Consider the following 288,358-nt stretch of genomic DNA (forward strand, 5'->3'; position numbering starts at 1 on the left):
CCCCGAACATGTTCACCCTGGAAATGAAGGGGCTGCCCGCCGCAGACAGGCCCCCAGCCCCGCAGCCTCCCACGGTTATGGAGAGGTGCTGTGACAGCTCTCCTGCAGCCCTGGTCCGCAGGCCACTATCAGCAGATTTAGCAACGCAGTATGTGCTCCACAGTGAGAAAATAAATGAGCTCATTAATTTTGATAGACCCACAGTTTGGAAACAAAAGCACAGGGGGAGGTGGGAAGAGAGGAAGGAAAGGAGAAAGCAGGGGAAATGTGCTGATATGCACAAAAACCAGGCTGCAAGCCTGAAGAGGCTAAGGAGAAAAGCAGAATGCAAATCCAAAGAGGGGAGAGAGGCGAGGAGGGCTGGGGGAGAGGGGACAGGAAGGAAGTGAGGGTAGGGGGTAGGAAGGAGGGAAGGCAGGGAGGGCAAGAAATACGGAAAGGAGGAGAGGACAGGAGAGCAAGCAGTAGGAAAGGGGGTGGGAGGATGGGAAAGGGATGGGATGGAGGGGCAGCAGGGAGGAAGGACACTCGGCTAAAGCAGCCCACGGGATTGTAACTCCTGTGAGTTGCTCTCTGGGGTGCAGGAGGCCTGTGGCCGAGCAACAGACACCCGTGAGCGGGTCCCAGTTGGGAGGTCAGCAGGTGTCTTGGTGTTTGTTATTCTGTCCAATTTGACCAGGGGACCTCAGGACCCAGTCTATAAAGTCTTTCCAAATAAGACGTCCCCCCCAAATTTTTTTTTACTAAATTTGGCAGACAACTAGCATTCTCTATCACAGTAGGTCTAACGGCACAGTAGGTCCAGTGTGTCTGGGACAGGAGATGGGAATCCACAGTAGCGGGTTTCGGAGTGAGCCATTAGCTGCCCTGGTCTGAGTTAGGGGAGCGGAGTTCTGCTTTCAGTTGTCCTTAGTTAGCTGTGTGGCCTCCATCAGTCACTTACTCTGATCTATAAAATGAGACTGGAATTAAGGCAGTCTCTGTTTTATTCCCAGCCCTAAACATTCTAAGTTTCTCTGAAATCTGTTTTGTAAAACTGGAGGCGTTATTGGTTTCTGGATGTCAGCAGTGACTCTTCCTAAATGCCGGCATCCAACACAACCGCAGAGGAAATAATAAGTTGACTCAATGCAGAGAATCAGTCGCTGGCAATGCCACATATGAGCGCATCCTGGAGAGCGTCGCCAGTCCTCTGAGGAAGTGCTCTTGCCTGCTAACAGCCAGCCCGCCGGACGCCGTCATAGCGCAGGAAGTTCTGGCGTCCAAGGGGCCCGCCTGTGCCCCTTCCCGCCGGGCTAATGGGCCCCTCGGCCCGTATCTGCTTCCTCTTCCAGCCCCTGCTCTCCAGGAGACCCCATCCTTGCAGCTGAGATGAAAGAAGAAGTAAACCAATGGTAGGCATTTTGCAATGGCTTGTCAGACTGAGACACACACCAGGTCAAAGGGCGTGCCCCCTGACCTCCCACAGCCTCTTGTGCTCACCTGCGCGGGTCAAGCAGCACTAAGCCCGTCCCGGGCGCGTGAGCGGGGCACGCCTGAAGCCACCCCAGTTCACGACTGACCTGCACGACGCAGGCCACTTTGTCCGGCCAGCTCCTGCGGCCTGGCCCATCCTCGCCAGCTTTTCACCTCAGGACCCCGCGGCCTAAGGGCACGGCTCCTTCCGTGTCCACCCGCCTCCCTTCAGACCGGGCTCAGCCCGCATGAGGGAACTTTTGCAGCGGCTCCAGCATCACCGTGAGGCCAGGCCCCTCCTACACATTTCTGTCCACTACCTCAGCTCTGGCTTCTTATGGTACGAGACAGCTGCTGAGCACCTGCCCTCACACCCACATTGCAGGCGGCACTGAGAAGGAGGGAGGGGCCAGGGTCGGCCGGCAGAAGTGGTGGCCTTCCAGCCCATCCAGCTCCCTTTCGGGGGTCCTCCAGAAGGTCCCACACACTTCTCCTTTGCCAGGACTCAGCCACATGACCACATCGAGCTGCAAGAGAAGCTGAGAGTCTGTAAGGAAGGAGAGGTGAGCAACAACTCTGGTAGACTCCTAGCCGCCTCTAGCGCAGTAGATCCCATGACAAAATGCTAAAGCAAAAGCCCTACCATGGGGTACACTTGAACGGCAGGAATTTATAGGCTCACAGTTTTGAGGTGAGAAGTCCAAAATCAAGGTTTCAGCCAGGCAGTGCTCTCTCCCCCGAGACTGCGGCACTCTGGGGCTGGCTGCTGTCCATCCTCGGCCCTGGGCTTTGCCAGCATGTGCGGCAGTGCCCGCGGCGACCTCTTTCTTCCCGTTCGCCTCTTGTTGGCTCCCAGCTTCCGGCCTCCTCCTTATCTGAGGCCTCCTGGAATAGGATCTCGCCCCGTCCTGACTCAGCGGGGCCACGCCGTAACTGAAGGAACCTCTTCAAAAGTCCTGTTTACGATGGATTCCGATTAAGAACGTTTTCCAGGGCACCTAACTCCAAGGCCCCAGAGATATTTCAAAAACTGGGGGGCACATCACATGGGAAACCATCCATCGTGCATATTATTGTGCTAGAAAATGGTCAGGAACCTTGAATCTGAAGTTCGTTTTAGAACATGTTAAGGGAAAAAACGTGGCTTCTGGTCTCAGACTTGGGTTCAATAGAATTTGGGTTCTGGTCCCAGGCCCCAGGTGTGCCCTCAGGGACATCATCGAAGCTTCCCCCTCTGACCTGGCAATTTCTCAAGTGGCTCTGGAATCCCTGCCATGTTAAAATGCGATGGGTGTTGGCACTGGAGCCTGGTGGCGGAGGGGGCTCTTGCTGTGTCCAGACTTCCGAGGTGTGACAGTTTCGTTCTTGGCAGCAACAGCAACAGCCGAAGGGGCCCCATTCCTCAAACTCCTTCACAGGACTTGTTTTTGCTCAGTTGCCTCTCTCTGCAGAGGCTTACCATGCTGCAGGGTGGGAGGTGAGAAGAGGCTTTCAAACAGCAGAAATAACTTGACTGCAGCAGGAGGCGGTATATAGCCTGGTATAAAGAAAATAGGCGCTGCACTCAGAGCTGGTTTGGATTCTCTACGACTGTCCAGTGAGAGCTGAGAGCAGCGGAAAGGAGAGAGGCCGCTGCGGTCCCACCAGGAGGTTAGAGAGCAGGGATCCTCTCAGCCAGGTGGCTCCAGCCCAGGGATTGGTGGGTTGATTGAACATGTGTGTGTGTGTGTGACTTGTCAAGCAGGCTTTCTCTCTGAGGAAGAGATGAGTTTAGTGTCGTCTTCCATAACAGAGATGATTTTCTGCTTCGTTTTTTTAAAGTGGAACAAGATCCTAAAGACATTTGCAAAGCTATATGAGCTCAGTCCCCTTGCAGATTTTATAACTTCTCCCGGTATTCAACAGTTTTCACCTACCCCTAGCTCAATATCAACACACTTTGCCTTAGTTTTCACAAAAAACACTCTCTTTCTTTTCCCCATGACCTTGCGACTTTTGTTTAAATGGATTTATAATCGCAATAAAATGTACAAGCATAACAGGTTTGGGAGCAAACGCAGCAATTCGTGATAAGCCACAGCCCACCTGCCCTGCTGGCGGGGGCAGCAGCGAGTGGGGAGGCAGGGGGGCTCTGGGCAGGGAGGCTCGGCCTGCTGCCAGCCCGAAGCCAGTTAACCCACTGGTCCAGTTGAGAGAGCGCCTACCCATGCGGTGCTTTAAGCCACAGAAGCTCCCTGGACATCAGACCAGCACCTGCCGCGGACTCTTCTGGGAGCAGACCCTGTACAGGGAGGAGGAGGCGGGGTCAGCTCTGCATCTATCTACTCAGGTGGGCTTCACGAGCCACCTCGGGGGGCCAACCTTAACAAAGGACAAGGCAGCACATTGAGAATCTTTCCCCCTGAGAGATCTCTGGCATTTACGTAGGGGGCTGCTAAATTTGGTTTCCAAACACCTCCGAGGATGTACTGGGACCTCCAGGCTGCAGACGAGGAGGCTGAAACTTAGGGAAGAAATGGCCAAAGCACTGGCGGGCTGCAAGGCAGGAATGGGGTGCACTGCTCTTTCCACCACCCCACAGGGGAAAGTCACCCCTCAGGGAGGGGCTCTTATATGCACAAGTAACGATGCACAGCTTAAAAAGGTGCCGTGAAAGGATGGGCAAAGGGCAGATTCCTGTGAACCAGGTCTTCCCCCAGAATGCAGGCCCCAGTGGCGGCTCTGACTTGCTGAGCTACGAGGCAGCCAGGCTTGGTGTCCAGAGATGGGCAGAGAACTGGCCAGGACGAGGTGGCTCCCAAGCCTGATGTGTGCCAGAGTGGGCAGGACGGAGAGGCTGGTTGGGAAATCACCATAAAGAGAAGGTTCCAGGAACGTGAGCGGTGACCCAGGGGGCCCACCCGGAGGAAAGCAGGTGTGCTGCGAGGAGGGGGTACTGTGTGAGCGGACGCTGCAGCCTGGGCCCGAGAAATGCGTGCGCGGGCAGGTGCCAATGCCACAGGGGCCCACCCGGCTCCGGGAAAGGCTGCCAAAGAATCTCTCCCCACCCCTGGGAGATCAAGAATGTTCATTCAGGCGAGCTGTTGATCTGTTGGAAAGTATCAGTCCAGAGAAAGTTTGTCCAACTTCCTGCCACACTGTTTATCGAGCATGATGCTGTGCCGGGTGCTGGGCTGAGGATGACTTGTGAGGAGTCAGGAGCCCTTGTCCCCAGGGCGCCCACGGCCCAGGGGGGACACAGGGACCCCACAGGCCCCATCATCGGGGTCAGGAGGTACGAAGCACTGTGGGAGCTCGCCACGGGCGACGGCAGGCATGGTGTCCTGGAGGACAGGGCCTCGGGCTAAGGCCTGCAAACGAATAGGACTGAGTCATCTGGGAGGGAGCCTTAAGGGGGAAGGCATGAGCCAGGGGCCCTGGGCCAGAGAGAAAGTGGAAGCTCAGGCAAGAGCAAGAAGGACCGACTGGTGGGCACGGCATTGGGGGGGGTGGTGAGGACGGGACAGTGAAGGGACAGGGTTTGAGGTGTGCAAACAGACAGCCTTGTGGTGGCTTTAGAAGGAATGGGAGGAGCAGCTGGTGACAAAGGACCAAGTGGGAGGGGTGAGCTTTGAGCGTTTTTGCTGATGGAAGGCTTGTGAGGACGCCAGGGAGGCGTGCTGGGGCTGAGGCTTCCACCAGGTGCTGGAGGATCGTGCACACGTGTTCGTCCCCTCCTCCCGGCTGCAGCTGCGACAGAACAAGCCTTCCAGGGACCCCGAGAGCCAGGCGGGCCCGGCAGCCTCTGCTGCCATGAGCTGGCCCGCGCGCCCACCCTCGGAGAAAGGGCAGTCTTGTCTGCCATCGACTCGGACTTGTTTGATTTGAATTCTCTGATGCAGAGAGAAGGAAGCGAGGCTACCCAGAAGGCGCACTGAGCACCCAGCGGCTTCCTTGCTGTAGGCGATCCGAAGGCTGCTGTTTTCTTGGCTGGCAACGTCTCCTGCCCTGGGAAATGCAAAGGCCTGACTGAGAGTAAGGCTTGCCCAGAACAAAACAAGAACGACTGCAGCCCACGGAGCCTTCTTCCCAAAGCCACGATGCTGGAATCTAAATGAGCAAATTGGATTCCGGATTTTTCTTCCGAGGAAGCCACCATTTCATTAAGAGAAGAAAGTGCAGCCACGGCCCTCGAAGCAGCCCCCCCAGGAGCAAAAGGTGATTGACAGCGCCCAGCTGCAGTGGGGCTGAGGCCAGGGGAGGGAGTCTCCTTTAGTCCCAAACCATCCCCACGAATGCGTGACCGACCAGGAAGCTGGGGCTCGGAAGTGGCGTGACTTGCTAACAGCTAGGCCAGTGGGCGCCACCAGGGCCCGTGCCCCTAACTACCACTCTGACAGCCAGCCCCGGACGCAAAGAGGGGGTGCAGGGTAGGAAGGCACGCCTTGACAGGTCTCCCAAGTCCCAGATTTGATTTCTGCTGCCATGACTCTCAGATTACACCGGCCTGCGCTCCTCCCTCCCCTTCTCCCTCTCGCCCTCTGCACAGCATCAGCTGGCCCCTGCCTCTAAGACGCCTTGTCCTGATGGGGTTCAGCAGGAGGGACCCTTGTTCCCACAGCCAGCTGCAGGGAGGGGGTGACACTGCTGCTGGGGCTTTTCTCAGGCGTGGAGAAGCGGTGACTCACGTGGCTGTGCCCGGGTTGGCGCGCCTGGGACAGGAGGGCCAACGGTGGGGGAGGAGTCCTGGAGGACAGGGCCTGGATGGCGAAGGAACTCAAACCTCATGCCAAAGAGTTTGGGCTCCTCTTGGGGGCGAGGGAACCATAGAGTGATGGGAGCAGCTTCGGGCATCTGAGAGGGCACAGAGGAAGGCGGAAGGGCTACCACGGAGCATCTCAAGTCTGGCAGTTTGCAGTTGGTCTGGAGAAGGGACTGAGTTCTGAAAGTCCCTGACCCAACCTTTTCCCCCCTGGGCCCCGTGCCAACAGCGTCCAGCCCTGATGCCAGCTCCACAGCTGCCCCGGGCCTGAGACAGCACCTAGGAAGGCAGAAAGGGCAGGCAGGGCTATGGGAGAAGCTCTGTCCCCAGCTCCTTCACAGCCAGTGAGCAGTGGCTCCCCAAGCCTTCCTGGTGCACGTTTCCCCCACCCCCACCCCCCAACTCAGAGCACTCCCAGCAAGCCATTGCCTCCTCTGCCAGCTGCGCCCTGGCACAGCCTGCTCCTGGCCTGGGCATCGGGATTCTGCTAGGTCACTTTCTCGATTATTCTTATGAACCTTTTCCCTCCTGTTCTTGAGCGGATAGCTGATAGTGCAGGGTTTTCCTAAAAGCTCCTCCCGCCTGAGCGCTTACCCCGTGTGAGGCGCTCCACCCGGTACGATGTCGGCCTGCGGAATTACTAGTCCTGGCACTTAAGCTCAAGGCCGCGGGGCTCACAGGTGCTTCAATCACTAGTTCACGCTGGCTCCCAGGAATCGTTAAAGAAACACAACCTCGCAGACCCCGTGAGAACACTCGGGACTAACACCAAGGAATCTAGCTGTTGTTAAAAACCGGAGGTAACTGGTGACCAACAGATAACAGGCTGTGGCCCAGCCTGCTCCGAGTTTGAATCCAGAGCTTTCTCCTGGGGATTGCAGCCCAGCTCTGCCACCAACCTGCTGATGGGACTTAAGACTCTAAGCCTTAACTTTGCCAGCTGTTAAAAAATGGGAAAACCCAAGAATTGGAAGCAGGGACCTCAAACAGATACTTGCATGCCGAGGTTCATCGCAGCATTATTCACAGAGGCCCAAAGGTGGATGCAAGCTAAGGGTCCACCGATGGACAAATGGGTAAGTGCAATGTGGTCTGTCCATGCGCACGAACACCACTCAGCTGCCAAGGGAAATGAAGAGCTGGCACACGCTGCAACACAGATGAATCCCAGAGACATTGAAACCTTGAAGGCGAAATAAGCCAGAAACAAAAGGACGAATACTGTATGATTCCACTTTTATGAAATATCTAAAATGAGAAAATTCATAGTGACAGATAGATTAGGGGTATCAGGGGCCCGGGGAAGGGGGCACTGAAGAAATACTGCTATAATGGGTAGCGCTTCTGTTTGGGGTGATGGAAAAGCTTAGTGATGGTAGCACAACTTTGTGAGTGTGATTACCACCAGTGAATTGCACAGTTAGATCAGAATGGCAAATTTTATGTTACATATGTTAATAAAATAAAATTTTTTTTAACTGTGTGTGTGGGGGGGCAGGTTTTCCCTCTGTTTCTGAACTTTTAAGTCTCCTAAGGAAGATTCTTCTAAACATACTCACTTGGCCAGACTAGCCTGCCCAGATCCCTTTCCCTACCCACCCTGCTTTTCCTAAAACATAGCAGATTTTCCTGTTTTAAAGAAGCATTCATGTTTCTTCCTTGATTTTTGAGCTGTAGCACTTCAATTGAATCCTGGAGCTGCCCACTGGGTGGGCTTAAATGGCGAGGCCCACACTCACTGGCTGAGGGCAGTGCTCCTTCCACTAACGAATCAGTTGGAGAGACAATACCTGAATATGAAGCCAGTGGTGTTCAAGGTAAAACCCACTTCTATAAATCATGTCAAGTGAGTCCAGATACCTCCAGGTGCCACTCCAATGGGATGCTCTATTAAAAGAGAATGGGGCAAAGGGTGGGCCACGGTGGCTCAGTGGCAGAGTTCTCGCCTGTCATGCCAGAGACCTGGGTTCAATTCCTGGTGCCTGCCCATGAAAAAAAAAACGGGGCAAAGTTATGACATGTGTGACTCTTTTCCTGCCCTGTCTCCTGTCTGCCCCTTTTCCTGCCCCCCTCGGCAGCCAAAATCCTGGTTCCTTACCTGCCTCCTCGCCATCAAAACAGAAATAGGGACAAGCCAGACATAACTCTCAGTTCCTTGCATTAAAACGGGGGGCTTGTTGGGGTGTTCCCTGAAGAAATAAATTCAGAAATGCTGGGTTGAAGGCAATTAAACGGGTATATTTCCGGACTTCTCTGAGCCCTTTATATTCTCAGGTGCTCGGTACATCTTCAGGGAACAGTGAGCTTCCCAAACTCGCTTGGCCAGGAAGCCCCTTTTACCATGGTGCCTCTTGGGGTGTGGGGAGGCTCTATGAGGCACGTATTTTGAGAAATACTGTTTGAATTGCAGCCCATCTGCACTGAGGCACTGCCCCAATCTGATTCTCGTGTGTTGTCTTTCGTATCTATCATCAGCTTCTTTTGCCCTAAAGTTTTCAAAGAGCTTCCACCTCTCTTCTTTCAATTCACCTTCCCACGAACCTGTGAGACAAATACCGTTCCTCAAAACTTACAGATGAGCAGCTCCGAGGTTACCAGGTCCCAGTAACCTCAGAGAAGCACTGAAACTAGATGAGCAAATCCAATGCCTCCAAATTACCAGACAAGGAAACTAAGGCTCAGGGAAGGAAACTTGTTCAAGCTGATAAGTGAGATGGCAGCAGGGCCGAAGCTGGGGTCCCTGAGTCTGTCCTCATTCACTTCATGAACCTTCACTCAAGGAAGGCCGGTGGGTCAGGAATACCTGTCAGCGGGGAAGTCAAGTGGCTGGCATCTGCTGGTCCCTTGCTACTGGATTCTGTTGCTTTTCTCAGCCTCTGTTCCTATGGGGGCTCCTCATTTTGCTCTCTGCAGCTGGCTTTCATCTCTTGGCTTCCCTTGGCTCTCTCTAGGTTCTGGGTTGCTTAACATCTCATGGCAACGTCTGCTGGGCTCCAAGCATCTCCAGACATCCATGTCTCCAAGTGTTGGCATCTGTGTCGGCTCTGCTCTAAAGTTTCTGTCCAGCTCTGTAAGTTCTGACTCTCCAAAATGTTTCCTTTTAAAGGATTCCAGTAAACAAATCAAGACCCACCTGGAATGGGTGAGTCATATTTCCACCCAATCAGAATTAAAAGATCACACCCACAATTGGGCACACCACATCTCCGTGGAGAAAATCTAATAAAAAATTCCAACCTACAGTATTGAATCAGGATTAAAACATGGTTTTCCAGGGTACAATAATACTTTCAAACTGGCACACTTTCCATTTATACCTTCTCTTATATTCTCTCAACAATGTTTTATAGAGCTAGAAAATCTTGGATAACTTCAGACATGTTACCATATTTTAAAATTTCATTCTCCAATTTATAGCATATACGAATTTTTAATTTATATATATTAGCCTTGCACCCAGCAACGCTGCTAAATTCGCTTATTTTAACAGTTTATTCTTTTGGATTTGCCACGGACACAAGTGTGTCTGTGAATACAAGCATTTTAATTCTCCCAGTACATAAATGATATAAAAATATTTGTTCTAATAAAAAATTATAGTCCAGTATGATGGAAAAAAAATAAAAGGAGACATTCTTGTTATTCTCAACTTTAGTGGAAATACATTGAATATTTCATTATTGTGTATTAGGGTAGACGTGGATTTTTGGTTGTCCTTTTTTATTTTTTTCCAGATAGTCTATCAGGATAAGCAAGATTTCAAATATTAAAGATATAATTCTAGTTTCTTTTTTTTTTATATATATGCCCCCCAGTTAATATTTGAAGGCAGATATCATTCCTGCAACCTAAGATTGCTGTTTTCCTTAGAAAGAACCCTTTTTTAAAAAAAATATTTTTATTATAAACAATGAACTGACATACAAATATTCTTGACTTACAGTCTTTTTTTTCCCCCACATCTGAGCAACAAAAGAGGTTTTTTGGGGGTGACTCTTAGGCCTAATCTTAAGTAGGCTTAGCCTATCCTTTGAGGGGATAAGTTTCATATGAACAAACCACAAGACTGAGGGCTCGGCCTATTGATTTTGTTGTCCTCACTGATTGTGAGAGTATCAGGCCTTCTCCATATGGAGAAGCTGAATTTTCCCTCTTTCTCACCTTTCCCCCAAGGGGACTTTGCAAATACTTCCACTGTTCAAATCACTCTGGAATTTATCGGGGTATCACTCTGGACAAACCTACAAAATTTCATGCCCTATTCAAGGTTCCATGTACCTATGGTGTTCAATTAAACTGTCCATATAAATTATATTAGGAGATGCACTATTCAAAATATAAATTTTGTACCAAATAAACATTTTTTGCTTTAGTCTCATGCATAAGTTAAAGTCTAAAAGAATGAATTACCATCTATTTTCAACACCCTGCAATATTGACATTCTTTTGTTCTTCCTCATGCAAAAACATTTTTCAATTTGTACATTTACTCGCTATCATTGTACACTCTAGGTATTCCTAGATTATACCATCTCAGTCTTTATCGTCTATCTTTCCTTCTGATTTAATTTGTGCCCCCAGCCCTCCTCCCTCTATCATTTTCACATTCAGCTTCATTCGGTGTACTAACATTATTATATTACAGTTAGGTAGTATTGTGCTACCCATTTCTGAATTTTTACAATCAGTCCTGTTGCACACACAATCTGTATTCTTCCAGCATCAATTACCCAAAATCTACCCTATTTCTATCTCCTGAGAGTCTCTGTTCTTAACTGAAATTCTCCAAGTTCATTCATTAATGTTAGTTCATATCAGTGAGACCATACAGTATTTGTCCTTCTGTTTCTAGCTAATCTCACTGAGCATTTTGTCCTCCAAGTCCATCCATGTTGTTTCATACTTCATAACTTTATTCTGTCTTACAGCTGCATAATATTCCATCGTATGTATATACCACAGCTTGTTTAGCCACTCATCTGTTGATGGGCATTTGGGCTGTTTCCACCTCTTGGCAATTGTAAATAATGCTGCTATAAACGTAGATATGCAAATGTCCATTTGTATCCTTACCCTCATGTCCTCTGAGTAGATTCCTAGCAATGGTATTGCCAGATCATACCGCAATTCTATCCTTAGCTCCTTGAGGAACCGCAGAACTGCCTTCCACAGCGGTTGTACCATTTGACATTCCCACCAACAGTGGATAAGTGTGCCTCTTTCTCCACATTCTCTCCAGCACTTATTTTCTGTTTTATTGATAATGGCCATTCTGGTGGGTGTGAGATGATATCTCACTGTGGTTTTGATTTGCATTTCCCTAATAGCCAGAGCAGTTGAGCATCTTTTCACGTGCCTTTAGGCCATTTGTATTTCCTCTTCTGAGAAGCGTCTGTTCATGTCTTTTACCTATTTTGTAATTGGGTTGTTCGTCTCTTTGTTGTTGAGTTGAACAATCTCTTTATACATTCTGGATACTAGAGCCTTATCTGAAATATCATTTCCAAATATTGTCTCCCATTGTGTAGGCTGTCTTTTTATTTTCTTGACAGAGTTCTTTGAGGTACAAAAGTATTTAATTTTGAGGAGTTTTCATTTATCTATTTCTTTCTTCAATGCTCGTGCTTTAGGTGTAAGATCTAGGAAACTGCCTTCTATTATAAGATTTATAAGATGTCGCCCTACATTTTCTTCTAAAAGTTTTATGGTCTTAGATCTAATGTTTAGGTCTTTGATCCATTTGGAGTTAATTTTTGTATAGGGTGTGAGATATGGATCCTCTTTCATTCTTTTGCATGTGGCTATCCAGTTCTCTTGGTGCCATTTATTGAAGAGACCGTTGGGTCCCAGGTGATTTGGCTTGACTGCCTTATCAAAGATCAATTGTCCATAGATGAGAGGGTCTATATCTGAACTCTATTCAATTCCATTGGTCAGTACATCTATCTTTATGCCACTACCATGCTGTTTTGACCACTGCAGCTTCCTAATACACCTTACAGTCAGGCAGTGTGAGACCTCCAAATTCACTTTGCATTCTCAGGATATTTTAAGCTATTTGGGGCACCCTGCCCTTTCAGAGAAAATTAATTATTGGCTTTTCTATTTCTGAAAAGTAAGTTTTGGGGATTTTAATTGGTATTGTACTGAATCAGTAAATCAATTTAGGTAGAACTGACATTGTAACTATATTTAGTCTTCCAGTCCATGAACACAGTATGCCTTTCCATTTATTTAGGACTTCCGTGATTTCTTTTAGAAATTTCTTATAGTTTTCTTTGTATTGGTCTTTTGTATCCTTAGTTAAATTTATTCCTAACTATTTTATCCTTTTGTTTACAATTGTAAATGGAATTTTTTTCTTGATTTCCCCCTCAGATAGTTCATTACCAGTGTACAGAAACACTACAGATTTTTGAGTGTTGATCTTGTAACCTGCCACTTTGCTGCATTCATTCATTAGCTCTAGTAGCTTGGCTGTGGATTTTTCGGGGTTTTCAACATTTAGTATCATATCATCTGCAAACAGTGAGAGTTTTACTTCATCCTTTCCAATTGTGATGCCTTGTATTTCTCTTTCTGGTCTAATTGCTCTGGCTAGAACTTCCAATACAATGTTGAATAATAATGGTGATAGTGGACATCCTTGTTTTGCTCCTGATTTCAGGGGAAAAGTCTTCAGTTTTTCCCCATTGAGGATGATGTTGGCTGTGGATTTTTCATATATTCCCTTTATCATGTTGAGAAAGTTCCCTTCTATTCCCGTCCTTTGAGGTGTTTTCAAGAAGAAAGGATGTTGAATTTTGTCAAATGCTTTTTCTGCATCAATTGAGATGATCACGTGGTTTTTCTGCTTTGATTTGTTGATATGATGTAGCACATTGATTGATTTTATGTTGAACCATCCTTGCATACCTGGGATGAATCCTACTTGGTCATGGTGTATAATTCTTTTAATATGCTGCTGGATTCAATTTGCAAGAATTTTGTTGAGGATTTTTGCATCTATATTCATCAGAGAGATTGGGCTGTAATTTTATTTTCTTGTAGTATCTTTGGCTTTGGTACGAGGGTGATGTTGGCGTCATAGAATGAGTCAGGTAGCTTTCCCTCCTCTTCAACATCTTTGAAGAGTTTGAGCAGGATTGGTACTAATTCTTTCTTGAATGTTTGGTAGAATTCACATGTGAAGCCATCTGGTCCCGGACTTTCCTTTTTTGGGAACTACATACAGTCATTCTTGACATATGAAAATTCTTTTCATGCTTACAACCAATGGCTCACAATATCATCACATAGTTGTGTATTCATCACCATGATCAGTTTTTTGAACATGTGCATCTCTCCAGCAAAAGGAAAAAAACTCATATATGACATATCCTTAGCACTCCCTTTCATTGACCCACTAGTATTTCAACCTACTCAATTAATTTTAACCTTTGTTGCCCCTATTATTTATCTCTTATCCATATGTTTTACTCATCTGTCCATACCATAGATAAAAGGAGCATCAGATACAAAGTTTTCACAATCACACAGTCACATTGTGAAAGCTGTATCATTATACAATCATCTTCAAAAAACATGGCTACTGGAACACAGCTCTACAGTTTCAGGCACTTTCCTGAAACTTTACACCATAAACTAAAAAGGGCAAATATAATGTGTAAGAATAACCTCCAGGATTACCTCTAGACTCTGTTTGGAATCTCTCAGCCACTGACACAGTCTCATTTCTCTCTTCCCCCCTTTGGTCGAGATGTTCTCAATCCCTTGATGCTGAGTCCCAGCTCATTCTAGGATTTCTATCCCACACTACCAGGAGGCTTTACACCCCTGGGAGTCATGTCCCATGTAGAGAGGGGGAAGGAAGTGAGTTTGTTTGCTGTGGTGGATGAGAGAGGGGCCACATCTGACCAACAAAAGAGCTTCTATGGCGGGTGACTCTTACGTCTAATAGGCTTAGCCTATCCTTTGTGGAGATAAGTTTCACAGTAATAAACTTCAAGATTGAGGGCTCGGCCTATTGATTGGGTTATCTTCACTGCTTGTGGGAATATCAGGAATCGTCCAAATAGGGAAGCTGAATTTTCCCCCTTTCTCCCCATTCCCCCAAGGGGACTTGGCAAATACTTCTTTATTCACTGTTCAAATCACTCTGGGATTTATTGGGGCATCAATTAAATCTCATTCCCTATTCAAGGTTGCATGTACTTATGGTGTTCAATTAAACTGTCCATATAAATTGAATTAGGAAATGCACTAGTCAAAATATAAATTTTGAACCAAACATTTGCTTTAGTCTCACACAATTGAATATTTAAAATATGAATGACCATCTATTTTCAACATTCTGCAATATTGATATTCCTTTGTTCTTCCTCAGGTAAAAACATTTTAGTCACTATCATTGTACACTCTAGGCATTCTTGGATTATACCATCTCAATCTTTATCATCTATCTTTCCTTCTGGTTTCATATGTGCCCACAGCCCTCCTCCTATCATTCTCACATTCAGCTTCATTGATTGTACTTACATTATTGTGCTACAATAGGTAGTATTTGTGCTATCTGTTTCTGAATTTTTACAATCAGGCCTGTTGCACAATCTATATCCCTTCAGCTCCAATTACCCAATCTCTACCATATTTCTATGTCTGACAACCTGGTCTTAACTGAAATTCTCTAATTCTAGTTTCTTGAGAGTTGGTATCACAAAGAGAGTGGTGTTCTAGTAAATGCTTATGCTACACCCTTCCTGGGATGAAATTTTCTTTAACTGTATGCTGTTAATGTGGTGAATTACACTGATAGGTTTTCAGATGTTAAACCAACCTGGAATAATAGCTTCATCATGACTATCCTTTTGATATATTTCTGAAATAAACTTGCTAGCATCTTATTTAGGAAAAAAAAACAAACAGTAAATCTTAACATGGTTAAATTCCATGACAATTTCAGCGAACTGATGGAGTTCTCTTGTGAAGTTTCCAGTGATAATAAAAGCTTACTGGCTCAACTGGTTAACCTTTATCCCTGGGTAATTGCGCACTGGCTTTTTATCACTCTTTATACTACAGACCATGGGCTTTGGGATCAGAAATATCTAAGTTCTGATCTAACCCTTTATTTAACCTGTTTAGACTATTTCTTTCACCTCTCACTCTATTTTCCCACCTGTAAATTGCAGGAATAATACTTAGTTAGCCAGGCTGCAACCGTATACATAAACTGCTCGACTTAAACAACAGGAACTTAATTTGTCTCACAGTGCTGGAGGCTAGGAGCCCAGCATGAAGGTATGAAAGGCTGGGCAGGCCAGGCTTTCTCTTAGGATCTGCAGCTTTCTGGTGGTGACTCCATCTCTGCCTCCGTCACATGGCCATCTTCCCTCCTTCTGCACAGTTGTGTCCTCATAAATTGAGCCATTTTTAAAAATAAGACTTTACAGAAAAGGGAAAAGTAATGGTATGGAACATTTTCAACATTTAACAAAAAGAAACCAATTTAGGCCAGACTGGTACTGTCTGCCCCTTCCCTGCCCCCATCCCACACAATTATCATCAGCTACTATTTTGGAGTGTAAGAAAAAAAATTACTTTCCCATTCATATCTAAAAAAAAATTGTTTTTGAATTTCCAAATTGTACACAGAGCACTAAATAAATCCATTATTTATGGCTAAATGCACATCTTCATATTAGTGTGCATAAAAAAATTACAAGAACCTAAGAAATGCCATAACAGAATCAAAATTACATAAACATTTGAAACTTCTAAATAAAACCAAGTTAAACAGGGAAGTAGTTACAGAACAGATCCCAGAGTTTTTCATGGGCCACATATGATCCTCTCATATTTTTCAAACTTCTGAACTTATTTGAAATTTTCCATACCACTACTTTTTCATAAAGTTCCAATAAGTTCAATAAGTAACTACTTGTTGAAAAGTGCTTTGAAAACTACTGCTTTTTTCTTTGCTTTGTATATGTTACACTATACAATCAAAAGGTTAAATATATACATATATATATATATATTTAAGGTACTTGGGACAGAGAAAATGTTTTATTGAATATAGAGTTGTTTTATTTATAAATATACCAGAAATAATCTGAATGTAGACAACTCCCTAAAATAATATATAGCTTTTCTTAGGACTTTGTTGTCTATATTTAGGACTTTGTTTTAGACTTACATTGAATTATACTATTCAATAAGGACCCACAACAAATTCAGAAAGCTTGAGCAAAATAGAAGAAAGAAAGAACAGGAAAAGATGTTAGTGAGAATAAACCGTTTTAGAATGCAATACTGTAGGGGTCAATAAGTGGAGGAGATAAGGAGCATGGGATGTTTGGTTTTCTTTTTATTTTTCTAGAGAAATACAAATGTTCTAAGATTGATCATGGTGATGAATGCACAATCATGTGACGATACTGTGAACCACTGATTGTACACTTTGGATAGACTGCATGGTGTATGAATATATCTCAATAAAATAATAAATTTGAAAAAAAACTGGGAAAACATTGCATCTTTGACAAATGATACTTACTAAGATTTTATGTAAAAACAATATCCAAACATCAAAATAAAATATGCAATTCTTAAAATACAAAAAGGTGAGTGAATTTTAAAATACTGAAGTACAAAAGTTATCAGATACACAAATGAATACAGATTACCTAGTCTAGAATGGTTTAAGAGTTAGGGATTCAAAACTTAAGTAACTTGGGAACTAGTTCCCCTGTGATCTGGTAAATTACTTAACCTCAGATTGTTTCAAAGATTAAGTTAGTACCTGACACATTGTAACTATAATAGATTGGCAACAGTTAAAATATTAATGGCAGTTAAGTGTGGAGCAGTTGACATCCACCAACAGTAACCATCAAAAGTAAAAACTGCAACTCAGTGGTCAACAAAATTACTTATTTTAAGAGCAAATGCCACCTTCCACCACACCTCCAAAAACTACTTTATTCTGTCCTTAGGACACAGTAAGGATTCATTTTAGCATTATTTAGAATTGCAACTGCTTGGGAAACACCTATATCCACCCACAGTGAGACTGGTTAAGATATTTACTGTATCTGTATAATGGAACTCAGAACAGTCAGGAGTTTCTAACACCAGATTAGATTTACTAGTAGATTTTCCTGGTATATACTTTTTAAAGAGAAAAAGACAAACAAAATAAGGTTATAAACCAGGGTGAGGCACACACAAAACACACACATCATTAGGAGTAAAATCTCCGAAGGCTATGCAACAAGTTGCTAGCATTTGTTTTTGTCAGGTGGTGGAATTTCATGTTATATTTCATTTACGCTTTTAAAATTTAATGAGCATACATTAGTTTAACAGGAAAAAATTATTTTCATTTCACTTAGAAAAGAAGTAACATATAAGGAGCCACAAAAAAGGAAAAGTGGGTTTTCACAGAAAATAAACCATTTACACCACTACTTATACTCTCCTTTGCCAGTCTCATTTCTAAATAAATGACAAGACCAATAATGTAGAAATGATACCATACAATGAACTTTATTTTAAAGCTCATAAAAGGCTTCACAATATCAGTTACAAGATCATTTTTTTCCATTTTCACACCTTCACATGACAATGTTTATTAGCAAGAGATATATTTTGAAGTTTTTGTTCTGCATGCTGCTAATACATTTCACTAGCTTTTGCTTTACTCATTGAATTTTTAATAATACCAAAGCAAAAAGTCATATTCTATTGGACAGGATTAATTTTAGAAAGCCCTTATGAAAGCAGATTTAATCTTGTTTACTGACATTCACACCCACACACATGCTGAAATGGAGAGCAAAATACAAGAAAACTACCTTGGCAGGAACGAATGCTTAAAGGTTTTAACAACGCTCTGGAACCTGCAGTACATTTTTTTTTTCCTCCAAAAGACAAAAGTAAATTTTATCCTTAGTGATGCAAATGGTAATACTGCACAGAAGCTTAGTATGAAATTCACAATTCCACAGGAATCTGAAAGTTACCAAGGCAATTTTCCCTTTTAGGATCATAAAGACTACAGACTTAAGCTTTTTCTTTTTCCATATAATACACAAAATTTCTAGACACATCCTTAAAAAAGAAAATACAAATAGTCTCAGGATGTTAAGGTAGGCTCACATACTACGCAAAAATATTTCATTCACTTTCAATATCTCATTCATTTTCTCTAGTCCAAGTCCATATTGGCAGAGTTCTTATCGTTGGGGTAGCAGTCACCATTCTGATGTGGAGGCTCAGCACCAAAATCATCTTTGCCTTCTAAATCTTCTTCCTTCTTATCAACATTTGGACCATTTGGAGTTCTCTCCAGTTTGGGTGATTCAATTTTTGGCTTGGGTTGTGTTACAATGGGTTCACAAGTGTTGTTCAATTCCTAGGAAAAGAAAAGAAACCAGCCCTCAGGTGAATTCGGATCCCCGCCTACCTGAGAAGTGGAAAGACCTACCTTATACATGTCTCAGAATTCCATGCGCTCATTTCACCTGCCTGAAACCATAGCTTGAAGTCTGAACGGAAGGGACTTCTGTGATGTTTCAGGGACTTCTTAGATACTTAAAATGACCTTACTTGATCCTTACAACAATATTAAGAGGGAGGAATTATGAGCCACATGTTATGGAAGAGGAAAATGGTTCAGAGAGGCTCAGTAAGATCATCTAACCAGTGAGAAGAGAGCTGGAATTCAACCCTACAGCCTGCTGACTTAAAATTAAAAAAATAAAATAAAAAGCCCATCTTTCTTCTATTAACCTTCATTATGTTTGAAAATTATTCAAGACAGAGCAGTTTCTTCGTTTGTTTTCTTCCATATTTCCTTCAAGCCTCACACCTTCAGCAAGGCCTTCACTCTGCTGCCCAGAATTTCCCTAATCCCTTTTTATTTTTACCTGCAGTGCTCATCACCATTTGACATACTATACCCACTTGTTTACTGTCAGTTCCCCCCAGTCAAGGGCAGGGACTCCATACCCAAGGCTCCTGTTTAATGCCTAGAGTAATGGCTGGTGCAAGGTGGGGCTCAACAAATAATCTTGTCTAACTCAATGGATAATTCGAGAGTTTTATGAAACCTGGGAGGTTTTCTACATTTTGTCATGGCAACAATGAATTAGGACATTATGTAGTAAGTTAAGAGTTCTTTGGATGGGTTTTGTATTATTTTTGCAACAACTGTCCTATAAGTTTTAAAGTATTTAAAAATAAAGAGTTTATTTTAAAAAGAAGTGATTTACAGTAAAACACTTAGGTGTTAAGGTTCAATGTATAACAGGTGCAACTTGGGTTTATAAGAAAACACAACAGTAAACATTAGACAGCAACACGCACCTTCATTTTTGCCTTGATGTCCTGAGCTCGGACAACCGGCTCCTGCTCCAGACTCTGTTTTGCCTGCGCGTTCACCACACTGTTCATCCACTCCATCACCTCGTTGACAGACTTCTCCACCTTCTTCATTTCAGACTCATCGATATGGTTATACTTCTCATCCTGAATGGAAACCGCAGGGTCATCCTACAGGTTAACCATCTTAATAATGATCTTAACAAACTATCTAATTTGACTCAATTTTTCACGAAGTATACCAAACCCATGTTTTTCACTTTAGAATGTTTACACATGATGAAAGCTCCTTGGCTTAAACAACAGTTCCTTAAAATCTAGGCCAGCCTTTGCACTGTGTACAGTATGACTTACTTTATTTCTGAAGTCAGCTGCTATCTTGGCATAATGCTGGAGCCTCTGCCCTAGTTCTTCAAACATTTTTGGCCGTTCCTCAGCTTCTTGAAACCGGATTTTAATTGGAGTGCCGATTTTCTAAAACAAAATGTAATAAAATCAGTAATAGAACCAAACTTTAAAAGTCTAAAACACAGGAAGTGATTTTTGGAGGAGGGGGCCTACCATTAACTCTTCCAATTTGTCAACATACGCTTGTTTAGCTTGGTCCTCTCCTTCTTCATAGAGCCAGTCTTCAGTCTCTGTGAGGAGCCTCAGAAAACTCTGATGATCCTTATGCATGATGTAAGACAATCAAGGTTAGTGGTGATCTTACTTCAAAGGTTTTTACAAAACATAGAGTCTCTCAGAAGTGTTAAAACATCAGTTTATTAAATCATATTTCACCCAGCTAAGATTTATTGGTCCCCATGAGTACTTCCCACTACAGTGCACAGGAAGGTACTTTGATGAGCTGGACTTCCTTCACCAGAAGAGATCTTCAAACAACAATGAGCACGAGACTACTGACTAAGGTGTGTCTTTCTACTCTCACCCTGGGAGTCCGGCTTCAGAATCCCAACCACAAGAAACATGGGAAAGGTGAGGGCAAAACTGATGACTGAACTAACTATATCACGAAGTAGCTCAAGGACCCTTAGGGCTAAACTAGACTCCTTAAGTTTAAATAATCTACTTCAGAATTAATCCCTATACCATCCCAGATCGCTATCTAACCAACTTTTTTTTTCAGATCTCATCTTTCAGAGTTGGTGTTTCAGGGATCTGCTCAGAACCACACTGAGTTTGGGAGTTAAGTCACTGGGCGAATAATGCTGGATAAACTTGGTATGGCTGGAGGAACAAGTCATATGGGATTAAAATAATGACAGACACCAAGCACCAAAGTCACAGAAAAAGGACTGAGGTCTTCAAAAGCAGGATTCACTCTTAACATATCTTTCCAGCTTCTGAACTGTGATTTCACAGACTCTCAATAAATAAATGACAGGTTGTCTCTTTTGGAGGGCAAAATCAAAAGGCCATTAGAATTAATTAGGATAGAACACTGCTCATCACAATTTCTATTTTCAACTGTTTGGAAAAGGTTTAAGTTACATAACCTAATAGACGCTCAATCATCAAATTTAAAATCAAACACTTTATATGCCATTATCTGAACAAAAACAGAGTTCTTAAAACATACCTGTTCACTTATGAATTTTTCATATGGTCCACAAAGCTTGTCTCTGAACTCATATACATATTCTTCCACTGCATTTTTAGCATCATTTCTTTCTTTTTCCAATTTATCCTGCATTATCATCTTACCCTGTTAGCAAACAGAAGTTATTCCAGTATCATTAACTGAACATTAACTTCTTAGTCTCTGGTGTCAGGAAAATCAATGATCAGATGTTAACAGTTCTAATCTACATTTAAAAGTTATTCCTACAAAGAAAACAAAAACAAAAAAATCTTCCTACAACCCCTACTAAACTTTTTATTTTCTAAATATATAAGCTGAATTTTTCTAAACATTATATAATAAATTACATAGTACTGTAAGGAAAATGAAGTTGGTTTACTGCACAGGCATAATTTTGTTTTCTGGAGGCAGCTCTACAGTCCTCTCGTATTAGGGTGTAATTAATGATCATAGCCACTTTACCACCACGTCTCAGATCAAAGATAAATTCACTGTGAGGTAAAACTATTAAGTAGATTTCTGAATACAATGTCCTATCTCAGTAAAGGAAAACTGATTCTCAGCGATTTCATGTATCATTTTAGAATTTCAAACTACTATTGAAAAAGGTCTGATGTTTTTTAACAAAGACACTTAGGGTAGCCTGAGATTCCCAGCTGTGTTATGCTCTGAGCTATAACATACTAGCACCCAACTCAGACAATCGATTTTATACCAAGTACAACTATGTACAGCCTAGAACTCTGTAAGATCCTCAAAACTGCATAAAACTTGGGCTATGAGAAAGAATTATAACCATGGCTATATTTTTCTATTAGAAATAAGAGTAATAGGGCCAAACACCTAAATATCTTCCAAAATAAAAACAGTGAACTGAAGTACTCACCTCTGTCTCAATATACATGTTAAGAAGATCTTTTCCTAACTGCCAGACCAAGTTGGCTTCAATAGGCAGCTCAACATTCACGACCTTTATCTTGGGTTTTTTAGCTTCTGGAGGCTGGTCAACCTTCTTTTCATTGACCTTGGGAAGGGGGTAAAAAATAATGGGAGAAACTCTTAAAGGATTCTTGAAAAACAAAATATTATCTCTCTCCCTATGATGCTCATTGAAGACATGGACAAAATCAAAAGCCCTGAAGTCATAAAGTTAGCACAGCCTATGAGATCATCTAATTCCCACCCAACCACTTCAAATTAGGGCTGAAATCTTTAAAACAAACTTCTCCTGGACTAAATCAGACTTTTTCTCTTCTCATTTTAACCCATAATTAATCTGTCCTTCTAAAGCTTTTTTTCATGGATCTTTACTTTCTAATTCCTTTAAGCATGTCTGTGACTCCCTAAAATTTCTACAATTCTACCACATCTTTAGGTTATAGTCTAGAATATGACAGTAAGCTAAGATAGACTGACCAATTCTAAGACATATTAGGATGAACTAAATTTCTATAATACATACGTTTGTCCCTATTTCCCAGCATTATGCCTGTTTTTATTACAATTAGCACTACACAGCTGAGTGGCTTTTAAAATTTCCTACTGAATTTGGAAATTATATATACATACTCTACGTATATACACAAACAAATTCAAGTATTTCTCCTGCTTACTACAATCTGCCTTTGAGTTATAACATCTCTCATAAGCAACTCTGCAGGTAAAATGAGGTAAGATGGAGTCTTAACACAGCAAATGGAATGATGCAGCAATGTCAATAGTTCACTGTAGGTTTCTAGAAATATGTAAATACAGGGCTAAAGAAGTACTTCCTGTGGCCTTTAATGTCCAAGACTGTTCTACACATTCCAATTTCTGCAGATCCCCATTATTACAACAAATGATGAAGGACACAATTTGGAAGACTGTAGCCATCCACTAGATGATAACAAAGGGGCACGGCATGCGTCCTGACTGTGATGGTAAAAAGGAAGAGACTGGTCCAGGAGTACAAAAATCACAGGCAGTGGATAGTTTCGGTTTACAGAAGAAACTGGGACTTGAAAATGATTAAATGACTTGCCTAACAGTACAAAGACAGAGGTGGGACTAGAAGTCAGGTTTCTCAAACTTCTGTTTCACTATTCCATAGAAATCACATGTCTGTGAGGTGCATAAGTCTATGAATAACAGTGATCTCATCAGTCAGCCTGCAGTCTTTTTCCCTTTAATGCACAAGAGAACCTTAACCTACACCATTCCCCACAATATACTATGCATGCTTTGAGAGCATGGTTGGTAAGAAAGAAAAATAAATCAGATGACAACTACTAGCAAAACCCAGGAACGTGACAGATATTTGTGAACAAATGGATGACGGAGCTTGCATGGCAGTTAAGTCAGGGCAAGACTATCCAGTCAGACAACATTAAACTCACAACTGACAAAACCAGTATGTCCCCAATGGCACTCTGACATGGCAAGGATGAGGCTTCCTCCACAGAGGTGTGTGATGCTGCTGCCAGAGGCTCACGGCCAGCAGTCCCACCTACCACTAAGAACCCAAGATTCCTCCCAATTTCACACTGCAGCAAGCCGCTGATAGCATTAGTATGAGTCAGTTCATGCTGCCAGCACCCAGCCATGGGCAGCCAGGCTGAAATTAAGCAGCTATTTTTTTTTTTCCACAAAGAAAGCAATACTGCAACATCATCATACAACTCATAAAAGGAGAAAAACAAGGCTTTCATAAATCAGAGTCAAGACTTGTTTGTATTAGGACATCACAGGATCATTCAGGGCATAGGGAAGTTAAAAACTGGCAACCATTTATCTACTGAAAAAATGTATTTTGATACCAATGAGCAATTCTGTAGTGCACCTGAGGGTAAAGCACTCGTTCTCAGAATATGAGGAAACTCACTACCAATGACAGTTCTGTAATTTGCACGCAACTTCCAGAGAATGAAGTTTTGCAAAGCACTGGGCGATGAGGAGTAACAATGGAAACTTCCCAAATAACCTGACCACTAATTTTTAAGTATCTGAAAGCTGTCATTTTCCAAGGAACACAACACCACTATTTAATTGCGCTCCCAATGCATACTGTGAAAGCACAGCAAAAGAACAATTACTTTGAAAAACAATCTGGTTATTATTAGATCGTTGTAACTAAATTTCTCTTAAATTTGACGAAGATAACTTATCTTAAAAGGAAAAAAGTTTACTAGACTCCTATGGCCCATGTATTTATCACCTGACCAATTCAAGTGAGAACTGATCACAGAGCACTATTTCTCCCCCTGGCCCCAGCAGACACCTATCCCCTACAGAAGATGACACATTCTATGCACTAGTCTCTCGCTGCTTGGAGTATCAGCTAATCAAGAGCAATTTTCAACTCTAAAGCAAGATATTCAACTTAGTTGAACCTGATTACCTCTAAATGGTTTTAAATGAAAGACACAACACAGAAATTAATTTTAAAAAAGTTCTCAATGGAATAAATCAGTGCTTGCTTTTGAAGCTGTCGATTAAATACCGTTAATTACACATTGCAACAATGTCTATTTGAATGAACTAGAAGAGTCACTCACTTTGTCAGCATCTGGGATTTTGTTTTCTTCTGAGGTAAGTTCAGATGAAGGGGAAGACTGTGAGGTTTGTTGACCATCAGTTTGTACCTGGGGCTGTGTTCCAGCTTCACTGTTGTCTTGCTGGATATTTTTCTGAAATGAAAGCCCAGGCACAAAGGATGTAGAAAGCAGGTGTACTTGTATTGACTGAAAAAGTTACAGGGCACCAAAGATAGTATACTCAATTCTCAAGTTCTTAAAAAGTGGAGGGAAAAAGTACGGATCAAAGCAAAATGAACGTCAAATACTTTGAAACCTTCTCAGAACTTTTAAACCTGTAAGAAATTCTTTGAATGAGAGCAGTTAATACAGTTAAGTAACACAAGCAGGCATTGGACTGATGTGACGACCATCAAGTATTTGCCTTTACGAAACATTCACCTAACTCTGTGCATATATTAACTTTATATTAAGCACAGGAAATAGGTGACCACCCCAGCCTCCTTCTCAGAAACAAGTTCGTGAGACCTAACTTCACCAGCAGCCATCATGCACCTTGCCATACCACCACCTCAACCCATAGAACTATTACACAAAATGCCAACAATCCGTTATTCAGGTCTCATCACTTCAGCTCGCAGATGCTCAAGATTCTCTCTGTCCCCATGTTTTTTTGTTTTGATCGAGCCATTTATATCTCACAAAGATTTCAGGATAAAGGATAGCTATTATGCTACATTAACAATCCTGATCACAAATTTGATAAAGAAAGATGGAAAATGATCTCTGCAAGTTCTCTCATTTTCTTTTTCAGTAGCTCTCGATCCCCAATACACCAGTGCTGCTATCTTTGAGAGAAGTCTGAATGTCTTAAGTTAATCACTTTCTGTTCATTCTTAAGTCTTTGTTTTCAAAGCTTCAAGATTCTGAGGCAGACACTGAGGTAGTTAGAAGCCAGGCACTCCTGATATATATATATAATGTATAAGCACACACACACAAAATGTACTGAGACTGACTCACCAGGCATTAGAATACCAGAGTCTGCAGCCAGAGGACAAAGTGTATAGCCCTGGTCATTTAAACACACTGCACTGAAAAACAGACAAGTTCACCAGAACACTCTCCTGCCTGCCTCTTCACTATGTGCTTTCTGCTTATTTCTCAGAAATAAACTTTAATGGCTTAGCTTCCTTAAAGTTTCCTAGAATTCTTCTCTTGACCATGCAGAACTAGTGCTTCTGCTAGTGGCAGTCTAAATGAAGATGGTGAATAACAACTCTTTGTATGCCTTTCTCAGATATCTCCCATTTTAGCATTTGTAGGATCAAATTGGCACCCCTTTATCCCCCCACAATACAGCAACTATGTAAATACAAACAAATAGATTCTAGAATAAATGCCAAAGCCAAGTTTGCCATACAGTTGAAGGAAAAGTAGTTTTAACATTGTGTAATGTCATCAAATAGTTTTTTGTAGTAGACGTTCTGTTTCTACCATCAATTATCTGACTTCTGAACATGTGGTCTATACCTTCAATTGAAAAACATCTCAAAGAAACTGTACTTACTCCAATTTAATTGTCATATTCCAATTACTTCAGATCATGTCACACAAAATTTAATAGTTCGCTTAGTCCAGGTGGTATATTATCATTATTTTGCAACTGCCATTACCATCATTACCCAAAATTCTTCATGAAGATGTTTTAATCCTTCCTTGCTCTTCTCCCATAGCTTATAATGACGTCAACTGTCTACTGAAACGGAAATGTTTAGTCCAGACACTTACATCACTGTCAGGGTTTTCTGGTGGTCTCTGATTTGGACACTCCACGTCTGTTTCCACAGATGGCCCTTCATTTTCCTCAGTTGGGACCTTCTCCACCATAGATGCTGTCGAGATGGTGAAAATGCCATGGGTGTTGACACGCACTTTGACTTTCACCTTGGATTTTTCCCCATCTTTCTGAGCAGAAACATTCTGAACTATGAAGCGACCTACAACAAAAAGAAAATAATGATGATTTTAGAATTGATTCTAAATCTTCATAAACTGAGCTAAAAAAGCATTGGCCTTCCAGAATCTTCTCCCCTACATCCTACCAACTTCAATGTGCACTGGGACTATCATGCCCTAATTACACCCTTGAGTGCCCAGGACACTTGCGATACTCAGGATTAGACTGAGCACGCAACAAAACCTCCAAGGCTACTGCACTCGTAACTTTTATTTACTCACTACGCTGACATCATGGTCACGCTGATGAAAGGCAGTCCCTGCCTCTCCTTACCTTCTTTTGCCAGATAAGTGAGCACAAACTAGACATGAAAATCTGTGAGCAAGTATAAAGGCAGATGAGCACATGCACGCTTGATTTACAACCTACAGGATCATTTAGTAAATAAATACTGTTCTTCTGACTGAAAATCAAAACTTTTTACTGTATTTTAAATACAGGTAAGCCAAAACCTCTATCAACACCTGAAATTATTATGCATCTAACAGAATATTGAAAAGGGTACAGAACCAAACTGTGTGGGCTTCTGGCTCCAGCACATCCTAGGTGGGATCTGCTACAAGTTACTTAGCCTAATTCTGAGTTATGGGACCAAGCTATCAACTCTACCAAAGTGTTGTCGTTAATTACTAAACGAGACCAAAACACATGTTGAACCTGTTATGTGCCAAGTACTCTATGGGGTTTAACGGCCTTGTATGCAGGGTACTGTTTACATAAATAGAAAGAGATTTAATTACCAGGTCAGGGAGCGATGTCAAAATAGATCATGATTAACTATCAAATCACTAGTTCAGGACATAGCTTCCATAAGATACATTCAAAGAAACAGCATTTATTGTGAGCTATCCAAAAAAAATCAGAAAAGAATGGTATGTTTAAGTATGGGCAAGGTTTTTCACGTTGAATGCTAAGATGAAACATTAAAACACAATGCCAAAGAGCTTGGATTTCACTCTCTGCACAATGGGGAAATAATGCATAGAATCCAACTTAACAAAAACCTTAATGGTTGGACTTTCGGAAAGATGGCCGACTAGAGTAGCTCCAGACTAGCCCTGCTTGACGGAAAAGGTAGAAGAGAAGGTACAGAAGGGTGACTGAGGCGGTAATCTGGGAGTGTGGCTGACCTGGAAGAGCCTGCTCCACCACATGTGGCAGCCCTGGTTGCAGAGGCCAAGGGAGAGGCAGAGAGCTGGAGCCTGGCACAGAGGCGCAGAGCCACGGGAGTACAGGGATGGGAGCACGGGACTAGGAAGTAAGCCAGGCCATGTTTCTTGGGCGTGCTACGCTCACCAGCGCAGCCTCGTGACCGGAAACTCACCCCACACCCCACGCACCTGAACCCTGTCACCCACTCCTATTTCCTGCACCCCAGACACACCCACCTCACACCTCACACACCCAGTGCATGCATCTGCCCCACACCCCCACCCCAAGAGCAGCCCAACCCACCTCTCCTGCACCCTCCTGAGCACTATCTCCCCATCCCTGTTCCCGGCAGGCTACTGCCAGGGCATAAAGGTTGCGGGCACTAATCTCCATACCTAGGCTATCCACCCCCCACCCATTATGTCACACAACCTCACCCTGCCCTCCCTAAGCTCAGTGCATCCATTTATGGCACTCCCAGGCATGTGAACGGGACCCCAATTACATCATTCAGCTCTAGGAACCACACTTTACAGCAGTCCTAAAACTGTGCATGTGCACAACCCTCAGCCTCACTTCCCAGCTCTGAGAAAGTGCCAACCTGTGCAGCAGGGTCACATCTGCCCCCAATCCATGAAGGTAGAACACTGACCTGCTGCCACAGCTCTATGCATGCATACAAAGGGCCCCATGCCTTAGATCAATGCACAGCAGGTTTACGCCACCCAGACCAGTACACCCACATAGCTACATCCTCCCTGGCCGCTGGGCACCCAGGCTCACAAACATCAGTGTATCACTCCCAACCCACGCCCATACCTGCCCCGAAACAATCACTGTACTGAGTGCTCCACCATGTGCCCTGCTCCCTGCTGTACAACCATCCCACAAACACAAGGCCTTAGACTACTAAAAGAAATCAATTCCCAAAGTAAATCAATCAAGATATTTACATGCGATGAAGACAACCAAATATCACTAAGCATATCACAATGCAGACAGATATAGCCCTGTCTAATGACCAAATTAAAACACCAGAGGAGAAACAGACGTTGGAACAACTAATCAGAGATGTGCATACAACTCTACTTAATAAAATAAGTGGGATAGCAAATGCCATAAAGGAGATCAAGAAGACAGTAGAAGGGTACAAAGAGGAATTTGAAAGAATAGAAAATAAGCAGAAATCACAGAGATTAAAGACTCTGTTGACCAAATACAAAACATACTAGAGGCACACAACACCAGATTTGAAGAGAGAGAAGAAAGAATAAGTGATATAGAGGACAGGATAATTGATTTCGAAGACTCAAAACAGCAAATGGCAAAAAAGATGGAAAAAACTGAATGGGAACTCAGGGAAACGATAGAAAAAACAAAGCGCACAAATACAAGAATCACTGGTCCCAGAGGGCAAAGTGAGGAGTAAAGGGCTAGGAAGAGCAGTTGAGGATATAATGGGTGAAAACTTTCCAACCTTCATAAAGGACATAAATACACAAGTCAAAGAAGCCCAAAGAACTCCAAACAGAATAAATTCAAATGGGCCTTCTCCAAGGCACATATTAATCAGTCTGTCAAATGTTGAAGAGAAGCAGAAAATCCTAAAGTAGCAAGAGAAAAACAATCTACTACATGGAAGGGAAATCAAGTAAGACTGAGTTCAGACTACTCAACTAGCATCCTGGAGGCAAGAAGGCAGTGGTATGATATATTCAAGATCCTGAAAGAGAAAGACTTCCAGCCAAGAATTCTGTACCCAGCCAAATTGTCCTTCAAAATTGAGGGAAAGATTAAAGTTTTCACAGCAAAAGAGGTCCTGAAAGAATCTGTCAACAAGAGACTGGCCCTAAAAGAAATACTAAATGGAGTTCTGCTTGCTAAAAACAAAAAGCCAGAAGAGGGAGGTCTGGAGGAGGGCACAAAAATGAAGAGTACCACTATAGATAATTTAAATAATACAAAGAGAATGAGGGAGAAGGATATATAGATCTGACAAATAAAATTAAAAAGATAAGATGGTGGAATCAAGAAACGCCTTTTCAGTAATAACTGAGTATTAACGGACTAAATTTACAAATTAGAAGATACAGATTGGCAGAATGGATTAAGAAACATAATCCAGCTATATGCTGCTTACAAGAGACACATCTGAGACACAAGGATACAAATAGATTGAAAGTGAAACAATGGAAAAGGAAAAAGATTTTCCATGCAAGTTGTAACCAAAAGAAAGCAGGAGTAGCTATACTAATGTCGGACAAAATAGACTGTAAATGTAAAGACATCTTAAGAGACAAAGAAGGACACTATATACTAATTAAAGGGTCAATTCAAAAAGAAAATATACAATCATAAATGCTTATGCTTCCAATCAAGGAGCTCCAAAGTACATGAGACAGACAATGGCAAAACTGAAGGGAACGATAGATGTTTCAACAATAATAGTAGGAGACTTCAATACACCACTCTCCTCTATAGATAGAACAAGACAGAAGATCAACAAGGAAATAGAGAAGTTAAATAATTTGATAAATGAATCAGACCTAGCAGACATATATAGGTCATTGCACCCCAAAGCACAAAGATATACATTCTTCTCTAGTGCTCATGGAACATTCTCCAGGATAGATCATATGCTGGAGATATGATTCTTATATAGAGTAAAGTCCAGGATACACGGGGAAAACTGCTAGTGCATGCTATGAGCTATGTTCAAAAGGAAACCATCAGTACCACCATAGCAACAACAGACGTAAATAATGGAGTGAGGGACAAGAATGAACAGGAGGTTTAGATTTCCTATTTGGTGAGGGTGTGTTTATTGGTTTTCTGTCTCTTGGGAACAATGAAATTATCTAAAATTGAGAATTTTGATGGACTGTGGACTTTGGGCCCTCTACATGATGCCTGATGAAAGCAGGTGGCTGAAGGAAGGACTGACAGAGAAGTAGACTGGCAAACGATGGTGTATACTTATGAATGAAGGTTGTGCTGCTACAAAAAGGAACAATGTTGTGAGGCATGCAATGATGTGAATGAACATATGGGACATCTGGTGAGATAAAATAAGCCAGAGACAAAAAAAAACAACTATGGTATGGTCACCCTTAGAAAATGTTTATAAGAAAACAGGGGCCTAGATTGTAAGCTTTTAGAGCAGACACATTAAGTAAAGTGGTAATTATTATTTCTGGACTTTGAGAAGCTGTTCTATACATATATACTGATATTTAGAGATAAGAACGAAGCCAAGCAGGTTGGGGTTTAAAGTAATTCAGAACATAGGGGTAAGGAAGACAGTGTCTATATTTCAGAACCAAAAACACTCAAGACCAATGGAAGAAAGGTTTATTTGATTTGGAACTGAAATTTTCTGTAGTGCATAATCTAATTCAACCTATCTGTATAGTTCATTTGAACAACTGAAACACAGGAAGCACAGAATACGAAAGAGGTCCTTTAATCCTGTATAGATTATTATAATGCCTGGAAACATCCTAGAGTATATTAAGCAGATAATCAAAAAATATTGGCAAAGTCTCCTGAGGGAGGGGAGAAAAAGATTATAGAACTATTAAACCTTACCATCAGGAATCCCCTGATACTGTGTCAAACTTGAGGCATACCCAAATCAGTAGGCCATGCTGCTGATCACGAGGCCTACTCTCATGATGCTCATGTAGGCAGTAGAGAGGTTTAGACTACCTATAGGCATGCCAAACAGTTAGTTCTGGAGGACATCTGTTGTGGCTCAGATAAAGCCTCAGTCTCTAAGCCCAATACTGCAAGTGAAATCACTGCCCTCCCCACTACATGGGACATGACATCCAGGGGTGAAAGTCTCCCTGGTGATGGGGGAAAGGATTCCCAGGGATGAATCCAGATCTGGCACCGTGGGATCAACAATTCCATCCTGACCAAAAGGGGGAAAGAAGTGTAATTAATAAAGTATCAGTGGCAGAGAGAGTCAAATAGAGTCGAGCGGCTACCCTTGAGGTTGCTCTTATGCAGGCTTCAGGCTGACCTTGCTACCTATCATAACCTGACAACCCCAATCAGAACCATTCCAGCCAATCCTAAAGAACACCTAGGGCAATGTATAAGATTCCACAAGAGTTCCAGGCACTAGAGTAACTTTCCAGAAACCTTCAACCTCCAGATGGGTCCTTGGTCCAGATACATCCTGAAGTCTAGCCCAGACAGTTTCATCTCCCTACCCGATACTACTGACAGACTCTTCCAATATCAAAAATTTAGAATTGCCATAGCCCAAAGAACCCCAAAGAGAGGTATGGAAAGATCAAAGGTGATGGTGGAATTATACATAGAAGATAGGACTTAACTGAATATGAATGGTGAATCATTAAACTGATACCTCTTTTAGTCTTCAATATTTTAGAGCAGCTAGAAGTAAAAACCTAAAATTGTGAAATTGTAACCCATGTCAAAGTTTGAAATATGTTCTACAACTAACTGTGGTACCGTGCTTGGAAATTTATAGCTTTTTTTGTGTATATTCTATTGCTCACAAAAAAAAGAAGGGACAAAAATTAATTGTGATAAAAAAGTATTTAGGCCCTCTAGCCTCCTATATTCTAGAGCAGGTAGAAGGAAAAATCTGAGAGGATCATATGGTAGCCCATGACAAACTCTGGGATCTGTCCTGTAACTACTTGTGAAGGGTGCTTTGAAAACTGTTTTTCTTTTTTATTTCTTTGCTTTGTATATATGCTATATACAGTAAAAAAAGTTAAAAAAAAAAAATTAGTGATCTACTTTCAATGATTTCTCAAGCTAAATTTCCTACCAAATTCATAAAAACAGTTAAAATAAACAAAACCGTGTGGGTCAGAACATTTTAGCCAGTAAAGAGTAAAAACGAAAACACAATTGGCCAGGTTTTACTCATCCAAACCATCTCTTTAGAAAAGATGTGGGGCAGGAGCAAGTCCTGAAAAGACCTGGCAATACTGCCAAATTCCACCCACAGCCTGGGAAAGAAGCACAGCCTCTCAAGTAACCATAGCTCTCCCACCGATTCCCCAAGTTACCATGAGTAAAAGCAGATGGATGGTGCTGATTCTCTCAAAGAAAAATAAACCAGAAAAGATAAATCTTCAGAAAAGACCACAATACAAAGGTACGTCTAAAGGTAATTTCAATGATCTCGAATCCAAGCCAGGTTTTAAATTGGAGGTAACAAGTTAACATTTCACCTATAGGAAAGGTTAATATTAAAAGCTGGTAATAAACCTTAAAGAACAGACTATGCCTGAAAGAAAAAATCCCAAGTTTTTCTAAATATATATACTTGGAATTAATGGAACTAGTAAGTCATTTCATCATCTGTAAAATAAAAGCGCTTCCTCCATCGCCATGATTCTAAACAGAAAAACGTCTCCACGTGGAATTTTCCACAAAACAATCCTAGGATTAAGGAAAACTCTCCAGTTTGCACACGAGTGAGTCATTTTAAGTAAAAGAGCAAACGTATACCATTGAGCCCTTACCTATTTTTGCTTCTGGATATGGAACTCCTTGAGGATCGGAATAGAAAGCTTCCAGCTCAAAAGGGCCCCTTCTGTAGAAGGTGAGCACTTTGGAGAAAGGCGCAGCATGGTTGCGGCTGAACACCTCATAAACACTAGAGGAAAGATTAAGAAAGGGATTCAATTTTTTCTGTATGGAAGTTATGTTTAAATCACTCAAGTATGGTTTACATTTCCTTTGGTTCTAAATTACAAAATAAATATTTGCAATGGTAGGCACAAACAAAATGTAACCATTATTCCTGAGTATTAAACTTAGTGTGCCCCACAAAGTGGAAAAGGACATTCTAAAATCTAGATCCACCCTGTCTCACCATTTATAATACCAAAATGAAAGAAATATTTGACAGGCTTGTTTAGTTGGTGGACGATCTCAGATTAATCACACACTTAAAAGACATTTAACTTATTTAACTCTCTAATTACAACACAATACATCTGGAAATTATTTTCTGGTACATACCCTTCAGTATCTTCTGAATCATGATTCCAGACCAGAGATATTGGAAAAGGAATTGCATCTGTGACAGAAAACTCTCTAACTTTAAATGCTGGGGAAAGACTTGCGCACTTAAAAAAAAAAAAAAAAAAAAAAAAAAAGGATTATTAAGAATACCATGAATGATGCTACTCATCTTTTTTTTTTTTTTTTTTTTTAAAGAGAGAGGGAGGAAAGGAAGGAAAGACAGAGAAGGAAGGAAGGGAGGAAGAAAGGGAAACATTTTTAAACATTTTCTTGTTTTATTATATTTTGTTTGTTTGTTTGTTTTTTACATGGGCTGGGGCCGGGAATCGAACCGGGGTCCTCCGGCACGGCAGGCAAGCACTCTTGCCCGCTGAGCCACCGCGGCCCGCCCACTACTCATCTTTTAAAACTCAATTGCAATGGAATGGGAAGGCTTAAATTCAAATTCAAAAGCTGCTTTATGGTCTATGTGATCCTAAGAAAGATCATTCCTTTATCACCTAAATACTATGCTGATCACTAAACATAAGGACAAACAGTACAAGGAATCCTGTGGATAGGAAATTTCATATGGCTTAGAAAAGAACACTATCTTTTCAGAAATGTCTTGCTGATCACAATTACAAGCCGGATTATTTCTGAATGTGTATAGACATCCAAAAGATCCCTGTTCAACTGCTTCTCAAATATCCAAGTAAGAGAAAAAGGGCCAAAGAAAAATGTACATTTAATACCTGAGGCACAACTTGGGGATTTATCAATAACCAACATTTTCAAGTAATTTTGTGGATCAAAGAAAACAATCAACAGTAAATTCAAATCTGGGGCAGACAATACCAAACAGACATGTGGTCAGTTTATAAGAGGACTAAACACTATTGACCAATGAAAGAGAAAGAAAGTCAATTTCATCTCTGAACACTGTAGGATCCCTTCAAAAGAGAAGCCAAAATAAGCTTTACTTCTGAAGTACAGATTAGCAACAATTAACTTTTTTTGGGAATCAGAGTTACTTAAGAAGGCATAATTCATAAAAAAGGAAAAAAAAACTTTACAAAACACAGTGGCTTATGATTAACTATTCATACCTACATATTCTTCCTTTAGCAAGCTTAGGAGTCAGCCAAATTATCCTCTTCTACAGAGCCTCCTGCTTTATTTCAAAATTCAAACATGTCAACTTCAAACTTCAGTTGAAATTATTTCAGGTTTTATTTAACTATAATATCCTAAATATAAACTAATACTAATTTTCTTTTTTTAGATAACTTCTAGAGTTAGTGATTCAGTTTTAACAAACCAACCTCATGCTTCTGGACTACACTCTTATTTGAAATTATGTTAAAGCCAATGGCAGTGGGAGAGACAGCTAATTTTCTAAAACCATTCATTCAAACTCAGCTGCAAACATTTCTTCCAAGTCAATTCCTGATTACCAGATTATTGTTCTACTTTCCTCCAATGCGTTAACTACTGTAACCACTATCCACATGACTAGCACAGCTAGGTTTTCCGTGATCCCCTCAGAATCTGCCTGGTCTTGAACGCCCCCCTCCCAGACTGAGAAACATTAACTTGGTAGCTCTTTTTCTGTGTGTGTGGGGGGGTGATGGTGGTTCATGATTCAGGAACCAAACCCGGGTCTCCCAGCTGGAAGGCAAGCATTCTACCACTGAACCACCCATGCACCTGCTTGGTAGTTCTTTTAATCTTAAATTTCCTGGATCTACCTGATCTGAAGAATCCTTGTTTCCCCAGAGCCATACGGGTTTACTGAAGTCACTTCTTTTTTGCTATCTAATTAAGCAAGAAACCACATTCACTACATTTATTTCATACAATGAAATAAAATGGGGCTTGTTCAAGGACTGAGCACCAAGAGAGGGCCTAGAAAGAAGTACCTGCAGAGCGCATCCTCTGGCTACTGCTTCATCTGCATTAAGGGTTGTGCTAATGTCTTTTCCGAAGAACTTGGCAATTTTTTCTTTCACAGCTGGAATTCGTGTAGTGCCTCCAACAATCTCAACAGCACTCACATCTTCTACTTTTAGCCGAGTTTGTTCCATCAGTGAATACAGGGGTACTTCTATTTTTTGCAGAAGTTCAGCACAGAGTTCTTCAAATTGTGACCTTGGTGGATAAACAGGACACAAATCTTTAGAAAAGTTTTCTTAAAGCCAATATCCTATCCTACTATTTTTAAGTAATGAGTTATCAACCAAATGAATTTCATTTTATTTTCCAGACAATCTGGATCTCACACTGGCCAAGTTCAACTACACTCTAATTTTGTATATGTAAAAATACATAAAATAGATGCAGAGGGGAGTGAGGGTGAAAATAAGAACTTTCAGATGACTTCCAGTATTACTGGAAGAAATTACTTTTGTATTCTTAAGATGGACATTTCACCTCCTAAATGTTTTTATGTGATCCAATTCTCATTAGTCCGACTGTTTCCATTCACTTCTCAACCTACTTCTGTGAAATCATTACTCAATTACTAGCCCAGAAATACTAAAAAAGTGAAAAATAGCAGAAAGACTTCACCATACAGGAGCACTTGGCAAAGACATTAAAAACTAACTCCCTCTTTGCAGAAGTGCCCATAATTCTCTTTACAAAAGCAGCCATCAATAGTGTCTCTCCAGCCATGGGCAGCAATCCCACTACCCTGGAATGTGGGCCAAGTTTCACAACACCCACAGCCAGAGCTGATATCTGAGGATACTTTCAGCAAGGAGTTCCTTCTAGTTACAGGACAGAATTCAAGACCTACCTGTTCATTTTTCCCGAAACATCTTTGTCATTCATAAAGCACTCGATATTCAGTGGCAGGTCTGTGCTGTTCGAGCTCATAAGTTTTTTCAACTTTTCACATTCTTGATACAGACGAAGCAGCGCTCGAATTTTAGATTTTGCATCCAACTTGTACTTGGCCTTAAATTCTACACAAAAATGTTCCACTAACTTTTCATCAAAGTTTTTTCCTCCCAAGAAAGGATCAAAAGCAGTTCCCAGTACCTAATTTAGTTAAAACAACAAATAGCCTGGTTATTTTTAAACATATCTGTAACTAGATTCTTAAATATTGCTACCCAACTAAGGACTGATATGCTCAAAACTTCTATCTTAATTACAACATAAACCCAAGTCAACCGGAAGAAATGTGACTACAAAATCCAAATAGAATGCTAAATCTCTGCAGTTATTTTTGACTTCTAATGATAACAAAATCTTAAAAAGCTTTTCTTTCCAAAGCAAGAATACTTTAAGTAGGCTAATTGACAATTGAACCCTCTTTAAGGAGATCATCCTTCACAATTTCTTGTTGAGGTCTTTGCCCAAAACTCTTCATTACCAAGAGCAAGCACAATCAAGAGGAGGCTCAGGAGCTCAAGGTGAGGACAAACATGACACATTTAATGTGTTTTGGTCATTTAGTTTCAATTTAAGATTTTACCTTCAATTTTCCTTTGTTAAAGGCACAGGCAGACACCTGAAAAGCCGAGTGTCCCATATCAACAAAAACCACTATCCGAGGTCTCTCATCCAGTCCGGGGAGGTCCTGCTTATAAATTCCGTAATTCAAAGCAACTACAAAAAGTAAGTATGTTTCAATTTTTGTTTCACATTTCCATTGTTACATATATTTACATGTGCAGAAAACTCGGCTATACTTGAAACAATTAAAGGTGAACATATTACTTATTTTACCCGAATTCATACTGATATATTTGGACTCTTTTCCCCTTCTGATTTTAGAACACCCTCATCAGTTTTCAATGTATGGAAAATGTAACGGACAAATATACATACGTGGTAATGCTACAATGAAATGTAAGTACATGCCATAAATGATAGTCAGACTTACTACATAATACTTACATGTTAACCACAACCTGCTGGGAGAGTGCTTATCAAAAAGAGTTAAGAATTTAATATACAACTATAACAACTGCAGTTCCTATCAATATTTTTTTAGATTCAAGGCAAATAAATAACTGATCTTCTCTGAAGAGTCTGTGTTAAATTTTTCTGAACTTTGAAACCACTGTATCTCTGATTGTGCATACCTAAAAACAAATGTTCACCAATTCTTAATTTTAAGAGTTTTTCAAAAATTGATTAGAAATGTATAAAATGATGATGAAAAAATCTTCTGGCTTGGCCACTGTAAGTGGCTTTTTGCTCACTGCTATTCAAACACTGATTTAAGTGACTGTTCTGCTTTCCTTCACAACCATCATCCACAATGGCAAACAGCAGAGCCTTAATCAATATTTGATGAATGATCACCTCCTGTGCTGGTGTGAAACTGTTGTGTACCCCAGAATAGCCAAGTTCTTTAATCCTGATTCAATATTGTTGAGTGGGATCTTTTTGATTGTTTCCATGGAGATGTAACCCACCCAGTTGTGGGTGGGAACTTTCTATTAGGTGGTTTCCATGGAGTTGCTTTTTCCCCCATTTAAGGTGGGTCACTTACTGGAGTCCTTTAAGAGGGAACCATTGTGGGAAAAGCTTCAGAGCCAACACAAACCGTTTGAAGATGTAGAAAGAAAATGCCCCCAGGGAAGCTGTTTGAAACCAGAAGCCAAAGAACCAGCAGATGCCAACCATGTGCCTTCCCAGCTGACAGAGGTGTTTCTGCCCCACTGACCTTTCTTGAGTCAAGGTATCTTTCCCTGGATATCTTAGCTTGGACATTTCTATGGCCTTAGAACTAAAAACTTGTAACTTAATAAATTCCCTTTTTAAAACCCATTTCATTTCTGGTATGTTGCATTCCGACAGCACTTAAACTAAAATACCTCTTAACTATAGTTCAGAAAATAGATGAGGGGAAAAAATTAAGACTGAATACTTATAATTAAGGAAGAGTAAAACCCCAGAATTACAAGGTTTTAGGAAAATCTGTTTCTTAACTACAAAAACAAAGTTAATGAATTAAACAATTTAAATTCAACTGACTAGTTAAAAGGATTAAAATGTATAGATACTTATCTTTTTGTAATGGAAAGAAATTCCTACTTTAATAAGGTGCCAATTTCTCACTAACCATGAGAATCTGAAAATCTGAGATTTTTGCTTTCAAATCTGAACACATTTTTAAATAGGCTCTATTTTTCATGAATATGAAAACCATTTGGTAATAGTACCAGAAGTGACTTAACTCTAATTTTAATAGTATAACCACTTCTTCACAAAAATAACTTTTTTCTTACCAGCAGTCATGTCATTCATAAGTCTCAAGCAGTTGAGGCCGACTATCTGTGCAGCATCTAATACAGATCGTCTCTCCGCATCCGTGAAAAAGGAGGGGACCTACAATAACAAAGGGAACACTCAACCAGTACAAAACACAAAGACACTTACAAATGTCTCACAACCACTTTTATCAAATGCACATTAGTCTAGGTAAGCAGCTGCCTAGATCAAAGCACAAAATAGAGATAGGACTCTAGACTCACTTTCTAGTCAGTTTCTTAATCTTCAGAAATAGAAGCTACTCTTGAAAACACTATTCCCAAATAATAGTACTGAAGTACCCATTATTACCAAATCTTAATCCAAAATAAAATTAAATCAGGAGCATTCATAAGATATTTGAAAGTTGCTTAAATCTAATGGGAAACTTTAAACTTAAGTAAATGAAGTACTGTTTCTAAACTTCTGTTATTTCTACAACAGATGACTGAAATTAAAGTGCCCAATCAACAGTTCATGTTAAATACAATTAAATTACAGATAAAGGCTGTAGGAACATAATAATACAGAGCCAGTTCTAGCATATGCCACTCCCCTTTGCTTTTGCTCCTCACTGAGTTCTACTATTAGCAGACAACAGGGGCACTTTCTACTTCCTTTGGTAGAACAACCTTCGTCTGGCAACGGCAACAGTAGAAATTTTAGCCCTTCTGTATTCTTACATGCCCAAGGAGGCACTGATATAAGGCTTCTGACTGAGGTGAACAGTTACAATGTCCATGCTGCAGTCACAACCATTACAGACAATCCCGACGGCACACACAACCACAGATGGAATGGATGAAAGCAGAAGTGATCCTTTGAGATTCAGGATAACAGAACTTACAACTGACTTCTTGTCATCTGTATAGAAGATGACTTGTCCATTTCAAGTACTCAGAATCACCTAGCTAGCAGCTGTCACTAAACAGAGCGGATTTGCCAGTGCTATAAAAATCTAGGTTATGTCACTATGGTAGACCACCACAATATTTTAAAACTACTAATGCACTGGTTTCTACTAAGGGTATGCAGGATTCTTTGACCTATGGAGCTTTGAAAATACAGAGATCGTGGCAACTAACTGCATTAGAACACACACACACACAAGGATGTATTATCAAAATTACCCCACAGGAGATTTTGATTCGCACCTCCATGTAACAACTATTGTCAGCCAGGAGTCATTCCTGAAGCTGCTAAAAGGACCACTTAAAAGTAGTTTAAACTCCTCTAAATGCTGTGTTAATATAGTCAAATAGAATTATGATCACTAGTAACAACAACAGCATTTACCCGTTTGATATTTAAGAGTAACATAAAAGACAAATTAAAATAAAACACACCGCCTTGCTGAATTCTACTTACTGAAATAACACAATCTGTTACTGGTTTCTTGAGGTTGTTTTCAGCAGTTTCCTTTAACTTAGTCAACAACATGGCCGTTATCTGTTCCACACTAAAAAGATGTTCTTCATCCATGTACATTACCTATATTGAGGAGAAAAAAAAATCTATACATTACAGTACTTAAAGCTACAAGCTAATATAAACTCCCAATCATTACTATGTATTCTGAGAATTTTTATTGTTATAGTTATAGAGGAAAGAAGGAAAAGAAATGAAACGCAAAAAGGAAAGAAGGTGGAAAGAGAACTTTTTCCTTGGGATAAAGGATGGGAGGAAAATGAACAGCTAGAAGTGCTTTCCCCCATCCAAAGTATTGGTCCAAATATTGCAGGGAGTAAATTTCCACTCTACCTAGACAGATGAATCACTGGGGTAAATATTATTTTGTGTAGATCACACGATAGGAATGCTTCTGCTAGTTTAAAAAAAGATTTCTGGTTATAGTACACTATTGCCCTCCAAACAATTGCAACTGGGCTGTCTTACAGTAGATTTCTCTCTGATGTAATACCACAATTTAGATTCTTTTAAACACTATCAAATAAGCTTAAATTTTACAATTGCCAAGAAGCCAGAAGAAACACAAATCAAGCTATAGTTGTATACAATGTAATCTGAATGGTTTTCAAATTTAAATATTATTCTGTACAGATCACAAGGTGGTGGGAAAAAAGAGTAAAGTCAAAAATACCACCTTGTTTAATCACAGAATTTGAGTTTAAACATTTTAGTAAGAAGTACTCTTCCCTATAAATAAATGAAATGCCCTCTTATTAAGGAGCCTGAGGTTGGTCAATTATATTACCTTTATTCCTACTCCACCATTTTTCATTGGAACCAAATCATAGCTTAAGTTTTCCTTCTCCTTTTGAACAAAGGGGTCATTGAATGCCCGGCCATGAAATCTCTTGAAGTTAGACACTGTGTTGTTTGCATGAGTGATTTGCTGCAAAAGAAGTTTAAGATTTTTAAAATTCTCTAATTTCAACAACTATGGTATTCACAGCCATTTCAGGCACTTGCTCAAACCAAACCTTAATGATACAAGTAACCTTCCCCAGAGGCCTCAAATTCCGATCAATGATAAATTTTACTTACACGTTCTCTCTTTCCTACAGAAAATGTCAGAAAGTTAAAGCAGTGAGAGCACTGCTTAAACAAGAGACTAAGACAGTCACTACAAATTTTAAAGTAGATTTCAAAATTCGCAAGAAAACTCAAAGATAGTAAAACTATCAACTAAGGCTCAGTCCTTTTTTCCCCTACCAAACGTATGAAGTTTAATATATACCCAATGAATGAATGAATAAGGAGATCTATAAGCTCTATAGTCAAATTAATTTTAAAAAGTTAATTTTTATAGTCTAATAAGTTGCTAAATGATGAGAATACATTTTGGGCTACATAATACATGCACCGTTGTTTTTCCTAATAATGCCATGGAATGCTAAATAATTCATGCCAAAAGACAGTCTAAGTAAGTCAGAAAGTTTCAACTGCAGTATCTGTACACCTCTAATGATTAGGGAGCCATAACAAAAACAAGAAATTAAATTCATACTATTACACATAGTATGCGTTTGTTATATACAGTCAGCCACTTATAACAACCAATTGAAAGTGAACAATCTCATCTCTTAGGTTCAGCAGACATGCTTGGTTTAAAATTCAAGAAAACTTGAAAGCAATACACAAAAATGTTAACAAGCCACTTTTTTAATTCACTATTTTGGTCAAATATCTCAGAAAAACTTTAAAAAGTCCCTCTTCAGAGAATATTTCACTCAAAAACATCAGTGAGAACCTTTTTTAAAACATAGGGAAAAAATTACAATAAATAAAAGGATTAAATACTAAAACTTCTCAAGTTACTAGCTTGAAAATACCACAACAGTTTATTATTTGCTTTTATCTCTGGTTTACTACTTCTTCTAAAGGAAAGAATACAGTTCGACAGTACTAGTTTTCAATATATATAGATTTTAAGAAGGTTTATCTCCTAAAATTCCTTGAGATTCTAAAACTGAACTGAAGTTATGTCTTATAGTCTAGGGACACCTTTAAGACTCAACTGATTCTTCTCATAGAACCAAAAAGATGCAAACGAACTTCAGGTCTTGTATATTAATATCCTAAATAATCACACTGAAGGGCTCATTATTCCACTTAAGTGTCTCTTTTCTTGTGCGCACGTCACTTTGGGTGTACATACTTATTTCTCTTCTTTTCAATTTTTTTTTCTTCTTATAATGCTTCCAACTGAACTAGTTAAAATGTAGTATTAAAATATAGTCCATGTTCAGTTTCCTTCTCAGGAGTACAGGCATACCTCATTTTACAAACTGAAGGTCTGTGGCAACCCTGTATCAAGCAAGTCTATCCGAGCCATTTTTACAGCAGCATGTGTCGACTTTGCATCTCTGTTACATTTTAATTAAGGTATGTGCATTGTTTTATTAGAAACACTGTTATGGCATACTTAACAGGCTATTGTATAATGTAACCATAGCTTTCATATATATTGGGAAACCAAAAAGTTGCTGTGACTTAACTGTGATACTCACTTTATTTTGGTGGTGGTCTAAAACCAAACTCCATTTCCAGGTGTGCCTGTACTATTTTCCTTATTTAAAAGAAAATTTTCAGTCTCTCTCTTAAAGTCTTTCAAAAATAACTGTAGGTTTTTAAAAAATCATTTATTTCTCCCATCTCCAGCAAGATCAACAGTGTTCAACAGGATTATATTAGGAACCCTACCGGTAACATGTGAGTTACATATGCAAATTTAAACTTTTTAGTTACCATAGTTTAAAAAGTAGAAAAGTAATGGGCAAAATTAACTTACTTCATTAATACAAACAAAATACCACAATTTCAGCATATAATCAATATAAAAAAAGATGAGATACTTCATTACATTCTACATCTTTGATATTTCGTGGATATTTTATCCTTACTGCATACTTCGATTTGTATTAGCCACATTTCGAGCGCTGACCAGCCACATGGGCTAATTAATTGTCTCCTGAACTGGAGAGCCCAGGTCTAGACAAAAATAACTCCCGTCCTACCTTAATAATTAAAGGCAAGAACTCTGCCACTGAGCCACTGTTGCCCGCCCCTGATAATGCTTTTAAATGCTGAACCTCTTAGATGTTCCCTCTATAAAGGAAATCTTTTATAGGAAAATAATATCAAACAAATTAGAAGGCAGCAAAGTTACTAAAACCTAAGGCTGGCAAAGTAGAAAAGTTTATCTTATTTCAACAAAACAAGAGAAAGGGAACTGAAAAGAAAAAGACTTATCTATGGATTCAACAAATACTTGCAATATATTTCTAAAGTTCAGACTCCTGAATGTTCGACATTTTACTTTTAAAAAATCCCCCCAGTAGTGATAAGAATTCTCTTAAAGAACTTACCTGATTTTTAGCTGCAACTCCAATGGTTCTGTTTTTTGATCCAAATGATATGACTGACCTAAAGGAAACATAAATAATATGTTTCAAGTGATAAAAAGCCTAAATGTGGACATTTCTGACAACAGGAAAATCCTAATATAAACTATCCTATCCATGGTAGGGGTGGGGAAACAAGTATGGTATAATTGTGGCATCTATATAAAGTTCTGTCAGAGACTCAAAAGGGTCTATTTAACCACCTCCCCCCAAATTAAGAACTAGTGCTCTGAGAATTCAACCAAGCTGGCAGTACTACCCTACAAAGGTCTGTTCATGGCTCAAGGGACGTTTCCCAATACATCAAGTACCAGTATAATTCTCCAGGTCTCTAATTATTAGAAAGTGTACACTTACTCTGAACATGTTTTGAACAGTTAAAGGGTATTGTTACTTGGTCCCAGACACCCGACTAACAAAAAATATGGTATAAACACTAACTCTCGATCACCTACCACGTACAAACATAAATACCAATGCCATACTTGTTACTGTCTTGATATGCCACCTGCTTCCTTAAAATCAAAAGTTTTTATACAAATCCAAACTAGTGGGCCTAAATTATGCCTCTGGGGTTTAAAAGTACACCAAAGAAGTTCCTTTCTGGAAAACGCTAACTAAGGAAGCCAAGTAAAACTGATAGAGAGCAAGTTACCAAGGCAGAACTGAGTCCATCAATGTAGAATGAAAAGTGAATAATCAATTACAGTGTCTACTTCGCACGGAGGAAAAGTGACTTATAAATGTGAGACAGCCTGCTCAGCAATGGAGATGAAACGCATGGTAGCAGTGAGCAGGGAGGAGGAGGGTGACTTAGGTTTTAGACTGGTGAGCAGGGAGGAGTAATGAATGGTAAATGAGATGCACAAAATGGGAATATATGGAGAGCATTAAATCCCAGATGGACTCAAGTTTGGACCTGCTATAACAAGAGACAGACCAGACCTAGATTATCCGAGCAGTGTTAAAACAGCATCCTAGAAGCCAGGGAAACATTTGTGCAGGCTAGACCTGGTGAGGCTTCCCCAAAACAAAGTATCATTCCAAGCTCAAAGTAACTGAACACTCAGAATGAATTCACTCATTTCTCAAGGGGAAGTTCTATGTTTAATTTCACCAAACAGAATTAGTGGTAGCCAAGGCAATTGAGTCCAACCTCTATTTTATCAATCATATTTGTGGGAACTCCAACAGGGCCCCTCAGTTACAATTTTTTAGAGCCATACCTCTTGCCCTTAGTTTCACAGTGGCCACTATACTCATACATACATTTATTTCCCCGACTCTCCTTTAAACAGTTTTTCTTTGTTTCCATTGGATCAAGGAGAACAAAGCTGTAAACCACACCTAGGCATGAAAGCCTCAGATACTGTCCTCCTTACTGTACTCCAATTACAGAGCCCTTAGCACAACCAAGACAGACTGCAGAGCCACTGTACCGGGTTGCTCAGAGAATACCAGGTCTTCTCAATGCTACTAGTGTTGTCAAATGTTTATTTTCTGGTTTTCCACTCATTTTCCTAAATGTTCACCTGCACTCAATTTATTTTATGTTCCGGCTCCATGTTTTATCCTATACTTTTCATCTTGGGCTTACATAATTTTTTTAAAAAAAGGCATTTAATATCCACGTTAATTTTCCTGAGAAGTCAGCAACTGTTTACTAGACTGCACATGCAGGTATATTTGTATACATTCTCTTCAGAAAATAACCAAAATAAGTAGCTTTTAAAAATGTTTCATTGCCCACCCCATGCTGCTGTAGAATTTAACATTTAATTCACTCAAGGTTTCTAAGCACAGTAGTACATAATCTGTATTGTTTCTTCATTTAAGCTGTGCAAAATGGGTAAAGAAATAAAAACACGGCTTAAGGTGCCTCACCAACGTCTCTCACACAACGAGCAAAAACGACGTTTACACCTTTCACATAAGAACCCCAGCACTAAGGGCAACAGCGTCAGCAAGCAAGAGCGTTAAGACGTGAGTAATCTTTCCAAGGAGTGACTCCGTGGTCGCTAACAACAGTCTCCGCGCCCGATGGGCAAGCAGCAGCATCCAAGGCTCTGGAAACTTCTAGCTCATTTCGAGATTCACAATGCGGAAAAAGCTCAGCCTGGCGCGGAGGTGCGCAGAGATGCGCGGAGGAAGGAGGGCAAGCTGGGGGCGGCTCAGCCCGGGCTCAGCGACGCGGGTGGGGACTCGGGGGCGGCCGCGAACCGGCTGACTTAAGCTCGCCAGAAAGGGAGCGAGGTCGTGGGCTTTGCCGCGGCCGGGCCCCACGAGCGGGGGTCGCCGACTCTCGCACTCCTCTTGCCCCTGCGAATCCCGGACACCCCCCACGCCCCGCCAATTCCCGCCAGCAGTCCGCACCCCCTACTCTCAAGCCAGCATCCGTCCCGGCCTGGCCGCCGGCACCCACAGGCCCCCGAGGGGCGCGACGCCCCCCACCCGCCCCGGCCGCCGTTGCGAGGCCGCAGGCCGGACGTCCTCACGCTCCAGCCCCCGCCCCAGCACCTGCCCCAGGGGTCGCACTCACGGGGTGCACCGGTCGCTGAACTCGTTGGCGATGGTCTCGATGCCCCCGGCCCGAGCCACCGCGATGTAGCAGCTCTGCGAGCCCACGTCCAGCCCCACCACCGACATGGCCGGCTCCCGCTGCGCCTCCGCCGCTCCGGCTCCGCGTCCAGGGGCCGCCCCGCGCTCCTCCTGCCGCCGCGGCTCCAGACGCTGTCGGGTCGCGCAGACGGACTCACAGACACACAGCCAGTCGGCGCCTCCGCTTCTCGGCGGCCGGCGGCGCGATCACCGCGGGAGACCGGCGCGCTCGGGGTCCTCGGGTCGCAGCCGCTAGCTCACCGGCGCCGGCGCCCGACTACCGGCCCAAAAGGGGAGGTCCCTGCTTCTCAGCCTTATGTAGCCTACTGATGAGAACTTTCCAGAATCTGCGGCATTTACTCACCGGCGCCTCCACGTGCCACTTCCGCTTCCTTCTTCTCGAGCCTTCTCGAAAGATTCTACCCAATGGGTGGCCGGTCCCCCGGGGACGGCGCCGTTGCCATGGCGGCAGGCCAGCCGCTCGGGCGCCATTGGCCCGAGCAGGCCCACCGCCCCGCCTCCGCCCCCGGCCGCCCTTGCTGTCCTGATGACACCGGCAACCGAGGATGCTGGAAAATGCGTACGAGCCGCCGCTCACTGACGGGCCGTAGTGGCCGCCCCTTGAGCCCAAGAGGGAGGTTGAGAGAGACGAGAAAGACCCCTCGGTGGCAGGGACCCGAGACTGCCGTCGCCCGTCAGGCAGGCCAGCCGCCGCCAGAGCATTTCGGGAACTGTAGTCCGGCTGGCGGGCGCCGTGCATGCCGGGATGTGTGGTTCCGGACGCAGTGCACGCCGGGAGGTGTGGTCCCGGCCGCGGGGCCTACTGGGGCCCGGCTTTGTCTTGCGGGAGCGGCGGGCGAGGCGGGTCCCTGCGGCTTCGCGCGCCTTTTCCGGGGCTGGCGACATCTCGCTCGCCGGCTTGTTGTGTATTTGCCTCTTTTATTGTCTGGATTGCGCGGCTCACTGCTGCAGTATGATTTAGAAGAAACCCTGACCGTTTAAACCGCTAGTAATAGGCACAGAGTTTGTATTTTAAGTATTTTCGTATTTATCAGCCGGGATACAACGCAGAATAAAAGGTCGCAGGTATTTTTAGGGAAAGCGTTTTTTCAAGGGTGTGGTCGTTTGGAAGGCTGCATGTGGTATCCCTTTCTTGTTTTTGAAATATCCGAGTTAACCTCACCCAAATTAAATAGACCCTATTTTACCCTGCCATACTCCTAGCCACAAATTAGGTGAATTAGTTTTGCTTTTTGTTGGCTCTGAAACAGGTTTTGTTTCTTTCCCTGAGAAGAGTTCCTTAGGATCTTATTTTCAGTAAAGAGATAACGAAGAAAAGAAGGTGAACCTCGCCTGCTATCGGTTCTTCTATACCTCCTAAATATTTCAGATTTTCTATCTGTTTTAACTGCGCGGCGGCTCTGTGCTTACCCTCCCTGCGGGACACAGATCCCACACACAGCTGGGCACGTTAGGAGGGGAGGCCCGAAGGTGGAAAGATCGGACGAGTGTATTGCGTGCTGACTCAGTTTCTCCTGAGGGCCAGAGCAGGCAAAGACTGAACAAACGCAGCCTGTTCTAGAGGAAAGCTTTAGGACATCTCCCTGCGTGGATAGGGTTTCTAAATAAGGCTTGTGCCCTAATAAGGAGGATGGCAAGTCCTCCTTGTCCACCAAACAAGTAGGTTAGCTCAGGCAAGACTAGAGACCCGGGTTTATGTTCATTATAAAATAAATCGTATGTGCCTTCGATGGTTGGCCTGCCCCTTAGACAAGTTACTTAACCTTTACAAGCTTGAATTCAACTTTCAAATGGAGACAAGTTGTCATCTTAGATCGATCTGAAAATATAGTTTGCTACAATTATTTTTGTTTCCCTCACAAAAACTTTTTTTTTTGCATATGACACCCTTATATTAAAATCCATGGAATCATAACATTTTAAACAGAAATGAACTTTTGAGAACTTACCACATCTTATAGGAAGGAACTGCAGTGCAGAGAGGAGAGACAAACAGTTCCTGATCTTTGGACCCAGACCCGTTTGGGTCAGGTTCAAGTCCTGGCTCAGAGGTACCTTCTAGTACAGCTTGTAGGAGCACCCAGACTCTTGGAGTTAGACTTCATAGGCTTGAATCTTGCTTATATATGCTAAATAACTCAAGAGCTATGCAACCTTGGGATAATTCCTAAATCTTGCAGTGTTCCACTTCAAAGGGTTTTTGTAATGATTGCAAATGTATGTAAAATACTAAATGTATCATTAATATGTGAGAGTATCTGCTTACGATGTTATGCAAATTCCTCTTTGGGTCTCAGTTTCACATGCGGAAAATGGGGATAACACCTATCTTGCTGGGATTTGGGAAGGACAAAACATCTAGTAGAGTAGTTAGGCCCTCAATAAATAAAAGTAATAGTAATAATACTCTTCAAAAAAAGGCCAGTTCCAGGACTTCTATCTTGGCTTGTACTGCTGAGCTGTACAGAGCCACGTTGTAGCTACCTTTTATTTAATCAGTTCACCTTAACGACTTATTTAGAGGAACAGGTAAGTGAGGAGAGGCAGTATGAACTCGCTCATATTTATCATCTAATTAGAATTCTTGCCATTTTTATTACTTTCAAACACAGCTTCTCATACTTTCTTCCATAGTGTCAGAAATTTTAGTATGAAACTTAGACCAGATAAAAAGAATCCTGAGAAGTCCTTACCCAACCGTGGATCCAAAGGTAAATATAGAATGAAGGTGACTTTATTCGGTCCTCCAGCAGACATCATTGCAGTTACTGGCTTTCATGCTATACTGTTTTGTAAAGGAAAAGAAGGTCCTAGAAATCGGAAGCAGGGACAGCTCCCAAAACAGAAATGCAAAAATAAAAGAAAAGCCTAGACAAAAATGCTATTCAAAGAGATAATGTGCAGTAGATATAAAAAGCATGTGGCAGGCTTCCTTGAAGGGATGGAAGAGATAGGCAAAAGGAGTGACTATGAAGATAGAATAATAAGCATGAAAGTGCAAGTGACTGTAGAGCCCAGGAGTGAATCAGTACCATGTATGGCCTTTCTGTGTATTCAATACCGTGCCAGGGGCTGGGGGCTTACAAAAGTAGCACAAAACGTATTCTAAATCAAATGTGTTTTGTATGGTTTCTCTATAATGCCAGTACGTCATGAATGCTCAAAAATTCTGAAGATCTTGTCCATTTGAGCTTTTTTTTCAATATCTGCTTTCTAAAGGATTTTTTTTCCTTCTAATATGGTAAAGTTTTTAATTGGTATGGATAAAATCTATTTCATCCTTACATTAAGTTGCATTATAAAGCAGAGTAAGTTCAGCGATAGAATGCTCGCCTTCCATGCAGGAGACCCGGGTTTGATTCCTGTACACACACACACACACACACACACACACACACACACACAAAGGCAGAACAAGCTTATCTAAAAATAGGAATGCAGAAGAAAACAGCTCAGGGACAAAGACTTCTCACAGGTTTTTTGCTTCTCTGATCTGAAGAGAACCATCCATATTGTATCACAACTGTGGCTAACAAAAACTCAGTGTGCAGGAAGGGAAATGTCGCGGTCTGCCTCTGCAGCACGGGCGACCCTCTTGGCTAGGCACTCCCCGGGGCTTTTCCACTTGGCCCCTGCCTGAAAAGTCTTCCTCAGACTCTTAGCCATGCCTGTTCCTTCTCATCCTTCAGGGCTCAGTTTACGTCTCACCTCCCGTGGAAGACGTTTCTAAACGCCCACCCTATCCCCCCATCCCCCTTCCCAAAAGAGCAGCTATCCAAGGGACGCTGGCACGGACCCCTGCACCAGGGGCTGCCATTGCTTCCCTCAGGCCACGGACTACAGCCATTGGTTCAGGGATGGGCATGTGACCTAGGCCACCCAATCAGAGTGCTCCTCAGGCCTCTGCCGGGAATGCTGGGAGAGGGGCACCGCTTCCGGTGCCTGCCTGCCCCCTGCTTCCGGAAGCTGCTGTGAGCCTGCGTCCCAGAGCTTGCCAAGGGCGGCCGGCCACCCTGTGGAGGACGGTGACTCGGGAGGAGAAAGGACAGAAAATTGTAGCTGGAGCTTTGGCTTACACCAGTCCCTAGGCACACCCTACCTCTCGTCTGAAGTTGGGCGACCCGTCAGTTCCTGTACTTTTCAGCCTGCTGGAGTTGGCCTTTCTGTTACTTGCTGCCAGAAGCATCCCAACTTCCTCAAGGCCGCTTTCTCCTTTATCCTTTCGTGTGAACGCCCCCCAGCTGCTCCCAGTTGGTAGCCGTTTATTCCCTTCCCCACATGTACCACAATCAACAGTTACCTGTTTATTACTGCTGGTATTATTTCACTTGCTGTTTGAATTCGATGGCTCGGAAGGGCAGTGACCTTGTTTTTCTTCTCTGTGGTGCTCTACAGAAGCTCAAGAGATGTTTGCTGAATGATTGGTTATACCATTTGATAAACCCATTGGACGAAATGGACATTTATTAGCTTTGCAGGGTTTCTCGAGCTTGCTCCTATCGACATTTCCGGCCGGATAACCCCTGGTTGGCCTGTCCTGTGGGCTGTGCTGCGTTAGCAGCATCCCTGGCCTCTCCGCACCAGATGGCAGTGGCGGCAGCGCCCACCCTTGTTCCCCAGTTGTGACAACCAAATACGTCTCCAGACATTGCCAAGTGTCCCGTGGGAGGCAGGGAACGGAAAAGGCTGGAGACCGGTGGAGGTAGGCAGGTGTAAGGTGCTAAGGACAGACTTCTTGTCTTAGTCTGACCCTGTTCTCTTCCTTCAGACCCAGAGGGGAATAGTTTATGTGTTTGAAATATAAAGGAATTGATAAATGATGGACTGCTTAAAACAGCCTATGCAAGGGCATGTAAAATATTTCTGGCATGTACATTTTAATTTTTGATGAAAAATAATTTCTAGACTCCCTCAGGAAAAGCAGAATTATGACTTACATTTCCTAAGTTAAGAGGCAGGTATGGAAAGGGAGAGGAAAGGGGTATGGTATGCATGAATTTTTTTCTGTTGCCTTTTATTTCTTTTTCTGAATAGATGCAAATGTTCTAAGAAATGATCATGATGATGACTATGCAACCATGTGATGATATTGTGAATTACTGATTATAAATATAGAATGGAATGATCGTAAGTTAAGAATGTGTTATTTTTTAAAAACTTTAAAAATTAATAATAAAAAAACACCAAAAAAATACAAAACAAAAAAAAAGAAGAAGCAGGTATGAGGGTCATTGGGAAAGCAGCATGAGCTCCCTTACAGTAGCTGTATCTTTCCTCTGATGCCTTACTTACTCTTGCCTTCCAACCATCCAAAGCCCCTCTTCTTGGGGCTCATTCATCTCTCTGCACCACCTCTGGTACAGAGTAGATCCGCATGCTGTTTGCTGCTGTTGAATGCCAGTGCTCCACCCATCTCCATGCCCACGGTCATACCATGTCCTCAAACCAGCACTGCCACCGCTTTTACTGCACCCACAAATGCTGGTCTCATAAAACCGGTGCTCCAGTTGTCCCAACCAATATGAGAAAACTACTTCACAAGAAGGTACATGCTTACCTCCAGAATTGAAGATACCCTAACTGAATATATTTCACCTAAATCTCTCCCTTGTTGCTCTTTTATGAGGTGCTTGGGGGAGATATCCAAGCTTCTTTGTGTTCCACCATAAGAGCGGTTGGGTATCTTGAGAATCTTCATGACTTCTGTTCTACCCCACCCTCACTATTCCTCTTCTAGAAGAAATAGTGGGAGACGATTCCACTTTCCCACCCTGCTCATCAGCCTCAGATTTCTGTCTGAGCTCTTCACACTCTGAGTCTGTTTGCTGACTCCCCTAGATACTGCGAGCTTCCCGAAGATTACTTCCTCTTGTTCTTTATAGGTATTTGATAGATATTTGTTGAATGAATCAAAGAAAATCCCTTCCCTCCCCCTCTTCATCATTTATCAATCATTTACTGTTGTTCATAAATGTCCAAGAATGCAGTTTCCTGACCTACCCCTGCCAAGTTTCTTTTTTTTTTTTTTTTTGAGAGAGGGAGGAAAGGAAGGAAAGACAGAGAAGGGAGGAAGAAAGGGAAACATTTTTAAACATTTTCTTGTTTTTATTATATTTTGTTTGTTTGTTTGTTTGTTACATGGGCTGGGGCCGGGAATCGAACCGGGGTCCTCCGGCACGGCAGGCAAACACTCTTGCCCGCTGAGCCACCGCGGCCCGCCCCCTGCCAAGTTTCTTAAGCAGCGTATACATGTTCTGTTCCTATCTGGTTTTGGTTTGGCCTTCCAAAGGCTAAGAGGGCTAAACCATCAAAAGGCAGCCCCAGTCCCAGCTTACATAACCAGCTGCAAGGCAGGCAGTGGAAAAAGTGCCCCTCTCTCCTAGAACACACCACTGCAGACCATTTCTCTTCTGGGCCCTGCAGTGCCCGAGCTTGGCCTTCCAATGGGGAGGCCCCCTGAGAAAGAGGAGGGCAATCCAGACAGATCACCACGGGAGGCAGGCATGAGAGAAGAGGCCTTGGATCCCCGTGCTGCTCCAGAAATCCAGAAGCCCCACACTTCCCGCGGGGATCTAAAACACGTTCTTCAGACAGAATTAAGGCCAACTGGGCCTGTGGACTCCGGGTTACAGAAAGAGTTCCAAGCCTTGTGTGGACTAAGACCGACCTGGCTGCAAATCCTGGCATTACAACCTTAACCTCTCTGAAATGTTACCTGCAAAATGTTTATAAGAAAGCCTACCTCTTAATGGTGTGGTGGGGACCAGTTAATTGGCTATAAGCTAAGCAAAGCGCCTGCCACGAAATGGGAGTTCGGTAAAGGGCAGCTATTATTGTTACTACCTTGCTTTCTAATTACCTAAAATACCTCCAAGCAGCTTCATTCCCTCACAGTCCTCTCCCGGAAGACAAACAACTTAACTGTTTACCTGTCCTCATCTTTGATAGTTTGCTGCTTATGGTGCATGGCTGCTTATATAACCAACATCCACAAATTTCAAAATTGGATATATCCCTGTTAGTATCTTCGCAGATAATTCTAAATCAGAGAATAAAATTTATAGGGGAGGATAAAAGACGCACACCTCCTTTCCATGTGAAAGATTCTTAAGAATCTTAAGAATTTTAAATTTGTCAGCAACCTGGAATGATTATTTTCTTTGCCTTTATTTCTATTATATTGTTCTTATAGCCGTTTTTCAGTGTAATTTTATTTCCACCTTGTGGATTTTGCTGTAGTGATGCTAGCACATTTTTCTAAAGGACTGCTACTGTATCTTACCCAGTCACCTGACCTTTGTTCAGCACTGGAAGATTGCTGATCAGCATATTAATTCATCCAACAGGTATCTGTGGAATCCTCCCCACATAAAACCTTTGCGTAAAAGTGCCACAGCTGATGCAAAGATCATTATCAACAAAAAAACTTTGGTTTCCTGCTAGGGCAAGAGACATGGGGAAATGTAAAGTGAAAGAAGTGAAGCAAGGGAATTGGAGCGAGAGAGAACTACGTCCAAATCTCAGCTTGATCACCTTTCAACAGTGGGATTGTGGAAAGTAGTTGCACTTTCCGAGCCTCACTGTTCCCATCTTCAAAATGCGGGTACTCCATCATTCATTCAACAAGCACGTCCACTTGGTGTTCCGTACTTGATGCTGCCTTGTTAAATTCCACCCGCAGCACCGTAAGGCATCTAGATGGTAGGGCCTCGTGCCAGTTTGAATCTGTTATATACCACAGAAAAGCCATGTTTGAATCCTGATCCAATCTTGTGGGTGCAGAAGTTTCTTTTAAACCTGATTCAATATTGTGGGTTGGAAATTTTTCATTAGATTATTTCCATGAAGCTGTGACACACCCAATTGTGGGTGTGACCTTTTGATTAGTTGGAGATATGACTCCACCCCTTCCAGGTGGATCTTGATTAGTTTACTGGAGTCCTTTAAAAGAGGAAAGGACTCTTCTGCTGCTGTGGAGCGAGCAGAGCTGGCACAGATGCTAACACTTAGAGAAAAGAGACATGGATGATGGGAGATGAGTGAAGCCCAACAGACATTGCTGTGTGCCTTCCCATGAGATGTGAAGCAAGCCGGAACCTGGAGAGAGCCAAGAGAAACCTAGAGATGACAGCCAGCCCTGCAGAAGCAAAGTGAGGAATCTCCACAGGAACAGAGGCTGAAAGCAACAGAGCAAGGGACCAGCAGATGCCAGCCAGGTGACTGCCCAGCTAACAAGGTATTACATATCCATCAACCTTCCTTGAATTAAGGTGTTTTTTCCTGGATGCCTTAGTTTGGACACTTTCATAGGCTTAGAACTGTAAAGTTGTAACTTATTAAATTCCCTTCATAAAAGTCTTTCATTTTCTGGTATACTGCAATCCAGCAGCTTACAAACTAATACTAATACAATCTTTAGTGAAGGTTCTGTTGCTTCCCTGCCCTTCTAATTCACGTATTCGGTCAACAAACGTGGAGTGCTGAGAGGCACGTGGTTTAAAAAAAAAAGAGATAAGGAGCATGCTCAACTCTCTCTGTCTAGTTGGGAACACAACACATAGGTGAAGATCCAACGTAATCATCGCAGGGAGAGATCTGGGCAACATGAACGGAAACAAGTGGAGCTGCTTACCAGCCTAGGTCAAGGGCGCGGCATGGGGGACACACAGGCGACACTTGAGCCAAGGGGAGCAGGATGGGGGAAGGGCACTCTGTTCCACTGCCAGAACTTTCACATCCACAGGAAGTGGTCTGTACCTGGAAGGATGAGCAGGGTAGCATTTCTGGCTTGCCAGGGTTGAAATGAGAACAGGCAATAGCCATGTAGAAACAGTGTGGTACATACTGAAGATGTGTTTCTAGATTGTCTCTGAGTATGAAGGGACTCGTAAGGGCTCCAAGGACCTTGTTGATTTGTTTTAACAGCCATGGTTCTCCAGTGACTTCATCACAATAAAATGAAACCAGTGTGCTGTTAAATACGACCTTACAGATTAAATAATGAAAAAGCCCCTTAGGCTTCAGCTTCCAATTATTCTTCCTAACTAGTCAGTTCTGCCCTTTTCTCCTGCAGGGTATTCTGACAAGTCGCATCCTGGGGCTGGGGCAAACGCCGCTGGTTGGTGCCACCTCTAATAGATCTGGAATTGGAATTGTGCTTTGTGTCCCAGCTGCTTCTGGAGAGCGTGTGTCACCACCCACTGCTTTCCTTACTCTGCCCACTCACGACCCACCCACAGTGTCCCCCAGAAGCACGGCAGCAAGGGGACAGGCCCATCTCACTGCAGCCACACCTCGCCGCCACTGGGAAAGCAAGCTGACCTGAAAGAGAAATCCCCGCCAAGTGCACATGTACCCAAGATGAGAGGAGATGGGGTGTAAATAAACTGGAAAAACCGTCTTGCCTATATGGAGTAGGGGCGCTGGCAATGTGAATTTATTCTCCTTGCCACCCAGGGGAGCCAGAGACTCATGAAAACCATACATAAAGCTGCACAGTGAAGAGCCACCAACCAACCAGCGGAGCAAACGAAACAGAAAAAAGAGGCTGTGTTGATTTATGCAACTGGAGGTTTGGGGTTGCATCTGCTTTCGGCTTTGCCAGGACCCGGAGTTCACATGTTCTGGGGGCTCGCTCAGTCTTTCTGCACCCATCCCCCCAGCCCAGCTGTCCCCTTGCTGCTGCTTGGGGTACTAGAGTCCTCACTGCCAAGAAGGGAGTGTGAGCCAGAGTATCTGTCCCAGCAGCTTCCGCACAGCCACATGCCCAGCCGGGGGCACGGAGCAGAGTCAGCCCACTGGAATCGCAAGAGGTGCTGCAGAGTGGGGAGGGGGGCGCAGAGAGGTGCAGGACAGCTAGGGAGAAGGGGGGCCTGTGCCCGGCACCCGGGCAGGGCTGGCGGCAGGTGCGTTTCTCAGGTGACCCACAGGTTGGGACCTGCCTTCTGTTCTCACCTCCATTTCAGAAGGGAGAGGCTCGGATGGAACAAGTCATTTCCCTCAGGACAGCTGCTCCGCGGGGGAGCCAGACTTTCAGCCCTGCAGCCCTGCTTGTTGGGAAGGAGAGGAAAAGAGAAGGAGAAGGGCCCGGGGCCATGACCCGTGGGCGGGGTGCCCCCCGCACAGACAGACAGAGCAAAGAGCCGTAAGTAACTCTGCCTTTTCATCCGCACATCAGAAGCCACTAAATCCCTAACAGGAAAGCCCCAAGAATGAGACAAAATTCTCATTCCATTACAGACACCGGTTAATATCTGGGACTGGGCAATCTGTGGGGTGAGGCTTCAGGGGGGGCCTGCGGGGGCGGCACCCACTGATCATTAAACCTTTGGAGGCAGCTCTGCGATGGTGAGGCGGGGGCTGAGGGGTTCTCCTGCCCTCCCAGGGCTTCGGCCTTCAGATGCCCTATCTTCCTGTCAATTAGAAGAGCGGCTAAGTCTTGTCACAGGGGTCCCAGTGAGTCCCTTGCGTTGGTAGCAGCCCACAGGGGTGAACCCAAAGTCCATTGGGGTGGGGGTAGGGTTGCTGAAGGGAGGAACTGTGGATTACCTGCACCTGGAGTGAACTAAAAGTCTCTAGAAAGCCAGGGTTTGTGACAAGAGGAGTTATGTTTCAGTTTGTCCTTGAATTGGGAATGTTCGGAGGGTGCCTGGCAGTGGGAAATAAGGTCATATCCAGAGCACAAGTAACCTGGAGACAGGGAACCAAGCCTTGCTCCTGAAAACCTAATCACTCCATCATAAAGGATCGGAGCCCAAGCTCTACGGGAATTGGTTTTTGCTATTTGTATTTCTCAGTTGTCTTTTTATTTTACCTAGGACTGTTTATCAGATGCTGGTGGGTTCTGGATTCTATGTTGAATGGCCTCAGCCGGGGCCACCTGCAACTTCAGTTGATGTGACTTCTCCAATACCTCTGTGTCATTCATTCTGTTCTTGGGTAATCTTCCTCTCTTTCCAGGCACACCGTGGGAGAGGGCTTTTCTGACCATTTCTGTCTGGGCAAGGCTACCTGACCCACGTGGGTGAACAGCAGGTGAATGGAGGTGTGCTGTGCTACCTCCTGGCTTTAGTCTTTAAGGGAGTGTGTGATTCGCCCTGTGCTTTCCCTGCTGTGTCCGCTGTGCGGCGCTGTGGGTTTCTGTGCCTCTGTGTGAGCGGGGCAAGGAGCAGAGCTTCCTGCCCTCCTGAGATGTACCTTTATTGCGAGCGAGAAATAAACTCAAGCTTTCCTTTTTTAATATATATAAATAAGGATTATTTGATAATGAAGCATATTCTAGTCTGAAACACTTCCAAAGTTGTATTTCTCCATTTTCAGGTATCTTTTGTATCTCACTTTTGTGAAGTTCTTGAGGATCAGTATAAAACATCAGACTGTGACCATATGCGCTAGATTGTTACCCTGACCTTGTTTGTGAAAGGATACCTCTGGACAGCTGGAATCAGAACTGAATTGAATGGCATTACAGTTGCTGACTGAGTTACTGTGGTATTTGCAATTAGTGTCAAAGGTTGCGGAAATTTACTGAACTCTTTACATTCCTGTTGCGCTTATAACTGAGAACTGAGAATTAACAACTAATTAGGATGACCAATCATAATATAGATGCCTTTTCCTTACTTTCTAGCATATGGTAGAATAGCCAAAAGGAAATACCTGAAATTACTGAAACCCACTGAACTGAAACCCAGATTCCTTGACCTTTGATAATGATTGTACAACTGTATGACCTTTATCTCATGATTTTCGAAACCTCACAACTGGCCCTGATCATAACCCCTTATCCTGTTTTACAACTGTGCTGGTTTGAAAGTGGTGTGTATCCCAGAAAACCCATGTCTTTCAATCCTGATTCAGCATTGTAGGGTGGAAACCTTTGACTGGATTGTTTCCATGGAGATTGACCCACAAATTGTAGATGTGATCTTTGGATTGGATGGAGATGTGACCCTGCCCATTGAAGGTGGGTCTTGATTAGTTTACTAGAGTCCTTTAAAAGGGGAAAGGAGAAACCTCAGATGCAGAAATAGACATCGACATTTAGAAATGCAGAAGCCCCAGGAGATGCCAGTTGCTCGAAAGCCAACAGAGATACAGATGCTTGGAGAACAGTTTCTTCAGGGCTAACAGAGACTCAGACATTTGGAGATGCTCGGAGTGCCAGCAGAGAGAGCAGACACCTAGACACAGATGTTTGGAGATGCACGCCCAGCAGGCATCGCCATGTGCCTTCCCATGAGATGCTAAGCAACCCAGAACCCAGAGTTGTATCCCAGGGGAGCTAAGTGAATGATCACAGATATTCAGAGAGCAAAATGATGGAATCAGAAGCTGGAAACAACGGAATTGGGTATGAGGAACAGCAGATGCCAGCCATATACCTTCCCATGTGACAGACATCAGCCTTTTTTGAGTCAAGGTATCTTTCTCTGGATGCCTTGGCATGAACATTTTTAAGGCCTTAGAAATGTAAACTTGTAAGTTAATAAATTCCCTTTTTAAAAGCTGTTCCATTTCTGGCGTGTTACATTCTGGCAGCACTTAACAAACCAAAACAACAATCACAAAATCAGCCTCTAATGTTTTTATTTGTTTGCTTTTGTTTGCAGTCATTTTATTTATTTATTTTTTAACTTTTTTTTATTGTATAGTATAGCATATATACAAAGTGAAGATATAAAAAAGCAATAGTTTTCAAAGCACTCTTCAACAAGTGGTTACAGGATAGATCCCAGAGTTTGTCATGGGCTACCACATGATCCTGTCAGATTTTTCCTTCTAGCTGCTCCAGAGTATAGGAGGTTAGAGGGCTTAAATACTGTTTTATCATCATAATCAACTTTTTTTCCTTATTTTTTTGGTGAAAAATAGCATATAAACAAAAAAGCTATAAATTTCCAAGCATAGCACCACAGTTAGTTGTAGAATATATTTCAGACTTTGACATGGTCAACCCACTAACATTTATTAATGAAGGAACTTGAGTCAGCCCAGAACTAACTGCTGGCTATAGTGTTTATACTGGCTATTGTAATGGTTTTCTTCACTTAGTTCTAGCTTAGTTCCACCTCTTTGCATTTTGTAAATTGTAATTGTTTTGGTTTGCTAATACAAATAGAACAGTTTTTAAAAAGGGAATTTATTAACTTACTTACTTTATGGTTTAAGTATTACTTACTTCTATGGTTTAAGTTTCTAAGGCCATAAAAATGTCCAAACCAAGGCATCGAGAGCAAGAGACCTTGACTCATGAAAGGCCAGTGTCACATGGAAAGTCACGTGGCTGGCATCTGCTGGTCCTTGTTCCTGGTTCTATTGCTTCCAGTTTCTGATTTCAGCATTTTCCTCTCTAAACATCTGTGAGCCTTCACTTAACTACTCTGGGACACAGCTCTTGTTCTGGCTTGCTTAGCATCTCATGGGAAGGCACGTGGTGATGTCTGCCAGGCCCTGCGTCTCCACACATCCATGTCTGTGTCTCTGAAGCAACTCTTCTCCAAGCATCTGCATCTGAGGTTTCTTCAAAATGTTTCCACTTTTAAAGGATTTCAGTAAACTAATCAAGCCCATCTGGAATGGGCAGAGTCACATCTCCATCTAGTCAAATGGTCACACCCACAATTGGGTGTGTCACATCTCCCTGGAACTAATCTAATCAAAAGTTCATGCCCACAATTGAGTGGGTCAGTCTCCATGGAAACAATCTAATCAAAGGTTCCCCCTGAACAATAGATCTGGTTCCACAAGATTGGATTAGGAAAAGGACCTCGCTCTTCTGGGTTTCAACTAGCACTGTAGTTGTTTATACTCGTTACTGAAAAATGACAACTACACCTCCCCTTGTTTGGCTCCATAAAACCCTAAACTGTTTAGAGGAGGGGAGACAGATTTTAGGCCAATAGACCATCAGTTCTCTTTGCTTCCTGTAGCAATGAGCTTTTTCTCCCTTTTGAAATGGTGGTCTTATAGATTGGCTGTTGTGTGCTTCAGGCAGAGAACCCTGTGTTTGATCGGTAGCAAATGCAAGTGTGATGAATATAATGTGACCAACAAGGCTTGTCCTTTGCCACGTTCTTTTTTCCCCTCTGCTGAAGAACGGCCAGTATCTTAGCAGAAAGCCTGCTCTTTCCTCCTGGGTCCTGCGGTCAAGACGGTATAAAGCAGAACGACTACAGCTGACCCTAAGAGACGTTTAGTGAGAGAGAAAAATAAACCCATTGTTACTGCTTCCTAAGAAAAAGGAATGCTAATCTGACTGATGAAACTCAAGACATTCCCTGAGCCGTGCTTTACTCCCGAGCTGTCACTGCGCCTTGAACTCCAGGACTGGCCGAGGCATGTTGTTTTTTTACCTCCTTGCTTCCCAGGGCCTTGTTCCCGAAGGGGTTTGCGCTCCTCTCGGTCGGGCTCCTGGGCCAGCGGGACCTTGTTCCCGAAGGGGGTTGCGGTTCGTCTCCGTCGGGCTCCTGGGCGAGCGGGGCCTCGTTCCCAAAAGGGGTTTGCGCTCCTCTCTGTCGGGCTCCTGGGCGAGCAGGGCCTTGTTCCCTAAGAGGGTTGCCGTTTGTCTACGTCGGGCTCCTGGGCGAGCAGGGCCTTGTCCCCGAAGGGGTTTGCCGCTCCTCTCCGTCGGGTTCCCGGGCTAGCGGACCTGCCCTGCTCCTCAGGCCCAGCTAGCGTAGACGTGGAGGGGAAGGAGCAGAAACTGGGGCTCTGCCTAAGCCCCTGGCCTCAGCCCCGTCCAGCCCTCTGCCATGGTTAACTGCGCCCCGCAGTGCACATGAGCAGGACTGCCCAGGCCTTGTCCAGGCTGCCCTTTGGTTGCTGCCCCTTGGGTAGCAACATTTGGACGTCAGTCCCAGAGGGAAGGATGAATGAGGGGTCTGGCCACCCCAAACAACCTAAACAACCACTCCTTTAGCAGCTTCGTGTTGTTGTTGTTCTTATTTAATCAAGGTGACATGAGAATTTGAAAGTAAATAGAGGAGTTGACGTGCTTTTAAAAAGACAGAATTTTTTTTTAAGTGGGGAGGCATTACCTAAAACGAGAAGGAAGGAGATGGTCAGCACGCATATAAATAATTATACTGGTCTGATGAGACACAGAATCCTTGTCATCTAAGTGGGTTACTCAGATGGTTAGAAGCCTTTTAAAGCTTCTTGCTAAGAGCAAACAAATAATCCAAGAAAACATTGTCACTTTAACAGGGTGAAAATCAAATTCTTGTTTAGAATGAACATAAATCTGATAAGAAAACTATTAAAACCCTATAAAACCAAAAATCTTAGTCAACCTTAACCACAGACAATGAAATTCACTTCCATGAAGACTTCTACAACTTTCTACATCCATCCATTTTGCCCTACACATTCCTGTTTCTCATTCTGCAACATTTAGTTATTTTACTTTAGGGGAAAAAGTGCTCTCTTTTTCCTTAAGGAAGGAACACTTCCTGCATACTTTACATATTTAAGTTACAAAGAAAATCTTGAAATCAATCTTCAAGTCAACACCCTACAAAACACAATTTTTTTTTGTGAAAAATAACATATATACAAAAAAGCAATAAATTTCAAAGCACATCACAACAATTAGTTGTAGACCAGATTTCAGAGTTTTGGTATGGGTTACAATTCCACAATTTTAGGTTTTTACTTCTAGCTGCTCTAAAATACTGGGGCCTAAAAGAAATATCAATATAATGATTCTACTATTATACTTGTTTGTTAAACCTGACCTTCTCTGTATAACTCCGCCATCACCTTTGATCTTTCTCCCACTCTTTAGGGTATTTGAACTGTGCCCATCCTAGCTTTTTCATGTTGGAAGAGACTGTCAGTAATACAGATGGGGGATGGAAACTAGCTGAGGTTCTGGAGAGGCTGGGCCCTCTGCATTCCTGGTCTTATCTGGTCTAGGGACACACCTGGAGAGTGTAGGATTCTGGAAAGTTACCCTGGCACATTCCTTTGGCTGTTTATAATCTATGTAACAATTTCCTTATCAAGAGGATTTCCTAAGCCAAAGCAACATACCAAACAGCTAATATATGTGCTTACACGCATAAGTTACCCAACAGCCCTTAGCAGAAATGTAATGTTGTATTGAGGTGGAAATAAACAGAGAACAAAATAAAGAATAAGTACATAGTCAATTCTCAATAGACTGATTTCAAATTAGCTTTAAAAAAAGGAATTTAAAGGATATGTTTTGGGAATTTATTGGAGTTATGCTGGGAAATGAAGCTACAGAGCAACCAATAGTGACAACATGTACTCATGAAACTAGCCCGCTGTCAGGCAGTGAGGGGGGTGATGAGGGGCTATGGGCTCTGTCCTCGAAGTATTTAGAAGCCAAATCATTAAGACCTTAATAAGTCATTTCTTATGTAGTGCTGCCAACAGGATATAATTTAAACAACGACAGGGAATGTTGCAGAGGACCTCTATATTATAATATTTTAAAAATATTCTATTTTCTACAAATATTTCACAGTCAGATAATTCTCATAATAAAAATCATTGAGCCTTGCATGGCCAAACTGAATAGAATTTTTAGAAGTGGGAACTGTGACAATTTAAACTCTCTTTTTTTTTTTCGAGTTCAAAATCTCTGTGAATAACTGGGCTTTTGTTTTGTTTGAGGAAAGACATTCACATTTGCAAGTTAATGAGCCAGTCCTAGCTGTGATGGTAATATCTAGTACTTCACTTAAAAAACAAGCCCAGGTCTGCAATTTTAAAAATAGTTCTAGATGGTGGATTGGATTGTAATTCATTTGTACCCTAAGGCACACATTCCAGATTGGCAGGGGAGAAAATGTAGCTGAATACAAGTGTAGGGACAGTTTAAAAGAAGGAAAGTCATTTATTGGACTTTTAAACTGTGGTTACCTAGATAAGTCAGTCAAAATGCCAACTTCCTCAATCTGTCATGACTCAGGAAATGATGAGAATTTGAAACTATTGGGGAAAAAAAACACAACTAATTCTAATGTTATGGAAGTTAAAATTTGAAAGATATTTATACAACACCTTTTGCGTGAGGCACTTTGGCTCTGCAGATTCAAAGACAGGGCAGCTAAACAGAACAATTACAGAATGTGATCCAGGCTGTGGGGGAAATGCGTGTGAAGAGGGTACCCCCTGGGGTGGGGGTGGGTTCGGGGCGTGGAAAAAATCGATTTGTATTTATATTTATTTTCTTATCTCATGCTTTATCTTTTCCCCCTCTTTGTATGTTTTAGTACTCATAATTGGTAGAGCAGCACCTATACAATGTATAAATAGATAAAGGTAGATACAGTGTATAATCAAACCGCTTAGAGAACACAGCCAAAGGAGACCAGAAACAAGAATAATTGTGCCTGGGGTGCACAGGATTTAGGAAGACTTCTCCAAGTAAGTAATATTCAATCTATATCTCACAGGCAGACTGTGATTTTGCCAGGCAGGAAAGTGGAGGCACCATTTGAGTCAGAAGGAAAACATCAGGGTGTTTCCTCCCACGTGTGAGAAGAACATCATGCTTCTTAAAAACATGATGTGGCCTGAGAGAGTGCAGTAGCTGTGGTGGGACATGTGAGGGAAGGGAGAGGCAGGGCGGAGGGTGAGGGGTGGGCTGGGGGTGGCGGGTGCTGAGACCAGAGCCTGATGAATTTAGTCTGCGATTAGAGAATCTGGGTGTCGCCCAGTGGGTGACCCAGTGGGTGAAGATGAGGGGTGGGGTGGAAAGACACGAACTCATGATAATCAGACCTTCGTCCCTGGGACAAATTTGTAGATTCTCTTCTTAGGAATGGAGCTCAGAAGAAAGGAGAATGAAAACCCTACCCCCTCCACTGCCATATAAAATATAACCACGAGCAAGAGAAGGCCTCAGGTTTTCTAGAGTCGGACTCTCCGTCCCCGGGCAGTGGACAACTAAACCTGTGGTGTCGGTTAGCGCCATATTGGTCTCAGGCATGTGGTTAGCGAAGCATTATTTTTTCATTCACTCTCTTCCCACTCCTAGTAACAGCTTTATTCCCATTACTAGATTATCTGTGTAAAGTCATAAGTGACCAGATCATGAATAAAGTGCCCTCTAGAACAATCTGCAGTAGTTGGTTGACAAACTTTTAGTACTAGTCTTGGGTCTTCGTTGCAAGCAACACAAATGACTCTGGCTGATTTAGAGAGAAAAGGAACAGAAGGACATTGGGGAGGGAACCAGGCTTAGAGGCCAGGAGGCCGAGAGTAAGGCCCCGACTCGTGCTGGAGTTTGATGTTGGGAAGAAACCGCTGCTGCCTGCAGCCCTGGATATTACAGCTTATAGCACCAACACTGGCTGTAGATCGGCCTCACCCTTCCCTGAGGGTGCAGCCTGCAGTGTCCCTCACTTTTTATTCAAAGTCTGCGGCACCAGTTTCTGCTTGGCAGAGCCTAGGTCACATGCAGGCTCCCTAGCTGCAAGGGAAGCGGGGAAGTGATCAGGCTCTGCTTCATTAGATGGGGAAGTCCCCAAAAGAGGGAAGGGGGTTCTGAGGCTGGAGAGAAGAGAAGAAAGTGAAATGTCCACTTTACTCCTCCTGAAACACTCCTGCCTTGTTTCTGTGAGCCTGTCCACACCGGACTCCCCATCCAAATGATTGGATGGCTTCTCCAATCCTTTCTCTCCTTCTCTAGACCCTTAAATACAGAGAGCCCCAGGGCTTGGTGGCCCCCTCTGCCACTCCCTCTGTCTTCATAATAATGCTATTCCTTTGTGGACCACTTCAAATCTTTATTTCAGCTTCTGACATTTCTCTAACCTCCTGTCCTTATGTCCACCTGCCAACTGGTCATTTCTACTCTGAGGCCCTCCCTTGCCTCAAAAGCATTGTGCTTACAAAAACCAGTATCTTTTTAATTAGCAAGTTCTTTTCCCTAACTTTTCTAACCAAGCCACATGGATTCCAATTTTCAGATTAATTTTTTATTCCTTCCAGACAATCCTAAATTGTCTTGGTTCATCCTTCATGATAACTTTTACATCCATCTTCTTTTCCTAATTCTGCATCCACTGCCCTAGTTCCCTTTAACTTTTGCTGCTTTTGTCATACCTCTCTCCCTCTCTCTTTTTTTTTACATGGGCAGGCACCGGGAATCGAACCCGGGTCCTCTGGCATGGCAGGCAAGTACTCTTACCTGCTGAGCCACCGTGGCCCGCCCTCTCCCTCTCTCTTATCTATCATTTATCTGTATCTATACTATTCAGTCCATTTTCTGAACACTTGAATGTAGGTGTAGGTGTAAGAAGCAGGTTCTTGAATCTAATCCGTTCCCATGGGCGTGAGTCCATTGTAAGTAGGACTTTTTGATGAGGCTACTCCCGTTAAAGTGTGGCCCACCTCAGCCAGGATGGGTCTTAATCCTATTACTGGAATCTGTTATATGAAAATAAAATTCAGACATAGAGAGAGAAAGCCAGAGGGAGCAGCCAAAACTGAACATCACCGGAACCCAGAGAGAAGGGGGAGGCCAGCAGACGCCACCGTGTGCCTGCCCTGTGACAAGCTAAGGGCCAAGGATCACCAGCAGCCAGCTTAGAACACCCCAGCCTTTGGAGAGAGACATCACCTTGGTGATGCCCTGATTTGGACGTTTTTCCTAACCTAACCATGAGCCATTAAATTCCCTTTGTTTAATCTGACCCATTTTATGGTATTTGCTTGAACAACCCAGGAAATTAAATTAGTTTGTATACATCATGCTCCTTGAACACTTAATACTTCCATGTACATTTCCTAAGAACAACAATACTTACTTAAGTGACCACCGAAGTGCAGTTCAAGTTCAAGCAATTTGACACTGATATAAAGCTTATGGTCTATATACCAATTTTTTCATATTGTTCCAATAATGTCCATTTGAGCATTTCACCTCCATTTTTAGATCCTATCCAGGCTCATGTTTTGCATTAATTGCTCTTTCATTGCTCTTTTTTTAAAAAAAAAGAAACTGTGGGAATATATGTACAGTACAAACTTTCCCATCTCAACCACTCCCAAGCTGAATGGTATATTCAGTGGGGTTAATTACATTTGCTATGTTGCAGTGCCCTCACCACCTTCCATTACGAAAACTTCCCCATCTCCCCAGACACCCTGTACCCATTATTCATTCACTTCGCATTCCCTCTGCTTCCCTCACTCCTGGAAAACTGTATTCTAATTTCTGTCTCTATGAGCTTGCATAATCCCCAACATTTGCTTTGTTGTTAACATGGGGCTTAAATTTAACATCCTAAATCTGTAGCCCTTTCATTTGAAACTGTCTTAACGTCACAATATATACATACTATGTTTCTATTTCCCTCCATTCCCCCCCCCCCACATCTTTATGTGGTTCTTATAACATTATAAATTTATAAGGAGTCCAAACCCACTGATTTATCATTACATTTTATGCATTTGCTCACTGGAGATCTTTATTTCTTCAAGCGACTTTGCTCTCTTATCTATTGTCCTTTCCTTTCAATCTGCAGAGCTCTCTTTTAGCATCTCTTGTTCTGTTTCTCTGGGAATGTCTTAATCTCTTCTTCAGTTTTGAAAGACAGTTTTGCTGGATATAGAAATCTTGAGTGGCAATTTTTTGCTTTCAGCACTTTAAATATGTCATCCCACTGCCTCTTGCCTCCCTGGTTTCCAGTTAGAAATCAGTATTTAATCTTTTTGAGGCACCCTTATATGTGACACATTGCTTCTCTCTTGTGGCTTTCTGAATTTTCTCTTTGTCTTTGACATTTTGAAAGTCTGATTATAATATGCTGTAGTATAGCTCTGTTTAACCTGTTTGGAGATGGTTGAGCATCCTAGAGATGCATATTCATGTCTCTAGTTAAATTGGGGGAGTATTCAGTCGTTATTTCTTTGCCCCCTTTTCTCTTTCTTCTCCTTCTAGGACTCGCATGATGTGTACACTAGTATTCTTTGTGGTGTCTTCAGGCTTGCTTACTTTTCTCAATTCTTCCTTCCTTCTGCTCCGCAGACTGAATGATTTCATTTTTTTTATTTTCAAGTTCCCTGATTCTTTCTTCTGCCAGCTCTAATTTGCTGTTGAACCCCACTCCGCCCCCGCACCCCTCCACGGAATTTTAAATCTCTGTTACTGTGGTCTTCAGCTCTGTTTGTTACCTTTTCATAATTTCCATCTCTCTATTGATATTCTGTTTATCAGTTTACTGATTTACTTTAGTTCTTTGTCCATATTTTCCTTTAGCTCTTTCAGCATATTTAGGACCATTTTTAAAAAGTCTTTGCCTGTAATATCTGGCAAAGTCTTTGCCTGGGGAAGGTCTGGTCCCCCTTATTGATGGTTTCTAATGCTTTAATATTCTCCTTTGCCTCAGCCATTGCTTCCTGTTTCTTTGTATGTTTTCTAACCTTTGTTGAAACCTGGACATTTTGATATTTTATTGTGTTATTGCTGAAATTTAGACTATACACATCTGTTTCTGAAACTTGTATTCGATTAGTATTATGACCAAGTTTTTCTTCCATGCAGAAGCTACCAAATAAAGAGAAAGAAGAAAAGAAAACACTTTTCTCATTCTTTGCAGATTGACCTGTGTTAGTGCTCTTCTCCAGGGCATATCCATGCAATGAGTTTGGAGAATAGCTCCAAGCCAAAGCATAGGGGCCTCCTTGGTCCTTTCTATCTATGTGCCTTGTATCAGGCATCCATGTGTGGCCCAAGGAACTCCCCCATTAACAGGGTTCTGAATGTCCCTTCTTCTCTAGGGAGCAGTTTCCTCACTGGCTGCGCACTGCACCGTATGCCAAACAGCCATGGTTCCCTCAACCCAGGCAGACCCTTTGACTGCTCCCCCACAGCATTCTGCAGATGAGCTTTGTGCACTGCCTTCAACACATGGGGCAAGTTCTGGGACAGCCAGTCTCTCAGGGCCACACATCCATGTTCCCAGCATGTGCATGAAGGCACTCTGCTCCTTCTGGAACTGGGCCCCGGGGCTCACACTGGGAGCATGAGTGGGCTCCACACTGATCTGGTGGGGAGGGGGAAGGGGCCAGCCAGGGTACCATGAGATCTTGCAGCTTTTTTTTTTTTTTCCTTTTTCCATATTTTATTTACCATTATTGCACCAATACAGCATATGCTTATATACATATATCTTAAACTTATTTTCAATTTTTCAGCAATTCAAATACACAATATATTATCATCTTGAAAATACAAAGAACATAACATGGAAGAAGATTGAGAAAATAGGTTCCCAGTAGTTAGTCACAAGTGATTGTAGACTTTCCTTTTAGTGTTTTTCACTAGAATTTAAGAATGTTCTGCCATGGCTCTGCAAGAATAGAGCTGCCTGGAATGGGAGGTATCGAAAGAAAATGGACCCAGAGTTAAAAAAAGATAAGAAGAAACTTCAGGTAAGAGAATATAATTTGAAGATAGATATAAGAACATTCTTCAACCAGAATATACACATCCAAATAGGTACTAAGGAAGAAATTATAACCTCCCTCATTTTATTCTCAGAATTGTCTAGTAACAAAGATAGATAGTGTTCATTCATCTGAGAGGGGGAACTCTCTTCACAGCATTGTATAAGGAATGGAGGGGTAAAAATAAAGGAAAATGGTGAGAGGCCAACTTTTGAGATACCCTGCATGACAGGTATCAACCTGGGGCAAACTTTTCACAACTAAAACTGTGACTCTCCAACTTCCTTCAGAAATGATAAGAGATATAGTAGCAGCTTGCTATTGAAGAGCCAGATGGATTGGAAAAGAAGTGTCTATGGAAAAGGGTCAGATACCCAGGTAGCAAGGCAATGTGGGTACTGAACAAGAATTAGGTGTTTTCAACCTCTCTGCTCTTTAAATGAGTCTAAATGTTCAAAGTCCTTCAACTTTAGGTCAAATAATGGTCACGTAAAAAGTAAAGCTGTGTTTCAAATGCAGCAAATAGCTGAAGCTGCAAGAAAATAAACACTTCTCTAGAATTTTACTTGGAGAGCACAACCCCTTGCATTCCTTCATCTACGAGACACCAACTAGTCAAGAATGTTGCACTAGCCAACAAACAGAAAACAAAAGTGGAGGTGCCACCAAAACAACCCTCTTATCATAGAAAGAGAAATGTAAACACTCAAGAGGGTGATGGAGCTGCATCCAACACTGGCTGTTCACTGAATAGTAAAGCCTGAAGGATATATAGCCAAGACCCAGGAAGCAGGTCTTTCTCCATATTTACTTCTATTAAAATTGTGAATTTGTAAACACTGAAATCAGTCTGTCCATTTTTTAGAGTCTTGGATTAGTGGAGAAGGGAGTTTCAAAGTTTTTGTCTCCCCTGAAATTGCTAAAAAGGATTTCACAAAGAGGCACACAATCGTGAGATGATTCTGAAATAAATTTAAGATTTTAAAAGATGGAGAAAATTTTTTACAAATATTAGAGTTCAATTTCCCCTCAAATAGACCCTGGCCTTTTGAATCCTGCACAGTAAGCCACAATATGATAAGATCCATTATTCTTCTCCCTTGGTAGTAAGCAGGAGAGGGCGAATACTCTTGCTGAACAGCAAGTAACAACAAAGGCGTATGATAAAACCAGCTTGAATGCAATGGAGAAGCTATGAAAAAGATTGTCCAGTAATTTGGTTCTAGGGAGGGAGGGGGGTTCTAAGCTCCCTCACAATTGGTGCCCTCTAGGTCATTTTTACTCTTCAAGTCTGTCCTTAAAATCCTGCCAATGCTATTCAGAACTGGACCCAGTTGGATGGCTGTGGTGCCTGGTTTGAAACAGAGCTAGATGCAGTGCTAAAGTCTCCCCACAAGTCACTGCCTGCAGAAACTGGAGCCGGGGCTGGTGTCATGACGGGAGCAGGAGAATCCAAATCTAAAAGGATATCTGCATCACTGCCTCCATGATTAGATTTTGGAATGGGTGGTGGGGTGACATGATTACTAATGGCAACTGAGGAGGATGGTGGGGGAATAGTGACTTTGCCTCCAGGTGGGGGTGGGAGTAAGCTTAGGCCCCCAGCTCCTGAGGTCCTGGGCTTAGAAGCACCTCCTTTCTTGGTTGTAATGTTTCCAATACTCAACTTGATGGCTTGTCCTTCCTTGAAGCCCAGATCTAACTTAGGACGAGTGTCCATTTCCTGAGATTCTTTGGAAATCTCAGATTCCTGCTTTACCCACTTGAAATCATCTTGCAAGGAGACATTAAAGTCGAAGGCATCACCCCGATCTGTGAACCCAATGCCAATGAAAGCACTACGCCCAGTACCATCCTGGATTCGAATTACAAAGTAGCGGCTGGAATCTGTCACTGTCTCCACAGCAATGCCAGGATATTGATCTACTGGTGCTTGAGCAGAAGCTCCCCTGAAACTTTATCCTCGAGTTTGATATAGGCAATCTTCCCTTTTGAAGTGATTCGGAGGCGACCAGTCCAATCAGGTTGGTCTAATTTCCAGTCAGATGCCCTGTAGCCGCGGTTGGAAGCCCGAGGCGGAATACGGTAGACGCTGACGTCTGGCTGGACACACAAGACCGACTCATACTCCGACTCAGCCGCCATCTTGCTCCGCTCTCGAGCCACCGGGGAGATCTTGCAGCTTTTAAGTAGCCTTTTTCTTGACTTGACCCTTGCCCTGTTACTATAGTCCTTTAGCAGTTTTCTGGTACTCTGAGAAAGATGTTTCTCCCAGTTCTTGCTGGTTGTTCAAAGCTTGTGTTGGAGTACTGAGCTCTGAAGCATCTCACTCCACCATCCCTAATGGGGCAGGTCCTTTATGGGCTCCTCTGATGAGTGTCATTCTCTCACTGATCCAAAGTTTCCCTTCTGACTACTGGGGAAAGTACAACTTTGTAAGCCTGTAGTACCAGGCTTCACCTGGTCTTGTTTCAACATTTCTTACTGTGTCCTAGCATCACATATCCTATGATTTAGCTTGAAACATTTAAACAAGAGTTGTTACTTTATGTGCTCACAGAAAGAAGAATATGTTGATTTCAATCTTTTAAAGATCCTTGAAATTCTATGCATGCTATATTTATCCTTGTAATCTCCTCTCTCCCATTACCACAGCCTCATTTTAGCTTTTCCCTCTTCTCAATCAACCCCAAAGGTCCTTCAGTGAGTCACAGCAGCTTCCCTGAAGAGAGGCTTAACATGTAGTTCAAATTTGCAATTTCCTCCTTTGCTCTCCTCTTATCTTATGCTCCTTCAAAGATGTCAGTGTACAAGACAGGGAAACACAAAAGCAGGATTTGCTTACTCTTGAAAGCCAAAGAACATGGTAGTTTAATTTAAGCAAGATACTGCCAATATTTGCTTGATTTAAAGCTACTAAAATGTCATTTCTTAACATTGTATTTTCATTTGTGTAAGACAATTATCACGCTACAGCTATTTTCATGTTATTGAAGTTGGGAAATTAAAAAGGAAATATATTTTTAGAAAAAAAACCCTAACATGCTTTGGTTCTAGCGTCTTCAGTTAAAATACATGATGTCCTCTGTCTCTAAGCCTTACATTTCTCTTGCTGTTCAATGAGACTCCTCTGGGCTCTGGGGCTCCTTTCCTACGGGGACTCTGCCCCCACCGGAGCCTGTGCCCACTCTCCTCCTTGCTGCTGCCCTCCTGGTCAGGGTCCCTTGTTTTCATCAATGCCATCTTCGTCTGTCAGTTAAAGGAGCCATACTGCTCTCATCACCATCCTGCAAATATAGCTCTTGCTGCGCTGATTTTATGTCTTTCTTGATTTTCTCCCCTTTCCACCTCTCCCAGTTTGGATCCTTCCCTACCGTTTTGACCTGTATTCTCCCTGAACCTTCCTTCATTAGTTAGGCTAGAATTTTATTTCTTTCTCTCAAGAACACTTGAAACATTTTATTATCTACTCCATGCACCTGGACTTCTCTTACTGCCGTGTTCAGTCATTGTTCATGTGGCTGCTTAGTAAACAGTGAAGAACTGTAGAAAAGTAAGCTAACTTTATTTGTTGAATTTATCTTTTCTTTCCAGTTACTTTGTGAGTTCTCGAAGGGCAGAGGCTAAATCCTCAACCTCGTTTCATGCCCCATGGCCCCCAGCTCACAACCCCACATGGCTGAGATGGGGTGCTGTAGGTGAGAAGATGAGAAGGAAGGGGAGAGGGCTGGCAATGCCATACTAACCACTCTGGGCTAGAGGGGAACTGCACCTTCCGCCACCCTCCAGCCAACGTGAGCAGGAGTGGCTTGGGTCACTTCCACAGGAAGCAGTGGGTGCTGGTGCTAAAGCCCCCAGCTCGCCCTGCCCCTGCACTGGTGATTGCAGGAGGACCTGGCTTGAGATGGTGGCCAGTGACCAGCAATGGGTCACTGACAGTGGAGAACAGCTGGCCTTGAGAGATACCTGGGACAGTGGCAGACGGGGCGTGAGCAAGAAAGCCTCTGTGGTTTGAAGCCACTGAATTTTTCAGGCTGGTTGTTATCATGGCATAGCCTCGCCCATCCAACTGACACTGCTATTTAAGATCCCTGATGATCAGGGCTTCGTTTAGGTGACAGAGCCAAAGTGGGCTTCCTGTGGTAAGGCATCTCAGACACAACAGATCTAAAACCAGTCGGGGAATATTTACTGATTGCAAATGAAACTGAGAAATTTAAAAATATTTGTTTATTAATTCACTAAAAATGGCAATAAAAACCCATTACATATTAGTATACTACATTTTTATGAAAATAACTATTTTCCAAATGAAAGAAATCTAGCGAGAAGAATGTCACTGTTTCACATTCTTTGCATCTCTCTTTAATGTCTATTTTTTCTTTTTTAATTTTTTAAATTAATTTTCAAAAATTAAAAAAAAGTGACAAGAAAGAAACACAAACATTCTTAACATATGATCATTCCATTCTACATATATAATCAGTAATTCACAATATCATCACATAGTTGCATATTCATCATCATGATCATTTCTTAGAACATTTGCATCAATTCAGAATAAAAAGACAATAGAAAAAGAAAGAAAACAAAAACAGAAAAAAAATTATACATACCATACCCCTTACCCCTCCCTTTCATTGATCACAATCATTTCAAACCAAATTTATTTTAACATTTTCCCCCTATTATTTATTTTTGTTCCATATGTTCTACTCGTCTGTTGACAAGGTAGATAAAAGGAGCATCAGACACAAGGTTTTCACAGTCACACAGTCACATTTAATGTCTAATTTCATAGAAGATGGATTCTCATATCTGTTTCTTCATTTTATATGCTGGGATTTATTGTTTTGGATGAAGTAAATGAAGAAAATCCAGTGTCACACAGATGAATCTGAGAAATGGAGGGCTATTTTAATAATCTTTTCATATAACTGTGGCTATTCTTTAATAGTAATCCAAAACAATCAAGAGTTTCCTAAAAATTAGTTTTAATGTGGAATCTGAAACTGTATCAATAAACTTTCATTATGTCACGTGAAAATCCATTGATGTCTCTTGTACTTTGAAAGGAACTTTTATGCCTGATTTTGTAACATCATACATAGGTCATTTGGAAAACATTATTTCACCAAAGTATGCAGATCTTCCAAAAATTGACATATTTCATTATTCAATATAAAAAATCATATCTGCTGACATCACAACCAATCTCATTTTGAGGAAAAGGGGAAAGGAAAAAAAATCATATAACCCTCATATACACACACAAATAATAAAGGGCTATTATCATTTCTGTTCCTTCATTTTATATGCTGGAATTTATTGTTTTGGATGAAGTAAATGAAGAAAATCCAGTGTCACACAGTAATTTCAAGCTCACACATCTGTAATTTTAGGCTCACAGGGGCAGACACAAGTTTTCCAAAATTCTAAGCCCATGTGAAAGTTTAATTCTGTCATTGACAACAACTTATGTCAGTTGTTTTCCTTGAAGTGATAGGCTTGATTTGTTTATTTTTTAGAAACTGTTTGCCTAGACCCCCAAATCTGAATAATCATAATAGTCAAGTCTGTCAGCTGCTCTTTCAACTAAAAATGGTATACAGTGAAAAAAGTGGCAGGTTCAGTTTCTAACTCGATCACACAAGTGGCTTGTTTTTTTTGAGACATCATCATAGACAGCAGATGTACTAAATGCTTACCCCTCAATACATCACGTGAAATATTAAAAGGATGTATAGTCAAGGGGCAAAATTTGATAAAACGGGTCATTTTTACTGCACCATCTGAGCCACTGTTATATGAACTTGATGTGGCTTTTTTTTCCCCCGCAGGCATTTTTTTTCCCCCGCAGGCACAGTTGCAGGCTGGTGCCTTGCTTAGTGCTAAGGTGATCGCACTTTCCCCACTATTGCTATTGCACCATCAGTGGAAACTCAGCCCAGAGGAGAGAATGTTCTAATATTTTATAAAAATAGTTTTGACCTTTAGAACCTAGACCCCCTGACAAGTCTCAGAGACCTCTAAGAGTCCAGGGCCCACGTGTTGAAAACACGGACCTTGGGCAAGCTATCTAACCCCTCCAAGCCGCATCTTTCAAAGAGGACTGATGGTAATAAAGCTGTTTTCAGAATTACATGAAATGTCGTTTAACAGGAAATGATGTGTGTAAAGCATTCAGCCTAATGTGCGGTGGTATCTAATAAGTGTTCAGGAAATGTTAGCTATCACTGTTAATACACTGGTGTTGTGAGAGTGTGACTTTCATCCACAAGGTCATGATAATTATCTTTCCTTTTTCTCCATTTTAGTCAAGGCTCTGTACGCCTCCTTCTGTTGCCTCTCTCTTTGCTACAACCGATTTCTGTTCCCAGGGAAAGAGTGGGATTTAAGGCATTCAAGGCAGCCCCGACTCTCACTGACTGCGATCCTGTAAGTAGTACTTGACCTGCCAGGGACCTCGTTTCCTAATTGTAAAGTGGAAATGAGAATAGCCCTTTATTATTTGTGGGTGTATATGAGGGTTATGAGATACTATATCTGAAAGTAACTGGCAGACTGCCTCGCTACGGTGCATTTTAGGATTTGTTTCCTTTCCCCTTTTCCTCAAAATTCTTTTATTACTTTACCATTCTTTCTTCTTGTCTTCCTCTCCTCAGCCCATCCAGAGCCTTCTGAGTGGATTAATCTTCTCGCAGCACAACTCGTTCATGAAATCAGCACCTGTGTCCCCACGAAGACACGCTCAAGCACTAACCCCGGAGATGTGAATGTGAACTATTTGGAAATAGGGTCTTTGAAGACGTTGTGAGTTAAGGTGAACCTGGATTAGGGTGGGCTCTGACCCAGCATGACTATGTCCTCATACCGAGAGGACGTTTGGACATGGGACAGATGGACCTAAAGGTTAAGACGGCCATGTGATGACGCAGGTGGAGATGGGAGGAAAGCATCTACAGGCCAAGGAATCCCACCCATCGCAGCTGCCACCGGGTCCTGGGGTAGGCAGGGAAGTTTCCTCCCTGCAGGGGCAGGAGCCGCCGCCTGCACACAGCCCGGTTTCGGACTTCCGGGCTCCACAGCTGGGAGACAGCACGTCCTGCTGCTGTGAGCCACCACGCCCCGGGTACTTTGTCATGGCAGCTTCGGGGACCAAAACGGCACTGACCCAGGGTGCTCGGTGTTGGTTCTGCCCGGGCACGTGAATGGGGCTGCAGACCTGGGACGCACAGAGCGACCTCAGGCCTGAAGTCTTGCAATGGGCATTTTGGTCACCACCTGCTTAAACAGTTTTCCTAGCTGTCCCTTGCTGTGGTGGTGTGGAGCTGCTATGTGCCCCATAAAAAGTCGTGTTTTCTTTTTTTTAACGTTTATTTTATTGTAAAATATAACATATATACAAAAAAAAAAAAACCCCAGTGATTTCAAAGCACACCTCAACAAGACCCATTTCTGGTCACAGAACAGATCCCAGAGCTTGTCATGGGCTACCATTCCACCATCTCAGATTTTCCCTTCTTACTGCTCCAAAACAATGGAGGCTAGAAGGAATATTAATAAAGTGATTCAGCAGCCATACTCATTTGTTATATTCTGTTCTCTCTGTGATAACTCCTCCTTCTCCTTTGACCCTTCTCCCAATCTGTAGGGATCTCTGGGCAATGCCCATTCTGACTTGAGCTGAGAGAGCCGCTGAAACCAGAGCCCAGGAGAGAGGGACCAGCAGACAGCGCCAGGTGCCTTCCCTGGACAGAGGAACTCCGGGTGCCGGCAGCCTCATCTCAAAGAAAGTCTCTTCCTCTTGATGCCTTGATCTGGACATTTTCACGGACTTAGAACTGTAAATTTGTAAACTAATAAGCCCCCATTGAAAAACCCAACCCGTTCCTGGTATACTGCATTCTGGCAGCTTTCGCAAGCAAACTCCCGTCCTCAGGTGCGCTCAGCAGAAGGCTCTTCTCGGCCCTTGCTGAGGACTCCCCCACGTGGCCCTAACTGGCTTCACATCCACTATGTCTGGTCAAACTGAGCTCCTCATGGGTCTCTGAACCCTCCCGTCCCGGGCTCCAGGTGGCCGCTCACCCGTCCCCTCTGCTTGCAGGGCCCTTACCTCTCTGTGGAGCCTTCTCCAGCCACCCACGTGGAGAAGCTTTCCTGTCCCTGCACTTCTGCCTGGCTTCCTTCCCGCAGGCTTAGGGTACGATCACCTTCTTTGGGGGCTCAGGTGATTCTGGATGCCTCGGGCCTCCCACCCGAGGGAAAGGCGTGACTCCTCCTTGCCCTACAGTCCTGCGCACACTTCCCCCCACGCCCAGCTTGGCGAGCGATAAATGAACACAGTCAACTTGTTTTGTTGAGATCTTGTGAGATGATCAACTACTTATTAGCGAGGGCACCAAAACACCCACCCATTTCGCAGTGGCTGCTGCAGAGCCATAGCCCACGCCCTGTGTCCTCAGTAGGAGACTCAGCCCCCTGCGGCTTCCGAGGGTACACTGTTACCAGGGGTCCCTCCTCTTACTGAGAGCAGGAGGATATGTGATTCCAGAAGGGAGAAGAAGGCAGCCACATAGGCTATTTCCAACGAGAAGTTTCTAGGAGAGAGCTCCTTCTTCAGGCAGGCTCTGATGCCACTCTGTCTGTGTTGGAAAGAACAGAATATTGAATGGCTTTGACTTCTGATTCCCGGGCTTGTCCTGGCACCCCAGAGGATGGGGGCCTCTGTCATGTTTTCTGGTCCTTGGTTCATGGTGGTCAGGCTGTGAGGGGGTCCCTGGGTTAAATCTCTTGGGTGAAAATCTTGGTCCAAGGCCTAGCTTGGCAGGATGGGTTTTCCCTATAATTCTGAGCAGCTTTGGAAGCAAAATGAGAGAAGCTTCTAGTGCTGGTTGGAACCTGTGGTGGACCCCAGAAAAGCTGTGTCCTTTAGTCCTCATTCAATGTTGCTGCCTGAGAGTACTTTGATTGTCTCCAGGGAGATGTGACCCACATAATTGTGGGTTCTTTAGGATTGGCTGGAATGGTTTTGGTTGGGGTTTGGTAAGTTATGTTAGGTAGCAATGTCTAACTGAAGCTTGTATAAGAGTAAGCTCCAGAGTAGCCTCTCAACTCTATTTGAACTCTCTCAGCCACTGATACTTTCTTTATTAGTTTCACTTCTTTTCCCCCTTTTGGTCAGGAAGGCATTGTTGATCCCATGGTGCCAGGGCCAGGCTCATCCCTGGGAGTCATCTCTCACACCACCAGGGAGACTTTCACCCCTGGATATCATGACCCACATGGAGGGGGGTGGGCTTGCGCCCACTTTTGGCTCCCTAACTGGCACCCTGTGCCGTGTTGTCTGCCTCCCACATCTGCCCAAGAAAGGCATGCCCGCTGGATGACTCGCATTCTCAGGTGAATGAATTAAAAGCTGGCCGATTTGGCCTACCAGACATTTATAAGACCAGAACTTGATTATTCAGTTGTTGGGTTATCAATGGTTTTACGACTGGGTCTTTATGCTTTCTCTTAGACTTTAGAAAAATTCTGTTAAAAATTACCAGTCTGCTCAGATCTTACTGCAACAAGGCCCCAAAGAAAGAGATGACACCTTCCTTTGATTGACTGTTTGATTTTTACGGGGCATGGCATAGTTCCAGGGACCTGCATGGGCTGCAGCTAGAATGAAGGTGAGTGAACCCCAGGAAGTCAGAGCCACGGCCTGCCCTCTCGCATCTCCCAAACTTTGGAGATGGTGGGTGTGTTTTCTTCTACTGAAGGTCCCCCTCCCGGGTGGTGGTCCAGGTGACAAAGGAGGCAGTGAGGCAAGCAGAGCTAACCGCCTTATCTCACGCATCTGTGAGTAATCTCGTGAGCATGCTTTGTTCCAGGAAGCTCTCTCAGCTTGTGGTTGGGAGAGAGAACTCCCAGCAAGTCCATTTTCGTCTGACTGGAGTTAAGTGAAAGACAATCTTTTAAAAATGTGAGTTATGGGGCTTTGTACTGTGCCATTTGCCCATGCGTATTGTGGGAAGGAAGAGGGCCAGGGCAGGGTTATTCCTTAAACAGAGCGTGCTTCTCACTGTCTTTAGGGCTCAATTTTCCATAGCCTGTCCTGATGCATAGCAATACCCTCACATCATGAGTTTTGACGAAAACATTGATTAAGCCCCTCGAGTGGCTTGTTACTGTGTTTGGAGTAGGCATAGGAGAGCACAGACCTTGTAGGCAAGCTGTTTAATTAATAGCCTTGGGGTCTGTTTAAACACACCTTGGTTAAATATTTAATATCCAACATGTGTGTGGAATATTTTCTTGGAAGAAAACTAAATAGCTTTGGAAATTGGAAAGCTTCGAGAACTCTCAGCCAGGCAGGTTAAGTTTTAGAAATTTCCTGAGAAGAATAAAAGGGGTCAGTGCAGTCAACCACACATTTGAAAAACCTCACAAAAACAACAACAACAACAACAACAAAGAAGGATTCCCATGTTTCTTTCCCCTTCCATTAGAATGGTGTTGACAGGTAGCCACGAACATTGGCCGAATGGGACAAAACGGCACTCCCTGCACTCACCCAGGATGGCTAACACAAAACATGCTGTCTCAGCTGCATGAGGTACACATCAACCACACAGAGAGAAAGCCATGGTCTCCAGCTCCTTTTTAGAGTTGCAGCAGTTCCTCCCTGGCAATGCCAACTGCACCCCTGCCTAGTGCTTTCAAGGCTACCCCCGGGAGCTGGCCCGTCTACAGGGCTCACACCAACACGCATCTATTCAGCAGCCACCTGCCTCTCTGGACAGCACCTCAACCTGGGTTCCCAGTACCTGACTCTCGTGCTCAGTAAATGTTTATGAAGCAGGTGAATGTTGCATGCCCAAGTGGAAGATACAGGCCCTGGGAGGCTGCTTAGATTAGTTCCAGGCACATCACAGGTGTGCAAAGATATGACTGAATGAGAACGAAAACACAGAGCTCACCCAGCGGACAGGTGGCCCAGCCTTTGGCCCTGTGGGCTACCTCGGAGACAGAGATGGTCAAGGCTGGAGCACAAGGGAGGGCAGCACCATTAGAAAGACCTTTAGTTCTTCACTGCCATTGCTTTCCTCTTTGCCAGCCACACGACATAACTGGACAGTCCCCTGCCAGGGCTCTTGTCCTGGCTAGGGAGGGGCCCTGGGTGGTCCCGGGGTGGTGAAAGGGTACACGAGGGACTCTCCAGTGAGGCATCTGCTCCTCACTTCCCTTCTCTGCCTCTCCAATTTAACTACATTTAATCAGATGCGTTGAATGAAATCACACCCTCCTTCTCCCATTATGGCGAACACTAAAAACTCCATTCATATGACATTCCATTCACCCAAACCCCTATTAAAAAACAAATTCCAGTCCTAAGCTATTGGCTAAATACCATTTTAAGAAAGGGTTTTACGTAAATTAGTTGAGCTGGTTAAAAACACCTTGAAAAAAGTAGAACACGGATGCCAACAAAATTAAGAGTAGGAATTATTGATTTTTAAAAAAGTAGCAGACGGTACATGAGCCGGGAAGAAACCTGAGTCCCCCTCGCCTCGGCCGCCCATAACTTGGGGGGTCAGAAGACTGCACTGAGCTCTAGCTGGGGTCACAGGAGAGCAGGGTGCTGGGGCGGCGTGGGGGCGCCTGGAGGGAGTCGAGGGGGCCTAGGCCAGGGGGGCTGCTGGAGAGGAAGGGGAAGGAGGCGTGGATTCTGGTGGCCGGAGGAGCGGTGGCCCTGGACCTGGGCCGGGAGCCGGGTCCTAGCGGAGGAGCGCCCGCCTCCGCGCCCAAACCCCCGCGGGCCCGGCGCCAGCGCACACCGGGGCGCTCCCGCTCTCGGCCGCCAGGGGGCGCGGAGGTCCGGGGCGGGGGGAGGCAGGAGGCGGGCGGCGCGGCGGCTCGGCGGCTCGGCGCGCGGCAGGGCAGGGGCGGCGGCGGCGCAGCTCCGCTCCGCGCGCGTCTGCGGTCCCCGCGCCCAGCCGGCATGCTCCCGCCCGCCCCGCGCCTGGCGCCGCCCGCGCTGCTCGCGTTCCTCGCCTGCTGGCCGGGTAAGTGGCGGGCGGCGCGGGCTCCCCGGGGCCGGCGGCCGCGCCCGGGTCCGCGCGGGGTGGCGCCGGCGGCCCAGCCCTGCCCCGGCGGCCGCGCGGTCCCCGTCCCCGCCGCGCCCTCGGCGCCCGCCCGGCTCCGGCCCGCGTCCTCCCGCCTGCGCCCGCCGAGCCCGAGCCCGAGCGCGGCGCCCACCCCTGCCGGACGCGGCCGCCGAGAGGCGCAACTGCAAGAAACTTTTACCGGAGAGACCGCCGCGGCCGGGCCCGCCCCTCCGCCTGCCGCCCGCGTCCCGCCTGCGCGCGCGGGCGCCGGGGGCCGAGGTCGGCGGGGAGCGGGGGGCAGCGGCGCGGAGAGTCCCCTCCTCATCGCCCCGTGCGGCGCGGGGTGGGGGGCGGGAGGCGGCGCCCCCAGAGGCCTGCGGGGTCCGAGCAGAGGCCGTGATCGCCGCCCCCCCCGCCCCTCTGGCACCAGCCCTCTCTGCGGGTTCGCGGGGCCTGGCCGGGAGTCGCGGGGGCGCCGCGGGGACCCCCGGAAGTCGTGGGCTTTCCCGGGCGGATCGGAGCACAGCCCTGCACGCCACGCTGGCGGGAGCCCCCTGCCCTGCCGCCGGCTCCCAAGAGAGCACCCCACCCCCACCCCCCGTTCTCCTGAAACCAAGTGACAAAAGTTAAGACGAAAAACCGTCGTGCTTGACTTCCATGATGCGCTTTGTTCCCGTTTTAAAGCTGGGCCGGGGGCAGGGGCGGGGGGCGGGTAGTGCCTTTTCGGGGTCTCGGAGTTGAGGTGTCCCAGCCGGACCTTGCGGAGGCCGGCGCCGCGGATTCTCGGAGACGTCAGGCTAGGGCAGAGCCGCAGGGACGGGGCAGAGCCGGCAGGGACGGGGCAGGGCCGGCAGGGACGGGGCAGGGCCGGCAGGGACGGGGCAGAGCCGGCAGGGACGGGGCAGAGCCGGCAGGGACCGGGCAGAGCCGACAGGGACGGGGCCGAACCGCTCGCTGCGCTGTGCTGGGCCCGCCCGAACCTTTGCGGCCCGTTTTCATTTGGATTTAGAGTCTCCGAATGCGGGGCCTTGTGTATCCCCCGGTGCAGCCCTGGCATGTCTGGGGGTCGGTAAGTGTGGGAAAATCGAGGGCCGTTATTGGTAATGAGTTGTTCACTCACATGTTTAATTAAGCAACAGCTTAAAGTGTTGGGTACCCGTGATGGGTAGGGGGGACCCGAACCTGGCTGAAGAAGCGCCCGGGTGTTGGATTCTCAGGAGGGGAGGCCGCAGGGATGGGAGATGGAAGAGGTAACTCCTGGCTAAACCCTTTGGCTTGTAGCCTGGAGGCTTTGCAACTCCCCAAGTGGGGTGGATGGCAGTTGGAATTGCATTTTATTATAGCACTGAACTTTATAATGCTGCACTCGGGCCATGATATTTGTATGTAACATATGCAATATATGGGCTCAACTGCACATTTGTATTGCTATGTGTCCCTATTTTTTTTTTTTTTTTTACTACCCTTTAGGGAATATCTGCACTGTTCAAACTTGATAATACATGAAAGGACATTCACAATGAAGTAAAATGTCAACAGGTTTTTAGAGGTTTCTGTTAGCACAGTGCGATGGTCAGATGAGCGCAGTTAGACAAAACCCATTGAAAGGACCCTATGAGACATTAGGGTTTGTGAACTGGCTTTGTGGGTTGGTAAGTCAGAAGCTGAATCCTTTCTGCATTGAAGTGAGTCCCAGGATGTTTTATTGAGCCTGATGGATGCTGTTGCTGGGCAGGGTGCTGGGGTGTTTAAATAAAGGGTCCTCTCTCACAAGGTTCTTGGAATATGATGCAGATTCTGAGGCATGTGAACAGTCCTGCTAGTTTGAAAATGGCTTAAATATTCCCTTAGAAGATTTGCCAGACTGTGCATGGTCTAGTTTCCACACAAACTAGGGTATTCATTTGAGTTTTTGAGAGAAAAATCAGTGTAGAAAATGTATGTTAAACCCACATGCATATCCAGACAAAACTCCCTGCAACTTCAATTCTAAAGTCCCGGGACCAGTTCTAGAATCAGAAGACTTATTCAAGCCGCTAAGCTGCCACTCATAAGCTGGGTGATTTTAGTGTACTTGAGTCTCAGTTTTCTCATGTGTAAATGGGGGGGGGGGCATGGACTAGATAGAACACTGGAAATCTGCAGTCTCCTACAGTTTAAAGTGCTCATTCTCCTGTAGCAGAGACCGCTAACTGCTTACCCAGTATCCCTCAGTCCTCTTTTCCTGACTAGTAGAATTTTCATGTAATCCCTGGGGGAGAAGGAAAGAGCAGAGGAATGGCTGAAGCAGTGGCAATGTTGCAGGCAAGGAAACATTTTTCAGTGGCCCTTGCACGTAGAGGCAGCCAATAAGATGTGTGTAGAAATTGCTGAGTAGGGCTTCTAGGTAAGCCCATAAAAGGTGGCTGACCCAGCTGGGATGCAGGCTTTTCTACCCTGTATCATTTTTCTACAATGTGGACCTGATGGCTGGAGCTGTGGTGGCTGTCTTGTGACCATGAGGCAACCTTGAAGATGGAAACCCCTAGTAAGGATGGCAGAGCAGAAAGTTAGAAGAAGCCTGGGCACCAGATGGATTGGAGCTACTTGCCAGCTCTGGATCGCCTACTTCCAGCTTGTACTGCAGGGATAAAAATAAACCTCTGTCTTGGTTAAACCCCAGTTGTTTGGACTTTCTAATATATGCAGTCAAACCTAATCCTAATTGATATGTCTGTGAAAAAGCTTATTGAACCAAGGGTAAAATAATAGGTATTAGCTTTATAGCTGTCTCACCCCTGTCTCATTCTGTATGAGCCAAGATTGTATTTCTTAGCACCTGCCAAAATTAGGGTTGATTTTTCATTCTGAGCCAGGAACTTGCTTAGATTTCTTTCGATTGCAGTGAGTCAGAAATTTTAGGACACCAAAAGTCAGATCTGACTCAAGGTGGTTTTGTGTTTTTTGATTTTTGTATTTTAAATCCTCCCTTTATTTCTTAAGCAGTACTCAGATATTACTGCCCCAAATTTTAGCTCTCTGGATGCTTCGTTGTTGTCCAGGCTTTCTGAACCTCCACATCTCTCGGGACTTGACCCAAGGGGGTTTGCTGCAGCGGACAGACCTGCTGTGTGTGTGTGGGGGTGGGGTGGGTGGGTGGGGCACACATGCTTCAAATAAGGGGGTGGGGTGAGGCCAGAAAATGTTCTGACCTTTTATTAACTTCCTCTGAGGCAAACACTTGTGGGCCCAGTACTTAGGCCAGTCCTAATAACTGATCCCATTTGGGGCACTTAAGGCCAGGTATTTTGCTCTTTATTAGAAACATCATAAAGCAAGCAAACATAATTTCTTGGCACAAAGGGCCTACTTGTGGGGAATTCACAAACGCTTCAGGTTTCTCTTCCTCGCAGGAGTATGTGTAATCCATCTTTGGGGTTGCACAGATCTTTGCTTAAGAACAGTCTGTAGGAGTCTCCACATGTTCATTCCATCTCTTCCATGATAAAGGGAAAGATCTGGAGAGTCCCCGGGGGTTTCTCTGACCTCTTACAGATTGCAGGCCTCTTTTAAAATCCTGTTTCAAAGCTCTGTTCCCTAAACCACTAGCAAATACACCTGATTCAATGTAGTTGCAGATTTGGAGTAGAAAATGTTACAGTTTAAAAATAATAATATTAACAAGTTAACAATTTAAAAATAGGAATGGTATTAAAAAGAATAACTGTAGCCAAAGTTTCTTTCACTTGATCAGAAAGTAATTATTGTGCGAAGCCTTGGGGATAAGGCAGGAGCAAGCTCGTGGGTCCCCACCTTAGTGGAACGTTCCAGCTGCAAGCCTGCTGGCTACTGTGAAAGTTCAGCTCTGGAGAATGGATAGCTTTGACCTGGCCTGGGCCAATCAACCTGAATTTTGCACCCCCTCACCTCCCCCCCACCCCAGGGGATATTTGGCAATGTCTAGAGACACTGGTTGGGGATGCTGTTGGCATCAGCTGGGCAGAGGTCAGGGGTGCTGCTGGCCATCCTGCTGTGCACAGGACAGCTTCCGCCAGCCAAGGACTGACCGGCTTCAGCTGTCATCAGTGTGGAGGGTAGAGAAGCCTTGCTTTGGTGCAGGAGCTCCAGAAAGGCTTGGCAGAGGCAGAGGCGTTAAAGCTCAGACCTGAGGGAAGCAGGCTTAGTGAAGTGGGGAGGGAAGGGGGCATGCTAGCAGAGGGACGGAACTCTGTGTCTGATGAGTGAAGACAGAGGACTGGAGAGCTTGCAGGGGGCTGGGGAGGTTTGGGCCAGTAGGGTGGGCTAAGGGTTTGGGGCTTTGTCCGGAGAGCAGGGGGAAGTGAGGCTGTGGGCGGGGACATGCAGTTTGACTTGCATTTTAAGAAGCTCCTTCTGGTTGCCTGTAGAAGAGGGATCGGAGGGGGCTGCTTAGCCTCCTGTGGGGGAGACGGTGGAGGTAGAGGGGAAGCGGAGGCGTTGGACGGCTGAACATGATTGAAGAATCTGCAGGAGAGCGGTGCAGTGGTGGCTCCGTGACAGAATTCTTGCCTGTCATGCTGGAGACCCGGTTCGATTCCTGGAGCCTGCTTGTGCCAAAAAAAAATAAAATAAAAGAATCTATAGGATGTGGGGATTGTTGGGGTCCAGTGGGGTGAGAGAGGAGTGGGTCAGGGGTGACACCTAGATCTTAATCCAGCAGCAGGTTGGATGGTGTGCTACCTCCAGACCCAGGCGCTAAGAGAGGAGGAGCAGGCTTTCTTTTATTTTTAAAATTACTTTTTGCTTTTTATTTTTAAGGCAGATCTGCTGTGTTGAGTTCGGGGTACATTAGAGATGTTTGGGGGCCATGTTGAGTGCACCTGGGGGGGTCTGGAGCCAGAGGAGAGGTCCGGACTGGAGAGGTGTAGGTGGTGATTTGAGAAGAATGTTTTTTTTTAAAGAAGAGAGCGTTGATGGGCAAAATGAATTCATTTGGTGTTTTATTTAATGTACCAAAGAGGTGGGGGAAGTTGGGAAAGAAAGCAGTCATTATTTGCATGATTTGCTGCCGGTTTCAGCAATGATTAAAAGTATCATCACATAAGCTTTAATCTGTCGCTGGTATAGCAATGCCATTTTCTCCTGGGAACATGATGTATTTTCGGTCCTAAAAGGATATTTTGTGAAACTGAGAGGTAATATATTTGAGTTTACATCATTGCTTCCTGTAAAATGTTCAAGGCTCTTTATCCATCAGGCTGAATTTATCTTCTCCAGATCCTTGAGGGTGAATGTGGATTTTTATGGATGTGATTCTTAGTTTCTGAGATGAAGGAAGTTAAAGGACCAAGGCCTGCTGTGAAAATAGCCCTTGAGTTCCTGGTTGGCTGCTCATCCAGTGTTTCTCAGACTTTCATGTGCGTGAGAATCTCTTAGAGAAGCACCTGATTGTTACAAATGCAGATTCCAGGGCTCCTGCTCCAGATTTCCTGATTCAGAAGGTCCAAGAGGAGGCCGGTGGATTTATGCTTATAACAAGGTGCCCACCTGAGCTGTATGTGAGATAGGGGCGGGGATCCCCGCTTGGGCCACGGGAGACCAGGTGTGAGCTGGATGGCGAGATGGCTTTCATGCGCATGAACGTTTGTAGAATGTAAAGGCGACTGATGGGTGCTTTGTTTTTAAAGTGGAGATAGCCAGGTGGGGGGTTGGGGCTAACATTTACCAGTCAGGCGTTTATTTGCTTGGGAATGGAGACCCTTTAACTCAAGCTAAGGAGTCTTTCTCTGGTTCTAGCATCTTCTGGTGGCTTCTCAAATGCTGCTGGAGGTATTACAGTCTGTGGTGCTAAGTCCTCAAAGGTGAGGGCAGTGGATTTTGGAGAATGGACAAGTAAGGTCCTAAAGGATTTAGAACGTCTCAGATTGTATATACCATACGTTGAAGGGTATCAGCAGTGGTATCTTTAACATCCCCTTTGTAACAGATAAGACACCAAAGGATACATGTAAATAGAATTTTTATAAATTTTGCCTGGCAGTCAGCTGTTCAGTAGGGCCCCCGCGATATAAAGGAATGACCGAGTCTGCCTCTCCTTGTTTGAGGTTTGCTCTCTGCAACTCTTTAGTGCACCTGTGGTCCGTTGTGAGCCCAGGCTTTTCGGGACTCACCTGTGACTCAGGCTATGCCACCCACTTGTTGTTGTGGGATTTCCATTTGTTTAAATTGCGGATGAATCCAAGAATCAGATGATCTTTTTCTTTCTAAAATACGTGGTTCTTTCTCATTTCTTTTCTTTTCCCCCATTTACTGTCCTGCTGGTAAATATATCTCTCACATATAGAACATATTGGTCACTTGGCAAACTTTGTGGCCAGGTGAAGAAAAGTCTCTTCCCTAGTCCCTTTTCCTGCAGGCTTCCAGGAGGTGGCGGGTGTGTCCGGTGGAGCAGGGTCGGGCTTGGGGAGGGCCTGGGCTGAGGACCAGAAGGGGCACCTGCATTCTCTGAGCCCCGCTCGGGTAGAGAAGTGAGAACTCAGCTTGGCTTCTCTCAAGTGGCTGAATCTCATTGTAAGTGTAGGACCTGTAGAACTGGGGAAAAGGGATCCATGACCCCCAGATCACATCCAGTTCTCTACTTGCCGTGGGAGCCGGAGGGTGCTGGCAGCTTCCCCGGTAGCCTCTCCTGTCCTCGGACTTTGCAGGTCAGCACCTGAGCAGAAGGCTCGATAGCTCGTCCCAGTGCAGAAAGGCCCTGTTCTGGGCCAGCAGGGACAGTGGCTGCTTAATAACATCCTCCCTCACTGGGAGGGGCCGAGGCTCAGAGAGGCTGAGTGCTGGCCCAGGGGTGCTCAGCTGCTAAGTGGCTGAGTCTGGACTTGAACCCTGGACTCTAGACCCAGGTCTAAGCAGGGCCTGGAGCCTGGGTCTCTGACCCCGTGGGGATCTTTCCAGTGCACTGTGTGCCTTCAAGGAGCAAACTCTCATCTGGTGTAATGCTCTAAGCCCCTCTCCTGTCCTCTCCGCAGCCTGCACTTAGCAAGTCAGGGACACCTTTATTGGGGGGAGCCTCTTGTGAAGATTTGGATATTGTGGCTCTTTTGTCCTAGTCTTGGCTGTTCTGCTGGGGGGCGCCTGGAGCTTCTGCCCTGCTGACTTGAAATGGCCCCTCCTTTGTAGCATTTGAGGGTGACTGCTCCCTCCAGCTCGAGGTTCTCTGCAGAAATTCCCTCGCTCCTGCTTCTCCTGGCCTGGCCATTTGAGGTCCCCTCTGTAGGCTTGTCCCTAAAATGTTGGGGTCCCTCGCACCCCCCCATCCTTGGCGCTCTGGTTGAGCACCTCCCATCTGGGGACCTCATTGCCCTGGCACCGTGAGTGGGTGCCCTCCTCACACCTGGGGGTCCCTGCCCAGTACCCTACAGCTATTCGCATTGGTGGGGTCCCCGCTGCATTTCTGCTCTCTGCTCACCCTCCCTGGCTCCTTGGGTAGTGAACTGCACCCTGTCTCAGTTTGCAGCACTGCGACGACAAACAGCACCAGCTGGTTTTGGCTCAAACAGCAAACAGTTATCATTTCTCAGTTCTGAGGCTGTTCGAAGTCCAAAATCAAGATCTCAGCAAGGCTGGCTTTCCCTGAAGTCTAAACCCTTCCGTGCTCGGGGTGCCTCAGCTCGCTCTGCCTGGTCCCTGCAGCTCAGCCCCTGCGTCTGCCTTCCAGCTTCTTCCTGTGCCGGCCTTCCCAGTTCCTGGCTTCCTGTCGCTTCTCTTCAAAGAGATCAAGGGCCACCCTCATTCAGTTGGGCCACATCTGAACTAAAAATAACATCTTTGAGTTGCAGCGGGCTCAGGGCACCTGTGCGGATGGGTCAGGAACCTGTGCTTGCAGGCGCGTCCTTCAGCCTCCATGCAGCTCCCCCTACTCAGGGCTGCACCTGGGAGCACCCCCACCTGCGCCCTCCCCACCTGTGCCCTCCCCACCTGCGCCCTCCCCACCTGCACCCTCCCCACCTGGACAGCCTGGCTCCAAGCCGAGCATCCAGCAGCTGCAGTGTCCATCCCTAACGCGGCCCCATCTTCATCCCACCCCTTATCTCCCGACTGGGCAGGAGCACCCTTCTCTGTGCCGCGCAGCCCGCCCCATGTGTCCCCTCCGGACATCTTTCTAAGGCAAAAGTCTGGGCCTGGGGTGCCCTCCGGGAGCCCCCCAGAGCTGCCAGCCCCGAGAGGAAAGCAGCCTCCCAGGACAGTGAGCCCTTCCCGTACAGCCCCTGCGGCGCCAGCCGGGGCCCTGGCCCTGATGCCCCCTGCCCTCGGCCCCCTGCCCCGGGGCCCCCTGCAGCCGCCCTGAGGTTGGGAAACTCCCCGCCGGCCTGGGAAGCGCGCACCCCCCACCCCCCCACTCGGGCTCCTGGTGTAAAGCGCCCGACGGGACCCCCGCAGGCCCCCTCCGGTTGCTTGCTGAGCCGGTGAAAATAAGAGTGAAGACTAACTCCTCAAGAGCTGCGAAGGCCGGAAGTGTTTCCTCGTGCCAGGCCCTGCCGTCCTGCGTGGCCCAGTCTCAGTCGTTCCCTCGGTCACCCTCGCGCGTGGGAGGCCGCGTGCTCAGCCGTGGGGTGCAGGCCCAGGGGCTCCTCTCCCAGCCGCTCCCAGCGCGGCCTGGGGCCCAGCCCCAGGGCGGACAACGCACGTTGAAGGAGGGGCCCCAGCTCCCCCTTTCTGTCCTCCCTGCTGCCTGGGCTTACTTTGGGGCAGGTGATTGGAAACGAGGAAAATGGATGCAGCTGTGTTTCTTTAAGAACCTGGAATTAAACCTGGGAAACTGCTGGGGCTGGGGAGCCAGTGCAGGGCATCGAGGCTCTTTTTTTTTTTTTTTTTTTGGTAGAACTGAGCAGACGCTTCCTAAGTAGGTCACAGACAGGGAGGAGAAACCCAAGGGTGTTATAAGGGTATTATAAGAGTTATAAGAAGAGGTGGCTCCGTGTGGGAATTTGAGATACGACTGGGCACCAGCAGGAAGCTTCCAGAATGTTCTCCAGCGTGAGGTTTGCCCAGGGGTTCTGGTGTTATCCCCTCCTGACCTCTGTGTGGGGCAAATGGCCAGCGAGGCCCTGCCCAGAGCGACGCCCATCAGCACACTGGTCAGCTTTCGGAAACCGTTAATTCATGCTTTCTGCACAACTCCATTTATATGGAAAGCATCTTGTGCCCTCCCCCCCTTTATAATTTGATTTCTGAGATAGAGCGTGTGATGGTTTGGGAGAAAAAATCAGGAGCATAGGAACAAAATAGAGTTAGGAGTTAGGAGGTATAATCGTCCTTCTGGAAGGCGGGGGTTTCTGTCTCAAAGGAACAAGAAGAGATGTTTGGCAAATGGTGTGGCCTGGGTGTGCTGCAATTAATTCCTCTCCAGTTTTCTTGCACTCCAGGGCTCGGTCTAGCCTATAAATCTCAGTCCCAGGTTAGTTGTAAAATCTTGATTTATCTCTCAGTCTAGGTGTGCAAACATATTGGTTGGCTTGAATTATTTAAAGTTATCATGAAAAGATCTCACTTCTATTGCCTGCCCTGATTTGCACTTTAAATACAGTTCCCTGTAGCAATTCTCTGGAATTCCCGTTGAAAATAGAAAAGGGAAAGTGACTTTTATACAGCAGTATGGCATAGAAGAGTATGATTTACCTTAAAATGTTCTTCAACCTCATGCCAAGGCACTGAGAGCAAACTTTCACGAATGTTTTTCCCCCAGAATCAATCCCCCATTGATTCTGGAAATTAGTATTAAATCCACCAGCAAATGTTGCGCCCCGGGATGTCACTCCTGGGCACCCCGTGTGTGCCCCATCAGTGAGGTTTGCTTTCCCTCTGTCCCTGTGTCTCTCCTTCACTTGCCCAGGCTTCGTGGGGGAGGCACATTTGGAAACCTTCAATGCAAAAGTGCAAAAAAAAGTCCTCAAAAAAAGAGGGAATCTCTTACCTCACATGCTAATTTTTCTCACTTTCCTCATCTATTTGCATTATTTCTCCTTCATTCCCAGGAACTGTAAACGCTGGGATTTTTATGGTAGGGATTCTGTAAATGGTTCATTATTTTTGGATTGGATTTATTAGTGGTCAAGCACATTCTATGCCTTCAGAAAGCATTGAACTCCTCAAAGATGGGTTTGTTTTATTTAGATTATGGAAATGCAGAGAGAAAACGAACTAGCACATTTTATATTCATCTAATGGGGATTATCTTGCAATGTGACTTGCTCTTAGGACTGAAAGTAACTCCAATGCGTTTCTTATGTCATTGCTTTAAAGATTATGCAACTTGTATCGATGCTGAGAAAAAGGGGGTTAATTTCATAGCACAGCTATGGGGAGAAATGGTGACTGGCTTTTTCTTTTCTTTTTTTTTTTTTTTGTTTTTAAGGCTCCTTTAACTCTAGGCCTGTGTATTTTTGGATAGAACTAGTATCTGGTTTACCCTTCCCTCAGGTAAGCTTTGTCTGAATAAAAGACTGGCTTTTTAATAGGACAGGTTGGATTTGTGGAAATCACCCGATTTATTACCAACATCTTCTTTCTGTGTAATTCCTGCCTAAGCAGTTGCGTTGTCAAATTATATTAGCTGCTTGCTTATGAAAGGTGATGCATTATGGATTTCTAGAACCAATTCTAAAGAACTTCACCTGCATAGTCTATTCCAGAGATGTGGGCTCTTTTGAGTTGAAATGTTCTTCCTTGTTGCTCAGCTGCCTGGCCTTGCCAGCAAGTGAGGCAGGAATCAACACCGGCTGAGAGTCATGCCATGGGTTAAATATAGACAGTTATTTTTCTTGATAAAAGAGGAAATTCTAACTCAGAGAGCTTTGTCCACATTTGAAGTTGATGGGGCGAGGATAGGTTTTTGAATCAAAATCATGTATTAGATGGATCATATTTCTCAGACCCCCTGAGTTATCAGAATGTTCTATTTTCTGGAATAGATGGTTATTAAACTCCTACTTCTGATAGCTTTTTGAGCACTTAATGCACGCATCCTAGCTTGAAGGTAAATAAAACGAAACAAAACCAAAAACCAAGTGTACAGAAAGAGGGTTTAAATGGTGTTTTGAGTTAAATCCCTCCTTTCTTCTTAGGACTTGACAAATGAGCTTTGCTTTTGCCTTCTCTATATGTGTGTGTGTGTTTTGTGTGCATGTGAAAAGTGGGAAATGGATCAGAATCCAATGAAAATAAATGATGGGGGTACTAAATCCCTTCATTCTACCGGGTCAGCGAATAGATAGCGGTGGGTCCTGGGCCAGCATGCGGACATGCATGCGGACATGCATTCATTCATTCATTCATTCAGTAACACGCATTGAGCTGTTCCTGGGGCCTGGCTGGGTGCTAGGTGCAGGGTGAATGGTGGATAAGGCTAAGTTCCTGCTGTCATGGACAAATATTTAAGACAGGCAAGAAACAATTGTTATACAGTATGTTGGTGATAAGTGTACTGGAGAGAAAAATGAGGAATTTCCTTCTTCTGTGAGGTGGTGTGGGGAGGGGGCGGAGGCTCCTAGAACACTTGCTGTTATCTCACTTCCATACACAGGGGGTCACTTGGCTTTACTTTTCCCCTTACCTTTTGAAACGCCATTCAATGATTAGACCATGTTAGCCATTTGCTTCTTAGTGTGAACATGTTTTTGATGACTTCCTTTGAGCATATTGAATGGAGAGCATGCTGGAGGCAGTGGGTGCCCGAGGAGATGCTGGGGAGGCTTTGGAAGTGTTCTAAATGGGCAATATTGTCTCCCACCTCTTGGGGGTCTCCTCTCTTGCTAAGTCCAGCCCTGGCACCCCTGTGCTGCATTATTGCTCGGTGCTGCTGTCCACCCTCCCCTGTTGGTCCATGAATATACCTGGCATTGCCTCTTTACTCCTGGGAAAGCAAACACTATGAAATACTTTCTTCCTTGCTCCTCAGGAGAAATGCACTATACAATTAAGGTATTATTTTTCATTCTGTTAACCTTTCTGACTGTTTGCCTTATCATTTTGCTGTATATTTTCAAAGTGTTAAGTGTTACCATCACGTTATTTTTTAGTGCGGAGCCTTGAAGGGTCTCTCGGGATGCCTTTGCCTATTTATGGGCTTGGACTCAAAACAGTTAATCATTCTAAGTGGGGGCTGGCTTTATCTCCCCTCATTCTCCTGGCCCCCCGGCTTTGGGCGGATTCCCTTACCCGTCCCTTCCGCATCTGGCAGCAGCACCTGCATCATGCTTCTAACCTGGTCAGACCCACGGCAGGCTCCAGGGTTAGCTGTGTGTCCTGCCCGGTTCCAGCAGTGATGCTGAGAACTGGGACTTGTGCTGCTTCCCTCTGAAGTCTCAGGAATTCTTTGCTTAAGAAGGCACGAGAACCAAGGGAATGGTATTCTGGGTGCCTCTCTTTTGGTTTTGTGTCTGTAAACCCACATGTTAGATGTGGATTCTGAGTTCTTTGATGTGGTATTTCTTTAGCTTGGTACCCTGTGTGCTTGGCTGGGTGTGGATGAATAGTTTTAGTTCTGGAGGTGAAGAGCCGCCGGACAAGCTTGCAGCAATGCAGCTGCTTAAAACGAGCACGATGTGTCTTGTTAAAGTATTTTTTTTACTCACCATAAGCAAAATGGTTGAATGTCAGAATGGATCTTAATTGCGAATTTTAATATAAAAACGTTTCCTTTTTTCCCAGGTTTTGCCTTGGTTTCTGAAGATATGAAGAAAGAGGTTAAGCAGTCTCAGGTATGATTTTTAGTAATCAAATCTACTTCTCCTGAGATTCTTTTGTCCTTTCTTCAATGGGAACTATAATGATTTCATTCTTTAGTAGTCATCGAATTTCTTGAATTTATGAATTAATGAAATGTTGAGTAATGTAGCTTTTGAATCCCAAACAGCTACCTACAGAAAGGCTTCCTTTAAAAAAAATGCCTCAATAGTTAAAGCAGATCCATTGTGTTTTAAGTTCATTCAAGAATAGGTATTTTGACCTAGAATTAGACATTTTGAAAGTCTTGCTTGGATACCGCTGTTTTCTCCAGCCTTGCCATATCTTAACCTTGGGTTTAACTTTCCAAGTCTGAGAACAAAGGGTGATACTTTGCCACGGAGCCTAATTATTCATCACCCAGAAGGAGGGCTCGTGGGAGGGGCCGGTTGTGGGCCGGCACAGTACCCAGGGGCTGCTTGCTGCCAGGCCCTCCCAGCACCCAAACCCGGGGGTGAGGGAGGAGGGGCACCCACGCACATCTCAGAGCTGCTGCTTTTTCCTCAGCGTTTGCATTCAAGAAGCTCATCTAAATATTAACGTTTGGACTTTGCACTCCATCAGTATAGCAATAAAGAAAGAGAAATAATATTTTAAAAATATGAGTTCCTTTTGCCATGTTGATTAAGGCTCAGCTACCTCTGTCTCCCGGCCCCCCACCCCGCTTCTCCCCACATGTACAGTTGGTACAAAAAAGCCTTTTTTAGTAGACTCTTTTATCAGCAGGGTGTTACCTGTTATGGTTATGCCGTGGGATTCCTATACCGGAGAAATGATAAGTAATTCCTTATGGTTTTAAGACACTTCCTGGTTAATAAGGGATTCTCTCACCTTTGCCTTAATTTGATCTTCACAGTGATCTGTTATGACTAAGCAAAGCAGGTGTATCCATTTAGAGCAGAGAACATTTAGCCTCAAAGAAGTTGAATGACTCGACCAAATCACAGAACTATTAAAAGGCAAAACCAAGAATCCAAATTTTCTGAGTCTTCAGACTCTTCACACGGTGCAATTTAGTGTTATGTAACCTCGCCATTGTCACGTGTGTGCTTGCGTGTGTGTGTGCGCTTGTACATGTGTGTGTGCACGCATTTGGCATTAATGAAACTCATTTATAATGAATTTAAAGTGCTACCTAAGGGTTATTAGCAGGGAATTAACATTTTGTTTCATGAATTTAGAAATAATAGTATATATTTTCAAACAAATTTTAACTGATCTTTTCAAATCAAGAGTTATCTGTATGCATCTTTTTGCTTTAAATGCACACATAAATAAATATCAATCTAGAGATAGATAAAGTGAATCCTGTATCCTAGTGTCATTTTTCAAACGCGGCTGTTAGCACACTTGAAAAACGCCGTTAACCCCACCAGTGCTCAGGCCGTGGGAACTGAAGATCTCCTAATCCCACGAGGTGAGGCCGTGACAGGGGCCTACTGTGGGCCGCCCCAGAGACGGGGAGAGAGAGAAGATTCACTTTGTCCGTGGATGTCCACAGTCCGTGGGTGAGCCTGGAGCTGGCCTTTTGGGCTCTTTGCGGTAAAACTTGTCATCAGCTCATCCTCTCTGCAGAGCTGGCTGGGATCTGCCCAGTCCCTGCTGCTGAGGGGCGGTCACCCCGCTGCCCGGCGTAGCCTCGTGGTGACTTGCCTCTGGCAGGTCGCTCTGTCCAAGGTGGGCCAGCCTGACGAGGGCTCTGTCCCCAGGCGTGCCCGGCTCCCTGGCTGGCAGCAGGCTTGGGCCGCCTCGGAACCCTGAGCAGTGCCGCACCCTAACTCACTGCCGGGCCCACCCCCCTCGTCTCCCGGTCGCCTGCGCTGCCCTGGGCACTGGGGCCTCCTCCCCTGGGTGCCGGGGCCACATCCGCTGGTCTCCTGGTCGCCAGCACTGCCCTGGGTGCTGAAGTGTCCAGGCAGCCCCCCGCTGACCCCACGGCCACAGCCCTGTCTCCAGCCTGCTGTGTCTGCCCCACTTTACAGCCCGTGCTGGTTTGTGGTGTTGTGTCCTGTATGACTTGGGGTTAGGGGTGGAAGCTGGAACCAAGCTTCATGGTCTGGACCTTCCCCTCTGTGGCCCCGCGGCCTGGCTCACCGGGCCTCTGCTTCCTCGGCTGTAAGACGAGGCAGCAGCCGCCTTCCAGAGCTGCGTGTGTGCACGCGTGCGTGTGCACCTCCTGTGGCAGCGACAGGCCCTGGACACGTGTTTACCTGCCAGACCTGCCAGAGATGTTCATGAGATTTCCAAGGTGTCCCACAAGCCGTCTGTTCAAGCTAAACAAACCGGAGAAGGAAAGGGGCACCACGGGCCCTACTGCTTTTACCAGTGATGCCTTTCATGGTTCTAGTTGGTGATGATGATGCCAATAATAGCGACAGTGGGAGCCAGCAGTCCCCAAGGGTTTGCTTTGTGCGGCCGGTGCACTCGGAGACTCATCGCAGTCCCGCAGCACGTCTCCGAAGTACCAGCAGTCCCCAAGGGTTTGCTTTGTGCAGCCGGTGCACTCGGAGACTCATCGCAGTCCCGCAGCACGTCTCCGAAGTACCAGCAGTCCCCAAGGGTTTGCTTTGTGCGGCCGGTGCGCTCGGAGACTCATCGCAGTCCCGCGGCACGTCTCCGAAGTACCAGCAGTCCCCAAGGGTTTGCTTTGTGCGGCCGGTGCGCTCGGAGACTCATCGCAGTCCCGCGGCACGTCTCCGAAGTAGGTCTCATAATTATTACTTTGATGTCACCAATGAGAAGCAGACCCGGGCTGGTGGGTGGTGTAGAAAGAACTCGAACACGGGACCGTGTTCCAGCAGAGTGTGCCGATGAAGGCAGTCACTTGTTTTATTTAAAATCGAGGTGGTGGTTCTGATTGTATCTGCATGGAAGAGGCCATTTTATTTGTCTTTCCTCTTAAAAGATTTCATATCAAATTCTTCTGAAAATGAAGCATCTTTGAAGAATTGAAGAGCGAAGCATTGTATGAATTATAAGAGTTCAAAGCTATTGTGCCTTAAAATAAAATCTGAGTGAAAGGGTGACTTGGATTTGTCTTTTCCTGGCGGGGGCGGGAGCTCTGTGGATGCAATAGCAACAAACCTCTTTCCTTTGGGAGTGGCAGTTCAGATGACTTAGAGAACCCAGCCTGGGAGCACATTTGGATGATATTGACAGTGTAGAAACATGCGGCAGAGAGAATAAAACAAACCGTTTGTTACTTTCTTCTTAGGAAGAACTAAGCCTTTTCACAAGGAAAGCTGGAGACAGGATTTTAGATGTTCTGTCAATTCGTTCAGTCTAATTTTCCTTCTCAAGGGGGAAATTACTCAAGACCGTTTTGGTTCCATTTCAATTCACCTAGTCCAACCGTTCCTTGGATATTTTGTTTTTATAGTTTACAAATTGAGCCATATGAAACGGCTAATCATTTCCTTGCTATGGGTCAGGAAGTCTGAGCTGCACTGCTTAATAACAAATAAAAAGATGCGTGATTTTGGTTGCTTTCCTCTGATTTTACAAAGATGTTGGATAGAAAGTCCAGTTGGCATTGCAGCTTGTTTAAGCTGCTCATTCTGGAACCCCTGAGTTTAGGGCATTTGTCATCTCTCAGCTCATTGCGTGAGACAACTTTTGTTGTAGGTAAGTTTTTAACTTACTGTCGAAATATGGTCTCATCCAATAAAGCACAGTTTCTAAAGACTGTCTCTGGAGGAAGACTGGGCATGGATTAGGATGGTGGCGCATGGAAGGAGCATTGAAAAGAAGCCAAATACCTGGGTTTTCACCCTATTCTGTGGTTATAATGAACATTGGATGTTGGACAAATTCTTTATCTTCCTGAGGCTCCATTTTCTCATTTGTAAAAGGGAAGTGTTAGATTGAGTCACCTCCAATGCTGTTTTTAGACCTAAAAATTATTCTTTTCCTTCATCCTCACCTGACAGCTGATGTTGTGGGCTGTGCAGGAGACAGCCTGGCCAGGGGCGAGCTGCAGGCGGATGGGGGAAGCCGAGGGCCCCTTTAGATCCCGAGCCCACGCCGTGGGAAGTAAGGAAGGCTCAGCGGGTTCATGCAGGCTCGGTCATGGGGTTTGACTTTGATTCAGCAACTTTAAGGAAGTGGGTTGAGTTTTCCGGTCTCTTTTTGTGGTAGGTTCTTCCAACAGCTATGCGTTCATCAGGAGTAAGTGAAGTGTCACTTGATCCTGAGATTGGACAAGCCCCTGCATGGGGTCCTTCTCTCCTCCATGGCATTTCTACTCCTGAGACAGAATTACAGAAAACGCTTCCCAAGGCGGATGTGTCCCTGATGACCTCTCTCCCCACCCTCTGTCCTTCTAGGAGGATGCATTTCAGGCAGTTAAGCTGCCCCCAGTTTTGTTGGTGAAGGCGCACAACTGTGTTTCTTAGCGGGTACTTGCCACCATCCAATTGTCATAATTATAACATATGGCCGTTGAAAGCTGACAAGGGCAATTAGGAAGAAAATTCCGTCCTAGTCTGCCAGAGCAGACAATGAAAAGGCAGTTAGCTGCTGACGTCTCACGCTTTGCCAGAGAGCCTGTTTGAGGGCCCCTCGTTCCGTTCACACAGAACCAGGAGCAGCTGTTTCTGTGCCCGGGACTGGGTCTCGGTGTCCGGAGTCCTGCGGCCCGAAGGTTCCTCGCCCAGGCCCATTCCAGAGGCTCCTGTCCTCGGCAGCGCCGCCGGTGCCCCCCGGGGCTGCCTGGCAGCTGGTACTGGACACTGCGGTGACATTCTTGATAACAGGCTGCCTGAGCCCAAAAGATGATACAGTAGAACAGTTTGTGGGCCTCGTCTTCCTGAGGCTCGCACTGCCGGAATTGATACATCTCAGCCAGGCCTGTGACAGCAGACAAGGTTTCAGAAGCAGTTAGGTGCTGACCCCATTGTACGCAGGAGAGAAGAGCCTCAGTGAAATGAGATGGCTTGTCCCAGATCACATAACCAAAGGGGTTAAGCTTTCTAAGAGGCTTCTGTCCCCTTACAGAAGTGCATTGTTTCTTTTTCCCCTTCAAGTTTGGTTTCATTTCTTTCTTGCAGGATGCATTCCCAAGCTCGCATCTTTAATGCCTTCCCCCCAAATGTTGATATATCTGCCACACAGATTTATTCAATGTGTCACCTGCCTTGTTGTGTGATGAGATGTCTCTTTCTCTTTTTTATATTCTTTATAACATAGAATTTGGAGAAAAGCGGAATATCGAGGAAAAATGACATAAGTAAGTAATGATTTTTTAAACATTTATTTAAAAGTATGTGTCCTGGTATATTTCTTGTGGATTGTGTTTCAATGAGGTAGATTTTTAATTCCGATTTTGATTAATTTTATGGAGTGAATATCATTGTCTAGATAGTCTGTGTTTGGCCCAAGGTGGGGGAGAAGATGTGTCCGATGGGCATGCAGGGCACGGCGGGATGAGAGCAGGTGTGGGAGCTGAGTTCCTGCAGCTGTCCTGGAACTGAGCTCCCACTGAGGGCAGAGCCCCAGCGGCCAGGCACTTGGGAGAGCACGGGGACAAGTGAGATGGCCCCGCTTTTGGGGGTCCCCACTTTGGTGGAAGCAGGGGGCAGGCTGCAGCCCTCACTCAAACCCCTGTTCCCAGACCAGTTCCTGCCTTGCCCATCGCGCCTTGCACGCTTTCCCCAAGGCGCCTGTGTGGCTGCTGCTGCTGCTTGTCCCTCGGCAGGTGCCCGGCCATTCTCACCTGCGCTCCCCTTGTCTCCTTGAGGGATGGGACCAGGAGTGAGTCATGTTTGTGTGTGTGTATGTGTGAAACGGCCCCAGCGTGCTCATGAGTGGGTGAGGCCACGCCTCTGTGGGCAGGGGCGGGTCTTTCCGTGGGTGTGGACTTGGTCACTGTTGGCCATCCAGGGAGGCCTGGAGACCTGGGAGGGGGGCCTTTGGCCAGAGGGAAAAGGAGCTCCCACCTTGCTGTGCTGGGTTCTGAGGAATCTAGGGGTGCAGGAGAGACGCCTCCTCGGATGTTATGGGGAAGGGTGGTCTCAGCTGGGGAGGCGGGTCTGGGGTTCAGGGATGCAGGGAACCCCGTAGAGGGATGGGTTGGCTTCTGCAAGCTCTGAGAACCTTGTATTTCATGAGCCGCATTGGTTCATTGCTTTTTCTTCCTTTTTTTTTAATTTTACATTTTTCTTGTGTGTGAAACATATATACAAAAAGCAATAAATTTCAAAGCACATTGTATCAAGTAGTTATGGAACAGATTTCAGAGTTTGATATAAGGGTTACTGTTCCACAATTTTAGGTTTTTCATTTAGCTGCTCCAACACTCTGGAGACTAAAAGAAATATCAATATAATGACTCCGCGTCATACTCATTTGTTAAACCCTAAATTCTCTAACTCCTCCTTCTCCTTTGATCCTTCTCCCAATATTTAGGAATATTTGGGCTATTCCCATTCTAACTTTTTCATATTGGGAAGGGATATTGATAGTATGGGATGGGGGATGGAACTAGCTGATGTTTTGGAGAGGCTGGGCCCTCAGGGTTTCAGGACTTATCTGGCCTAGAAGTTTATCTGGAGGTTGTAAATTTCTGGAAAGAAATCTTAGCGTGTGAAACTGTTGTAGAATCTCAGATAGAGCCCCAGGTGTTCTTTAGGGTTAGTAGGAATGGTTTCAGTTGGGTTTTGGCAGACCATGGTAATTAGCAATAGCTACCTGAATCTTGCATAAGAGTAGCCTTGAGAATACCCTCTTGACTCTATTTGAAGTCTCTTAGCCACTGACATCTTATTTTGTTACATATCTTTTCCCCCTTTTGGTCAAGATGGGGTTGTCCATGCCATGGTGCCAGGGCCAGGCTGATCCCTGGGAGTCGTCTCCATGTTGCCAGGGAGACTTTCAACCCTGGATGTCATGTCCTATGTATTGGGAAGTGTAGTGATTTTATTTGTGAGTTGGGCTTAGAGAGAGAGAGCCACATCTGAGCACAAAAGAGGCTCTCTGGAAGTAATTCTTTGGTATAACTATAGGTAGGCTTGGCTTTTCCCCTACCAAAATAAGCTTCACAAGAGCAAGTCTGAAGATCAAGGGCTTGGCTTACTGACTTGGGAATGCCTAATGTTGGAGACAGTATCAAGTGTTTCCCTGGTCATAAAGCTTAATAGTTCTTATTTTTTCTCCCATCCCTCAAGGAACTTTGCCAATATTTTTGAATTATCTGCCAAATATACTCTGGAATGTATCTGGTATTACATTAAGCTGTACAGAATTGCAAGACCTTGTTCCCAATTCTAGGCTCCATGTGGTAAGGTTGTTTAACTGAACTAGCCAGACAGGTTAAGTTAGATTGTGCTACAGAAAATTTAGGTTTTGGACAAAATAGACCTCTCTTCCTTTGGTCTCCTGTGGTAGGCGAAGTTCTAAAATACACACAATAACATCATTTACCCTGTATTTTGATTTACCGTAGTCCCAACCAGATAGGCACTGCTCTTTTCTCTAATTGAAGCCTGATCTTTTTTTCAGCTTCTTTAACAGTTGTAGCTGCAGAACTCTAACTCTGAGTCTTAGTTGTTACACGGGTACCCAGAGTTCCAGGTAAAATATCAGGTTATACACATATAGCACAGCATTTCAAAATCTAGAAATAACCCTTAAAGCTCAGTAAGAAATGTGACTGCTCCAAGAGCTTACAATCTAGGCTCCAATTTTCTTATAAGTATTTACTAAAAGGACCATACAATATTTGTCTCCTTGTTTCTGGCTTATTTTGTTCAACATGGTGCCCTCATGGTTGACTCACCTCATTGCATGCCTTAGGAATAGTGTAGCTGCAGAATATTCCACCTTATGTTTGTACTACAGTTCATCCTTCTGCTTCTCAGTCAGTGTACCCTTTGGCTACCTCCGTCCATTGGGGGTCATGAGTGATGTCAGCATAAACATCAGGGTGCAACTGTCTATTCAAGTCCCTGCTGTCACTTACTGTGAGTGTGTTCCCAGTAATGGGATTGCCTAATCGTGTGGTGACCTTATGTATAGTTGTCTGTGGATTCACTGTGTTATCCTTGGAGGAGCTGCCTCATTCTGCTTCCCTGCCAATATTGAGTAGGTGCACCTTTCCCTCCTTGGTTTTGTGTTGAAGTTTATAGTTAGTTTCTCAGTAATTCCTGCTGAACTGAGGCCGGGACTTCATGCAGGAGATGCAACTCTACTTGAAGATCTGTTAAAAGCTAGGGAGAAAGGTAGTTTGCCAAACTGCGCTTTCTGCATTCCCAACAGGTGGCACTCTTGTGCCACATTTCCCCCTCAGGCTCGCCTCTCCCTAAATCAGCTGGCAGGGCCAGAGCCCGACCAGGTGTAGTCCAGCCAAGGCCGCCGGTCTCTGTGGACTGAGAGCCGCCAACCCTAGGGAGAATGCCCTTGTGGGCATGACGGGTCTGGTGATCCCCAGGCTCTTGCGTGGCATGCCCTTGGGCTGTGGGGCTCAGAGTTTCTGCTCCCCCTGCCCGCAGCTAGTCTGGGAGTACCTGTGGGTGTGGCAGTATACTGCTTGCTCTCTTGTGCCCACCACTCTGCCTGTACATGCCGGGAGCACGCCAGGCCTCTGTGGAGAAAGGACAGAGGCAGGAGGACCCAGAAAGTCTCTTTTGCCGGCCAGATGTCAAATCAGTTCAGCTCTGCTTCCCCACCTCCTCCTAAGGGGAGGGTCCCCCAGTCTCAGCCGAAACTAGATGGATGCCCAGAGTGGCCTGCCTCGGGGGGGGGGGGGGGGGCGGTGCATTGCACACTGGCAGCAAGGTCTCTGTGTGCAGGTGAACCAGGTCTGCTGGTTTCTGGCTTCCCACGGGATCTCCCAGCTGCAGAGCTGAGAGGGAAGGTCTCCCCAGCTGTGTGGAGGTGGGGGTGTGGGAGCTTGGTGTCCTTTGGCTCCCACTCCAGCCTGTGCACTGCAGCCCACCCAGATGTGGGTAAACTCACCCGTCCTCTCAACCATTATTTCTCCATATTTCATCTAGCCTCCCCTGCGACTCGGATATCCTAGGGCTTCCTCCCGACTCAAGGTAGTAAGAAGGAAAAAGCTGACCCCCTGGGCTTGTAGATGGCTTTGATGTGGCGTTTCCTGTGGAAACCCCACAGCCCTGCAATTGTTTGTGTTTTCCCGTGTTAGCTCCTAGTCCTGGTGAGGTGGCTTTTGGGATCTGGGGGGATTTCTGAGTTATTTGCAAACCATTGTAGACTGTGGGACAGACATGGCACTGCTCAGTGTCACTGTAATGAGCATCCAGAACATTCTTGAGGTCGCGGCACAGTTTAGGATTATTGTTAAAAAGCTACCTGTGAGTGCTGGAATTTCAGCTGCTAGGGAAGCAGGTGTTCTAGACCTTTTCATACTTTCACACACTGACAGCCATTCTTTTTGGCGGCTACAGGAACAAATTCACAGTTTGTTGCCACAGACTTGGTCCAGTACTGTGAGCTTATTTACATGCTAACTTGCTAGCAAGGAAGTTTTGTGGGTCAGTTTGAAGGGAGACAAGATTTTACCTGTAGAATTGCATATATACTGGCTTTTTTTCTCTCCTGAAGGCTCGTCTTGTAGCTGTTGTTTCCCCCCTGTTTTCAAGTTTGTCTTAGTAACAGTTACAATAGAAAAATCTTAAACAATTTTTTTTTTGGTTCTAGACTTAAAAGAAATTGTATTTGTCATCCAGAGTCAAAGTAATTCTTTTCATGCAAAGAGAGCAGAGCAGTTAAAGAGAAGCATCTTGCAACAGGCTGCAGATCTCACACAGGTATGTAGAAATGGCTTGGCATGTCTGCTATTTTTTTCTTTATACAATTTTCCAAAGCACTCAGTCTGTAGAGAATCAATTCTACTTAGATGAGAAGAGCTCTTCAGACTCATTTTTCTTATGTAGTATTGAATGTTTTCATTTGAAATGGTCTTTCTAATTTCTGATATTCAAAGCATCCTATTCTGAATTATTACTTTTTTTTTTAATTTAAGAGAATTATACAATTGTGTGGAACCACCATGGTTTTGTCAAAGTATGATAAAAAGAAGTAGAAGTAACTTTCTAAAAGCAACTCTTAAAATAGCATTGATAATTAATGTTTGAAATTTTGATAACAAGTTCTAAGGCAATTTTCATGTTGAAATAACATTTTCATTAACCTTAGTGCAGTGCTTCCTCTGATCCCTTAATCGTTTTTTTAATTGGATATCATTAATTGAACTTTGTGGTTTGATTTACAATGTAATATCTGAGAAGGATTATGGAGAGAAAAATCTAAGCTCCAAGCCCATTTTAAATCACTTTTAAATTAGAACTAAATCTAGAGGTGTGCTGAGTAAGGCTGGAGGTCTGGGGAGCAGGAAGCTGCTCGAGCTTGCCCTGCCGGGTAATGCTTTCCCTTCAGCTAAATTAAACGAAACAGAACGAAACTCCTCCTCAATGTTTCCTGTGGCTGTTCCTCATTGCCCCTTTCTTCAAAACAGAAGTGCCTATGGATAAAGGCACCTCCTGGTCCCCTTAGCCCTGTCTGATAGATTGTGTTCTATTTTGTGCATGGGTGCTTGGAAATCAAGGGCTGGGGATGCTAATGGAAAATTAGCAGCTTTAAGGGAATTCAGTGGGAAGTCGCTGTGAATTGGCTGATTTTGTATCACACATCCTCTCATCCCCTGAGGACAGGTTCCCCTTAAACCTAGAGTTGGTGGCTTCTCCAGGGAGAGTAAAGGCTGCATGTGACAGACAGGTTGTTTCTGGGACTTGGTAACGGGACAGTATTACCCAGCAAATGCGGGTGCCCCCCACCTCGTGCGCCTCGCAGCTCATCTGCGACACTGGGGGTGCAATGGGAGAATAAATGCCACATGAAGCAAGGAGAACAGAGTTCCTCTAGGAACTGCAGTAACCAGGAGTTTTATAGTATCCAAAGAGAGAGGCAGGTTTACGATCGAGTGTAATGGCTTGAGGTGATGAAGTAAGAGATGGTCTAATTATTTGAGCATGTGCAGATTAATTACATGAATGCATGTAAGAAAATAGCAGCCTTGATACGATAAAGGGTGCAATTTCTAATATTAAAGTGAGGTATAGGTCACATACAGGTTGAGACTTAAACTAGTGCGTGGGTCCGGCTAATTTCGGTGAGATCCAGCATCCTCCAGTGAGGAAACAGGAACTGGGGGTTAGTTCTGGGCTGACTCGGTTCCTTCATTAACAGGCATAAGGGGCTGTCTTGGTGATCACAAGACTCTAAAGTTGTCAAACAGGATAAGGAGGTGCAAGGGGGGCCAGTCACGAGGTTTTCACCATCACGAGATAGAGGTTGTGTAGTTGTGCACTCACTATCGAAGGTCAGGGCATCTGGGTCGCAGGTCACTGGGTTTCAGTAACTTCAGCCATTTCCTTTTGGCTTTTCTACAATATACTAGAAAGTAAGAAAAAAGCATCCGTATAGTGATACAGTCATCCTAATCATTTGTTAATTCTTAATTTCTCAGTTACGGCAGCTTGATGAATTTAAAATTCTCTGTTTGAAAACCTAACTTTAAGAGATTTCCTTCTACTAAGGCTCTCCTGATTTTGTCAGCGAGGTGGTCTGCGTGCAGTCCTGGCCTCCCGGGACTGCTGTCCACACTGAGGGTGTGTGAATGGCTGCCACAGCACTTCAGATACTGCTGACCCCTGTCCTGACAAGTTCCTGAATCCCTGAGAAGTCTCTGTACTTTCTTGACCCACAGTAGTAAATCACTTCCTCTGTGGTTCTGTTTCTGCACCCTGTGCAAACTCTGATGCAAACTTTTCACTTCGTATTATTATAATTTGTTATATGTCTGTCTCTCTCCTCTACAAATTGGGAGAGTGGACCATGCGTCTTTCTCATTTTGAATCCTCAGAACAAAGTTCTTTGTGGGCCTGACTCCTTGACGAATGCTAAATGAAAGGAACCCCTGGCATCATCTGATCTCCCAGGACGTAAGCTGGAAGCTGTACACATCTCCTTTCCTTTGCATGGAAGTTTCTGTCCATTTCTCTGACAGTGCTGTCAGATTTGGCTGTTGTCCTTGCCCACACACTCCATAAATCTAATATCACATGTTCTCTGTAGACGGGCATTTTGGCCTATCTTTCTTTTGATTGCTCCATGGCACCTTAAATTTAGTAAATACTCAACAAATCCACAAGAAATTTAAGAAATTAAAATGAACTTTAAGTACACTTTTTTTTTTTTAACTTTTTTGATTGTATGGTATAACATATATACAAAGCAAAGAAATAAAAAACAATAGTTTTCAAAGCACTCTTCAAAAGTGATTACAGGACAGATTGCAGAATTTGTCATGGGCTACCATATGATCCTCTCAGATTTTTCCTTCTAGCTGCTCCAGAATATAGGAGGCTAGGGGGCTTAAATACTTTTTTATCATCACAATCTACTTTTTCCCCTTCTTTTATTGTTAAAAATAACATATGTACACAAAAACAATAAGTTTCAAAGCACAGTATCACAATTAGTTGTAGAACGTATTTCAGACTTTGACATGGGTTACAATTTCACAATTTTAGGTTTTTACTTCTAGCTGCTCTAAAATACTGGAGACTAAAAGTGATATCAATTTAATGATTCAGCATTCATTCATTTTTTAAGTCCTGTCTTCTATGTAAAATTCCACCATCACCTTTGATCTTTCCATACCTCTCATTGGGCTTGTTTGGGCTGTGGCAATTCTAAATTTTTTGTATGGGAAGGGTCTGTCACTAATATGGGGTAGGGAGATGGAACTATCTGATGTTCTGGAGAGGCTGGGCTAGGTTTCAGGACTTATCTGGACCAGGGACCCATCTAGAGGTTGTAGGTTTTGGAAAGTTACTCTAGTGCCTGGAGCCCTTGTGCAATCTTATATATTGCCCTAGGTGTTCTTTAGGATTGGCTGGAATGGTCCTGGTTGGGGGTTGGCAGGTTATGATAGGTAGCAAAGTCTACCTGAAGCTTGTGTAAGAGCAACCTCCAGAGTAGCCTCTCAACTCTATTTGAACTCTCTCTGTCACTGACACTTTATTAGTTACACTTCTTTCCCTCTTTTTGGTCAGGATGGAATTGTTGATCCCATGGTGCCCAGGCTGGATTCATCCCTGGGAGTCCTCTCCCACATCGCCATGGAGACTTTCAGCCCTGGATGTCATGTCCCACGTAGCAGAGAGGGCGATGATTTCACTTGCAGAATTGGGCTTAGACTGAGGCCATATATGAGCAACAGCAGAGGTCCTCCAGAAGTAACTCTTAGACATGCCTATGGTAGTCTAAGCTTCTCTGCTGCCTACATAAGCTTCACAAGAGTAAGCTTCATGATTGAGGGCATGGCCTATTGATTTGGGTATCCCTAAAGTTTGACACAGTATCAGGGCATTCCCTAGTGGAAAGGTTTAATAGTTCCATAGTCTTTCTCCTCTCCCTCAGGAACTTTGCCAACATTTTTGATTATCTGCTTAATATACTCTAGGATGTTTCCAGACATTGCAAAAATCTATACAGGATTAAACAACCTTTCTTATTCTGTGCTTCCTGTGTTTCAGTTGTTCAGATGAGCTATATAGCATAGGTTGACTTAGATTATGCACTACAGAAACTTTCAGTTCCAAATCAAATAACCTTTCTTTCATTGCTCTCAAAGAGTTTGTGTGGTTCTAAAATATAGACACTGTCTTCCTTACCCCTATGTTCTGAATTACTTTAACCCCAACCTGTTTGGCTTCGTTCTTATCTCTAGGTATCAGGTTATATATATAAAACAACCTCTCAAAATCCAGAAATAATAATCACCACTCCAGACTTAATGTGTCTGCTCTAAAAGCTTACAGTCTAGGCCCCTGTTATCTTACAAGCACTTTCTAAGTGTGACCATATCATTGTTGTATTTTTTGTTTGTGGTTTATTTTGTCTCACCAAATGTCCTACATGTTCATTTACCTTGTTGCGTGCCTCACGACATTGTTCCTTTTTCGTAGCAGCACAACCTTTGTTCATAAGTATACACCATCATTCGCCAATTTACTTCTCAGTTAGTGCATCCTTCAGCCACCTGCATTCATCGGGCATCATGTAGAGGGCCCAAAGTCCATAGTCCATCAACATTCTCAATTTTAGATAATTTCATTGTTTCCAAGAAACAGAAAACCAATAAACACACCCTCACCAAATAGGAAATCTAAACCTCCTCTCAACTCTTGTCCCTCACCCAATTATTTACCTCTGCTGTTGCTGTGGTAGTGCTGATGGTTTCCTTGTGAACATAGCTCATAGCATGCGATAGCAGTTCTCCCCTGTACCCTGGACTTAAACACTCTTTATACAAGAATCATATCTTTGAAGTAATTCTTATAAGAACTCATTCATATTTCTAGTGTTAATCAGTGGGATACATAGGTCTATACAACTCCTTTCAATCTTGCTCATCTTCAATATAGTAATCTTATTTTTAGACCTACTAGAGAATCACCTTCGCTCCTGTCTATTCCCTTACATTGGAGTTCAACCTCATTAACTAGCGGTTCACCCATCTCTAGCTTCTATGTATCTCTAAGTCCCCTATATTCTGTATTATAAGCCTCTAATTATACCTTTATTCTGATCATAGAAGTAGAATCATAGAGTATCTATCCTTTTGTGTCTGGCTAACTTCACTCATCATTATGTCCTCAATATTCATCCATCTTGTCATGTGCTTCAGGATGTCATTTTGTCTTATTACTGCATAATATTCCATCATATGTATATACCACATTTTGTTGAACCACTCGTCTGTTGATGGGCTCTTGGTTTGTTTTCATCTTTTGGCGATTGTGAATAATGCTGCTATGAACATTGGTGTGCAAATTCTGTTTGTGATGTGCTTTCAGCTCTTCTGGGTATATACCAAGTAGTGTTATTGCTGGGTCATAGGGCAACTCGATATTTAGTTTCCTAAGGAACCACTAAACAGTCTTCCATAGTGTCTGCACATCATACATTCCCACCAGCAGTGCATTAGTGTCCCATTTCTCTACATCTTCTCCAACATTTATAGTTTCCTGTTTGCTTAATAGCAGCCATTCTTATAGGTGTGAGGTGGTATTTCATTGTAGTCTTGATCTGCATTTCCCTTATAGCCAGTGAAAGTGAGCATCTCTTCATGTGCTTTTGAGCCATCTGTATTTGCTCTTCAGAAAAATGCCTATTCATATCTTTAGCCCATTTTATTTAAGTACACTTGTATTTTAAAGCTTTCATTTTGTTTCATTTTATTTTTATTATTAAACTGATAGTGGCCAACTTCTCTCACATTAAAAATAGCAGCTATTTTACTTCTCTCAGGAAATCCATGGAGTTTAGAGAAAAGAAAAGAAAAGAGATTGGTATGAGTTTGTGCTAAGAAAATATGAACTAATGTTTAGGTGAATTTTGAGAGGAAATATGGAAAGGAACCAAGAAAAGGATGGACAGAATCTCAGGTTGGTTTTCATGCTGACTGCTTCACGGCCACTGTGCCACTGAGCAGGCAGTGGTGGCTGAAGGAGGATGGAGGGACTGCACCCCTCCCGGAGCAGCCCAGTGTGGCTTGGGGGTGGGCAGCTCTGCTGCAAGCTCTGCCTTGTTGCTTTGCCTCCAGCGAGGCGTCTCCTCTCATCTGCAGGGTTGAAGCTGGACTCAGTTTGCCAGTGCTGCTGTAACAGAGTAGCCCAGCCTGCCTGGCTTACTTGACAGAGCTGTGCTGGAGGTCAGCACAGAGGTCTAGAGGTCAAAAGTCTGAAATCAAGCTGCTGCACGCCCTCTTCAAAGGGTGGGTCTGCTCCATCCTCTCTCTAGGCCTCCCGGGTGGCCGGCAGTCTTTCCTTGGCTGTGACATTATCCCTTATCCCTGCATGTCTCACAGGGCCACCCCTTGCTGTGCATATCTCTGTCAGTGTGCGCATTTCCTCTCCTTAGAAGTTGTATTAGTTAGGGTTCTCTAGAGAAACAGAATCAACAGGAAACACTCACAAATATAAAATTTATAAAAGCGTCTCACGTAACTGTGGGAATGCAGAGTCCAAAATCTGCAGGGCAGACTGTGAAGCTGATGATTCTGATGGAGGGTCTGGACAAACTCCATGGGAGAGGCTCACCAGCTGAAGCAGGAAGAGAGCCTGTCTCTTCTGAATCCTCGTTAAAAGACTTCCAGTGATTAGATTGAGCATCACTCATTGCAGAAGACACTTCCCTTGGCTAATTACAAATGGAATCAGCTGTGGATGCAGCTGACGTGATCATGATTTAATTCTATGAAATGTCCTCATCACAACAGACAGGCCAGCGCTTGCCCAACCAGACAAACGGGCACCACCACTTTTGCATGAGCCTGACCATGACAGAAGGACACAGTCATGTTGGATTAGGGGCCACCCTGATTTGGTTTGGCCTCATCTTAACTAATCACATCTTCAGAGATGCTGTTTACATATAAGCTCACATGCCCAGGACTGGGGCTTAGGGCTGGAACCTGTCTTTCATGGGGACACTGTGCAAGCTACCATTAAGCTGGTTTACTATGGTTGCATTTTCTTTCCAGTGTGAGGATGAGTGTTGCTTCCTATTGAAACGGAGCTCGAAGGATATTAAGGAATGATGAGAAAAAAGAAAGGAAAAAGAAAGAAAGACACAGATGGGCTCAGGGGGTCTGAAGCTTGAGTTTACTTCAGACAGACTTCAGACAATTTTATTCTTAACCAGATCCTAGTTATATACCACAGGATGACAATAGGCATGCAGGCATTTCCTGAGGGAGCAAAGTTTTTATCTTACAGTGTTCTTCATACTTAACATAACCGTTTGGGGTAAACATTCTCTTCCTCCCAGACTGCTCTACATAATAATCTCCACAGTTTACTGCCGCCATCCTGAGGCCAGCTGCTTGCAACAAATTCTGTAGGTCTTGCTTTAAACCTTTGGCTCCTACAGATGAGCAGTTTCCTTTAAAGGACATGAGCTGGAAGCTGTACACATCACTTCTCCTTGCACAGCATTGTTCAGACTGTAACCCATGGGCACACACAGGCTGAGCTGTCCATCTGGGGAGGTGGTCATGGGTCCCACCAAGATTGGAGGGGGGGGGAGGTGGAGATGGATGCCAGAGGTGACCAATGTCTCCGCTGAAGTCAGGATTTTGCTTACACCATCAAGGACTCACCTAGACACTGGATGAACCTATCTTATGGGCCTCTCATCCATCTGTCTATCCATCTGTCCGTCTATCCATTCATCTATCCACCCACCCACCCGCCCACCTACATATTCACCCACCCACCCATTATCCATCCATCCATCCGTTTGTCTGTCCATCCATCCATCCATCCATCCATCCATCCATCCACCCACCCACCCACTGACCCACCGACCCATCCATCCATCCATCCATCCATCCATCCATCCATCCATCCATCCATCCATCCATTCATTCATCCATTCTTCCATCTGTCTATCCAGTATTTACAGAAAACCTCTGAACAAAGAACTGGGGGTGCAAAGATCAACAGGACTTAGTCCTTGTGCTAAACAAGCTCGCAGTCCAGCAGAGGAGGCAGGCACACAGCAGGCATTTGGAAAACAGGACTCACAGTGGGTTGGGGTGGGAGGGTAGGGGCTGGGAAGGGGATATGGTGTGCAAGGAAGAATTCTGAAAGAAGTGATACTGGACTGAGCCTGAAGATTAGGTAGCAGCCCAGTGGTAGAAGAGGGCTCTCTAGCTGGCAAAGGCAGTGCCAGGAGAGGCATGAGCTGAGGACTGGGCACTTTGGGGGAGTGGGCAGGGTGCAGTGTGGAGTGGGTGGGAGGCAGGGATAGAGGAGGGGAGCCTGCAGAATGGCCAGGATTTTTCCCTGGAGGAACAGGTGAGTCCTCTTAAGAAGCCAGGGGCTTCTCAGGGGACACCACTGGCATTTTCTTTTGAAAGCTTAACTGGAACTTTATTTTGAAAAATGAAATTAAAGTTATGAAAATTATCTTTCAGTCTACAGAATTTAGGTGAATATGCTAATTTTTAGATACATGTGCTATTCTTAGAATGAAAAAAGTTAAAATTTTGGGAAGCGTGCTTTTTCTAGTAAAATTGCCAGATGGTCCTTGCTAGGCCCTTCTGGGTCAGCACTGAAGGCTCCGGCACATTCCCCACGACTGCTCGGAGTGCTTCGATATTCAGGTCATTGTCTTCTGAAGCACTGGGTCATCCTTCACGTTTGGCGTTTTCATTGGTGAGTCCAGCCTGATGGTGCCTCAGTTTGTCGGCTGCTCTGTGTGTGGCCCCACGAGCTCACCACCATCATTCTCATCAGCCTCATGAAATCTACAAGCAAGATTTGAGGTTTTCCTTGGCTGCCAACTGGCGTAAGTGAGCCTGGCAGACAGACAAGATGCTGATGGCATGGGTGGGGTGGGGTTTTGAAGTTTTATGTACATTGTTAGATCTTGTCCATCCCTCTGGGTGTGAACCCACTGATGAGGTTGCTCTAGCTGGGGTGTGGCCCAAGGGGTTACAGGGTGGGCATGAAACCAGCAGAGCCCAGGGGAGGCCACCACATGTGCCATGGACAAGTTACGGATGGGAGATCACAGTGGCCAGTCCTCCAGTCTTGGTGAAGAGACTGTCGCCTTGATGGTGCCATGGTTTGGACTTTCTCTTAGCCTCAGAACAATAACCTAATGTGTTCCTACTGTTTGGGCCAAAACAGTGCATGATGTTTGCTTGGGCATCTGGAACACTGAAACAGGTGGGGAGAGGTGCTGGGCTGCAGCAGGGTGGTGTGTTTGATGGGGATTACGTTTGTAAGTGGCCAGGGCACTTGTAAATGCTTTCATGTTTTTAGTAACTTTTATGTCCAATTCAGAGAGATAATAGAGCCCATCATCAGGAGCAGCTGTGTCCACCCAAACACTGGTGTTGTTTTTTTGTTTTTGTTTTTTGGGTGCATGGTTTGGGAATCAAACCTATGTCTCCTGCAGAGAAGGTGAGCATTTTACCACTGAACCACTCATGCACCCTGGCATTGTTTTTAAACTCTTTATTTTGAAATATTTTCAAACTTATAGGACATTACATAAATAATGCTAATGCTATACAAAGAACTTCAACATACCCCCCCACACACAGATAGCTATATCCACCAATTTTAACAATTTGCCACATTTACCATATCATTCTATTTATCCATCTATTATCTGTCCATGTATCAGCCCGTACTGTGAGCACGAGTGTGCAGGTTGTATGTGTCATGCTCCTTGAACACTGAACACGTCCACATACATTTCCTAAGAACAAAGATGTTTGCTTATGTAAACATCTTAAGTGCTGTCCAATTTCAAGAAATTTAACATTGACATAAAACTTGCATTCTATATTCCAATTTTTTTCATATGTCCCAATAATATCCCTTTGGGTCTTTTCTTTTCCCTTGCTCGATCCTGTCCAGGATCGTGTAATGCAATTAATTTTTTGTTATCTCTTTTGTTGCTTTCTTTTTTTTTTTGATTGTGGAGACATATATATTGTATAAATTTTCCTTTCTCAGCTCCTCTCAAGCCATTCAGCAGGATTGATCACACACACGCTGTGATGCCCTCAGCACCTTCCAGGAATAAACCATCCCCATCTCCTGGGACAGAGGCCCTGCACGCGTTAGTGCTTGAATAGTCTCTGTGCCCCTTTCTCTCTTCTCCTGCTGGGCCTCCTGCAGTGTGTATTCCATTTGCTGGGTCCCACAGGTTCCTCAGATCTGTTCACTTTTACTCCTTCTTTCCTTTTCCCAGACTAAATTATTTCAACTATCTTTCCCTCATTCTTTCTTCTGCCAGCTCCAATCTGCTGTTGAACCCCTCTGTGGACTTGCAGATCTGTTCCTGTGGTCTTCAGCTCCGTTTGGTTCCTTTTCATCGTTTCCATCTCCCTATTGCTATTCTCTTTGTGTTCGTTTGCCATTTTCCTGATTTCCTTTAGTTCTTTGTCCATGGTTTCCTTGATCTCTTTGGGCATATTTAGGACCATTTTTTATAAGTACTTGTCTGGTGGTTCCTGGGCCTGGTTTCCCTCATTGATGGTTTCTCACGCTTCAATTTTCTCCTCTGCCTGGGCCATTGCTTCCTGTTTCTTTGTATGTTTTCTGACCTTTTGTTGACATCTGGACATTTTCATATTTTAGTGTGTTGTCACTGAAATTTAGACCCTGAGACCTCTGATCCTTAAGCTTATTTGCAGCTAATTTATGACAGAGCTTTGTGGGTCACCTGTAATCTGAGAGGTGCCATTTTGTGCGTGGACAAAGCTGAGGCTGTGGCCAACCAGTGGCACTTTGAGCGATGCTTCTTTGCTATCCAAGGTAGTTTGAGCATCCCTGGCCCCTGGCACTAAATATGGCGGCAATTCCCATGTTTTTTAAATGTGGCTTTTTAAAACTTTGAAAACAGCCCCATTTCTCTGAAGTATTTAGATTTCTTAGTACTTTGTCCTGTGCTTCTGTTTAGCCTCAGTATGCTATTTTTCATTTTTATTGTCCTTTGCATTTAAAATGTGCGTTTTGGACCACCTGTTAGTAGGTGGCGAAGACTGCCGCTAGGTGGCGATGTTGGTTTTGAGTTAAAGACGCATAATTTAACAATGTCATTAAGCAGGAAGCCCCTCCCCAGCGTTTAATGTTTGTGATAGTCTCGACTAAAGCATAGGGAAACTGCCCTTTAGTTATAAGATAGTATATTCTTATTCTGATTTTTTTCCTCCAGTGAAAGCTGTGAGTATTGAAGTAGCCATGACAGAATGTAACACTTGGACTTCATTTGTTCCCATGACCTGTTACATCTTAGGTAATTTAGCATTTGGATTAACAAATCCTTTGGTAGTTGAAATGGCTAGAAATGTTTTCTGGTTTGCAACTATACTTGATACTAGATACCTTTTTTTTTTTATGCCACTCGTGCATAAAAGTCAAGTTTCTTCCATGGATAGCATTTTAGTGATCTCCCAACTGCTGACAGCTGAAACAGGTTGCAGACAATATTTGGGGGCAGTTATGATGTATCCCAACCTAGAACTACATGAAAATAGAGGACTAAGATTGACTTGGGAATTGAAAGCTGAAACGTACTAGGCACAGGAAGACAAAGTCTCTTTGAAGAGATAGGATGGTTCCCTAGCTAAACCTAACTGGAACTTGTTTTAGGAAGTAGCCATATTCTTGGGAAAGAATTGGCATTTTCTTAAGAGAGAGCATGGCATTGAAAAGGCCTTGGCCAGCCCTGGAAGCTTGAGAGGGCGACTGAGGGGCAGAGTGCCAGCCTGTTCATAGCACACGGGTGGCGTGCTGGCTCTTTGCAGGGCAGTGTCTGCTCCCATGGCCTGGTAGGTATGGGCCTCCAATGGACCTGGATGTCCAGGGCTCTCCTGTCCCCTGGGCCCTGAGCTATGAAGTCTGCAGGTTGCAGTTTTGGTTTTCCCCATAGGTTTACCCACCATGAGCACTTATGGAAATTGCTTGGTGAGTGGGGTGGAATCTGCATTGAGTTTTCACCATTTGAATATTTATCTAATATCCCAGAATAGTCCATTTCCATTCCTCCCACCATGCCAGATGTCTAGAACTGCTGTTTATTTATTCATTACTCCTATCAGATTGTACTTGAATGCAAAGTCTGCCAAAAATTAAGGTGCAAAAATTTAATGGTTTCTGTGATTATGCATCTGCTTCCAGCTCTTCTCTTGGCTTCGGCTAGTCCTTATCTAAGCCTGTTTTGCCTCAAGGTGTGAAACTGTGTTCTTATTAAAAACACAAACATTTTTCATCCTTGCAGTATGAATATAAAGACAGGAGCTTACAGTAAATTTCTTTCTGAAATTTAATACTGTACCTGGAGTTACTAGAGTGGTGAAGCTATTTCCCTTGTTTTCTAGAATAGTGTGGGTCGTCTTCGGCTCGAGTTTTGGGGCTTATGATATAGTCTGAGGTTAGTGATGATAAGTTTCTTCTAATTGGAAGTCAGCAGATTTAACCATGTGCAGAGTGCCATTCTAGAGTGCTGTGGAGCAAAGGGTGAGAAAGAAATTATGAAAGATATTCTAGTCCTTTGAATTACTCATAAGGTAGATGCTGCCTTTTCCATAATATGAAGGATGATAGGAGAAATTAGAAGTACAGACAAATATATGAAAGTATTTATTCAACAACTAAGTATTCATTGGGCATCTACAGTTATATTAGGTACTTTTGAATGAAAAAGGACCTGTGCAGACAAAATGCAGGGCCCTTGAGAAACGTGGGATGCACATTTGAAGCTGTTGAAGAAGTAGAGCGACGTGCAAAACGCATGAGCGAATGAAGTGCTCATTATTGATGTGAGTCCTGTGCAGATAAAGGGCAAGACAGCTGTGAAGTCGGGGGGAGAAGGAGATGTTGCTGGAGGGATGGATTTCCGTTGTTCTAGGGGATGGACACTTGTCAGGAAGCCCTACTTTGGGGTGTCAGGTGGGAGCTGGACTTTGTAAAGGCACGGTTTGGGGGTGTGGAAAGCATGTGGAATGGTGATCTTGGATCAGGGTGGGTGGAAAATGAGGTTGGTGTGCTGGGGAGATGTGGTCGCTGACCACCCAGTGCCCAAATGCAAATACAGCGATATAAAAGTGCAGATTTTGACGAAGTGCTGTTTTTTCCTATGTCCCGCCCCCTACCCCATTCTGGATGCGAGGGTAATGTGAAGTTATAAAGGTTGACTGTTTAAAGACACACCGTAACAAAAGACAAAAATGGAGGTGAGGCCAGCAGAAATCCCCAGGGGAGCTTGTAGGCTGCTTCCTGCCCACCGGGCACTTGTACCTCCTCCTTTCCACATGCCTGCCATGTGGCAGTGGGGCCCAGACTGAGATGATGTTTCCGCAAGCTCCAGAAGGGTTCTAGGTGTAAGACTTGCCTAAAATCGTGTAAACTGTCACCGTTCTCTAAAGGAATTTGAAAAGAAGATTAAATTAGAAACAGCCGTTCCCATCTGAAGGAGAAAATGTAGGACACTGTTGCATTGTTTTCGATAGTTTCTAGTAAAACAGGGATTCCAGCACCGTTTTGAGGACCTGGAAGCATACATGTTAGCCCAGCATTCCTGGCCAGGGAAGCAGTCTGGATTGGGGACAGGGAAATACGCCCCTGTGGAAAGAGTCCTTGGAGAGAGTTCAGGTTGAAGGCTGGAGTTAAGATATGGGGAAAACTGTGATAAGTTACAGTTCCATTCTTTTTTAAGGTAACTTATAAAAAAAAAATCTAGGAGTGGGAAATGCTTATAAGGAGCTGTTTTGGGGGCCCCAGCAGATGTTGGGCTACATTTTCTGCTTTAGGCCAGGTGGAGCCAGGCCGGCTGCTCAGAAACTTGCCCCAGCTTTTTGGAGAGAAGAGCTACTTCTGGTTTTTACTGCTGTCTTTTGTGGTTTGACTCTGACCTTTATTAAAAACCTGGCACCATGTGAGCCATACAAATAAATTACTCTTCTCTTCTTTGCAGGGAGTTTTAGAAATCACTATTTTCTTGAGGAGAGTTAGTCAGGGCTCATTACTTAAAAAAAAAATCTCATTTCTCTAAGGTAAGCCAGGAAAGCAAGCCAAGCTTTTCATAGATGAGTGTGAGGAAGCTTGCGAAAGCTGCCCTGACACTGTCTATTTTTGGAATATTTTTAGTGTCAGAGTGACAGCGTGAGGCCCTTCATTAACAGGTGATTGTTGAGAGTCCAGGAGATGAGTTATCTTGCAACAGTTTAGGTGAATGTAATTGGCTGCTTCATTATTTTCCAAAAGTTCATCTTCTTCTTTGTAGTAATTGTTAGGTACTAAGGAATGCCATTAACTTATCTTTTTAAACTGAGACTTTATTACCCTGCTGTTGGGTGAGGATTTAGCTGTCCACTGATTTACTAAATCTCTAATGTTTTCTCTGTGCCAGGGCGCAGGGTTGGGAGAAGGTAGAAGGGACACGGAGGCCACCCCCGTAGGGCCCCGAGCTCGGTCACAGCGCAGTGCATCCCTCCCGCCTTGCATGGGGAGCCTTTGTCCCCTTCGGCTTCCTGGGATCTGAGCCTCTGTCCTGGGCTGGAGGAGTCCGGCCCCCGAGGGGGTGCAGTGAGCCGGGGAAGCAGGTGGTTCAGATGCTGCGCTGAGGTCGCTTGTCCCCGGCGCCGTGAGACCAGGGCAGGGACGCCCACGACGCCTTCAGGGAGGGGCTGAGCTAAGCCTTGGGGGACCGTAGGGGCTTCGGAGGCCGCCGGGGGCTGCTGTAGAGGAGGCGGGACGTCGGGAGCCCGATTCGGCTGAGTGGGTGGGTGCACGAGAGGCAGGCGAGCGAGGCTGGGCAGTCCTCACAGAGGTCGGGCTGGAGGCAGCAGTGAGGCAGCCGGTCTCTGGGCCAGGGACTGGAGCAGAGATCCGGGGTTGGAAGCCACGTAATACTGGCTCATTTAACTGTATGAAGAAGCTCCTGCTATTCTCCTCCTCTTGCAGAGAGGAAGTGGAGACGGAGAGTGTGGCTTGTCCCTGCCCACCTCACTGGGGCGCGGTGGCCAGGCCTGTGGCTGTGAAGCCACTTCTCTGTGTCTCTGCCTCCGGGCACATGGGCGGGCCGGCAGCTGTTGGTGTGGCCAGAGGGTGGAAGTTCTTCCAGTCGGTTATCTGGCCTTGTTTCTATAGTTTCTATTTGCCCTGGCCATTGTATTATGTATTCATGTGTTTGTCCTCAGTCTCCTTCATTGGAATTGAACATTCAAGGGAACAGGGACTCTGCCATATTAGGTTCCCAGAGAAGTGCCTGGCATATAGTAGTTGCTCAACAAATATGAACTCAGGAATAATAATGCCGTGTCTTCATTTCCTGGCTGATAAAATACTTGTCATACAGTGGGTTGACTGAGTAATGGGAATTTATTTGCCTGCAGTTTGAAGGGTGGGAGTGTTCAAAATTGAGGTATCAACAAAGCAGTGCTCCCTCCCCCAGGGCTGAAAGATCCTGAGCTGCAGAAAGGTTCAAGGACTCTCTTAAGGCTGCAGGGCTCAGAAGAGATGGAGCCAGGTCAAGGGCAGAAGTGCTTTGGCTTCAGAAATCATGTCTAAGCATTTGGCTCTGCTGTCTTTAGTGAATAAATGAATGATTAGTTAAGACAGATTTATAGGAGCTATAAAAATGTTCTTCAAATAAATAGGCTTATAAGATAATATTTATAAATAATGAAATAATATTTTCTTTTGTGAAGCAAGGACAGTTAGTAATGAAAAGTTAACTGGAGTAATCTTTTTGTTTTTTTTAAATAGACATCAGGAAGTGTGATATTATGGCATCAGATATGATCTACCCAGCCATAAATGAATACTGTATTTATAAAGGCTAGTAAATCTAGAAATTTGTTCCAAACAGCATATTGCACAATTCTGTTATTATCTTCCTAAGATATATCTATCTCTCATGGAAGATTTTAACAATAGACATATATTAATTTTCATCATAATGTATGTGTTAGTTTAAAAACTCAGTTCAGTGCCTAAGAACTACATGATAGCTGGAATTTGGAAATACAGCATGAATTGGAATCAGCCTTAAAACGGGATTCAATCTTTTAGAACTTTTGCCTTGTGCTGGACAAACGTGCTGACTTTTGTTTTCTCCTCTAGCACTTTATCTGAATAGTTAGACTGAGTTAGACCAAAAGCCCACGTCCTGCTAGGCTGACGGGTTAAATTAACGACAGACACATTCCAGATATTGGGAAACACTCTTCTGACCAGGGCAGAGGCCGGCAGAGAGTTGAATTCTTTCCAGACAGTGGCAGGGAGACTAAAGTACTTCAAAAGCAAATTTGCCAAATAGCTAAAGTCATTTGTGATATTTGAAAGACTCATCTGTTTTAATCCATGTTCAGACGCTGGCTTTTTCATTCTTTCCATTAATTTTTCTAGATATAAATTTTTAATGGTGTTTTCCTCCACATGGAGGAAAGAATAATCAGCTTTCTCAACACATTTTGGGAATGCTCACTAGAACATTAAAATCAAACCCCTTTCTCAAAAGAAGATGATGAGTATGTATAAGAACCAGCTAATGAATTAGACTGTGGATTATAAATTTGTCCGCAATAATGATTAACTACTATAAAAATGAATATATGCCTTGATAGCATATGTGTTCAAAGGAAGTTCTGGCTAAAAATCCAGTAGACTTTCTGATCTCAGAATATTGCTTTCATATCAGTAGATGCCCTTTATGAAAATACAGGGAGATTTTGTTCAAAGAGACAAATGGAATTGACCTAGAAATTTAAAATACCGTGATCAACTTTTTTTCTTACCCTTTTCCCACATTTATCCACATTTTGTCATGTGAACTTTTAGCCCATCCCTGTAGACTTGCCTCTGTTATGGCATTATCTCATTATTGGTAAAATTTTGCAGCCTCTGGGTTTGAAATAGTAGCATGGCTCAGTGGGTACACACGTCTACTTGGCAACAGACAGCTGCTACTGCGTGCATCTTCGTATACCTTTCATTTCAAATGGCTATTGGTAGTATTGATGTCAAATTATCTTGCTTCCTGCCACTTTTCATTGTAAAACTCTTTTTCAGTGAGTTTTGAGATGACTGTTCATCCAGTTGCTTATTAAAAACCCATTTTGTATCTAAAAGTGCATATAAACTGGTGACATATGGAACTTTTCACTAAATCTTGTGGTAGTGAGAGAGAGAACATACGTTACCACAGTTCCGGGGCTAAGACCTGAGATAAGATTATTCAATGGAAGATTTTATGGTGACCTTTTTGATTATTTATCTTAAAAGGGGCTGATAACACGTGAATATGTGCATCTCTGCCTGGGTCTGTGTGTGTAGTCACAGATACATAGCTGACAGGAGAAGAGTTCTTAGCTTGGGCCTTTTTGGATTTATAATGTATCTCTGTTAAGATGACCTTGCTTAATCAAGAAGTGGTCAAGAACAGGTTTCTGAATGTACAGGAAGACTCCATTTTGTGTTTTTGAGACGGGGGTGCCCTCACATCTTTGGAGGCTGTTTTCACAAAGCACACTAGTTTTTGAAATGTTTCTGTTTGGAGATTTTGAGGATTGGAACATTTAATTGTTGTCCTTGTCTTCATAAACTGAAGCAAATGTAAAGCCCAGGCTTAAGATCAAGTAACCAAAAAATAAGGGAGATAGGAATGATTTTAATCTGTGAAGAATCCATAGAATTTACTTCAGTTTAGTACTTGACTCCTTCTTTGTGCTTTTATTGTAGTGTTTTTATTTTTGTGACGGAAGTTACTTGTAGGGGAATGGTGAGAAAGAGGGGGAATTCAACTTCCCCAAGTGGAGAGTTCTTGATATTCTCACAAGCAGTGTGGACAACCAAAGCAATAGGCTGAGCCCCCATTCTTGGGGTTTGTTCATATGAAACTTAAGCCCGCAAAGGCCAGGCTAAGTCTACTTAAAATTAGGCCTAAGAGTCACACCCATGAGAACCTCTTTTGTTGCTCAGATATGGCCTCTCTCTCTCAGCCAACATGACAAGCAAACTCACTGCCCTCCCCTTTGCTACATGGAACGTGACTTCCAGGGGTCATGCCACCTTCCTGGCAACGTGGGACAGAAACCCTAGAATGAGCTGAGACTCAGCATCAAGGGATTGAGAAAACCTTCTCTACCAAAAGGGGGAAGAGTGAAGTGAGACAAAATAAAGTGTCAATGGCTGAGAGATTCCAGACAGAGTCGAGAGGTTATCCTGAAGATTGTTCTTATACATTATGTAGATATCACCTTTTTAGTTAAGGTGTAATGGGGAAGCTGGAGGAAAGTGCCTGAGATTGTAGAGCTGGGTTCCAGTAGCCATGTTTCTTGAAGATGACTGTATAATGATATAGCTTTTACAGTGTGACTCTGTGACTGTGAAAACCTTGTGTCTGATGCTCCTTTTATCTACCTTATGGACAGATGAGTAAAACATATGGATTAAAAATAAATAAATAATAGGGGAAACAAATGTTAAATTTAGTAGATTGAAAAAAAATTATTATTTTTTTATTAAACTATGTGTTGTGGACCAAATTGTGCCCCCCACCAAAGACATGTTGATCCCAGCTTTGTGCTGGGGGTGTGAGCTGATTTGTCAGCAGGGCTTTTGAAGATATTTTCCGTTTAGGTGAATGAGGCCTTAATCCACGCGGCTGAAGTCCTTGTGAGCAGAGGAAGGTGGGCGTGGGGGGAGCAGGTGCGAGGAGCAGCCTGCGGCACCCCGAGAGAGGAGGAGACGCTGCCACGCGCCTGCCTGTGGGACAGAGATGCCAAGGGCTTGGGGAGGGCAGTGCCTGGCCACGCCTCGATTGGACTTCGAGCCTCAAAACTGTGGGCAAAACTGTTCCCATGGTTGAAGCCAACCCATTGTGTGGCACTTGTTCCATCAGCCGGGAAACCAACACGTTGTTTTAACTACACTAAAGGAATTTTAAAACATATATCTCCTTCTATCCTCCTGACATAAATAGTTGTATTTTTCAGTTCCTATCCAATCTCTGTTCCATATATATATATATATATATATATATAGTTGGAGTTGTCTGCTTTTTCCTCTTAACATAAAGACATTTCCATTGTTATAAAGCCTTTGTTATTTTAGTTGCTACATAGAAGCTCATCAGCTCCTTATTTCTCATGAAACATTTTTTAGCATTTGCTGTTTCTTTTCTAACCCAGTTTACATTAGCACTCACCCATAGTTATTTCAGAAGTTTATGCAAATCATATTGCTATTAGTTTTCTTTACACATGATTTTTTGCTCTTATGTAATCCCTCGTGAGTATATAAATATATAGATGGTAGTTTTTAAAAGACAATGGAAAGCAACTATAGGAAGGTTCTGAATTATTTATATTATACTGTATTGACGAGCAGTTAATTCAGCCTTTAGATTTTTGCTTTCTTTCCAACATATGTTATTTAACTTTTGATTATTATTTTTGCCTTTCATATTTGTGCATAGAAGTTGAAGTAAAGGCATAGAATAAAGGAATAAGACTTATTGGATATTCAATTCTAAAAGTTTATATTAAAAATGATTCTCTTCTTCAATAATGAATTTATATGAAATTTTTAGCTGGTATATAGTCTATATCATTGTGATTGTTTCACATATTTAGTCACTTGTTCTTAAATCCCCTTGACTGTAACAGTTCCCAGGACATATTTTTGTGGTTAGTGTAAAACACAGGGTATACTAGAGTTTACTGGGAGGTTCTTTAAGCACATCAAATATGAACTTTCTGATAGACCATTGGCTTGTAATCACTGGAAATGTACTGAGAAGTGCTTTACCTTAAAGGTGACATTCGCAGCCTTAAATATGTCAGCTTCTCTCTGCGTGTGCCTGTGAACGTATTTACCCGCAGTCCTTATTTCTGAATCATGATTCCTTCTGTGCGTACAGCTTGGGAAATTCCTTTATTATGCTATACCTTTCATTGTTTGAATAGTTAAGGATCATATTTCTAGTATCTAGACAAAAAACTCTTCATTAGCAGGGTGTTCTTAGTGTTTTTGAGGCTCTTTAAAAATGACTTTTTTACATGAGATAAAACTGGGTATTATACACTCTCTTCGTAGCCAGAGCATTTTGTCTCGTGTGTGTTACACGTTTGTGTGTACGATGAAACGCAGTTACTCTTCCTCTGAGCTGACCCTGCCTGGTCCCTGCCCTTCCCTGCCGGCTGCCCTGTCAGGTCCACAGTTTCAGGGGGCTCTAGGCAGCCCCAAGATCTCCTTGGGGGCCTTGCAGTGCCCGTGGCTGAAATACTGTGCCCATTAGTTTCTCAGAAGTACTGGAAATGAGTGGGCTGCACGGAGAATAAATCATCCTGTGCATTACAATACCTGCATTTTAAATCGAATGCAAAAAAAAATCTTTTTTTTCAATTGATGTGGTTGTATTGTGTTTTTATTTATTGCTCTTCTGTGCAATCTTTCACAGGAGCCCCCTCGAGTCCTTCTCACTCATCAGCTGGCGGAGCAGGAAGGCGCATGGAGCATCCTCCCCTTGCTGCTGCAGTATGTGGGCTGAAGAGGCATAAACCCAGTGCCTCTGTGCTCCCCTGTGCTCCCCTGTGCTCCTCAGTGCTCCCCTGTGCTCCCTCGTGCTCCTTAGTGCTCCCCCATGCTCCCAATGCTCCCCAGTGCCCCTGTGCTCCTCAGTGCTCCCCTGTGCTCTCCTGTGCTCTCCAGTGCTCCCCAGTGCCCCTCGCCACACTTGCTTGTTGGTGGGGAGTGGGAGGGGTGGGGATGGGGGGTGGGGGGTGGGGGTGATTTGGGCAAATTTAAACTTTACTTCTTACAATGACCCCTTTAGCCCCATTGCCAGATGGTTGATTCCTACTAGGGAATAGCTTTTGTTTTTAAATCAGTCTCTAGAGACAGAATGCCTCAAGCTGATATTTGGGAATTATCTGTCTTCTGAACTGATGCTGTTATGCAGAGCATTAATTTTAAGATCTCTGCTTTGTAAGCCATTAGTAGCTGACTTTCCTATCTGTTGAAATTCTATACTTTGAAGAAAACCTTAGAGGAAAATGATCTAGATTTCTTGTCATTCTCTGTGTCCTTCATCCATTTCCCACTTAAGAATTTTAAATCTTATCTTAAATTCATGTTCTGGAAGTGATTAACCTATTTCTTTTTTTTTTTGTCAGCTTTTCTCTAACATACAGCAGAAATTCGTCATGGATTTTCTTCTGTGAAGAAGAGACCAGAATAAAAATTCCCAAACTCTTAGAAACTCTCAGAAGATATGATCCATCTAAGGTGAAATAAAATTTCAATGCTGTTATTTATCCTTTGGGGTAAATGCTTAAAAGAAGATTTAATTTTGATTAAGAGGTTCTTGAAGCTAATAAAAACCATTAAAAATTCTAATCATTAAAAAGCATGAAATAAAAGTTCAATATCTGGAGCCTGTGCCATAACTCTTCCTGTGTGAACTGCTTTTATTAAGCAATTCTCTTTGAGGTTTGTGGCTTAGAGAGGGTTGGAACCTATAATGAGCCATTTTTAAATGAGAAAATCTATTTTTATGTGTTAGCAATTTCAGAAAGTTAAAAGCTGTAACCCAGAGTTCAGAAGCAGTTTACCTTAGAAATAAGCTTAAATTTATTTCTTTTTACTAGACAGCGACTGCATATTATTTCTTATAAGTGATATTTATTGCATGTCAGCTGTCTCCTGGGCACTTGGCACGGCAGGTGGGTGGCACAAGCTCACACCTGAGTGCAGGGCCCCTCCACGGAACAACTGCAGTGAGGAGGGGGCATCTCCTAGGGGAGCCCGAAGGGCTCGTAGAAGCACGAGCAGGGGCTGCCACCCTCACTGGAAGGGCTGCTGCAGGGCGTGGCATCTGAGTCCTATAGGGTGGGTCAGCGGTAACAGGAGAAAAAGAGGGTGTTGTAGGCAGTGGAGACAATTTTGGGGAGGATTTGGGGCTTTTCCAACCCAGGTTACCACCCAGTAACACTTGAGCGTTCTTTAAACTTGCAGAACTGGGCTGTTTCGGATACCCCTGGAAACTTGTCCCTCCCATATTCTGATGCCAAATCCAGAGTTGAATCATACTTAATGAGAATCTGGGGAACAAAAGGTGAACTTCTGGGCGTCTGCTTTGTTTTTGCAGCAGATGCAAAAAGTAGGGCAACCGTGATCATTAGATTTCCCAACCACTAGAAAGTTTGTTACTGTAATACAAACCACAAGTTTCAATTATCCTTAAAAGCTGGAAGGTTCCTCGATGCTTCCTCTTCATGCCTTTGCTTTCTGGGAAGGTTCAGACGTAATGGATGAGAGGATTATTAGGTTAAGACAGTGATTCCTTCAAAGAGAAGATTTATAACAGGTCTCAGACAGTCTTTTCTGATGATACAAACCAGCATCTGTGTCTTTTTTGCCGTGTTTTATGTAAAACATTTGTTAGGATTTTATGTTTCCTTTTGACTTGAGAAAACTCCCAAATCTTTTTTAGAGTGTAGGAGTTTTAACCTCCTCTCAGTGTTCATTTCACCTGGCGATTATTTTTCCATTATCCAAAGCTCTAATTCTGTACAGAAGATGGTGACTCACTGTGCTTTTTAATGAAAATTGGAATGTTAAATTTAAAAGTTCAGAGCAAGTTCATGAAAAACAAGTACAGTACACAGCTAAAATGGGGGTGGTTTTTCCTGCTTTTCTGAATGCTACCATTTGAGAAAAGGAGTATCTAGGATGCTTCACTTCTTTTGAAACTAGCATTGAGGTCGTTCAAACCAGTGTGGGTTTTTCCCCTCCTTTTGAAATTTTAGGAAAAAAGAATAAAGTAAACCTGGCTTTGATATTGACATGGATAAACTACGTTAAAATCAGGATTATTTAATGTTAGGGTGCCAGATATTTTGTTTGATTTTGACATTTTCTATCTTTAATATCTTCCAGTAGTTCTCACTAATGCAACTTTATGCTGTCACATGATATTTTAAAAGGAGAAAAAAACTTTATTAAAGTAATTAGTCTTTAAAATTGCCTTTCTGGGTGATTCTTATAAATTGCCATTTCTTGTCTGAAGGCTTTCTTTTTGTCCCCTACAATGTACTTTTAAAATAATTGTGCATTTGCTGAGGCATCTTGACTTCTTTGAATTATTTTTAATAGAGGTGAAACACAGGTGTTAGTAAAGAGTAGTTCTAAGATATTAATAGAACAACATCTGACTTATTCTTTTAAAGTTTATCTTAGTTATAATTGCCTTTTTAACAAAACAGCCATTAAGAAAGATGGAAGAGTGCCTCTTTTCCTAAATTCTATATTGATTTTGCCCCTCAGTGTAACTCTTTACAATATAATTCTCCCTCACATACACACACACACACACACAAACACACACACAAATTGAATGACAATCTTATGTTCTAGATAATAGCTGAACATTGCTATCAGGGCATGTAACATAAAAACATATTTTCATAAAATTGTTTGAAACAAAGTATTGTAATGATGAAAGATTAGTGAGAAGGGTATTTCTTTTCTTTAAACCAGCTGTATTGCCATGATATATTAAATGTGGGGATTTTCACATTGGTTGAGGGTTAGTAGTTTTATAAACAGCTTCATTATTAATTTTTTTGAAACAACGGTGTTGAATTTTCTGGGTCAAGCTGAAGTCATTTGCGTTGTAATTTATTCCTTAATAAATTAATAGGCAAAGTATCAAGAACAAAATTGCCAGGTAGGTCTGTGACCGTGAATGCGCAGTTATACTGGTGATGGTCATACATGTTCAGGGATGACTTGTTGATGAATTGACCAAAACTAGGGCTCTGGTAGGTATTTGGGATACAACCACAAGGAGAAGAGGATTCTTAAGAAATAGTACCTCGCCTGTCTGCTTATATTTTCTGATAAGGAACAGGAAGTGTGCTGGCGATGATAGGGTAAGAGAGAGAAAACATGACACTTTTAGAAATTAGGCTACTTGATTTAAATTACATGCTTTAGTTTTTTGATTAGGGGAGGGGCATCTTTTCAGTCTCTCCTGAGATTGATCCAGTCATTAAACACAAATTATTGAACCCCTATCACATGTGTTCTTCTGGGGATGCTGCAGTGGACAAAATGAGCACCATTCCTGCCCTCACAGAGTGGACAGTCTTGTTGCAGGGGGATAGATCATGAACAAAAGTGCAAATATAAATGTCAGATGGCAATAAAGACTGTGGAGGAATATAAAGCAAAATAAGGTGGCGGGGATGGATTTGGGGTGGGTTGCTCCTTTATTGAGGTATTGAGCCCAACATAATGCTGCTCAGGTCATATTGGTGCAGATGTGAAGGAACCAGGGTGTGAGCTGTATGTGCCCTCTTCCTGTAGCAAACTGCCCACTTTATACCTCCACTTATCCTGATAAGAACTTCAAAACTGAACTAATGCCCCTTCTAAACTTCTTCCATCTCCAATCCTCTTGATCTCAGAAGGAACTCTATTCATTGCTCAGATAAAAAACCCAAGATTCATGATTGATACCTCTTTTCCGTGCAACCCCATATAGGCAAAGCTGGTTGGGTCTGTCTCCAAAGTGTATCTCTTGCCCATGTCCTCTCCATATTTAATAATACTTCCTGGTTCAGGTTGCCATCATCTCTTGCCTTATTAGAGCCTCCTAACAGGTCTTCTGGCTTCCACTCGTTCCACCATAATAAACTAACCTCTGTAATTCAGATCATGTCACTCATCTGCTCAAAGTCTTCCAGCTCTTTCCCGTTACATCTAGTACAGCTCACTGGGCGTAGCACTCTAGGCTGCGTTGTTTTTCTTCCATCACCGTTCAGATGGCATTTCATTGCCTGTTAGCTTCCACAGTTCTCGAGTTTCTGTGGAAGTGTAGACTGCCTATCTTGGTTTTGTTCCTTTGAGAGAAATGCGTCCCCCCTACCCCAAGCCAGCTCATGTCCCCGTGGCTCCTTTTAAGATCGTCTCTGTCTTTGCTTTTTAGCAGTTTTTACTATGTACCTATGTGTGATTTTCTTTGTATTTGTCTTGATTGGAGTATGTAGACCTTCTTGAATTTATAGCTTGGTAACTTGAGTTAGTTTTAGAAAATTCTTAGCTAGTTTTTCTTCAGATATTCTTCAGTTCTGTTCCCTCCCTCTTCCCATTCAGGATTTCCAATTTCACATATTTAAACCTTGCAATATGTCCTATGTTTCTCTTACGTTTTTTTCTGTATTTTCCTCCTTTAAAAATTTTCTGTGCATCAACATAGATATTTTTTACTGACCTCCTTTCCAGCTAAACATTCTCTCTCCCACTGTATTCTCTCTGTGTCTAATATCCTTTTGAATTCCTAACTCCAGCTTTTGAATTATTCAGTTTTAGAATTTCCCGTTGACTCTGGTTTATGGATTTTAGTTCTTTGGTAAAATTTTCCATCTTTCCATCTATTTTTCTTAACTGTATTAATCATGGTTATTTTGAAGTCACTGTGTGAGAGTTTCAAAATCTGACTTACTGAGAATCTCTCTTTTTCTTTTTTTTTTCTCCATTTTTGAACGGGTCTTGTTTCTTGGCATGCCTGACAATTTTTGCCTGAATGGTAGATATTTTACTTGAAAAATTGAAGAAGTGGTGGATGACATCATCTTTCTACAGGAGGATTTAATATTCTTTTGGGTTGTAAATCTTCTCTGGGTGGATCTGTTTTCAGCTTGCCCTTACTTCAAAGGTGTGGTCCCTCTCAGGCCTCACTTAGAGACTTGGGGCATTTGTTAGAGCCACTTCACCTTGGCAAATCCTGAATTCCCATCCTGGACTCGTAACACTACGAGAGTGTTTAAATCTTTGCTCTGCTTTTTAACTACTCAGCTGCCACTTTCTGCTTGGTTTTTGTTTATTTCCCTTGGTTTTTATGTAGCTTAGAATTGGAGGAAAAATTGCATGCAGAATTTTGGGCTCTTTTTTCTGGAATCCTTTTAAATCTCTGCCACCTTGGCAGCCTCCAGGCCGGGCTCTGTGCCCTCATCCAGTGAGCCTGCAGGAGTCCCCAGTTGCTGCTTTCTGCTGCATCGCTGTTCCCAGTGCTGAGAACCAGCACGTGCCCTGAGGGAAGAGACTGAATGTGGGCTCACACGGACAGGCTTCTCTTCTCACTGGGATCGTAGCCTTTTGTGTCTTACCTGCCTTGATTTCTGGTGTCTTCAGTCATCACTTTATGTGAATTCTCCAGCTTTGATTGTTGTTCTTGGTGGGAGGAGAGTTCTCATCCTGGCTGTTCTGTTGTGGCCAGAAGTGATGTCTCCCCTGATGCCCAGAGCGAAGCCTGCACTCTCTCCTGCTGGCACATACACCCACCCCAGGCTGTGTCTACCTCTCCCTCTCATACTCCGTTGTCCAGGGTGCTCCAGCCACGTTGCACACTTTTTTCCACCAGATGTGTAAGTATTTACCCGTTAGCTGCCTGGGGTGCTCTTCCCAGAGTTTGCATAGCTGGCTTCTTGACATTCTTCAATCTCAGTTGAGTTGTTTTGTCAGAGTGTTTTTTTCTCTTCCTAGGATAGTCCCCAACTCACTCTGTTTTATTTTCAACATAGAATATTCCAGTCACTATCTGAAATTACATTATTTACTTGTTTATTTTCTGTCTACCTCTCCAACTTGTAAGCTCTGTTCCCCATGGTCTATAGCAGATTCTCAATAAATATTCATTGTATGTATGGATGAAATGATGCATTTTTCAAATTCTTCTTTGAAAATCTCAGTGGGGAGTAAGGGAGCACTGTTTTACTTGCCTTAATGGTATTTTTATATGGAATACTTGATAAAGTGCCATTTTATACACTGATGGTGTAATGATAACTAGCATTCTATTCATAATGATGACCTGATTTTATATGCAGTATCACGCTAGTGTTCATTATATTTGTGTTCTCTGTAAAAATATATAACCCTTGCTAGTTGTCTGTCACCTAGAATATTTAATGAACTGAATAGAACATTGTTTTTAGTCTTACCTGAAATTCCTTTTTTTTTACGTGGCATTTTATATCTTTAACAGGAATGGTTTTTGGGAAAAGCATTACATGATGAAGAATCTACAATAATTCACCATTATGCCTTTTCTGAAAATCCTACAGCTTTCAAATATCCAGACTTTGCCGCTGGCTGGGCCCTTAGTATTCCACTAGTAAACAAGTAAGAATCTATCAGACTGTTTTGGGGGCCGAGGGAGTGGGAGGGGGTGGGGTCGGAAGGGAGAGGGTAACTGGTGCATTTCAAATGAGTTTTCAGCCAGAGACAGTGTGTTGCAGAGTGAGGAGCAGTGGATGCAGAGCCAGGGACCCGAGAGTTCTTGTTTCCACCCCATCATTTACTGATCCCCTTAGAGGCATCCCTTAACCTCTCTGATTATCCTTTTATTCACCTGCAAAACAAGGTGGGAGGTGAAGGGAGAGCACATAGTACCCTGAGACCTGCTTGTGAGCACCATCGCCGCTGCTGGCGGCCCTGGTTCTATAGAACTGTAGGGCCAAATGCCAGGAAGAAAGGCATGGGTCACGTGCGGGGGGAGCCAATCATCGATTGGGTGCCCATGTGCAGGCAGCAGGGCTGCCACACAAGGAACTGTAGATAGCCATGCGTAGATATCTGTGCATTTAATTACAGTGATACTTCTTTAGATGTGAAGAGGGAAGAAATTACTGAATTCAGTAAACTACAGTTCAGCTTATTGACAAGCCCCTTCTTGTCTGAGCACTTCTTCCCAACGGAGAATCCCCCAACAAAAAAGTATACAAAAATCCCCTGCTTTGTAGCCTCCCTTGCTACTAGGGATCGGCTGTGTTATTTAGTTTCTATCGAGTGGATGAACCATGCAAAATTCCTACTGGGGCCCGAGTGACATGGGGAAGAAGACAAAGCCTAGTGGTCTCCTTGGCTTGAGAGGCTGTGGCAGAAGAAGGGTAGTTTTAGGACGGGCAGCTGAGACCGTGGCTTCCTGACGGTGGCAGAGTCTGCCCGTATCTGTGGTAGGAATCTGGGGTGAATCTTGGACTCTCAGTCTGGAGTCTCTTTACATCCCAGTAATTGGCAGAGTTATCCATATGCCTCAACAAGGGCATCTTTTTGCTTAAATTAGCTGGAGAGAGTTCTCTTGCCTACAACTAAGAATGCTGACCTGTGTGTCTGCCTGTCAAGGCATGCCCTGCCAGGCACCAGGCAGGCCTGCAGAGATCCACACAGTTTCCGTCCTTTACTTCTTGGAGGTTGGGGAAGGAAGGGGAGGGAAGATGAGAAGGGAGAGTCACCCTTCCCTTCTCACCCTCTCCTGGTTTGCCTACCTCTGTGCTCTCCAGGGGAGAGGAGCATGTGTTCCCTTCTGCAGCAATGAAAGGTTATGGTCATTGTCAACCTGGGCAAACTTTGGTTTGCTGCAGCTTGAGGGTCAGGCGCTCCCAGTGCATTATCATTCATTCAGTGGCATTTGTTGAGTACTCATTTGGCCAGGCCTGGGGAGAGGCTGGCAACCCAGAGAAGCGTAGTGGAGAAGAGAGACTGGAAAGTGGGTCACAATGCATGTGGTAAGTGCTGTTAAAGAGCTCAGCTTGGTACGCTGGGAAAAGGAAGTTTCAGTGCATTCTGGTGGGCAAGTCTGGGAAATTTCACAGAAAAAATGCCCTTAAGTTTGGTCTTGAAGAAGAAAAGTTTGCCAAGTGAAGGTCTGGTGGGGGCAGACGGACAGCATGGAAGACAGAAGAGTGGATGGTGGTGTGCACAGGGCAGAAGGAGCCGATGTGAGAGCTGGGTGCTGGAGGGGAGTGGCAGGGCTCAAAGCTGGTAAGAGTCTGGGACTTTATGCTACCTTGGAAAGGAGCCATTGAAGAATTTTAGAGGAAATTTTACTGTGGTGGCATATATTTAACATAATATTTGCCCTTTTAGCATTTTTAAGTGGCATTAATTACATCCACAATGTTGTGCTGCCATCTGTTACTAAAATTTTTGCATCACCCCAAACAGAAACTCAGCACCCACTAAGCAATATCTCCCTTTCTTCCTTCCCTCCACTCCTGTTAACCTCTGGTAACAATGTTGGTCCTTTTGTTCTGAGTTTTATTGCACTGAGTGTGTCTTCCAGGTTCCTCCATGTTGTTGCATGTATCGGAACCTCATTCTTTTTCATGCCCAGTAATATTTCCTTGTATGGAAAGACCACATTTGCTTACCCAGTCACCTGTGGATGGACACTTGCTGTTCCTACCTTTGGCTGTTGTGCATAATGCAGCTGTGAACACTGGTGTGCAAATATGTATTCAAATTACTCTTTTCATTTCTTCCTTAAGAATAGACCTCAATAGATGTCTAGGGTTGGCCCGGCCATCCTAGAAGTGGGATGGCCGGGCCACGGGGTAATTTTATGGTCAACTCTTTGAGGAACTGCTAAGCTGTTCCTACGGCATCTGCACCATTTTGCATTTGTACTAGTAATGTAGGAAATTCCAGTTTCCCCACATCCTTGCCAACGCTTGTTATTTTTCATGTTTTTACTAATAACTATCATAGTTGGTGTAAAGTGGTATGAGCCATTAAAGATTTTTAAAGCCAGAGATGACCTTGAAAAAGTAAAATAAAACTTATTCTTCCCCCAAACCACACCTCCCGTCCCTCGCTAAAAATTCCATCCACTGTAATTCATTGGGGTTACTAAGAGTAGGGGACTGCATCTCTCCTTCCCTCCTTCTCTCCCTGCTTCCCCCTCCCTCCCTCACTCCTAAAAAAAAAGAAGAAGTGGGAGACTGCAAATAGCAACTTGTTTTTCTGTCATGCAAGCTTTTTTCTTTTCTGTCTTTTTTTTTTTCTATGTCATTATTTAGTGTATGGGTTATCAGGAGTCAATAAACTTCATGGCTTTTATTTTTAAAAACATTGTATAATTTTGCTTTATTTGCACATGATGAAACGACTGCTACATTTGCAACAAACTTTGCATTCACTGACTAAATCCATCTGTAAGGAGGGGGTCTTCATAGTCCTTTACCTCAAGGAAATCGAACAGCTATTTTTTTCTTATAATTTGTATTTTTACCTGTTTTCAAACATTGACAGGTCCCCAGATTGCGTATTCTTGTTTGACACTTCTTATGGTTATGGTTTTTTAAAAAAATAAAATTGTCTCTTTTCCTAGGCTTACCAGAAGGCTAAAGAGTGAACCCCTGAAATCCGACTTTACAATCGATTTAAAGCATGAGGTATGTCCTGATTTGTTTGGCTAAAAGTTTTAATAATCAAGAATTCGAGGCTTTTGCTATGCAAGATGTTCTATATTCCCACACAGTACATTTTCCTACTCCCCGCATCCATCTTCTCCCACCAAGGTAATTTTCCGAGCACCCTGTGAATTAAGTCTTTCTGTTTTAAGCTCATTTTCATCATGCATATGCAGCAGGACCAGTGAAAAACAGGGCAGCTTGTGTTTCTTTTTTTTTTTTTTACGTGGGCAGGCACCGGGAATCGAACCTGGGTCCTCGGGCATGGCAGGCAAGCACTCTTACCTGCTGAGCCACCGTGGGCCGCCCAGCTTGTTTCTTTTTTTTTTTTATTTTTTTATTAATGGAAATAAAAAAAAAGAAATTAACACAACATTTAGAAATCATACCGTTCTACATATGCACTCAGTAATTCTTAACATCATCACATAGATGCATGATCATTGTTTCTTAGTACATTTGCATCGGTTTAGAGGAACTAGCAACACAACAGAAAAAGATATAAAATGTTAATATAAAGAAAAGAAATAAAAGTCGTAATAATAGTAAAAAACAACAACAAACAAACAAACAAGCAAACAAAAACAAAAAAAACCCTATAGCTCAGATGCAGTTTCATTCAATGTTTTAACATGATTACTTTACAATTAGGTATTATTGTGCTGTCCATTTTTGAGTTTTTGTATCTAGTCCTGTTGCACAGTCTGTATCCCTTCAGCTTCAATTACCCATTGTCTTACCCTGTTTCTAACTCCTGCTGAACTCTGTTACCAATGACATATTTCAAGTTTATTCTCGAGTGTCCGTTCACATCACTGGGACCATACAGTATTTGTCCTTTAGTTTTTGGCTGGATTCACTCAGCATAATATTCTCTAGGTCCATCCATGTTATTACATGGTTCATAAGTTTATCTTGTCTTAAAGCTGCATAATATTCCATCGTATGTATATACCACAGTTTGTTTAGCCACTCTTCTGTTGATGGAGATTTTGGCTGTTTCCATCTCTTTGCAATTGTAAATAATGCTGCTATAAACATTGGTGTGCAAATGTCCGTTTGTGTCTTTGCCCTTAAGTCCTTTGAGTAGATACCTAGCAATGGTATTGCTGGGTCGTATGGCAATTCTATATTCAGCTTTTTGAGGAACCGCCAAACTGCCTTCCACAGTGGTTGCACCCTTTGACATTCCCACCAACAGTGGATAAGTGTGCCTCTTTCTCCGCATCCTCTCCAGCACTTGTCATTTTCTGTTTTGTTGATAATGGCCATTCTGGTGGGTGTGAGATGATATCTCATTGTGGTTTTGATTTGCATTTCTCTAATGGCCAGGGACATTGAGCATCTCTTCATGTGCCTCTTGGCCATCCGTATTTCTTCTTCTGGTAGGTGTCTGTTCAAGTCTTTTTCCCATTTTGTAATTGGGTTGGCTGTCTTTTTGTTGTTGAGTTGAACAATCTCTTTATAAATTCTGGATACTAGACCTTTATCTGATATGTCGTTTCCAAATATTGTCTCCCATTGTGAAGGCTGTCTTTCTACTTTCTTGATGAAGTTCTTTGATGCACAAAAGTGTTTAATTTTGAGGAGCTCCCATTTATTTATTTCTTTCTTCAGTGCTCTTGCTTTAGGTTTAAGGTCCATAAAACCGCCTCCAGTTGTAAGATTCGTAAGATATCTCCCTACATTTTCCTCTAACTGTTTTATGGTCTTAGACCTAATGTTTAGAACTTCGATCCATTTTGAGTTAATTTTTGTATAAGGTGTGAGATACGGGTCTTCTTTCATTCTTTTACTTATGGATATCCAGTTCTCTAGGCACCATTTATTGAAGAGACTGTTCTGTCCCAGGTGAGTTGGCTTGACTGCCTTATCAAAGATCAAATGTCCATAGATGAGAGGGTCTATATCTGAGCACTCTATTCGATTCCATTGGTCGATATATCTATCTTTTTTTTTTTATTAATTAAGAAAAGAATTAACAAAACAATTAGAAATCATTCCAATCTACATGTACAATCAATAATTCTTAATAACATCACATAGTTGCATATTCATCATTTCTTAGTACATTTGCATCGATTTAGAAAAAGAAATAAAAAGACAACAGAATAAGAATTAAAACAATAATAGAAAGAGAAAAAAAAACAAAAACAAAAACAAAAAACCTATACCTCACATGCAGCTTCATTCAGTGTTTTAACATAATTGCATTACAATTGGGTAGTATTGTGCTGTCCATTTCTGAGTTTTTATATCCAGTCCCGTTGTACAGTCTGTATCCCTTCAGCTCCAATTATCCCTTCTCTTTTTTTTTTTTTAATTAACGGAAAAAAGAAATTAACCCAACATTTAGAGAGCATACCATTCTACATATGCAATCATTAATTCTTAACATCATCACATAGATGCATGATCATCATTTCTTAGTACATATGCATTGGTTTAGAAGAACTAGCAACATAACCGAAAAAGATATAGAATGTTAATATAGAGAAAAAAATAAAAGTAATAGTAAAATCAAAACAAAACAAAACAAAACAAAACAAAAACCTATAGCTCAGATGCAGCTTCATTCAGTGTTTTAACATGATTACTTTACAATTAGGTATTATTGTGCTATCCATTTTTGAGTTTATGTATCTAGTCCTGTTACACCGTCTGTATCCCTTCAACTCCAATTGGCCATTATCTTACCCTGTTTCTACCTCCTGCTGGACTCTGTTATCAAGGACATATTCCAAATTTATTCTCGAATGTCTGTTCACATCAGTGGGATCATACAGTATTTGTCCTTTAGTTTTTGGCTAGACTCACTCAGCATAATGTTCTCTAGGTCCATCCATGTTAATACATGCTTCATAAGTTTATCCTGTCTTAAAGCTGCATAGTATTCCATCGTATGTATATACCACAGTTTGTTTAGCCACTCTTCTGTTGATGGAGATTTCGGCTGTTTCCATCTCTTTGCAATTGTAAATAACGCTGCTATAAACATTGGTGTGCAAATGTCCGTTTGTGTCTTTGCCCTTAAGTCCTTTGAGTAGATACCTAGCAATGGTATTGCTGGGTCGTATGGCAATTCTATATTCAGCTTTTTGAGGAACCGCCAAACTGCCTTCCACAGTGGTTGCACCCTTTGACATTCCCACCAACAGTGGATAAGTGTGCCTCTTTCACCGCATCCTCTCCAGCACTTGTTATTTTCTGTTTTGTTGATAATGGCCATTCTGGTGGGTGTGAGATGATATCTCATTGTGGTTTTGATTTGCATTTCTCTAATGGCCAGGGACATTGAGCATCTCTTCATGTGCCTTTTGGCCATTTGTATTTCCTCTTCTGAGAGGTGTCTGTTCAAGTCTTTTTCCCATTTTGTAATTGGGTTGGCTGTCTTTTTGTTGTTGAGATGAACAATCTCTTTATAAATTCTGGATACTAGACCTTTATCTGATATATCATTTCCAAATATTGTCTCCCATTGTGAAGGCTGTCTTTCTACTTTCTTGATGAAGTTCTTTGATGCACAAAAGTGTTTAATTTTGAGGAGCTCCCATTTATTTATTTCCTTCTTGAGTGCTCTTGCTTTAGGTTTAAGGTCCATAAAACCGCCTCCAGTTGTAAGATCCATAAGATATCTCCCAACATTTTCCTCTAACTGTTTTATGGTCTTAGACCTAATGTTTAGATCTTTGATCCATTTTGAGTTAACTTTTGTATAGGGTGTGAGAGATGGGTCTTCTTTCATTCTTTTACATATAGATATCCAGTTCTCTAGGCACCATTTATTGAAGAGACTGCTCTGTCCCAGGTGAGTTGGCTTGACTGCCTTATCAAAGATCAAATGTCCATAGATGAGAGGGTCTATATCTGAGCACTCTATTCGATTCCATTGGTCGATATATCTATCTTTATGCCAATACCATGCTGTTTTGACCACTGTGGCTTCATAATATGCCTTAAAGTCCGGCATCGCTAGACCTCCAGCTTCGTTTTTTTTCCTCAAGATGTTTTTAGCAATTCGGGGCAACCTGCTCTTCCAGATAAATTTGCTTATTGGTTTTTCTAATTCTGAAAAATAAGTTGTTGGGATTTTGATTGGTATTGCATTGAATCTATAGATGAGTTTAGGTAGGATTGACATCTTAATTATATTTAGTCTTCCAATCCATGAACACGGTATGCCCTTCCATCTATTTAGGTCTTCTGTGATTTCTTTTAGCAGTTTTTTGTAGTTTTCTTTATATAGGTTTTTTGTCTCTTTGGTTAAATTTATTCCTAGGTATTTTATTCTTTTAGTTGCGATTGTAAATGGGATTCGTTTCTTGATTTCCGCCTCAGCTTGTTCATTACTAGTGTATAGAAAAGCTACAGATTTTGAATGTTGATCTTGTAGCCTGCTACTTTGCTGTACTAATTTATTAGCTCTAGTAATTTTGTTGTGGATTTTTCTGGGTTTTCTACGTATAGTATCATATCGTCTGCAAACAGTGATAGTTTTACTTCTTCCTTTCCAATTTTGAGGCCTTGTATTTCTTTTTCTTGCCTAATTGCTCTGGCTAGAACTTCCAACACAATGTTGAATAATAGTGGTGATAGTGGACATCCTTGTCTTGTTCCTGATCTTAGGGGGAAAGTTTTCAATTTTTCCCCATTGAGGATGATATTAGCTGTGGGTTTTTCATATATTCCCTCTATCATTTTAAGGAAGTTCCCTTGTATTCCTATCTTTTGAAGTGTTTTCAGCAGGAAAGGATGTTGAATCTTGTCAAATGCCTTCTCTGCATCAATTGAGATGATCATGTGATTTTTCTGCTTTGATTTGTTGATATGGTGTATTACATTAATTGATTTTCTTATGTTGAACCATCCTTGCATACCTGGGATGAATCCTACTTGGTCATGATGTATAATTCTTTTAATGTGTTGTTGGATACGATTTGCTAGAATTTTATTGAGGATTTTTGCATCTGTATTCATTAGAGAGATTGGTCTGTAGTTTTCTTTTTTGGTAATATCTTTGCCTGGTTTTGGTATGAGGGTGATGTTGGCTTCATAGAATGAATTAGGTAGTTTTCCCTCCACTTCGATTATGTTGAAGAGTTTGAGGAGAGTAGGTACTAATTCTTTCTGAAATGTTTGATAGAATTCACATGTGAAGCCATCTGGTCCTGGACTTTTCTTTTTAGGGAGCTTTTGAATAACTAATTCAATCTCTTTACTTGTGATTGGTTTGTTGAGGTCGTCTATTTCTTCTTGAGTCAAAGTTGGTTGTTCATGTCTTTCCAGGAACCTGTCCATTTCATCTAAATTGTTGTATTTATTAGCGTAAAGTTGTTCATAGTATCCTGTTATTACCTCCTTTATTTCTGTGAGGTCAGTAGTTATGTCTCCTCTTTCATTTCTAATCTTATTTATTTGCATCCTCTCTCTTCTTCTTTTTGTCAGTCTTGCTAAGGGCCCATCAATCTTGTTGATTTTCTCATAGAACCAACTTCTGGTCTTATTGATTTTCTCTATTGTTTTCATGTTTTCAATTTCATTTATTTCTGCTCTAATCTTTGTTATTTCTTTCCTTTTGCTTGCTTTGGGATTAGTTTGCTGTTCTTTCTCCAGTTCTTCCAAGTGGACAGTTAATTCCTGCATTTTTGCCCTTTCTTCTTTTCTGATAAAGGCATTTAGGGCAATAAATTTCCCTCTTAGCACTGCCTTTGCTGCGTCCCATAAGTTTTGATATGTTGTGTCTTCATTTTCATTTGCCTCTAGGTATTTACTAATTTCTCTTGCAATTTCTTCTTTGACCCACTTGTTGTTTAAGAGTGTGTTGTTGAGCCTCCATGTATTTGTGAATTTTCTGGCACTCCGCCTATTATTGATTTCCAACTTCATTCCTTTATGATCCGAGAAAGTGTTGTGTAAGATTTCAATCTTTTTAAATTTGATAAGACTTGCTTTGTGACCCAGCATATGGTCTATCTTTGAGAATGATCCATGAGCACTTGAAAAAAAGGTGTATCCTGCTGTTGTGGGATGTAATGTCCTATAAATGTCTGTTAAGTCAAGCTCATTTATAGTAATATTCAGGTTCTCTATTTCTTTATTGATCCTCTGTCTAGATGTTCTGTCCATTGATGAGAGTGGTGAATTGAAGTCTCCAACTATTATGGTATATGTGTCTATTTCCCTTTTCAGTGTTTGCAGTGTATTCCTCACGTATTTTGGGGCATTCTGGTTCGGTGCATAAATATTTATGATTGTTATGTCTTCTTGTTTAATTGTTCCTTTTATTAGTAGATAGTGTCCTTCTTTGTCTCTTTTAACTGTTTTACATTTGAAGTCTAACTTGTTGGATATTAGTATAGCCACTCCTGCTCTTTTCTGGTTGTTATTTGCATGAAATATCTTTTCCCAACCTTTCACTTTCAACCTATATTTATCTTTGGGTCTAAGATGTGTTTCCTGTAGACAGCATATAGAAAGATCCTGTTTTTTAATCCATTCTGCCAGTCTATGTCTTTTGATTGGGGAATTCAGTCCATTAACATTTAGAGTTATTACTGTTTGGATAATATTTTCCTCTACCACTTTGCCTTTTGTATTATATATATCATATCTGACTTTCCTTCTTTCTACACTTTTCTCCATGCCTCTCTCTTCTGTCTTTTTGTATCTGACTCTAGTGCTTCCTTTAGTATTTCTTGCAGAGCTGGTCTCTTGGTCACAAATTCTCTTAGTGACTTTTTGTCTGAGAATGTTTTAATTTCTCCCTCATTTTTGAAGGACAATTTTGCTGGATATAGGAGTCTTGGTTGGCAGTTTTTCTCTTCTAGTAACTTAAATATATCATTCCACTGTCTTCTAGCTTCCATGGTTTCTGCTGAGAAATCTACACATAGTCTTATTGGGTTTCCCTTGTATGTGACAGATTGTTTTTCTCTCGCTGCTTTCAAGATCCTCTCTTTCTCTTTGACCTCTGACATTCTAACTAGTAAGTGTCTTGGGGAACGCCTATTTGTGTCTAATCTCTTTGGGGTGCGCTGCACTTCTTGGATCTGTAATTTTAGGTCTTTCATAAGAGTTGGGAAATTTTCAGTGATAATTTCTTCCATTAGTTTTTCTCCTCCTTTTCCCTTCTCTTCTCCTTCTGGGACACCCACTACACGTATATTTGTACGGTTCACATTGTCCTTGAGTCCCCTGATACCTTGTTCAAATTTTTCCATTCTTTTCCGGATAGTTTCTGTTTCTTTTTGGAATTCAGATGTTTCATCCTCCAAATCACTAATTCTATCTTCTGTCTCTTTAAATCTGTCATTGTAGGTATCCATTGTTTTTTCCATCTTTTCTACTTTATCTTTCACTTCCATAAGTTCTGTGATTTGTTTTTTCAGTTTTTCTATTTCTTCTTTATGTTCAGCCCATGTCTTCTTCATGTCCTCCCTCAATTTATCGATTTCGTTTTTGAAGAGGTTTTCCATTTCTGTTCGTATATTCAGCATTAGTTGTTTCAGCTCCTGTATCTCATTTGAACTATTGGTTTCTTCGTTTGACTGGGCCATATGTTCAATTTTCTGAGCGTGATCCGTTATCTTCTGCTGGCGTCTGGGCATTTAGTCAGATTTCCCTGGGTGTTCGACCCCACAGGTTGAAAGATTTTTCTGTGCAATCTCTGGGTTCTATTTTTCTTATCCTGCCCAGTAGGTGGCGCTCGTGGCACATGTTTGTCTACGGGTTCCACCAGTGAAAGTTGCTGTGGGTCGTTTAACTCTGGAAAATTTGCGCCGTAGGGGAGGTTCGGCAGCCGAAGCGTCTTGGAAGAATGCCAGCCGGCCTGGGGTTCCGAATGCGGGGAGGGTCGCCGGCCGCCGCAGCACGGGACAGCGTCCGGCCGAATTAGCTAGTCGGCCCGGGGCGCCAAGCGTGGCGGGAGGGCGCCAGCTGTCGCAGCCCGGGAGAGTGCACTGTTCCCAGCAGGACGGGGGAGTCACGTGTTTGGAAGGGATCTCCCAGTCACTGTTCTCCGCAGTCTGGGGATTTCCGACCCAACTCTCTCAGTTGGTCCTGGGGGCCTCGCGTGGTGGGGGCACCAGCCGCCGCGGCCTAAGGGGACCACCTGTCCAATTCTACCAGCTGGCCTGGGAAGGTGGAAGGGAGGGACTCCGGTCACTTGCCGTCCCACCCAGGAAAGCCCGTGCCCCTTGGTGATCTCACCAGAGCTGGTTCTCCCAGATAGTCAGCCGTTCCAGGATGGGGTACGCCGTCCCTTTGATCTCCCTCGTGGCTCCGGGAGCTGCTCTGTATTATCTCCACTCCCCCAGTAGCTGTTCTGGAGGAGGAAAGGTGAGGGCGGCAAGGCTGTCGAGGCTGGTGGCGGAGGAGCCGGTGAAGGCAGGGGAAGAGGGCACTGTGGTGGTTGGAGAGCGGCCGGAGCAGGAGGGGGAAGAGGGGGGAAAAGGAGGGCGGGCGGGTCGGCTGCTGCGGGGCGTGGGCGGCGCGCGGCGGGCCGGCGGAGAAAGAGGGGGGAGAAGGAGGGCGGGCGGGTCGGCTGCTGCGGGGCGTGGGCGGCGCGCGGCGGGCCGGCGGAGAAAGAGAGGGGAGAAGGAGGGCGGGTGGGTCAGCTGCTGCGGGGCCCAGCTTGTTTCTTAGTTCTTCATTTTTAAAACTAGGTGGCAAAGAGGGAACACTAAGGCAAACTGTGGACTACAGTGAATAGTATAATTATATAATATTTTTCACCAATTGTGATAAAAGGGACCATACTAATGCAAAATGTAGTAACAGGGAAAATTGGGGGGGGGGGTGTTATATGGGAACTCTGTACCTTGTGCTGGATTCTTCCATAAACCTACAATTACTCAAATGGAAAGAAAGAAAAGCAAGAAAGAAGCTAGGTGGAAAGGTGGATTTCTGAAAGCGTGCAGAAGTGTCACTGAAAGGACCTCTGGCCTTCACCCGTGCCCCAGGGCCTGCCTGTGTCCCTTTCCTTCCAAGGGCTGGACTGCCCAGAGCAGGCACCCTGAGAGGTGGGGCGATCACTGGACATCTGTACCAACCACCCTGCGGGTGGGTGGCAGGTGTCTCGTCCTTCGTTATTCTTGAACCATCATTTAGCAAGGTCTCTCTGCATTTCCCCCACTGGCACATCTGACTGCCCCCAACGAACTTACATTCTGCCCGGTGCAGGAACCTGTCTCAGGAAGTTGTGTAGGTCTTGAAATGGGACGCAGTCCAGGGCTGCGGGAAATGGCACATGCGGACCTTTTTAAATCTTGGAGTAGTTTTAAATTATGAAACAGTTCATTTGAGGAAAGATATCCTTCTAAACAAATCATCCTTCACTTCCACAAAAAAGAAAAGGATAAGCATTGAAAGCCAGCGTCTGCCTATAGGTCTTTACTGGAAAGCTGGCTCTGGTACGGATACTCAGTTTTGGAAATCCAGTGAATGCTGAATATATACAGAAGAGTATTTCCCACATATGTGAGGGTATTAAAGTCAATTGATGAAATTCCTATATAGCTACCGCCTGGCTTCTTGCCAGTCTTACTCCCCCTTCCTTTGCCACCTTTTTGAACTCTCTATTTTCCCATACTTTTCTTCAGATTTTATGACACTCGAATGTATCTCTTAGTAACTATTTCCCCTCTACATATCTTAACTATGTCTTTACTTTATTCGTTATTTCAGTCTAACATAGACTCATAACCTAACAATGTCTAATTAGTCAATATCATGATAATTCAAAGCCTTAGAACAACTTAACCCTGATGAGCTCATTTCCAACCTATATGCTATTATTGTTCAGCATTTTTCCTCTTGTTTTCTTAATCCTACTAATTAAATATTATTTTATGCAGTTAACATTTGTATTAAGGAAACCACGCATTTATCAGTGTCTGCTCACCACTCCTTCTTGCTTATCAGACCTTTCCACTGGGATCATTTTATTCTTCCTGAGCTGCGTCCTTTAGGATTTCTGAAGTAAGGTGGTGAACTCCCTATTTATTTTTCTTTAAGAATATTTATGCGTAGTTTGCTCTGGAAAGATAGTTTCATTGTTTATTTGGTTCTAGGTTTCAAGTATTTTCTCTGTTACAGTGGTGCCACTTCACTGTGTTCTGGCTTCTTGATTGCTGGAGGGTGGAGAAATCGGCCATCGGTCTAATTGTGCTTCCTTTGTGGATAATCTGTTGTTTCTCTCTGGCTGCTCTGAAAATTCTTTCTTTGACTTTGGTGTTCTGCAGTGTCACCAAAAGTCTCTTTATCAATCCTGCTATGATTAAGTGGCCTTTCTGTACTAGATTGTTATCACCCAGTGTTCTCTGTGTGATCTCCTTGTAGGGCTTTAGATGTATGCATGAGGTATGAACCCCTCTCTTACATTTTTCACCTCTGTTTCTTGTTGTGCTGCATTTTAGATCATTTTTAGGGCTTTGTGACACTCCCCATGCTGGGTGCATCTGCCGTAGTTTCCCATGGCTGCTGTAACAAGGGACCAGCAGAATTTCGTTATGTTACAGCTCTGAAGGCTGGAAGTCCAAAATCCAGGAGTTGGCAGGGCTGGGCTGCCTCCTAAAGAGATGGCCTTCTCCCTGCCTCTTCCCTGTCTTCTGGTGGGTGCCTGGAAATCCATGGGCTTCCTTGGCTTGTGGTGGCATCACTCAATCTCTGCTTCCGTCACATGGCCACCTCTCTTCACCTCGGTCACATGACATCTCTTTATATCTCTGTCTCCATCATGTGGCTGCCTCTCTCTGTATCTCCACCTCTGTCACATGGCCACCTCTCTCTATCTGCCTCTGTCACATGGCTGCCTCTCTTTATCTGCCTTCATCATGTGGCTGCTTCTCTCTGTATCTCTGCTCTGCCATATGGCTGCCTGTCTCCATCCACCTCTGTCACGTGGCTGCTTCTCTCTGTATATCTGTCTCTGTCACGTGGCTGCCTCTCTCCATTTGCCTCCGTCACATGGCTGCTTCTCTCTGTATCTCTGTCTCTATGATGTGGCCATCTCTCTCCATATCTCTGTCTCTCTCTTATGAACTGTGTCCACATTTCCTCTGCTTATTGGGACCCCAATCATCTTGGATTAAGACCCACCCTGATTCTGGTTGGACTTATTCTAACTCATAATATCTTCGACATCCTTTTGCAAATAATGTCACATTCACTGGACCAGGGTCAGGACTTGGACATGTCTTGTGTAGGCACACAACTCAATCTGTAACAGCATCACAGGCTTTATTAGCTCCTATGAGAAACTTAGTGCCTCCAGGTCTCAGCTGATACCTGCTGGGAAAACCTCCTTGGCTGTTGTTCTTCCCCACAAGATTCTAACTTTCATGTTGTTTTTATCTCATGCAGGTTCCTTACTTTCATGCCAACTTAGCACTGTCCTGAAAATGACCCTAAAAATTCTTTATTCAACATTGTTGGATGCTTTCATTAAGCCAGCTATCCAGGATGGCTGATTACCATACTGCTGGAAACGGCATTGTGAACTGGCTCTGTCTGTGATGTTTAGAATGTGTTCTTCCTTAGACGTTCTTATGACTACTTTGGAGGCCAGATTATTGATTTGTATCTTATTGTTCATTGTTAAAAAGTTAGATTGATTCATATGAAATTACCATTTTTGTAGGTAAAAAAATAGGCCCTGTTACATATTGACAAATTGATACGAATTGATCTGTGACGGCGTGCTCTGCTGTCCCTTGAGATGTTCTGTCCGTTCTTGTCCTTGGGGGGTGTTTGCGGTCCTCCCCTCACTGCCCGTCTCCTGTCTCACGACAGATTGCCCTCTACATCTGGGACAAAGGTGATGGGCCTCCCCTGACGCCGGTGCCTGAGCTTTGTACCAATGGTGTGGATGCCCATTGCGCCACCACATGCCAGTCTCTGCTGCCACTTTGTGTAAGTCACAGGGGAAGAATGTCCTTGCTGAGCACGGGAAGAGTCGCGTGCTGTGCCCGGTGCTGTGCCCGCCCTTTACGTGCTGAACACAGCTGTGTGTCCTTTGTGCTGGGCTGCAGCCCTGCGCTGTCCTTCCACCAGTAGCCAGCGCTAAGGCAGGCTCTCCTCTGCCCTCCAGTTTGTAGACGAGAAGAAGGAGGCATTGGAGTTAAGTGCCAGCTCAAGGTCACACAGCTTGTAGGAGGAGAGTAGGATTTGGGGTGACGTTTTCACCGCAGGGTCTTTGCCTGGTCCTGCCTGCCACAGCTCTGTCGAGTCAGTTGCCCAGTGCCAGGCTCTTTTGATGATGTGGCATGTTTTCCATTGGAATTTCTGTTTCATTTCCTAGAAGGGCTATTTGTAAACATTTCCTGTTATGCCTAAGCCTTTTCCAGAAGCCCGTTGCCATGATTCTTGCAGCCAGGACTCCTGCTTTGTGCTCACCCGAGAGACCGCCCAGAACTTTTAGGCTTTGGGCCCAACCCCCAGAATGAGCCTGGAGACCCCGAAAGCCACCAAGCTGTGGAGTTCCTTCTCAGAAGGAAACATTAGAGGCCTCAAGCATTGTTTGTTATTCTCACACCAAAGCCGTACTTGCCATTTTAAAAGATAAATGATAACTATAGTGCAACAAGTGAGAGACCCTGGAATGGTCACAAACCCCCTGAGGGAATCTGGGGTGGGGAGGCTCTCGAATGATGTGACCCAACCAGGATCAGGTGCCTCTATGAGCCCGCCCCGAGCCTGCCTCCTGACTGATTGTTGTCTTGGCCCTGGGAAGGCAGCCAAGGAGCCGGAATGCCCATCTTTGAGACAGTTGCTGGCCTTGGGTGTGGTTTGCAGACAAATCCCTCTACTTGCCCCCTTTGTCCGCATGACCTGTGCTAAGCTTGGGGCTCCAAGATGCTCAGGTGTTTGAAATCATCCTACCTTGGCAGAGGACAGAAGGCCCACTAGCTTGGGTTTGGGTGGCCAGTAAAGGGCCGTGGACATACTTCAGACATCAGAGTAGCCGGGCCCAGTGAAGGGAGTCAGCTCATATTTTGGATTAGAACGTCCCTCTACTTCTCTCCCTTTGTCAGAATCTCTGCCAGCTCAAAAAAGACGGGGGGGGCGGGGCGGGCATCTAACATTTATTGGGCACCTACTGTGTGCTTCACAGATGGTTGCTGGTAGCAATAGCTTTACTGATGGCTTGGATTCCCATTTTCCAAACCAGCACACCGAAGGTCAGAGAGGTTAAATAACTTGCAGAAGATGACAGCGTGTAAAGGGCAGAGCTGGGATTCGGGTCCAACTCTGGCTGACGTCAGGCTTTGCCATCAGCCACATTACAGTCCCTTTTTCCCCTAAGTTTCCTCCTTAGGCATGGGTTAATATGGACTGCAGTGTGGACGATATCTGACATGGGTGTAAACTTAAGATAATGCTGAATCATATGTACTTTTTTTTTTTTTAATTTTTTCTTTTAGGGGGAGCCAGTGAAGAAGGAGGATATTTTTGTTGCAGTAAAAACATGCAAGAAATTTCATGGCGACAGAAGTATGTTTTGGGTTATTCATTTTTATTGAACTTATAAAATCCATGCTGCCTCTTTTTTTTTTGAAAAAAATGTACGAATGCGAAAGAAAAGGATGATGAGAGAGACCATGTTGAAGTGAAAGCAGTTACTTAATCGATATTCCTCCTGGTACCACTTTGGTCACCAAGTCCAATGAGAAAGGACAATTTTGTTTTGAAACCCGAATGGCCGTGGCCCTTTTACATGCTGTTTGGAGGAGTAGTTTAAGCTGGAGTGGAAAGGCTCTGCCATGGCGTTCTTGGAGATGAGGTGTGGATAGCAGTCTAGTTGTAACCACGTCCTGCCATGACAGGGTGTTCATCCCAGCAGAGTCCCTGAGCTGTGTGAAGACTCTGAAGGGGGATTTCAAGGTTATAGGATGTCAGAAAGGGGTGATTTCGTGAAGGCCGTGCTTTCTTTTTACATGTATTTCAAATGCACAGGTTGGAACTTTTCTTTTCCTAAAGATCTGTGCTTGCTCACGGGCCAGTAGACGGGAGAAGAGGGTATCTTGTATGCAGTGGCGCTTTCTTAGAGAAGTCCTGGCATGTAGGAGGATATTGTTTTTATTCAAGTTTTTGGTGTCATTAGAGAATTCTGCTCAGCTATGGTAATGGTAAAAAAAAAAAAAAAAGAAGATTCTTAATGTGAATAGACGTGATTTCTCTCTTTTTCCACCTCATTTCAAGCAGCACTTCTTTGAAATTGAAAATTAGCCAGTCTTTTGGATTTTCTAATTTTAGCATGTTTTAATTTTTTTCTTGTGAAAAGACTGGAGATTTCCTTGAAGGGGTGATATTTATATAGGAGCGATTTCTAAACCAGCTGTCATTTCATGAAATTGGAGCTATGATATGATCCCAACACATTATCTATTGTATTATATATATTTTAAATGTTTCTTATTGTTAGATATGACATATGTACAAAAAAAGCAATAATTTTCAGAGTACATTTTAACAAGTAATTACAGAGGTACACTGGTAGTTCAGTGGTATAATTCTCGCCTGCCCTGCTGGAGACCCAGGTTCGATTCCTGGTCCATGAACTCCAAAAAGAAAGAAAAAAAAAAAACAACACACACATTCAACAAATGGTGCTGCAATAATGGGATATTCACATGGGAAAAGAATGAAATGTGACCCCTGCTGCACAGCATACGGAAAAAGGGAAGAAAGAAAGAAAAACTAAGTAGTTACAAAAAAGATTTCAAAGTTTGTTATGGGTTACTATTCTTCATTTTTAGGTTTTTCCTTCTAGCTGCTCGAAAACACTTAGAAATACCAACATCGTGATTCAGCAGTCGTACTTGTTTGTTAAATTCTGTTCTCTCTATTATAACTCCTCCTTCTCCTTTGATCCCTCTCCCAATCTATACCATTCCCTTTTTCATGTTAGGGGGATGGAATTAGCTGATGTTCTGGAGAGGCTAGCCCTTCTGGGTTTCAGGGCTTATCTGGCCTAGGAACCATCTGGAGGTTGTGAGTTTCTGGAAACTAAACTTAGCATGTGAAACTTTTGTAGAATCTCAGACAGAGAGTTCTTTAGCTGTTCTTTAGTGTTAACAGGTGTTTATTGGGGTGTGGAAAACCATGGCAATCAGCACTGTCTAGCTGAAGCTTGCATAAGAGTGGCCGCCAGCAAGTCCTCTCGACTCTATTTGAGCCCTCGGCCATGGATACCTTATTTTGTTACATTTCTTTTCTCTCCCCCTTTTGGTCAGGAAGACATTGTTGATCCCATGGTGCCAGGGCCAGGCTCATCCCTGGGAGTCACGTCTCTCTTTGTCAGGGAGACTTTCACCCCTGGATGTCACGTCCCGTGTAGGGGAGAGGGCAATGATTTTCCTTGTAGAGTTGGGTTTAGAGAGAGACCACATCTGAGCAACAGAAGGCCTTCCTGGAAGCAACTCTTAGGCATAACTATAGGTAATCTTAGCTTCTCTGCTACAGAAATCAGTTTCATAAGGGTAAGCCTCAAGGTCAAGGGCTTGGCCTAGGTTTGAGAGAATGCCAGGGGTTTTTCAGATGGGGAAATTTAATATTTCTGTATTTTTTCTCCAGTCCCTCAAGGGACTCTACCAATACCTTTTTTTTTTTTTTTTAAATTTATCAGTCCACCAGAGTCTTGGCCGTCTCTGGGCATCACATTAAACTGTACTGAATGAGAAAGCCTCGTTCCCGTCCTGGGCTCTGCGTTGTTTACGTGAGCTCTCCAGACAGGTTGGTTGGATTGTTGCTACAGAAAATTTAGGTTCTAGACCCAATAAACGTCTCTGCCTTTGGCTTCAACACAGTAGGTGAAGCTCTAGAGGGCATACACTGTCACCTTTTGCCCTATGTTCTGCTTTACTTTGGTTCCAGCCAGACTGGTGTTGTTTTTAATCTCGGATTGAAGACTGGTCTCGTTTTCGGTGACTTGAAATATCCTCGCATGTGGCACTGCCGACGCTCAGGCCTGTGGAACCGCAGCTCTGAATCTCAGGTGTCACAGAGGTGCTCAGAGTTCTAGAGAAATACCAGCTGGTACATATGCAGCTCAGTGACTCAGAATCTAGAGGTACACTTACAATTTTGGACTAATTTTGGCTACTATAAGAGCTTACAATCTATGCTCCAATTTTCTTATAAGTATTTCCTGAAAGAAACTGTAGCATACTTGTTCTTTTGTTCCTGCCTTATTTTGCATAACACATTGCCCCCAAGGTTTATTGAGTTCGTTTGTGCCCCTCGACATCCTTCCTTTTGGAAGCTGCTCCATGTTCTATCATATCATTGTATCACAGTTCGCCGTTCTGCTTCTAGGTCATTGTACCCGTGGTCTCCCTCCATCCATTGGGCATCTTGGATGACGTCCAGAATAAACAGCAGCACTCTCAGTTTTGGACAATTTTCCTTGGTCCAAAGAGACAAAGAACCAATAAACACAGCTTCATCAATATGAAATCAAAACCTCTTAATCCTTTGTCCTTCCTCCCCCCAATTATTTACCTATTGCTGTGGTATTGTCACTGTCTTCCTGCTAACGATAGGCCAGAGCAGGCAATGTTAGTTTCTCCCCATACTCCTCTATTATTGACCTTCTATACAAGATTACACCTTTGAAGGAGTTCATGGGAGAACTTATAATTGTAGAGTCAATTGGTGGGATACGTGGCACTATATATTCTCTTTCAATCATATTTATCTTCAATATAGCAGTGTTACTTATAACCCCACTAATTAGTTACCATCACTTCTATCTGTTCCCTTACATTTAAGTTCCACCTCATTGGGTAGCCTTTCCCTCTGACTCTAGTTTCTGTGTACCTCCAGGTCCCCTAGCCTATAAATTATAGTTTAAAGGGGAAAATACTTTCCAAATAAAAAGCAGTATAATAATTAAAATATTATAATTTGGAATTATAGTATTGTCTAAAAAGTTGGCATAAAATAAAATCGGATTATTATTAAAAATATTGTTAAATTACCTTAACTATAAACCTTCAAATTTACCTAAAATAAAGTTAAATTCCAAATACTATAAATCAGCCTAAATAAGTATATGCATTCATTATTCAGGGGGTCCTAAAATACTGTTAAGAATCAATATAACATGTTAAAATAAAATCCTCATTTATCACAAATTTAACCTCAATTTAATATCTTTTGCTACTCTCATGGTCTAGAAGGTCTCTCTAGTGTGATTCTTGACAAATACCTTTAAAGAAAAAGCTGTCAAGGGAAATCAAGTATGCTGTTTTTATTTTTTTCTTTTTGCAGCAAGCAGAAGTGTTGAAATTGATTTAATTGACCTTGAAGCTGTGCTCTTGAGTACTGGTCGTTTTCATGATGGATGTTAAGAATGAGAGTTGCTGGTGATGGTGTTTTCTGAAACATATTTTTCAAGTAAAAGTAAAATGATAAAATTAAGGATCATTCCTGATGGATTTTTTTTGTATTTAAAAAAACAAAAAAATAAGATTATTTTTAGTTTGTAATTTTGAATAATCTAGGTTACTGTTTTTGTTTTCTTATTTTTGCATAAGATTCAGAAACGCTTTTCAGATATTCAGAAAATGGCTGTATGTTTGAATTTTGAGTCCAGTGCCTTTAAAAATGATAAAATGCTGAGAGCCTTTTGTACGCATTGAGAGCAGAGCGCCCACAGCCAGGTGCAGTGATTTGCTGCTGTTTAATTTGGATCTGGGATCACTGCAGTGGCCAGCCAGCAGCTCTCACACTGGGGTGTCTGTGGCAAGCCGTCTTTCAGATCGGGACGTTTGAGAAGATTGGTCTGAAATGGCAAGATTTTAGGACCTTTGAGCCCAGCCTGCTTGACGGACGTGCACCTGCCTCCTTCTAGAAGCATCACCGTCAGTTGTCCAGTAACAATGTGTATTATATGTTAGACATCTTCACGGTAACCGCTGCTGACTCGATAATCTCTTTGCACGCTGTCTGGTGTGCTTGGCACATACATCCTATCATTTAATCTAAAGTCAACAGCTTCCCCATGCAGTGGTAACTGTAGTTTCTTGCTTGATGTTGTGGAGAAGGCTGAATTTGGAAGGATATGCAGCGTCCTTGTAGCTGCTTGTAGCTGTACTCTTGTAGCTGCTGAGTAGGGAGCTGGACTGGAGCTGAGTTCCCGGCTCCAAGCCCCACGGGCCTCTGTGATTGATATCTCTGCGAGTGAGATCACAGACTCAGAGTGCCTCCTGACACCCCACCAGGCTGACGGCTAGATGTCACTTGGCCAGAAACTGCCAGAGCCGGAATAGAAATCTGCAGATTACGTAAGCAATGAATCCAGTTGGGATTCATTGGCCATCACTGGCCATCACTGGCCAGTCGAGGAGGCTACAGGGATTGGGGAGTTTTTGTTTCAGTTTTCTTCCCCTGCACGCTCGGTCAAAACACCTGCAGTGACCAAGACCAGATGACACTGAAGGAAGAAACATTGATCAGAAGCTGGGTTTATCTTTGACAAATTGAGATCAGCTCTACTGCTGCCAAGTCGTTTGTTGGCAGCTCTTATTTGGGATGGGCACCCACCCCAGATCCTGTGCAGAGGCGGACGCAGCTCTGGTACCCACTGGGCTCGTGGCAGGGTGGGCTCCTCCGGCGCTGAGCTGAGGACCTGGTCAAGGCAGGGCATGCCCCATTGATGCATCCTCTACTCCTTGGGAGGATGGTTCACAAACTGACTTCTAAAGTAAAAGGATGTTTTAAACATCATTCCCTTCTATCCCAACAATGAAACATTCTATAACTGTGTCTCAGTTATGATTTAAATGAAACAGTGCATTCTTGGAACACAGCAAAAATGTATTCTTTTTGGCTTAAGAAAGCAACACATATTGACACCATCAAAACAGCAAGGTGCAAGCATGGCGTAGGGTTTTAAAGAAATTTGAGAAGTACTAGATAAGATGAGGAATTGGGCACAAGATGTACAATTGTGTTTAAGCTGGGAAAAGCTCTCCAGGGACTTAGTCTTCGGTCCTGTGTTATTTATTGTGTGATGTGAGCTGTCGGAAAATCATAATTTTCTGGGCATTGTTTTATCCTGGGTTCACGTGCGTTTCTCACACACTGGCGGCAGCTGCTGTGTTTGTCCACTCCATGGTGGGTTGTGAGATGCTGTCCGCTGTAGGTGCCCTTTAATTAAAGAGTTCAGACTGCTGTTTGCTCCACCTTTCATTCCTTTTCACAGCTTCCTGAGCTCCTAAAATAACCATTTTGTTCCTTTCAGATTAAAATCAAAACTGCTGTTTTGACTGCCATGATCTTGTCGAGAAGTGGCAAGTATGAACAAATGTATTAGAAGAAGTGTTTGGTAGCTGGAGCACTCTTTGATTAAATATAGGCACCGTGGTATAATCTGCTTCTGTAAAACGGCTCTGTAAGTGAAGCCTGAATTAAAACGCAGCAAGATGGCAGGTCATGAACTAAAACTCAAAGCAAGTAGGTAGGTGTAACTAGTCAAAGAGCAAGCTGATTTCCTTCAGATCAGCGAATTGAAAGGCAATGCCTATGCAATTTGATAAAGTTGTTAGAGCAGAAAGGAATGGAAGGCTCAAAGCTGAGGAAAGTGGAGGCAGAATTTGCACAGCTTGCACTGCAGGAGCCAGTGCTGGAGACTGAGGAAAATCCTTGCCCTCTCCTCACAGCTTCTTCCAGCATTGTGTAGTGGAGGGCATTCCACCCAAGAGTGTGAACACTTAGCAGCTGCAGGCTGCAGGGAGCCCTTTCTAGGGTAAGTTCCCCCGCTTGTTACATGCAAGCACTCCACTGCAGCCATGCCATGGCTAAGGCTTTCAGCAGACTGAAATCTGGAAGTAGAACAGTGTGAAGTTTTTCCCTTCTCTTTTTTTCCCTAGCAACCTCAGCTGTTACTGAATGCATCTTTTGACCTTTTTGTCATAAAAAATCCTTATCCCTATCTGTCTTTCTGTAGTTGAAGAAAAATTCTATTTTAATGTATAGAGGTAATATTTAATGAGTTGAAATTGGTAATTTGGAGGTTATTATAGCAAATGTCCAGAATTTATAGTTCTTTTTCTTTATTAAAAGCTAATGAATACTGCACTATAAAATGATACATTTTTGTGTTTGGTTTATAAGGGCTGTCTGAACTTGACTCTGAGTTTGCTGACTGCTGTAAATAAACACTTAAATTGGGCATTTCATTGATAGTTTTTGCATATAAGCTATTTTGATTTGGATTGGGGTAAAAAAGAAAAGGTAAATGCTCTATAAAGTCTCAAAAAGTTAAAATACTGACCTGAGGATTTGTTTCATCAAAATTGATATTCTTAAATTAAGAAGGTATTCAGTCTAGCTATGATGGTCTTTTCCATTAAAACAACAACAGAAACCTTTTCTCGCCTTAAAGTTCAGAGATGCCCAAACTAACTTTTTGTTGTTGTTGTTTAAGTATGGAGGAGAAAATAGTCAAATGAATTAATGTCAGATAGTAGTCAGAATTCTATTTGGGATTTACCTTTGAGCATCCTAACCTAAAACATGAAAAACCAAGATTGTTTTCTGGTATGTGTATTAAAACTATTTATTGGTTGTTGATGGTTTTAATGTTAAAGTTTGCGTTGGACCTCAAGCACATTTTTCAAAAGTACGCCACCATCCTGTCACTCATCATGTGCAGTGGCTCGCCAGGACATGGTCAAGGTCATGTCTTTTATAGGGCTCCAGAGGGCTGGGTGGTCCTGTTAGAGTTTGCAGGGGGAGATGTACAATTTGAAAAGGTCTCCCGCACCTCCACTGCCAGCGAACCAGGTTTGCGTCTCAGCCGGAACCCACAAAATATTCCATTCCTTAGAAGTGGTTATATTCCCCATGCATCCCCCAAAAGCACTTAAAAGAAATCCAGTTGTGAATTTTAAAATGAATGGAATTTTGGGAAAACAGAAAAACTAGTTAAAACTAATTTAACTTAAACACAACAGTGTGATCAGACTAGAAATTTCGACCTTGTGTGAAAGTGCGGCGTGTTTATCACTGGAACTGAGAAAGGCTGTGCCCGAGGGATAGCCGAAACGCCCCAGGAAGAGGGTTTTAATGCTGGGCTGCTTTTAGCAAATGACCTTTGTGATTCCTAGGGTTGAAAGCCAGCTCTGAACCTTGCAGCACCCGAAGAAGAAGAAACTGTTCTTTTTCTTAGCCGGGCAGCTGTGCTGCTGCGCTGAGGTGCCGGGTGCTGGGTGCCAGGTGCCCGCCATGCAGTGACACCTCCGCGCCGGGTGCCGGGTGCCCGCCATGCAGCGACACCTCCACGCCGGGTGCCCGCCGTGCAGTGACACTTCCGTGCCGGGTGCTGGGTGCCAGGTGCCCGCTGTGCAGTGACACCTCCGCGTCGGGTGCTGGGCGCCGGGTGCTGGGCGCCGGGTGCCCGCCGTGCAGTGACGCCTCCGGTTCTTGCAGTTCCCATTGTGAAGCGGACCTGGGCAGCCGAGGCGGCGCACATCGAGTTCTACAGCGACCATGCCGACAGCTCCATCCCCACCGTGGACCTGGGAGTCCCGAATACAGAGAGAGGTGGGCTCTGGGCTCTTTAGTTATTTAACTTGTTGTTGCAGTGAATGGATGTGGCTCAAAACTCCCCCCTTGCACTACTTTCTCAGTCTGCCATTGGTGATTGTTTCTCACACTCACAGGGGCCTGCTGCCCTCACCGCCCTCTTGTGCTGGCCCTTTGCACTCTCCGTTAAGCGTGAGCCCCCGCGCCCCCCCCAGTCTACCTTCTGTGAGAGGGGAGTCCTTAATTCCTACTGTTCTCCTTACTCCAGATTTCCATTCGGTAAATAGAGCAAACTGAGTTAGAACAAACATGCAAGATTGCATAAATACTTTTTTTTTTTTTTTGCACATGGAGGCATCGGGAATCGAACCCGGTTCCTCTGGCATGGCAAACATAAATACTTTTTAACTTTTGCCTCGTCCCTTCCTCCCTCACCCACAGATGGGGGCCGACTGATTCAGGGCTTTATAGGATTACAAAAGAGCTACCCGTGTTTAGCACATCGTGTGGAAATGATCGAGCATGTGACAGTCACGATGGAACTTACTAATAGATTTTCATGCCTTCTTAATCCATCGTCGTCGTAAAATGGGGTCCCGAGTGCCTTCATCTCCGCACACGGGGCTCCTGCCCAGCTGGGGTTAGCAAGTGACCCAGCCCGCTGCTGAGGTCCCTGCAGCCTGGCAGCCATCCTGGACGCGGGGGTGGCACGGGCTCCCCAGCTCCCGTCCTCGGGAAGCTGAGTCTGCCCCACCTCTCACCGGTACCCCTGAGAGCTCTCGACCACATTCTCTGGGTCTGCAAACTAAGTCCCTGGCATATCCACGCAGGGTCCTATTTTAACTGATGAACTGATGGAAGTACACCCGCTTTTCTCTCCATGTTTAACTAGAATAGTTAAAACCCTTTTGGCTCTCAGTAAATGGAGATGGTGTCTGGCCACCTCATCTTCAGGTTCTCGTTAATTTTTATCCAATGTTCCTGCCTCGTTTTTGCCTCTTTGCTTCCTGGTTCCACAGACTAAAAGATACAAGTCCCAAGCTGATCATCTTGTTCTGTAAATTAAGTTATGTTGATTATCTTACGTTAGAGTCACCCATAATTCCTGGATTAATAAAAACAATGCCTGGAGTCAGGGGCATTGCTCTGCAGTTACCAGTTCTTCCGGCGGGGTTAGACGCATTTCAGAATCTCTTGTGGTCTTTTTGGAAAAATTGTTTTAGATCGAATTTTCTCTTCCTTCTTTTCTTTGGATTTGCTTTTTATACTTCAATTTTGGTCAACTCTAGTAATCATTTATTTAATCTTGCATTCCTGATTCTATTTCTTCATTTATAATGAACTTTATTCCAAAAAAGAATTGGAAATGACTTTCAAAATTATATGCCGCCATGGTGAAAGACACATGAAGAGATCAAGAATGGAGAAAATAGAGATCAAATTTATTATTAATTAATGTGATTTTGTTTTCTCCTCTGTCACCAAATAGTCAGTTGGAATGAGAGGCATGTTCCCATTTATCGACTTGGGTGCTTTCCTGGGTATTTTATTGTTATTGGGGTCCTGGCATCACCATGAGTGTAGGGTCATTTATCTGTCATTTCCCAGCCAGAGCCCTGGGGCGGCGTCAGGTCCCGCCAGCTCTGTGTCTTTGTGGGTATCTGAGCACGTGACGGAGCCGCTGGTGCTGTAGGAGCTCCGTAGCTGTGTGCAGAAGGAATGGATGGAGATATGGTCTCCCCATCTGCACCCTGAGGTGCCTACCTGAGGTTTTGGGGCTCAGGGTTTTACCGGTTCCTTTGGGGCAGGTGGAGTAAGGAACAGGCCAGGCTCCCGTGGTGGCCAGGGCCTTTCGGTTTCCCTGGAGTCGGCAGCTAGTCCACCCGGGCCTCCAAGGTCAGCCGGGGGGCTCTGGGCGAGTCCCCCCTCACTTGGCTCCGGGCCCTCCTGTGCGGGTGGGAAATGGCTCAGGTTTTGTGACCTCTAACACTCCTAGTGGCTCACTGTGTGTCTGTGCAGGTTAGAAAAGGTGAGTTTTTGAAAGTTAAACTATTACGGTACGTGTTGTCATTTGAGCTCTTACGTCTAACACTTTAAAACTCAAAACATGTTTCAAAAGGGATTGTCTATGTTTAAGGAAAATGATACATCATAAGTTTTCATCTCGCCTTTCCCAGGTCACTGTGGGAAGACGTTTGCCATCTTGGAAAGATTTCTGAACCGTGGCAGTGACAGGATAGCGTGGCTGGTGGTCGTGGATGACGACACATTAATAAGGTAAGGCCCTCTCACCTGCGGAGCTTCCCCGCCACCTGCCTTCCTGCTCACAGGCCTTGAGGGTGCCCCTGCCCCTGGCCACGGGGTGGAGTGGGGTGTGGGTGGGAGCAACCAGGCCAGATTAACCCCCTCCCAAAACAACCGCGAACAGAAAGAACATGGGAAATGAAAGTTCTCAGCCCTCTGGACATTAGGCAAGAAAGGACAGAGGCCTCTGGAAGGGTGGAAGGCAAATAAGGTGGGCCCCAGGACGGGCTCATGGCCTCAAGAATTTCCCAGCCCTGGCTCCAAGGAGGGAGCCTGGGAGAACTGGAGGACTTCCCGAGGGGAGAAGACGAAGCTGAGAGTTTGGGGGTACCAAGGCCGCTGGAGTTTGCAGGACAGAGTCTGGAGAGGAGAGTGAGGGAGAGCACACGCAGGTCTGAGGAGGCCCCTTACGTGCTCAGCAGAGGCCTTGGTGGGTGGTGAACACCCAGGCAGGGCTGGGACAGAGCCCGTCCCATCCCCGCGGGCAGCTGGGAAGCCCCCTGCTTCTGGGGCATTTGGGGAGCACGTGGGGGGTCGTCCTCAGGACTGGGAAGAGTGAGCCCAAGACTGCACTGCTTTGGTCCTGCTGAGCAGGTCTCAAAAGCAACCCCCAAAGGCCCAAACCAAGGACCTGCATCTGAGAGCAAAGCTCAGAAGATTTTAGAAATAGAAAAATATCCAGCACCCAAAACAAGCATTCATGTCTAGGATCAAATCAAAAGTCATCAGGCATGCAAAGCAGCAGGGAGATTTTTAATTCTTCTGAGTAAATATCTATCATTTATTATAAATATAAACATTTATTTTTATAAATATTATTTATTTTCATGAGAAGAAATTCAGTCCATTCAAATTGTCGCAGGAGTTTACAGTGTTAGAATTAGCAGTTACTAAACTGTTATTATTGAACAATTATTATAACTGAATTCAAAATGTTAAGGGGAGATGTAGAAGGTATAACAAAGACTGAAGTAAAACTTCCAGAGATGAAAACTACATCTAAGGTAAAAACGGTAGATGAGATTACCAGCAGATGGGACGTTGCAGACGAAAAGATCAGTGAAATTTAAGACATTGCAATAGTAATCGTCCTAAATTAAACACAAAGATAGATGAGAAGGTAAAGAAAAATGAACAGAACATCTCTGAATTGTGGGACAATTTCAGTTGGCCTTGGATATAGTCCCCAGAAGGGCAGAGTGACATAAAAATATCTGAAGACATAAGGGCCAGAACTTTTCCGCATTGCTCTACTGTGAACCCACAGACCAAGAAGCTCGACAGACATAACTGGAAGCAGCAGAACGAAAATGCAAAACATAGCCACCTCCTGGGATAAACCCATCTTCATCTCTTGTGCGCCAGTGATTGCATCTGTCACGGTGTCACGCGTCATCGAGCCGCCCCACAGCCGCCCCACCTGAAAGTTCTGTCAAATGTTCGCTTAGGTTTTTTTTCCATATCCCCTGACATTTGTATTTAACTGCTTCACATCTTGAATGGGTTTTTAAATTTGAGCCTTGTCACCTTTTCCTTTCAAGATGATGGCATCATTTTTGTCACTAGCAGCTTTCCGACTTTTCCTAAATTGTGCAGCTGAATAACTTCAAGATTAACGTCGTCTTCTCCATGAATAACATGAGTCTTAAATTCATCTTTCTGTTGTCAGGGACATCTGGAGTTTTGAGTGCTACAGCCTGGAGATCAAAAGGCATTTGGAGACAGGAAAAAAATAACTTGAATAAAAAATTCAAACACTGAAAAAAAACAAAAAAAAAGACATGAACAAAAAAAGAGAAGAAATGAAACTGGAATTTATTGGATTCAGGAATAGACGAAAAAGGTGAAATCATATGTGAGCCTGAGGCTAAATCACAGAACACCCAAGAGTAAACAAATTCAAATGAAAATTTAATAAGGGGATGGAAAAAATTAGGAAGGCAACCAAGAAAATGAAAATGGGATAAAGAAGTTAAAAGGGCCATGAATAAAGTAGTTGAAATAGAGGAGGTAAAGAAGTTCAAGTATAACTGGTGTCTCTGATAAAATCCCTGATGGAAAAAACCCCCCAAAGAACAGAAATACTATTTAAATGATCAGAAATAAAAAATTATCTTAATTTACATAATGAAAGTACCCACTGGCTACCACGGAAAACTGAGCTAGAATCATCAATTCCTGTACATGTTAGCAGAACTATTTGAATTTATTGTTATTATTATTTTGCATGGGCAGGCACCAGGAATCGAACTCAGGTCTCCGGCATGGCAGGTGAGAACTCTGCCTGCTGAGCCACTGTCGCCCGCCCCAGAACTATTTGAGTGTAAAGATTTAAGAAAAAAAAATGTTCTAACTCTTCAGGCAGAAAGGTGAAATAACTTAAAAAGCAAGAGAATTAGACTGACATTGGGCTTCTCAGTAATAACTTAAAAAGTGGAGGAGCAATTTTCGAGAAACTCAAGCAAAGAAATTGTGAATTAAGGATTTCATGTGCAGCCAGGCTTCTCTCAAGTATCAAGGTTATGGAAGAACAGCTTTGAGTGCCTAGCAACTTAGGGAGTCGCGTCCACGTGTTCCATCCTGAGAAATTTATTAAGGAAAGAACTTTATGCAGTCAAGAGAGATGACTCAGGAAATTGGGGTCAAAGGTCTGGCGGGAAGCATTCCCTGTATTTTATTGTAAAACTAAAACAGGGGTAGAGACAGGGGAGAAGAATAATATGTAAATGTTACATGTATTAGTTAGGGTTCTCTAGAGAAACAGAATCAACAGGGAACACTTGCAAATATAAAATTTATGAAAGTGTCTCACGTGACCGTAGAAACGCAGAGTCCAAAATCCACAGGGCAGGCTGCGAAGCCGATGACTCCGATAGAGGGTCTGGACGAACTCCACAGGAGAGGCTCACCAGCCAAAGCAGGAATGCAAACTGTCTCCTCTGAGTCCTCCTTAAAAGGCTTCCCATGATTGGATTTAGCATCACTAATTGCAGAAGACACTCCCCTTTGGCTGATTACAAATGGAATCAGCTGTGGATGTAGCTGACGTGATCATGACCTAATCCTATGAAATGTCCTCATTGCAACAGACAGGCCGGCGCTTGCCCAATCAGATGAACAGGTACCACAACTTGGCCAAGTTGACACCTGTCCCTAACCATGACAGTCCACCCCTTGTCAACTTGGCACCTATATATATATATCACCTTAGACCATACTTAATTTCCAAATGAAAACAAATAAGCACACATTTTTTTCTTTTACCTGACAATACTCAACTGTCCTGCATATAACTGGAAACACATTAAATCTCTCCATAATAGGGTGCAAATCCTTGGGGGCAACATTCATTCTTAAACTTGATATCTTACAACTTAAATAGTATAACATGAACAAAACAGCATTACAGTCCTCGTTTCTGTAACTGATCACGTGGTCGAAGTTCATATTTATCACTACCTTCTTCCACTACCCATTCCATGTTCCCTTTCCCCTCAGCAAGCACTTCAGCTGGCTGTGGTTCTTTTCCTGGTGGGGTGACCCAAACCTTCATTCCTGAAGTCTCAGAGCCATTAGTGGTCCTGCCTGGATTGTGTTGTTGCAGTTTTCCATTGATTTTGATCACAGGGCATGGTAGTACTAATAGACGCCCCAGGGGATCTCCTATATTCCAAGAAAACTCTTCTTTACCTCCATTATGTAGTTGCAGTCCTACTTCCTTCTGATAGTCAGGGTCAATTACCCCAGACAATAATGTAATCCCCTTCTTGGTGTGTTGATCCAGAGGCATAAGTAGCCCAAAGTGGCCAGGTGGCAATTTTAACTTCCAGTTCAGTGGTATCACTGTTGTTTCTCCTGGAGAAAGCACACCCCGCTTTGGAACTAAAACCTGTAGACCAGCAGAACTCAGGGTAGCAGGGACAGGAAGCAAAAATTTTCCTAGTGGATCACTAGGAGTAATAGTGAGTGGCACCACACCCATTTCCACCCCTTGGTTCCTGGACCCATGGATCCTGGCTATGGGAGAAACAGCACCATACAGCGGACGCTGATTCAGAGCATACACAGCTTCCTGGAGAACATTACCCCAGCCTTTCAAGTTTTTGCCACCTAGTTGGCACCGTAATTGAGTTTTCAAAAGGCCGTTCCACCGTTCTATCAATCCAGCTGCTTCTGGATGATGGGGAACATGGTAAAACCAGAGAATTCCATGAGCATGTGCCCATTCCCGCACTTCATTTGCTGTGAAGTGTGTTCCTTGATCTGAAGCAATGCTATGTGGAATACCATGACAATGGATAAGGCATTCTGTAAGCCCACGGATAGTAGTTTTGGCAGAAGCATTGCGTGCAGGGAAAGCAAACCCATATCCAGAGTATGTGTCTATTCCAGTTAGAACAAATCGCTGCCCCTTCCATGAAGGGGGTGGTCCAATGTAATCAACCTGCCACCATGTAGCTGGCTGGTCACCTCGGGGAATGGTGCCATATCGGGGGCTGAGTGTGGGTCTCTGCTGCTGGCAGATTGGGCACTCAGCAGTGGCTGTAGCCAGGTCAGCCTTGGTGAGTGGAAGTCCATGTTGCTGAGCCCATGCATAACCTCCATCCCTACCACCATGACCACTTTGTTCATGAGCCCATTGGGCAATAACAGGAGTTGCTGGGGAAAGAGGCTGACTGGTATCCATAGAACGGGTCATCTTATCCACTTGATTATTAAAATCTTCCTCTGCTGAAGTCACCCTCTGGTGTGCATTCACATGGGACACAAATATCTTCAGGTTTTCTGCCCACTCAGAAAGGTCTATCCACATACTTCTTCCCCAGACCTCTTTGTCACCAATTTTCCAATTATGGTCTTTCCAAGTCCCTGACCATCCAGCCAAACCATTAGCAACAGCCCATGAGTCAGTATACAAATGCACCTCTGGCCAGTTTTCCTTCCAAGCAAAATGAACAACCAGGTGCACTGCTCGAAGTTCTGCCCACTGGGAGGATTTCCCCTCACCACTGTCCTTCAAGGACACCCCAGAAAGGGGTTGTAATGCTGCAGCTGTCCACTTTCGGGTGGTACCTGCATATCGTGCTGAACCATCTGTAAACCAGGCCTGAGTTTTCTCTTCCTCAGTCAATTCACTGTAAGGAACACCCCAAGAGGCCATAGCTCTGGTCTGGGAAAGAGAAGGTAATGTGGCAGCAGGAGTGGAAACCATGGGCATTTGTGCCACTTCTTCATGTAACTTACTTGTGCCTTCAGGACCTGCTCTGGCTCTATCTCGTATATACCATTTCCACTTTATAATAGAGTGCTGCTGTGCACGCCCAACTTTATGGCTTGGTGGGTCAGACAACACCCAACTCATGATAGGCAACTCAGGTCTCATGGTAACTTGGTGGCCCATGGTTAAGCGTTCAGTCTCTACTAAGGCCCAGTAGCAGGCCAAAAGCTGTTTCTCAAAAGGAGAGTAGTTGTCTGCAGCAGATGGTAAGGCTTTGCTCCAAAATCCTAAGGGTCTGCGTTGTGATTCTCCTATAGGGGCCTGCCAAAGGCTCCAGACAGCATCTCTATTTGCCACTGACACTTCCAGCACCATTGGATGTGCTGGATCATACGGCCCAAATGGCAGAGCAGCTTGCACAGCAGCCTGGACCTGTCGCAGAGCCTCCTCTTGTTCAGGTCCCCACTCAAAATTAGCAGCTTTTCTGGTCACTCGATAAATGGGCCGGAGTAGCACACCCAAATGAGGAATATGTTGTCGCCAAAATCCAAAAAGACCAACTAGGCGTTGTGCCTCTTTTTTGGATGTGGGAGGGGCCAGATGCAGCAATTTATCCTTCACCTTAGAAGGGATATCTCGACATGCCCCACACCACTGGACACCTAAAAATTTTACTGAGGTGGAAGGCCCCTGTATTTTTGTTGGATTTATCTCCCATCCTCTGACACGCAAATGCCTTACCAGTAAATCTAGAGTAGTTGCTACTTCTTGCTCACTAGGTCCAATCAACATGATATCATCAATATAATGGACCAGTGTGATGTCTTGTGGGAGGGAGAAACGATCAAGGTCTCTGTGAACAAGATTATGACATAGGGCTGGAGAGTTGATATACCCCTGAGGTAGGACAGTGAAAGTATATTGCTGACCTTGCCAGCTGAAAGCAAACTGTTTCTGGTGGTCCTTACTAATAGCTATTGAGAAAAAAGCATTTGCCAGATCAATAGCTGCATACCAGGTACCAGGGGATGTATTGATTTGCTCAAGCAATGATACTACATCTGGAACAGCAGCTGCAATTGGAGTTACCACCTGGTTGAGTTTACGATAATCCACTGTCATTCTCCAAGACCCATCTGTTTTCCGCACAGGCCAAATAGGAGAGTTGAACGGGGATGTGGTGGGAATCACCACCCCTGCATCTTTCAAGTCCTTAAGAGTGGCAGTAATCTCTGCAATCCCTCCAGGAATATGGTATTGCTTTTGATTTACTATTTTGCTTGGTAGGGGCAGTTCTAGTGGCTTCCACTTGGCCTTTCCCACCATAATAGCCCTCACTGCACGAGTTAGAGAACCAACGTGAGGATTCTGCCAGTTGCTCAGTATGTCTATGCCAATTATACATTCCGGAACTGGGGAAATAACTACAGGATGGGTCCGGGGGCCCACTGGACCCACTGTGAGATGGACCTGAGCTAAAACTCCATTGATCACCTGGCCTCCATAAGCCCCCACTCTGACTGGTGGTCCAGAGTGACGTTTTGGGTCCCCTGGAATTAATGTCACTTCTGAACCACTGTCTAATAATCCCCGAAATATCTGATCATTTCCTTTTCCCCAATGCACAGTTACCCTGGTAAAAGGCCGTCGGTCTCCTTGGGGAAGACTTAGAGGAAGGTTAACAGTATAAATTTGTGGCAGTGTAACAGGTTTCTCCCCCATAGGGACCTGGCCTCCCCTTCATTCAAGGGGCTCAGGGTCTGTAAACTGTTTCAAGTCTGGAAATTGGTTAAGGGGCCGTGACTCTGTGTTTTTGTAATTCAGGTTAGACTTCTGTTCCCTTGACCTAGAACTCTTTTGTTTATACAGCTCCAACAAGAATTTAGTAGACTGCCCTTCTATTGTATTTCTAGGCACCCCATGATTTACTAGCCAATGCCACAAATCTCTGCGTGTCATATAATTTTGATGCCTCCTTTGAGTTTGTTGTCTATTATAATACCCGCGTCTTTGGTGATTAAGTGCTGCCACCTGGCTTCTGCCAACTCGGGATCCTGTCATCCCCATTGTGTTTAAGGATTCCAGCTCAGTGACAGCAGTTCCTACAGTAATATCTGACCTACAGAGAAGTGCAACCACAGAGCTCTTGAGGGATGATGGTGCTAGTCTCACAAACTTATTTCTCACTGTTCTGGTAAAAGGTGCATCTTCTGGACATTCCTGGGGTGTAAGAGCAGGCTTTGCATGATAAATCCACTCTAACATCCCAATCTCTCTAAGCCTCTGGATCCCCTCATCTACATTATACCAGGGCAGTTCTGGCATTTCAACCTCAGGTAATGTTGGCCACCTTTTGATCCATGTTTCAACCAACCACCCAAACAAGCTGTTAACACCTTTTCTAACTGCTCTAGCTATAACATTGAATGCAGAATCTCTGCTTAGTGGGCCCATATCAATAAATTCAGCCTGATCCAGCCTTATATTCCTCCCACCATTATCCCACACTCTTAAAATCCATTGCCACACATATTCCCCTGATTTCTGTCTATATAAATTGGAAAACTCACACAGTTCTTTTGGAGTATAACGTACCTCCTCATGTGTGATACTTTGTACTTCACCTTTAGGGGCCTGTTGGGACTTTAGTCTAGTTATAGGTCTAGAAGAAATGAGGGGTGGTGGGGGTGGGTCATGAAAAGAATTAGAAATATCTTCCAAGCCATTTGCTTCAGGGCTTTCATTTGCAGTTTCATCTGGTGAAACAGGATTAATAACTCTAGGGCTAATCCCTTCAGGAGGAGGTTGGGTGGCCAATTCCTCAAGGCAGGCTGGAGGTGGGGCGGCTATGTCCTCAGGGCAGACTATTACAGGGTTATCTAAAGAAGGCTCAGCATGGTCTAGGGTTTCAACCTCACCCCCAACATCATTATCAATCCATATGTCACCATCCCATTTTTCAGGGTCCCACTCCTTTCCAATCAAGCCCTCACTTTAACGGCAGACACCATGCAAGACTGAGATTTCAGTTTACGTTGTAAAGTTGCTACTCTAACAATAAGATTCTGAGTCTGATTTTCAGAGATCTCAAGTCTACGGCTACAGGAAATAAAATTTTCCTTCAGGATACTCATAGAAACCTCTACATCTTTGAGACGGCACTTAAGCTTCTTGTTTGAAGCCTTAAGCCCATCCCTTTCACCCTTTAATGTAGACAGTGTATCTAACAACAACCAACCAACATCTCTATAACTCTTATTTCTACAAAACTCTGTAAAGGTGTCAAAAACATTATCCTCCAGAGTCTGGCTTCGTACAAGCGAAGCATTAGGAGAATTGAATGATGATATTTTGACTATCTCCTTTGCCAACTCAGTCCATGGATTGGGAGTGTCATTCTGATTACGGGAATCAGAGTCCTTAGTGTCTCTGAGCCCAGTCAGAGTAGAAAACCATTCATAAAAACCCATTTTTAAGATTCTGTTCCTTAAGAACCACTCCCGGTACCAAGATGTATTAGTTAGGGTTCTCTAGAGAAACAGAATCAACAGGAACACTTGCAAATATAAAATTTATGAAAGTGTCTCACGTGACCGTAGAAACGCAGAGTCCAAAATCCACAGGGCAGGCTGCGAAGCCGATGACTCCAATGGATGGCCTGGATGAACTCCACAGGAGAGGCTCACCAGTCAAAGCAGGAATGCAAACTGTCTCCTCTGAGTCCTCCTTAAAAGGCTTCCCATGATTGGATTTAGCATCACTAATTGCAGAAGACACTCCCCTTTGGCTGATTACAAATGGAATCAGCTGTGGATGTAGCTGACGTGATCATGACCTAATCCTATGAAATGTCCTCATTGCAACAGACAGGCCAGCGCTTGCCCAATCAGATGAACAGGTACCACAACTTGGCCAAGTTGACACCTGTCCCTAACCATGACATTACATGTTCTGAGATAGGAGAAAGTATGCAACTAAAAAATGGGAAAGTCTAAGAGAAACAGCAAGTAGGAAAAGGTCATTACTTGTTCAATAGATAATGGCTGGGATTCAAAGAATGCCGTGTAGAAATGCTAAATAAGAAAAAAGGGCACAAAGGTCAAGAAGGGTTAAATACAAAGATAAATACCAGAAAAAGACTCCTTAAAAACTAATGAAGCTTTTTTATATAGCAAAGAAGATACAGTAAATGGATAAATAAAATAAAAATAACATAATAATTAAAACCTAAAATAATTTTTACAGTGAAGAAACCAAGTATTGGTCATATAAAAAGTGTGAGTAGGTTTACCTCACCTAATAAAAGAACCAACTTTTCAAATTTGCTCATAAAGCAGATCCCAACTCTATGCTGTATCTAAGAGACACACTTAAAACCTGGTGATTCAAAAACGTAACAGTAGAGGGAGGGATGCAGATTTACCAGGCCAGTGGGTACCACAGCCAGACTACCCAGAGAAGCAGAACCAAAGAATCTGGATGTCTGTTCCTGTGTCTGCATGTTTGCACACATGTGTACACACACACACACACACACACACACACAGACAAAGAGAGGGACTTGGCAATGTTAAAAGGCACAGTTTACAATGAAGACCTGCCAGTTTTAAATATTTATATGCCAAATAACATACACATAAACCAGCAATGACAGAAGATGCAAGGAGAAATACATAGATGCTCACTAATCTCAACAGAGAAGCCAGTCTCAGTGGAAGATAGGTCAAGCAGCCCAAAAGTAAGTAATGATCTAAAAGACCTAAAAGCTATCACCGATAAGGTGGATCTTTTGGATATATTGAAATTCCCATGCAGTGGAGAATATGCCTTCCTCTCCAGCACACATGGGACATTCACAAAAATTATTCGCATGTTATGGTAAAAGGTAAACATCAGAAAGCTCTATAAAGTAGAAATATTAAGAGCAACACTCTCTGAATGCAATGCAATAAAACTAGGCATTAAAAATGAAACCAAAAAGCAAACAGAACCTTCTCCCTAGAAATTCTCAGGCTTTTATAAGGTAACCATTGGGTGAAATGAAATGATACAATTACTGAAAAAAATAATTACGCCATTTATCAACTTATTGGCTCTGCTTCAGGTCCATCCTTTTTTGTTCTGCTTTTGGATGTTGGACCAGCACCCTGCCAGCCATTCTCCTTGGCTAGATGTCTCCAGCTGGCTGGACATTGGTCATTGCCATTGAGGGTGACAAAGGGAGCCTGTGAGGCAGAGCAAGAGTAAGGGGCTCCCTCTGTGTCCCAGCGGGTGCTGTGGATTTGGTGTGGCGGTCAGCAGATGGGCATGCGAGGAGCACAGTGGTTCTTGCCTCAGTGCTCCAGCTGGCCCCACCCTCTGCTCAGTTTGTCCACCATCTGGAGAGCCGTTCTGGGACCAGCTCTGACCTGTCCACTCCCTTCACTGAGTGGCTCTTTCTGAAAGGCCCCTTTTATGGGCCAGTGCTTTCTGGTCCTCAAGTTTCTGTACCACCCTGCAGTCCTCTCTTACTAGCCAGCTTTGGCCCTGCCATTTGGGGATGTGCCGTCTGTCCTCTTGAAAGTGCCTGAACCTTAGTAGGGGGGAATGGTGGATGGTTCTTTTCGAGTTCTTCGTTCCTCAGTTGTTTTCTGCCCATGAGCCTAGAGAAAGTGTCTTCTTTTTGCATTTTCTACTTTTGGGCCCTGTGGAGTCTTCTTTTACCACGTTCAGTAGTTAAATACCATTTACCAGTGACGATGATAAAAGTACTTATCCAGATCTATAGGGTACATTTAAAAGTGAGCAGAGGAAAATTCATAGCCCTAAAGCCTTTTATAATAAAAAACAAATGATTCAGTTTCTAACTTAAGCTAGAAAGAGAACATCAAATTTAACCTAAGAGACAGAAGGAAGGAGATAACAAAGATAAATGCAGAAATAATGAGGTAGAGGGGAAAAATGCAGAAGATCAAGTTAATGAATCACGATTTTGGTTCCTTGAAAAAAAATCAACACACGGTATTGAGTGATCTCCAGGAGATATTAAGTGAAAAGAGCCAAGTACAAAAGAATACATTTAGTATACTGCCAGGTATGTAAAGGAAAGAAGAAAGCACACATGTATCTGCTTATCTTTACAAAAAGAAAGAAAGGACAGATAAACCAGAAAATAATGAAGATGAGATAGTGGAAGGTGTGACAACTTGAGTTTTTCTGTACAGTTTTGACTTTTGGAAGAAAGCTAATATTTTACATATTTTTAAAAATAAAATAAAGCCACAAGGATGGGAGAAAAATCATCAAGGATAGAGAAGAAACTTAGACAAATAAACCTAACTTCACTTCAAATGGCTAATATAATCACACTGAAGGAAAATGAGAATGTAAGGAGTTTCTGAATATAGTATTTAGGTGCATGCTTCAGTTAGGTATAGGAAGAAAGGAACTTTACACAAATTCTGAACCCTTTAGATGGTTTGAGTTTTGTAGCACTGTGGGTGAATCAGTTCTATAATTATTTGACGTGTATTATATGATTGAGTAAATAAGTAAATATTTCTATTGGTGGGAAAAGGGAAATATGGACGTGGATGGGAACCGAAGGGCTCTGGAGGAACTCATGATTTCTAAGGTGTGTCTTGGCTCACACACGTACACACTTTCTAGCTCTTTCTGCTGCAGGTGTCCCTGCAGCACCGAGCCCTGAGCACCTGCCGCCCAAAACTAATGCCTCTCCCCACTGAAAGGAACCAGGGCTTCCCGGAGAAACAGCTGATTCCAGGGAGGAGGCAGGGAAGGTTCATTTGGAACGTCTTTTTATAAGGAAGTGCTCAAAAGTGTGAAAGAGCCTGTCAAGAGACCACAGATTCATCTTGAAAGGGTCCCCATTCACCAAACTTGGGACAAGTTAAGCATCAGTATAATTAAAGACAATAATGAATTTTAAACCGTTCAAAACCAGGAATCCATGAGTTCATGCTTATAGCAAATCCATTGAAAAGGAAAGAAATAAATAAGGAATGGGAGAGAAGAACGGGCTCTCCCTTGCAGGATAATTCTGAGTTCCAACTGGTAAACGTGGAAATGTGAAGGGAGTAATGACACTGGAAAAATGATTTCATAGCCATTGTAGTAAAGATCGATCCAGGCGAGAATCACTCATGGATGCTAGATCTAGGGCTGCATTTCAGTGAAGAGCTGGATATTTGTGCTTTTCCACAGTACACAGTGACCGTCCAGGGGAGAGGCCAGACCTCACCTTGACCATTAGTGTAAATGTCCATTAACCACGGGGGTCAGACACCCATGGGGCCAGACGCGGCGTGAGTCGTGTAGGATTGCAGATGGTGTGCGGTACTTGAAGTTGATCATGAGGAAGCATGAGACAAACCCCACAGAGGGTCATTCTGTTAAGAAAGGGAGTTGTGTTATTTTAAATGCCAGTGTCATGAAAGACAAAGGAAAGCTGGTTCAGATTAAAAGAGATTGAAGTGACGTGATAACTAAATGCAGTAAGTGATCCTGCACCGTCGGGGGTGGTGGGGGGTGGTTAGTTCTCTAAAGGACCTCACTGGGTCAGGTGAGGAAACAGGAGTAAGGAGGAGAGCTTGGATAGAAGCCTTGTATCTGTATTTCTGGATGGGGAAAATTAAAATAAAGCTGCCCTGAACCTTTGTGCACGAGTCTGTGTAGAAGTATTCTTTAATTTCTCTTGGGTAAATACTTCCCAGTGGAATGGCTGAATCATATAGTAGGTGTGTGTTTCACTTTTTAAAAATGGATCATATCCATGTTAAATTTCCTTAAGTTGCTAACTCTGGTTCTTAGGAAGCGCATAGCAAAGTATTTAGGGGTAAGGCGGCATAATTTCTACGGCTCACTCTCAGAAAGTTTGGAAAAGAAATGTATATGACAGGCACACACAGAGAGAGACAGAGACAGAACACAAATGGGGTATCGATTAACAACTGGGTGAATCTGGGAAAAGGTACATGAGGTCTTTGTACTATTTTTGAAGATTTCTCTAATTTTGAAATATTTTCAGATAAAAAATTTAAAAAGGAAACAAACTAGGTTGGAGTCAATCATTTCTGGATTTTAAGGATCAATGTCACTGTGAAAATGCGTGTGCAATACTGAGATGTACTAGTGTCATTTTGATAGCATGTCTCTGGAGCCTTGCCATCTTTTTCTTCATTTCTCAAAACCGCCTTGCTCATCAATTCATTTTGTTTCTTTTACAAAGATTTATTTCTTCTGGAAATCACTCCAATTTCAACTGTAAGCAATTTCAGTATGCCGATACATGACACAACAAATGCAGTGGGCTCTAAGAACGATGAAAGAATTATTCTGAGGCCGCATTTGAGTTAAGTCATTCTTGCTTCTGTTTTCTTTGGAATCTCAGCATCTCCAGGCTGCAGCATTTGCTCAGCTGTTACGACGCGGCCGAGCCCGTGATCCTGGGTGAACGCTATGGCTATGGACTGGGCACCGGCGGCTACAGCTACATCACAGGAGGAGGCGGGTAACTATAGGGAAGCGTCCTGCGGGCACCTGATACTGTGTTTCTCTGGCCACGAGGCAGAGCTGGGCCTATGACTTGGGATCTGGGCAGATGTGTCAGCTGTGGCTTTTTTTAACAGTCGAAAATTACTGGTTATTTAGCAAACCTTAAATTTGCTACATATGAAAAGAAACCCACAGTAATGACTGCTTTGTACCCCTTGAAGAGACAATATAAAGATGTGTGTCAAGGTAGTTGGTGGAAGTAACAAAGAATGATGGCTTCTAGGCAGCCAGTTAGTTTTGGTTATCTGTTGCAATGAAAGAAAAAAAAATTGGATGTAGATTTTAATTTCAGAAAATACACCATTAGACTTTTCAATTACCCAGTGCTTAATAAGTCAACGTTTGAGAAAAAAAAAAACTAGTATAGAGGCTTAGATATGGGCAATTAAGTGATATTTGTGTAGGATTTATAGGTTTTTAAATAACAGTTAAAAATCAGTATTTTTAAGTGTACTGTCTGCTTCATCTCTTTTGGGGGAAAGATTTTAATTTGATTATATGGGTAAATCAGTTGAGCAGTTTGTCTTTTCTCTGCACTGTTGGGAGTAGTTAGGAAGACTCTCAACTCACCATTAACTCTAGCTATTGAAATTCATTCCACGGGCATTTATTGACTGTCCCCTGTGTGCCAGGCACTGTGGCAGGCATGAGACTGTAAAACTTCTGAAGGGCTGGGACTTGATCTTCTTATTTGCAGTCCCCTGGGATTATTACAGGCATTGTGGTCTTATGTTGCCAGTTCAGTGGTGAGCCCGATGTGGGCTTGGAGGTGGCCCTTTGTGGTGATAACTAAGCCTGAGCAAGGGTGCTGACCTTTGGTAATGACCAGGTCATTGAAGTCAGGAGGTGGAGATGCAGATAGGCCTTTGAGGTGATGCAAACCCTAAGGCCCAGGACTACTGACTTCATCATTATGAAAAAAAGGCTCAGACTACCAATTTGCAGCCTGGAGGTAATGCTTTTAGTTTTCTAGGTGAGAGTAGTTTCAGGGTTGATTCAGGATTGGGGACGGCTCCCATCCAGTTTCCACCTTTTAGAATGGGTCTCCTTATTTGTAAATGGGTTTATATGCTTTTACAGCACAGAGATGTTATGTAATTTTCACACAGAAGTGATTTTTTTTAGTGCTTTCTGCAAGAAAACGATTTTGTGGTCTTCTTGCCTCTTGGATTCAACTCTTATTTCTGAAACTGGCACTGGAGACCTCATCTAGCCAGCCTCATCACTCCAGATGCCACTTATTCATTCAGCAAGTCTGCTGTCTGCCAGGCACGGGCTAGCCCAGTAACGCAAAGATGAAGGCCACCAGTGTCTTCCTCCGGGGGCTCCCAGGTTCGGGTGCCTACGCCGCCTTCAGCGTGGTCCACTCACCCAAGTCTTGCCTCCAGTTTTCCCCTCTCTAACCTTCATCTCACCGTGATGCCATCTAGTTTTTCCTTTTCAAAGTGCACCTCAAGAGTTCACTGCTCCCACATCTGCCACTCCTCAGATCCCACTTCTTCTGCTCTCCACGCCCAGCCTCCCTCCTTGAACCAGGGTCTCCCGTGAGCTCCATGTAGCCAGATCAAATGGGTTGTTTCCAGTCTTTATCTCATTTGAGATCTTAGCAGCCTCCTAGATCCTCTTTTCTCATGCTATCCAAAGCATCATCCTGTCCTCCTTTACTTCGTGTCTTTCTGATGGCAGATTCTCAGTACAAATATCCCGCAAGCGGCCATGTTCATTTCTGGCTCCTCTTCTCTTCTCCCTCTGTGCTCCTCCTGGGTGAGCTTACCCACTCCCTCGGCTCTAGGCTGAGTGCGCCCAGCTCTCTGTCGCCAGTCCAGACCTCCCCTGACCGCCTCACTCATACGTCACACTACCGAGGGGAATCCCCACTCACAGTTTCTTGACACGTGAAACTCAGCACACCTGATGCTGATCTCATCATTTCCGACTTCAACTCGGTTTTGGTCTTCTTTCTGGGTTCTCCCCCAGGGGATGTGGCTCCCCATCCTAGAAATCTGCAAGTTGGAGCTTACCTTTTCTTTTCTCTGTTCTCTAGTCCCCTGCAGTTGACTCAGGTCACAAAATCATGTCGATTTTACTTCTTCTCTGTCTCCTCCATCACTGCTTCCCTCTCCCACCATTGGTCCAGTCCCTGTAACATCATCTGTTGCTTGAGCTCCTGCCACAGCCTCCTGTTCTCCTTCCTTCTAGTCTCTCAGTGCCGTCAGGGACTGTCTAGAAGCAGATCTGATACCGCCACTCCCTGCTTGGAGGCCTTTCTTGTCTTTCCATCACCTTTATTAGTTTGAAATGTTCTTTTAGTGTCTTTGTAAGGTTTGAGTAATGAGGTGTTTTAGCTTCCTAGGCTGTTAAAGCAGATACCATACAAAGCATTGGCATAAACAATGGGAATTTATTAACTTACAGTTTGCAGTGGAGAAAATGTCCAAATCAAGGCATCATCAAGGCAGTGCTTTCTTCTGAAGATTGGCCAATGGCAATCCTTGGCTCCTCTGCTACCTAGGAAGGCACATGCTGGCATCTGCTGGTCCCTCCCTTCTTGTCTGGGTGTTGTTTCTTTCAACTTCTTGCTTCTGTGGCTTTTTCTCCCTCTCTCTGTATTTATTCCATTTATAAAGACTCCAGTAAGAGGGTTAAGATCCCGCCTGAATGAGGTGGGACACACCTTAATGGAAGTAGCCTCATCAAAAGGTCCTACTTACATTGGGCCCAAACCCATGTGAGTGGACTAAATTTAAGAGCGTGTCTTGCTTCAAACTACTACATGGGATAATGCCAGCTTCATAAAATGAGTTGAGAAAGGACCTTCCTCTATTTTCTGAAAGCACTGATAAAATTGGTATTTTGTTTCTTGAATAGTCAATATAATCTACCATTGAAGCCATTTGGACCAGGAGTTAGTTTCTTGGTGAGAAGGTTTTTAATGGCAAATTGTGACATTGTCTTTTAATTGGAGTTTTTAAGGTAGTCCACTTACATTCAATATAATTACTGATATGATTGGGTTTAAGCCTACTGTCTTTTCTCTTTGATCCTTTGTTCTTTGTTCCCTGGACCTTCCCTCTCTTCCTGCCTTCTTATGAATTAACTGAGCATTTTTTAGTATTCCATCATTTATTCCTTGTTGGCTTGTTAGATATCTTTGTTTGCCTCTTTAGCAGCTTTTCTAGGCACTACTACCTTGAAGTAACAGTATAACACTTTGTATATAAGAAAATCGCAATAGTGTAATTTCATTTGTCTGCTTCTAGCTTCTGTGTCAAGTCATACATTTTATTACTACCTAGGTTATAAACCCCATAAGGAAATTTTATTGTTTTTGCTTTAAACAGTATTTTTAAAAATTAAGAAAAAAAAATCTTTCAGACTTGCCTATTTATTTATTTATTTGCCCATTTATTTTTATTTGTTTGTGTGTTTGTTTTAGAATTCCTGGTAGATCCAGACTCCAACTGGTATCATTTTTCTTTAGCCTGAAGAATTTTATTTAGCAAGTTTACTGGTGATAGATTTTTTTCAACTCTCAGTCCATTGTCTTCTCACTTGCATTGTTTTGGATGAGAAGTCAGCCGTGATTCTTACTCTTGCTCCCATATGTGTAATGTCTCCTCTTGCTCCCCAACATCTTCATATTTTCCTTTTATCCTTGGTCTTGAGCAATTTGACTATAATGACTCTGGGTTTGTATTTTTTTGTTGTTGTTGTTTTTATCGTGCTTGAGGTTTGCTAACCCTCTTGGATTTGTGGATTGATGTTATAAATCAAATTTGGAACATTTCAGTTACTATTCTTCAAATGTTTTTCTGCCCATTTTGTCTTTTTTTTTAATTTCCATTACATGCATCTTAGAGGTGACTGAGATTCAGGTTCTTTTTGTTTGTTTGTTTTTTACCCATTTTTTTCTATGTGCTTCATTTTGCATAATTTCTGTTGACCTATCTTTTCCCCTGTCAATATCCATTCTGCTATTAAGCCTAACTAGTGTATTTTTAAATTTTCAGATATTATGCTCCTTTTAGATATATGTTTTTCACTTGATTCCATGGTTCTTTTTGTGGGGTGGGGTGTACATGGTCTGGGAAGTGAATCCATGGTTCTTTTTTATAGTTTATTTCTTTACTGTTATTTCCACATCTGTACACACATTCTTTCTCTCTTTCCCACTAAATCCTTGATTTTCTTTATACTAATTTTTGAAGTCCTATTTGTTAAAATCTTTTGGTCTTTCAGGGATGTGCTTCTGTTGATTATTTTCTCTTTATTATGGGCCCCATTTTCTTCATGCCATTTTTTAATAGTTTTTTTTTAATTGTGAAATATAAAATATCTACAAAAAAGCAATAAACTTCCAAGTACATTTTAACAGATAATTATAGAGCAACTTTTAAAGTTTGGTATGGGTTACAGTTTCACAATTGTCATTTTTTAAAAAATTGTGTAACAGAAAAGTCTACAGAGAGACTGTAGTATTTGAAGAATATTACTGTGTTCTTTTTTCCCCAAGAGTGTGAATTCTTTCCTATTTTTGGCATGCAAGATAAGGAGATAATCATTCAGATATCAACAAGAGTCAAGCTGATTTGAGATAAAGCCCCAATTTAAATTCTTCTCTAGTTAGCCTAATCTACAATGTCTCTGGTAGCTGCTGAGGCCAGTGCCTTGGGGCTACAGCCCCTAACAGGTTCTTCCCTGCCTGACCCCAGACCCAGTTTGCTCCCTAAAAGCTGCCTTTGCTGGCTACTCACCTATGAAGGATTCTTCTCTCTAGGCATCATACCATCCACCACTCCACAACCATTCTATAGAAAAATATGATTTATTTTATTAGGATTTTTCTCTGTATCACCATGACAGTAAGAGTCTTTCACATCCTTTTATATCCTATCTGGAAATGGATCTTTTCCCATTGCTTTTTGAACAAAGTCCAAAATCCATATCAAGGTTTACAAGGCCTTTCATAATCTTGGCAAATACAGTTTTACCTTTCCAGCCTCATGCATATATACTGTCATCTTATAGGAATTCATGCTGAATTTCAATTTCTTAGATACAATATTTTTTTTCTCCCCCCCACAGCATATGGCACCTTTTGATTTCTATATAGTATTGCCTCCTTCTGCTCCAGGCTTCCTGTCTCTTTTACCTGGCTAACTCCTCCTCAGTTTTTGGATTTGGTATAGCTATCATTTATTTATTCCTGAAAACCTTTACCCCAGCCTATCCCCTAAATTTTGGGCTTGATGTCTTTCCCTTGTACTTTCATAGAATAGTATGCAGATCATTATAATTCAGTTGCCTATTTATTTTGTTGTTTTCTGCTTAAATTAAAAATTCTTTGAAGGAAGTATGTGCATCTTATTTCTCATTATATCCCTACTTCCTATAATAGGGGCACATTAAAAAAACTTTTATATATACAGTGAATAAATAATTAGACAAATGCATTGATCTTTACATAACAAACACTAACCAGGATAAAGATCTGTTTTTAATAGCACTTTTGAAGCATACAGAAACATTCTTCATGAGATTGTCTCTCATGTTAACGTGTGGCAATAGCTGCAGGTAAAATGTTGAGTAATTTTTCTAGTACCATAGTAGAGTTTTCTGATGATCTAGATTCAGAACCAACATGTTTTTTAAAGCAAGTAAGTCAGGATCAGTTAATAACTTTAAAAATCAATTAATAGATCAAAATCAGCATTTTTAAATAATGAAATATAGCATGACAGAATAAAATAGAAAATATCACAGTGGGTTGCATGTAGTAAGGGTAAGTATTGTTTTGTGAAATTTTTCTTTGTCTCATATGCACACACACAGCACATATAAATGGCTGCACTATGAAAATTGTATGTTGTTTTCTGACTGTAGGTTACATGATAATCAAGTAAGTCTGGGAACCATGACCTTGAGCTGTCCATCTTCAGTCCCACTTATCATTGCCGAGTGACCTTTTCACTGTTAGACTCTAAGTGTTTATTTTTCACCTTCTGGCTTACTCCTTAAAAGTTTGGGCATTTGGAGGCAATTAATTAACTACTGTTTTCTTTTTTGAAAAACCTTATTTGCATGTGAGAGTTTGGGCAGGAAGCCAGGATAAACATTCCATCTGCTTCTTTGGCATCCTGGAGGGCACATTATTGCACCAGGCCAGGATGGGTGAAAATGTCATGGACAGAGTCCCCAGGCAGCATTACCCAAGGAGTCAGGCGTGATCTCGACACTTGCAGACCAAGCAGGGGCCGACGTCTGAAGCACCATCTTGTCTCTTGTATTCTCCAGCTGCAGGGACTCCTGTGGGCAGCGCCCAGCCAGCCAGTTCAGTTTTTCTTATTTTGAAAAATAGTACATTATATCTTGAAGAAATCAGATTATTAGTCTTGTAGTCTTTGAACATCATTTTAATATTTAAAATCTGGATGACAGAGCAGGCATAATGTTCTTTTTTTATGATGTAGGATGAAAATGTTAATTTTGCATTTATTTTTGAACACATTTATTAAAGAACCGTGGGTACTTAGCTTATGTGAATAATTTATGTAATACTGTTCTGTATGAGTAGGCAAAAATAGGAAAAATTGCTAACAAAAATTTCATACTTATATTTTATCTTCCTCTAAGTTGATTTTTTCAGAGATCAGGCCCAATAAAAGGCCTTTCTTTTCTTTCTTATTCTAATAGATGCTGATAACAGGAAAAAAGAAAGCATTTTTATTTCAATTGGGTTCAAAAAGAATAAAATGACAGCTCCTACTGGAATAAAAATAGTGTATTTATGAAGTTTTCCTTGGTGTGTTATCTGGTGGCCACTGCGGGATCGTATATTGAAGAGAGACCCGTGCCCTCTCGCACAGACCCTTGTCCTGGGGTCAGTTAACTGGACGTGGTGAGGCAGACGCAGTGTCGGTGTTAGACTCAGCCTGGAAGTGGGACGCTCCAGTCACTGGTGGGCACTAGACTTTCTAAGAGGAAGGCAGCTGCTCATGGTGGTTTTTCACACTTGTGGTTTCCTTTTTTGTATAGTTAAGAGCTATTTTCCTTCTTGTGCAGCCATAATTCATTGTATCATCTTAAGTAAAGGACACTTTTTCTTCTTGATTAGTCGTATTTCACCACCTTACCTGACCTCCTACATAAAGTTGCATCTTAGTTCTTGGCGGGCAGAGGGTGTGTCCTCTGCACTGTTGCAATTTCAGGGTGTGGTGGAAGGACCGGGTGAGTCAGTGGTTGACATTTTTGAATCAAGGGTTTTGTTCAGGCTCTTTGTACTTTTTCCCTTCTCACTAGAATGATTCATAGATTGCCTGCTCCTTGGGAAAGAAGGTCTTTGCAAAGCCAGCTTTGTCCTCATGTGGTCGGTACATCAAACTCTTATTGAGCGCCTACTGTGTGCGTGCCTTGGGCATATATGGATGCACTATCTAATATGGATGGGCATATTAGATAGCACTGCCTTGAAGCCTTGACTGTTGAGAATAAACTTGGGAACCACGCTGGTCCTTTCACCCCATCCACTGTTGGGTTGTTCATGATGTGAGATTTATTTCCCTGCAACCAGAATGGAAGGCCGAATGCAGTCACACTGAGGGGAACTGAATGCAGGCACTTGGTACAGAAGCGTTGAAAAGGGCCAGAAGGGTAAAACAGAGGAGGTGGCCGCCTGGGCTTCAGTGCACAGAAAGCTCTGCGCCCTAGGCTGAGGGAAAAAGAAGGTGCTGCGAGCTGTGGTGGGAGAGCTGGACCTAGCGTGCCCACCCGGCACCGCGGGACCCAGCACCCCCACCCCGCGGAACCCCGCGCTCCCACCCTGTCGGCGCCCCAGCAGCCCGGCCGGCCCGCGCTGCCTGGCCAAGGCCGCTCCCCGCCCCTGCCCCCGCCCTAGGAGCTGCCAGGACCAGACCTGGACGGACCGTGCTCCTGCCCCTCGCTGTCATGGTGAGAGCTGACGGGCGGCTGGAACTTGAGGGTTTAGGGCCTCCAGCGTGGCGCAGGGCTGGGGAGGGCACTGTGCCTCCCGGAAAGACCTGCATTACAAGCACAAGTAGCATCGTCACGCAATTTGAGGCGCATCTCTGTGTTTTTCTTAAAACCACCTTCTGGAGGTGGTGGGGACCGGCCATGCTGGCCCGGGGTGGCTTTGGGCTAGATTTGCTCCCAGCGGGTGACCATGCGTGCAAGTGGGGAGCCTCCACTTGCTGGCAGTGGTGGGTTTTGTCGTCAGCCATGGCGCTGCAAGTCTGAAGCTCCAGGACTACTCTCATTTCCAAACGAAACAGAAAAAGAAGGTCGCATAGTGCTGTTTTGCAAGAGATTAGAAAATAAACATACTGAGAATTAAAGTTGCCTGTTGGGTAAACCTCTGTTAAAGGTGCTTTTGCTTTCATAGAAGGCGCACGCATGCTCCCCGGCTGCACCAATAAGCGCCCCCCCCCCCCCAATTCCGGCACCCCTTCAACCCCCTGGGAGTTGTGCCCCTCGAGGCGCATCTCCATCCAGCGGGACTAACGCTGTCTGCCTTGGCTCCCCGCTAGGATGGTGTTCAGCAGGGCGGCGGTCAGGCGGCTTCTGGCCAGCAGGTGCGGCTGCTACAGCAACAGCGCTCCCGACGACATGGTGCTCGGCATGTGCTTCAGCGGCCTGGGCATCCCCGTGACGCACAGCCCCCTCTTCCACCAGGTGAGCGCGCCTTCCGTGCCGGCCGGGCTGCGTGGGCTTACGGGCTCTGCTTTACCCGCACCACACCTTCGCAGAGCGCAGTAAAGAGCTGCTCGGGCAGGCTCCATGGAACAGCGGTCAGAGAGGACAGGTAAACGGAAGGCAAAACCAATCAGGAAACTGAATGGTGCCTGACCGGGATCTTTGCATGGAGGACCAAGGAAAAGCTGGGTTCCCTCCCCCCCCCCTTCTGAGTTAAAGAAATTTATGTCCTTAAGAAATTATTAGATTCTTCTAGAAATGTATAGAACTGACTTAATATTGCCCGACTGTATGTAATTCTACACTAGTCTCAATTTTTACACGGTCCCATTTGGCTGCTTTTCCACTGGACTTCACCCCCACCCCTCTTTGTGGTTATTTACCTGAGTGGCTAAAATCTATTAAATGCCAGTATAGAATCTCAATAAACATGTATTTGAGGGCTATGGAGAGGAAGATGATATTTACCGGTGGTAATTAGTGCTAATAGCTTCACCCTGTTGCACTTTGTACTAGGAGATTGAATTATTTCAGCCTTATTTTTTAGCAGTTTTTAAGAATTAGGTCAAGGAATGTCCTGATACTCTAAGAATAATCACAGATATTCTTGTACTAAAAATAACCATAACCCATACCCATCTACTATTCTCCTTTGAGGAATTCAAATCTTTCTGAAGTTTGAAATGTGCAAATGGATATGCACATATATTTTAAATGTCTTCCCTTATGTTGAACATATAGTCAATATAGGTTATTGATGATGACAGAATATTGATCTAGAAAACAACTTAAGGCAAAGAAAGTGTTTGCATTATCTGGAAAAGCAGAATCCACTTCCACATCCATGAGGACAGCAAGGAAGGATACAAATAGACCCCAGTAATAAGAAATACAAGAGAGATTTTACTCCTGGTTCCCATCAAAATGCCCTTTCTCATCAAATGAGCCTTGCTCGTTTTAAGCCTATGTGCTGTGTTATGATGACTTAGAAAAACAACTTATTCTCTCTTTTTTTTTTTTTTTGCTTTTTTTCATAATGTTTAATGCAAAGAAAAGGAAGTGTGATTAAAACTGTTGGTACATGAGGGAACTCATTCATCATGGTGAGCCTGACAGGTTCTAGATTTTTGTAGCACCTCTTTTCGCTCCAGTCAACAAAATGATAAGGAAAAAAGAAAGAAGTAAGATCATCTAATCCTAAGCAAAAGCCCCTTGAAGATAACTTTTAAAAAAAAGTTTATAGTTACCCACACTTTAAAATTCTTGATTTCTCTAACTCACATATATTTTAAACCTTTCCAAAATTGTAAAAAACATCTAAAACATCCTCCCAACAGAAAGTGCTATGTCTTCCAATTTTTAAGTTTCCTTTCAAGAGTTTAGTGTGATTTGCATAGTGCTTTCCATTTGTAATATGTGAACCCTGATATAAACAATTTATTTGTTCATATTCAGAAGGCGATATGAGACAAAGAGAAGAAATCTAAGATTACCAATATGTCTGAGATAGAATGGACACTTGGAAATGGTGTCAGATTCAAATTTGTTTGTGCCGTGTTTTTTCCTCTCTTTTTAGTCAAGAAAGTCATTGTAAAACCAAAGTATCCCATTCTTAAAAGCAAAGTATCTAAGCATGTGGTTTTCTGTTCTCTCAAAAATATATGCCATTAATGGAAATTGCTGTGTGCAGTGATCAGTGAATCTTCTGTAAAAATATACATATACATATATATATATATATCATTTTAACCAAGATTTGTTGAGTTTTGGTTTTGTTTTATATATATATATATATATATATATATATAAAATTGTCAAAATAACCATTTCGGGACTCAAAATTCACCCACAGGCAAGATAACAATTTGAAACTCGTTTATTCCTGAAACTTGCTATAGTTTTGGGTGAGAAGAGCAGTGACTGAGTCCTCTTGCCAAGAGCTACTCCCCATCCTTGTTCCCTGCTATTTTCTACCCCCGCACCTAGCTGGGTTGGAGAGAACAGTTTTACTAGTCTGGGGCTGGCAGAGAAAACCAGTAATTCTTCTAATACCATGTGTGGACTTAATTTGGGAAGGGAGAGATGAAGATCCATGAATATATCAGCTACAGTTGGCAAATTTGAAGGAAACAAGGAAAATCCTCATCTTTTCTAGCCTGAGGTTGCAGTCTCAGCTGGGATGAGGGCTGCATCAGCCAGGAATTCAGTAAGGATACCCTGGAAATGGAAGAGCCATAGAAGGGTTAGATAAGCTTTCCACATGTCACACATCCCTGGCCTTGTGGGGAGCTATGTCTGTATGTATGGGAGGCTGGAGAGCCAAATGGAAGGTAAAAACCAAGGCAGATTTGAAAACTAGCTGAAGCTTTGAATGTTTCCAACCCACTCTCAGGTGGAAGCTTTGTGGACCTGAGGTGTTTGAGCACAACCTCTGTCCAACTCACAGGCTCACCATTAGGCAATTTAGGTGCAGGGGAAACATCTAGCAATGCAGGATAGAACGTAAATTAAAACATGAGCAGAGAGAGCAGGGAGAAAGATTCCACAGTTTAAGTATATATGAGATACTTAAAAAAAAATAAGAAAAATTATTCCGATTGATGAGTTGCGATAATTGATTATCTAAAATAAGCTTCCAATGAATAATTTTGAAATATACAAAGAAACATACTCAGGGAAAAATTGACCATAAAAACCATCTTTGATTGGGACCAGTTGGATTTGAAAAAGACTTCAAAGAAGCTAATATAAAAATGGTGAAATTTAAAGGAAAATATGCTAATAATGATTCAACAAATATGGAATCTCCATAGAAAAATAAAAATGGTGATAAAGAGTCAAATGAAAATCCTATAGTTGAAAAAGTTCAGTAAGTGAAATGAGAAATTATCTAGAAGATTTCTACAGCAGATTTGAGATGGCAGAAGAAAAAAATCATTGAAGTTAAAGATAGATCAATAGAAACTCTCTAGTCCAAAGAACAGAAAGAAAAATGATTGAAGAAAAGTGAACAAAGCCTCAGAGACAAGTGGCAAACCATGAAAGGGACCAATGTACATTTAATGAGAGTCCCAGAAGAGCAAGGAGGAAGAATGGGACAAACATTTTTCTGAAGAAATAAGGGGCAAAACTTCCTAAATGTGATGAAAAACATTAATCTGCAGATTCAGGAAGTTCATCAAAGCCCAGATAGGATAATTGTGAAAAGAATCACACTTAGACATGTTATTAAAGATGCATATTGTTTTCCCTAGAGCAGCCACTAACAAAATAATTTTTAAAATATAGCTAAAAAGTCAAAGGGATGAAAATGTCTAATAAATGATAATTTGATGCTAAAATACCTTGTTTAACAAACAAGCAAGCAGTAAACAAGGCAGAGAGGACCAAAAAAACATGAGTCATGTAGAAAACAAACAGCATCTTGGCTGATGCAAATCTAGTGATATCAATATTTGCACTAAACATGAATGGACTAAACACAGCAGTTAAAAGGGAGGGATTGTCAGATGATGAAAAACAATATCTGACTATATTCTATTTATAAAAGTCACACTTTAGATTCAAAGACACACATAGGTTGCATGTAAAAGTGTGTGAAAAGATATACTGTACAAAAATAGTTACTCATAAGAGAGCTGAAATGACTGTATCAACATTAGATGCAATAGACTTTAAGAACAGACATATTACTACAGAGAAACAGGGACATTTCCTAATGATAAACATGAGTACATAAAGAAAATATAACTATTATAAATGTATGTATGCCACCTAATGGCAGATCTTCAAAATATATAAAGCATAAACGGCAGAATTGAGAGGAGAAATAGGCAATTCATTGGTAATAGTTGCTCAATACCAAATTCAAACTTTATAAAACAACTAGAGAGAAGATCAAAAAAGACTTAGAAGACTTGTACAGCCCTTTTAATTACTTGACCTACTGATAACAACAGAATACACATTCTTTTTCATGGTACATCCCGCATATGCTTGGATTGACTGTATGTTGGCAATAAAACAAATCGCAGTAAATTTTAAAGAATTGAAAACATACAAGGTATGTCTTCTCACCACAATGGAATGAAATTACAAATCAAAAGCAGAAAGGAATTTGGGGAATCCCCGAATATTTGTAAGTAAACAACACACTTTTAAATAACCCATGCATCAAAAAAAGAGAGGAAAAACTCACAAGAGAAATTAGAAAATCTCTTGAATGAAATAAAAATAAAAACAACATATCAAAATGATTAGGTACAGCTACATAGTGATTTTAGAGATGTTTATAGTTTTAAACACATATTAGAAAAAGAGGAAATACTAAATCGATAGTCAAAGTTTCTGAGTTGAGAAACAAAACAATAATTTGAAATCAAACCTGAACTAAGTAGAAGATAAGCAATAGAGATCAAAGGAGAAATCAGTGAAATAGAAAACAGAAAAACAGTAAAGAAAATCAATTAAACTAAATATTAGTTTTTTTGAAAAGATCAGTTAAATTGATAAATCTTTAGCTAGCTGACAAAGAAAAAGATGGAGAAGACATGAGCTCTAACATCAGGAATGAAAGAGGAAATATCTTTCAGACTCTACAGAAATTATGCTAATAAATTAGACATTTCACACTCGTTAATATGGCTACCTCAAGAAGGAATAGATAATCTATTTAAACCTATGCCCATGAAGAAATTGAATTAAAGGAGGGGGAATATTTCCCAACTCATTTTATGAGGTCAATGTGAACTTGACAAGTTAAAGATATGTTGCTTCCTATTGAAATGGAGCTCGAAGGATATTAAGGAATGATGAGAAAAGAAGAAAGAAAGAAAGAAAGAAAAACACAGATGGGCTCAGGGGGTCTGAAGCTTGAGTTTACGTCAGACAGACTTCAGACAATTTTATTCTTAACCAGATCCTGGTTATATACCGCAGGATGACAATAGGCATGCATGCATTTCCTGAGGGAACCAAGTTCTTATCTTTCGGTGTTCTTCCTTCTTACTTAACGGAACCATTTGGGGTAAACAAACATTCTCTTCCTCCCAGACTGCTCTACATAACAATCTCCACAGTTTACCGCTGCCATCCTGAGGCCAGCTGCTCCCAACAAATTCTGCAGGTCTTGTTTTAACACTTGGCTCCTACATAGATATATATTATTATCCCTAGAGCAACCATTAAGAAAATAACCCCAAATATATATATATATATATACACATATATATATATATATATATATATATATATATATATATACAGTTAGTTTAAAAAATTAAAGGGGTTTAAGTGGTACTGCAGAATAGAAGATTACAGGCCAATATATTCTTCTTGAATATGGATATAAAACTCCTCAATAAAATATTAGCAAGCCGATTCCAGACACATATAAAAGAGGATTATAAACCGTGACCAAATGGGGTTTATCATAGGAATACAATGTTGATTTAACATCAAAAATCAATTATTGTAATACACTGTACTCTTAGAATAAAGAATAAAAATCACATGGTCATCTCAATAGATGCAGTAAAAATATTTCAAAAACTCCTACACCCCTTCCTGATAAGAAAAACAAAACAAAACCAAAACTCAACAAATCTTGGTTAAAATGATCTTCCTCAACCTGCTAAAGAAAATCTACAAGAAACTATGGATTGTGAAGAAGGCAGGCATTTTCACTCTTACCACTTTTAATCAGCATTGGACTCAAATTTTTACCAGTGCAATATAAATCAAGGAAAAGAAATGTAAGGATCAAATGTAAGGTCAGAAAGGAGCAAGTAAAAGGAACGAGTCTTTGTTCACAAGCTACATGATCTTGTATGTTGAAAATCCTAAGAATTCTATTCAAGGACCGTTAGAATTTAGCATGATCTAGAGGATACAAAGTCAATAGACAAAAATAAGGGTATTTTTTTTTTCTTTTTTTTTTTTATTAATTAAAAAAAGAATTAACAAAACAATTAGAAATCATTCCAATCTACATGTACAATCAGTAATTCTTAATAACATCACATAGTTGCATATTCATCATTTCTTAGTACATTTGCATCAATTTAGAAAAAGAAATAAAAAGACAACAGAATAAGAATTAAAACAATAATAGAAAGAAAAAAAAACAAAAAAAACAAAAACAAAAAACCTATACCTCACATGCAGCTTCATTCAGTGTTTTAACATAATTGCATTACAATTGGGTAGTATTGTGCTGTCCATTTCTGAGTTTTTATATCCAGTCCCGTTGTACAGTCTGTATCCCTTCATCTCCAATTATCCCTTCTCTTTTTTTTTTTTTTTTTAATTAACGGAAAAAAAGAAATTAACCCAACATTTAGAGATCATACCATTCTACACATGCAATCATTAATTCTTAACATCATCACATAGATGCATGATCATCATTTCTTAGTACATTTGCATTGGTTTAGAAGAACTAGCAACATAACCGAAAAAGATATAGAATGTTAATATAGAGAAAAAAATAAAAGTAATAATAGTAAAATCAAAACAAAACAAAACAAAACAAAAACCTATAGCTCAGATGCAGCTTCATTCAGTATTTTAACATGATTACTTTACAATTAGGTATTATTGTGCTGTCCATTTTTGAGTTTTTGTATCTAGTCCTGTTGCACAGTCTGTATCCCTTCAGCTTCAATTACCCATTGTCTTACCCTGTTTCTAACTCCTGCTGAACTCTGTTACCAATGACATATTTCAAGTTTATTCTCGAATGTCCGTTCACATCAGTGGGACCATACAGTATTTGTCCTTTAGTTTTTGGCTGGATTCACTCAGCATAATATTCTCTAGGTCCATCCATGTTATTACATGGTTCATAAGTTTATCTTGTCTTAAAGCTGCATAATATTCCATCGTATGTATATACCACAGTTTGTTTAGCCACTCTTCTGTTGATGGAGATTTTGGCTGTTTCCATCTCTTTGCAATTGTAAATAATGCTGCTATAAACATTGGTGTGCAAATGTCCGTTTGTGTCTTTGCCCTTAAGTCCTTTGAGTAGATACCTAGCAATGGTATTGCTGGGTCGTATGGCAATTCTATATTCAGCTTTTTGAGGAACCGCCAAACTGCCTTCCACAGTGGTTGCACCCTTTGACATTCCCACCAACAGTGGATAAGTGTGCCTCTTTCTCCGCATCCTCTCCAGCACTTGTCATTTTCTGTTTTGTTGATAATGGCCATTCTGGTGGGTGTGAGATGATATCTCATTGTGGTTTTGATTTGCATTTCTCTAATGGCCAGGGACATTGAGCATCTCTTCATGTGCCTCTTGGCCATCCGTATTTCCTCTTCTGAGAGGTGTCTGTTCAAGTCTTTTTCCCATTTTGTAATTGGGTTGGCTGTCTTTTTGTTGTTGAGATGAACAATCTCTTTATAAATTCTGGATACTAGACCTTTATCTGATATATCATTTCCAAATATTGTCTCCCATTGTGAAGGCTGTCTTTCTACTTTCTTGATGAAGTTCTTTGATGCACAAAAGTGTTTGATTTTGAGGAGTTCCCATTTATTTATTTCCTTCTTCAGTGCTCTTGCTTTAGGTTTAAGGTCCATAAAACCGCCTCCAGTTGTAAGATCCATAAGATATCTCCCAACATTTTCCTCTAACTGTTTTATGGTCTTAGACCTAATGTTTAGATCTTTGATCCATTTTGAGTTAACTTTTGTATAGGGTGTGAGAGATGGGTCTTCTTTCATTCTTTTGCATATGGATATCCAGTTCTCTAGGCACCATTTATTGAAGAGACTGCTCTGTCCCAGGTGAGTTGGCTTGACTGCCTTATCAAAGATCAAATGTCCATAGATGAGAGGGTCTATATCTGAGCACTCTATTCGATTCCATTGGTCGATATATCTATCTTTATGCCAATACCATGCTGTTTTGACCACTGTGGCTTCATAATATGCCTTAAAGTCAGGCAGCGCGAGACCTCCAGCTTCGTTTTTTTTCCTCAAGATGTTTTTAGCAATTCGGGGCACCCTGCCCTTCCAGATAAATTTGCTTATTGGTTTTTCTATTTCTGAAAAATAAGTTGTTGGGATTTTGATTGGTATTGCATTGAATCTGTAAATCAATTTAGGTAGGATTGACATCTTAACTATATTTAGTCTTCCAATCCATGAACACGGTATGCCCTTCCATCTATTTAGGTCTTCTGTGATTTCTTTTAGCAGTTTTTTGTAGTTTTCTTTATATAGGTTTTTTGTCTCTTTAGTTAAATTTATTCCTAGGTATTTTATTCTTTTAGTTGCAATTGTAAATGGGATTCGTTTCTTGATTTCCCCCTCCGCTTGTTCATTGCTAGTGTATAGAAATGCTACAGATTTTTGAATGTTGATCTTGTAACCTGCTACTTTGCTGTACTCATTTATTAGCTCTAGTAGTTTTGTTGTGGATTTTTCCGGGTTTTCGACGTATAGTATCATATCGTCTGCAAACAGTGATAGTTTTACTTCTTCCTTTCCAATTTTGATGCCTTGTATTTCTTTTTCTTGTCTAATTGCTCTGGCTAGAACCTCCAACACAATGTTGAATAATAGTGGTGATAGTGGACATCCTTGTCTTGTTCCTGATCTTAGGGGGAAAGTTTTCAATTTTTCCCCATTGAGGATGATATTAGCTGTGGGTTTTTCATATATTCCCTCTATCATTTTAAGGAAGTTCCCTTGTATTCCTATCTTTTGAAGTGTTTTCAACAGGAAAGGATGTTGAATCTTGTCGAATGCCTTCTCTGCATCAATTGAAATAAGGGTATTTTTTAGCAACAAGAAATCTGGGAATGAAATGAAGATAATTTCATTCAAATAGCATAAAAATAATAGAATGGTAAATTTGACAGAAGAAGTTTTACATTGGCTCTTCCTTAAAAATTTAAATACACACGTAGCAGGCAGTTTCTGGCACGGATGCCAGAGACTCTGACCTTCAGGTCTTTGAACCCTTGTGTTATTCTGTCCCCATAAGGGTACGCAGAGCCTCGTGACTTGCTTCTATCCCATAGTATATGGCAAAGGTGATGATGTCTCTCCTGCAACTGGGTAACATGGGATTGTGTCTTGTGCCTTCCTAGCACACTCTCCCCGTTGCCCACTCAGCTCACCTGCTTTGGTGAAGCAGTCGGCCACGTGGGGAAGCCACATGGCAAGGAACCGAGGGGGGGCCTCTGGTCAGAAACAGCAAGGAGGTGAGGCACCCAGTCCTGGAGAACCAAAGGCTGCTAGTCGCCACTGAGCCAGCTGGGGAGCTGACCCCTGATGGCAGCTTTGTGGAAGACTGTGAAGCTCAAACTCTCGACCCAGAGCAGCTCTGAGATAACAGAGCTGTGTGATTTAGGGGTCATATGGTATGTAGCAGTAGGTCACTCATGCGATATACGCACCTTGTACCCCTAGGTGTGTAAGAAAGTCTTTATTCTGTCTACCTTCCGTCCTTCTTCTACAGTTCAGGCCACCTCTCTCTCCCTCTGTTCACAGCTGCCCAGTGCTTTCCCTCCGGGTGAACCCCAAGTTCTCCTCCCTCCACAGGCCTTGCCTGTTTGGGATTTTCTTTTGGGATTTTGGACACATCAATGTGATTATTCGATGTTTTATAGACTTCTTGGCATTACAGCTGCCTCTGTGGATGCATTTCACTTTTCTGGTTTTGTCTTGTTTTCCGTGTCCTCACTGGCTGGAGATGACTGGCACATTTCAGCGCCTCCAGGCCAGCTCTTCCCTGGGCAGTGTGGCCTCGCCGAGGTACAGTCCCCGGGGAATCGGCATTCCTAGGGAATAGGCGTTAGGGATTTATTTTTTCCCCTTAGATGCACTTATATCTCCAAAAGTTCTCTTTTAAGTGTGAAAAACAAGCAAGGATTTATTTCCATTGCTTCTGTTTCTTTTTTCTGGGGCTGCGTGCTGTTGTCGGAGACCTGAGTTGAGAGCGTGTTTCCCTGGAGTTTTCTCCCGTCAGTGACTCCAGACGGGCTGCAAATGAACGCCGTCCAAGTGGGAATCCCCTCAGCCAATATTTGGAACCTTCCCGATTCCATTACACTCTATTCCAGTATACGGTATCTGTCTCACTGGCTTTTCCTCTAAAATTCCCTTCTTAGATTTTTAACCCCACAAGCACTTGGAATTTTTAAAAGGCTCTGTAATGGCACTGTGAAAGCTCCCCCTGTGGTCTTGTGAAGTTTTCCTTGCAGATGTTAATTAAGTCCGAGCACCCGTCTGAGCAGCATATTTGTGCCACTGCTGGGTACAGCTTCCCCGAGTGTGCGGGCGGCTAAGGCGCCGTGGACGGTTCTGAGCCAGCAGAGCTGCCCCCGGGAGAAGCTCCAGACCAGCATCCAGAAGCCTGTCTACCCCCTCCCCGCCCCGTTCTAGCACTTCGCTCATGCCACCCCAGGGAAGGTCTGTCTCCCCGAGCTCCGGTTTCCTCACCTCCAGGATGAGGCCGAACCATACAGCTCCGTCCTGTGAGCTTGTTCAAGGACAGAATGAGATGGACTAGAATGGAAGCATTCTGCAAGCCATTTCAGCGAATTTATTTAAGTGTTCATATAAAAAAACTTAAGCAGAGTTTAATCAAATGTTAACCTAAAGAGGACTTGTTTTTGAAGTGTTATATTTAGTTTTAATAAAATCAAGACTATTTTAGGTATCGACGACCCAGCGGGTGACCATGAGCCAGATGGACCGTATAAAATGACGAATAAATTAGGGTGATGTTCAGGGATGATGGATGCTTTGCTTTCGGGCAAACGCGGTAGTACCTGGTTTCGGTTTTCTTCTATACCCTATAGGTTATTTCTTCAGTCTCACGGGTCCAGACCAGATCTAATTTTGCTTACATTTTAGTTTTGAAGTTCTAGAGGATTTCGAAGTGATGATATTACAGTAACTTCTTAGGGCCTCTGGTGGACTATTTTGAGTTTCTCAGGGTCCACTGGCATTTCCCTCTGCTCCCCGGCGAGGGCCACGCTGTCCCGCTCTCAGATACGCCTACGTGACCCAGCGAGCGGCAGGCGGCAAAGGGAGACGGGACTCCTTGTCCCCGCCCGGCACTCAGCCCATGGTGGCGGATTTGTCCCTCGAGGGCTGTGGGCACCACTTTTCTGCCTTTGGCGGAAGTCCTGATGGTAACTTAAATGACTTGCCGAGGAAAACTGCCTCTTTCTTCTCTGTGGCTGTGGGTGGCAGCGCTCCCAGAGGCGAGGCCACCCAGCAGCGATGCGCTGGGAGACTAGAGTAGTTGGCAGCACCGAAGCAGGGGGCCTGGCGGGGGCAGGTAGCGACGCCGCTTCTCTCCTGCTCTGCGGGGCCCGGGGCCGGCACCTGCGCTGCCTTCCGCGGCGGTCCCGGAGCCCGGCCGGCGGCCAGCGTCCCCCTCTTCTCCCGCAGGCGCGGCCCGTGGACTACCCCAGGGACTATCTGTCGCACCAGGTGCCCGTGTCCTTCCACAAGCACTGGAACATCGACCCCGTGACGGTGTATTTCACGTGGCTGGCGCCCCCCGGGAACAGCCAAGGCGGGCAGGAGGCGCGGCCGAGCCCTAGGGAGGAGCTGTGAGCCCGCGGCCGCGCCCACGCTGGGGAGGGGCCGGCGGGAGGGGGCCCAGGCTGGGGAGGGGGCCGGCGGGAGGGGGCCCAGGCTGGGGAGGGGGCCGGCGGGAGGGGTCCCAGGCTGGGGAGGGGGGCCCAGGCTGGAGAGGGGCCCAGGCTGGGGAGGGGCCCAGGCTGGGGAGGGGCCGGCGGGAGGGGGCCCAGGCTGGGGAGGGAGCCGGTGGGAGGGGTCCCAAGCTGAGCAGGGGCCCGGAGGGAGGGGGGCCAAGCCCAGACTGGGGAGGGGCCGGCGTCCTGCCGCTCCGCTGGGCTCAGCGGCTCCTTGGACCCGGTGGTATTGACCGCCCCCTGGCTTAACGTGGAAATTCTGTTTCTGCATTTGTTTTCAGAGGGCAAAGAGAGGGGCACAGAAATTTTTTTTTTTCTGGGAAAAATCACTTGCTTTTGAATTACACAGTTATTGTAATGCACGGAGATGGCAGTGTCTTTTTCAGGTTGTGATTCGGCAGCTTTTTCGCTGTCATGGAAAATAAATGGCACTGCAAGTCCCTTCCCATCCCCTCTATTCATTGCACGGGACCCTTCAGTCAGGCAGACAGCCGAGAGGGCCACTCTCCGCCAGGAGGAGCGGGGTCTCCTGACCTGCACAGTGCGGGGGGGGGGGGGGGAAGGGGGGGTGAACCTTAGACCCTGTTGATGATGATTTCCTGGGAACTCATCAGTGGGAATGAAACTCTGGTAAGGACTGTTCCCAAGCATCCTAGAAGCCTAGAGCTGAAATCGTCCTCCGTGGCCACGGTCCTGCTCTCGCTGTTCTTTTGCTGACGGTGCCTCCTGAAAAGAGAAGACGCGTCTTCTGTAGAGCCTGTGCCCACCGGAGGCCCAGCTGGGCTCTTCTCCTGGGGACCCTGACGTTGTGGCCCGCCGGTCACCCCGAGGTGTGCAGCCGTGGCCGATGACCGCGGCCTGCAGACGGATGCGCAGCGTTGCAGTGTTTTATTCTAGCCTCCGGCTTGGGTTCGTCCAGGCAGTGAAGCGCGTTTGTCCTGCACTCGTCTTCCTCGGACTGTGACTTGACGTCCCTCTGGTTGACGTCCCTCTGGTTGCTCCGGGAGCCGCGCGGCCCTCGGGATTGGCGGGTCGTCTGGCGGCGCCCGGGTTCTTAGAGGAACTTGAACATAGTATTTTGAAACTGCTCTAACCTTCACATCATATCCTTAATATATAGTAATTTAACACCTCTGGTATTCTTGTGTAAAAAGTACTCTTTTTAAAATTTTTTTAATTATGTAATTCAGTTTTTTAAAAGGATTTGCATAAAATTTGATTTTACTATGTCTTAATCTGATTTTGGTATAGTAAAATGCTTTCCTCTTCTTTTTTCTTTCTGTCTCTCTCTTTTTTAAAATAAAAAATGCCATTCATCAGCTTTGCTTGTAATGCTTTTATAGCCAAACAGGTTGAAAAGCTAAACCTCCAGAAGTCCCCGTGTGTGTGTGTTTTAGTAATATATTTTTCTTGCGCCTTAGATTTGACTCATTTCCAAAATAAAACAATAGTGTCTGCTGGTTTTCAAAGTTAGCAGGTTCCAGGATTGGTGTTTTGGTGATAACCGAATGCATCGGACCTGTTTTTGCGAATGTGGGTTTTGTGGGTCAGCGACCTGGGGTGGGTGAGAGGCATGTAGCCACTGACGCGGCCCACCAGGCCTCGTGTTGTTGCCATGGTAACTGGTAGTTGTCATTGTTGCTGTCGTGGTCACCTGCACGTGCCCCGTGGCGCGGCTCCTGGACGGCCCTGGCCACCAGGCGGCGGGGAGAGGCCGCAGTGTTTCCCCTCCTGCTGCTGTGGCTGCTGCTGGGGCAGCGTCCTCATCGGGCGTAGCCAAGCCGGTGCCTCTCGATGAGAACCCGGCCGCACCTCCTCCAGTGGCCCGGTGAGCCCCGAGCCCCGCCTGGCGCCTGCAGGTGTTCTGTTCGTCAAGTTGACTCGCCACAGCTGTGTAAGCCTAATCGTGAAAAAAAATTATTGGCTCGGTTTTCAATTTCTCAAATGTTGCATTTGTTAGTCCACCCTAGAGTGGGAATGGAGAGGGAGAAAAGGAATTAACGAAGGCAGAGAAGAAAGTTGGCAATCCAGTAAATACAGCGTTAGGAGAGAAAAATCTACAAAAAAAACACAAAACCATCCTTTTAAGAGAAAACCAGCAGAAGTTGAAAGTACATTTATGCAAATCTATAAAACCATTATCTTTTGTTATATCACAAATAGGGGATACTATTTTAGAACTGGATCCCATATAGTTCATATTTTCAGAACTAAATTTTGAATCTGAACTTTCCAGAACAGATATTGTGTTATTCACATTTCCTTTGCCTTTTTAAACCAGGATTTTTTCTCCAAGTGGCTGTTTTTATCCCGGGGGTGTTAACATCAAGGATTTGTGTGTAGAATAACCAGAATGTCATTTTTGCTTTTTCAGATGCTTCTGATGATATAGCCAAAGGAACTTGCCTGACTACATAGAATTTCTATACATCGTAGCTAACCCATAAATCCAGATGCAAAATACAGCCTTTAGAGAGTGCTGGGGAGTATAAAACAACAGGCTGACAGGGGCTTAGACGTGGGCATATTGCCACTCAAGGCATTCTCAAATTAACCGCAAGCTTTTGTGCTTCCACATCCATGCATAATTGTTTATATTCCTCAACAATTAAATCAGCATTGGTAAGAATCTTTTGTCTTCCATTGATAATCAGAGATACAATGCCTATGGACGAAAATGAATCAACTGAAATTCACACACAAGTGTTCATTAAGCATCTCTGATGTGCCAGGCCTTCACAGATGCCCCCATCAGTCATACTGAGCACACCATATGGGCGTCTTTGAATGCCTGACACATAGTAGGTCTTTTATTTTATGTTTTCAAGCTTTCTGTAAACATGTCACCTGCAAAATGTATTTTCTTCCTATTTAAAGAAAGTGAAGACTTAATTCCTGGGGTTAATCAGTGCATGTTTTCACCTAAAAGACACTTAAATTCCTGGAGGCTGTAAGGATAGGTGCAGGGAGAAGGGATATAAAGTAAACACATTAAAAGTTAATGGACAACATGCCCTTGATCCTGACTTACTCTTGTGAAGCTTATGTGGGTAGCAGAGACGCTTACCCTATGTCTAGCTATGCCTAAGAGTTACTTCTGGAGGACCTCTTTTGTTGCTCAGATGTGGCCTCTCTCTCTCTAAGCCCAACTCTGCAACTAAATCGTTGCCTTCCTCCTACGTGGGACATGACATCCAGGGGTGGAAGTCTCCCTGGTGACTGTGGGAGATGACTTCCAGGGATGAATCTGGCCCTGGCAATGTGGGATCAACAATTCCATCCTGACCGAAAGAGGGAAAAGAAGTGAAGTTAATAAAGTATCAGTGGCAGAGGGAGTTCAAATAGAGTCAAGAGGCTACTCTGGAGGTTGCTCTTATGCAGGCTTCAGGTAGACCTTGCTACCTATCATAACCTGCCAACCCCCAACCAGGACCATTCCAGCAATCCTAAAGAAGTCCTAGGACAATACATAAGATTCCACAAGGGTTCCATGCATTAGGGTAACTTTCCAGAAACCTATAACTTCCAGAAGGGTTCCTGGACCAGATAAATCCTGAAATGAAACCTAGAGGGCCCAGCCTCTCCAGAACATCAGCTAGTTCCATCTCCCTACCCCATATTAGTGGCAGACCCTTCCTACATGAAAAAGTTAGAATGGTCATAGCCCAAACACCACGAAAGAGAGGTATAGGAAGACCAAATGTGGTGGTGGAGTTATACAGAGAAGATAGAATTTAACAAATGAATATGAATGCTGAATCATTAAATTGATATCTCTTTTAGTCCCCAGTATCTTAGAGCAGCTGAAGTAAAAACCTGAAATTGTGGTATTGTAACCCATGTCAAACTCGGAATATTCTACAACTAATTGTGGTGCTATGCTTTGAAATTTTTCGCTTTTTGTATATATGTTATTTTTCACACAAAAAAAGAAAAAAAGTTGATTGTGATGATAAAAAAAGCATTTAAGCCCTCTAGCCTCCTATGTTCTGGAGCAGCTAGAAGGATAGATCTGAGAGGATCGCATGGTAGCCCATGACGAATTCTGGGATCTGTCCTTGTTGAAGAGTGCTTTGAAAACTATTGCTTTTTTATTTCTTTGCTTTGTATATATGCTATACTGTACAGTAAAAAAGTTAAAAAATAATTAATGGCCAAGATGGCTTCAGGGATGATGAATGCTACAAAGGTACTAAGTACTGGTACTGTGGAGTATCTGGTCTGAGAAGGCCTCTCTGAGAAGGTGACTGTGCTGGTTTGAAAGGATGTGTGTACCCTAGAAAAGCCATGTTTTAATCCTAATCCCATTTTGTAAAGGCAGCCATTTCCTGTAATCCCTATTCAGTATTATATGTTTGAAACTGTAATTAGATCATCTCCCTGGAGATTTGGATGGGTCTTGAGAAGTTCCTGGAGTCCTATAAAAGAGGAAACATTTTGGAGAATGAAGGAGATTCAGGGAGAGCAGAGAATGCTGCAGCACCATGAAGCAGGGAGTCCACCAGCCAGTTCTTTGGAGATGAAGAAGAAAGATGCCTCCCGGGGAGCTTCATGAAACAGGAAGCTAGGAGAGAAAGCTAGCAGATGGCGCTGTGCTCGCCATGTGCCCTTCCAGCTGAGGGAGAAACCATAACTGTGTTCACCATGTACCTTTTCGGATGAGGAAGAAGCCCTGAACTTCATCGGCCTTCTTGAGCCCAAGTATCTTTCCCTGGTTGCCTTTTGATTGGACATTTCTATAGATTTGTTGTAATTGGGACGTTTTCTCTGCCTTAGAACTGTAAACTAGCAACTCATTAAATTCCCCTTTTTAAAAGCCATTCCGTTTCTGGTATATTGCATTTTGGCCACTAGCAAACTACAACAGTGATGTTTTGCAAAGACCCAAATGACTAAGAGCCAGTAATCAAGGATTTATGGGCAGGGTATTCTTGGCAGAGGGAACAGCCAATGTGAAGGCTGTAAGGTGGGAACAGCGTGGCTGTGGAAGGAAAGCAAGCCTGCCTGGAGAATATTAGTAGTAGGTCTCCAGGTGATGTCAAATAAGCAGGTGGGCAAGGAGGTTGAGTTCAGTGGAGAAGCCAGGGCAGGAAAATATAATTTTGGAAGTCAACATTATTTCAGAGGTTTTGAAGCCACCAGACTGGACAAGATTACTCAGGGAGAAGGTGTGGAGAGAGAAGAAAGAGACCCCATGCCTGAGCAGTGGTGCAAAGTCAGGGAAGTGGGAAGGGCCCCAGCGGGGGGGGGGTGGGGGTGGTGGTGGTGGTGGTGCTGTACATCTAGCCAAGGAAAGGGTGTATTTCAAGGAGCTAGTGATCGACAGAAATCTCATAGATCTTTCCTGGGTAAGTTCATATCTGTTCCTTTCCGGTGGTTGAGGGGATCCATGCATTAAATGCGTAATCTCTTGGAGTAACCCCGTGCTTCAGGGAATGCTCTGACCTTGAGAAACTTTAAGGCACTTGCCAATGGTTGTCTAGCCACACCCTTGGCTTTCTCATCAAAGCTCCATTTCCTAACAGTCAATCTCCTCATCTTAGCAACTTTTGCTACAATTTTAGATAGGCTGAGAATTTCTCCTGTCATCAAGTTCCATTTCTTTTTGCTTAACAGGTCTTCCCTCAAGTTATTACTTTCCTCTTGCATTTACTATAAGTCACAAGAAGAAACCAGGCTGCACCTTGAGTAGTTTGCTTAAATATTCAAGGTCACCACCTCCAAGGCCTGCTTTCCCTAAACTGAGAGACAGAGTGAATGCAGCTAGGTTTTCTGCCACAATGGCAGGAACCCCCTGTCCTCCAGCTACTAAATATAGGTTCCTCATTCCACTCTGAGCCCTCACCAGTAGCACCTAGGAAGTTCCTATTTCTACCAACACTGTACTTACAGTGCTCTGTGTCTTCTTTAAGATGGTCTAGATCTCCTGTGACCCTCACTTCCTTCTTAGCCCTCCCCAACAGCTCCTCAAATGTCCGCATTTATGCCAACAGTCTGTTAAAAGCAATCCAGTTTTTTTCATTCTTGAGCCTCCAAATTCTTCCGACTTCTGCCCATGGCCCACTTCTAAAGCCACGTCCACATTTTTGGATGTTTGTTACAGCAGCACCTTGGTACTCAGTGCCACACTCTGTCAGCGTCCTGTGGCCACTTGAACAAATCACTACAGATTTAGTGGCATAAAACAGCAGAATTTGGTCTGTTTCTGTCTAATTATGTTTAGTTTAGTTAATCCTCTCACAGTTTGGAGGCCAGAAGTCTGATTTTAGTATCACTGGGCCAAAGCCAAGGTGTAGGCAGGGTCTCACTTCTGGAGGTGTGAGGGGAGAGCCCGTTCCTTGTCTTTTCCAGCTTCTGGTGGCTGCATCACTCCAGCTCTGCCTCCTTGATCACACACCTCTTCTGCCTGTGTGTTGAATCTCTCTCTTAGAAACTTACATGTGAATTCAATGAAAGTCCATCCAAACAATCAAGGATAATCTTCCTATTTTAAAATCCTTAATCATATCTGCAAAGTCCTTTTTTGCCATATAAAGTAACTAACAGGTTCCAGAGACCAGGAAGTGAATCTCTTTGGGGAGGGGGCATCCTCAGCCTCGCGTAGTGGGTTAATGGGGGGAGGCTAAGCGTGGGGTGCCATTCCCCCACTCACCTACACATTCATTAACAGGTATATTGTGAGCTATGACGTTGTGCTTGTCATTGTGCTTTTAGATGGTGCCACCTAGTCGTCACCTACCAGAAGAAAAAGATTGAGTCACTCTTCCAGTAGAGAAAAGGTTAAGATGGAGACCTGCCCTGTGGCATTCTGTGCTTTTTGCATACCAGACCACTGGATACTTTTAAATATCCCTAAATCTAGAACTTCTTGGACAGCATTTTATTCTGCTGTTTCATTCCCCATCTGGGTTTCTCCTAATTCCACACTGGGAGTTTTGCACCGCTCTGCTCCTCTATGTTACAGTGGAAGGAGCACTGAATTAAAAGGTCCTGGTGCTGCCCCGGCTGGGTCATGTTGGGTGCCTCACTTAGTGTCTCTGGGCTTCAGTTTTCCAATCAAAGGAGACAGTTTGAGCTTTAAAGTGTAATGACTCTGCTGTCAAAATATAGGCTCTGCTTTGCATTAGCAAATATTCCCTGTAGGTGCTATTTCCACATCTGTATCCCATTATGAAATGTGCTTAACTTTGAGACTTGGAATTTCTCTAATTAGAGTGAATTATGTACTCTACTAGACTGGAAAATTTAGGGTTCATTATGTTGAGTTTAATTTATTTGAAATATATTTGACTTTCATCAATGGATTCAGAAAATAGGTAAGTCTGTGATAAGAGTTTAAAAATAACTTCTTTTTATGGATATAAAAATTAACCTTGGTTTATTCATTAAATATTAAGGCACCTATTACGTGTAAGGTTCTTGAGATGCAGTGGTGAACAAAAATATATAAATTCTCTGTTTTATAGAATTTATAACCTAGAGCACTGACAGTAATCTAATAATAATAAGTAAGTATAAACTTTGCTAAGTGCTGAGAAGGAGTTGAGCTTTTGACTTGAGACTGGAAAATTAAAAGGCAGTTAATCAGTTGAAGGGCTGGGGGCCAGATGGGGGCCTAGGAAGAAGAAATAAAAGTCCCTGTGAAAGGATTATGGTTTCTTTGAAAAAGTGAAAAAAAAAAGCCAGTGTGGCTGGAATGTCAGGACCACACTTGACATACTCTGTACTTTGCTTTCTTCACTTGGCATATCATGGACTTCTTATAGGTTATTAAATATTCTATAGTAAAATCCATACACAGCATTTCACATGTATTTTCCCCATCATTTACCTGAGGAATTCTCTGTTCTTGGTTATTTTGTTTATTTGCTGTTTTCACACTAAATTATTTTTTATAAGAGATTATTATATTTGAAGCAAGAGATGTAGGGTGATTTAGCTCAGATTAGACATGAAGGCAACAATTTTGGCTAGATTAGTTAAATTAGTCATATCAGGTTGGTGAGCTTCAGAACTTAGTTTTGTTTCTTTTTAAAAGTGTTCTTTATTGAAAATGAAAGGAAAGGAATAAATGCCACCTATAATCCACCTCCTAACTCTCTCTTTCTCTCTGTCTCTGTCTTTCTCTGTGTGTTTCCCAATTTGGGGGGGTGGGGGGTGGGGGTTGGTGCATGGCCTGGGAATCACACCCGGGTCTCCTGCATGAAAGTGTAAGAATTCGAGAGTTTTGCCACGCAAAGGAGGACTCCAAGAGATGTTCTCTCATGCAACACGCAAGGGGTTTATTTTCCACACATGTGTGGGGCTCACTGAACACGCAGGAACAGAGAGCCCCGAGCCTGAGTTTGCAAAAGCTTTTTAAGGGGTAAGATGAGGGGGGTGGGGGTTGAGCATGGGTCACAGGTGCTGTTTTGCAAAAAAGCAGATAACGAGTTTTACAGCAAGCATTTCTTAACAGTTTTACAACAAGTAATCTTAACAGTTTTACAACAAGTAATCTTGGCGCCAGGATTGTTTATCTTCAGCCTGATGGGGCCCATAATTCTTTTCTTTATAATTCTTAACTCACACCAAATGCATAGCTGTGAATATAAAATGACACAAATGCTTTTGCTGGATATTTCAGAAGCTAAAATATATGTAAATAGCTAAATTAAGCAGGAAAAATTAGCTACTGTTAAGCTTTATAAAATTCCCTTTTACAAAAGGTGGGCATTCTAACCACCTCTAGTTATTTATATATGTATTTTTCATTTTCTAAACATTTCAGCCCCATTGCCCATCCTAACAGCTAAATCTTGCTTCATGATCAAAACTATTTCTCTAGGCTAAATTCCTATTTGTGAATTATCCAATGAAAGAATATGAACATTTTTAGGCATTGACCATGGACCATCAACACTCTCTAGAAATGTATCAAGTTCATATTTGAATTTCATATTTCACGATACCTTCTGTTCCCTTGAATGTCATAAATATTTTCCCTCTGCTTTAAATTCAGTGATGAGTCTGCTGCTCTCTGGTTATCCCCTTGCGTGTCCTTCGCAGCGGCCAGCATGGAGCACCTGCCCTGTGGGAGCTCGCAGAGTCGCTTTCACCCACCAGCCCGCCCTGAGCCGTCCAGCTCTCCTCTGAGGCTCCTGGGCTCACTCTGCATTAACTTTTTTTTTCTTTTTTTTTTTTTTAACACGGGCAGGCACTGGGAATTGAACCCAGGTCCTCTGGCATGGCAGGCAAGCATTCTTGCCTGCTGAGCCACCGTGGCCCGCCTTGTGCATTAACTTTTTTAGCAGAAGTATTCCCTCCCAACACACATTCCTGCAACGTATCATCTAACCTTGATTTCCCAGTCCTGCAGGCATCATGAATAAATACTGCATTTAAAAGGGCAATTCTATGCTACTTTTCAGAAGTGCATGGAGAGGAATTTGGATTTTGTTTGCCCTCTGAAATAAGAGGAGCTGCCATGGAGCACTGTGGACGCATGGCCGTGGGCCCCGCAGGACGGAACAGCACTGCGGCATCTCTGCTGCACTTCCTTTCTGCTCAGGTGGACTCTGCAGCTTGGCTGCCGCCCACCGCGGGGCTCTTTTCAGGTTTTACAAGCATGACGGGCTGAGAAGCAAAGAGGGCAGCCAAGATGGCTGTGCTGGCCGTGCACCGCCTTCGAGTTTGCTGCCCACTCTGACGGTTGCAGGCAGGCCCGTCGTGCCCTCTGTCCCCTGTACCCACTGGGCCTGGCCCCACCCCTGTGCAGCCGCAGACTTGTCCAGTGGCTTCGTAGATGACGGTTTCCTCTGACCTTCACCTGCTGTGCCCACTGCGGTTATCTGGGGTGAACTGACCGTTTCAGTCCTGGAAGGGCTCTGCTCTAATCTCAGCAACCTTCTCCTGCCTTTCGCTAGGTGAGATTGTGTGTGTACTTATCACCACGCATGATGGCTCATTTTCTTGGCCAGCTTGGCCAGGCTGTGGTGTCCAGCTGTTTGGCCACACACGGGTCTGGCCATGGCTGGGGACGTATTTTGGGATGGGGTCAGCATCTACCATCAGCCGACTTTAGAGAAAGGTGACCCTTTAATGTGGGTGGGCCTCATCCAGTCAGTGGCAGGCCCTCAGAGCAAAAAGCTGGTGGTTCCCAGGGAGGAAATTCTGCCTCGAGGCTACCAGGTCAACTCCTGCTCGCTTTTCCAGCTTACAGCTTTCCCCTTGAGGGACCTCCAGCCCGCCGGCCTACCCTGTGTGCTTTGGACTTGCTCCCTCCACAGTTGTGTGGGCAAATTCCTTTAAATTGTTTCTCTCTCTTTAGAGATCTGCGTACCTTGTCGTTCGGTTTCTCTGGTGAACCTGACAGATACACTATTTTCATTCGCAGTCCCGGCCTCGCCTGCCCCACAAGCAGGGCTCGTATTGTAGAGGGAGTAATTGAGGGACTGAATCTTAAGGGCTTTTACTTTACTTTCAGCTCGGCATAAAGGGAGATGTAAAGAGCCTTGAATCCCGGGCTGTGGAATCCAAACCCTCATTTTAGCTTCCAGAGACCCAAGGCAAGTGTGGGTAGAGCAGCAAGCTGGGGGAAGGGAAAACAGAGACCCACTCTTGCTGGCTGCAGGTTTTTCTCTACTGAAGAAAATAGCCATCGGCACATAAAACAGCCCAAGAAAAGACTCTCTGGGACGCTGGACTGTTCTCCATCTTCTCCAGCTCATGCTCCCAAGTGTCTTTAAGGCAACAAGTGGTTAAGAGCCTTGTTTTAGTTTACGAATGGTGCTGCTGGGATGCGATATACCAGAAACAGAACAGCTTTTTAAAAAGGGGAATTTATTAATTTGCAAGTTTACGTTCTAAGGCTGTGAAAATGCCCAAATTAAAGCTAGGTTATAAAAATGTTCTAACTAGGGTATCCAGGGAATGATACCTTGGCTCAGGAAGGCCAATGACATTCAGGGTTTCTTTCTCAGCTGGGCAGTCACGTGGAGACATCTGCTAGCTTTCTCTCCAGACTTCTTCAAGGCTGTGTATCTCCAAAGGTCTCTGGCTGTGTGGGCTCTGTTGGCTCTAAAGTTTTTTCCAAAATTGTTCCCTCTTAAAGGACTCTAGTAAGCAACCTCCCCTTAAATAGGTCGAGACTCATCTCCATGGAAAACATCTCATCAAAAGTTACTACCCACAACTGGGTGGGTCACTTCTCCATGGAAACAATCAAAAAGATTCCACCCAGCACTACTGAATAAGGATTAAGGGACTTGGCTTTTCTGGGGTACATCCTAGCTTCAAACCGGTACAAGCCTCCTATAAGCATCTTTACCTGGTTTACGGATCCCTGGACATATTCTTGGGACTGTGAAGATACTTTATGATAAGTTTTAATCTGAGCTTCCTTTTAGTAAATGATATGGTGAAACTTACTCTAAGCACCTAGAAACTGAATGGCTGCTTTGTTCGTGGTGTGGCCCTCAGCCGTCTCCGTGAGAGGTGACATTTCATTCCCCGCGTGTGGCTGATGTGTCTGATGCTCGTTTGCCAGGTCCTACTGTCAAAATGACAACCATCCCCAAAGTCTTGTAGCAACCACAGGGGTAAGACTTCCTGCATTCAGCGAGCCATTGTCACAAAATGTTAACCAATTAGGGCTTTGATTCGGTATGAAAACAATAGTTTGGGGCAAATATCTGCCACTTGTCCTTGGTTAGACAGAGGAGATGGGATAGGCCTGGTGCATGAGTGATGGTGTCCTGGAGAGCGAGTGAGGTCCTGCGCTCACTGAAAGAGCCCAACCTGAGTTTGCAGATTTCACCATTACGGTTGTTCTAGTTTGCCAGCTGCCGTAATGCAACACACCAGAGATGGATTGGCTTTTAATAAAAGGGGATTTATTTTGTTAGTTCTTCAGAGGAAAGGCAGCTAACTTTCCACTGAGGTTCTTTCTTACGTGAAAGGCACAGGATGGTCTCTGCTGGTCTTCTCTCCAGGCCCCTGGATTCCGACAATTTTCCCCGGGGTGACTTCTTTCTGAATCTCCAAAGGCCTGGGCTGAGCTGCAAGTGCTGAGATGAGGAATGCCAAGCTGCTTAGGCTGTGCTATGTTGTGCTCTCTCATTTAAGCACCAGCCAATTAAGTCAAACGTCACTCATTGCAGCAGACATGCCTCCTAGCCGACTGGAGATGTAATTAGCAACAGATGAGGTTCACGTACCGTTGGCTTATGTCCACAGCAACAAGACTAGGTATGCTCACCTGGCCAAGTTGACAACTGAATCTAACTAACACAACGGTGAAGTGGAAGCAGTAGCAATACACCTGGATTTACTTATTGTTACTGGTTTCCTTGAAGAGCCTGAAACCCAGTTTTTCATTACCTACAAAATTGCAGATGAGCTTTAAATATTTTCCAGATCCTAGTTCTGGCAATAATTGCACTAGATATCCATTTTAAGTAGATTTCAGTAAATTAACCTGGTCTTCCCAAGACCAAACTGCTGTGACAGTGCTGTTTGAAGCTTTTAGCGTCTGGGATTAATTACCTGTGAGGTTTAATTACCCTGAAGTAGCAGATAGAAAAGTGTGTGTCCGGTGTGGGCTGGTCTGTAGAGTGCCCCAAGCCTCCTTCAGGGCACCTGTGAGCTGGAAGGCTTCGGTGGCTCCCTGGACCCCTCTCCGCCTTTCTTGGGGTTCTAGGAGGTTCACTGGCCCTCTGGCTTCTCATGGGGTTCAGCCTGTGGGGTTCAGTTCATGGGGTTCAGCCCTGGGGTTCAGCCTGCGGAGCTGCTGAAAGGAGGGTGGGGACAGTGGGGGGCAGGTGGAGCTTGAGGCATTGTGCTGCCGCTTCCTGCCTGCGGGGTGCCCCTGTGCTGGCTGGACCCCTCTTCTTGGGAGGGGGAGAGGTTCTGCTCCCTCCCCTGGACTCTCCAGGCATGGGCTGTGACACCCCCTTCCTGCGGGTGCTGTGTTGGGTACTGAGAGACCCCTTGCTGGCTTCCTCCCCACCTTGTACATGGTTCCTTCCTTCTGATGAGATCCCTTTCCTACAGCCCTGACACCCCTGCAGAGCTAGCATGGTGGGGGCTGGGACCGGGTGCGCCCCGCCCCCCAGCCCCGCAGCGGGCACTGCACACACACACAGCTTCCAGTGAGACGCCTGTGCCCAGCAGCCGGTGCTCAGCCCGACTGGGCTGGACATGCAAGGCCTCTCGCGCCCCCAGGCTGGGGAAAGGAGCCTCCTGGGGTATCCCCGGGGGGGGGGGGGGGGGAGTTCCAGAAGCCGGGGAGGGCTTAGGGAGCTGCAGTCTTTGCCTGTTACTTCCAGCCAGCACGAGGGCGCACACCTGTGTCTTCCTGAGCCCTTTTGCTCAATGGTGTGTCCAGTGGGGCTGCGTGAACAGGAGTCCCTGGTGACGGCCTGGTGGAAATCAGAATCAGACAGAGTCAAAAGAAAACCGGAGCTGAGTTCTCATTCATTCATTCATTTATTTATGCTGTTAAACCTAATGCCAGCAGTTATTTTTAGGAAAAAAAATCCATTGCATTAAATTAATATTGTAATTAATTTTATTGGCATGGGGATTCTCTTTTGTATTTTTAAAATAAATTTGTTCTGCTTTTGCAGTTGTAAAAGAGCGATAACAGTGTACAATCAGTCTTAGGTTTGTACATGTTAAGTAATGTATTAAAAATAATTTAAGCTGATGGTCAAATTCCATTGGCCATGTTATCTTGAAAAGGGTCTTGTTATTCAGATTTCTCAAATGTGGCTTTGTAGTTAAAACACTAGAGTGCCGGAGTCATACCATTTGGATTTTAACCCTAGCTCTAACAACCAACTGTGTGGCACTGGACAAGTGAATTAACCTCAGTTTTCTCTTCTGTGAAATGGGGATAATAATCGTTTCTACCTTTTAGGGTTGTTGTGAAGAATGAATGAGCCAAATGGTATAATTAATCAAATACTTAGCACAGTATATAAAATCCTATAGTAAAGCTATGTCTTGTCTTTAAAAATTATTCTTGCCCTTTAGTTCCTAATCTTGAAATTTTGGTAAATTTCCTTAGTCAAATAAAAAATTATTAATAGGACCACATATCTGAAGGACACGTACGTTGTAATCTTTATTAGTAAAAAGCCCTTATTATTGAAAAGTGTTTAAACAGAAATAAAGCAAATTCCCCAGCAAAAGGAATTTGGTAAAGTTGCTAATAAGAAACGCTGAAAAAAAAGAGAGCATGAGGTACACCTCAGCAAGGTTTAGCCTGGGCTACTGGTGCCCACGCCGGAGCAGGTTATTGGCTCATAGAGTTGCATGCGTATTTGGTGCAGGAGAGGTGTAAATGGGGTGCTATTTGGTGACTTTTATTTTTATGTGATAACTTCCAAAGACCCAGAGGGTTTGAATAAAAGTTACATATTCTTTCACATTGGGCCACAGAATCACGGAATTATCTGAAAACATACATTTTTAAACACACACTCAGACTTGAGCTGTATTTTGGGCACATTATATCTCTAAATGGAATGCCCATGAGAGAACATGGAAACTTTACCCAGCCAGGGATTTCCATCCGTCATCTGTTTCGTTTCCTTTTGTTACTGGAACAAATGACATGCGCGGGGGTGGGGCATTGGGACACGCGTCTCTGCAGGTTGGCCATTAGTCTTCCCACCACACCGTCCTCAGCTGGAAGTCAAGTGTACAGGGTGCTCTAGTAGGGGCTGCTTTGGGCACGTGCGCGGTTCTGCTGTGTGTGTGGCCAGCGCTTTATCTGAATTGCACATGCATTTAGGCACATTTCCAATGCAACCAGCATTGCTCTAAAAACCCATTTATCATGACAGCGGTGCACATTTCTTCCTGTCAGCAGGCAGAAGTTTTGGAGCCTCCAGACTCGAGGCCCACAAACTTGTCCATGGCAGCTCATCAGTGTGTGTGTTCACACACGGTTATCACCTCTCAATGTTCTCACACCTCATCACGGAAGGCAGAGGATCTCATCAGGGAAGTAACTTTTTGTTTTTATAATGACGTTTCCACTTCTTGGCGTAGCAGCGCCATTCCCTGAAACAAGGGGAGCAGGTTTGCGTCCTGGGCTGGCTGAACTTGCCCTGTGGGAGGTGTAGGATTGGGAGCTGATTATTCATCTGTCACAGAGTCGCGGTGAAGACCCAGGAGTTCTATGAACCACGGGTGAACATTCTGAGCCCCTTTTCAGTTGTGCCCACTCGGTTCATGGTGAACCCAACAAAGATGGGTTCATGTCTTTCCAACTGGATGAGTTTTGTCCCCAGGGTATCCTGCATCCATCCCCTAAGTACTGAGTTTCAATCTTATTCAACTTTATTGTAACTTCTTTGGATTTTTTTATCCATGGTTTGGGTAGGTCAAATTTTGCAATCTTCACCTAGATGTCAGCTACTTTCTTCTATGTAGTTAGAGAAAATCGAGTCCCATAAATCCTTCCGAGTATTAACCCACTTCATGTTTTATTTCATTATTTTTCTGAGCCAGGAAATATTGACTATGCTTATATCTGGCAAATAACATATGCAGAGTATATAAAACCCTTATAAATCAATAATAAGACAATTTATAAATGGAACACTTCCCAAAAGAATAAATATTAATAACCAAAGAACACATAAAAAGATGCATAACATCATTAGCAATCAGTTTTAAACTTTCCAGCCAGGAACTGTGAAAACTCTGAGATCTTGTCCTCCCACAAGCTCACAAGTTAGGCTGTCACCATTTCACAGGTACTGTAGGAAAGAAAACATGAGCCATCTGGGTCAGAAATAACAGTTTTACTCTTGGCGCTGCTAGTAACCAGAGCAGCGTCTCTGACCCCGAGTCACAGTTCTCGCAGCTGGTGCCTGCACAGAGATGAGGAAACCTTGCTCTTAAAAAGGGACTGCTAAAAAAATAAAAATAAAAAATAAATAAATAGAAAAAAAAGGGGGGCTGCTGGCAAACCCGCTCATACCCCCTCCAGAGAGAGACAGTGTTACCCTGGAATGGCAGCCTTCCACGACCCTACATTTACTACCCTGAAAGGTCGATACGTCCACTCCAGAGGGAGTCACTGTCTCTCTCCAAGGTCATTTGCTAAAACAAATACTCTTGGAAAGATAACTTCAAGAAAATGGACTGCGAATGCCTAAACTTGTAGAAGCATGGGATTTGTGGAGGATTGACTCCCCCAAATCAAAGAATGCTCATTAAAACCACAATGAGATACCAGTACCTACCCATTAAAAGGTCTAAAAATTAAAAATTGGCAACACCAACTGCTGGTGAGAATGCAGGGCAACTTTAACTCTCAACCATGGCTCACAGGAGCATAAAATGGCTCGGCCATTTTGGATAAGTTTGGCAGTTTCTTGTAAATTTAAATCTATGATTGTACTGTGACCCACTCCTAGGTATTGACAGAGGTACACTAAAGACTTACACATAAGTATTCATTTTGCTTGTCTTCATAATAGTCTCAAACTGGAAACAGTTTCAGAGAATGGATAAACAAATTGTTGAATTGCAGTACTACTTGGCAATAAACAAATGCACTTCTATATATGGATGAATCTCAAAAATGTTATGTTGAATGAAAGAATCCATAGCCAATAGCATATATATTCTGTGTGTATGAGTTTCAAGCACAGGCAAAACGAATCTGTGAGGGTAGAATTAAGAATAGTTGGAGAAAGAAGCCTTGCAAGCGGGCACAGGAGAAACTTGCAACTTTCTGGGGTGATGGAAATGTTTATATTGGTGTAAACATTTATAAAAACTCATGTAATTATACACCTAACATCTGTGCATTTCACCTAAAAACAAACTATAAGCAAGTTGGACTCCAGTTAGAAGTTTGTGTTTACCGTGGTGTGGATGGACCACAGTGACGGTTTGGGTCCCCAGCTCTGAGCCTGTGTCAAGTAATCCTTGAAAAGTCTGATTATTTCTCCTTGCCCAGTGCACAGTCACTTGTCTTTGGGCAAGGCAGGGAGATAGATCAACAATATGAAGTTTGGGCCGTATTGCGGGGTACCTCCTCAAAGGGGGTCAGCCCCCACTCCCCTTTATTCGAGGCTCTGGGTCTGTTAACTGCCTCAAGACTGACAGTTAATTGAGGGACTGTGACTCTCTGCTTTTATGATTCAAGTTAGACTTCTTTTCACTTGACCTAGAACTCTTGCTTTTGTGGATTAACTAATAACTCAGTAGGCTGCCCCTCTATTTTCTCTATAGATACCATGGTCAACTGGCAAGTGCCAGAGATTTCTGTTAGTGGGATACACCAATTACTGCTTGGCTTTGCTGCCCATTACAGTAACCATAGCCACCTTGTCCTTGGTGATTAAGTGTGGCCACTTGGCCCCTGCCCCCAGGGTTCCCTAATTCCCTTTGTCTTTGGAGAGTCGGGTCCAGTGGCAGCAGTTCCTACTGACCCGTGGAGGGGCAGCCGCAGAGCTCTTCCAGCATGCTGGGCTCTCAGTTCATTTCTCACAGTCCTAGCGAAAAATTGCATCCTCTGGGTCCTCCTAAGATTGGTGAACAAGTTTTATATGATAAATGGACTCTAACATCCCAATATCCCAGGTTTTTTTTTTATCACCTTCCTTTAGTTTTGTCATTGCAGTTTCATTAATATAGACCACTTTGGGATCATATTTCATTCAGCCAACCAAACCCTTAGAGCTCTTCCTAATTCTTTGAGCTACAGCATTAAATCCAGAATCCCACATCAATAAACTCAGCCTAATCCAATGTTTATTGTAAAATATGACAAATATACAAAGCAAAGAAAGAAAAAGCATTAATTTCAAAGCACACCTCAACAAGTAGTTACAGAACAGATCCCAGAGTTTATCATGGACTACCATACCATCATCTCATAATTTTTCCTTCTAGCTGCTCCAAAACACTGGAGGCTAGAAGGAATATTAATGTAGTAATTCAGCAGTCATGCTCAATTGTTAAATCCTATTTTTTCTGTTATACCGCCTCCATCTCTGTTGATCCTTCTCCCAATCTACAGAGATCTTTAGACAATGCTTGTTCTGACTTTTTCATGTCGAAAAGGGATCTCGACACTAAAGGATAGAGGGATGTAATTAACTGGTAATCTTGGAAGGGCTGGTGCCTCTGGGTTTCTGAATTTAACTGACCTAGGAACCCTCTGGGAATGATCTGTTCTAGGAAAGCAAACTTAGTGCATGAAACTTTTATGGAGTCTCAGTTCGAGCCCTAGGTGTTCTCAAGAGTCAACAAGAGTGATGTTGATTGGGGGTTAGCAAACCATGGCAATTAGCACTATCTAACTGAAGCTTGTATAAGAGTAGCCTCCATAATAGCCTTTTGACTCTATTTGATCTCTCTGAGCCACTGATGCCTTATTTTATTACATTTCTTCCCCACCCCACCCCCCCTACTTTGGTCCAGAAAGTATTGTAGATCCCACAGTGCCAGGACCAGACTCATCCCCAGGAGCCATGCCCCACACCGCCAGGGAGACCTTCACCCCTGAACGCCATACCCCATGCAGTGGGGCAGGCAATGACTTCACCTGCAGAGTTGGGCCTAGAGAGAGAGAGGCCACCTCTCAGCAACAAAAGATGTTTCCTGGAAACAACTCTTAGGCCTCGTTATGGGTAGTCTCATCTTCTCCGTTACAGAAATAAGTAGGGCAAGCTTCAAAATCCAGGGCCTGGCCTATTTTCTTGGGAGTCCCCAGTGGTTGAGAGTTTCGTCTCTAATGTAGAGATCATTAGTCTTTTCTGCTTTTTTGGACTCAGTAAAATCCAGTTTTTCAAATCCTCTTTTTTGAGGTTTGCTCCTGCTGTTTCCCAGGAGGAGAGTTTAATAGTTCCATATATATATATATATGGAAAATATATATATTTCAACCCGCCCTTTGGACCCTCAAGGGACTTTGCTGATACATTGTTTTTTTTTTTTAACTTGGGCAGGCACTGGGAATTGAACCCAGGTCTCTAGCATGGCAGGCGAGAACTCTGCCTGCTGAGCCACTGTGGCCCACCCTCTACTGATACTTTTGAATTATCAGCCCACCATAGTCTGAGATGTATCCTGGCCCAATTATATATTCTTTTCATCTTGGTCCCACACCTTTACAATCAATTCCCACATATATTTCCCAGATTTGTGTAGAGAAATTGGAAATATCATGCAATTATTTTGATGTGTATTACACCTCTTCACAAATTGGTCCTCAGAGAGGGAAAAAATAGGTATAAAGGACATCATTGGGACAATTAATGAAATTTGAATGTGAACTATGGATTAGATAGTAGAATTTCTTAAATTTTCAGATTTTGACATATGTGCTATGGTTATATATCCTTGTTCTTAAAAATATATGCAGATTGGGAAAAAATAGCTCACCAAAAATAGCTCACCAAACATAGCTAAATATGAATCACATCCTACCATTTCAGTTATGCATTTTTATTCATGTGACCCCTAAAAAGATTTTTGAAAAATAATATTTCTCCTTTTATCTATGTAAGTTGATATTTAAAATGTTTCACCACAAGTTTTATTGAGGGAAAATTTCCAGAACTTATACTGTAAAAAGTTGATGATGTGACTGTTTGACATCTTGCTAAGAGCTTGTCCAACAAGCCAGTTGGACACAACCTGACTCTCTTGTTTGGCTTAGGCTTTGTGTTTGGGGCCTGGCATGTCACAGCTCTGCACAGAGGTCGGCTCATGGAAAGACTGATCTTTCTTCTCAGTCGAGAAGAGCAGATGAGCTCAGAGGTTATGACTTTATTGCCCTGTAGGACCTGAACGAGTTCCCTCTCTAATGTAGAGATCATTAGTCACTCCTGCTTTGGTGGACTCTGTAAAATCCAGTTTCTCAAATCCTCTTTGAAACAGGTCTGCTCCTGCTCTTTACCTCTTCAATGGTTTAACTGAAACTTTGACACATGCTATCTATTTGCATGATAATTATGTTTTTAACATTTTGTGAGTTATTCTTTCACCGTTCCAATAGTCATAAAATGCGTATTGTGCATTGTAAAAGTTTTAAAAGAAAACTGTCGATCACTTTTCTGATGCATCCAGTTGATAGAATCTAAACCCACTGTCATTCATTTTAAAAATACAAGAAGGAGCTCATCTTTAACACTCAGAAATTTTACATCATTTTTTTCCTTCCTTAACCTAATGAACAAAATTCTTCAAAGCCATTTTTTAATAATCCTATCATACTTTTGGGAAAAAAAAGTGTGTGGAAGGAAGGATAAGTAGATACATGATGGATGGTTAATTTATTATACTTATTAGGACACAACTGATCAAAATGATAATTATGTATTAGTTTTTTTATAATTATCAAATATAAGATATTATTTTATTGGAAATGCAGCTCTTAATGAGATGGTGGGTCTTTATACAAATTTTTATATATATTCATGGATGCATATTTATTGCTTTTTTTTTTAGGTAAGCCTATAAATAAGTAGATGGGAACAGAAAGAATGTTATTACATTGTCATTTAATTCTTTTAAATTCTCCTAAGTCATATGCCAAAAATTACATGGTGATTTGTTCATTAAAAATGCTTTTTAGTGATCGACCAGCTAGCAATTCCATATGTCATCCAAAGAATTGATAACTAGCGACCTGTATAATGATGCTAGCATTTTGAATGGACACTTTGTTCTCCACTCAGAGGCTTGTCCACCGCAGACACTGTGTCGCAGGGGGATTAGGGGTAGGAGAGAGGCGGGCCTTTCCCTGGCAAAGTGAGAGAAGGGAGAGTTTGAAAGGGAAGTTGAGGAAGGAGACAACGTACCTGTCTCCCACGGGTGCAGTGAGAGTATGTATGCAAGTTCCAGATCTGGAAATGGATTCACTTAACACCCACAACCACTGACACTGCTTCAAGATTGCTGCTGGGGAGAATTTGGCCATAGGGAATTTTGATGTTGTAAAATAGGATTCCCTTAGTTACCAACGCCAGCCTTTCCGTGGATTTCCAGTACAGGTGCACTAAACGCACCACATCAGCTACGTGATAACCCAAACATACCTGCCAATATAATGTTAAAGAGGAACTTCACAAACACGAAGGAAATACAACCCAGAAATTTACATCAGCATTTAACCAAAGAAAGTTTTGGAGATTAAAGCCCTTTAAAAAATAGATGAAAAATATTTCCCATCATTTTATTCTGACATGTCAGTGGAGAAGGTAACACTGATTCTTATTCCTGGATTATGATTACTATTTTGCCAATGTTATGAAACATTCATCCAGGCATTCATCCAAAGAAAGTTAGCTGAACCCAGCAATGTGTGAATAGTGTAATCAGCTTTGTCATCATTTGCTAGATGATCAGTACAAACAACACCAAAGTGAGAATATATATGTGCTTTTTCCCTTCTTCTCTTCTTCCTCTCCCAATAAGCTTTCAGAGAGTTTATGGTGGTTTCAGCTGTAGGTACCTCAGAAAAATGGGTTCTTAAATTTAATCCGTTACTATGGCCGTGGACCCATTGTAAGCAGGATCTTCTGTTGAGGTTACTTTAGTTAAGGTAGGACTCACTTCATTCAGGATGAGTCTTAATCCTCTTCTTAAGAGTCCTTCATCAATGGAGTGGAGAGAGGGAGAGTGAGCACCACAGAAGCAAGAAACTGAAAGCAATGAAGCCTGGAAGAGAGGGGCCAGTAGATGCCACATGGCAGAGGAACCAAGGATCACCAGCAAGCAGCCAGTTTCAGGAAGAAAACATCACCATGATGATGCCTTGGTTTGCACCTTTTCTTGGCCTCAAGGCTGTAAGCAATAAATTCCTACTGTTTAAGCTTAAGTACTTGGTTTAAGCAGCCTAGGAACTAAAACAGAGTTGGTGCCTAATTTTCAACAATTGATCAGTTTGTAATTTTCTCTCCAAAAACGTAAAACAAAGAGGCTTTTATATTCTCTTGTCACAATCTATTTCCAAATCATTTTATTCTATAATCTCACTTGGAAGTTTTGGCAATTAAATTGGAAAACACACACATGCCCACACACACATATATAACATACTACAAAGCTCTCTTCACTCATCATAAGCCATGCCCTAACTCATAAACTACTCCTCTTAATCCTCTTGCTAACAAGGTAATGTCTTACAGTTTCCAAGATTTCAGATTCTAAAATTTTTCTGCCCATTGACGTTATGATGGTCATTTTTTTAATGGAAGATTAAAAGATTCCCTAGCAGGAGGGGTGGGGATGGGGGTAGTTCAGTGGTAGAATTCTTGCCTGCCATGCCAGAGACCTGGTTCGATTCCAGGCCCATGCACCCAAACAAACAAAAATCCAAACAAACAAAAAAATTCAACAAATGGTGCTGCAATAACGGGATACTCACCTGGAAACAGAATGAAATGCGCCCCCCACCATACAGGATACAAAAAAAGTTTCCCTAGCATGGAATTACCACCAATTTCCATATAGCAGCCTCCACCTATGAGCAGTTAGTGGTCAGAATGGTCTCCTTCCCTCCCTTCTCTCACCGTGACTCTATGGTCACAGCCCGGTCCAGCTGAGGGAGAAATGAGGCTCACGGTGTGCCGATGGCTCCATTGCACAGGCTCAGTCCTGGCTGGGCAGAGGTGAGGAAGGATGTCAGCACACCTGAATCCAGAACCAAATGTTTCCAGTGACCTCTGGCTCCAGGGCAAGGAAGGAGAGAGGTGAGTTATTAACTTCTCGAGCCAGTTGAAGTGGGTTGGGAGGAACAGAAGCACAGGTACTTCTCATAGTTCTCATTTTTCACCACTCCAGGTGGGACTGTTAAGGAAAATGATCGCGTGTACCCAACCTTTCATTTCCCAACTAAGCAAGTGGATTGGCCCAGGACAAGAGGACAAAAGATAAAAAGGATAAAAAAGAAAACCACAATCAAACAATGGACCCTCAAACATTTCTCCAAACACTTTGGACACTCAAAGCCAGTGTTTAAAAGAGGACTTTACATGAGGAAGGGGAAGGTTTCCCTTCTTCCAGTGGGCTTTTCTCTTTTGGTGATACCATTTGTTCACCCTGCACTTTAAATCAGACAACCCAGAAGGATAGAAGAGACATGATGTGAGAGAAGAACAGAAGCAGTTGATCAAGAATCAAATTTCAGCTCCATTTAATTAAGAGATGCCTTTTTTTTTTACCTGCTTCTTCAATTTTGATCTTCAAAGATCTTCAAAATCTTTAATCATAAGGCTTTGTTATATGGCTTTGAAAGATGACCAGTCTCCATCCCTGGAGAATCTAAGGCAGGTGTGAGATGGGGGTCAGGGCATGATTCCAAAGGAAATTCTCTCCAGCACATCAAGGAATGAATGTCCAGAAACATGACCCAACCATATACTGTTTGCAAGAGACTCACCTAAAAGTCAAAGATACAACTAAGTTGAAGGTGAAAGGCTGGAAAAAAAAATACCGTGCAAGAAGAAATCAAAAGACAGCTGGGGTGGCTTTACTAATATTGGATAAAATAGACATTAAGTAAAAAATAGTTACAAGGGACAAAGAAAGTCATTATATGTTGATAAAGGGGACCAATCAACAGGAAGATGTAGCAATTATAAGCATATATGCGCCTAACAGCAGAGACCTAAAACATTTGAAACAAATATTGACAGATTTGAAGGGAGAAACTGATGGTTCTGTATTCATAGTTGGAGACTTTAGCACACCATTCTCAGTAATGGGTAGAACATCTAGTTAGAGGATCAGTGAGGCAGTGCAGGACTCGAATGATACATTAAATAAACAGACCTAACAGACATGTATAGACCACTGCGCCCGACAAAAACAGAATGCGCATTCTTCTTGGGTCATTCTCCAGGATGTGTTGAGTCACAAAACATGTCTCAATAAATTAAAAAATATTGAAATCATACAATTTGTATTCTCTGATCACAACAGAATGAAGCTAGAAATCAATAACAGAGGGAGAAATAGATAATTCACAAATGTGTGGAAATTAAACATTAGACTCTTAAATAATCAATGGATTAAAGAGGAAATTAGAAGACAAATTAGGAAATATCTTGAGTTGAATGAAAATGCAATACACCAAAAGTTGAATGAAAATGCAATACACCAAAAGTTATGGGATGCAGTGACGGCAGTGCTGAGAGGGAAAATTATAGCTCTAAATATTTACATTAAAAAGAAGATAGAGGGTGGTGCAACAGTGGCTCAGCAGTTAGAGTTCTCACCTGCCATGCCAGAGACCCAGGTTCAATTCCCAGTGCCTGCCCATGCCAAAAAAAAGAAAAAAAAAAAGAAGAAAGACTTAAAACTGGAAGAGAAACCCAAAGCACAGCAACAAAAGAAACAATAGATAGATGAGATCTCATCCAAATTAAAAGCTTTTGCCCATCAAAGGATTAGATTTTGAAAGTAAAATGACAGCCTACACAACGGGAGGAAATATTTGGAAACCACATATCTGATGAGGGATTAATATCCAGAATATATAAAGAAATCCTTCAACTTAATAACAAAAAGACAAACAACTCTATTAAAAATTGGGCAAAAGACTTGAACATTCATATCTCCAAAGAAGATATACAGTTGGCCTGAAAGCACATGAAAAGATGCTCAACCTCATTAACTGTCAGAGAAAGTTAAAACTATGAGGTACCATTTCACACCCATTAAAAAAAAATAGAAAAGAAGTGTTGAATATAATGTGGAGAAATAGGGATAGGAACAGTCATTCATTGCTGGTGGGAATGTAAAATGGTGCAGCTGCTCTGAAACACAGTCTGGTGGTTCCTCAGAAAGCTGAGTATAGAACTACCATATGATCCAGCAGTCCCACAGCGAGGGATACACCGGAGGAATTGACTCACAATAGCCTCAGGATTCGACAACAGCTAAGAGATGGAAGCAATCCAAGTATCCATCAGCTGATGAATGGAGATACAAAATGTGGTATGCCAAGGGGAATAAGTCTGACACAAAAGGACAAATCTTGTAGCATCTCACTGATTTGAAACAATTCGAGTGGGTGAGTCATAAAGTCAGAATCTAGACTATGGTTTCACAGATGGCGGATGGGGTGGGGATAGGGAATGGGAAGTGACTTCAGGCTTAAAAATAAATGTGCAGGGCTCCCGGTGGGGAAATGTTTTGTAATAGATGGTTGTGATGGTAGCCCAGCGTTGTGAGCACAGCAGCACTGAAATATATAGCTGAATAGGATTAACAGGGGATGTGTTATATTGTGTATATGGTAACAAAATAAAAATAAAAATAAAAAATCCGTGGAACTACATTACCCAAACAGCGAGCTCTAAGTTAAACTATGGACTTCAATGAATAGTATAGTTGTAAAAATGTGCCGTCAGCAGTTGTAACAAGTGATCCACACCCATGCAGGGTGTTGATGGTAGGGTGTGTGTGGGAATCCTGTATTTTATGTACGGTTGTTCATTCAGCCCAAAACTTCTCTAGTAAAAAATACAACAAAGTAAAATAGCTTTGCACAATTGTCCATCATTTTCTCAGGATAAACTCATAAACATGAGGGGCAGCTTTTGATGTATCTGACCAAATTGGTCTCCAGAAAGTGTACTAGTTGAGGTGCTTGGCACGTTGAATGTGTGCATTTCCCACAGCCTCACCTGGTGTGGGTATTATCACACCTTTCTGTATTTGCGTATAGTATACCTTTAAGTATGATTGGCAAAACTGGTGATTCTGCATATTTACTGGTTATTTATATTTTTTCCATATGAATTGTCTGTTCATGTCCTTTGCCATTTTCCTACTGGGAAATTCATTATTAATTTGTAAGTTCTCTTTATTTGTTCTCAATAGAAATTCATTGTCTGTCATCTATTTTGTAAATATTTTTACCAGTTTGGTGTTTAACTTTATGGGGTTGGTTTTACTTTTGTTTTGCTTTTATTTTACCATAAAGAAGTTTTAAATTGAACTTACCTGAGCCTATAAATATTTTTATTATTTCACCTTTGTTTTATACTTGGAAAGTCGTATCCCAAAATATAAAGCTATTCACTTAAATTATATCTTCCCTACTTGCTTCATCTGTTTAGTCAGTCAGGCAAATAGGAGATTACTTCCTTTTATCCCCTCTTGCACTCCCATTTCTTGCTTCCATATCCTTGTCAGCACTTGATTTCAGTCTTTTTTGGTTTCAGCTGTTTTAATGGGTGTGTTGTAATATCTCTATGTGGTTTTCATTTGCATTTCCATGAAGATTAATGAGGTTAATCACATTTGGAGTATATCTCCTTTTGCAACACATGTATTAAATCTCTTGCTTTTTAAAAAAATGTGGGTTATCTATCTTATTAATTTATAGAATTTTTTTGTATACTCTATTGACTATATGGTATTGGGAATATCTTCTCTCATTGCGTGGTTTACTTTTTAAAAATCTCTTAATATCTTTTGTTCAGCAGAACTCCTTAATTTTAATGAAGTCCAATGTATTTTTTTCTTTCTTTATCATTAGCTATATATACATTTTTTTGTTCTATTTAAGAAATCATTGCCATAGGGGTTCTGGGAAGACGGTGGGATAGGACAGGTCAAATTCACCCCCGCTCCGAGGAATAGCTAGAGAAGGGATGGGAGGGCGGCTGAGATGGTGATTCCGGGGTGTAAGTGACTCTGAAGGGTCTCTACCCCACATAGGGAGGCCCTGGTTAGAAGAGCTGAAGAGCTGAGACACTGAGAACCGGAGACCATGCAGCTGTGCAGGCAGCCTCGTGCACCCCTTTCCGAACGGAAACCCGGAGCCCTCAGGACTGCACAGATGGGGAGGCCGGGACTAGGAATACCCTATATATGTCCCCGACGCCGCACCCTGCTCTTGCGCTCCAAGGCCTGCCTGAGCCGCACCCCATACTCACAGGCCCCGCATTGCACCTCTACAACCCTGCACCCCGCACCCCTAGTGTCTCCAGTCTGTGCCTATGCCTGCGCTGCAGCGCATCACCACACTGTTGTGCTCTGCCCTGCATTGTGCTTCACACCCATCTCACAAATACAAGGCTTTAAACTGCTGAAGGAAATCAACTTTCAAAGTAAACCAGTCAAGATATTCACATGTTGTGAAGACAACAGAAGATCATTAAACATACCAAAACGCAGATACAGCCCAGCCTAAAGACCAAATTAAAACACCAGAGGAGGCACAGACATTGGAACAACTAATCAAAGATGTTCATATAACTCAACTGAGTAAAATAAACGGGATGGCTAATGACATAAGGGAGACCCAGAGGACACTAGAAGAGTAGAAACAGGAATTTGAAAGAATAAATAGAAAACCAGATATCACAGAGGTTAAAAATGCTGCAGACCAAAATATACATGTACTCTAGGACACACAACAGACCATTTGAAGAGGCAGAAGAAAAGAATAAGTGAACTAGAGAACAGGACAACTGATTTTGAACACTCAAAAAAGCTGGAAAAATCTGAATTGGATCTCAGGGAAATGTCGCACAAAGCAAAGTACACAAATGGAAGAACCATTGGTGCCCAGGAGCAGAGGAGAAGTGTGAAAGGCCAGGAAGAGTAGTTGAGGATGTAATGGGGGAGAACTTCCCAAGCCTTATAAAGGACATAAGTATGTAAGTCAAAGAAGCTCCACAAACTCCAAACAGAATAAATCCAAACGGGCCTCCCGGAACACACACTCATCAGTCTGTCAGATGTTGAAGAGAAGCAGAAAGTCCTGAAAGCAGCAAGAGAAAAACAGTCTACTACATACAGGGGAAATCAAATAAGACTGAGTTCAGACTACTCAACCAGCACCCTGGAGGTGAGAAGGCAGTGGTATAGATAGATTCAAGATCCTGAAAGAGAAAGAAACACTTCCAGCCAAGAATTCTTTACCCAGCCAAATTGTCCTTCAAAACTGAGGGAGAGATTAAAATTTTCACAGACAAACAAACCTGAAAGAATTTGTCAACAGGAGACTGGCCCTACAAGAAATACTAAAGGGAGTTCTGCCAGTTGAAGAAAAAAGGCAGGAGAGGGGGGCCTGGAGGAGGGCACAGAATTGAAGAGTACCAGTAAGGGTAACTTAAAGTTAAAAAGAGAGAGAGGGAAAAGAGTATATAGTTCTGACAAATAAAATCCAAAAGACAAGATGATGGATTCAATAAATGGCTTTTCAATAATAACTTTGAATGTTAACAGACTAAACTTGCCAATTAAAAGGCACAGATCGGAAGAATGGATTGAGAAGTATAATCTGCTGCTTACGAGCGACTCATCTTAGACACAAGGATACAAATAAATTGAAAGTGAAAGGATGGAAAAAGATGTTCCACACAAGTTGTAACCAAAAGAAAGTATTAGTAGCTATACTAATATCGGACAGAATAGACTTTAAATGTAAAGACATCATAAGAGACAAAGAAGGACACTTTATATTAAGAAAAGGGACAAGAAGAAATAACAATCATCAATGTTTAACCTCCCAATCAAGGAGCTCCAAAGTACATGAGACAGACCTTGGCAAAACTGAAGGAAGCAACAAATGTTTCAACAAGAGTAGATGACTTCAATACACCACTTTCTTCTATATACAGAACAACCAGACAGAAGATCAATAAGGAAATAGAGAAGTTAAACAACTTAATAAATGAATTAGACCTAACAGACATATGTAGGCCATTGCACCCCAAACACCAGGATATACATTCTTCTCTAGTTCTCATGGAACATTCTCCAGGACAGATCATATAGCTGGGGCACAAAATTGGTCTTTATAAATTTAAAAACATTGAAATTACTCAAAGCACTTTCTCCGATCACAATGGAATGAAGCTGTATCTCAATAACCACCACAGAATGAGAACTTTCACAAATATATGGAGTTTAAATAATACACCCTTAAACAACCAGTGGGTCAGAGAAGAAATTGCTAGAGAAATCAGTAGGTATCTGGAGACAAATGAAAATGAGAATACAGCATATCAGAACTTATGGGATGAGGCAAAGGCTGTGTTGAGAGGGAAATTTATTGCCCTAAGTGCCAATATTAAAAAAGAAAAAAGAGCAAAAATTGAGGACTGAACAGCTCACTTGAAGGAACTTAAGAACAGCAAACTAACCCCAAAACAAACAGAAGAAGAGAAATAACAAAGATTAAAGGAGAGTTAAATAAATGGGAGAACAAAAGAACAATAAAAGAATCAATAAACCCAAACCTTGGTTCTTTGAGAAAATCAATAAAATTGATGGGCCACTAGCAAGACTGATAAAGAAAAAAGAGAGAGGATTTACATAAAGAAAAACAGAAAGGAGAGGGGGGTCATTAAAACAAACGCTGAAGATATTTTGAAAATCATAATAGGATACTATGAACAACTACAAGCCAACAAAGTAGACAACTTAGATGAAATGGGCAAATTCCTGGAGACACACAAACAAGCTACACTGACTCAAGAAAAAAAAATAGAACAACTCAACAGACCAATCACAGTAAAGAGATTCAATCAGACATCAAAAATCTTCCTACAAAGAAAAGCCCAGTGCCAGATGACTTCACAGAGGAATTTTATCAAACATTCCAAAAAGAACTAACACCAATCCTGCTCAAACTTTTCCAAAAAATTGAGGAAAAAGTAAAACAACCTAACTCATTTTATTAAGCTAACATCACAAAAACTGAGTAAAGATTCTAAAGAGTGGAAAACTACAGGCCAATGTCCCTAATGAATATAGATGCAAAAATTCTCAGCAAAATACTGGCAAATAACATCCAACAACACATTAAAAGAATTAAACACCACTACCGAGTGGGGTTTAGACCAGGAATGCAGGGATAGTTCAACACAAGAAAATCAATACAAGTAGTATAGCACATTAACAAACTGAAAGGGAAAAAGCACATGATGATCTTGATTGATGCTGAAAATGTGTTTGACAAAATTGAACATCTTTTTCTGATAAAAACTGATTTCAAAAGGTGGGAATCAAAGGTAACTTCTTCAATATGATAAAAGGACTATATGAAAAACCCATAGCCAGCATCATACTCAATGGTGAGAGACTGAAAGCTTTTTCCCTAAGATCAGGAACAAGACAAGGATTCCCTCTGTCACCACATTATTCAGCATTGTACTAGAAGTCCTAGCTAGAGCAATCAGGCAAGACAATGAAATAAAAGGCATCCAGATTGGAAAGGAAGAAGTAAAACTTGCATTATTTGCAGAAGACATGATACTAGAAAAATCCTGAGAAATATACAACAATAATACTTGAGCTAATAAATTCAGCAAGGTGGCGGGATATAAAATTAATGTGCAAAAAGCAGTAACATTTCTATGCACAAGCAGTGACCTAACCAAGGAGACAGTTAAGGAAAAAATTCCATTCAAAATAACAACTAAAAGAATCAAGTACTTAGGAATGAACTTAACTAGGGATGTAAAGGACTTGTACACAGAAAACAACATAACATTGTTAAAAGAAATCAAAGAAGATCTAAATAGATGGAAGGACATTCTATGCTCATGAATAGGAAGGTTAAATATAGTTAAGATGTCAATTCTACCCAAATTGATCTACAGATTCAATGCAGTACCAATCAAAATTCCAAAAACCTACTTGGAAGACTTGAAGAAGCTAGTTACCATATTCATATGGAAGGAAAAAGAGACCCCGAATAGCTAAAAGCATCCTACAAATGAAGAACAAGGTGGGAGGATTCACACTTCCTTATTTTAAAACTTATTATAAAGCCACAGTGGTCAAAACAGCACGGTACTGGCACAAATAGAAGTATTGATCAATGGAATCAAATCGAGAGTACAGAAATAGACCACCAAATCTATGGTCAGCTGATCTTTGACAAGGCCCCCAAATCCACTGAAATGGAACAAAATAGTCTTTTCAATAAATGGGCATGCGAGAATTGGATATCAATAGCTAAAAGAATGAAAGAGGACTCTTACCTTACACCGTATACAAAACTTATCTCAAAGTGGACCAAACACCTAAATATAAGAACTAGCGCCATAAAGCTCCTAGAAGAAAATGTAGGGAAGCATCTTCAAGACCTAGTAATAGGAAGTACCTTCCTAAACTTTACCCCGAAAATGCAAGCAACAAAATAAAAAAATAGATAAATGGGAACTCTTTAAAATCAAATGCTTTTGCACTTCAAAAGTCTTTGTCAAAAAGGTGAAGAGGCAGCCAACTCGATGGGAGCAAGTATTTGGAAATCACATATCGAATAAAAGTTTGATTTCTATATATGCAAAGAAATCATACAACTCAACAACAAAAGAACAAACAACCCAACTATAAAATGGACCAAAGATATGAATAGACATTTTTCTGAACAGCAAATACAGATGGCTCAAAAGCACATGAAGAGATGCTTATTTTCACTGGCTATCAGGGAAATGCAGATTGAGACTACAATGAGATACCACCTCACACATATAAGAATGGCTGCTATTGAACAAACAGGAAACTATAAATGTTGGAGAAGATGTAGAGAAATGGGACACTAATGCACTGCTGGTGGGAATGTATGATGGTGCAGCCACTATGGAAGACTGTTTGGTGGTTCCTTAGGAAACTAAATATCGGTTGCCCTATGACCCAGCAATAGCACTACTTGGTATATACCCAGAAGAGCTGAAAGCAGTGACACAAACAGACATTTGCACACTGATGTTCATAGCAATGTTATTCACAATTGCCAAAAGATGGAAACACTCCAAATGCCCATCAACAGATGAGTGGATTAACAATATGTGGCATATATATATATATGATGCAGCAGTAAGACAAAATGACATCCTGAAGTACATGACAAGATGGATGAGCCTTGAGGACATAATGCAGAGTGAAATTAACCAGACACAAAAGAATAGATGCTATATAACTCTACTTCTATGACCATGGTAAAGGTGGCTGAAGGATGCTCTCACTGAAAAGTAGATTGGCAAATGATGGTATAAACATATGATCCAATATTGTGTTGCTACAAAAAGGATCAAGGTTGTGAGTCATATAATATCGTGAATGAACCTGTGGGACATTTGATGTGGCAAAATAAGCCAGAAACAAAAGAGTGATTATTGTATGGTCTCATTTAGAAAATGCTTATAAGAAAACAGGGCCCTAGATTGTAAGCTCTCATAGCGGTCACATTTTGTCTGGAATGGTAATTATTATTTCTGAATTTTTAGAGGCTGTTTTATATATGTATAACCTGGTATTCAGAGATAAGATCAGGTCAGGGTTAAGGAAATTCAGAAAACAGGTGTAGGGAAGACATTGTCTGTATTTTAGAACCTCACCTACTCTTTGAGACCAAAGTAAGAAAGGTTTGTTTTGTCTGGAACCTAGATTTTCTGTAGGACATAATCTAACTCAACCTGTCTGGATAATGCATCTAAACAATCAAAACACAGGGAGCACAGAATAAGAATGAGGGCCTTTTAAATCCTGTATAGTAATGTAATGCCTGGATACACATCCTAGAATATATTAAGCAGATAATGAAAAAGTATTGGCAAAGTCCCTTGAGGGAAGGGAGAAAAAGTTTGGAACTATTAAACTTTTCCACTGGGGAAACCTCTGATATGGTGTCAAACATTAGGGACACTCGAGTCAATAGGCAAAGCCCTTGATCTTGAGGTTTGCTTTTGTGAAGTTTTTGTATGTAGCAGAGAAGCTTAACCTACCTATAGATATGCCTAAAAGTTACTTCTGGAGGACCTCTTTTGTCGCTCAAATGTGGCCTCATTCTCCATAAGTCCAACTCTGTGAGTGAAATCATTGACCTACCCCCAACATGGTACATGACATCCAGAGGTCAAAGTCTCCCTGGCGGTGTGGGAGATGACTCCCAGGGGTGAGTCTGGCTCTGGCACCGTGGGATCAACAATGCCACCTGACCAAAAGGGGGAAAAGAAGTGTAACAAATAAGGTATCAGTGGCTGAGAGAGTTCAAATAGAGTCGTGAGGCTACTCTGGAGGTCACTCTTATGCAAACTTCAGTTAGACATTGCTACCAATCAAAATTTGTCAAACCCCAACCAAAACCATTCCAGCCAATCCTAAAGAGCACCTAGGGCAATAAATATACAATTCTGCAAAGGTTCCATGCACTAGGGTAACTTTCCAGAAACCTACAACCTCCAGATGGGTCCCTGGACCAGATAAGTCCTGAAACGTAGAGGGGCCAACCTCTCCAGAATATCAGCTACTTCCATCTTCCAACCTCTTATTGTTTAAAGTCCTTCCAACATGAAAAAGTTAGAATGGGCATAGCCCAAATACCCCTAAAGAGTGGGGGAAAGATCAAAGGTGATGGTGGAGTTATACAGAGAAGGTTGGGCTTAACAAACAAGTATGAGTGCTGAATCATTATATTGATATTTCTTTTAGTCTCAGTATCTTAGAGCAGACAGGAGTAAAAACCTAAAATTATGGTATTGTAACCCATCCAGACTCTGAAATCTGTTCGATAACTAATTGTTGTGCTGTGCTTTGAAATTTATTGCTTTTTTGTATATATGTTATTTCTCACAAAAAAGAAAAGTGATGATAAAAAAATATATATTCCTTCTAGGCTCCAATGTTCTGGAGCAGCGAGAAGGAAAAATCTGAGAGGACGGTATGGTAGCCCACGACAAACTCTGGGATCTGTCCTGTGACTACCTATTGATGAGTGCTTTGAAAACTATTGCTTTTTCCTTTCTTTGCTTTGTATATTTGTCATATTATACAATAAAAAAGTGAAAAAATATAATTTCCTACTAATGACAGGGTTAAGGCTGAAGACAGGTGTGATTGATGGCTCAGATTCATGTGCCAACGTGGCCAGGTCATCATAGTGCCCAGTTGTCTGGTCAAGCAAGCACTGACCTAACCGTTACTGGGAGGACATTTCATGGCCTTAAAGCATAGCAGTTGATTGATTGCATCTATGGCTGATTACAGCTGTTTAATCCAATCAGGTGACGGCTTTTAAGGGTGAGGTGATGACTCTCATCTCTACCTCAGCCAACCGGCCTCTCCTGGGGAACTCATCAAAGACCTTCATCCGAGTTGCCAGCTTGTGGCCTGTGCTATGGAATTTGGACTCGTCAATCTCATATTTAGAGATATCTCCTGTCACTTCTGTTTCCCTAGAGAACCCTGACTAATACAGCTGGTCATAGTGAGGGTGCTATTGCAATAGTGCCAGTAAAAGTTGATGAGCGACTAAGATTCAGAAACTAAGTGAGAGGTTGGCTTGGTCAATGGGAATGTGATGGAGCTATTGACAGAGGTAGATAATCAATGAAGGAGAGGTGGTTTAGGGAGGGGGAAGATAAGATGAAAAGCTTAGATTTGGTTACATTAAATTTGAGGTACCTGAGGACTTCTATGCGGAGACCACTGGAAGGGGGTAGGGGCAGCTGTAAATAAAGGTGGACAGCGAAATACAAACCTGGCCCACCTTGGTTCGGGCACACGTCTCTTGGACTAACCACCAATATTAAGCAAAGCTAAGTAAGGTCTGCTCTTCATTGAGAACTCCTTGTACAGACAACATTTAAAACTTAATTTATTTCCGCATTCTTTAATAAGACAGTTGTTCTGGATTTATGTTGCCCAAAATTAGTGATTATTTCATGGGAAACATTGTCTGTGGAAATGAAAACAGGAAACCCATAGAATTTTTCATCTCTCCTTTAATTGTTTATAGTTAGAATTGTAGTTGGGTAAGTAGAAGCAGTTAGTTCTCAGTCGGTTGTGTTTGCTGGTCCTTCCTTATTTTCCGTGTAGCGCTGGGCCATATTTTCTTCGTTATCTATTTCATTCAATACAGTCAAGATATCATCTTCTTTTTTACATATATCTTTAAAAAACAACCAGACATTTGGAAAAACTATTGGCAGATAGAACAGTCCAGACATGAAATCGACCTGGGAAAAGATCCTGTGAACAACTTACTGAGAACTGTAAGCAGGAAAACAAGTGAAATCAAAGTGTTCAACTGCAGTGCAACATGCAGTGACGTCTTCGTGGAGACCAATTACTACCTAACCTTCAGCTGGCCTCCTAGCCTGGGAGAGCTGGACATATAAAGAGCAAAGTCAACACTTAGTGGCAGAGAGGTCATAAAGAGCAAATGGGTTATCTCAGTCTGGAGACCTGAAGTGTCCCACGAGCTCATGATTTACACACCAACTTTCGTTGGTCAAACGTGTCAAAGATAGGGTGGCTTAGCACCTCTTAACCTGAACTCAGCATCCTGTAGACTAATCATGCAATGAATGAGGTTTGCTATGTTATTTCATAGCACTTGACTCGTACCTTTGTGTCTTACGTGAGACCATAGAAATATTGGTTTAAATCATTTTGTTGACCGGAATGAAAAATAGTACCACGAAAACCAAAATCCATATCAAGGAGAGCCATCGAAAAAGAACCCCAAGTAGATATTTATTAGGTAGTGTATTAGTTAGGGTTCTCTAGAGAAACAGAATCAACAGGGAACACTTGCAAATATAAAATTTATGAAAGTGTCTCACGTGACTGTAGGAATTCAGAGTCCAAAATCCACAGGGCAGGCTTTGAAGCCGATGACTCTGATGGATGGCCTGGATGAACTCCACAGGAGAGGCTCACCAGCCAAAGCAGGAATGGAACCTGTCTCCTCTGAGTCCTCCTTAACAGGCTTCCCATGATTACATTTAGTATCACTAATTGCAGAAGACACTCCCCTTTGGCTGATTACAAATGGAATCAGCTGTGGATGTAGCTGACGTGATCATGACCTAATCCTATGAAATGTTCTCATTGCAACAGACAGGCCAGCGCTTGCTCAATCAGATAAACAGGTACCACAACTTGGCCAAGTTGACACCTGTCCCTAACCATGACAGGTAGTCAGTAAGCCAAGCTGTCCCAGATAGGACCATCGTTTTTCAATCTGTATGTACAGAAAAAAAATGAAAATTCTCAGTTTGTGGTTTTGTACAGCAAAACCACAAGGAGTCCATGGAGAAGACAGTGAGAGGTACAGTCTTGTCGTAGAAGTCTGGCTTTCTTTAGTGAAACCAGTTAGCCAGTGAATTTGGAAGACTGTAGTAGATTCTGTAGGATCAGGGCGCTCTAAGACTGAACGATAAACACTCTCTAATTTCTCAGTCCAGTGAGGGCTGTAATCATAGCTGGAATAATGAGTCACGGCTTTGTTGAGTGGAGCAACTAGAAATCAGATACTGCTTCAGAAATCCACGAATGTTGGTGCAGTTTATTTCCTGATGGAACCAGGGACCAACTTCAGAGGTACAAAATGGGGTGTTTGGGGAAAAATGCAATCAAACTGAGCATTTTTCCTGGTCTTGCATTTTTCCATTGATATGTATTTGCTGTTCATTCTTTAGATTGGCTAAATGCTGATTTTTATGAAAGATAAACAGCAATAGCTCACATACACGTAAAAAAACTGTTTATGGGGGAAAAAATTTTAAATTGAGAAAGTGTTTTCAATTCATCTCATTTTACCTAGGAAGCCAGGTAATTGCGTGATGGCTGAAATTATAATTTTAACAACTGAACACAGTAGCCCAGCTCACTGGGAAACTATTCTACAGGTGCATGTTTTCTGAGAATCCCCTATTTTAGCCAATTCAGAAAGCAAGACCTAAGCATTGGCTTGTAGGCATCACATTGGCCCATCTTTACTGGCATAACATGTTCTCAGCTAACTTTGAGAAAGCTATTGAGTCTTCAATTTTTCTGTCACGTTGACCCTAAAGTCAGACAATTCTTTTTCTATATCAAATGGCCGAATTAACAGAACAATACATTACCTTCTCTAGAAATTAAAAATCTTTTGAGCCACTGCTGCAGTTTAAAGAAGTAAAAAATTGCCAAGTCTTCAAGAAGGATAAAAAGGGTCTGTTGTCCTTCCCAAGCCTTTTTGCACCATCTAAAATTTTGAGGAAGAAAGAGATATTGAAAATATCAGTGTTACAGGGCAATGAAGTAGATTTCAGGTGAAATCCCAAGAAGGAATTCCAAGGTGAAGACTAGGTGAGAAATATGGAGGGAATGTAACAGGAGAGAACAAAAACACACAAGAGGTGCTGAGTTTTAGAAAGAGATAATGGTAAATATTATAACATTTTAAAATATTACCCTTTTTGTCTCCCTCCAAATTGGGCAAGGCATAATTTTGGACCTAAAAATTGCAAGAGTCGCCAAAGCTGAAATCAAGTCCACAGAAAGCATAATGGGAGATCTCACAAAGTCATGCCGAGACAGAAATGCTTACTAAGACAAACTGTCCGCCCCCATCCTCTCCCCCTCCCCCCACCTCCTTCAGCTCCCGCGGTACTGGGTACCTGAGGCCGTCTCCCTGTCCTGCCACATTTGGCTTTGCAATGAAGGTGAGGGGTTCCGATGAACTCATCCCAGGACCAGCTAACACCTGCATTTGCACCCGCCTATTCTCTGGACAAGTTGTTGGTTGTATTCAGGATGCTGAGCGGCACAGGAATAGGCCAGGCATTGTCAGTCCTGCTCCGGAGAAGCATCTCTAAGTCTGGGTTGGCTCTCACCTCCTCACTTTTCCTGAAGACTTAGCCATCCTTTCATCAGTCCCTTTGAGTGTGCCTAAACACTGGAGCTGGAGAGAAGGGGTGGGTTGGGGCACCCCACATTTATTTTCTTCCTCTCTCGCTTCCTCCCATCCTTCAACATAGATGTTTTGAGTTTCTAACATGGGCCAGGCCATTGTTGCTCACATGATGAGAGTTTGCCCCACCAGAGCCCCACGTTCTATGACCTTACTTACAGTTGGAAGGAGCAGATAGAAAAATAGTATGATGTGATAGAGAATCCCTTGTGGGGAAGCGAGTAAGGGAAGGCCTTTCCATATGACAGGGATGAAAGGGCCCCCGAGAGGAGGGACCTTGTCTTGCTCAGAGTCTAACCCAGAATGGATTCTCAGTGTTCACTGAACAGGTGAACAGAGGGAGTCCATCTGAGCCCAGCGCCGAGTGATGATCCTTATCTTAGGACCAGAGGAGAGTGCACTGGCCAGAAGCAGCAGCAAGTACAGACAAAAGCCCTAAGGCAGGAGAAAGGTTTGAAATGTTGGGAAAACACGAAGAAGGTCCCTGTGGCTGGAGCAGAGTCAATGAGTGGGAAGAATGTTCGCATCTCAAGTCAGGGAACCCCAATATTTGTAACGGTCTCCAAGCAAACCTGCCATCCTCTGCCTCAGAAAGAGACGTTATCTTTCTCATTCTGGACAGTAAACATGTCTGCCTTCTGCTCTGAGTGAGGCACTGTCTTCTGAGGTGCTCTGCTATACAAACATCCTTGAAAAGGTGATCTGGAACAAAAAACAGCTCAGGATCTCTTCTCCTAAAACATGCTGAATGTAAGAGACCCGTGAAGAGCTGCCTCCAAAACTATGGTCATCATTCGTTCATGGTGCCCACCAAACTTCTCCCCCTTCTTCGAAAATCAGGTGGGATTAACTTCCTGTCACCTTCATAGTTGGGTGGGCCACATGACTTCTTCTGGCTAATGAGTTGTGAGCAACTTATGGCTAATGTGGACCATTCCAGAATTCTCTTTTCCCTCTGGCACAGTGACCGCCACATTTGAGATAGTGGCTGTTCCATTGGCTTGGGTCTATGGGTGGTTGCTCAGATGCAAGAATTAAACCTTTGTGGTTTAAGCCAAGAGTTGGCAACTACAGCCTGTGTGAGCCGTATCTGGCCTGCAGCCTTTTATTGCATGGCTGTGTGCTAAGAATGCTTTTGCATATTTTTAAAAGCAGAGAGCATAGGATAGAGACCTACCTAAGTGGCATACAAAGCCTAAAATATTTACTATTTGGCCCCCAGAAAATGTTTCTTAAACCATTCAGATTAGGGAGTTGTTGCTTACTACAGCAAATATTGGCAATCCTGCCCAAGATCTCTCTGGAGGAAAACAAAGAAAATGTGTTGTCAGGAACCCAAGAGAAATGTTTGAAAATGAAGTCTGTGCCAAAGGTTGCTAACTGAAGTGAGCAAGGTAAGTTTCTGAGAAACAACCACTGGGTTTGAGAACATGAAAGTTCCTTGGAGCCTTGGAGGGCAGTGCCATTGGGAAGGCAGGAGCCACTGGAATGGGTCATGATACAAGCAATAAGTGCACCCATCTCAAGAAGTTTTGAGGTGGAGGTGCTAGCTGGAGTGAGCTCTGAGGTCAATGGCAGTTTCTTTTGAGAAGGGAGTCACAAGAGCATATGCCAGCAGGAGTCACTAATGGATGGAGAGGGACCACTGTTAGAGAGAAGGCGAGAGAGGAGAAAAGAGAATAAGTGAAACCCAGAGGCAAGGAAAAGAGTGCAAGTGATCTCAGTAACAGTGCAGGGATGGGCCAATGTTAGAAGAGTTGAAACAAGAAAAACATGCATTCAAATGCAGAAGAAGGCCCTTGGCTTTCACAGCCGAAAGACAAGGAGTTCCTGCCTGCTATTTTTTGGAAAAACACGAGGCAATTTAGAGGGAAAGGCTGTCATCATAGGAAAGTCTTCACAGCAGCACCTGGTATATAGACAGTGGTCCCCAGTGAACTTGACATCTAGGTGATGCTAGAAGGTTCAGGTAACCCGGGAGCCCACCAGATTAATATCCAATTTGGCAAGACCCACCCAGGGGGCACGTGTTGCCCTTCCTTTGTTTGTTTTGCTCAGGGCATAAAAGGGGTGCAGATATGCTGAGAAATGCAGGTGTTCCCTAAGGCTCATCTCGGTTTTCAAATGTGCAGAATCTTCTGCAGGTTGAAAATGTCCTCTGGCATTCAAAAATGAATATTCTCTGGCATCTGATTGCAAAGCGAGCGCTGAAGATACAGAGGGGCAGGACACCCCACTAGACCTGCTGCTGCAGGGCCCCCTCATCGGGGGAAGCTGATGCCCGGGCTGCTGGCCTGGCAGGCAGTGCAGAGAAAACCATGCACGTTTAGGAAGGAGTCTGATGAGATGAGCATATTAGAACCAGAAAGAGAAGCCCCTGCTTCTAGCAGTGTCTCTCCAGCACCCTTTATTGACAAAGCTTAACATCATGCCTGCTGCAAAGGAGAAATCGATACTCAGTGTTCGCAGAGTTCCATGGGAGCAAAACCACCCCGCCCGCTGGAGCTGCCCTCTCGGTTCTGAAGGGCCCAGCATCTCATTCGGTCCCTGGGGTAGGATATCTAAAGACTCAGAACAGCTCTTCTTTAGTCCTAAGACCGAAAATTGTCCTAGCCCCCAGGATTTCCCCTACTGGCAACTGCTCATCATTGAGCCTCATCAACTTTGATGCCTCAAATCTCTTCAGCACGTGTAGCTCCAGGCGAAGTTGGGAAGGGGAGGTATTCCTCTCTCTCAGGCTGCGCCCTAGGCTGGGCGGGGCCCGGCAGAAAAATATTTTCTCAGGGCCCCTGTGTAGACAAACCGCTTGCTTAAAAAGTTTCGTTCCCAATTCATGAATGCAGGTGAGGCCTGGTGACGAGGTCCTCAGGCCCCCACCCGCCTTTCCTCCCGTTCGGGCACGTGGACCCCTGGCCTGTGTCCGGTGTGGGTGAGGGTCGCCCCAAAACCACCCTGCTGGCCCCGTCTCTCACCATCCAGCTGGGCCAGGGGGATCCCCTGCCGTCCTGGCTCCCCTCCTGGAACTGGGTCCTGGCCATGGCTCCCAGGGCATTCCCAAGCCCGGGGGGATTTGGGTCTGTCTGCCTCACAGGTGGGCAAGACCTGGTCCGCAAACTGCGTTGCGGAGGCTCGGGCCCCTGCTACTCGGCCCTGGGTCTGGGACACCAGGCACCAGGGCGTGGCGGGCCTCAAAAGCCTCAGGCACCCTTCCCTCGAAGGCCCCCCAAAGCTCCGGGCCCCTGAGGCACGAGGCCGGCTGCAGCAGCTCTGCTCTCCTGGACCTCTTTCCTGCCCACCTCATTCAGAATTGGACCTAATTATGGCCCCCCCCTCCTCTCATTTTAACTGAGAACACGCAAGGCGGGTAGGCTGGAGCCCATCCTGGGGAGTTGGTAATGGGGCCTGTGCCAGTATGAAAGGATTTGTGTACCCTAGAAAAGTCGTGTTTTAATCCTAATCAATCCTGCGGAAGCAAGGGTTTCTTCTAATCCCTGTTCAGTACTATTGGCTGGAAACTTGATTAGGTTGTCTCCAGAGAGATGTGACTCAATCAGCTGTGGGTACTGAACTTAATTAGATGGAGATGTGTCTCCACCCGTTCTGTGTGAGTCTTGATTAGTTTACTGGGATCCTATAAAAGAGGATGATGGAGAAGTCATAAGATCTTGCCAACATGGCTGCCATGGTTGATGCAAGGCAACACAAAATGGCCTAACCCGTGACCAGCTTTCTTCCTGGAACTGATGGTGGTTTGCGCCAAAAGCGCTAATCTTAAATCTGCCCTCCACCCTAGCAACAACGGTGACCAATCCCAGCCCGACACGTGTCCCTGCATGCTCCCAGCCTATATAAGGCTGTGCACTTCCTCAATAAAGTGAACGCCTTCCACTCACCCCTGAGGGTTGTCTCCTGAGTTGTTTCTTCATGACTGTGTGCTGTGTGCTTGACTCAGTACGGCCGCTGACCCCCAGCCATCAGCTAACCAGCCATCAGCTAACCAACAAGAGGAGACATTTTTGGAGAGAACACCTTTTGAGAATGAGAAAGCCACAGCAGAGCTGAGCAGAGCCATGAGCCCACCAGCCAGCATCCTTTGGAGAGAGAGCAGAGAAGGATGACAGAATGACGAGAGCCACGAAGCAGAGCTCACTAGCCCACAACCTTTGGAGATGAAGGAGAATGCCCTGGGGGAGCTTCATGAAGCAAGAGGCCTGGAGAGGAAGCTAGCAGATGCTGCAGGGGTCGCATGTGATTTTCCAGCTGAGAGAGAAGCCCTGACTGTACTCACCATGTGCCTTTCCACTTGAGAGAGAAACCCTGAACTTCATTGACCTTCGTGAATCAAGGTAGCTTTCCCAGGATGCCTTAGATCGAACATTTCTATAGGCTTGCTTTAATTGGGACATTTTAATGGCCTTAGAACTGTAAACTTGTAATTTATTAAATCCCCCCTTTTAAAAAGCCATTCCATTTCTTGTATATTGCATTCCTGCACCTAGCAAACTAGAACAGACCCCCAAACCAGCCAGCACCCACTCCTTCATGCCACATTCTTCTCCCACTTCTCGCTTGCTCCTTTTCCCCAACCTTCAGCAGCCATTCTGCTCCCTAGATTCCCAGGGAATGCTTTTATCTTTGCAAAACCACCTTCCAAACCTCTTTTTGCAACTCTCCTTCAAAATCTACCCCTTTGTGGTCTCACTTCTTCAAAGCCCTCCTTTCTGCTGGGCCCTTGGTAAACCAACAACCATGATGGTCATAACCTCACCCCACCTGCCTAGGATGTTCACCTTTGGCCAGGGCCACCTCTGGATAATTCTCTAACCACAAGAATGATTCAAACAATGGACTTTCAAAACCCTAGGAAAAGCCGGCTGAGGGTGTCTGCTTTGCTCACACAGGCCTTTAGGTGGCTGGTAAGTTCCTCTGAGAACGTGGCCACCTCCTCACTGTGGCATCAGCTCTGCTTCTCAAACTGCACTAGGATATTCCTCTCACATGGAATATCCAGGCAGGAATATACTTATTTCACCCTGGGGAACAGAGAAAATGATTTTAAACCATTGATTTTGATTGGGAATTGCTTTTTTTTCTCTGACCATAAAACTAATGCATGTTAGACTTTGGCTTATGATTAAGATACAGAAGGAAGCAGCAGGGTATTGTTTCCACCACAACAAATATACAAAAATGGCTGAATTGGGAAATGCATTTTAAAATGACATTACATAACGGGATACTCACATGGAGAAACGCTAAAATGTGACCCCACCATACAGCATGCACAGAAAAATTGATATCTAGAGGGATCAAATTCCAGAGTGGAAAGAGCCTCTTCTAAGGGAATGTAGATTTGCAGCTTTTTTCCAACCTGAGGCAGGTGATGTGTCTAGGTATGAGCTGAGAATTGGGCTTACCATTTGCAGAGGTACTTACTATGTTAGGATAAAGAGAAACCAGTAAAGCTTTAAGAGGTTGGAGTGCAGGATGCAAAGCTGGAGGATGCCTAAATGTGAAGAAAGTGTTCTCTGCAGGTTTCTCCTCGTGGTGATTTTTTTTTTTTGTATGCCGTATGGTGGGGGTGACATTTCATTCTTTTTCCATATAAGTGTCCTGTTTTTGCAGAGCCTTTTGTTGAATTTTTGTTTTTTTTTTTCTTTGTTTGTTTGCTTTTTGTTTGTTTTTGGGAAGTGCATGTATCGGGAATCAAACCCAGTCTCCTGCATGGCAGGTGAGAATTCTACCACTGAACTACCCTTTCACCCCTCTTCATAGTAATTTTTAATGAAGGTTTTGGTGGTGAGGGGAGGGCAAACTGGGTTTGAAAGGCAAAATAAAGTTTCTTGTAGTCTCATTGAACTTAGAAGCCAAGATCAAGGTAGAGGGCAGAACCTACATCCAACAAACCACACATCTCCCCTTTGAGACCACAGATGGATTGCGCCTAGCAGCATTCGCCCAGCATAAACTCAATTGTTGATTGGATCCTGTGTCAGCATACTATCCTGCCCAAGGGCTGTCCACTGGTTAATTGAAAAAAAAAAAGCCTGTTGCTATGTCCCAAAGCATGACCAGGAAGCAGCTTCCATGCTTCCACAGCGGGAGCAAAGGATTGAGCTATTACAGTCATTATTATAGTTGTACTATATTTTTAAACAAAAAACACCCCTTTATGAAATAAAACAAAAATTGGTACTTATCATTTTCCCTACAATATATACTTAAAAAATTAACTAGTATTTAAATTGAATTGGGAGGGGGCAGGGGCTATGACTAAGGGGCTTTGTCCATAAGAGCGCCTGGAGGTAGATGGGTGCAAGACATTTGTCCTCCTTGCAAAGGTGAACTTTCCTTTTTACCCTTTCTTTTGGTTTGCACACTGCTTCCGGTTATCATGCCGACACCACCTGCACAGACGGGGCTCTGCAGGAATGTTCATAGCTGCTCACGCCTATGGCTCTTTTCTCTTCTGCAGGCTCCAGGGCAGCCGATGGTGCTTTGTCAAATTCTTTACATCTTTCTATGTGAGCACAAAGCCCTCCACCTGCCTGATGGCCTGGAGGATGGGGCCAGGTTTTCGGCAGTCTCCAGAGTGATAGGCTTCTGTCTGTTCTTGGGGAGTTTCTCCACAGTGGAGGGCACCCAATGAGCAAGAGAGGGTCCTGGACAGTGGTGAGTTATCTCAGTACACATTTCATTTCATTTTTTCAAATAAGGACAAAAGACCACTGGAAAACAGACTAGAGATGCATCTGTTCATGGATAGGCAAGAGGTTGTAATTTCCATCACCCTTCTTCCCTGTAGTATTGGAAAGTCCTTAACTGTGACTACCTACTTGTCAGGTATGGTCAGTTTATATTCAGATGGGAATTTGTGGTAAAGGCTCTTGGGTAACTCAAGACACAGTTAATTGTTTGAGTTGCTGAAGTAGTTTTGTTCCCACTTTACATATTTCACAATCCAAATTCAGATTCAAACTCTTCCAGCAGAGGTGGCAGCATCGATGTGGGCTCTCCTCAGTTTCCAGATAGTGGCACATTCATGGTCTATTTAGATCTTCAAAGTTTTCTAGATTTCACCAATGGGGGGCCCCTTCAAAGTGACTCCTATTCTTTTGGTCCCCACCATCCTTTTGAGTATTTTCCTATCTTCTGACAAGATACATATATAATTTTTTTCTCCCAGGCTTTTGTGCTTTTCTGGCCCAGCACCAGAATCAGTCATTTCTCCTGGAAGTTCTGGTTACTTTTAGTGAAGGATAATGATATTTAGAAACCAAGATAGGGCACTCAGTGTGCTCATTGCTATTGGGCTGTCCTTACTTCTAGGCCCCTTCAGCAGGTAGTACTGGAATGTCTATTTATATACATATGCAACATCTGTAATTGTTTCTATATCTGTGTATATACATTAAAAATTCTTGCATTAATACCAATACATCCAATTTTTATTCAATACTAGAATTATTTCTAGCCTTTCCCTTTTCCATATTGGTAACTCTCTTTAATTGAGATTTAAGAAGGGAGAAAAGTCAAAATTGCAAGCCTGGATATTGTAGAGGCAGTATACATTGCATGGAAAATCATTATTGGAATTCTATAAGTTGCATGTGTCCAGATCACCTTATATGAGGACTTGCTGAGGCCATATTGGCTCCTTTTTGCCTTGTTGCACAGAACAGAGATGGGTGTGCTATGTCTTGGAAGTGAGGCAGAGTTTTTCCACAGCATGCCAGGATCGTGGCGGTCATGAGGGGTGGAAGATCACCCTGAAGAAGGAAGGGTTCTTCAGACTCAATCTCCCTCCACACCCTTGTGTGCTGTAGACTGCCTGGACCCACTTATAGATGCCCAGAAGGGAGTCAGTCTTGTTTCTGCCACTTTTTGGACACCATCCAGCATCCATTAACTTGTTTCAAGGTCAGGTTTATTAGATGCATTCCCTCTCCTGCCTCAATTCTCTCCTTCCTTATGATGGTGGCTATTCAGGGAGTGCCAGAAGCTGAGCTCCTCTGACATCTAAGAAAACACGATGGTGAGAAGGTGACGGTCTCTGGATCACATCTCAAAATCAAAGCTGGACAGGCTAGCTTGTTGGTTGAATTTGGCCCAACAACAGATATTTTGTTTGAACCATTTTTTTTTTTAATTATGGGTTTTCAAATACAAATCCAGATCTCTGGCTTTCCTTGAAATAATGTGAAGATCTGGCAACAAGGAGCCCAGGTTCCCAAGTGTGGATCTTCAGCTAGAAGTTTAGAGGTGTCAAGTCTTCCCTGCCTGCCTTAGTCTTAGGGGTCTCCCATGAAGTGGCCTTTTCTGGAATTTTGCAGCACAGCACAGCCTTGTCAGAGGGCAAGGGATTTTCTTGTGCACTGCATTAGCTTTGATCCCTTAAAGACTTCTCTTATTTCAGGGCAGCCTGAGGACCACTGGCCTCCTTGGAGACAGAAGTTCAGCACTGCAGGTAGAGGCCAAGTCGGGGCCAGTCAGGAGAGAGGAACAGGGAGAGGACGGGAAGACTGAACTTCAGGTTTGCCTTTGAGACAAAAGTGGAAGGAAAACCATGGCCTCTGAGCATCTGAAACTCTTTATTCTGACAAGTACCTAGTGTGCAGAGGAGAAACAAAATGTCACAGCAGCGGGCTCAGCGAGAGGGGCTCAGGGTGTGCTGTGCCGAGGGACCGGACAGCACTGAAATGAGCAGTTCATTGAGAGCACAAGTCTGCAGTATCCACGTGTCGCTCTTGTTGAGTTGTGATCCACAGAGCCCTGGGCGACTGACTGGCTTTTATTTCATTCAAGAAGACTTCTTGTTTGGTTCCTTTAGCACCTGCCCTGTGTGTGTACTGTCAGAACCTTCCCAGGGTTGGCAGGGAGAATTGTGTTCTGGGTGTTCTGGATGGATTGGGTGACCGAACTGGGGGAGCTACATATAAACGCTTGTGTCTTCTTCCTGGGCGCACGCCTGAACCACACCTCCCTATTTCACAGCTACCCCTCTGGTTGGGGGGGGGACACGTGGGTGGCCTGGCCTCTACCCTCACTTCATCCTCATCTTCCATTCGCAGCCTCTTTCTTTGCTGAAGGAGTCAAAGTTCCAGTGGAGGCCTCTGAGGTCTAACAGGCTGGACGGGCACGTGCCAAGAGGAGCCCAGCTGGTCCCTGAGCCTGCGTGGGGTGGGGCAGGGCAGAGCACAGCGCAGCACCTCCAAATCTTGATGGAGAACAAGAAAGAAACTCCTGCAGTTTTAAGCCACTGAGATTTTTTTTTTTAAAGCAACTAGTGCATCCTAAGGTAGTTCCGGAAAGTTCTGTTTCCTTCGAGGTCAAACTTCTCCAAGGAAAGTAAATGCTACCTAGCCGCCTACTCCTAACTTTTAGCGTCCAACAGACTGGCTTCTGTTTCTACCTGAAGCTCACTTGCCACATGCTCTAGTTTCCAAACCCAAAACACTCTGCAGTTTGTGTCTCTGTGGTCACTGCCCTGGTCGCTGCCCTCCTCTCCCGAGGTCCTTCCTCACTGTCTCCTCTACCCTGGTGGGGGTGGGGTGGGGGGCGGGGGGCCTCTGCAGGCAGCAGCACTGGCTGGGTGGCCCAGCCTTGCTCACCTGGGGCCACCTCTGAGCCTCACACAAGAGCACCTCAAGCTTCCAGAAATAGCCCGACTATTATTACTGGTCTTACAGCATCTGGTTTTTTTTTTTCCTCTCTGGCTTCTCCCCTGTAATGTGTGTGTGTGTGTGTGTGTGTGTGTGTGTGTGTGTGTGGTGGTGAGCTTTTTTCTTTCTCTGCTCACTAATTCTCATTTTTCCCCAAGGTTATTTTCTTGCATCTTTTAACATCTTATTGCTCCTTTGTGACAGGGACATTTTTTTTGTTAGGCTCCGAAAGTTCCCCTAAGCTTTATTTCCGAGTTGCCTGCTCCGCCATCTTCCCTGGCGTGTATAAATCAAAGTGGTCACACATGCTAACGGTGCAATAGACGGACTGGGCCAGGCCTCTTCTGTGGGCTCTGCGGTGGAGCCAGCCACAGACAGATTGGGTGGGCACGGGTGGTGTTTCCCCAACGGGAATCTCCGTGTTGAGGGGAGAGAAAGCGTCACTGCCCTCGGAGGCCTTTACATACTTGAAAACCGTCGGGAATTTTACTTGTGGTCCCTGCAGTCTCCTCGCCCAGTCTAGGATTATGTCAGTTGGCTAATTTTTCTTTAGAATGAGGGTTCGTTCCCAGGGCCTGACCCACAGAGCATTTGCCCTTTAAGATGCTTCTCAGTAAGAGACGTTCAGGATTAAGTAATTTTGAAAAACTCTGTTGGAAATTCTCTCAAAGTACATAATAGACTAAAGGCTGTGGGGAGACTCCACTTTGGAGAAATATGCATCTTACTTCAGTCTACCTTTTTCCAGGCTTATCTGGCCACAGGACCGTGTTGACATTGCTCGTTGGGTTGAAGGTGGTTTGTGGAGGTCCCTCAGTGGCTGCAGGGGGACTTGGCACGGCAGGATGAGGGTAAGGGTAGGGGTGGGGAAGGCCCCCATTGCCTGGCAGTGGCCAGCAGGTAGTAGGAGAAACAGGGAGCTTGGGGCTGTGCCCCAGCGGTGCAGGAGACAGAGAGATCAAAACCATATCTGGTGTGGTCAGCCACCTTCCAAAATGTCACAAAACGTCAAAGTGAACTTGTTTATGTACTACCCAGAGTTATTCCAAAAGTGTCTGGGGTGGCTGATGCCTGGTTCAGGACTCGTGGCTCAGCAGTGAGCACGAGAGGAGTTGGGTGAGACTGCGGGCACAGAGGGCAGGCTGAGGGCAGGCAGGCACCCGACCAAGCCCAGTGGCCATGGGAGCAGCCCCTGGGGCTCAGGGAGGAGCCCCACACAGCACAAGTTAGCAGGAAAAGTGGGTTCTTCTGAGTCTTTCAGGACATTCCTCAAAAAGCAGCAGTGTGCCCGAGAAAGATGAGGGGACCCTGGCACATTTGCGAGTCCTTAAACCAACTGGAGAAGTCTCAGAGGGGTCTTGCCTTCTGCTTATTGGCACAGAGGGGTGGCTCTGGGGAATAGTGATGCGTGTGTCGTACTATTTCCTTTTTCGCCCAGATTCCCCAGGAATTAGCAAGGTGGACACATTTAAAGAAGTCCTTACGGTAAGGTAAAGCCGTTTAGAATGCTTAGAATTCAACTGCAGAGAGGACACACACACACACACACACACACAAATCTCCGTGCCCACTGCAACTCGCCAGAGGGAGCTGTGACTCGCACACACAGTGGAGCCCTTCACTGGGTTCTCAGTTTCTTTAAAGCACCTTCCCCAGGGGTCGGGGGGCAAATGCCCCTGGCAGAGTCTGCGCAACGGAAGCCCTAGGCTTGGAGAGACTGGCCGACTTGCTTTGTTTAACTTATGCAATGTTACAATAAAATGATGAAATAATTGACAACATTTAAAAAATAGGGAGATTTAACACACACGCACATCTCCTTATATGGATTTTTAGCTTCTCTTGAAAAAATAAAGGGTCCGAGAAAATTGTTTGGGTGCGAAGAGTGGCTTCCCTCCTTCCACAGGGCGGGCTCTGTGTCTCAGAACCCAGGGAGTGGGGCAGGGCGCTGAGTTCGTGGCCTCTTGCTTTGAAGCATTGTTGGAACTGTTGACATTGAAACATGCACAGATGTCGGTATGTCTATTTTTTAATCACCCTTTCAGCTAACATCAGGGCCTGTGCTGTGCAAGCTACGACACCTCATGACATGGCTCAAGGTAGAATCTATGGCTCACCTCTTAGCCTCCGAAAACGCAAAGAAAAGTTTTTTTTTGGTTTCATTTTCCTCTAAGGTTTATTTCTCTTGTGTGAGTGCTGCCCCTTGGTTTTCCTTGTATCATCGTGAGCCCAGCTACTCAGTGTGTTCACAACTTCACATCCACAGGCAAACCAAAAGACGGGGATTTGGCTCAGGGGCAGATCGTCTACCGGAGGGCACCCCGCCTGACCCAGGGAGGGGCTGCGCCAGCCGAGCACAGGATGAGTAACTCCTCTAATTAACAAAAAGTGACCCCTCGGTCGGCAAGACGAGCTTTTGTCAAGCATCATTTGCGAGGGATGAGTGAACTCTTCACCGAGAACATATTGACAAGTGACATGGGGCATTGCAGAGCTGTCCAGCTTGCCTGGGGCCTCAGCAATTGTGCAGTGTTCTAAACCTTGGCGGAAAAGGGATTCCGGCGCCCAGGGGTCTCAGCTAGGCTGGAGCCTTCCCTCTGTGGAGGAACAGGATTCAAGTTTTTCACTTCTCGGGAAGAGAGAGCTCTCGTGTATGGCAAGCACCTGCAGTGCCAAATGAAATGATAGTTCCTTTGCTGCTACTGAGTATCCACTTTCATTCTGCAGAGTGGATATAAGTGGATATAACTGGCCCTTCCATCACACCACAGAAGGCCACCCTGAATTTTTTCCTTTCTGGTTGCCTTTCCCTTTGTGAGAATTGAATACTTGTGCAGAAAAAATATGGTTTATGCCAAGAGGACATGGATTTTTAGAAACCGGCTCCCAGACATTTTTAAAACCCATGCTGAAATCTCTTCCCTTTTAAAAGTGGCATAGAAGAGGCACACACCAATTAAGATTAGTCTAACATAAGACAAAAAATGGGGAACGTGCCCAGATTTAGAGTAGAAGGCATAATGGCAGCTTTCCAAAGAAGAGCCCAGCAACATTGATGAAAATTGTGTTTTATACTAAACTACAATACACTTCCTGTAGAACCAATAGGAATTGTTGGGTAGACCTCTAAGCAAGTCTGTAAAATGAAAAGGAGTTTAAAAAGGGCCCCAGAACCAGGCTCTAAGGCTGCTTGGTGGCGGTAGAGAATTCACATTTTTGTTCAAGTTCTAACAGAACTTGTTTTTGAGAGTCGTGTTCAGATATGAGACTTATTTTTGTACGACATATTCAATGACTCTTTTTGAACCCAATCTCTTGCTTATATTTGTATAAATAGTATTTCCTTTATCCTCATGCCCTGTGCCATGTGAATCTCTTCCTATTCTCATGCTGCTCATTTTATTGTCCTTTTGGGAGTGTAAGGTTTGGGTGGTTCTGTAAGATTTCACCAGGAAACGTGCAGCTCCATTTCATTGAGACTGATCTGTGCAGTTTGGTTTACTATGCTCTTGTGTGAAGAGAAAAAAATGATCTAAAGAAGGTGCTCTTTAATGAATAAATGCATCTTGTCTTTAAGTTTTGGCATAAGATTTTGTTTGTGTTGGTTTTTTGGGCAGTTAATATGAGGAAAGTAAGTCTAGTTCTCACAAATAAACTATTGCTTATATTCTTGAAATTTTAGTAAATTTTAGAAAAATAAGTGAGGTGGAGCCAGAACCAGGAGAAGAATATTTACTAGTAAAGTATAATTTTCAATTTGGTTTTGAACTTTTTTTTAAAGCAGGAACAAGAATGAGGCAGTATATTCATAAGTTCTGGAAGATGCTGTCAATTTTACCTTAAAATGAGAATGCGTCATCTCTGCATGCTATCTTTTTCAGTGAAACATCTAAAGTGTTTTTTTGAAAAATACGTAGTTTCAGCTTTCCCCATCTCCCCTGTTCCCAGCACACACGAGTAGTAGCGGGGGTCATGGTCAAGTTTTAAGGCAAGTCCAGACGATTCAGTGTTCACCAAATAGATGAGGCCACCGGGCAGAGCAGACCACCTCCGTGGACCCTTCTGCCCCTCCTACAAGTGACATGGGAGTGTTTCCCCCGCTATCCTGTGTACTGTGGTTGAGGATGACTGATTTTTACGTATTCAATAGGCTTTAACCAATTTTAGTTGTTCTTTTCGATATTCAAGTTGTCCCAAATCTGACCTGGGGGCTCCCCCTTCAGCGGGCTCTGGGTCCTCGGACGGGGCCCACCGGGTCCTGGGCGCTTCATCCTCATGGCCCCCGCCCCCAGCCCTGGAGTTGACCAGCTGTCCTCCGGTAGGATGGTATTTTGAACCCAAAGCCTTGACACTGATGGGCTGGAATACGAAGTTCATAGCTTCACCAATGACATAAGCTGGCCAAAATGCACCTCATCAAGCTGGTAGAGCTCACTTCCAGTTTGCCAAAAACGCCGGGAGAATGGAACAAGTTAAAGGGCACGGCGACGCTGCATGAGACAGTCGGGCAAATGGACTGTGACGCTCCCCCTGGCCACTGCCCTCGTGCCTTTACCAAGCCAGCATCATGAAGATGGACTTACGAGATGCAGCCAAAGGCACACGGTTCATTTGCTGAATCCAGTTTGGAAAAATGTGAACAATAGTGCTGGGGACTGCACTGATGCACTGATGAGGATTATTATATGTTATTAGCAAATCATTGGTTTCTTGAGGTGCAACCATGGATCTGTGGTTGTTTAGCTAAGTTGTTTTTTACTAGTACACTGTCAAGTGGCTGTGGACAAAGGTAATGACATCTGTACTTTTCTTGAAAATGACTGGACAACAAGGATGAACAAATGCCAAAATAAAATTGCATGTAAATATAATGCATATTATATATATATGAAACAAACATGGCAAAACTGTTAGCAATTTTTGAATAACTATTGAATCTAGGCGTAGGTGTCTATTATACTATTCTTTCTACTTTTCTACAAGTTTAAAGTTGTATATAATGAAAGAAAGTTAAATGAAACAAGACAAAAACAAGCAATGGGGCACTTCCCTGACTTTGGGAGACAGGGAGAGCATCCTGCCAGCGTTTCTTCTTACAGTCCTTACACCAGGAGGTGGTACTTCCATCGTCCCAGTTTAAAATGTGAGAAGTCCGGGAGCCCTCCTCAGCCCCTCTTTTCTCCTTTAGCCTTTTCAGCCGACGAGCAGCGCTTCCTGCCAATGCCCCTGAACCTGCCCCGAGTCTGTCCCTGGCTCCTCCGGGACCGGCCTCCGGACCCAGGCGCCCCGGCGCATCTCCCACGCTGCTCGCCACGACTCCCCATTGCTTAAAGGATAAAGTCCAAACCCCTAGCGTGGCCTGCGCCAGGCCCCCCCCCCCCCGCCTCCTCGGCCCCAGGCCGCCCTTCTCTCGTCCTGCCCCAGCCTGGAGCTCGTCTCCCCATCACTGGAACCCATCTTGCCCAAAGCCGAGGACAAGTGAGTCTAAAGGGTGAGCTTTCCAAGGGCGCTGGCCCGCTGTTCCGTAAGGGTTGACTGTTCTTGTCACCTCCTGCCTGCAACAGCTTGTCAGCCCCTCCGAGGGAGCTGTCCTGGGCCAGGCGCTGTGCTAGCTGCTTGCTTCCCACTGGATCCCTGCAAGTGAGCTACAGGCCTTCCCTCCCGCCCCCTCCTCCCGCCTCCCTTCTCCTCCCTCTCTTCCCCCCCACTCCCTTCCCCCTGCCCTGGGTCCGGTCTTGCTTCCACATATTTTAGCATAAAGCCTGTGCTGTCATCCCTATTTTACAGATGAAGAAAGTGAGGCACAGAGAGGCCAAGGAGTCTCGCTCTAAGCACCTGGCGAGTGGGTGGCAGCACCTGGCGGGGGGAGCCTGTCGCCGCGGGCCTGGACTCGGGGTGTGCTCACCCCCGCGCCTGCTGCCCTTTCCTCGCGCCCCAGCAGGCAGCACCCCGACTGGCATTTAGTGATCACAAAACATTTGTGAAATGAATGGATGAGTGAACAAACAAATGACTGCGAGGGCGTGTGAGCTCAGGTATGTGGGGCTTTCATCACCCAGGGGTGGGGCGTGTCCGGGGCGGGGGTGACCCCGAGAACACCCACAGCGGCCTTTGGCTTTGGAAAGTCAACCCGGCATTTTGCAGAGAATTCACGCTGCACTCAGCCTCCCGGCCGGAGTTTTCTCTGTCTCCTGCGGCAAACATAAAGCATTTGTTTGCTTGTTTTCTGTGTTTTTTTGGGAGGGGTGGGCGTCCCCTCTGTCCTTCATAATTCCTCAAGGATGACCCTGTTTCCACAGTTACGTCTGCAAGGTCCCCCACCGTTCTAGCTCTTCTCAGCAGAGATTCAAAATCCGTAGCTGCTGGGGGTTCTTTTATTACTTCCCTGGTTGCAAGTCATCTTTTTGCTGCCTCAGCTGGGACTTCCCCCGCTGAATTCCCTTCCCCTGGTAGAGCCCCAGGAAGGGGACCCTGGGCTTTCACAGTGGGCAGAAGCCCAGATGTGACTTCCCTAGAGGAGCTCTTCTTTGCCATCTGGTCCCTTGTAGCCCCCAAGGTCATTTAAGGTCCTCTCACTCTATGTTAGATTCCCAACAGCTCTCGTTTGCCCTGGGATTATTTTAAGGCAGTTTTCAGCCCTCTCTCCCCATCAGGACGCGGGCTCAAGCTCGTGTCCACTCCATGGGCGTCCTCTTGCTGCTGCTGAGTACAGTGCAGGCGCCTGGTCAGTCCGCACCGCGTGAGCCAAGGGGGGACACCAGAGGGACAGAGAGGAGAAGATACAGAAAGGATCAGAAGCAGAGAGCTGGAACCCCCGGTGCTGCTCCTGAAGCCCTCTCCTTCCGGTTGTTAAATTTCTTATTCTGTTAATGATAGAATTCTACCCTAACGAGCCTGCCGGCCAGTCGAGTGCTGCCACAGGCTAGGCCGGTGCTCTGCGAGCTGGGTATGACGGATCCCCCGCTCTGGATGACGGAGGGGAAGACACCAGGCGCTGCATGCAGGACTCTCTCCTCGCTTCATCATTTTGCTTGTGGCTGAGTCCGCAGCATCAGAAAGGTCTCTCCCTCCCCTTTCTCAGACACTAGGCAGACTTTACTTAAAAGCTGCGAGCTCTCCGTGACTTTCATCACCTTGCTAATGTGGAGTAGGGTTATTGATTTAACCACTTTCAAAAAACCTAAATGAGGCTGAATTTTCTTCCTTAATGAGGCCAGCTGTTTATATCTCTTCCCATTATGAGTGGAGCAACTTTATGTGTTTCAAACTTGAATAAATTCAGTTATGACCCTAAAAATACTTCCCATTTTTCCAGTTTGCTGGTAATGTTTTTATTTTAAGATTATCATTTTCCTTGTTTAAGAAAAGACCTGACATACTGAGGATGTATGAAATATGAAAAAAGTTCCTTCTAAGAACGCAACCATTAGTATAGCCCTGTCCTCTTACCTAACGGTCAGATGCGAGAATACCAGGGGCTACTTACTTCACAGACGGCATTTCCCGCACGTTATTTGGAACGACATGCCCAGAATACCTACCGAGATCACTTATTAAACTTACGACTTTTGTCTTCTCCTATTCCCATCGTCACCTCTGTGTCCTCCAGACAGACTTTCAAAATCCCACTTCCGCCCTATTTTTCTTGTCCCTCATCATCTCTCCTTCTGCCAAAGTTTTCTTGGAACCCCCTTCCTCTGCCACCACCTCTGCTTCCCCATTGCTCTCCTCTTCTCCTTCTCTCCCTGCCTCCCCAGCACCCCCTCTTCCCACCGCCCCCCCACACCCCCACTCCCTTCTGCTGCTTTTATCTTCTGCCTCCTACAAGGCCAGCCGCCCTCCCCATCAGCTCCCAGTACTTCACCTGTCTTCTCCTGCCCAGTGCCCCTCCTTCTAGTGGTTTCCACAAAAGGCAGATGCATGGCCAGCATCCTAGCTGTCTAGGGTGGCAAAGCTTAGCTGGCAAGTTCTTGCTACGTCTTTAGCTGCTGCCCTTGCTCTACTGGGGCCGCACAAAGGACAGCACAGCACGGTCCCAACTCTTTCTTGAATACCTGGAAATGGCATTCATTTTCAAGAAAATGGAACCATTGTCTCACCTATTTTTTTAAATTGCACTAAAAATGTGTTTTTTTTCAATTGTTTTTTCACATAGCATTTCTAGGCTTTTGAGAGAAAACTTCACCCTTGATTCCACGTAGTTTAACATGAGCAGAGTGTTAGAAATGGGTGATTTTGGAACACAAATAGATCACAGATAGCTGGAACTTCCTGCTGCATTTCACTATTTTTATCTAACCGAGAATTTTTATGTTTCTTATTCTGGAACATCTTTCTGCAAGTTTTAAAGCTTAGTTCTTAAAAGCAATGGAAGTTTCAAACATCAGCCTTTTAAAAATGGCAGTCTTCTGACACGAGGTCAGAATAGGACACGCTATCTCTCTTAGAAAACCACTTCTCTCAACCTGGTGCTCCCTGGGCCAGCTCTTCCACGGGACGTGGCCCTCCCACATCCGACAATAGGTTTGAGAGACGAGCCAACTGTGGAGCTTTGAAGTCGAGGTGGAGACAGCCCGTCCTCGATGCTCTGAGAAGGGGGCTGCCCTTCTCCCAGGGGCCCCCTCGCACTCACGCCCCGCTGTGCAGCCTGAGCCCCTCCATTGCAGCTTTAGCCCCACTCATGGCCCTTTTGAGGTTGACATGACACTTCTAATGAAAGAGGGGTGTGGGGTGGGTCAGCGCAAGGAGCTCAGATGCCAGGGAAAGGTTTTCTCAGACCACCACAAACCTCCCCAAATCCCTCCCAATGCACACAGATGGAATTCAAGCTGAGCTGAGGTTTCTGAGTATTCCTCCTTTCCTGGGCAGTGCACTCAAGCCATGTAAAATGGATCTAATCCACATCTATTGGAGACCCGAAGCCGAGTCAAAAACAAAATTTTCAATGTAAGGAACTTATGACCTTTGAATTTCCCAATTGCAGACATTCCGAGGACCCACAGTGAATCATGGAGAAGTTTCAAAACAAAAGACAGTGAAAATGAAGTGAATAACTGAAAAATCACAATCCGAGCTCTCTCTGACAGGAAGAAATGGCAAGCAATCATTTTAATTTCAAGTTTAGGCATTCAAAATCTCAAAACCTAATCTCTTTTAAAACTGCAAGTAAATTCCTAAAACCTTCTGAAGGTGCAAGTAAGCTCCTTTTGGAAAAATGGGGTCAATGGCTTGACATCCCAAATAGATAATTCTCTCGTCCCTCAGCACAGCCCGCTCCCTCCCAGCCCCTGCCCCTCTGCTGGCAGCGACTCAGATACTTCCAAAGACCTTTCTACAACAAAACCATCGCTGTACCGACTAAAGTCCTTTCCATCGTCCCCTGCCCACTGGATAAAGTCCAAGCTGCTTCTCCCACAGGCTGCGCTCTCTCCCGCTGGCCCCGACGTTTACTTCTCCGGCCCTGAGACACACTGTGTGACCCCGAAGCGTGGTTCAGAGGTTCTGACGGACCCTGCAGCTGCTAGGGACTTGGTGGGGACACTTCCTCCTTTAGCGGCCACTCCCTGTGTCCGGGTTCCCTCCTGCCCTGGCCAGCCCCACAGGCTTTGCGGGCTTGCGACGCGGGGTTCGGTGCCTGCTGCGCCCACAGTGGCGTTTCTCATGACGCCCTAGGCCCATTTGTGCACTTCACGAGGCTCTGAGCCCTGTGTTTTGCTCATTATTTCCCCGAATCTGGCATCACCATTCGTCGATGCCATTTGGCGAGGCCTGCTGGGCTCATGCTCCCGGAGGGTCTCTCAAGAGTGAAAAAGGGGGTCTCTGAACAGGTGGGGCTACCAGACGGGAGGTAGCTTTGGTCGATGGCTGCTGTCATCCTTTTAGAGGGGCAGACTGCAATGCAGTCAGGAAAAGAAGACTCAGACCAGTCACTACGCTGGTGGGAAGGCTCGGGGGGCCCCAGCGTGTCCCACAGTGCGCCCGAGGCAGTGCAGTGACAGGGTTGGGGGCGGCACAGAACCGAGCTCGCAGCAGGAGGAGGGCAGGGCCCAGCGCTGGAGCCTGGAGTCCTCTCCAGGCACACACTCCCTTGCAGAGAGTTCAGTGACTCTGTCTCATTTTCATTTGCGACTAGGAACGGAATGGAATGCACTCTACCTCTGCAGGCGCCTACTGGCCATGGACAAAGTTTGAAAACAACTCAGTGCATGGATTAGTCCTGCTTGGGAGGCAAAAAGAAAGATATAAGGAAAGAGCATTTTCGTCTTGGGTCCTTATACCCAGTGCAGATGTTGGCCATGCCTCTTCAGAGTATTTCAGAGCCTCTTGGATATTCCAGGATCAGTAATTCAAGGGAGGCATGGAGAAGGGGGGACGGTCTAAGAGGAGCAGTGGGGCTGGGGTCCGTTCAGAAGTTTGGAGTTGCACCCACATAGTTCTTGCCACTTTCCAGTCACAACCAGGCTTACTTGGCTGTTCTTGGCTAAATCAGGGGAGCAGTAGGGGAAAAACAAAAACAAAGTCCCCCCTTGGTCAGCAGTTCAGGTAGGCAGTTCAGATCAATGCACAGCCATCTAGAATCATGCAGCCACAGAAGGGAGACGAAATGCAGCAATGTCATCCGCCACAGCCTCTGCCTCTCCCACAAGCAATCCTCCGTTCAGCTCCTTGACACTTCTGGCTTCTGAGTCCCGCTGTGGCCCTCGGGCTGCCCATCAGCAGGGCTGGCTCTTTCTCTGCCGACTGTCCAGGCTCGCGAGAGCTCTGGCCCTGGGTCCTTCTCCTCTTTTCACTCTCTGCTTGTCCACCCAGTGATTCTCACACACGGCGTGAATTCGCATACCATCATCACATCGGTGACTCCCAAATATTCGGTCCTTTCTTGGTCTCTCTGCCAAAACTCTGTCTTGAACTATCCAACTGAAGGTCCCACAGGCTTCTCACATCCATCGTGTTGGGTGACAGGGTCACTTGATGCCCTCGCCCCCTCCCCCAAACAAGGGAAGGATGCTCCCACACACTCTGTGGTTCAAACCAGGGCACCTGGCGCCAAGCTGCCCTGAATCCTGCCTGCTCCTTTGCACTTTCTGTAATCAAATATCACACAGCAAGTTCTTTTGCTTTTACCTCCTAAATTCCTCCAAAATCCATCCCTTCTTATCAACCTTGTCTCATGGACTGCTGACTATAGCTTCCTTTCTGGTTTCCCTACCTCTACCCTCACCTTCTCTCACATATCTTTATTGCTATCATTGTGAATTGGCAAGTGTGCAAATTTCATCTGATGCTTTGGGGCTTAAATGAAATGTTTCCCAGTTTATAACCCCCTTTTGTAGGACCACGTATCCTTGTACATGGACTCCTGCCAACTGTGATTTCCTACTGCTTTCCCACTTTGTCTTCTGGTACACTCCTGCAATGCCACATTTTTTGCACTCCCTTTGGCACGCAGCAGGCATTTATCTGGCGATCATGGACTGACTGTGAGCAAACGTGACATTGTTTTCTCCAAACTCAGCTCTGCTCTCGTCAGCAGATTAACTCAACCTTTCCCAACCTGATGTACTCAGTCTAATCCAGAGACTTCAGCCACACTCCAATGTTATTTTCTCGGTCATCGCCAAGTTCAAGCTTATCACTATGGAGTGAAGGCTCTGTTTCTTGGGGCTCCTTTTCTCTCCACTTCCACCTGCCTTTTTTTGGCAGGTGAGGTAAGTGGCTGGGGCCCTGATGTATTTTCCTACACTGGGAAGTGGGGGTTTTTGTCCCTGGCGTGTCTGCTGTGGTGTGGCCCAGTCAATAGGGGTCTCAGGATGGTCTCCACTGGGATTTGGCTTTTCAAACTGCCACCCCCCCTGCCCGGCTGCTGATGACCAAACACCTCCCGGTTCTCCTCTATGGGTCCCTTCGAGGTCACTCTTCTCTCAGAATTCGGAAATCTCCTTGATTTCAGAGTCACCCTTAGCTGGCTTTCTCTCGGCCCTGTTGGGTGCATGGGGCCTCGAGAAACTGCTTTCTGACCTGCCCTTCACTGCTGCTTCTTCTCTGTCCTCTTAAACCACCCTGCAGACAGGGATCCATGTCAACAAACTCCCAACAGATTTTCCATCCATCGGGCCCAGCTCTATGGCCCATACAATACTTTGTATACTTTTGCTTGTATCTCAGACCACGTATCTGAGAGCAATCTGTAAGGGGATCCCAGGCCACGTATCTGAGAGTAAAAGGGATCTCAGGCCACATATCTGAGAGTAATCTGTAAGGGGATCTCAGGCCACGTATCTGAGAGTAAACTGTAAAGGCATGGAAAATTAAATCTCAAGCAAATCCAGGATGCCCACCCTTTGGGTTCAGGCTCTTGGCCTTTTAAGTTGCAGGAGCTTTACAAAAGCATCGGGTAGGCCCGCCGGTCCTCTGTGTCATCTGTCCACAAAGTGTCCGGTGTGTTGTCCACTGTTGCATTTGGGCCACAGTTGTGGGGCCATGCAGGGTGGAGCAGGGCTGGGCCCCGTCCCCCTTGGGGTCCCCTTTCAGTTCCATCGAAACGCCTTGCCGCAGGTCCACAGCAGCCAGTTTCTGGAAGACTTCGGGAGGCCATCTCAGGACTCATATATCCAGATACTCCCTTTAGGCACCTATTTTTGGAGTTTGGCCACTTGTCTAGGATTTCCCTGAGACATAGGCCCAAGCCCCCCTTCCATGGCGTGACCTGGAGAGGAGGCCCTTCTTGGAGGCCCACGGGCACCAGCTCCCTTATCACTTCCTCTCTTCCTCTCTACCCCCACCCAGAGGAGTCTTCTTCTTTCACGGGAGGGGCATGGAGGAGAGGAGGGGATCTTGTATTTTCCCACCACGTTTTCTGCTCCCACAAAGGCTTAGGCTTTTGAAACTCAAAAGGCAGGAAGACACTCTTTTCCCTTCCGCTTTCTTTTGTCTACCTGTCTTTGCCCAAGGATCCAACAGGCCGTGGTGGGGAGAGGTTCCCAGGGTGCAGAGGGGAAGTCTGCAGGGGCTGCTTTCCCCGGCAGCCTGGTTCCTTTTACTGTTTCAGGAGCTCTACACTAAGAGGCTAAGCGAGGAGTCTCTGCTTCCAGTTTTCCTGCCCTGCTTGAAAACATCTGGAAAACTGTTCCCTGGGAGAAATGTACTTTCTGCCCTTGGCCTTCTGTGGTTACTTTCACTGTCCAACTAGAGCCGCGGCTGCCTGGCAGCGCACACCCGAGCCAGCCCTCTCGGTCTTCCCGTTTGGTGCTGGATGACCTCTGAGGTGTGCACCTGGCTGGAAGGGCAGGTAATGAAAAGCAAGATCAAGGGCCATCCAGTGACCAGCGCTCCCTCGTCCAGTCTGGCAGAGGCGAGCATAAGGACCCCGCGTTTCTCTCTGGGGGAGAAACCCACAGAGGCGTAGCTGTGGTGGCCCAAGGCCCCGCGGGCGCGGGGAGGAAGTCCCTGCTTGGGTGACAGGCTGGAAGCCGTCGAGAGCAGATGCACCCCGAGGGGAGGGGAGAACTCTGACAGGGAAACTGTAGGCTTCCCCAGGAAGGACCCTGCCTGCCGATGCCCCTAGAAAACCTTTCCTGAGGCTCTCCGAGCCTTACACGATTTAACCCATTTAATCTTCACAGCTCTCTGGGGTAGGTGCTGTCTTCAGCCTCGTTTTCTCAGATGAGGAAAACGAGGCTCCCGGACACAGTGTGGGGTCCGCGGCCAAGCTCCGGGCTGCAACCCGACGGGGGGCGGGGGGGGGCGCGGGGCGGGGGCTGCTATGGCCGTCGTCACTCTTTAGAGCCGAGGGTCCCGTCCTTGGTCCCTCAGAGGGCCGCTCCGGGGCAGAGGAGAGTTTACATGGGCTCCTCTCCCCAGCCTCCCTCTGGGCCCGCCCAAAGCGCCCCCAGAGCGGCCATTCCTGTTTTTCAAACCCCGTGCTTGGTCTGGAAAATCCAGGCTCCCGTGACTTCCGGCCCGCAGCTCCCACTCATTTCAGGGGAGCTCAGAGGCTAGACTGGCTTCTCCCGGGATGCAGAAGGCCGGGCGGTGGCTGTCCCCCTGCAGGGACCCACGGAGCTCTGACTCCAGGCAGGGGGGGTGGGGCAGGGGTGCACGGAGGGCACCTGCCACTGCCCCCAGGTGGCTGGGGGAGGGGGGCGTGCTGGGGGCCCTCAGGGTCCAGGCCAGGGCCAGGACGGCACCCTCCAGCCAGCGCCCCTGCAGGCCAGCCCTGCCCCACTCCTTTCTGCCCTTAGAGACGCCAGGGCCCCCACCCTGCGGCTGCGACGCGGTTTCAGGGCGTTCTTGGGGCAAGCGGCTCCTGTGCCCCCCCCACTGCCAGGCCCAAGCGTCCCTCCCTCTGGGAAAGCATGGGAATGGCATTATAGCATCGGGGTTACGAGCATAGGGCCCCCCCAGAGCCAGGGACACGGTGGAGGGGACGTACCCCTGGGCACAGAGCAGAGCCCCCCGGCTGCGCCCCGGTGCACGCTCACCCCAGGGGGGCGCGGGTCCCTGCTTGGCCCCCGGAGCTGAGCTCCAGGCCACCTGATCTGCCGCTCCATGGGGCAGGAACTCTTTTCCAGGGACTTGGGAGCCCCAGGGGCGGATCGCGGAGCACATCTCATGCCGCCCCCTTCAGCCAGCTTAGCACCCCGGAAGCACGACAGCGCCCCGAACTGACCGGGGTTCGCCTTTACACACCCCTGCCCAACCACTCATTCCCAAACAACATGCTGGCAAGCAATTGGACTGGCCTTGGCAACCCGTAAGGGGTGTCAAAACCTCCTCCTCTGACCACGGTCGCAGGACGTGGCCTCCCCGACACCGACCTCCGGGCACACCTCGCAGAGGGGGTTGGCTCGTGGCCTTGTTGGCCCAGGGGCATCTCCCGGGTGGCCCGGGATGGACCTCAGAGGACCTTCTGTTCAAACCCAGCTGCCCCCCCACCCCCACTCCCCCACCTCTATTTCCCCACTCTCCCACCCCCACTAGGCTCCCTAGCTGTGCAGTGCTCCTCACTGTGCCAGGGCAGTTTCTTCATCTGTAAAATGGAGACAATAGTATCGAACCCTTAGGAAGGTCCAGCCAGTTAAGTGCCAGGCCCAGAGGCGGGCATCAGCAACTTTAATTCTGCCTTTACTGCCCAAAGTCCTACAGTTACTAGGAGGTGGGGGCAGGGCTCCCGCTCCCGCATGCTGTAAAATAGAGCATCATACAGAAAAATGCATAAAGGCCTGCAAGTTTCACAAATACCCGTGAAGCCAACGCTGGCCAAGGAAAGGACCTCACCCGTCTCCTAGAGCCTCTTCTCCCTGCCTTCCCGCACCAGGAGGCGCCTCCTGTCTCCCACACGGCTCCCCATCTGTGACCAAACCCTCCTTCTTGGCGGAGTGCACTTCTCTGCAGCAGCATCTCCACTGGCAGTGCAGACAGGCCTCTGCTCCCCCCACCCCCACATCACTGCGGGAGCTGAGTCACACAGCTGCCCCTGCTGACAGTAACGTGGGGGTCCTCCACAAGCCATCTTCCATTTGTTTTTTATTTCTGTGTCCCCCACCCATCTACCTTATCCCTACAGACACCAAGTCCGGTCGATTCTTTTTTCATGCTGTCTGGAGACTCTTTTCCTGGCCTCCAGCCTGACACTTGCAGAGAAACCCCCACTGGTAATGTTTGTCTCTGGGTGGATTGCTGAGGTTTCCGGCATTATGGCCACTTAGGATTGCATTTTCTATAAGATCTCAACACTCTGATCCACGCTTGAACTTTGGGGCTTTCATCCTCTAGTTTGGTTTAATCTTGTTCTATTCTCAAACATTAGAAGGACTGATGTGATTATTTAGGATAAACATCTATGGAAAGAAAATGTCCACTTCATATGTATCAGCGCAGTGTCTCTGGAAAATGTAGTGTGGTGTAAGACTCAGCGCCTGGGCATGGGAATGGGGTCCTAGGTGGGGCAGAGTCAGCTGGGCCCTGGCACAATGTACACAGCCCACGGGCATCACTTCATGAGTACCGGTTCAGCTCAGCCCCAGGAGTCCTCAGATCACCTGAGAACAGGATCCTGCAGAGACTTGGGCTGAGCAATAACCCTAGCTGCACAAACCTTGATTTGGGAAATTCTGTTAAAAAGCAAGTATCGAGAGTTTAGTAGCACAAACCTCTCACTCTCATGACCCATTGGATGCCTACATCCATGCATCACTTCTAAGAAAGCACGTGAGACAGGTGAGGGCAGCTTTCTGCCAGGCCACACAGTCCTTGCGGGGTCAAGTACCACGGAAGGGGTCCCAGCCCCAGGGAGCATAGGGCAGTGTAGGAAAGCCTGCCTTTAGAGAGGCTGATCCTTTCTCAAGGGGGATCAAGTCAATGACAAGTCTTGAACACTCACTCCAGTGTATCTTGAGCATGCATAATAATGACTCAGAGGCCCATGTAAATGAGGGTTTTTCCAAGGAATATGACCTTGAAATACAATAGGTGCTTAGTTAAAGCTTTTGGGATTAAAGTAGAGCTCATGCTTTTGGGGGCATTAAAAAATAGAAAATTGTAGATTTTGAGCCATCAAGATATGTCGGCAATAATAACCAACAAAAATTTTGAATTCCTGCTATATATGATTTTGCATTTCAATAGTTGAAAGCATAGACTTAGAGGGACAAAATGTGTCTGCAAGTCAAGTCATTTTCCTGCCAACTATAGGAAGAACTACGCTGCTAATGGTCTCTGGAAATGGTGAAATATATTAAAATATTTTAAAATTGGGTAGATGAGTGATGTGTCATTGCTTCCATAGATGATCTTTTGTTGGTTTAACAATTGAGAAAGTTAAATTACCTCATGGTGAATGAAGTGTCTTGTAAATGTTATTGTATGGTCTTTTATGTAGTCAAGACCAAGTCAAACCAAACATGGATGGTGTGATTATATCTCATTAGTATACAATTAAAGGTATCAAGAAAGATGACCAGAACACGCTACCTCATAAAGTCACTCTTCATTTAAAGCAAAACTTATTTCATAATATGTAAAATTCTCAAACTGACTTGGTGGGGAGATGGTGATCAAGACAAAAATTAGACTTGGTGTTTAGAATTTGCAAGTTATGTATGGCTCATATTATCACTATAGAATTTGTAGTGTGCAATTTCATACCACCCACTGCATTCATTCCTAGATACATTGGTGCAAATGTGCATGTGTGCTTATGTACGCATGTGAAGAAGTCAAGTCCAAATTAAAGGGGGCATGTGGAGGTGGGGGAAAGGAGGACACAATATACTGAAGACACGGAGAAAAGAGATGGCAGTGTAACCATGAAGGATGAAGGGATGTTCCATAGAGCTAGAAGGCAGAGGCGATGTGTGGTGGTGGGTGGTGATGTAGGAAAGATGAGAAACGGGGAGAAGGAAGCCAGGGCTGGGTCCTGTGAGGTCTTGTAAGCCAAGATAAGGAATTTGGACTTCATCCTAAGAGCAATGGAGGACTTTTGAGCAAAGTGACATCATCAGATTTGCATTTTAAAGAGAAGATTTGGTATGCTTTGGGGAGAAAAGATCAGAAGGATGAGAGGCAGGGAGTAGGGAGAGCAGTTAGGAGAGCATTACAGGTAAAGAGCACGAGAAAATATGTGCTACACTTCAATGTCCACAGTTTTGGAAGTCATAGGCCAACGAGATGAAAAATCGGGTGGAAGTTATGGAAAGCTTCTTGATAACTTCAACCTTACCCAGTGTCTCCTGACTTCAGGATTAAAGGTCCTCTGTCATTGAATGACAGGATCCAGCAATGCTGCTCAGTGGTGGCTCCAGACGAGAAAGGGGTTTAGGATGTGATTTAACTTAATTTGCATGACTACCTCTGAAAGTGTCTTTGAATCCAGCAGGTTTTAATTAAGTTCGGGATCTTTCTGGCCAATAAGTACTGCACAAGAGCCAGGAATCGTCATTACCCCAGGTCTTGACGGGTGTTTGGGCATTCATGGTTTGGTTTTGCTTTGGCAAAAATTAGTGTTTATTTCTCGGCAGTATGAATTTACCCCGACTAGGGTGGCTTTTCTTTTTGCCCTTTCTTGAAAGATTGAAGAATGCTGGGAAAGAATATGAGTTTTAAAGGTCACTTTTGTACAAAGTTAATGATTTTGTGGAATTTTGTGGCCGAGGATCGAAAGTTTTCTTCTTCAATCAAGAACAGTACAGGATTCATTTCAAGGCCCTGTTTTTCTAACAGAAGGGTGGACTGATATATATACTGCTTGTTTGCGTTCTGATGGGCACAGTTGCTTAAGTTTACGTCAATACTTATAATACATGTTCTGGGGATGGTTGGTAAGAATGATCTAATATGCTTTCAGCAGTTTTTTTTTTTTTAACAGTTTAAAAATCCTTCTGCTAATCAATCCTCAATGACCCATCATAAATCTTTCTCATCTCTTATTGCTGCAGAAGTCAACAGTGAGAAACCTCAGTTGGCTTTCTTTTGAGAAGGGAGGTAAACCAAGACTTTAAAGACATAATTTGGCACATAAAAGACATCCAGAATAAGGCTATATTAAGCTATGCACACTGTCAATTTTTTTCCCAAATATTCCATTTTTAACGTTGACTAATAGTTTGTCTATCTCTAATAACATTAACATTTATGACTTCTTAGTCCACCTCAATGTGGCAGATCCAACCTCTCCTTGCTTTAGGCCTAGGTCCCTGGTTTTTGTTGTACTGGGCTAAAGAGTTGGACGGGCAGTTGCACAAGTGGAAGCTGGTCAACTGCTCGGACGCCAAAGGCAGTGAGGACACACCCATGCGTGGAAAAGCGTCCTGCCACGAGACAGATGTGGCAGTTGGGTAAGACGCCTTAAGCTTGGCACATCCTCACATCGGTTGTTTGAGGTCTGCTTTTTGCCTCCTCTATTTTTTAATCTCACATTCATTGTGCAGCTCCACACATATACCAAGCTCTGCCAGGCAACGGGGGTGGGGGGTGGGCATGTACAAGCCACGGAAGAACCATCACTGCCACCTCCACACTCACAACTGGGGGGAAAAAGAGACACACTAAAAAAGTCAAGTAACACAAGGCGATAGCCAAAGGAGCCTCCATGAGCCGGGTTTTGGTAGACGGGGAGAAAGAGCAGATGCTTTCAAGGAGAAACGGGATGAGATGGGGCAACAAGCTTCTGCTGAGGAAATTATTGTTGAGAGGGCAGAAAAGATGTTCTCTAGGAAGAGAGAGACATAATAGCAACAAGGGTAAAACGCAGAGGCAGGAGAAGGTTGAGCCTGTCCAAGCATCTTGGGCAGCCCGAGCCATTCAGGTGGGAGAGAGGTGAGGATTAAGGCCGGATGGGACTCGTGGCTCAGGTGATGGAGAGACTGTACATGTCAGGCCAAGGGGTTCAACTTCTTGGCCATGGGCGCCGACTAAAGTGTTAAGTGGGAGGCTGGTGTGCACCTTTAAATTGAACGTAAAATAGAAACTCTAGATAACACGGGGATGCGCTCCCATCGGGCTCTGAAATCTCTTTTATAGCCAAGAAGGTTCCCTTGAAGCTGCTCACTCTGCTGGAGGTACAATGATGCAGCAGAAAGGGAAAGGGCCCTCAGCTGGAGAAAGGGAAGAGACCCTGGACCCTCTTTTGGGGGTCCCGTGTGTCTTGGGAGTGGAAGGCCAAATCAGCACCAGAAGCCAGGTGAGCAGACAGAAGCTGAGCACAGAAGCCAGGTGAGCAGACAAAAGCAGGCGCCCAGGCGCCCGCGGCTGCAGGGACATGGTCAGTGGAGAAGCAGGGCCCCAAGTATGTGCCCTCGCCCCACACCTGCCATCGTGGGTCTCCAGGCCCTGTCCCTGCCTCTCCGGACTCGGAAGATTGCCAGGACTTTCCCTCTGCAGCTCTTCCCTACCCTCCCCGAAATCTGGATAAAAGACTAAGGTTAAAGAGTCAGACACCTGCCCAATTTCACCCACCTTATCACCATAGCATGGGACCTGCTACTGGGCCCTCTCCCCAAAGCTACCGGGCCTTTCTCAAAGCTGTGAACGTCCCCCCCCCCCCCCCCCCCCAGGGCCTCTCCAGCTCTGGAGATCTGAAGCTCATCTTGTCTGTGTTTCCCTTTGAGCTTCCTGTGACCTGACTACACCTTCCAGATCTTCCCGGTCACCTGGGCCCTGTGCAGCCATGCCAGCTGGGCTGTGGGGACGGGCACAAGGCCAGAACCTGGTGGCGCTTGGTGGCAGGTGGAGGGCCAGCACCCAGGGCAGCAAATTAATAACTGGAGAAGCACATGGACCAGTGGTGGGCAGTGAAATCTAGGGGCTGAGCCGAGGAGCCACTTGGCGCCCATTTGCATTACTAGAGACACAAAAGGAGTGACATGTGTTTGCCAGATCGATGGTATTGGTTGGCTGGGAAGCTGGAGAGAGGCTTGTTGGCTGCTGTGGCATTAGAAATGGGTTGGTATCCCTATTTTTGACTAATAGGGAAACATTTTCACCTCAAATTTCAAGCAGGAACTAAACTCTGTGCTAAAATAATTTTAACCCCATTCCCATTTTTTGTCTAATGTGAAACCCTTTTTTTGCTTATATTCAGCTACCAAAATGGGTCTAAAACACTTCTCTGATGGCCATGGCATGGAAGGAGATGTGGGACTCCAGAGAGAGAATGTAATTGCCAAAGAGAACAGGTCCGCACGCTTGGGCGGAGAGCCAGGATGGCGGGGCTTGGTGGAGGGAAAGGCAGCCTTCCCCCAAATCCACAAGAGTGCTGTTTGAGCCTGTGCTTCCAACAGCTGCCTTGGTGCAGCCCACGGGACTCGGAAGGAGGGACACCAAAGCTCAGGAGGCGGAAGCCCAGTGGAGGGAAGGTCATGGTGCAGGGGACACACAGTGCACACAGAGGGGTGCTCAGATGAGCCCGATTGGCCAGTCCCTTACCCGCCCAGGTTGGGGGTTATCACCCATCCCATAGTACGGAGGAGCTTGGCGCTCAGTCAGCGCCTTCTCTGCTGCCTTCTGGCTACTGGTAAGGCCTGACATCGTCTGCTGACCTGCACCTGAAACCCCATCTGTGCTGGCACTGCACTGCACTGCTCTCACTGCCCACTTTTCCCAGAAACAGTCCATTTTCCCCTCTCATCACCCCACTTTCAAAAGGGATTTCTACGTCGGTTTTCCTCTGTTATCTGGGTACATCCTTGGTAGTTAAGGTCACATTCTTTCCAGAAGCACTGGAGGAAAGCTGGACACTTACCCTACTGGCCCTCGGTTCCCCTCTCCCCCATATACCATCTTGCTGTTGCAGAAGCTGCTCCCAGCACCTCTGCATCCTTGCTCCATTTTGGAGCTCAGGGACAGAGTTCCTTCCTTTTTACCACCATCCTTTCCTTTGAGGAGCTCACTCCTTCCCCTGGGGTGATTGGGTGGGATGGGGCAGGAGGCAGAAAAGCTTTCCCAGGGCCCTGGCCTCTCTGCTCCCCGGGGGACATGCCCAGGCTGAACCCCACTATGGCCCTCTCAGGTGCCCTATAGTTCTTTCCCTGCAGTCTGGTTTCCTTCGGGGACACTCAGTCCAGCAGAGGTATCTGCCAGCAGAGGTGTCTGCCAGCAGAGGTGTCTGCCTGAACATCTGTTTCAGATGCTCCTCCAGCGCTCCTGCCCCTTCGGGTCCCTCACGCGATGTGGCCGCGCTGCTGCCAGCAGCAGTTAAGACCTTTCCCAACATTCTATGACAGTTAGGAGCAGGTGGAGCAGGTGGGCTCCGAGCGGGTCAGAGGTCACGAGGCCTGAGGTTCCTTGCCTCTGGCCCTGGGGGCGACCCGACCTTATGCTCCTCTACTTGTGCACAGCAAACTAGGTCTACTTCTCCTCCAGAGTGTGGGTGCAGCTATATTCCATGTGCCTTTTCTGCTCTCCCTGAGATGGCCTCACTGAAGTCTCTAGGCATTTCCTTGCTCGCACCTGGCGAGGTGGCTCCCAGGTGTGCCAGGCGGCATGGGCGGCTCCCCTGTGTTCACGAGGCGTGTTTCCTCTCTGTACACTGCTAGCTGGGGGCAGCAGGCTGGCAGGGAGGGGCCGTGGACTGGGGGGACGGGTGATCAGACCCGGCTCAGGAACCCCTGAAGGGGTCCAAACTCTGAGCCAACCCGCCCACAGATAGGGGCAAGAAAAGCACATAATTTAAAAAATACCAAAAGTCAACCATCTTCTTCACTCTAGAAATATATTTTCTTTATTTTGACTATTTTTGGGAGATATAATACAAATACATAAAACTATCCAGTTTCAAGAATAACTGTTAGGCAACCGGCCCTGTAACTAAATATGTGTTTTCTATGAAGGCGGGATCTAGTCTTTGAACTTGGCTGATATGCCATTTGCTGGGCAGACAGTGGAAGGGGTGATAAACAGTTGGAGGGCATTTGGGGTGAAAAGAGGAAGTGGGGGGTTTGTTTTGGGGGGACCAAAGGCTTGAAATGAGGTTCGCCAGCAAGGTGTGGTGTGCAGAGCAGCGAGCCAGGCTCTGCAGGTGGGGACTTGGGCTCCCCCCCGCCTCTTTCCATCTCAGCAGTGGGACCCCGCAAGTCAATCCCACAGAGCCCCCCACCCTCCATCTGCAAAGTAGGATGAACCACACCCACTTCCTGCGGGGAAGGTGAAAAACACAGTCTACCCCAGCTCTTCAGAGAGCAGAATCGTTACATTTAAATGCTATTGGTTACTTTTCTTATTATGTAATGCACTGCTGCTTCCTACTGTAGGAAAGTGACTTTTAAAATGGGATATCTTAATTGTTTTGGGGAATTGGGAGAGGTTTGGGAAATGCTGACAATCTCTCAAAACACCTGGTGTGGGTTAGCCGGAGAGTAGCTGTGGGGGCGATTTGGAGGAATCGGAATAGTAGTTGAGCTGGAAATCTGGCTTTGAAGTTGTTTTTTTTTTTTCTTTTTACAAAGAAACACCACTTTTAAAATAAATTCTTCAGTAATCTGCGTTTTCACTTAATTTATAATGAATATTTCTGCACAACTAAATATTTGTAGTTTTAGACAACTACATAGAATTTTTTTTTTTACTGCATATTGCATGTATTCAACTAACATCTAATGTGTATTTAGATGATTTTCAATTGCTTGTTTTTATAAGTAACACTGCAATGAATAACCCCACAGTCACTACTTGGTGCTTATTTCTGATTTATCACTAGTATTAAATACAGACATAGGAATCTTTTCCAAAGGGTATGAATATTAACATTTCTATTTTTCAGAATACAGCAAAACTGCTCCAGAAAGGCTGTCAAGAAAGGAGAGAGAACAATATTTTTGTACCAGTGGGACTGACTAGGAGAGGACAGAGAGGGCAGGCTAGCAGGTATGACCGTGATGGGCATGCAGTGAGCCAGTGCACAAGTGGGAAGAGGGTTGACTTCAGACAGGATCACTAGTCTGTCTCTGGCAATGAGCAGGGAGGTAGAGTACGTGGGGGAAGATTTTGGTCAGAAGTCAGAAGTTCTCTTCCAGTTGCTTCCATTTCCTTAGGGAAGTAGGAGACAAGGTTGTGAGTCAGCAAAGAGTTGACTATGTTGGGAGCTGGTGGTGAGAAGCAAAGATGCGAAATATTTTTCTAGAAAAATAGGAGAGTGAATGAGCTGGAGGAGTTTACTGTGATTGTTGGGCAGCCTTGCAAGACTGCTTCACTTTTAGATGGGGAATTTAAAGTAAAACCAGTCAGTGCATACTTTAGCTGTATAGATGAAGGTTCAGAAAACATGTGGAGAGTTGGCTTTTTTAAAAATATTATTGACAACTATCTATCTATACACATGCAGTCCAACCATATCATACAATCAATGGCTCACAACATTATCACATAGTTGTGTGTTCTTCACCATGGTCATTTTAGAACATTTGTATCACTCCAGAAAAAGAAGAAGAAGAAAGAACTCATACTTCCCACACCCCTTACCCCTCCCTCTCATTGACCCACAGTATTTCAATTTACCCAATTTTTACCCTTTATTTCCCCTATTATTTATTTATCCTTTAAAAAAAAACTAATTTCTCCATACCCAGGATAAACAGAGCATCAGGCACAAGGTTTTCACAATCACACAGTCATACTGTAAAAGCTGTATCATTATACAATCATCTTCAAGAATCAAGGCTACTGGAACACAATAGCTTCAGGTACTTCCTTATAGTCACTCCAATACACCACAGACTAAAAAAGAATAGCTCTATAATGAATAAGAATAACCTCTAGGATAACCCCTTGACTCTGAAATCTCTCAGCCACTGAAACTTTATTTTGTTATTTTGTCTCACTTCTCTCTTCCCCCTTTTGGTCAAGAAGTCTTTCTCAATCTGAAAGACTCCTGGCCAGCTCCTGGCTCATCTTGGGAGTTCTGTTCTATGTGGCCAGGGAGATTTACACCCTGGGAGTCATGTCCCACGTAGAGGGGAGGGCAGTGAGTTCACCTGCTGAATTGGCTTAGGCAGAGAGGCCAGATCTGAGCAACAAAAGAGGTTCTCTGGCGGTGACTCTTAGGCCTAATTTTAAGTAGTCTTAGCATATCCTTTGCAGGGATAAACCCCAAGATTTTCATAGGGGCAAACCCCAAGATTGAGGACTCAGGCTATTGATTTGGTTGTCCCCACTGCTTGTGAGAATATCAGAAATTCATCAAATGGGAAAGTTGAATATTTCCTTCTTTCTCCCCAGTATACCAAGGGGACTTTGCAAATACTTTTTATTCTCTGCCCAAATCACTCTGGGATGTATCGTGGCATCACACTAACCTGAATAAACCAACAAGATCTCACACCCTATTCAAATTCTATGTAATTATGGTACTCAAACTGACCATACAAGTTAAATTAGGTAATGTGCTACTCAAAATAGAAATTTTGCACCAAATAAACATCTCTCCCTTTGGTCTCACATAGAGATAGAAGTTTGAAAATATGGGCCATATCTTTTACATAGTATTCTGATTTACCTTAGTCCTATCCAGATCAGCTTCATTCATATTTCTAGATGAAGTCTGATCAGTCTTTCAACTTTTTAAGCAGCTGCTGTATGAGGTACTGCTGACTTTTATAGCTTCAGAGCTCTAACTCTGAGTCACATACCCAAAGTTTCAGGGAATAATCAGGTTATATACAAATGTCTGAGTTTCTCAGAATTTAGAAATATCAGTTACAACTTCGAAATAGATGTGATTGCTATAAGAGCTTACAATCTAGGACCCTTTACAATAGGCCCCAACCTGATAACCCAGGCTCTCAACTTAAATTCTCCGAGTTTATAAATGATAGTTAATCTATATGGGTGAGACATGATAATTTTTGTCTTTTTGTTTCTAACATTTCATTCAACATACAGTCCTTAAGATGGGTTTCATGCCTCACAACTTCATTCCTTCTTGCAGCTGCTCAGTCGTCCATTGTATGTACACACCACTCAGCTGTTGCACCCTTAGGCCACCTCCGTCCATTGTGGATCTTGAACACTGCCACCATAGACACCAGTGTGCAAATGTCTGTTCGTGTCCCCACTCTCATTTCCTCCAGGTATATACTGAGCAATGGGGTTTCTGGATCATGTGGCAACCCCAGCCCTAGCCTTCCGTGGAAACACCCCACTGCCCTCCTAGTGACTGCACCGCTCAGCTTCCCTACCGACAGTGAATAGGGACATCTCTTTCTCCACATTTTCTCTAGCACTTGTTTCTCTCTGTTCATTTTTAAACAATTTTATTCACACATCATACAATCCAGCCCAAGTATACAGACATGCCTTTACCACCATAAGCTATATGAAGACATTTCCTCTTCTTCCTCAAAGAATCCATACCCTTTCCCAGTTCCCTCACTTGTTGACATTTAGTTTTCACATAATGCTTTGGTTACATTCAGTGGAAGCATATCACAAATGTTACTCTTGACTATAGATTGTACCTTTTCTGTATGCCAGCTATTTTTAACCCCTTGCAAAGTCGACATTCATTTTTCTCCCTTATACAAAAACATTTTTATATTTGTACTTTAATCACCATCATTGTCTACTCTAGGCATTCCTAAGTTAAACCACTTCAGTCTTTATCCTTTATCTTTCGCCTCTCTAGATGTTCTATCCATTAATGAATGAGGGGAATTGAAGTCGCCAACTATTATTAGAATAAAATGTAAATGAATTTTAAAAAATGCTATTTCCCTAGTATCCTTCCATAAGTGTAAGTGCTAACCATTTCCTCAGACGAAAATTATGACCAAGACCTTTGTGGAAGACATTAGACTCTGGCAGCTTCTACTGATGCTCAGCTAACTTTCATTGTTTGCTTCAAATTCCCTGAGAGCATCATGGAAAATCAGGTTTGTTTTACCTCATTTTCTGTGTGGAGTTCAAGATTTGATGGCCTCTGGTATCAGTTTGTTAGATCAGAATCCATGCTTCTTCAATGGTATAAAGATGACCTCTTTTGAACCTCAGTTTCTGCAGCTCCAGATAATGCTAGTGGATTGTGTAACTTTACTAGATGCTATTGGTAAAGGACTTAAAGAGTACTGCCCAACACATAGTAAGGAGCCAAAATGCTAGTTGTTCTTGTGATTATTATTATTACTGCAGTGGATTGGTGAATAGTTAGGAATGTAGGAAGTGGCTGCCAGTTTTTACTTCAACAGTAGGCATTACATTCTGCACTCAGATTTTGGAAATATCTTACCAGGTACCCAAATAAGTCCACTCAGCACCTCAATATCATGGAAGAACAAGATGCCAGAAAAAAGATATTCTCCTAGTGCATATTCTTCCAAGATAACCTCTCGACTCTATTTGGAGTCTCTCAGCCATTGACACTTTATTTTGTCTCATTTTACTCTTCCCCTTTTTGGTCAAGAAGTTTTTCTCAATCCCTTGATGCTGAGTCTCAGCTCATTCTAGCATTTCTGTCACATGTTACCAGGAAGGTTCACACCCCTGGGAGTTATGTCCCACATAGACAGGGGGAAGGCAGTGAGTTTGCTTGTTGTGTTAGCTGGAGAGAGGGGGCTCATCTGAGCAACAAAAGAGGTTCTCTTGGGGGTGATTCTTAGGCCTAATTTTAAGTAGACTTGACCTATCCTTTGTGGGGTTAAGTTTCATATGAGCAATCCCCAAGATTGGGGGCTCAGCTTATGGCTTTGATTGTCCATACTGCTTGTGAGAATATCAAGAATTCAACTTGGGGAAGTTGAATTTTTCCCCCTTTCTCACCATTCCCCAAAGGAGACTTTGCAAATACTTTTTTATTCACTGTTCAAATCACTCTGGGATTTATCAGGGCATCACCGTGGACAAACCAACAAAATCTCATGTTCTACTCAAGGCTCCATATACTTATGGTGTTCACTTAAGCTGTCTACATAAGTTATATTAGGAAATGCACTAGTAAAAATATAAATTTTGTACCAAATAAACATTTTTTTTGCTTTAGTCTCACACATAAGTTGAAATTTTAAAATATTAGTTACCATCTATTACCTGCAGTAATGGCATTCCTTTGTTCTTCCTCATGCAAAAACATTTTTGAAATTTGTACATTTACTCACTATCATTATACACTCTAGGCATTCCTAGATTATACCATCTCAGTCTTTATCATCTATATTTCTTTCTGATTTCATTTGTGCCTCCAGCCCTCCTCCCTCTATCATTCTCACATTCAGCTTCATTCAGTGTTTTAACATAATTGTATTACAGTTAGGTAGTATTGTGCTGTCCATTTCTGAGCTTTTACATTCAGTCCTGTTTCACAATCTGTATCCCTTCAGCTCCAAAAACCCAATATCTTACCCTATTTCTATCTCCTGATAGTCTCTGTTACCAGTGAAATTCTCCAAGTTTCTTCACTAATGTCAGCTCATATCAGTGAGACCGTACAGTATTTGTCCTTTTGTTTCTGGCTAATCTCACTCAGCAAATTGTCATTAAGGTCCATCCATGTTGTTACATACTTCATAACTTTATTCTGTCTTACAGCTGCATAATATTCCATCATATGTATATACCACAGTTTGTTTAGCCACTCGTCTGTTGATGGACATTTTGGCTGTTTCCATCTCTTTTCAATTGCAAATAATGCTGCTATAAACTTTGGTGTGCAAATGTCCATTTGCGTCCTTGCCCTCATGTCCTCTGAGGAGATATCTAGCAATGGTATTGCTGGGTCATATGGCAATTCTATATTTAACTTTTTGAGGAACCACCAAACTGCCTTCCACAGCATTTGTACCATTTGACATTCCCACCAACAGTGGATAAGTGTACCTCTTTCTCCACATCCTCTCCAGCTCTTGTCATTTTCTGTTTTATTGGTAATGGCCATTCTGGTGGATGTGAGATGATATCTCATTGTGGTTTTGATTTGCATTTCTCTAATAGCCAGGGAAGTTGAGCATCTCTTCATGTGCCTTTCGGCCATTTGTATTTCCTCTTCTGAGAAGTATCTATTCAAGTCTTTTGCCCATTTTGTAATTGGGTTGTCTGTCTTTTTGTTGTTGACTTGAACAATCTCTTTATGTATTCTGGATACTAGACCTTTATCTGATATATCGTTTCCAAATATTGTCTCCCATTGTGTAGGCTGTCTTTTTACTTTCTTAACAAAATTCTTTGATGCACAAAAGTGTTTAATTTTGAGGAGTTCCCATTATTTATTTCTTTATTGAATGCTCTTGCTTTGGGCGTAAGGTCTAGGAAACTGCCTCCTAGTATAAGATTTATAAGATATTTCTCTACATTTTCTTCTAAAAGTTGTATGGTTTTAGATCTAATGTTTAGGTCTTTGATCTATTTTGAGTTAATTTTTGTATAGGGTGTGAAATATGGGTCCTCTTTCATTCATTTGCGTATGGATATCCAGTTTTCTAGGCACCATTTTTGAAGAGACTGTTCTGTCCCAGGTAAGTTGGCTTGACTGCCTCATCAAAGATCAATTGTCCATAGATGAGAGGGTCTATATCTGAACACTCTATTCTATTTCATTGGTCAGTATATCTATTTTTTTTTTTGCCAGTACCATGCTGTTTTGTCCACTGTTCATAAGACGCCATAAAGTCAGGTAGCATGAGACTTCTGACCTCATTTTTTTCCCCTCAGGATACTTATAGCTATTCGGGGAACCCTGCCCTTTTAGATAAATTTGGTTATTGGTTTTTCTATTTCTGAAAAGTAAGTTTTTGGGATTTTAATTGGTATTGCATTGAATCTGTAAATCAATTTAGGTAGAATTGGCATCTTAACTATATTTAGTCTTCCAATCCATGAACACAGTATGCCCTTCCATCTATTTAGCTCTTCTGTGATTTCTTTTAACAATTTCATGTAGTTTTCTTTGTATAGGTCTTTTGTCTCTTTAGTTAAATTTATTCCTAAAGATTTTATTCTTTTGGTTGCAATTGTAAATGGAATTCTTTTCTTGATTTCCCCCTCAGATTGTTCATTACTAGTGTATAGAAACACTACAGATTTTTGAGTGTTGATCTTGTAACCTGCCACTTTGCTGTACTCATGTATTAGCTCTACTAGTTTGGCTGTGGATTTTTCATGGTTTTCGACATAAAGTGTCATATCATTTGCAAACAGTGAGAGTTTTACTTCTTCCTTTTCAATTGTGATGCCCTGTATTTCTTTTTCTTGTCTAATTGCTTTGGCTAGAACTTCCAGCACTATGTTGAATAACAGTAGTGATAGTGAACATCCTTGTCTTGTTCCTGATCTTAGGGGGAAAGTTTTCAGTTTTTCCCCATTAAGGATGATGTTAGCTGTGGGTTTTTCATGTATTCCCTTTGTCATTTTGAGGAAGTTTCCTTCTATTCCTATCCTTTGAAGTGTTTTCAACAGGACAGGATGTTGAATTTTGTCAAATGCCTTTTCTGCATCAATCGAGATGATCATGTGATTTTCTGCTTTGATTTGTTGATATGGTATATTACATTAATTGATTTTCTTATATTAAACCATCCTTGCATACCTGGGATGAATCAGTTATGATGTATAATTCTTTTAACGTGTTGCTGGATTCGATTTGCTAGAATTTTGTTGAGGATTTTTGCATCTATATTCATTAGAGATATTGGTCTGTAGTTTTCTTTTTTTGTAATATCTTTGTCTGGCTTTGGTATGAGGGTGATGTTGGCTTTGTAGAAAGAGTTAGGTAGCTTTCCCTCTTCAATTTTTTTGAAGAGTTTGAGCAGGATTGGTACTAATTCTTTCTGGAATGTTTGGTAGAATTCACATGTGAAGCCATCTGGTCCTGGACTTTTCTTTTTGGGGAGCTTCTTTTATTATTATTTTTTTATTAATTAAAAAAAGAATTAACAAAACAATTAGAAATCATTCCATTCTACATGTACAATCAGTAATTCTTAATAACATCACATAGTTGCATATCATCATTTCTTAGTACATTTGCATCGATTTAGAAAAAGAAATAAAAAGACAACAGAATAAGAATTAAAACAATAATAGAAAGAAAAAAAAACCAAAAAACCTATACCTCACATGCAGCTTCATTCAGTGTTTTAACATAATTGCATTACAATTAGGTAGTATTGTGCTGTCCATTTCTGAGTTTTTATATCCAGTCCCGTTGTACAGTCTGTATCCCTTCAGCTCCAATTACCCCTTCTCTCTCTCTTTTTTTTTTATTAACGGAAAAAAAGAAATTAACCCAACATTTAGAAATCATACCATTCTACATATGCAATCAGTAATTCTTAACATCCTCACATAGATGCATGATCATCATTTCTTAGTACATTTGCATCGGTTTAGAAGAACTAGCAACATAACCAAAAAAGATAGAGAATGTTAATATAGAGAAAAAAATAAAAGTAATAATAGTAAAATCAAAACAAAACAAAACAAAACAAAAACCTATAGCTCAGATGCAGCTTCATTCAGTGTTTTAACATGATTACTTTACAATTAGGTATTACTGTGCTGTCCATTTTTGAGTTTTTGTATCTAGTCCTGTTACACCGTCTGTATCCCTTCAACTCCAATTGCCCATTATCTTACCCTGTTTCTACCTCCTGCTGGACTCTGTTACCAATGACATATTCCAAATTTATTCTCGAATGTCTGTTCACATCAGTGGGACCATACAGTATTTGTCCTTTAGTTTTTGGCTAGACTCACTCAGCATAATGTTCTCTAGGTCCATCCATGCTATTACATGCTTCATAAGTTCATCCTGTCTTAAAGCTGCATAGTATTCCATCGTATGTATATACCACAGTTTGTTTAGCCACTCTTCTGTTGATGGAGATTTCAGCTGTTTCCATCTCTTTGCAATTGTAAATAACGCTGCTATAAACATTGGTGTGCAAATGTCCGTTTGTGTCTTTGCGCTTAAGTCCTTTGAGTAGATTCCCAGCAATGGTATTGCTGGGTCATATGGCAATTCTATATTCAGCTTTTTGAGGAACCGCCAAACTGCCTTCCACAGTGGTTGCACCCTTTGACATTCCCACCAACAGCGGATAAGTGTGCCTCTTTCACCGCATCCTCTCCAGCACTTGTCATTTTCTGTTTTGTTGATAATGGCCATTCTGGTGGGTGTGAGATGATATCTCATTGTGGTTTTGATTTGCATTTCTCTAATGGCCAGGGACATTGAGCATCTCTTCATGTGCCTTTTGGCCATTTGTATTTCCTCTTCTGATAGGTGTCTGTTCAAGTCTTTTTCCCATTTTGTAATTGGGTTGGCTGTCTTTTTGTTGTTGAGATGAACAATCTCTTTATAAATTCTGGATACTAGACCTTTATCTGATATATCATTTCCAAATATTGTCTCCCATTGTGTAGGCTGTCTTTCTACTTTCTTGATGAAGTTCTTTGATGCACAAAAGTGTTTAATTTTGAGGAGCTCCCATTTATTTATTTCCTTCTTCAGTGCTCTTGCTTTAGGTTTAAGGTCCATAAAACCGCCTCCAGTTGTAAGATCCATAAGATATCTCCCAACATTTTCCTCTAACTGTCTTATGGTCTTAGACCTAATGTTTAGATCTTTGATCCATTTTGAGTTAACTTTTGTATAGGGTGTGAGAGATGGATCTTTCATTCTTTTGCATATGGATATCCAGTTCTCTAGGCACCATTTATTGAAGAGAATGTTCTGTCCCAGTGAGTTGGCTTGACTGCCTTATCAAAGATCAAATGTCCATAGATGAGAGGGTCTATATCTGAGCACTCTATTCGATTCCATTGGCCGATATATCTATCTTTATGCCAATACCATGCTGTTTTGACCACTGTGGCCTCATAATATGCCTTAAAGTCAGGCAGTGCGAGACCTCCAGCTTCGTTTTTTTTCCTCAAGATGTTTTTAGCAATTTGGGGCACCCTGCCCTTCCAGATAAATTTGCTTATTGGTTTTTCTATTTCTGAAAAATAAGTTGTTGGGATTTTGATTGGTATTGCATTGAATCTGTAAATCAATTTAGGTAGGATTGACATCTTAACTATATTTAGTCTTCCAATCCATGAACACTGTATGCCCTTCCATCTATTTAGGTCTTCTGTGATTTCTTTTAACAGTTTTTTGTAGTTTTCTTTGTATAGGTTTTTTGTCTCTTTAGTTAAATTTATTCCTAGGTATTTTATTCTTTTAGTTGCAATTGTAAATGGGATTCGTTTCTTGATTTCCCCCTCAGCTTGTTCATTACTAGTGTATAGAAATGCTACAGATTTTTGAATGTTGATCTTGTAACCTGCTACTTTGCTGTACTCATTTATTAGCTCTAGTAATTATGTTGTGGATTTTTCCGGGTTTTCGATGTATAGTATCATATCGTCTGCAAACAGTGATAGTTTTACTTCTTCCTTTCCAATTTTGATGCCTTGTATTTCTTTTTATTGTCTAATTGCTCTGGCTAGAACCTCCAACACAATGTTGAATAACAGTGGTGATAGTGGACATCCTTATCTTGTTCCTGATCTTAGGGGGAAAGTTTTCAATTTTTCCCCATTGAGGATGATATTAGCTGTGGGTTTTTCATATATTCCCTCTATCATTTTAAGAAAGTTCCCTTGTATTCCTATCTTTTGAAGTGTTTTCAACAGGAAAGGATGTTGATTCTTGTCAAATGCCTTCTCTGCATCAATTGAGATGATCATGTGATTTTTCTGCTTTGATTTGTTGATATGGTGTATTACATTAATTGATTTTCTTATGTTGAACCATCCTTGCATACCTGGGATGAATCCTACTTGGTCATGATGTATAATTCTTTTAATGTGTTGTTGGATACGATTTGCTAGAATTTTATTGAGGATTTTTGCATCTATATTCATTAGAGAGATTGGTCTGTAGTTTTCTTTTTTTGTAATATCTTTGCCTGGTTTTGGTATGAGGGTGATGTTGGCTTCATAGAATGAATTAGGTAGTTTTCCCTCCACTTCGATTTTTTTGAAGAGTTTGAGGAGAATTGGTACTAATTCTTTCTGGAACGTTTGGTAGAATTCACATGTGAAGCCGTCTGGTCCTGGACTTTTCTTTTTAGGAAGCTTTTGAATGACTAATTCAATTTCTTTACTTGTGATTGGTTTGTTGAGGTCATCTATGTCTTCTTGAGTCAAAGTTGGTTGTTCATGTCTTTCCAGGAACCCATCCATTTCATCTAAATTGTTGTATTTATTAGCGCAAAGTTGTTCATAGTATCCTGTTATTACCTCCTTTATTTCTGTGAGGTCAGTAGCTATGTCTCCTCTTCTATTTCTGATCTTATTTATTTGCATCCTCTCTCTTCTTCTTTTTGTCAATCTTGATAAGGGCCCATCAACCTTATTGATTTTCTCATAGAACCAACTTCTGGTCTTATTGATTTTCTCTATTGTTTTCAATTTCATTTATTTCTGCTCTTATCTTTGTTATTTCTTTCCTTTTGCTTGCTTTGGGATTAGTTTGCTGTTCTTTCTCCAGTTCTTCCAAGTGAACAGTTAACTCCTGCATTTTTGCCTTTTCTTCTTTTCTGATATAGGCATTTAGGGCAATAAATTTCCCTCTTAGCACTGCCTTTGCTGCGTCCCATAAGTTTTGATATGTTGTGTTTTCATTTTCATTCGCCTCAAGATATTTACTAATTTCTCTTGCAATTTCTTCTTTGACCCACTCGTTGTTTAAGAGTGTGTTGTTGAGCCTCCACGTATTTGTGAATTTTGTGGCATTCCGCCTATTATTGATTTCCAACTTCATTCCTTTATGATCCGAGAAAGTGTTGTGTATGATTTCAATCTTTTTAAATTTGTTAAGACTTGCTTTGTGACCCAGCATATGGTCTATCTTTGAGAATGATCCATGAGCACTTGAGAAAAAGGTGTATCCTGCTGTTGTGGGATTTAATGTCCTATAAATGTCTGTTAAGTCTAGCTCCTTTATAGTAATATTCAGATTCTCTATTTCTTTATTGATCCTCTGTCTAGATGTTCTGTCCATTGATGAGAGTGGGGAATTGAAGTCTCCAACTATTATGGTATTTGTGTCTATTTCCCTTTTCAGTGTTTGCAGTGTATTCCTCACGTATTTTGGGGCATTCTGGTTCGGTGCGTAAATATTTATGATTGTTATGTCTTCTTGTTTAATTGTTCCTTTTATTAGTAGATAGTGTCCTTCTTTGTCTCTTTTAACTGTTTTACATTTGAAGTCTAATTTGTTGGATATTAGTATAGCCACTCCTGCTCTTTTCTGGTTGTTATTTGCATGAAATATCTTTTCCCAACCTTTCACTTTCAACCTATGTTTATCTTTGGGTCTAAGATGTGTTTCCTGTAGACAGCATATAGAAGGATCCTGTTTTTTAATCCATTCTGCCATTCTATGTCTTTTGATTGGGGAATTCAGTCCATTAACATTTAGTGTTATTACTGTTTGGATAATATTTTCCTCTACCATTTTGCCTTTTGTATTGTATATATCATATCTGACTTTCCTTCTTTCTGCACTCTTCTCCATGCCTCTCTCTTCTGTCTTTTCGGTTCTGACTCTAGTGCTCCCTTTAGTATTTCTTGCAGAGGTGGTCTCTTGGTCACAAATTCTCTCAGTGACTTTTTGTCTGAGAATGTTTTAATTTCTCCCTCATTTTTGAAGGACAATTTTGCTGGATATAGGAGTCTTGGTTGGCAGTTTTTCTCTTTTAGTAATTTAAATATATCATCCCACTGTCTTCTAGCCTCCATGGTTTCTGCTGAGAAATCTACACATAGTCTTATTGGGTTTCCCTTGTATGTGATGGATTGTTTTTCTCTTGCTGCTTTCAAGATCCTCTCTTTCTCTTTGACCTCTGACATTCTAACTAGTAAGTGTCTTGGGGAACGCCTATTTGTGTCTAATCTCTTTGGGGTGCGCTGCACTTCTTGGATCTGTAATTTTAGGTCTTTCATAAGAGTTGGGAAATTTTCAGTGATAATTTCTTCCATTAGTTTTTCTCCTCCTTTTCCCTTCTCTTCTCCTTCTGGGACACCCACAACACGTATATTTGTGCGCTTCATATTGTCCTTGAGTTCCCTGATACCCTGTTTAATTTTTTCCATTCTTTTCCCGATAGTTTCTGTTTGTTTTTGGAATTCAGATGTTCCATCCTCCAAATCACTAATTCTATCTTCTGTCTCTTTGAATCTATCATTGTAGGTATCCATTGTTTTTTCTATCTTTTCTACTTTGTCCTTCACTTCCATAAGTTCTGTGATTTGTTTTTTCAGTTTTTCTATTTCTTCTTTATGTTCAGCCCATGTCTTCTTCATGTCCTCCCTCAATTTATCGATTTCGTTTTTGAAGAGGTTTTCCATTTCTGTACGTATATTCAGCATTAGTTGTCTCAGCTCCTGTATCTCATTTGAACTGTTGGTTTGTTCCTTTGACTGGGCCACATTTTCAATTATATGAGCGTGATCCGTTATCTTCTGTTGGCGTCTGCGCATTTAGACAGATTTCCCTGGGTATTGGATCCAAAAGTTTGAAAGATTTTTCTGTGAAATCTCTGGGTTCTGTTTTTCTTATCCTGCCCAGTAGGTGGCGCTCGTGGCACACGTTTGTCTGTGGGTCCCACCAGTAAAAGGTGCTGTGGGACCTTTAACTTTGGAAAACTCTCGCCGTCTGGGAGGTTCGCTAGCCGAAGCGGCTTGGAAGGGTGCGAGCTGGCCCGGGGTCCGAACGCGGGGAGGGTCGCTGGCCGCCGCAGCCTGGGAAAGCGCCTGTCCGAATTTCCTAGTCGGCCTGGGCGCGAAGCGTGGTGGGAGGGCGCGAGCTGCAGTGGCCCAGGAGAGTGCACTTTCCCGGGGAGTCACGGGTTTGGAAGGGGCCTCCCCCACCCGTCACCGTTCTCCGCGGCCTGGGGATTTCCGATCCAATTCTCTCAGTTGGTCCGGGGGGGGGCCGCATGTGTTGTGGGTGCCAGCCGCCGCGGTTTCAGCGGACCGCCTGTCCAATTCTCCCAGCCGGCCCGGGAAGGGTGAAGGGAGTGACTCCAGCCACTTGCTGCCCCGCCCGGTGAAGCCCGCGTGCCTTGGCGATCTCACCCGAGCGGCTTCTCTCAGCCAGCCAGCCGTTCCAGGATGGGGTACGCTGTCTTTTTTGTCTCTGTTGTGGCTTTGGGAGCTGTTCTGTATCGTTTCTACTCCCCTAGTAGCTGTCCTGGAGAAGAAACTAAGATCCGCGCGTCTTACTAAGCCGCCATCTTCTCCTTTGGGGAGCTTCTTAATGACTGATTCAATTTCTTTACTTGTGATTGGTTTGTTGAGGTCATCTATTTCTTCTCACGTCAAAGTTGGTTGCTCATGCCTTTCTAGAATGTTGTCCATTTCATCTACATTGTTGTATTTATTAACATAAAGTTGTTCATAGTATCCTGTCATTATTTCCTTTATTTCTGTGGGGTCAGTGGTTATGTCTCCTCTTCCACTTCTGATCTTATTTATTTGCATCCTCTGTCTTCTTCTTTTTGTCGATCTTGCTAAGGATCCATCAATCTTATTGATTTTCTCATAGAACTAGCTTCTGGCTTTATTGATTTTCTCAATTGTTTCCGTGCTCTCAATTTCATTTGTTTCTGTTCTAATCTTCATTATTTCTTTCCTTTTGCTTGCTTTGGGGTTAGTTTGCTGTTCTTTCCCTAGTTCTTCCAAGTGGACAGTTCACTCCTCAATTTTTGCCCTTTCTTCTTTTTTTGATAAAAAGAAGATTTCCCTCTTTTTGCTGCTTCCCATAAGTTTTGATATGTTGTGTTTTCATTTTCATTTGCCTCGCGATATTTACTGATTTCTCTTGTAATTTCTTCCTTGACACACTGGTTGTTTAAGAGTGTGTTGTTGAACCTCCACATATTTGTGAATTTTCTGGCACTCTGCCTATTATTGATTTCCAACTTCATTCCTTTATGATCTGTGAAAGTGTTTTGTATGATTTCAATCTTTTAAAATTTATTGAGACTTACTTTGTGGCCCAGCATATGGTCTATCCTTGAGAATGACCCATGAGCACTTGAAAAAAGGTATATCCTGTTGCCTTGGGGTGTAATGATCTATAAATGCCTGTTAAGTCTAACTCATTTATTGTATTATTCAAGTTCTCTGTTTCTTTATTGATTCTCTGTCTAGATGTTCTGTCCATTGATGAGAGTGTGGAATTGAAGTTGCTAACTATTATGGTAGATGTGTCTACTTCTCTTTTCAGTGTTTACCTCATGTATTTTGGAGCATTCTGGCTCAGTGCATAAATATTTATGATTGTTATGTTTTCTTGTTGAATTGTTCCTTTTATGAATACATAGTGTCCTTCTTTGTCTCTTTTAACTGCTTTAAATTTGAAGTCTAATTTTTTGGATATTAGTATAGCTACTCCTGTTCTTTTCTGATTGTTATTGGCATGAAATATCTTCTCCCAACCTTTCACTTTCAACCTATGATTATCCTTGGGTCTAAGATGCGTTTCCTGTAGACAGCATAAAGATAGGTCCTGTTTTTTAATCCATTCTGCCAGTCTATGTCTTTTGATTGGGGCGTTTAATCCATTAACATTTAGTGTTATTACTGTATGGCTAGTACTTTCTTCTACCATTTTGCCTTTTGGATTTTATATGTCATATCTAATTTTTCTTCTTTTTACCTTTACTGAGTCTTCCTTTCTACACTCTTCTCCAAACCTCTCTCTCTCCTGTCTTTTCATATCTGCCTCTAGTGCTCCCTTTAGTATTTCTTGCAGAGCCAGTCTCTTGGTCACAAATTCTCTCAGTGATTTTTTGTCTGGAAACATTTTAATTTCTCCCTCATTTTTGAAGGACAATTTTGCTGGATATAGAATTCTTGGTTGGCAGTTATTCTCATTTAGTAATTTAAATATATCATTCCACTGACTTTTCGCTTCCATGTTTTCTGCTGAGAAATCTACGCATAGTCTTATTGGGCTCCCCTTGTATGTGATGGATTGCTTTTCTCTTGCTGCTTTCAAGATTCTCTCTTTCTCTTTGACCTCTGACATTCTGATTAGTAAGTGTGTTGGAGTACGTCTATTTGGATCTATTCTGTTTGGGGTACACTGCACTTCTTGAATCTGTAATTTTAGGTCTTTCATAAGAGTTGGGAAATTTTCTGTGATAATTTCCTCCATTAGTTTTTCTCCTCCTTTTCCCTTCTCTTCTCCTTCTGGGACACCCACAACACGTATATTCATGCACTTCCTATTGTCATTCAATTCCCTGATTCCCTGCTCATATTTTTCCATTTTTTCCCTATATTTTCTTTTGCTTGTTGGATTTCAGATTTTCCATCTTCCAGTTCACTAATCCTATCTTCTGCCTCTCAAAATCTAACATTGTGGTTTCCATTGCTTTTTCCATCTCTTCTACTGTGCCTTTTATTCCCCTAACTTCTGTGATTTGTTTTTTCAGACTTTCAATTTCTTCTTTTTGTTCATTCCTTGCCTTCTTTATATCCTCCCTCAATTCATTGATTTGATTTTTGAAGAGGTTTTCCATGTGTGTTTGTACATTCTGAATTAACTGTTTCAAGTCCTGTATCTCATTTGAGCTGTTGGTTGTTCCTTTGACTGGGCTATATCTTCAAATTTCCTAGTGTGATCTGTTATTTTTTTGCTGATGTCTAGACATTTAATTACCTTAATTAGTTTATTCTTGATATTGTTTTCACTCCTTTTACCTAGGATTTTCTTGCTGGATGAATGTGTTGTCTATCTGTTCTTTGACATTCAGTTCAGCTTTTTCTGGACCACTAGCTTAGGTTTTGTTTAACAGAGGAGAATTTTTCAGTTCTTGTTTCCTTGTTTCTTGCCCTGCCTGTATGGTGCCTTTCCCCACCCCCCACTCCCACCTTAGGAGGGTCTACTTAGGTATTATAGAATCTAGCCAGATTTTCCTAGACCAAACTGGCCTCCTTTCAGGAGGAAAGATCATCTGTGTCAGTTTTCCCTGAGGGCGAGACCCAGCAGGTTGAAAGACTTTCCTGTGAAGTCTCTAGGCTCTGTTTTTCTTATCCTGCCCAGTATGTGGTGCTTGTCTGCCTGCAGGTCCCACCAGCATAAGATGATGCGGTACCTTTAACTTCAGCAGACTCTCCTTGGTGGAGACAGAGGAGAGGTTGTAGGCTGGTTTTAATGGATTCAAATTACCAAGCCCTGGGGTCTGAATTCCTTGAAGGAGGGATTCTACCTAAATTGGGCCCCACCCCTCCCCTGGGGAAGGCACAGGCTCCAGACAAGCCCTCAACCAAGCTTGTTTCTGCCTATGCCTGGGGCAGTTGCAGCCTGAGAAGCCCTTCCACTGTATCCGAAGGCAGTCAAGCCTTTGTAGAAACACAGCCACAAAAACCTCTGTTTCTTTTCTTTTTTTTTTAGTCAGCCCTGCCCCCTTGGCATAGGGGCAAAAATGAGAGACCTCTGCTTTGACCAAGTTCACCTGAGCTGGGGGCCTATTTTTAATAGTCAGAATTTGTTAATTAATTCCACACTTGAAGCTTAGTTGCACTCAGCCCCTGCTGCTGGTAAAATCTCTTTCCTTTCCCCTCTGGGAAGCAGCCTGTCGGGGAGGGGTGCCAGCTGCCACGGCTTGAGGAACTCACGGTTAGGGGGGATCCAGACTGGGGTATGCTGTGTGTCCGGTCACTGATGTGGCCGAGGAGCTGTTCTGTACTCTTTCTGGTTATTTAGTAGCTGTTCTGGAGGACAAACTAAATCCCATACCTTGCTAAGCCACCATCTTGGCTGGGTATCCCTATGTACTATTTTTGCAACTTCTTCTTTGTCTATAATTATTTCAAAACAAAAAGTTTAAAAAACCTGATGGGCCCATTGTTTCCTACATTTATTTACATTTTATTTTTAAATCTGGAGTCAAACAGATAGAAAACACATAGTGTTTACTTTTCAATCCATGTCATTGTGGTACCCATTGAATAGAAATGGTGTCCCAAAGAGGCATAAAGTTTTCCCATTTTTCTTTCTTAAACTTTGCTTTACAAAATTTGTTTTCTTTGAGAGTAAGAATCTTCGGCAGCAAACGTTGCTGGATGGAAAATCCCAGGGGAGTCACCTGCAGTTGTTTATCATCTGTTTGACTTTAATTAAAGAGGCGACTGCAAAGAATAGAATCATCCACTCAGTGACGTTCATGTGGCTCACCTTTATCCCGCTGGCAGGAGGTAAGCACTGGAGCATTTGCACTCCTAGGTCTCTGGTGCCAATTTAAAACCACTTTGATTTATCTGGCACCATAGCTTCACAAGGCCGTTTCCAGTGCCCGTAGTTTTAAAGACTGTTCTAGTTTTGAACTTGAAAGCTCTCCATTGGCTACCAAGTACAGAAGCACCTTTGGAGCCTCTGGTCACCTGTGTGCTAAGTGCTGTCTGCCTGCCATGCAGCCCTTTCCTGTCCTTTTAATGGATCACTGGGCAACTGTCATGGGGTGGGGGGTCCATTCAGGAAATATGGTGATTAGAGACCACATCCCAGAGAAGTTCAAAGCAGAGAGATTAACGGGAGGCTTTGAGCTTTACTAAATGTCATCCTCTTTCACAGTTGAGAGTCAAAGACTTTGGGGAAAAAGTTACCATGTGAGATGGCACAGTTCAATTCATCTTAGTTTCTTAGAAGGATCAAAGGTCAAGTTATGTATTTGCAGTCTATTAGAAAAGCCTAACATCTTGATATTTATAGCCACTAGGCTACTTTGATTTTTAAAAGTCCATTCCTAATGTTCTAAAATTAAGATGACAGAACATTTTCATACCCTTTGCAACTGCTTTTTCTGCCATGAATTTTCCTAGTCAGCTAGGTTTGTGCCTTGGTTCCTTGCTCTGCAGAGACCTGCCACAATGGTGGAGAAGAACCCAGGACCTTCGAGTGTCTTATGCTGACAGCAGCCTGGAGGTGGGGAGATGGGATGCTCATTCCTGGGCCTGCCTTCTGCAGGCCACTGTGCAATGGAAACAATGCATGGTTTGGAGATGGCACTGTCTCCTGAGCTAACTGCTGCTTCTCTGGCCTCAAGCCTCTCCTGCACCCAACAGGGTTGGACCAATCTGCTTTCCAACCTGCCACCGAGCTTTCTTTGATTTGTCCTTTCCTTCCTATATTGACCTTCCCTTTAATTCCTAGGAAGCAGGCCACTTTGTGGAAGAAAATTGAGTGACTTTTGCTTGGAGACAGCATTTCAGAGTGACTTTTTTCTAGTGCTCTCATTTGCATCATTAAAACTGACTTTGTTTTGTGCCTGCCAATGCAAAAAAACCAAAAAAACAAAACTGACTGTATTAGTTAGGGTTCTCTAGAGAAACAGAATCAACAGAGAATACTCGTAAATATAAAATTTATAAAAGTGTCCCATGTGACTGTGGGAACGCAGAGTCCAAAATCCACAGGGCAGGCTGTGAAGCTGATGATTCCAATGGAGGGTCTGGATGAACCCCACAGGAGAGGCTCACCAGCTGAAGCAGGAAGAGCCTGTCTCTTCCAAATCCTCCTTAAAAGTCTTTCAGTGATTAGGCTGAGCATCACTCATTGCAGAAGACACTCCCCTTGGCTGATTACAAATGATGTGATCATGATTTAATTCTATGAAACATCCTGGTTGCAACAGACAGGCCAGCACTTGCCCAACCAGAAAAACAGGCACCACCACCTGGCCAAATTGACACATGAACCTGACCATGACTCAATTAAAGTTAGGTAGACAGTTCTAATGATTTTCAAATATTCCATCTCTATATCCCATACGTGAATTGTTTTATTTCCAGTGGCTTGCCTTTGAGAAATAGATAAGAATTCATGGACTCATAAACCAGTGCTCAAAGCTGATCAGGATCCTTACTTTAAACTGCCTAATCTCTGGGTTCTCAGATTCACGGCCACCCTTGTGACCTGTACTGTCCCCTGTCTGTCCACCTAGAGGTTAAAATCATGTCTAGAAACATTCCTGTATCTCGTATTTGCAAGGCCAGTCATTTGAAACTGAGAAGCTATAAGGAGGTCGAGTTCCTGACCTACTTACAGTAGGTGGCAAGTGAAGTAGACACTGCCGGCTGTCCTCAGACTTCAGTTTAAGAAAGTGAGGATGCCTCTCTCTCTTCTCGAGGTTTCTTGGATGATGGTGTTTGAGTACTGAGTAGGGAGCTGGGCCACCAATGAAAATGAGTGGCAGTGCTCCGGCCATGTGTCCCCCATCCCCACACTCATGGTCGCTTTCCCTCCTCTACGATGGCTTCTCCATGATTAAACCAGGGGCCAGCCCAGAACTCTCCTCCATTCATTGCTCCAAGATAGACAGAATTGTTCAAAGTGAACGCTTCAGTGAGTGGAAAGTCTGAAAAACCTGGAGTAGATCTGACTTCAAAGAGCTAACTGAATAAAGATGAGTGATAGTATCATCATGTTGAAAGCTTTGGAAGCTTTGTAGACATATTCTTTCATTCCTCTTGGGTAGATAGATATCTAGATCAAATGGTAGGGTTATGCTAAGCTTTTTAAAGAAACTACCAAACTGTTCTCCAAAGTGATTGTAACATTCTAAAATCTGACCCACAAACAGTATGTGAGAATTCAGTTCCTCCACTTCCTTGCCAACACTTAGTTTGATCATTCTTTTAAATTTTAACAGATAAGTAGTGGTGTTCTGGTATTCCACTGTGATTTGAATTTGTATTTCCCAATAACAAATGGTATTGAGCATCTTTTCATATGCTTATTTGTTATCTGCATGTCTTTGGGTGAAGCATCTGTTCAAATTTTTTCCTATTTTATGGAATTGCATGTTTTCTTATTATGGAGTTTTGAGTATTCTTTACATATTCTGGATAAAAATTCTTTATTGAACATATTATTTGCAAATATTTTCAAATGTAAAAAATCTTTGATTTATACATTGTACCATATAATAAGTTAACTTCAAAAAGATTATACTCCTAAATGTAAAACCTAAAACTATAAAGCTTTTAGAATAAAACATAAAAGAATATTGTGACCTTGAATTAGGCAAAGATGCCTTCAATACAAAAATGAAAGCATGATCCGTAAAAGAACAAACTGATAGATATGACGTCATGAAAAGTAAGACTGCTTGTTCTTTAAAAGACACTGTTACAAAAATAAAATGACAGGCAATAGACTGAAAGAATTTCCAATATATACATGTTACAAGACTTTTATCCAAAACACATAAAGAACTCTTGAAACTCAATGAAAAGAAAACCATCAATCCAATTTAAAATATGAACAAAATATTATCTTCCAGTATGTAGCCTGTCTTTTCATTTTAAAATTATTTTTCTAGAAGTTCTATACTTTCAGATTATTTAAAGCTACAATCCATTTTACCTAACTTCTCTATACATGGATATAGATGCTTAATGGATCAAGGGTTAATTTTTTTTGCATATAAATACCCAATTGTTCCAGCACCGTTTGTTGAAAAAGATATGCTTTTTCCACTAAAATTGCCTTTGTAAAAAATCAGCTGACAGTATGTCTGAGTTTATTTCTAGAATCTGTTCTGTTCCAGTAATCTATTATCTTTAATTTTTCTCTGCTCAGCCAATGTTTTACTGTTCTCAGTGTACTGGTCTTGCATATATTTTTGGTCAGATTTATCCCCAAATATGTTATATGTTGGATGTTATTATAAATGTAATGTATTGCTGTATCCAATTTACTAGAATCTTTGGAATTTTTGTCTACCTCTTCTATTTCTTTTTGATAAATGGGTATCGATATTTCTGACTCTGTGGATTTGTCTATTTCTCCTTGCAGTTCTCTTGATTTTTGCTTCATGTATTTTGACACTGAATTATTAGGTGCAAAAACTATGAGAATATTCATGTCCCCTTCATGAACTGACCTCTCATCATTATGACTGACTTCTTTATCTCTGATAATGTTCTTTGTTCTGAAATGTACTATGTATGATATTAACATAGCCATACGGTCTTTCTTTTAGCAGTATTAGGATGGCATAGTTTTCCATTCTTTTATAATTTTTTTCTTTCAATACTTTTAGGAAGTTGTCCACTGTCTTCTTGCTTGTATGTTTCCAACAAAAAATAATTCTTATTTTAGTTTCTCTGTGCTTAATGTATCATTTTTTTTATGTGGCTGCTTTTGAAGTTTTTTATTTATCATTCTTTTAGAGCAAGTCAATGTTCATTGAGCTTCTTGGTTCTGTGGGTTTATAGTTTTCAGCAATTTGGAAGCTTTTTTCCATCATTGTTTCTTCAAATATTTTTACTCTCCTGCTGTTTCTCCTTTGGGGACTCCAATTGTAGTGTTAGCTGCTTGAAGTGGCTCACAGTTCACAAATGTACTTTTTTTTTTAATTCTATTTTCTCTGTTTCAATTTGGGTAATTTCTATTGTTCTTCAATTCACCTACCTTAACTTCTGCAGCATCTTATCTTCTGTCAGTCCCATCCAGTGTATTTTTATCTAGAAATCTGAACTCTGATTTGGGTCTTTTTTTTGTATCTTTCATGCTTCTACTTAACTTTCTGAATGTGTGTATATATATGTATGTATATGTTATGTATATGTATATATATGTATATGTGTATATGTATATGTTACGTACATATGTATATGTCACGCATATGCATATGTATATGTATATATATGTATATGTTATGTATATGCATATATATGTATATGTATATGTTACGTATATATGTATATGTCATGCATATGCATATGTATATGTATATATATGTATATGTTATGTATATGCATATATATGTATATGTATATATGTATATGTTACGTATATATGTATATGTCATGCATATGCATATGTATATGTATATGTGTGTGTGTGTGTGTATGTACATATTGTGGTCATAGTAACTGTTTACTATCCCTGCTGCTATTTCTCTAACATCTATATCATTTTGGGTCTGTCCTAATTGATGGACTTATAGCCTCATCCGGGGTTATATTTTCCTGCTTCTTTGCATGCCTGGTGATTTTTTAGTGGACCCCAGCCATTGTGAATTTTAGCTCGTTAGGTGTTGTATATTTTTGTTCCTACAAACATCCTTAATCTTTGTTCTGGGAATGTAGAAAACTTGGAAACAACTGTATCATTTTGTGTTTTCCTTTTTACAATTTGTTTAGGCAGGATCAGAGCAGCATTTGCTTGAAGGGTAATTATTCCCCACAACTGAGGCAGTATATTTCTAAGTGTCCTGTATCCCATGAATTATGAGGTTTTCTCCTCTAGCTGGTGGGACAGGCTCTCTTCCTGGCTCTGTGTGAACCCCAGAGAGTGTTCCTCTAAACTTTAGAGTGATTATTCCCTAGTCTCAAGTAGTTCGCTTATCCACTGACCAACCTTCTGCTTAGTATTCAGAGGGAATCTTTTGAAGCTCTCCAGAGCTCATTCTATGGGCACTTCTTTCTTGTCTCTTAGCTGTAATGAAAACATCTGGTACCTTAGTCTCTCCGGACTCCCGGCTTCGTCTCCTCAGGGAGTCCACAGACACCACCTCTATTCCCACCCTTGGACCATGGCTATAACCTCAAGGCATGGACAGGGGCAATTTTAGGGCTCATTTTACTTGTTTCCTCCCAAGTATCACTGTCCTTCGCTGCCTGACATAGTGATATAAAAAAAAAGCCATTGTATCGTAGATCTTGAACATATTTTAGTTGTTTTAAGGATAGGATATCTGGTCCCTGTTACTCTAACTTGGTTAGAACTGGAAGTCCCACTCTCCAAATAACTTTAACAGGATCCAGAATCTCACAATATTATAGCCAAATGTCTGAGCTTCAAAGTAAAATTGCACAATACACAGAGAACCACAGTGCCATCTCAACAAATCATAAGGGAGAGAGATTAACCTGATGTCTGTCTTATGGTGACCTGAAAGTTGGTGCTCTGAGTCCAAGAAAGACTTGAAACCAGCTTGATCTCTGTTTCATGAACCAGAAGTGAACACTCTTGAAACAAAGGAAATAGAGCAATTCTCAGCAGGAGAATTTCACAAGAGTTGTGAAAACAAAAAACCAAATGCAAATTTTGGAACTGAAAAATACAATATGTAACTTGAAATTTTCACTGGAATGTCTCAATAGCAGAACGGAGATGAGAGAAGAAAAATTCCATGAACTTGAGGATTGATGAATAGAAATTATCCAATCTTAACAACAGAGATAAAAAAATATTTTTAAATGAGTAGAGTCCTGGGGACCTATGGCATAAAATAAAAAGGTATAGCATTCATGTCAGTTGAGTCCCAGATGGACAGGAGAATTTGATTGATGTGCAACAGATATTTGAAGAAATAATAGCTGAAAGCTTCCGAGATTTGGTGAAAGACACAAATTCACAAATTCAAGAATATCAGATACCCCCAAACTGGAAAACTCAAAGGTAACTATGCACAGACATTTCATAATCAAAGTGCTGAAAACCATGCTTAAAATTTTTGAAAGCCTCCAGAGAAAAATGACACCTTGTGTTCAAATGATTGTAGATTTCACATAAGAAACAATAAAGGCCAGAAGGAAGTGACACAATAGTTTTAAAATAGTGATGGAAAAGAGCTGTCAACCTAGAATTCTCTGTCCAGTGAAAATATATATGTATGACAATGACAACTGTGACATACAGGAGGAGGGTAAGGTTTCTATATTTCATTTGCAGAGGTTAATATTAGTTCTAAGTAAACCATGAAAGGTGAACTATGTATTATAGTAATGCCTAGAAAAACTACTAAAAACTATACAAAAAATAGTCTAGTTACATTATACTGAATATAATACATATTACAGATCAATTATAATGGAATACTGAGACATATTCAAATAGGAATGCAGGATAGGGGAACAAAAGCACAAAAAAAATACAGGGGAGAAATAAAAAAGTAAAATAATTGTATGCCTAAATCCAACCAATAATAATTACATTAAATATAAATGTTCTAAGTACCAAATAAAAGACAGTGATTGGACAAAATAACAAAAACAAAAGTGGAAAATAACCCAATCCCCACATACCAAACATATGCTTAAAGAAACCCACTTTAAATATAATGATATAGATAGCTTAAAATTAAAAGAATGTATGCTATGCAAGCACTTATATTAAGAAAGCTCAAGTGATTCTCTTAATATTGGACAGAGTAGACTTCAAAACAAGGAAAATTTCCAAGAATAATGTCATTAAATAGTGGTTGAATTCTTACCTGCCATGCGGGAGACCTGGGTTTGACTCCCAGCTTATGCACTTCCCAAACAAACAAAACAAGCAAGCAAACAAATGAATAACCAACACAAAACAAAAATTCAGCAAATAGTGTGGCAATAAAGAAATACTGACATTGAAAAAGAATGAAATATGACCCCTGCCATACAGCATACCAAAAAAAACAAAACAAAACAAAACCAAAAAACAATGGAGGCTTTTTGAGTTGGACAGAATAAAATACTGAAAAAGGTTGGGCCCCAAGAAAAGGGGGCACATAGATTCTGGCGACACATAGAGCCATATACCAACACCAGCTCTGGATTGGCAAACCCAAGGATTTGGGTCCAGCTCTGAAAAGGCTTTTTTTCTTTTCTTTTTGTTTCTCACTCATTAACAGCTCATCAGATAGAACTGAGAGCAGTCTCAGGCTTCAGCACTGCCCCAGGCAAGAGCAGAATTAAGGCATGTCTGAGAAACCAAGTAACTAGTGGGGTAATGGGGCTAATTCCTAAAAGCTGTATCTTCCCCAAGAAAAGGGGCACAGCCCAAGTGGCTGCCCTCCTCCAGGGAATTCAGGCCTGCTTTCTACTGGAAAACAGAAGCAACCTAAGCCCAACTTCCACCTCAGCTTCTGTCTCTTCCACACCACTGGCAGAGAGAGGCTGCTGAAATTAATGGCACCACATCACTTTGTGTTGGTGGTAGGCTGAAGGCTGACAAGAACCACAGGCTGAGCAGGAGAAGAAAAGTAGAGTCTAGAGGTTTCATAGTAAAGTGTGACAAACTGCTGAGTCTCATCCTCAGGGAAACTTGGTCCCTGTTACACCCTCCTCCTGAGGTGTGAGCCTGTCTGATTGGGGTTGATCATATCTGAGGAGACTTTTCTCAAAAAAAGAAGGTTCCATGGCAGGGCAAGAGCCAGAAAAACAAAAGCTGAAAAATTCTGATCACTTAAACAGAAGCTATGCTAGGGGTCTATAATAAGTTGAACTGAATGCCAAAGAACAGATAGAAAGTAAAGCCAATGAAGAATAAAACCCTAGGTAAAAGAGAGAAAAAACTCCAGCACAAAGTAATTAAGGAAATCAAGTGCCTAGACTCCAGCAAAAAATTACAAGTCATACTAAGAAAATCAAAGATATGGCCCCGTCAAAGGAACAGACCAACATTTCAAATGAGATACAGGAGTTGAAACAACTAATTCAGGATGTTTGAACAGACATGCAAAATCACATCAAAAATCAAATCAAGATGAGGAAAGGTATGGCAAAAGGAATGAGATACATAAAGAAGATACTGGGTGGCCACAAAGAAGAACTTGAAAACTTGAAAAAACAAATGGCAGAACTTATGGGAATGAAAGACACAATAAAAGAGATAAAAAACACAATGGAGACCTACAACAGCAAATTTGAAGAGGCAGAAGAAAGAATTAGTGAACTAGAGGACAGGATATCTGAAATCCTACATATAAAAGAACAGGTAGAGAAAAATTGGAAAAATATGAGCAGGGTTTGAAGGAATTAAATGACAACATGAAGTACATGAATATATGTTATAGATATCCCAGAAGGAGAACAGAAGGAAAAAGAGACAGAAAGACTAAGGGAGGAAATGAATACTGAAAATTT

The 288,358-nt window shown here is 43.4% G+C and overlaps 2 protein-coding genes and 1 pseudogene across 7 annotated transcripts; 1 reads left to right on the top strand and 2 right to left on the bottom strand.

Annotated features, from left to right (window-relative positions):
• Nucleotides 1-17,680: 17,680 nt before the first annotated feature.
• HSPH1 (heat shock protein family H (Hsp110) member 1) lies at nucleotides 17,681-47,095 on the bottom strand. 4 transcript variants are annotated; one of them, XM_077158971.1, is made up of 18 exons: nucleotides 46,953-47,095; nucleotides 43,955-44,012; nucleotides 41,338-41,478; nucleotides 40,491-40,613; nucleotides 39,101-39,200; nucleotides 37,336-37,469; nucleotides 36,652-36,896; nucleotides 35,774-36,002; nucleotides 33,870-33,976; nucleotides 33,368-33,501; nucleotides 26,474-26,682; nucleotides 24,704-24,835; nucleotides 22,054-22,191; nucleotides 21,165-21,290; nucleotides 20,144-20,251; nucleotides 19,937-20,056; nucleotides 19,568-19,729; nucleotides 17,684-18,614 (listed from the first exon to the last, which is right to left on the bottom strand). In XM_077158971.1, the coding sequence occupies exons 1-18, from the start codon at nucleotides 47,078-47,080 to the stop codon at nucleotides 18,408-18,410; spliced, it is 2,601 nt and encodes an 866-aa protein (XP_077015086.1). In that variant the 5' UTR covers nucleotides 47,081-47,095; the 3' UTR covers nucleotides 17,684-18,407. The 4 variants fall into 4 exon arrangements, with proteins under 4 accessions (XP_077015087.1, XP_077015088.1, XP_077015086.1 ...); XM_077158974.1 differs by lacking the exon at nucleotides 46,953-47,095 and adding an exon at nucleotides 46,530-46,749 and having other exon boundaries at nucleotides 17,685-18,614; XM_077158972.1 differs by lacking the exon at nucleotides 24,704-24,835 and having other exon boundaries at nucleotides 17,681-18,614.
• A 22,662-nt stretch (nucleotides 47,096-69,757) lies between these two features.
• LOC143679638 (adaptin ear-binding coat-associated protein 1 pseudogene) lies at nucleotides 69,758-71,222 on the bottom strand (annotated as a pseudogene).
• Nucleotides 71,223-80,994: 9,772 nt separating this feature from the next.
• Nucleotides 80,995-191,635, top strand: B3GLCT (beta 3-glucosyltransferase). Of its 3 annotated transcripts, none has more exons than XM_077158975.1 (15): nucleotides 80,995-81,093; nucleotides 93,802-93,851; nucleotides 99,064-99,103; nucleotides 103,534-103,643; nucleotides 123,892-123,968; nucleotides 124,607-124,718; nucleotides 130,483-130,619; nucleotides 133,609-133,672; nucleotides 145,481-145,600; nucleotides 147,112-147,181; nucleotides 155,126-155,239; nucleotides 157,399-157,498; nucleotides 171,133-171,252; nucleotides 179,840-179,984; nucleotides 191,421-191,635. In XM_077158975.1, exons 1-15 carry the CDS (start codon nucleotides 81,030-81,032, stop codon nucleotides 191,586-191,588), a joined length of 1,491 nt encoding a protein of 496 aa, XP_077015090.1. In that variant the 5' UTR covers nucleotides 80,995-81,029; the 3' UTR covers nucleotides 191,589-191,635. The 3 variants fall into 3 exon arrangements, with proteins under 3 accessions (XP_077015090.1, XP_077015092.1, XP_077015091.1); XM_077158977.1 differs by having other exon boundaries at nucleotides 171,133-171,248; nucleotides 191,421-191,531; XM_077158976.1 differs by lacking the exon at nucleotides 171,133-171,252.
• The last annotated feature ends 96,723 nt before the right edge of the window (nucleotides 191,636-288,358 follow it).

Source organism: Tamandua tetradactyla, chromosome 4 (genome assembly GCF_023851605.1).
Source record: "Tamandua tetradactyla isolate mTamTet1 chromosome 4, mTamTet1.pri, whole genome shotgun sequence".
Taxonomy (NCBI): domain Eukaryota; kingdom Metazoa; phylum Chordata; class Mammalia; order Pilosa; family Myrmecophagidae; genus Tamandua; species Tamandua tetradactyla.

Bases quoted from the DNA above. Each gene is read 5' to 3' on its own strand.
- HSPH1 (XM_077158971.1), bottom strand. From the start codon at position 47,080: ATGGCGCCCGAGCGGCTGGCCTGCCGCCATGGCAACGGCGCCGTCCCC. The intron at 21,291-22,053 runs GTGAGTACTTCA...GTTTGCTAACAG, and splicing joins ACATGTATATTGAGACAGAG to GGTAAGATGATAATGCAGGA. The intron at 19,730-19,936 runs GTAAGTCATACT...GTTTCCATTCAG, and splicing joins CAGCTGACTTCAGAAATAAA to GATGAGAAGTATAACCATAT.
- B3GLCT (XM_077158975.1), top strand. From the start codon at position 81,030: ATGCTCCCGCCCGCCCCGCGCCTGGCGCCGCCCGCGCTGCTCGCGTTC. The intron at 133,673-145,480 runs GTATGTCCTGAT...GTCTCACGACAG, and splicing joins CAATCGATTTAAAGCATGAG to ATTGCCCTCTACATCTGGGA. The intron at 171,253-179,839 runs GTAACTATAGGG...GCTCCCCGCTAG, and splicing joins TACATCACAGGAGGAGGCGG to GATGGTGTTCAGCAGGGCGG.